This window comes from Danio rerio, chromosome 16 (genome assembly GCF_049306965.1).
Source record: "Danio rerio strain Tuebingen ecotype United States chromosome 16, GRCz12tu, whole genome shotgun sequence".
In the NCBI taxonomy this organism is placed as follows: domain Eukaryota; kingdom Metazoa; phylum Chordata; class Actinopteri; order Cypriniformes; family Danionidae; genus Danio; species Danio rerio.
In genome coordinates, this window is record NC_133191.1 from 24,774,283 (window position 1) to 25,062,640 (window position 288,358).

A 288,358-nucleotide genomic window follows, 5' to 3' on the forward strand; every position below is an offset into this window, starting at 1 on the left:
AAATTAATCACGTGTCAAATTAATCACGTGCGTTTATCACGTGCATTATTGGGAGTAACCAATAGCGTTAGAGATAACAAGTAAACCAAGTACCTCCCCAAGACTGACAAAAATCCAAAAAGTTTTGTGCGAGCAGAGAGAAGAGCCAGCGAACGAGTGGAGAAAACTGATCGCGAGCGATTGCGCTGTAGGCATGACCTCGTTCGTGAGAGCGTACATCGTGCGCACAGATGATGATATTCGCTAGTGCTGGGTGTATGAGCAAAATATCATATTCTGTTATTTTTAGGAGGAATGACGGTATACAATATATTTATATATTGTGAGCAAAATATAATTCTAACATAGGGGTTCCATCCATGTTGCGTCAGTGATGGGTTGTTCTTGAACGATTCATTCATTTTGAACAAATCTTTTGTATGACTCGTGGAGTGAATCATTCATTTGCGCATGCGCACATTTGTGGAGCTTGCGTGCTACCTTGGAGTAATTTGTTTCGCGCAGAAGGCGCACATGTGGCTCATATCGATATGAACGATATTGGATAATACCACATCACGTTGGGGAATCATATCGATATATCCCCAGAACCCGATATACTGCTCACCCTAATATGTGCGCACAAGGGTTTACGAAGAGCTCACGAGCACCCATTTCCTCACAGTGGATCAGTTAAGCATGCGCGTTAAGATCCCCTATGCGCGCTTGAGTTGTAGTTATCTCTCGTGTAGGCCTGTAATCTTCTTGCTGTTCATTTCTCCTCATGCGCAAGCATCTCCGATTATTTTTGGCATTCATTTGTTTTCCATAGCCGGGTTCTTTTTTGTGAAGAAGATATGGTTTTCTTCAACCATGTATTGACTATTGAGGGCTGAATAGCATTAAAGGTTCAGGACACCCTGGAGAACTTTTTTTTTATATTAACAGATTTGTGTGTGTTGAGCATCAGTTAAGACAATGTTAGCACCTGTCAGCTTTAATTGTGGGGAAAACTGGATAATTTTGAGCTTTTGTCATCTAATTTCAGCCTCCAGGTTTAAAATGATTTTTGGGGCGGGATCAAAATCGGCGACGTAGCGCAGAACTACAAGTGCAATGATGACGCGTCGTTTTCTCATTATTATTCATATCGGAGTTTTCTTATCCTATGAGAAGAGCCGGCTGCTTAAATATTCATGTAGCCATTCATGAAGGCTCATATGTGTTTGTTTCCATGATCCACAGGGTTTGTTGCATGTTTTTTCCCCGCGATCCTGTCAGGGCCGATCATACAGCAAAGCTGCGTGTGTGCTGCAAGCATTTTTTGTCGGGAGAGCAGTGCGAGAATTGAAGAATGGCGGACGTTGACTTTTATCAGGAGTTCGTTCACATTCAGACACATCGCCATGCTGCTGTGTTTGCCTAAATCCTCTATGTTACCAGCAGGGCTAATGGTTAAAATTGGCATGTCCGGAGACCTGCCGCACTGAGTCTGTATTCAAGATCTATAATTTAGACACGGGGATCGAGGGAGAATCCTCATTTAGTTATAGTGTTTACATAAACACACTTATCTTTATAATGATATAAATTGTGGTTATGTGTATATGAAATTACGAATAACAAATGTTGCAGGGCATGAAATTACTGTTTATTTCTTTGCATTTTAACTTTGTGAACTATAAACTCATGCGTCTCCTCACGGTTTGTGTCTCAGTTTGTGAGCTAACTGTCAACAACAGTTATTCGCTCCCCTTCTCCCCTGCTGGCCACGCCCACTCCTGCCCAATGCTCGCAGAGCTCCACGCCCATTAATCATGCATAACCGAAAGTGGGGGGTGTCATGGCCCTTTAAGCCTGGTTTATACTTCTGCGTCGAGTGATCAGCGTGATCAGCGTGATGCACAGCGCATGCAATGCTGTGTTTTTTCTGAATGCTTCCTTAATGTACAAGTGGTTCAAACTATTTCATTTTGAGGCAGGAACCGGCGGACGTGCAACAACTTCAGTTATGAGGTAATGACAAAACAAAACTTTCCATCCGGAGCTCCTTCACGGGACTCCACACTTGTAAACAATCGTCACCCACAGTCGTCAGCGCTACCAAGCCAACCAATCACAGAGCTTGCGTTATGCGTCGTTGTGACGTGTAGCTACAGTTTTTGAGAGGTGCGTGCAGCGACGGCGATGGCCACGGTGAGGGCTATGCATCCACGTGTGCACTTGATGCAGAAGTATAAATCAGCCTTTACGGTAAGGAATATATACCTCTTGACGTTGATGCCTTTGACCTTTGAGAGTCTGCAAGGGGCTACCTTCTTCACAAAATTAGATCCCCGCAAAGCTTATCATTTGTATAAGACAGGGGGATAAATGGAAAACTGCTTTTAAAACCCTCAGGGGACATTTTGAATATTGTGTTTTCCCCTTTGGGCTTTCCAATGCCCCAGCAGTGTTTCAAGCACTCGTCAATGACGTGTTGAGAGATATGATAGATTAGTTCATTTATGTCTACCTGGATGACATTCTGATATTATAACAAATTGTGGTTATGTGAATTTAAATGAATCTTATTTAATCATGGGTCTCCTCATGATTTGTGTCTTATTTTGTGAGCCAACTGACAACAGTTGTTTTCTCCCCTCTTTTTCCCTTGCTCTGCCGGCCATGCCCACTCTTCCATCTGCTCGTAGCGTGCCACACCCACCATGAAGCATTTGTTTTTATTTTGAGGTAGACTTGAACTGAAAGAGGGGGGTTTCATAGCCCTTTAATTGTTGAATTGTGTATTTAAGAAGTCACAGGTGCATCAGCAAAGCTTATTGGAATGTATTGCATAAAGTGAGAGGTTAAATGAGGCTAGCCATCTTCTCTGCCTCTTTTTTCTCTTTCATCCTACCGGAGCTCTGTAATTTTCCAGCTCTGTCTTTAACTCTGTCACTACTACACTTAAAATACTAGTTCTCCTCTCACCCAGTTGGTTTGACATACTTTCTCGCCCTGTTTTTTTCTTCTACATTTACTGCTTCATCAGTATCTTAATAAGAACATATATGAAACCATTAAAAAAAACTTGTTTGAGGTTTGGCAAAATCATTTGGCATTAATTTACATAACAACTGTTTTGAGGCATGAAAAGTGGGGAAATCCTTTTGCATTGCATTATGAATTATGTGTTCAATCAGTAATATGAAAACACTTCACAACCAAAACAACTAAATGAATGCATGTTTGTGCATGTAGTGCTTCAAAATGACAATTCCCATACTTGCCTGGCATGCAAACCACACTGCTTTAAATGTTTTTGTGGATCGATGTGAACAGAGACCAATTTTACAACATTGTTATCTGTTCACAGAACCATTTCAAAAATACAAAAGATGTCAGGTATGCATGACACAGGTCTTTTGGTATTATTGTCTTTTAATATGGACAAGCAGGGTAGGTTAAAACTGCTGTAGCAAAGTAAAAAAATCATAAAACATTTGCATATAAGATATGTTAATATCTGGTCTTAAGGAATAGTCTGCCTAACTAGATATTAATCGACAAGTTAAGAGATCTGTTTTGCAGCATAAGGGAATGTACAACGTACTAAAATTGTAGTTGGTGATGTAAATGCAAAGAAACTGTACCTGACTGTGCACATACTGTATATACTGTTCCACAATCTTTTGAATTAGTTATTTTATTCACTCATCCCTATAAACCATGGGGTCTCCAGCCATGCACTTGAAGAGATTGCAACCTGCAGACATCCTGCTTAAAAAAATGCCCATGCTTTTTGTAGCCTTTGAAACTCATGTTTAAAATGTTTCCATTGTTAGTTGTCATGTAAACGAACTGCCAAAACTCATATTATTCCGTTTTTAGTTCAAATCAGTGTCATGTAAACTTTAAATTGGTAATTATCTAAATTAGTTCTCAAAAACACCCAGCTCACATTGACGGTTGGTGTAGGCGTTCACAATGGATTTGGCCAAAGGCTAAGGTCTAAATTTTTGTCTGTTTGTGTGCGGTTAGAGCTGGTTTAACCAGCTGAGTAAGAGACTTTACAAGGACAATTCTCATGAAAAATACACTTATTCCACAGTACTATTAGTAAACAATAAGAAAGTATATTTTCAGTCTAATACTACTCTAAAATGTACTACAAGTACAGTACATCTTAGAAATATACTTAAAAGGGCATTTAAGTTCTTGACTTGTCACTAATTATGCTTTGGCTGATATTATGCAGCAGATGCAACCCAGCACTGGAAAAGCACACTCTCATTCACACGCACGCACGCACGCACGCACGCACGCACACACACACACACACACACACACACACACACACATATTATTGACTATTATGATATATATTATTATATACAGTATGTGGAATCCAATTGTAATTTGCATATGCCATATATCATGCCATATATCAGCTTTCTATATAGAGATGAAAAAAATTACAGTAAACCTACATTATGATGGAATGAATAAAACTAGTAAAAATGCAACTTAAAATAATACTTTTTATTTTAATAAGGAAAGAGATGCCAACCACCAGTTCTTTTTGTGCAAAAGAAATAATGACGTAACCAAGAGTTTGTATGGTTGAAATAAATGTAGGTGTGTTTGTTTGTTTGTTAAAAGTTGAGAATGTTTGGGGTGGAGGAATTTGTGGGTGCGGCTGTTTTACTTAATAAAACCCTCAACCTCTCTCAATCTGTTCACTCAACCTGTTCTCTTACTCTTTACTTACTTGGTCTTTTTTTTACAGCCAGAAACATGAGTGGCAAAATGTCAGGTAAGATATATATATATATATATTTATTAATCATTGGTCTGTTTTCCTGTTTGTTTAAAATGAGTTAACACATCATGCTGCTGCAGCACTACTAGTGCATTTTAGGAGTTTAAATTTCTTACACACTTGCAGCTTTCACTTTTCAAATCTGATTTTATGGCCAATTTGTCATTTGTGAAAATGACTTTGCCAATTTGAATGTCACTTCAATAAAATCTTGGAGTACTGGAGTATCTTGGAGTGTTTGATTTTAACAGTAGGCATTTAAAGAAACACTTCACGCAAAAGTGACAATGCACTCACTATTTATTTACTCCCCTGAAGTGGTTTCAAACTTCTATTACTTTCATTATTCTGGAACACAAAAGACAACATTATGAAGAGAGCTGAAATCCAGTAAGCATTGATCATTCCATAATACAAAAAAACAAATACTGTGGAATCATTGTTTACCAGTTGTTTATTTTTTTGTTTTTTACAATATATTTTTCTGTGCTCAATAGAAGAAAATCAAACAGGTTTAGAACATGAAATGTGAGTAAAAGATGACAGAATTTTCAATTTTAAGTGAACAATCCCTTTAACTAGTATAAAATAGGCTAAAAAATACACTAGTCCTCAACACCAGAAAGGTCCAAAAGGTTATTTTTAATGGACTGAGATGGATATACAGAAAAATGTAACCGCTTGCACTGAATGTGCTGGTTTAAGCCTTGTTATAGTCTGCAGCCCTGCCATCTCTTATAATATACTCACAAAGCCCAGTTGCCTGGTTTGGTTTATGTATCAGAGTAGAATGTAGAAAGACAGAAATATAGTAAATTTGTGGCACTTTAGGTGACATTTATGTTTCTAAAGCAGAAATAAAGTGCCATGCTGTGCCAAATCTCAATCAGAATGTAGTTAAATAGAAAGTAAACACTGCTTATATGTTTCATACTCAGTCAAAGAATAAAGTAACCAAAAATATATTTAATGTAGATGTTTATGCATTTACTTAAATACTGTAAATGACTGATGATAAAACTGAGTAGGTCTCTCTCTTTCTGTCCTAATTGTTTGTTGTGTTGGCCATCCCTCCTTTTCTGAAAACTTCCACTCTTCCGTCAGTTAAGGTCCACATCTTCTCTCCTTTATTTCGCCTCTTGCTGTAACTTTGTCCATGTTTTATGCAGTTTCTCGGTGTGATATTCCATATATGTGCACCTTTGACATTTCCACTATTTTTAATTTAGTATATTGTAAACAATAAGAATCGACGGTATCACTTTAGTTTTTGTAACAATTCATACCACTGGCTTATTACCTGCCTATTATTAAAATATTAACAGTTTATTAGCACTTACTTAAGTATGATATTATTTTACATCATGCCCAATACCTAAAACTGCTACCATACAAACTATTAATAATCAGCAAATTAGCACAGTGCTCAGCCTATATAAGGACACCGCTAACAGATCTATCTTTTAAAATTATATTTTTAATAGGAAGCTATACAATATTATATTTGTGCATATACATTAGATTAGTCAGTACTGAAGCCAAATCTGGAGCTCATCTAACAAAATAACTTATGATAACAGTCCAAAAACTAATACACCCAAATTTATGTTATAGAAAAATTGTAAATACAAATTTTAAAAAGAGGAAAAATCAAGAGAAAATTTGTAGGTTGTTGCAATATTTTGCTTAAAATTAATTGTATTTTCTTTCAATTTCTAGATATGTTTGGTGACTAAAATATTATTTTGATAAATATATCTGTTTAATAAATATGTTTCGTTTAAATGCACCAAAATACGTTGCCTATATTCACTGAGAAATGGATAAAAATAATAATTTTCAAATTGGGTTGTACTCAGTTATGCTGAGCACTGTAGTTTAATGAGCTAAAAGTCCTCAGGCACCTGTTATGCCCCAACACAAGATGTAAATTAAGTGTTCGCTGTCCCTACAATACACATGTGAAGTCTCAGCTAAAAACACATAAATAAAACAAGATAAGATAAAAACAAATACAGAGCAAGGAAATTTTCACAGTATGTCTGATAATATTTTTTCTTCTGGAGAAAGTCTTATTTGATTTATTTCAGCTAGAATAAAAGCAGTTATTAATTTAAAAAAATATATTTTTGGGACAAAATTATTAGCCACCTTAAGCTAATTTTTTTTTTCTGATAATCTACAGAACAAACCATCGTTATACAATAACTTGCCTAATTACCCTAACCTGCCTAGTTCACCTTATTAACTTAGTTAACCCTTTAAATGTCAGTTTAAGCTGTATAGAAGTGTCTTGAAAAATATATATGTATATTTTACAATTACATTGCTTTAATTGGAGATTACTCCCTGTTTATGTGTAGTTCACTGGTGATCTGGGACTTATAGCCAGGACAGACTACTGTGCGTATTTTAGAAATAGGACAATAGATATATTTTTTAATAGATATATATGTTTTTTAAAGAAAAGTTTAGTTGAATTAAAAAGTGCACCTACAAAGCTATATTTTTTTTGTTTTGACACATTAAAAATAGTGGCTAAGAAATACTTATTTGGTGTGGTCAGAGATAAGTTTGGTAAATTCTTAATTTAGAGCCTTGAAAAGTTGTGAAATATAAACTGATTGCATTGCGACAACCTATTTGCTCATGCACACTGAGCAAGCTAATACATACAATATTCTCAAGAAGTTAAATGAAAGAGGCGGCATGTGGACACATAACACATAACACATAACACAACAAATCAAAGTCATTTTAGCATGTCAAAGTAAAATTTATGCATATAAAATATATTTTCCCAACAAGAAAAGTGTGGCTAGTGAAAATGGTGAGTGGCTAGTAATGTTGGAAATCTACTAGCAACAGTGGCTGGTGATCAAAAAAGTTAATGTCAAGCCCTACATAATACATACATATTACATACATAAATAATGGGTAACAACAATAGCCAAATTAGTGTTCAAATTAATTTTAAAATAGGCCACTTTTGGTGCTTCACCCCTTTTTATTGATCATTTTTATTTTTTAAGAGTAAAGAGTAAAGTCCAAGATTTAGAATAGAAGTAAACTGTTTTTCTCTATAGATTGTATGTTTTCTTACACAGCTGGATATTAGCATTGGTCACAACTGATTAGCCGAAGTCACACTGAAGCCACAGCCAACAGAGGGTTCTGCTTGGTCTTACAACCTTTTTCGATGGGATATTTTAACTATTTATGATGACATAGCAGGACATAGGTCAAATATATATATATATATATTATTAAAGGCTGGCTATTCACACACTGTTGCCACACAACTGTCATTAAGATTTTTGCATATAGGTCCTCTTTAAAATGTGACCAAATTGTTTGATTATTATTCATTATAACATACTCAATTAGTTTCACACTCATTTTGCAGATACCCAGAAAGCAATGGCTATGCTCATTGCAACCTTCCACAAATACTCAGGAAAGGAGGGTGACAAGTTGACCCTTTCTAAGGGTGAGCTTAAGGAGCTGCTCACTGCAGAGATGAGCGATGTCTTTGGGGTGAGAGACTGCACAATTTTTTGTCATAGACTGACCAGCTGAAAAAAAATTTTTATGCCATTGACATTTTATTTAAAATTCTTAATTTAATGTTCTTTTATTAACTAAATCTGATAATAAATAAACTGTGAACTAAAACTAATATTTTAGCACATCATTGTACTAACTACACTTTTTTTGTGTTGTGTTTGATAAAGAAAACTACAGACAAGGCATCTTTGGACAACATATTCAAGGATCTGGATGCAAATGCTGATGGCTCGGTGGACTTTCAGGAGTACATCACATTGATCGCCTGTATCACAATGCTTTGCAATGAGTTTTTCCAAAAAGGAAAATAAGTGTGTTCTTATGGTTGTGTCTGTAATATTATTGTACTGAAAAAAGAATAAAGGTACACATAATAAATTGTGAATTAAAATTTAATGTGCACTGATTAATATATATATATATATATATATATATATATATATATATATATATATATATATATATATATATATATATATATATATATATATATATATATATATATATATATATATATATCACACCAAGCCTTAAGCAGCCTCACAGCTGTTAGCAAGAGAAATAAATATTCGTTATATGAGCCGTTATGAGAAGTCAGACATATGAAACATTCAGCTTTCCTAAAGCTCAGCCCATGTGCAGCAGAATACAATACAGATCACATACTGTAACACACTATAACATTGACACAATATCAAGATAGAAAAAAATGACATTAGAAATTTAAATTAGAAACCCCCACTCAATGCTCTATCTCTCTCACACACACACACACACACACCTGTATTTGATGTATTTTAACCAGCATTTCAAATGCAGCTTAAGTGTTAAGCTAAGACTCATGCCTAATGCCTTTTTAATATATTTTTTCCACATCTTTCAAGTGCCTTGGACTGATTTTTGCTATTTATTCTGCCTAATGTTAATAAGTGCATTATTCCAACTGTTAATTCTTTACACAATCAACTCTTGAAGAAGCTTGTCTTATGTTATTGTCATGATAAAAATGCTATAGAAACACTTTTGTGTTTATGTAAGAAATATTCTTAAATTTTTGTCTGAATATCGGACAAAAAATGTATTTTTAATCAACATGATAAAACAATAGTATCTGGACGCAGACTTGCATATGCACACGGAGACACAGTCCCAGACATGCTCGCAATCTTAGGTGTTCTGACAATCCAAGTAAATGTCTCCATCTTGTGGTTGCCTTTATTGTTAAACTGATACTTTAGTCATAAAGACTAAACTTTATCTCATTGAAATATGTAACAGTGAATGAATTTAATCAATTTAGAACATTCATATGTTTTATCCATTTGATATACATGTCACTCAATGTATTTGTGCACTTGTTTAAACTAAACAGAATCCCAACTCAGTTTTAAAAAACATTCTTAGTTTGCACAGTTGCCTAAAAACTAGTTAAACTTTGTAAGGAGGGTAACATTTTCCATGTTTCTCTCAGTCATTATAGAAGATTTTGCAATACATTTTTAAAACAGCTTTAAACACTTAATATATTTCATAAGCCTTACAAACACCTATAAACAAACAACTAATGACAGGTCAGCTGTTCATTGGGTGAAAATGAAAACAAGAATTCAAATTCTATAAGGCAGAGGAGAAGCCACCAGTCAGTGAAGATCACCTCCCAAAGACACAATAATTAGGTGTACATTTTGGTCCTCATTTACATTATACACCATTAAATCTACTGGTTCTCAACTGATTTGACCATTGGACCATTTGGATTTTTATATGGGTATTAAGATATGATCAAATTCCTATATCAATTTAAATAATTTTATTAATACTGATAAATAAACTATAAAAAGGTTAGTATATTAAATAGCAGCCCCCCAAACTAGTTTTTGCTAATAGAGTAAAATCAGTACATTATTTATGAGACAAAAAAAATCTAATAAAATATTACACAGTGACGGCAACATAGTACTAATTACTCAACATGTCGAAGAAATTGCTTCTGATTAAAAGAATCTAAAAACATATACAAATATGTTTATACAAATATAAACATATACAAATTAACATATACAACAAATACCTGCATGCAAACCATTCCCACATAGATTAATATTAGTTCCTTTTAGTAATTTCTAGACTTACTGAGAGTATAACTGCAATGTTGCATTCAAGCATATAATGTTTCCCAAACAATCTTAATATGGCCATTTGGTTCTCATTTGGGACATTCTGCCAGAAACTTACATTTTCACTTATTAAAATGTGACAGGGCCTGACCTTTAAGCTTGTCTTCCTCGAGAAATCATAAAAAACAAACATGAAATCATACAATTCAATGATAGAATGCATACTTGATCACTGTCAGCTTCTCCACAATCAAATGATGTCATTTCCGAGTCATAGTCTTAAAGGTGTATTGCACGCATTTTATGTTAAATTTAATACAAATATGACAGGACTGACAGAAACATGGGGACAATTGTAAAAGTATTTGTAGTATATATATATATATATATATATATATATATATATATATATATATATATATATATATTAGGGATGTAACGGTATTGTAAATACCGTCATACCGCAATATTAATTTTTTTCGATATTACCGAAGTCGCATGACTCGGTAAAACTATAGGTCTTCTGAGAAAATTTGCTCAGGCGAATGAAGCGAACGGGAGGTAGCTGAAACTTCATTTCCCATCAGCCCCGGCGTGGCCATAATCCTTTGCGGTCTGTTGTCGCTACAGATCCAGTAATGCGGAAATGGAGTGTGCTGCTAGTAGCGGAGATGAAAAAAAGATGGAAATGATCGAACCTAAAGCGGGTGTTGTCGCCGCGCGCGTGCTGAATAGCGGTGCTGTCGCGCGCGTTCTGATCAGCTGTGTTGTGGCGCGCGTATTGTAAAGCGCCGAGGGGGGGTTGAGCGCGCATACTCAAGAGAGGTGTTATCGCGCGCCTACTGAAGGGCTGGACTGGACGGAGGTTGTGTCGCGTCGCGGGGGCACTTTTGATCGTTTTGGAAGGGCATTTTCTATCCAAGACTAAAAAGGGCATGTGCACTGCACAGGTTGAGCCCTGTGTGTGCACGTGCCTGCAAGTTGGGGAATACGACTAATAACAGTCATGGGGACTGCAGAAACACAGCACACTGTTCAGATTGATGCAGACATTGACTTGTACCGCAAAGAGATCTCTATCTCACTCATGGTTTGTCCTCTCAAGTGGGGGAAAGACAATGCACAACGTTAACCACTGCTGTCAACATGGGCCAAGTCATATCTCTCTTGTCCCAGAATCCTCAGTCCCAAATGAGAGGGTTTTTTTCTGTTGCAGGGGACATTGTAAATACCCAGAGATACCAGCTTTTACCAGATTATAGTTATATGATAATTTTCCTTTAAACCCATCTCTATCTAAGTGAGTGATTAAATGTTAAATGTGATGAGTTTTCAACAATACTAAATTGAAACTTTATTTTTTTACATGGTTTAATAATTTTTTGTTATTAAAATTGAATTTCCTGTTTCAAAGCTAACAGATAGATGGCTAATTTGTATGTCATTGACACTTTTGGCACTTTTTTGGAGTATTTTCAAAAGTTTTTTTTTTTTTCCTGCAAATGATTCAATAAATACCGTACCGTGACATTCATACCGAGGTATTACCGTACCGTGAAATTCTGATACCGTTACATCCCTAATATATATATATATATATATATATATATATATATATATATATATATATATATATATATATATATATATATTTGTAGATTTTATAGTTCATTTTATGTTTCTAATAAATTGATGTGAATGATACAAAAACTGTTATTAAAACAAAACCATTTAAGCTGTAGGCTCAATTGGGCTGAGGACAAAAACAATAACAGGGTTTGTACATTTGTAATGTGTTTTTAATGAAGAAGAAAAAAAAAATCTGAGAACCAAATAAATGACATTTTCCTTTACAGAGCAACTCACAGAAATCAACCATCAGTACATTTTAGAAATTGTTAGAATGAAATACTTTTTATTTACTGTATTTATCTTTTTATTTCAGAGACAGATGTTGTACGTTTCAGATAGAATCCATCATTTGATTATTTTTATTTTTTAAAATAACCAAAATAAGAACAATCTGGGAATGTTTTCAAACAACATCCTCACATTGCCGTTTTTTGTAACTTTAATCTGAAAGAGTAGCAGTTCTCGAAAAGACAACAGTCTTTTTTTAAAATAAACTCTGATTCACAAAAACATATTGATCCATTAAAAAATTATTATTATTTTGTTGATTACATAGGCATTATTCAAAATCTTAAGAGTAGTTTCCATCACTTTTGGTAGAGTTAGCATGCCGATTTGTGTTCAGGTTGCCAATTCATTTTTCCCCTCTTCTTATTTGTTTATTACTTTTGGTTTGGTTTACATTTGTTGGATCTAAATAAGAAAATTCTGTGAAAGCTTTCTGTAGATTTTTTGTTAACTGGTTTGAGAAAGTTGCAGAGGTTTTCTTTTTGTTGTAACAATATAAAGGCAGACTAATATATATATATATATATATATATATATATATATATATATATATATATATATATATATATAAATATATATATATATATATATATATATATATATATATATATATATATATATATATATATATATATATATATATATATATATATAAAGATTCCACTTGAAGCTACGTTATATATATAAATATAATAATGATAATAAAAAAATCTTCACTATAATCAACTAGGATGGTGATAAAAGCCTAAACTTTTAAACAGAGCGTGTTTAGACAATGTAAGCATCTACCTTTGTATTTATTTACGTCATTTTGAAAAATATTCCACTTACTCCTCTACATCTGCATTAAAGTAAACTACAACAACGATTTACACGTTACAGTGATTTCTACCTAAAGTTATTGTCGTCTTATTTCGTTTTGGATTCGCTTTATGTTCTGTTTTAGATCGCCTTCCGCACTACATGTCCCATGGTGCACTGGTTTGTTGTTACGTGATAGAAGTAACTTTCAAGGCACGCAAATGCAGCAGCGTCTCGTGATGGGGGCGGCTTGGCGTCAGTCTTTCCCGTCTGGAGTCTGACGCACTCCGCCAGCCAATAAGCTCATGTAGCACTTCGGCACCCGTGCCCGTTGTGGAGGCAGGATTTCTTCAAATAAAAATGGCAGATGTTGTCGAAGGAGACGGCACTCGCTCCGCTGCCCCTTCCGCTATTCATTCAGCGGCACGCAACGGATCTGGCATGAGCGCGGGGACTTGCGCCGGGGGCCTCGTCGCGACGACGGTCACCTCCGGGCCGCGGCTGGTCCGCATCGTTAAGTCGGACTCGGGCTACGGATTCAACGTCCGCGGGCAAGTCAGTGAAGGAGGGCAACTGAGGAGCATCAACGGCGAACTTTACGCCCCGTTGCAGCACGTTAGCGCCGTGTTACCTGGCGGCGCAGCAGACCGAGCCGGGATCTCAAAGGGCGATCGTATTCTTGAAGTGTAAGTTTATATGTAACGTAAATAATCTGTGGAGACGCGCTGTCCACATCCACCACCATCCCGTGTTAAACAGACAGGGGCCAAATGTGTTCCCGAACACCTTAAGTGAAAGCCAACATTGTTTCTGAGACACTGCAACGCTTCGGGAAAGAGAAATATCGCTGTAATCCAGTACAACTGCTAACGTGGCTAATAAGTGGGTTGATGTAAATTGGAGTGAGCGGCTGAAAGTTAGCCAGCCATGTCACTGCAGCACTATATTTCATCTCCTTGGTCTTTAAACATGCAGTGTGTACAAAATACAGTGTTTTTATGAGGCATACAAATGTGTTTGACCCTCCATGTAAACGTCCAGGCTCTACACCTTTCAAATGTACCATCCTGTATGCTTTACATTTAGCCAAATATTGTCATAGTCCCCTGCTTCCAGACAGAATTGGCTTTGTTTGTTTTCAATGCAGTCCTCCAACGTTTACATCACGTACAAGACTTATTTCCTTTTAATTGAATGGGAAAAGATGCACTGAAAGTAAATGTTGTCTCTCACGTTTTTTATTATCATGTTTCTCGAAGGAAAGTAAATCATGTGGGTTTGAAACAACATGAGGGCGAGTAAATGATGACACACTTTTGGTTTGAGCCTGAACTCTCCCTTTGCGCACTGTGTCTCTGCCTGTCATATGCATCGTGTGTATGTCTCTGCGTGAATGGCTGCTTCATTTCCACCAGATAAAGGAGGTTTGTGTTTGGACGCGTTTGTCTTCATTGTAGATTCAGGTCACATACAGCACCGTGAACAGACAAGCTCTCTCATTCCTTCTCATCTCGCTGTAGCTGACTGTGTAGCGTTTGGAGCGATACTGGGTCAAAATCCGCAAGAAATAAACCACACTGGACAATTAGACAAGAGGAGGCTTTTATTCACACACTCATTTTCAGTGACTGGCACATGCTTATGACCGTGGTGAACTCAAACATTTGCAGCACGATTATGTAACTGCAGTCTTGTTGTCTGCGGACTACATTAGACCATGTCTATTAGGTGGAGCGTCTGAGTTGTTCTGTTTGGTTGTGATTTATTGTTTGTGGATGCTGTTGCGTCTCCATTCTGCACTGGAATGGTTCCGGATGCATGTTAATATTCACAAGGCACCTCATTGATGCTGGCATTGGTTGCCATGGTGACAAGTGGTTTCCGTGGCGTTAAAGGCGACAGAGCTCAGCATCAGCATCAGTCAGTGTAAACTCAGGACAGAGACGGGGGCAAAGCACTGCTCATTAACTCTTTCTGTCTTCTGTTTATGAATGTTTTAATATCATACCTAAACAAAAAAAGTCTCCATGCACATTTGAAACAAAACATTCTGAAAAGGTTTTGCAAAGCACCCACAGAAACAAGAATTTTTTACATTTAATATCAGCAGAGCCAGTGTGTATTTCTTTCATTTACAGTTTTTCACACTTTCTAGACTTAACTTAAATGGTTAAAATACACATAATTAATCAAAGGCATGGCCAATAAGTATTTTTATAAAAAAATTTTATTATTATGACTAATAATAATATACTTTGTCAACTTCTTTAGTTTAAACTTTGATTAAACTTTTTGTTATTTTAATCCTCTTTAGTAGTTATTTTTTGTTGTTCTTCTAAGTCACTCTGTAAGAAAAGTTTAGGTTTGAGTTCACTTTGCATTGTAGAGCAAAATGTTGAAGCACCGTCACATCATGTTATGTTTACCTCAGACTTTATTTATATGAAACAGAAGCATGTGATGAGTAATGCCTTCATGTTTTAAATGTTTTTAGCGAGGAGGTCAAATTTTGATCTTCTATTGGTCTCACTTATTGATCACATGATGTGAATTCGCAGGTCAGAGTTCACCAATGTTGAAATTAGGGCTGGCCGATTTGGCCTAAAATCTAAATCTCGATTAACTGGACATTTTAACTCGATTACGATTAATGGACGATTATTTTATTGATTTATTTTATGTTTTTGTCTTCACAGTTCACTGAAAAGTTTTGTACAGTAAATATGCTAACATATTACAAGTGAGAGAGCAACGCAGTGGCACAGTAGTGCTGTCGCCTCACAGCAAGAAGGTCGCTGGTTCGAGCCCCACAGTGGTTTTCCCCTACAGTCCAAAGACATGCGGTACAGGTGAATTAGGTAGGCTAAATTGTCCATAGGGTATCTGTTTGAATGAGTGTGTATTGTTGTTTCCCAGAGATGGGTTGCAGCTGGAAGGGCATCTGCTGCGTAAAAACGTGCTGGATAAGTTGGCGGTTCATTCCACTGTGGTGACCCCGCATTAATAAAGATGCTAAGCCGAAAAGAATATGAATGAATGAATGAATTACAAGTGAGAGATTTTTAAATGTGGGGTAGATTACTTGATTTTAAAATAATTTGAGGGAACACACTATTTACTATCTGTAATTATTTATTGAACATCAACATTGAACAACTGTAATTAAAACACACATTGCCTTAAAAAAACAGTCAAAAAAGAGCTAGGAAATAGGGTTAGGCGATGATGACCAATTTGGCATCGTACGATGTCTAATATGAAACATTGTGATGGACAATGGCATCTTCGTCATAGGCGGCGGTAAATAATTATGAACAATTATTTAATTCATACCGAATTAATTACTTATAGCCTACAATTTTAACTACCTGACCTGCATGGTCTTTGTTTTACCCATAAACAAATCATACAGTAAATGAATAAAGATAAGTTACACACATAATTACCACCTGTCTATCCCTTTTTCTGCAGGACACGTAAATAGGCAGTGTGATCTGGGTCGTTATAATGGCGTCCACAAACTTAGTTGGTAAAAGGTGCACAACCAACAGGAACCAACCAACAGTGTCTGAGGTGTTTGCTAAAATTACTAAGTACAAGTGTGAAAGTGAAAGATTTAAGCAGTCTACTGACCCGCTGACTGCCTGGACCCGCTGTCTCGAGCGCATGACAGTGTGTGTGCGTCTGTGTCTGCCTGTGTGTGTGGTCACGTAATGTGCGTTTTCAGCGGTAGTGTGAAAGGAGGGCTGCTCAGAAATGCTAAACGCCAGTGTGGATGTGGATTCTTTTCGTTCTAATGCCATTTAAAAACTAAGACCTATTAGTGTAAACAGGGCCTGAGTGTATTTTTCACGAGTGGATCTGCAACGGTGGCGGGGCAGAGGATCGCGATGCCGGCTCAGCATCGTGGTGTCTGTCAGCCAACGGCGATGGATGATGGCAACGTCTATCGGCCTAACACTACTTGGAAAAGTAATTGAAAAAAATGACCTGGAAAAATTTGATCAATTATAGATTCTGAATATTGAATTCGATTACTTTTCAAATAATCACCCAGTCCTAGTTGAAATGTGAAATTTCTTTGCATAGGCTTGCATTTCTGCTGTGATGCATTTACATTTGTATGAATGGAAGTCAATGGAACAAAAAAAGTGTGACTGGCTTTGTTTCTGGGTTTGGATGTCATCCCTGCAGCGCTGTATATACAGTACCTGAATGAATCTAAAGACTGATTTCTACTTCTGCATTGAGTGATCAGCGTGATCCACGGCGCCTGCCTTGTGGGTGCTGTGCATTTATACTTCTGTTTGCTGTGTTTGTTGCTCTGCAATAACACTTCCGAAACGCAAGCTGAAAGTAGGTTTTTATGTTTCTGTGTATAGTTTCTTTGTGGGTATTATGTTTTTCTGAATGTTCTACCAGTAGCTAAAACTCGCTCATTCAGAGGTGGGAACCAGCAGACGTGCAACAAATTTAATCATAAGGTAAACACAAAATAAAAGCTTACATCTGGGGCCTGTTTCAGAAAAGAGGTTAGTTGAAAACTTAGAGTATTTTAACCCTGAAATGAGAGAAACTCTGGGTTTTCCGTTTCAAAATAGCAGGGGTTGTCACACCCGAGAAGGCAGGGTAAGTCAAGCTTGCTCCTGAAATAGAGTTAACTATAACTCTGAGTCAGTTACCGTGGTAGCTTACTCTGTGAACCTAACCTGGTCAGGAGCAGGTTTTATTCTCTAAACTCTAAGTTTCTATTGGTCTCCGATTTTTTTTTTAAAGACAAAGCGGTATTTCTCGCCTTAGCCTTACATTTCCAACAACCAATTTGAATGCTCATTTTGGATATGCGCATAAAAAAATGATGAAAACGTCATGATGGACATAACTTTTAAAAATAGGCATAAAAAACATGCACATAACCGAGTAGGATAAACTTTTATTCGATAAGAAAAGATGCGTATAAACTGCAATGGAAACACTTTTACTGATCAAGTTCCATATGCACATTAAAAAGGTTTGTTATAAGTGATCATATGAAGATGAAAATGTGTGTGAATGGACAAACCAGCAGGCTGAGCGCACCGTAAAACATCTGAAATGTTGTTTTGGTCATTCTAAAATGCCTTAACCATGTCAGTATTAATGTTGTTATATTATTAATGACCTCCAGAAAGTCTGGAGCGTGTCAAGAGCATCTGTTCTCTGCGTCTCATGGCTTTAAATGCCATCACGTGTTCATTGTGTATCAGCATTGTACGTTTATTAAATAAAGAAAAGATTTATGCAGCTTCCTCTACCTCTGCAAATTCTGGTTTTACTGTTGATATTTGGTAGCGTATTTTATGTAATTTAATACAATTAAAAATTAAAATTAAAAATTAATGCAAATTCCCCACTTTTTCTTGTAAAAATTTTATAAACGTCACACACTACATTACTTATTTTGTTATACTTAAATATTGAAATACTTTAAATGTAAAATTACACATTAACTTGAGCAGCTATGTTTTCCCACACTAACTGTCAGTGTTTAACTGATGCACATTTTGGTGGCTTATATCAAAGATCTTGTGCTTTCAGCCATGACCCAAAGCTCATGACCATAGGTGAGAGTAGGAACGTAGATTGATTAGTAAATCGAGAGCTTTGCCTTTCGGCTCAGCTCCTTCTTTATCACAACGGACCGGTATCCATACATTACTCACATTCTATCCTTCCCTCACTTCTGAACAAAACCACAAGATCCACCTGGGGCAAGGACTTTCCTTCAACCTGGAGATAGCAAGCCACCTTTTTCCGGTGAAGCACCATAGTCTAGAACTTGGAGATGCTGATTCTCATCTCAGCCTCGTTCTAACACTCGGCAACAAACCTCCCTTGTGCATGTTGAAAGTTCATGTCCGATGAGGCCAACAGAACAACATCATCTGTGAATAACAAAGTACATTTTCGCCAAATGACTTAAATAGCTCTATTTAGAAAGAACTCATTCATTTAGGTTGATCTGGGTGCTTCTGTAAGGGAGTGAACCATGCACAAAATTTAATAAAGAAATTGCAAGCATGGGTAAATGGAGTGGTGCGGTGAAATGCTAAAAGTGAAAGTGCTAATAGTGAAATAAATGGTGCTTTATGGTTTTCTGGGAAGTTAAACAGTATTCAGGTACAGAAATTGAATAATCAAATCATTTAAATGCTCACACAGCCACAGGCCATGAAAAGACACGCAGACAATAAGCTTTTACTCTATTATGGTTGATCTCTGCAATACTCCACAAATCTAATGTGTTCTGAACTGTGGTTCCTGCTAAACCTTAATAGCACTCAACATTGGACATCCTGTGATGTGACTAAAGCAAATATGATTTGATATTGATGCTGGAATATTACTGTGTTTATGTTATAAATATGCATTGTTAAAGCTAAATGTTATGTCAAATGGGGCTACACAATATTGGATAAATCTGACATTGCAATATTTTGGTTTTCCACGATTATACATTGCAATATGAATATAATTGCACAAGATGACTCTGAAAATAATTTAGAATTTTACATTGTTTGGGATGATTTTGTAGGGAAGTTCACCTGCATAAAAAAAATTTAAATTTATCGAAAAGATTATATTGAAAGATAATGCATTGAAAACAATAAGGCAAGTTTATATGGCACATTTCATACACATGGTAATTAAAAGTGTTTTACATAACCAAGAATAAAAGAAACCAGGATAAAAATGATTAGAACAAAGATAAAAATGAAGTAATCAGGGCATTATGGTTTTTGGTGGAGTCTAACAATATTATGGTACAGGATTTCATTAAATTAAAGATAAAATAACATGGTGTAGTGTTCTTTGCGTAAATAATTAAATAAACCTTGAATAGTGCCAATTAAAAAATTTTTTGTGCCCAAATGATTCAAATTCACTTGCGATGTGACTTGCAGATTTGCACATTGCCATATTGATGCTGAAATGATATATTGTTCAGCTTTCAGATGTGGAAGTGCTTTTGGACTGAGGCAGTTTGGGAGCAGTTTATCCTGCTCTCCTCTATTCTATGAACTGTCAAAGAGAAGAAGAACGTAGGCTGGGTTAGAGACATAGTTGAAATGCCTCCATGGGCAACAAATAAAATGGTTCACTTGCTCTTTTATTCACTGTAAAGGGAAAGAGTGAGGATGCGGTTGGTTCAGCCTTTCTGAGAGTGGCTGATCGAGAAAATCTTTGAGTGTCTGTGAGAAACAAAAGATTGCATGTTAATGCACTGATGATTGTGGTTGAGTAATTCTTGAACACTTTGTTTGTACCATTGATCTTACATTGTATTTGCTGAAAACTTTTTTTGGACAGCTTGTTTGCTTTTGAGGTACTTCTTAGGTCATCAGGGTAGAAGACTTTTGATTAAGTCCTTCTCAGAGAACTTTGGCAGTAATGAAACCTGATTTTAAGCAGAAGTAAATAATAAAAAAGAAGATGAATATATGTGATATATATTCATTCATTCATTCATTTTCTGTTTCGGCTTAGTCTCTTTATTAATCTGGGGTCGCCACAGCAGAATAAACTGCCAACTTATCCAGCACGGAAAATGTGTAGAAAGGTGTTGTTAATTTTTTTCTTTTCTTTCTTTTTGTTTATTTATTTATTTATTTTACAATAAATGATAATTAAGAAACTGTTATTAAATATCTAGTACAACTGACTTTTTTTCTACTTCAGTACAAGATTAAAAAGATGTTTAGTTGAAACTATTCTAGGTGATTTAATAAAAATTAAAGCGAACAGTGATACAGGCTCTTTATGATACAGTACATTGTACATTGACTGTTGCCATGAATAGCCAATGCTGCTGATATGGCAATAAAACAACTTCATTCATGTTTAGCTGCTTTGACACAATCTACCTTGTGAAAAGCTCTATAGAAATAAAGATGAGTCGAATTAAATTTTTAAAGAGAACAAGGCTGGGATGAGAATCAGATTTCTGACTGGTCTCTTTAAAAATATTAAGTTGCAGTGGGTAGCATGATCGCATCAAAGCAAGGAGGTTGCTGGTTTGAGCCTCGGCTGGGTTAGTTGGCATTTCTTTGTGGAGTTTGTATGTTCTCCCTATGTTCGCATGGGTTTCCTCCGGGTGCTCTGGTTTTCCCCACTGGTCCAAAGACATACGGTATAGGTGAATTAGGTAAACTAAATTGCCCATATGTATGACTGTGAATGAGTGTGTATGGATGTATCCCAGTGATGGGTTGCAGCTGGATGGGCATCTGCTGCATAAAACATATACTGGATTAGTTTGCGGTTCTTTTCGCTGTGGTGACCCCAGATTAATAAAGGGACTAAGCTGAAAAGAAAATGAACAAATAAATGAATATATTTAAATTAATTAATTAAGATGTTCTCATGAGATGACTGAGAAGGTCTTAATCAAAGTCATCTGCCCTGATAACCCTGGAAAAAAAGGATTTAAAGGAATACTGGTCTGTCAAATAACGAACATTACTTGAGAAATATTTTAAAAAGAATAGAAATGGCTAATAATAATTTTGACCTACTATATATGTTTTAGACAGACAAAGAAAACAAATTTTAGTGTTCATATAATATTTCCTAAAAAAAGTTTTCTTCAGGAGAAAGTATGAATTATTTTAGTTTGTCTGAAATAAAATCAGTTATTTTTCTCAAAACAACCACTTTAATTTAAAATTAAAACGTGATATAATATTATATTATTATTATTATTTATTATTATTTATTAATTTTATTTATTTATTTTTTCATTCATGATCATGTGATGGCAAAGCTGAATTTTTAGCACCCTTTATTTTTCATTATTACAAATAATGTAACATTGTTTTGGCACTCAAGAATTAAACTTTTTCATCAATGTTGGACAATGGATGTGCTGCTTAATTTTTTCTGTAAATTTTAATTTTGTAAACAATGCAAGTGCATCAGCGTTTCTTTCTGAATGCGTTCTTTTTTTCATTTGTTTATATTAGTTATAATCTGTCGTTTTTTAGAAAACAAGAAAACAAGTTGGAAATTATAGCTAATTATGTAACTCTATATTCATTCATTTTTGTTTTTTTTATGAAAAGGACATTTGGTACAAATTTGTCTAGTAGTTTATAACTCTTACTCTTGCTTTCAAGGTTACATTTCTAAGTTTTCTTTAAAAAAAAAAAATTTAAAAAAAAAAAATTTCTGTGGAATCACAGCACAGGACTAAAAGAGTGGGTAGCAGTTCTTTCAACTCTCCTGAAACTCTTATGCTGGCAGAAGCCCAGCTTGCTGTATTTATTATTGAGCCCTGAAAAGATTAGACCAGGAAAAAGGAGACCTAGGAACCTCACCCTAGTAGTAGTTAAGATTTAGGAGACATCTGATCTGAACCTAACTCTCTAAAAGCTCCCAGAAAGCCAGGATTTCTAGCATTAACCATTTGACATCACATTCATCGAAGGTGTTGGCTGAGAGCATAAGCTTAATTCTGTAACCAGATCCTTCTTTTTGTCCACAGAAACGGGGTGAATGTGGAAGGGGCCACTCATAAGCAGGTGGTGGATCTAATTCGAGCAGGAGAGAAGGAGTTGGTCCTGGCCGTCCTGTCAGTTCCGCAGCCAGAAACAGACAGTCTTGATCCTGGAGACGACGGCTCCTCACAGTCCTGCTATGACTACAGTGACAAGCAGGCCGTGCCCATCTCTGTGCCCACTTACAAACACGTGGAGCAGAGTGGGGAGAAGTTTGTTGTGAGTGCTGTGCCTTTTTTATGCCACAATTAAGTCTGATGTTATCCCCGGATAATTTCAGAATTATTTTCCTTTATTGTGTGTGTCAGGTCTACAACGTGTACATGGCAGGCAGGCAGTTATGCTCAAAGCGCTATCGGGAGTTTGCCATCTTGCATCAGAATCTAAAGAGAGAATTTGCCAACTTTGCATTTCCCAAGCTGCCAGGGAAATGGCCTTTCTCCTTGTCTGAGCAACAGCTAGATGCTCGCAGGCGAGGCCTGGAGGAATACTTGGAGAAAGGTAGGAGAAGATGGCACAGGAAGGGGTTTTAAGATGAAAATCTGGAATATAATTGTTAACGAATGTTTCCAACATGTTCATTTCACTAGTATGCTCTGTTCGGGTAATCGGGGAGAGCGACATCATGCAGGAGTTTCTGTCGGAGTCTGATGAGGTAAGCCATTTTGTGTAGTAAAAGTAAACTGAACTGAAAACTACACTGAACTGTGATTACTGAAACAAAGTGGTTTTAATTGACCACAACTTCATTAATGTTAAGCTGCTTTAAAACAATCTACATAGTAAAAAGCTCTATAGAAATAAAGATGAGTTTAATTCAATTTTTAAAGAGAGATCAGTCAAAAATCCTCAGGCCATCTAAGGCAGAGGCGTCAAACTCCGGGAGGGCCACAGCTCTGCACAGTTTAGCTTTAACCCTAATTAAACACACCTGATCAAACTAAGAGTTCTTCAGGCTTGTTTTAAACCTCCAGGTAAGTATATTGAAGCAGGGTTGGAACTAAACTGTACAGGGCTGCGGCCCTCCAGCAAGTTTGACACCCCTGATCTAGGGTATTGCTGACTTTTTAATAATTTTTATTTGTTTATTTGTTACTTCGGTACAAGATTAAAAAAAGATGTTTAGTTGAAACTCTTCTTGGTAATTAATAAAATTCAAGTGAACAAAAATTATACCCAGGCTTTTTATGATACAGGACATTGACATCTTATGAATTAAAACATCAGTCAGTCTTTTCAGGAAAATTAACATTGTTTACAATGCTTTTACCTTTAAGGGCTGGGTCATACCAAGCTGACTCCAAACAACTAGCACTACTGATACCCAACTGTGCTGTTGACTAACTCACGTATAGACCAAAAGCTGTGCATGAACACACCTAATGGATAAAAGCTGACTGAAACGAGAGCGGCTCTAAAAAAGCGGTTCTTTCTGCTCCGCGGAGGGCAGTAGTCTGTTTTCTCATTCTGCAAAGGGAAATCGAAATTCCGACACACAGACAAAGCGTATACAAAGTAGCTTTTAGTATTATTGTCACAGTAATTGTCCCTCACCAAAGAGGGATTAGCTCGTCCAAATATGTCCCATAATTTAATTATCCACATCATTTGCAAATATTTAAAGGGCACCTGTTTTACCCCTTTTACAAGATGTAAGATAAGCAATTGGTGTCTACCGGAATGTGTCTGTAAAGTTTCAGCTTAAAGTACGCATCAGATAATTTATTATAGCCTAAGATTCTGCCCATTTTGGTGTCTGAATACTCTGTAGCTGTTTTTGTAGCCTGTGGTTTTAAATCCAAATGAGCTGCTTCTCCCCACCCCCATATGCGTGTCTGCTTGTGTGTTACGTCAGATAAACAGCACAGTGACAGACAGACTTGGATGAAGCTAAAATACAGCTCATTAGTCAAAAATACCAATTAAATTTATTTGATGTATTTGTGTTGGAGTTTATTCAAGCCTTTCTGAAATGAGTCACACACAAATGCTGTTTGCAGTGCACACACACACACACACACACACACATACACATATTAGCGTTTATTTACAACATGCAGCTGTGGTGATTATAGCGGTTAAGAATTACATATCGATTTTACTGTCTTTGTTACTAACATGCTCTGTTTTAAAAGCGTTTTAAACTTATAAAACTTATAAAAATCACAGAGAGTTGTAACATATTAATTCCAGTTCATTTGCAAAAGTCATGTTCTGTAGATGTGTATACATGTTATTATAGAAACATTCAATTTGACTATAGAATCAATTTGGTGGGCGTGGAAAACCATGTTGCGGTGGGCCTCAAAACTACTTGGATTTGTGTCCTATTTTAACATCAGGAATTTTTTAAAAAGAGACATGTTAGGTTTATATGACTCCAAAATGAAAGTGGACATACCATACCTACAGACAGTTCTGTAAAACAGCTTCCAACAGTTGATTATCATCATAGGTGCCCTTTAAGAAATGTAGCTACATTGGCCTCTTTGTGACCCTACTTGGCTTGAATTGTTTACTTGCTTATGCTCTGATTTGTTGCTGAACAACCAGTCAGAGTGCTCTCTTCGGCCTGATGCCAATTCTACACATCGAATCCGGCCAATGAGCTCCACTGTTGACCTGATAAGAGGCAAAGTGTGGAACACACCAAATAAATTAGCTGGACAGGCGAAGCCCAATGGCCAACCATCGGCTAAGTGTGTCCTGGACCTAATCTGCACCCTCTGCAAAAACTACCCTGATAACCATCTATAGCACTAACTTCATCGATATGCAGATGCTGTTTGTTTGGAGGCTGAAACCCATTTAAAAAACAAATATTGTGAGCACACAAGCAATTTTGTGTCCGCATTATGAAAGTGTACAAAAAGAGCTTGCTGCTAAATGGAATGTTTACAGACGGAGGTGTCTAAACGACCTTCCTGCGTCTGAATATTCCTACTTGCATTCATGAATTAAGTGAAAAACAGTACGTGAGCTGAGAATGATATCAGAATTCATAGTATTCGTGAAACAAGTGACCGAAAGTTCCCAGATGACCTGCAACTTTCAGTGATGTTCTCACGACCACACACTAGCCCATCAGGCCACAGGAGAGGACTTATGAAAGGCAGTGAAGCAGCTGATGCAGTAAGACAGTGACAACAGGGCATGTAATATGTGCTGATTTTATTCAGAGAGTTATTTTTTTATTTTTCGTTAAATGTTTGCGAAGTAATTTCAATCCTATACATTCAATATAGTAAGTATAGGGTTGTCTTGGTGACAACATTTCTGTTGTGATATATTTAGATGATTCAATAGCGTGATTTATACGGTATTACCACCAAATATCCCCTCATATAAAGGTACAGGTGAATTGGGTAGGCTAAATTGTCCGTAGTGTGTGAATGTGTGTGTGGATGTTTCCCAAAGATGGGTTGCGGCTTGAAGGGCATCCGCTGCATAAAAAACTTGCTGGATAATTTGGTGGTTTATTCCGCTGTGGCGACCCTGGATTAATAAAGGGACTAAGCTGACAAGAAAGTGAATTATTTGAATAGCCTACATAAATTTTAGATTTTCATTTTCAGTTTGTTTCAATTTATTATTATTATTATTATTATTATTATTATTATTATTATTATTATAAAGTAATAGGCCTAGTATATGCACATATGTGTTTATATAAATAAATAAACAGATAAATAATTGAATAACCTAGCCATTAAATGTGCATTAGATTGTGAGAATCAGCTCTTTGGTAAAGATATGGCTACTGAGAAAGCACAGTTGATTTAAAAAGAAATCGCACATTTCCGCAGTAAAGTGCGTCAAAGCACAACATGGTCTAACACAAGAAATACATTGCCAGCAGGGGGCAGTTATGTAACATGGTGAGCATACTGAAATGATACAGTAAATTGAGCACGTAAGCTACCTGTAAACTGTGTGAAAACGGCATTCTTTAGGCAGCTGTGTGTATTATCTTTTACTATATAGTTTAACTGTTTAGAATGCCAATTTCAGAGTGTCTTTTTAGGCGAAGTGCAAATAGTGCACCTTGTTGGAACAAGCTAGTCAAGTGCTTCTCTCCATCGCCATGTTTTAAGGCAGTCGATCATTAACTCGGTTCGAATCCAGCGTCTAATGAACATGTGTTTCTTTTTCCCCCACTAAATAAATATAAACTTTGAGGATACAAATCCAAAGATTCAAATGTGATTCACATAGAATTATTCAAAGCTTATGCTTAACCTACATATTTGTCATGCAAATAAAACGGTAAGTGTAAAGCAATCCTGTTTTATATTATCACGTGGCTAACAATAACAATATAAACACAGTATTTTATTATTTGAGTAAGGTAGCTATATCTGAAGCTGAGGCATTAACTTAAAAAAAAACACAACACATCAACACGGGTCTTAAAAACGAAACGCAAGTTTATTGGTACTCTAAAACACAACAAACTAATCTACATATAACATACAAACGCACATACACACAAGAAGTTTGATGTGAGTTATGACGGTGAACGAGTAAGGATTCAACTTGGGGCTGGGCGATTTGGCAAAAAAAAAATCTAGGTTTTTTTATAAAGTTTGACCGATTTCGATTTTTTAAAAATTGTGTTACTAGTCTTCTCAAAACATTACAACAACATGACTGAAGTAACATTCTCTTTAAAAGTAACTTGAAAAACCATCTGGTTAAGGAACATTGTATATTTAATGGCCATGTCATACAAAAAACGGTTAAGGTGTAAATAAATGTAAAAAAAAATTTATGAGTTAAATAGCGTTGCTGAAGATTTGAATAAGAAATATTTGTGTAAATATTGCAGTTGCAGGAATACAGAGGTAGTTTTTAATTGGATGAAATTTTTTTTAGTCTTATGCCTTTCCCAGAATATAAAAATAGAGTCTGTTTTTTTTATCTCTAAATAAATGAAAAATAACTGTCTAGCCTACTTTTTAAAATATTTTTTGTTTATTAAATGAGAAATTCAATTGATAGTATATTAATTTTTGTAATTTTAATATAATTTTAAATTGAAATGACTTTGGCTACACTGCTTGTAGTGTACATAAAATTGATAGGTGCCGATTGTTCTTTTGCCAGATTTCCTTCACTAGATAGACAGCATAACAGAGGCCAAAAGGCTTTTTTTATCACTATCACAGCTGTGTTTGACAGATTTTGCTAAGGCTTCAGATTTTAGCTACTCCTGACTGTTGGCTAGTAGCGGCCTCAGTTGTCCTTTTTGAGGTTGCTCTATGATTTGCTTGTTAGTTGGGCAGCTGCGCTTCAATAGCTGCATGCAGACCTCAGATCTGATGTATTGCTGTGTGTCACAGGGACCTTTTATTTTGTATATTGGCTCATCTATATTGGCTTTTCGCTCAGTTGAAAGTCGAAATTTTGCCAAACTTGTGATATAACTTTTGGTTTTGGGACAAGAGTCTGTCATTGCCTCAAACACCGAATACAAACAGTTGGCAGGGGGAAAAAATCACATTCAAAACACTTTTGCATGCATTAATAATTTAGCATTCAGTGCACAATTATTAAGTGTGAAAAAGAAATGCATTGCATTAGAAACAATTACTATTACAGGTCAAGTTGCTTTCATTCCTCGGTGGTTGACTTTTCAATTGTGCAGTATTCCAAAATCGCTACTGCCTTGAGTGTGTCCCTACTTTACATTACAGTGTATGGATTTGGGGTCGCTCATTTGGTGAGTAAAAAAAAAAAAGAAAAATGGGATGAAACTACACCCTTGGGCAGTAGAGACTTTAAGGAAAATGTGTTGATTAAATCACAAAAATGACTGAAATAGTTGCCTGCTGTAGTCCTCCAAAAATTTAATCACTGATATTTTTTACTGATACCATTATCACGTGTGAACTGATACACTGAACAGCAATAAAGGTGATCTGTCATATTTTTAGATTCTGTGGTGACTTCATGGCCCCCAGGGCTTCTGCCTCCTGGAGTTTTGGGCTATTTGGTGTTGTGATCAAAGGGATTCGTAGTGTTGACTCTTTTATTCAATGTCTGCATCTCTAAGTTACTACTGTATTTGTTACAGTTTATCAGTTCACAATATTTAATACTGGCTACATTATGATGTAGCATTCTTTGTAAATACTATAGTATATAAAATATAATAAAGATTGCTGTAGTGTGGTTCCGAAAACACTAGTATAGTATCTGAGAGTTGTCCCTCCTAAAACATAATTAACCCTTTGACTGTCCCTCTACCAAACCGTTGGCCATGTTTTTACTGTTTTAAATAATGACTGTTTTAAATAATGGTTTACACACACAACAGTATTGGTTTACAAAAAAATCAAACAAAAATAATCCTGTTGCCCTTCTACATTTGATTTAGGGTTTTATTTTAAAAAAAGACAAAACAAGAAAACTTGTTAAATGAGAATCTAAAATATCGTACTTATATATATATTGATTATGTTTTAAATAAATTGGTCTTACACTTCATATTTTCAGGTTTTTCATAGTATATGTATTAATTCTGGTACTTTTACCATAAACCAATATATCAACCATTTGGTACAGGCTGATATTTTAGAAATTATGGGATGTGTTGAAAAACAACTGCACTGAGTGTGTTAACTAGCGACATTAGGTGTTAAGAAATGCAATCCAAGCATTTTTTTTCTTGGTGGGGAAGTAAGGGATTAAAAACTACCCTTCGTGTTGTAAATAGCAATGTTTTATATTTTAAATAATTGTGAAGGTAGTAAAATAACACAAACAAGGTAAAATGTTTTGAAAGCTTGGAAACATTTTAAAACTCTTTTTTCATGTTTGTGTTATGAACACAAATTAAATAATTGTGCAACTCACAGAGTTGTGGCAGGTAGTCTACTTGTGCCAAGAAACTCTTGCCATTTAATGGTGGTTTACTGTAACCAAAAACCTCATATCATAAATCAGTGTTAGTCATTGAGCTGTTCGCCTGCAATAAACGGTAACAGTACAGCATCATGAAACATCTCGCATGTTCAATAGCAGAATGCCGTTGCTGTTCCATCAGCAGCTGCTTGCTCAAAGTCCTTAATGACTATATAGCCGTTCATCCTCATTAATCACATGACCACTCTGTCTGAACATGCAGGGTTTGTCCTCTGGGGCTGGGACACCAGGACTGATTTTAAGCATCTTAGGATGGTAAAAATGTTTTGTGTCCCCGTTTTATTCCATTCCGTTTATTCTGTAACTGACTAGTACGTGGATCTCTACAGTGGTGATGTTTTTTTTTTTTTTTGTATGCTAGCCCAGAAATAAGCATCACCCCACTTTCAATGATAAAAACCTAATAGAAATATTTAATTTATTTTTAACGTTTTTTTTTAAATATAAAACATCAGCCTGCATCATCAGTTTATAGTCTTCTACAATTTGTTTAACATGATGTACTACACTATTGAAATCAATTTGTGTCACAAATTTTAAAGCCTAAATGCATTGTATTGGATTTAGGGCTGCAAGATATTGGAAAAATCTACAATTGTGATATTTTGTTTTGCTGCGATTATAAATATAATCAGGTAATAATAATTGTAATTTAATTAATTTAATGATTCAATAGCTCAGATTATTTGAATTGCTCTATTTGGAAAGATTTCATTCATTCAGATCGACTGAGACGATCAAGTCTTTTTCTACGCAGTACATTGCATAATTTATAATAAATTACAAGCAAAAAGTAATATTGTAAATGAAATAAATAGTTCTTTATGTTTTTAAGGTTTTCAACAGAATTCAAGTGCCGAAAATAAACAATCAAACATCAAATAGCTTGGTCATCATTGTATAAATATTTAAAAAAAAAACAATCAACTTCAATAATATTCTTTATTCTTTAATAAATATTCAAAACCTGTGATGGTACTTTTACAGATACACACATAGCGATCTCGATGTTCTAATGATATATTGTTTAGCCCTAATTGGATTGCATAAAAGCAACTACCTAATAAATAAAAATGTAAAAAAAAATTATCAGATCAAAAGCAGGTCATTGCAAATGTGAAATATGGAAATTACAAGAACACTGAGCCCTGAAATATGTGCTGAAGTTATATTTATTTGATGAAAGGCAGCATTTGTGGTCATATTGTTATTTGTGCACACATTTGCATGTTTGGTCTCGTGGTTGTGAGTGTGATTCTGTACCTTGTCGGCACACAGTGTACAAGTGGCCTACAGTGCTGCTCTGTCTGTCTGTTTGGACTGTATTTTTAGGTCTCTGCCTCTCTCAATTTTCCTAGAACTATAATGGCGTTTCTGATGTGGAGCTAAGGATAGCCATGCCAGACAAAACTACAGTTACAGTCCGAGTACGGAAGAATTGCACAACAGACCAGGTCTACCAGGTACCAGGTTTACAACATGTGACACTTTACAGCAAATGCTTCAGTTTCCAAATCCACACATTTTATTCTTCCTCACTGTTTCTTTTTTCAGGCCGTAGTAACAAAGATTGGGATGGACAGCATTACTGCAAGTTATTTTGCTCTGTTTGAAGTCATTAATCACACTTTTGGTAAGAGTTTATCTTTGTTTTGTCCTGTTTGGCAGTTTTAACAGAAATATTTGGACTATTTTGTAGTAGTATCTTTGTAGTCATTATTACTCACCCTGTTTTGTTTCAATGCTGAGAAGGATATCAGTATTTATAATATTCGTAAAACAATACTACACAAATTTGCATGCAGTTCGAATGCTGGAGTTGAGTATTCCAACATAACCAGCAACCTTCTTGCTATGAGGTGACAGCACTACCTACTGCACCACTGCGTCGCTATATATATATATATATATATATATATATATATATATATATATATATATATATATATATATATATATATATATATATATATATTAGAATTAAATTTTTCCCAAAAATAAATAAATAAATAAAATACTGAAGCACTTGACTAAATTATATTTGAAAATATTAAAACAGAAAATGTTTTTAAAACGGTACTTTAAAAGCAAAATAAAACTACACAATTTTCTAATCAAATAAAAGGCAGATTTGGGAAGCATCAGAGATTAAAAAAAAAAAAAAAGAAAAGAAAATTTATGTGGACACTAAAGTCTTTCATGTGAGGGAAAAAATATCTTGGGTGTACAAACAGTTACTTGTAATTCATATCTAAAGGTAATTTATGTGTATTAATATAATTTAGTATTATGTGTGTGTGTTTGTATACTGTTGAAGTCAGAATTATTAGCCCCAGATTTTTTTTAATATTTTCCAAATGATGTTTAACAGAGCAAGGACAGTGTATCTGAAAATATCTTTTCTTCTGGAGAAAGTATTATTTGTTTTATTTAGGCTAGATTAAAAGCAGATATACATTTTTTTAAACACCGTTTTAAGGACAGAATTATTAGCCCCTTTAAGCTAAACATTTTTTCGGTAGTCTACACAACAAATCATCGTTATACAATAACTTGCCTAATGGTGGTGGTCTAAAAAAACAAAACAAAAAAATCAAACAAAACAAACCCATCAAATCCTGTAACTGACTGCAAAGAATTTGCAACCATGTTTGATTCGTTTATTTTTTTTGGTCCATTAACAAGTGGGAGGCACACATGCAAACCATTTAATTACTACAGCGTTCACCTGATTTGGATGTAAACACCCTCAAATTAAAGCTGACAGTCTGCAGTTAAAGCATATCTTGCTTGTTTAATTTTAAATCCATTGTGTTGGTGTTTAAAGGTGTGTGTTAAAAGGTTAGGAATAAGGTTAGATTGCCACGCAACAAAAGACTGTCTTCATTTACTCACCCTGCATGCCATTCCAAATTCCAAAAATTTCTTCATTTAAAACACTAATAAAGATGTTTCTAATAAATTCTGAGGGTTTTCTATCACTAGTCAGCCTAAAACTGCGATAAAGAGATCATATAGAATCAAGTGGTGTAATATCAGTCTTCTGAAGATACTTAGTCCCTCTTAAATTAGAAGCAGATTTAGTTGAAGCTTTTATTCATCTATAAAACCTATTTACTTTTGAATTGAAGTGACATAAGGGGTAGATCTATGCGTTACAATGTAATAATATATTAAACTTCCTTATATAATTCTTGAAATACTCTGACTCTTGATCTTTCAGCACGCAAACTGGCTCCAAATGAGTTTCCCCATAAGCTGTATGTGCAGAACTACACGTCTGCTGTCCCAGGCACCTGCCTAACTCTCCGCAAGTGGCTCTTCACCACAGAAGAAGAGATTCTGCTCAACGACAATGAGCTGGCCATCAACTACTGCTTTCATCAGGTCTGTCTTTGTGTGTTTGTGTGTTTGTGTGTGTGTGTGTGTGTGTGTGTGTGTGTGTGTGTGTGTGTGTGTGTGTGTGTGTGTGTGTGTGTGTGTGTGTGTGTGTGTGTGTGTGTGTGTGTGTGTGTGTGTGTGTTTAAGCTAATGTAGAGTTGTGGGTTTGCATTTTTAGTTTAGTTTTGATGTATGTTTTATGGCTGCACAATACATAGTTTCAGCATTGATATCACAAATCGTAGCAGGCACAATAATTTGTCATTGCAAAGTTTGTCCATAATGTATGGAAAGTTGATCATTTGCTTGTTATTAGACCTGTGATGATTATTAAGCATTTCAAGAGAGCTTTAAAGCACAAAAATTCTAATATTTGCAGCTTTGGATTACAAAGATTATTTATATTTAATTATTCGTATTATTATTATTATTATTATTATTATTATTATTATTATTATTATTATTATTATTATTTTTATGATATATTCGCTAAAGGCTATACAGTGATATTTTGCATTTTATTAATTATGTTTTGTGTCTGAATACCATACAACTTCTTTGAAAATCGCAATATTCATTTTTTGCAATATCGTGCAGCCTTAGTATGTTTACACATGTCTTCCCTGTAAGGCTCTGGATGATGTAAAAAAGGGATTCATCAAAGTGGGAGAGAAGTCATATCAGCTCCAAAAGCTCACTGAACAGAGGAAAATGACCATGGTGAGTCTTCAGACAATACAGATTTACAGTTAGTGGAAGTAGTTTATAGTCATTTCCGTCATATTACATTTCTATTGATTTAACACTTGCTGTATATTATGAGCAATTCCATGCGAATGCCACTCTTGCTATAAAGTTTTTACCAAAATTTGTTTGTATGTTGATTGTGTAGGCTTGTATTTTACAGTACTTTATAACAATTCAAAAATGGTTCGTTATCAAACTATTTGATTTGATTTACCAAAATCAGTGCCAGTTTGACATTACATTCATAACTGAGAGATGTCTCATCCATAAAGCTTTTTCCTCATGGATATAAAATAAAATGAACAACTTTCTTCTGTTGAACGCCAACTCTTTTTCTTTTGCTTAGTATTATTTCTTTTGGATTGTGCGAAGTATGTTGTATACTGTGAACTCGCATACTTTTTTGGTCACATCCGTAAACCATGTTTATTTCTTTCATTTAAGATATATAAAGCGTTTACAGATTTATATTTTTTCTGATTTCTCAACTCTGTGGTTAGACATTTTGGAAAATATGAGTTCATGTTTCAATATACTGTAAATATACATTATCTGTGAATTTGTGTGTCAAATTTTTTACTGCAATTGTCACATTCATAACACTGGAATTGCTCATATGCATGTTTACATTTGATTAGACAATATTTATGCAGCATGAACTCATGAAATTAAACATGTTTATTAGCATTTTATTTGAATAATAAATTTTTAATATTTGATTATTAAACCAAATTGATACCGATGATAAATGATTCAAATTTGTGCAGAAAATTAAAATATTAGAAAAAACTTTATAGATCGAGACAGGCGTAATTATGCTGACAATTCAGCTTTGCTTTCAGAACAATACATTGTTTTATAATGTATACGATATTATAATATCCATTAATATTACATAATTACATTTTTTTGCACTTTGAGCATGAGAAACTTTCAAAAACATTTTACCTAACTTTTAAACATTTGTGTAATCAAATGCATTGGTTACTTACCCTTATAACATGTCATGTTGTATTATATGAGCAGAATTGTAATCTTGAAGAGCCCCTATTGTGCATTATGTATTATTGTGCATCATATTTTGATTTTTGGGGTCTCCAACAAAAGCTGATATGTATGCAAGGTCAAAAAACACTTTCATTGTCTTATAATAGAGCTACACGATTCTGGCTAAAATGAGAAGTTTGTATGTGGTGTTTTGTGTCGACGTTGATATTGTAGCGAAATTAGCTCAGTTTATGAACATTAATGATCAATAATAACGAGTTATTTATAATTATTTATATTTTGAATTAACTTATTTTTAATTTGACTAAATAAATATAACAATGACCTCGCCAGCTCATCTGAGCGGACTCTGTAATTATTTATTAATTTAGAAAGGGAATTATAACTACTTCTTGTAAAGTAGATTAATCATTTACAAGTTTGGTCAAAATTAATATCAGCTTGTGGCAAAAATCGATCATTTAAGTGACTTTTTCTTTGAGGCAAACAAGAACAATCCAGTGTGATTATAATGGAATTTATTGACTAGTCTGCCATATGACAAAAAAACGTACAAACATAACAACAAAAACAGAAAAGAGAGCGAGAAAATTAAGAGTTTAGATAAAAGAATGTCAAATCTATCTCAGTTGCACACAACTATTCAGGACAACCAAGATTACAAAAACACCCTTTTGATAAAGAGGGCGCACAGCTTTAACGCTAAACTAAATACCTGGATTTAGTTGTTCTTTCTCAGGCTCTCTTTGTCCGAGTTTCTCTGATGCATGGAGGATGTAGTTCTTTAAGATGTCCTTCCTTGATGCGTGGAGCTTGCGATGCAGATCGGAGGATACGCGAGAGGCAAACTTTAAACTGAGTTTACTTTGCTGGAAAAATAAGAAAATGTGGACTCAGACGTGTCACCCGGATACAGAAATGCGGGGGCACCCCTAGAGACCTTTCAGAGATCTTTCTGTCCAGAGCTTTGGGCATAGATCGGTTTTAACTGTGGGTCAAGTCACACACATCTTCTACTGACTGACCTATGGGTTATGGCCAAGTTTGAGCGGGAGATTTTCTTTGTCTCTGGACCGCTCGTATGCATAATAAGGGACCTCCCTTAACACACAGATTGACCTTAACTATGAGCATTAAATAATGCAAACTGTACAAGTTATTATCATGCACTCAGCATCATGTGTTGTAAAATAGCAGGAGAAACGTAATGATACTAAACACGACACTCTAAACACATATTAGCTAGCATTTAACCATTTCTAGACTATATAAGACTTAAGAAGGACTTCATTAGTGCATGCATATACTAGTTTAACTACTTTTGCTATAGGGCAGAGCATATAGATTACAAACACGCATTACATATAATTTAGAGTTGGTTTTTGAATTCTAATAGTTCTTTTCAATAGTGTAATAAGCATCTCAGGGTGTCATGCACAGCGACCTTTGCTCCAGACTTTCTAGAGCCAATAGGCAAACTTTTAAGCCAGAATAAAATATGGGCTGAAGAAAAGGGACTCCCTTTGTTCAGCTGTGGCTCATATGTTACAATTTAAACAGATTGTCAGATCATGCTTATATGATTATTACCCTTTTCACAGACAACCGTGGTGCATTTCATCAACTGTAAAGGGTTATTCTGCTACTACTAATGTGTATTTCACCATTTGAGACCTAAAATATGTCACTTGTGATTGAAAGCACTGATCATTTGTGATTTATGACAAGCGCAGTGCGTGACGCCCTGACCACCGGTGTAGTGAACTAATCAAGGGTTAATGAGCAGCCGCAGACTGAACTGTGAAGGCGAAGTTAGTTTATCTCAGTTTGCAGAGTTATTTAATTTTACTTCGTTATAAACAACAGGCACGTGCAGAAGGAGGGTTTGGGTGCTCGAGTACCTGCCCTTTTTTCTCTCGGAGAGAAAGTTCCCCCTCCTTTGCACATGGTTCCCCTATCTGTAACACCCACGACGCTCTTCAGCTTCGCAATCAACCCATGCCTCAATCTTCAACCAGATTGGTTAACAAGCACCAGTTTTGCCTTCAAAATCTTTTTCAACATGAACAACCCACTTTCTGTGGTAAAGTATTTGCTCTGTGTGCCATTCTACTATGCTGCTGAGGAGGAGTTGATGTTTGCAGCACAGAATGATGACGCATGTCACTCATAGATTTTGTAAAAGTCACATGAAATCCGACATAACCGTTCACACTGCGATTGCATTGCAAAACATCAGATCTGTGTCTGATTTAATACTACATATGAAAGTGGCACATCTGAACTGAAAAAAATCAGATTCCATGCGGTTTGGGCTGTTCACACTGTCATTACCTGAGTCAGTCACATGTGGGCAAAAAAAATCTGATTTGGGCCACATTTGGCTGCAGTGTGAACGTAGCCTCTGAGCAGAATCTTTTATTTAAAAAAAATCCATATTTTCAACAGGGCGCACTTTCAGATTTAAACCTCAACTGAATGTTTTAATTTGTGCTATGTTGCACGCTGCATGAAAGGTCATTTTCAAAACCCCATAATAGGGGCTCTTTAATGCATCCCAAACTGAAAAGTGACAAAATCACAATGCAAGTTCTTTCTGTGCTTTCTTCCTCTGCAGTATTTAAGTATTCTGAGGACCTGTGAAGGCTACAATGAGATCACTTTCCCACACTGCTCCTGTGACTCTCGCAGAAAAGGTCATGTGATCACAGCGATAAGCATCCGCCACTTTAAACTCCATGCCTGCACAGAAGACGGCACTCTGGAGGTAAGCATGTGCTTGGAAGGAGTGAAAGTAAAAACTGTTGTATTTACAATACAATTGATCTTGGCACTCCTAAATGGCAGTAAAGGTTTTGAGCTAAGAGTTTTTTCTTAAAAGCTAGTCACAAAGCTGCCAAGACAAACTTTTACTTGCGTATAGGGCAAAGTCTTAAGCTGGGGTGGACCTTGTTGCTGTGGAAATGTCATAATGCTTATTAACTATGCACACAGTTGATTGGCTGAACTCTTTGTGTTTGGTGTGAACACGACATCAAAGCAGAAGAGTCTTAAATTTATAACTGATACGCCTATTATTTTTTTACGATTTTTTATTATTTATTTTTTTAAATTGGCAAGTTAGGAGCTACTTTTAGCCATAAGATATTTTGTTATTAATGGCCAAGTTTAGCCTAATATATTTCTTAATCTTTTGTTGTTTAGAATCAGGTGATTGCATTCGATTGGTCTGAGATGCAGAGATGGGACACGGATGAAGAAGGAATGGCTTTTTGTTTTGAGTATGCGAGAGGAGAGAAGAAGCCACGCTGGGTCAAAATCTTTACTCCATATGTAAGTGCCGTATGTCCAGTCAGTGTAATTTTGTATCCTACTTTTATTTTTGTCAGGTTGTTATTATTGCTACCATATTTTCTCTTGCCTTTTCTTACATTTAATAAGCCAGGTAAGGTAGGTTTTATCAGGTCAAAGTAGCGTTTCTGTGTAAGTGTAACTTACATTTTTTATAAAGTCCTCACACTTTACAGGAAATCTTTTTTTTTTTCAAGTTCTCGTGTCTTATAAATAAAAGTATATAACAGAAACTGTATTGACAGTATTGATTTGTTGTAAACATCACGTATGAATGAATTTATTTTCAATATAGTAGTGGTACACAAAAAATTAGACAGATACACTCGTCTCTCACATTCAGCATGAATTCACATGTGGCACTCAAAAAAACAACTGTGTACTAACATTGAATTATTTGAAACTATGCATGTACATACATCGTACTTGCACTGTGCTTGTATTTAGCAATATCTGCAGTTACACTTTATTTTAATATAAACTTTATTTTTAAATACTTAGTGCATTTAGTATTATTATAATTAGGACTTGAGTTACAATACAATACATTACTGTTAGTCAACTTATTTACCAGGATGACCAAACAATAACCAGTAAACTTATTACAGTATTTATTCCTTTTTAAAGTAGTTAATGAAAATACAGTCATCCTTTGTTAGTTTGTTAGATTTTAATGTTATTTTTTAAAGACTTTTGTAAAACAAAAAACTGATTTCTGCTGAATTATTTTCAGTGGGTAGGAGCTGAAATATTAACAAACAAATTGTATTTAAGGTTTAAAAATGTGAAATCAATCATTTTGAACAACTTGGAACATAAACATAAACGTTAGAAAATGAACATGAGTTTCTTTTCTCAGGCCATCTACCTCATGAACAGTTAAATATTCCCCTACAATGCAATAAACGTGTTATACTTTCCTCATATGCAGTTGTACACAGTACCTTATAACAATATATAATGCAACACTTTCTCATACGCATTTGTACACATCACCTTATAACTTGTATATTAATAACAAATCAGCACATACAATTGAACATCCAAAGTTTTTGTCTAATTGCATCTTTGTTTAACATTTGTCGTATTTTCTCATATTTATTTTGGGTTGTCACTTAATTTACACTGGAAACTTCTGTAGCCAAAACAAATTCCTTGTGTGTGTGAAGCACACTTGGCAGTAAAATCAATTCTGATTGTTTGACAAACAAAGCTGTGGTAGGACTCTTATCGTAAAATACATCAACTAAAGGAAATGAGGAAAAATACTTTACAAATTGTAGACAAATTATCCAAACATTTGATGCTGATAAAAAAAGAATAAATGATATATATTTGAGATATAAATTGGCATGATTCAGCCAAACACACAAGCGCTCTTTCTCAGCAGCATTTAAATGTAAAGTTAAAAACTAGCCTATATGGTCATCTGCTGTTAAAAAAACTAGCCTAGAGTGCTGTCTGCTGTTAAAAACTAAGCTCAGAAGCTATTTAAGAGAGAAAAACGATGAAATTTGGAATTTTTTTCTCATGATTGATGAGGAATTGATTTCTCAAAGATTTTCGCCACAGCTGTAGTTTTTAATGTCATTGAACAAAAAGTGCAAATTATTTGTCAACTGTGATGTAAAAACAAGAAAATGCTGATTTGTTTTTTATAATTTAATTTTTTTTTAATTATCAAGATATAATGTTTTACATCATTCATTATTGATAATTATTGAATATTAATTACAACCCATTTAGGAATATTACGATTTATTTTTTAACCACTTTATTGTAAATTTACCAACATTACCAAGGCAAATAGTTTTGTCAAAAACAAAAGATTTACAAAAGAAAAAAATGTTTTATAATAAAATAAACATGTTAAGATATAATAAGAGACATAAGAGACTTAACCTTGATAAATAAAATGTTACAAAGTGTGTGCAATGGTAAAGTGTAAATGCTGAACAATCAAAGCAAACTTTAAGGTAGGTCAACATCTGTAAGATGTAAATAAATAATTATCCAGTGAAAAACTCAAACTCTAAACAAAACAAATTATTATAATCAAATCTGAGCTTTTAAGTAAAGGAACCAGCCAACATTATTCAAATACATCAACATTACAAATTGTTAAGCTGAATGACAATACCCCTTATCCTAAAAAAAAATTAAGATGGGCTGTTAGTTGCTGGGATGCACAAGAAAAGAAACTAAAAAGCCATTATGGTGACATCCTTACATCCTTTTTTTTATTTACAATCTCTTCACTGCTGCTTGTCACGGCACTGTGTTGTTGTTATTACCTGAGGTGGTGATGACGCAACCCAACCAGAATCCGTTCACATGTCCCATCTAAAAGCATGTGAAAAGTGCATAGCGACTCCTTCACTATTTTCAAAGCACTTTGCTCTCGCGCTCCCTTAGCGTCTGTATAACTAGGCATCCATCAGCCATTTTTTCAGAAGATCACAAACGGACAAACCATTGCTGCAGTTTCAATACAAGCTTTTTATGGAAAAAATCAAAAGGCACTGCAGTGTTTGGGTGGTAATTTGAGCGCAGTACAATGTTGAGGTAATTAGTCCACCGTTATTCCTGAAATGTGTATATTCCATAAAAAGTGTGAAGCAGATCGTTTAGTTCTACTTGCACGAATTGCAGTGCGTCCGTGGCATTCAACTGGATGTGCCTGGAAAATGTGAGTATGCCACATGGGCACAAGCACATCATGTAATGTAATGTAATTTAAATGTAATGTGTATTTATAAATCGCATTTATTGTGTATGGCCATACACCCAAAGCTCTTCACAATCATGAGGGGGGTCTCTCCACACCACCACCAGTGTGCAGCATCCACCTGGATGATGCCTACTGACAGTATAGTGTCCCCTTCACTATACTGGGGCATTAGGGCTCACACAGACCGCAGGTTGAGCGCCTCCTGCTGGCCTCACTAACAGCACTTCCAACAGCAACCTAATTTTCCCATGTGGTCTCCCATCCAGGTACTGACCAGGCTCTGCCCTGGTTACCCTAAATGAGTATCCATTCTTGGGCTGCAGGGTGATATGGCTGTGATGTGATACTCCTTATTTGGCACGCAAGTCATGCGCCTCGATTAGAAATAACCCTAATCTTATTGGCATTCCTTCTAAGGCGAACGCTCAACACTTTTTTTTAAAACCATAGCGCTTCATACTGAACTTTTTTTTTCGTTATTGACGATGGTGTTCACTCAATATATACCAATACCGTTTTATCAGCCCAGCCCTAATCTAAAAACATAGAAGCAAATGTATTACAATGCATTTTTAACCAAATTTCACAGCCCTAATTTTGATTTCATTATTGTCCTGTAAACACACTCTGATTCGTGTGCACTGAGGATGTCTTTTCATTCCTAGTTCAACTACATGCACGAGTGCTTCGAGAGAGTTTTCTGCGAGCTTAAATGGAGAAAAGAGGTGAGCACTTCAGTTCTATTAAGGCTCTGCTTGCTCTTCTGCATTATTACATGATTGCTTTATTTTCCAGGTTGAAGAGGAGGCCACAGACAAGGACAACAAGAACTGCAGTAAAGATGGTATGTGCGGTAAGGTAAGGCTCTGCCTGCCTCCATCTCCAATCACAAACATTAATGCCAGACCATAATGTGTGCTCTTTAAAAAAAAGCCGTCTCTTTTTGACAGAATATCTTCCAGCTGTTGAGACACAGAAGGGATGGAGGCACATGAACGAAGAGATCATCTCCTCCTGATTTTCTCAAGTACATGCACACGAACACTAAACGCAACACGCAGAGACATTTCAGGAAAACATTTCAGTCCCATACACTTATACACACACATACTGAAATATGAAGCAGGAAATGACAACCACGAACATAAGAAACTACATGAGACTTTTATAGACTTGCGCCATTGTTTGATTTCATTGGACTGGACAGGAAAGGCGCCTGACGTGAACATCACCTGTCATGTGACCGGTCTTCAGATGCAGAAAACTGAGAAGCTGCCCAGACATGTGCGCCTGTGAGGGTCCATATGCTCTCTCAGAATGTATCCATTTACAAAAAAATGAAAAAAAAAAATGAACATGCGAAGAAGAAAAAAAAAAGCATTGCTACATTTTCCACGCGGACAATCAGAGTGAGAGAGGGAAAGAGAAGAAGAGCCAGTAGAAACGAGATCAATTCTTTCCATGCTTTTTTCTCCACACTAGTTTGTCTCTTACCTCACTATTGCCACTGTGTTGGTGGTAGGTTTGTACAGATTTTTCAGCCCTTTAGCTGAACTGAGGTTTTTAATTTAATTTTGGTTTTGTTTTTTGGGGATGATCTCATCCTTCTCTTATTCTCCAAAGCAGTATTTGATTATATTAGCAACCGCCAGGCCCAGATGCAGTTTCTGTGTAGAACTAAATGGACATTTGTCCCTGTGAAATGTGTGGGTCAATAACATGACACTCCTTTTTTTATTATTATTATTTATTTTAAATATGTTAAAAATGCAGTTCATATGGACTCACATTTAATACAGCTCTTTATGATGATGAAACATCAAGTTCGACAATATTATTCTGCCTTTATGTGCTATTAAAAATCATAACATCCTTTTATAGTATGAAGTCTTGATTACGATGCTTGTCATATTCAAGATCTTTGCTGTCGGAATTTGTGCAGCGTTGATTAACGACTATATAAACACCAACCACATTGGACAGTCAATGTGCTGATCATTGTGGAATTTTGATTATGTATGCGATCACTTCAATGTTTATTAAACCGCAAATATGCTTTAAGGGCGCTACGTTTTGACAGGATGTAGTCGTCTTGTCATTGTTGAATATAGTAAAGAAAACTGTTGGTTCAGCAGTCGTTCTCTGAACTGTAAACTTTATGGTGAATGTTGGGTTTCAGAATTCTCTCCCAGAATTCCCCAGTTGACAAATATCATTTCAGAGGCTACTCATGACCTATATACATATTAATATGTATGTATGTATGTATGTATATTATAGAGAAACTGGGGGAATAACCACAATTTTGTCATTTCAGAATTTTCTAGAACCACCTTAATAAAACGGTAATTGTGAAGGATAAATACAAATCTTTTGTTGTTGTTTTTTTATTTTACTGTAATCATAATTGAAAGATTTAAGTCATCCTGTGGTCCCACAGTGGCTTATGCACTGCTACAACTTTTACCAAAGCTATCTGGAGTTAATATGAAAAAATTCTTCCCTCATGGAGATTCTTGCATGTCATCGACCCAAAAGAGAGAACTTTAAAGTCGTAACAAAATGCTTTGTGTTCAGTTATTGTGTGTGGGTCTGGCTTTGTGTGTGTCTGTGTGTGTGTGTTAGAGAGTTTGATCAAATCATCTCTGATTGAGTTGTATTAACAGTGTTATAAATGTGAAGCACTGATTTGGAAAGCCACCAGTGTTAGTTTTTTTTTATTCATGTTTTTGACTTTAAGGATGTCATGCCTTCATTCAGCAGCAGGGGGCTCTGAACGCACATCAGTTTATTTTCTTTACCGTCTTTCTTATTGTAGCGCAGGCGCATACAAAGTTGTCACTCCCAGAGCTGTCTGGACATGTTTTGCACTTTTAAAATGGTGTGTGTGTGTGTGTGTGTCTGACAGCAAGTCGTTTTCTGTCCTGTATCTTTCTATAACATTTGTGTCATTCACTCATACTTCAGAGAAATATTCCAGGTTCAATACAAGTTGCCCAAACATTCAGAGTGGGACTCTCAAAAAATGAATTGTGTTGCTTGTTAGAAATACTTATTTAAGATTCACTGATACAACACAGTTCTTAAGTGTTTTTGGGACACATTAATTGGTTTATGTTTAATATACAAAAATAGGAAAAGTGATTACACTTAATGGACTTGTATGGGAATTGTGTGGAATGCAGCATTTCTACAGTCCTTAATGTTTATAACTGTCCCAAAAAGAAAAAAAAAAAAAAAAAAAGAACTGGTCGAGTCTGTAAACCTTAAAATACTGAAATGTATTCAGTCTTTACTGTTTTTGAGATACCAATGTACACTACACAAAAAAAAAAATCTTTTTGGTTGTTCAAACTACTATTTTAAATGAGCTGAAACAACAAAACTCTGTAGATTTCATTGGGACAACTTAATTTTTTTATGTTCAATCCACATATATTTGTTAAAATAGTTGACTTAATTGATTTGTGTTGGGTCAACATTAATGAATTGTATGGAATCTAGAATTTGTTACAGTGTAGTTCAAGTTTAAATGTATTGATTTTTTTTACTTTAGATTTTGTAAACATTTTGTCTTGATTTTTTTTATTATGTCTAGTTCTTATCAGCTGATTTAGTTTTTTGTTTTTTTGTTTAGTCATTTAAATCGGGGTAAACTAAATCAAAATAAGAATTGTCTTAATATGTCGTCTGCAACTATTTGAAATAAAATGAATCTAACTATTATTATTATTTGTATTGAAGTTTTAGTTTGTGTACAATTTTACTTTTTATTGTTCTGTGATAATTTAGTAAAGCACGTTGAAGTAAATGAAAATCAGAAACACGATGACAATTGATGGGATTTTTTCAAATAGTTCAATTTTAAGTTTTACAAGTGTATCGCAATGACAACATCTAAAAGCTTTCTGTAAGAAAAGCAGCTTTACGTTTAAATAATTAGTTTTAATTATTATCCATTATTCTCTCTCTCTCTCTCTCTCTCTCTCTCTCTCTCTCTCTCTCTCTCTCTCTATATATATATATATATATATATATATATATATATATATATATAGCATATAGCATAAGAATGCTTTAAGTAGTGTTGAACCTGGAATATTCCTCTAACATACAGTGCATGAGTGATTATGATCAGTGGATTTGTGTTGTGTTGGATTAGCACAGCTGTCTTATATAAGAGTTCTGCTGGTTATCAGGAGCTTTCACAGATTCCTGCAAAGCCTCTCATAAGCATATGCTTCAAATCTTTCTCTTTTTCTTCTCAAACGGCTTCTCTGAGACTTTAAGATGAGACTTTCAGCTTCCCTCTCTCATTCTCTTGCTCTGGTCCTCTTTCTCTATTGACTGAAACTTTAATTTATTTGAATATGGAATTCAACATAAATATCTGTGTACAGTATTTTCAGCAGCGGTGTGCATTTTTGGGGTATCTTTTCAAAAAATAAGGCACAAAGTGACTAAAGTGTAGTATAAACTGATGAAAGTACATGTACTTCAAATAAAACAAGACAAAAAAAAACTCTATCTGGAGGGGATTTTGCAATGGAAATCTCAAGCTGACTTGATAAAATGTAAAAGCAAAATGTTTGGTCATAGCATTATAATAAAAATGTATCATATTCTTTTAAATAAATTGATTTATTGACTCAAGGGTTGTGTTTGTGTGAACTTTTTGACGTTTGTGCTCTGCCGCTGAAATTCTGACCGTTTTACCAAACCTGGCATTTTACTAGTCTTTAACACAAGCTTTAAAGTTTGTGTAATATTATTAATTTAAAACATTTTCCTTTATTTGTATAAAGGTGAGCTACTAATAATACAAATGTATTAGTAGGTTTTGTATGGAGCCAGATCAGTCTCAAAGTTATACATTTACAAAATATAATTCATACATCGACAACACAATTCACATTTAAAAAATCCAATTCGTAAATTTAAACGCAATTCATAAATACACAAGTCCAATTGAAAAATTCAAAACAGGATTCGTAAATACACTAATCCAGTTAAAAAATTCAAAACGCGATTTATAAATACACAAATCTAATTCGTAAATTGAAAATGCGATTCCTGAATACACAAATCCAATTTATAAATTCAAAACATGATTCATAAATACACAAATCCAGTTAATAAATTCAAAACACGATTCATAAATGCACAAATCCAGTTAATAAATTCAAAACACAATTCATAAATAAACAAATCTAATTCATTTGCTGAAAATATTCTTTTTACTTTTTAATTCACAACTTGTTGAATTTATGAATTGTGTTTTGAATTGACAAATTGGATTTTGTAAATATGAATTGTGCTGTGCATGTATTAATATTATTTTGTAAACATATTTTTGAGACTGATCTGGCTCCATAGTTTTGTTATACTATTTACTAAAATTCTTATTGTTATTATATTAAGTGTTTATGCTCTTAAAATTAAGCTCTATAGAGAAAAATGTCACTGGTACACTACAGAACTGCCTAAATTTTAATTAATTATTGCCATTGAAGTATTATCATTAGCAGCAGAAGCAGTAACCTATTAGTATTATTAAACTTGTAACAAACAGTAAGTTTGTTACAAACTAATAAAACTAATACTGAAGGAAGATATTTTAATTACATTCAACTAGAAGGCGGTTTCTGCAACTTGATAATCGTGCTAATTCTTTACCATTGTTAGCATTTATAAGATTGTTTCCTAAACTATCCAACGTTATTTTGTTTTTTAACTTTGTGTGGAGTGTTAATATCCAGCTCTTGATTGAGCTTTTCTGCACCAGTGTCACGATACATCAGAGGTGCAGGGGAATAATTCAAGTACATGAAAAAGATGTGGGCACGAGGTGCCAACGCAGAAATAATTGATCAGTCGTCTGAATAGTGAATGGGATCAGTAACAGTAGTGTTGCTGTCTGTGGGTCGAGTCACTGACCTTCACCCCAGAGATTTTATCAGCCACTTAACAATTAAAGAACAAATGGGGCCTGAAACCCGAGGCGACGAGAGTCACTTCAGCGGACGATTGGCTCTGCCGGCTTAATTCAGGAAGTTCAGGCCACTGATACGAGTCTGTCGAGCAGTCATACAGTCTGTCATGTACACCTCACCTGACAAAATCAGACAAAACAAGGCAGCCGTGTGCTGTCTGGACACAAGTAAACCTGTAAAAAAGTTATTGCTGCCTTCAATTTTTTAGATGAATCAATGAACTTTTCTAATTATCTCAACTTGCGTCAATTAAATTGACTTAAAATATTGAGTAAAGCTAAGTTGCCGAAGCTTTTACAGTGTAGGCCTATAGCTGTTACTCATTCTAAAACATTAAATGCAGGTATTAGGTTTTGCATAAAGAAAGAAAACGTCTGAAAAGATCTATATTATGAATATGTGTAGCCTACAGTGTCATTTGTAAAAGATAGTTTTTTTTAAACACTAAAGTGTGGTCTAATAATTAGTCTAATATGTTTTTTTTATTTTAATAGAAAATAAATAGACCACACATATTAGAATCATGTTTATTTGAGTCTTTTTCGATTGCTGTCAATTACTTTTTCAAACGCTTTCAAGCTACTTTTTTTCTAAACTCTTAACACACCTACAAAACAAAATTGGCCAAATGAATAACTTTCTTATCGTGAATACATTCAGTTAAATATATACTAACTGTTTATTTCAAAACAGAACACAACTTTCTCTGCACACACTAACTTTACTAAAACACGGGAAATCTGACTCAAAATGAAAATATTCAGTCAAAGGTCAGAATAATAAGAGAAGATCTAAACAAAGATCAGATCAAAATCAGCTGTGTGTCTATTATTCAATTGTTTGCTTATCAGCTGAAATACATTTTTGATATTGATATTGTTTTTGTAAGGTTTGGAATATTGTTTTTGCTATTGTGGGATGTTGTATGTTAACATTCGTCAATACTACAAAAACAATCCATCATTTTGTTGGAAAATATTGCTTGTCTGTTAAGAAAATGTAAGCATTGTGGAAATGTGTTCACTCACTGCAGATTGGGTGAAAATTACATGAAATGTGTGAATTGTTTGGCCACAAAAGAGCAATACTGTGCTAATTGTGTTTAGAGTTTTGAAATTATGACAACTGGCTGAGCAAATGCTTGTTAGCAACTGAAAATTGTAGGTTTGAGTGTAAATTTCTATGCATTCAAGACATAATTGTTAACATGTAATGTGCATTCTTCATTGTACAGATTATCTTAATTTTTTATTTATTTATTGAAAATAATGCTATATATTACACTTTTACACTTAAAAAAATCTATTTAGGTCTAATAAATTATTTATTTATTGTAAAAATGTGTTTAAAATTATAATTTTATTCAGTCAAGATGTGTTTGTCCAAACATAGGTTTGTTTACTTTATAAAAACACACCTTTTCAGCTTTATTAGCATTATTATTTGGATAACACTTTACAGTAGTCATGAATAATGCTGTGTTAATATGTTAGCTAAACATTACTTTATTATGAACTAATGATGAGTTAATGCGTGCACTTATCATGAGCTAACTTTAACTACATGAGTCACAAGAATTCATGTGTAAATAACGGCTACCTTAATTACTTGTTAGTTTACGATTGTTTAATTAACATATTAATTACACTTTCATGTAAGCTTAATTTAGCCGTCATGAACTCATGATATTGACGTATAATTATATCATGACTTTACTTGAAGGGGCACATCATCATTAACCCATTCTTAACTACTCATAAACTCCCTATGCTTATCTGTCTAGTGTGTTTACCCTGAATAACAATAGAAAAGCATTCTGTCAACATCAACACGAACAGTTTAAATACAGGAGTTCATGAGTAATTAAGGATGAGTTAATGATAATGTACCCATTCAAGTAAAGTCATGACACAATTATACATTAACAGCTCATGAGATCATATTGGTTAAATTTAGCTTAAACTTAAATGTTAAATAATAAATTCATTAACAACATGTACAAACAACTAAAGTAGCCATTATTCACATATGAACTCATGCGACTCATGTTGTATTTAAAGTTATGATTAGTGAATGCCTTAATCACTAATTCACAATAAAGTAATGTTTAATTTACATATAGACGCATCTTTATTCATGTACTGTTGTTGTAAAGTGTTACCGTTGTTTATTTGTTTATCTATCTATCAATAAAAAATGTTCTTAATAATATTTAATGAATGTTACACATATGTATTTACAACAGTTTGGCACTACACTACTATAATTTTCTACAGAGCCCCTAGCACTCCCCTGCTCCCCCTAAAATGGCTTGAAAAAATATATAAACATACTTACATTCATCGTTTTTTTTACTAGGTATAGTTTACAACGATGGATATTAACTAAATACATATACCAAATACCTCACATCAAACAACGCTCTAAACAAAGAGAAGTCTGTTTCTTTTCAGCACTGACCTATCGTGCTTCCATGATCACATTGCGGTTTCTTGCGACGTCGCACACGTCATCAGAGAGCGTCAAAACAGCGTCGCAGCTCCGCGCCACACTTCATTGTCATTCAGCAGCGTTGTGTTTTCTATCTGCATGTGGCCTCTGGCAGGGACGCGGCTGGATTGTGCTCGTCGTCTGCGTATGTAAGTATATTTACGCCATACTAACGCCCCCCAGCTGCGAGTTATTAACAATATTTATGCAGAACTGGATGTGTGCGAAGTGAGAGAAAGACGCTTGGAAGCTGCTCGTTCCCGTTCTGTTTACCATTGACGTCGCGTTCTGCGCTCGCTCCCCCATCTCTAGTCTTGTGTCTGTTTATCATGCTGAATGTTTACAAGTGCACTACAGAGTAGAAAATGATTTGTTGCTGACTGTAATTGTTTATTTGTATTGTGGTATGTCGAAATAAATTGGGGCTAACGTTAGTCAACCTCCAGTGTCCTTGCTAACCACTTCTTTTTTGTTAATTGAAATGGCTCAAGATGATTATGCTAGTGGCTGGTTTATAAAGAACAAAAATAGTGCTGTGATATTATCATAGTCTTGGGGTTTACTTTATTTTAAATGCATGAATGTTTTTATTTAAAGCTTAAATTACTTAAATTCTACTTCAACAATAATAAAAAATACTACGTTGTGATCTAATGTAACTTAACCACTATTTTAGCAGCTTTTATGATGAATGCAGTCTAAAGTATCTTTAGTCAATGACTAAATACATGCATTTATAACAGTAAACCAACAAGTAACGTTACCATTCTGTCGTCTAATAATCATTTTTACCATTAGTTTAATACTGGATATTATATGTATTGGTCTAATTCATAGACTTAATGTTATAAATAGCATATACTTAACAATTATATATATATATATATATATATATATATATATATATATATATATATATATATATATATATATATATATCAGTCTTGTTTTGTTTGCACATACTTAACGTAAACTGATTAATAACTAGTTACAATCCCTAAATCTACAACTGATCCTAGCCTTAACCCTTATCTAAAAATATAGTCTAATTGTTTATACCTTACACCGAAAGTATACTTTAAATACACTAAAAGACATAAAGTTCACCCATGTACATTACATTATTGGTTCAATAATTCGCATTACGTGACAGCGTCTCCTTGTATGGCGCATATAATGTGCATTGAGGGAGAAATAATGAAGATGTCACTTCTATCAATAATAGATTAAATCGAGCATTAAAGAATAATGATACGACGAAAACAGCCATAATGTCTATACGATGATGTGTCTTTTAAAGCTCTGAGCTAAAAAGTTGCAACTTTGCGCGACTGTGTGGATAAACTGGGTTATGAAGCGCCCGAGGGAGACGTGTGTCCGTACGTGACCCGTATTCTTTCGGACTTTTTTTTTTTGGTGAAGTAGAGGCGCGCGCGTCCCCAGATCCTTTTCACCGTCGCGCGCTTTTGAAGATGTTGTTTTGCCTCTTCAGTCTTCGGTAGGAGGTTATAAACTGCAGTGCAGTTTCATGTCGGTCACGGTACTGTAACCTCATGTATTATGCATCTGGGAGGGTCGCAGGTGGAGGTTTGCTTTCAGTCTGCTGGCTGGTGAAATGTGAAACGAAACCAATAGTTCAGCGGCTATGATAAAATGAGTAGTGCGATGCAATATTAATATATCTTGCTGTTAACTGATATTCAGCAATATGGATACAGTAGTCCTGTGTGATTTTGTATGTTTATTATACTACATTTTTGCATTTATTTCACCGTGGGGTGACTTCTTTCAACTTATCTGCGTTTTAATCCTAATTAATATATTAGCATTAGTAGTAATTGCATGGTGTAATTACTGTTTGTAAAGCTGTAATATGTTGATTATTCACTCCAGACAGGGCGCCCCCTGCTGCCAGCGTGTGTAAACGCGTCTTGTAAGTGAGTGTCAGACAGAAATTGAAGAGTTTGGAGGAGAATGGAAAGCGAAACCTAAAGCGATTGTGACTAGTTCGCGACATTGCGCGTGTTCTCTCGTTTAAATTCACTGCTGACATCATTTTGCCCACTCGCTTTCAAAACAAAGTAATTGTAGACTCGTTTTAGAGTTTGTGCAGCTGAACTTTTTCCAAATGCAAACGGAGACAGCGTGTTGTTGGAGTGTGATCTTTCTACTTCATTTTCACTCTTCCTGCGGAACAGTGTTTAGTCTGTGCACGAGTCTGGGCCTCAGCTGCTTAATCTGTCAAATTCAGCTGTTTTATCCTCCGTTGTTTTTGCGGTACGTATAACTTAATATGATTTATCGTGTTGGGTTTATCTATTATTATTATTATTTTTACTTGTATAGTGTATGTTCTAAGTTATGCTCTAAGCCTGAAGCTGTGCTGTAATCCGAATTCAAACTTTAAATCAGTGATGCATGTGATGAATAAAGGGGCTAAGCTGGCTGTATGTTATCATACACATCCTATTTTTGTGATATTCTAAATTTGTTCCCACACTAAAACTATGCTAAATATATCAGATAATTTTAAAATGATTAGTTTCAGAACAATTTCAAAGCTACAGAAATGTATAATTAAATAATCCTACGTGTCGGATATGTGCACTTGAATTTCCTATAATAATAATAATAATAATTTGTATTATTATTATGTGAATTTAATCTGTAGCACATCAAACAAATGTAAATTTCATTGTTGCATTAGTGTAGCGAAATCTAGAAAATTTTTATTAGTTGTTGATATATTAGTTGTTGATATAACATTACATGCATCCGTTCCTGTTTTATGAACCATAATCATTTAGCACTATTTTAATAGTAAATAATTTGCAAACAAAATTCTTATTTTTTTAGCTAGTAGTTTTTAAAACAATTTTATTTGAATGACTAATTGGCTAAACTTTCAATTCCTAGAAAGGCTTTTTTACCCTAGTTTATCTTATTTGTTTGATGTGTTTGTTGCTCACTTTTTGGATAGTGTGATCAAGTGGTAACATAAGAGTTCCAGCGAGTGCCATGTAAGGTCCTTGCTACCTGTGTGACATGGAATTATCTTCTGATGCCATCTGTATGTTACTACAGTATCCCCCAGTTTCTCAGACAAGCCTTAAGTCTAATCCCAGACTAAAATTTAAGTCTTTGCTGTTTCAACTATAAGAACTTGCATTGGCTGAACTTAAAATAGATAGTGCTTTTTTGCCACATGATGGACACCAGCAATATTTTTTTAAAGCACATTTATTAAATTAATTTGCTTGGGACACTTAACCAAAACCTTATCCTGGCTTGGTTTAAGCCCTGTCTGTCAAATCAGCCATATATGTTGAAAGAAATGTTCACTATAATGTTAAAAGACAACAAAACTTCAAATACCACAAGTTACATTTCTACATGCAAATAGAGAAACTTGGAATGCGATGGAGCAGAATGAAGTTTTCCACTCACTATGATTAATTTGAACATTTGACATTACTTGTAAAGTGGCATCAGAGTTACATTAATACACTGTAAACTAAATTTGTGTATGACAATACCATTTAGTGGAAGACAGTAAAGCCAGTATGTGACTTCTTAAGATGTTTTTTCAGTGCAAGGTGCAGTGCAATTTTTAGCCACACAGAGGAAAAGCAGCTTTATAAATATTAGTTTATAAATGTAATTGTGCACTGAAACTAACAAAAACTAGATTGCTAAAAATGTGGTTAGAAATGTAGCAGCTTGTCTTCTGTATTACGAGGTAAGCTTACGACGTTTTTTAGCTATTGCTGCCTGAATCCATTAAACAAACAATTTTGTCGACTGAGTACTTCCAATTGGCTTGTAATTTTGTGAAGACTGTAGAACTTACAGTGATTTACATCAGTACTTACACTAAGCTGCTGATTTCTACATTTTGGAAACTAGTAGTAGGTTTAATAACTTTTAATCTACCTCCCTGTATATTGCCAAAAACAGCTTTTTGCACTTTAATTTCTATAGTTAGACCCACTTGCATTTGGAGAGAATGTCCTTGAAAGTGTTTCTTCTAATACCCATGACAACTTTCTCTCACCAGATGGATCTGCAAATTAATCGCTAAGCCAGAAATAAATTGGTTGTCACAATAAGCATGAATAATTAATCTATGAACCTTTTATAAAGTCCTAGAACTACAGCCTACTGTTTTTTTTAAGAAATGTGCAGACAGGATTTGTCTATACAGTAATAAAAGTACATCACAAAAATGTGCATTCCTTTATATATTTTTTTCTGTTATTTTCTCTCTGCAGAAAAACCTGTCTTTGATACTGTCGTGATATTGCAACCAGACAGCTGAGATTCATCCTAATACGTACACAACTTCACTAAGCCTAACGCTACACCCTCCTCAGCCCCCACCCCTGCGCTATGAGCAGAGGTAGAGGAGGGAATTACAAAGATAGCCAGCGATTTTCCCTCCCTTTCAGAAAGGGACAGCCTCAGTTTTATTCTTCTACAACCACTGGACAATCACGGGGCCCTCGTGTCCCAAGCCCCAGCTCTTTATCTGGCAGCTCTCCGCATCCTTCCTTTTACTCCTCCTACTCAAGTGGTCCTGGTGTACCTCCACGTGATCATCCTTTTCCCCCTCGTCACTCTGATCCATCCCTGTGGGCATCCCCCCAGCACGGCAGTGATCAGATCTCGGACTCAAATGGTGTAAGCTTCCGACAAAACCAGGTGCAGTTCCTCAGGGGGCAGAGTGCACAAGCTCCTCAGTTCAAAGCACCCCAGCCGCGAGGGTCCCAAAGCTCTAGCCGAGGGGAAGAGGTCTCAACTGAGCCTATCCAGTACCAGACGGGTTATCGTGACTTTAAATCAAACAGTTACAGTTTTGGAAGAAGAAACTGTTACGGCAGAGGACAGGATAACTGGCAAGGGGAGCAGAATTTTGGACCTAAAAAAAGGTCAGGGTGGAATCACCCACACCAGAAGGGACAATATTATTCAAATCAGCACTATAAACAATTCTGGAACGCTCGGGCAAATGATTTATCCTCTGGCATCTATAATCTGAGTTTTGGTGACCGTGTAAAAAGGGTAGACACCTCTGATACCTTGTCCTGCAGTAACTCTTCTTCTAAGGTTTCCAGTTCTTCCAGCTCATTCAGAGATTCCCTGTATTTGACCCCTGAGATCCACCAACAGGTCTGTGCTTTTTTGACATCACTCAGGCCAGCTGAGACTATTCAGGCAAAGGTCTTGGGCAAAAAGCTTGGTCTCCCCAAGAAGATTGTTAATAAGGTTTTGTATGACCTTTTGAAGTCAAACCAAGTAGTGAAACAAGGAGAGACCCCCCCTTTGTGGAGACTCTGTGAGGAGAGCCGCGAGTCCATCAGAGAGAAAGACCAAACACAGTCTTCAAAAGATTTGGAAAAAGAGCCAGGTCAGAGTCCATATATAAACCAGAAAGTTGGTGGAGATTTCACTACCACCAGTACTCCCTCTCCATCAAAGATTCCCATTGACGCTGACAGCGATACCAGTGACGAATCAGAGGACTCTGAAGGTGACGATAGCTGTGAAAAGTTGCTTGCAGATCAGGATAAAAAGACTCTTTCACCTACAGTGCAGTCTGTAACATTGTCAACAATGGCTGATTCTAAAGATAGCAAAGAGAAGATCCTACAGTACCTCTATGAAGCAGGTACGGGAAATGCACTTGTGATTGCCAAAAATCTTGGCCTGCGAAGTGCCAAGCAGGTCAATCCCACACTTTATGCCTTGGAGAAACAAGGTGATGTAAACCGCAACACTGAAGTTAATCCACCTACCTGGGAGCTAAGTGCACACAGACAGGAAAAGATGGACCGCCAACGAAAAGCTGCTGCAACTGCAAACCAGGATGTAAACAGTGCTGCAACTCTAAGTTTGGAAGATGACGAGATTGCAAATGTAGCTTTGGTCAACTTTGAGCCAATGGAAGGAGGTGGAAAACCATTGGTTGAGATGTTAGACAATGACAATGTTTTTGGTAACACAGAAATTGACATTCCTGGCTTAGAACCGGTATCCAAAGCAAGTGACCTTTCCTCCTCAACCCATCGGAACTTTCAGCCCAATCAGTTTCCCTACTATCAGGAGACTCCCAGTAACGGAGGAGAACAGTCACAGTGGGCATCTGATGATATTCCAGAGTTCCTGAACACAATTCGTTCTGAGGTTGCAGTTTCCTTGGCTGCACCCCCTCCCCCGACCCAAAGCATGGAGTCAAACAGATTGCAGAAACTAAAAGAGGCCCGTAGTAAGAACCCAGTTAGCGGGCTGATGGAGTTTGCACAGCATCTTGGATACACTTGTGAATTCCTACTTTTAGAACAGTCTGGACCCTCACATGACCCCAGGTTAGTTGATGGAAAAGGTTTTTTTATACATGCAGAGCAATAGTTTGTTTGTTTTAAAATTATGTTTTAGACAGGCTTTTTTAAAAGTGAGTGTTAACAAGGAAGATACGCACCTGTGAATAGTTTAGGACTTTGTCAAATGTCTCATGAAATTAAAATGATTTGTTTAGATGTTATGTTCAGTCTGTTTTAAGGATATATATTAGCTAGCATGATCCACTAAACTGACAATTCACATTTAGAAAATATAAAACTTATAAACATCAAAAACTTGCAGTTTGTCATCTCCACCTAAACCGATCAATGTTTTTTCAAGTCACCTCATACTTCGGTTTCTCTTCAAAACCAATCAAACGCTCTGTAGTGTGTGTGACATGTCATGCCCTGTCAAGGCCCTTATTTGCTTTTCATTTGATGAGCTTGATCTCAATTACACTGGCAGTGCTCTGATAAACAAAGCTATTGGCTGTTTTTGTAAAGGGGAGGATGTTTTACGTCCTACCCTCTTAATTTTTTCTGAAGAGATTACATCAAACATTAAACAAAAATTTACATTTTAAAGCACTTCATGGGACCTTTGTGTTAAACAGGTAGTGAAATTGGATTGTATGATTAAACATTAGTAGAAATACACTAACTGTGTTATTTAATTTTTGTCTTTTGTATTCAGGTTTCGGATGCAGGTCATGTTAGATGGTCGCAGGTTTCCAGCAGCTGAGGGTTCAAACAAAAAAGTGGCAAAAAAAGATGCTGCTGCCATTACCCTGAAAATTCTTTGGAAGGAGTTGGATGGAGGAGGTGGAGAGGAAGAGGAAGAACCAAACATTGAGGGAGCTGGGTCAACCACCGATATGGCAGATGATATGGTAGTATTTTTATTTTATTTTTCTATGTGAAGGTTGCATGCAACTATTACTAATCTCAGTTCTAATATTCCATTAAACATGCAATGAACCAGTATTTAACCAGTATTTCATCTAAGACGTTTCTCCTTTCTTTGTCTTATTTTTAAAGGGTGGCACTGACACTCCACCTCAGGCTCTCTCTCGATCACTACCTGGAGGAAAGAATCCTGTTTCTGTTCTGATGGAGCACAGTCAGCGCAGTGGGCACCCTATCCAGTTTATCAAAACAGGACAGGAAGGGCCCTCTCATGATCCACGGTAAAATGCGTTCCAAGGTTCACCCAAAAAGGAAAATTCTGTTATCATCTGCTAATTATTCAGTTGTTTCAAACCAGTCTGGGTTACTTTCTTGTGTTGAATACAAAAGAAGATATTTTGAGGAAAGCTGAAAACCTGTAATCATTCACTTCCATAGTATTTGTTTTTCCTACTATGGTTTCAATGATTACTGGTTTTAGCTTTCTTCAAAATATCATCTTTTGTGTTCAAAAGAAGAATGGGTTAGTAAATAGTAAATACATTTTTATTTTTGGGTGAACTATCCTTTTAAGTAGCATTCCTTTGATCTCGCTAGAGAAAAGCACATGCTTTTATTTCAGATCTTTGTGTCTTCCAGGCTGTTCTGTCTCCTTGCCGTACGCGTAATGCACCCTCTATGCTGTCTCCTATTTCTTCCTGCTCTGCTTTTTACTTCCCTTTATTCTTTGTTGCTGTTAGAAAACCTGTGAAGGTTTGCTTTTGTCATTTTGGTAGCACTGTTCTTGTTTATCCTTTTTTTTTAGTTCCACTTGTTCTTACTATTTTACTATCAGAGTTTTTTCTTAGAGTGTCCTTAATTCTTTTATCACTACAGAGTGACTTTGCTAGCTGTGAAAAACAATGCTTGCTTTGTCTAATCATGGCACAAATGGTTGTTTTATCTCCATTTTTATTTTTTCTTATTTTTTATCTTTTTATTCAACTTCTCCAAAGTTTGCTTATTATTATACAAGTATTACTTACTCTTTAGCATCAAGCTAAGTCTGTATACCTTCTGTTGGCAATTTAGTTTGCATTATTTACATGAAGTAATCAAGACAAGGTTTAAGATATGGCCCAATGTGATTATTAAACCTAATATCAAATTAAACAAATAGTCTGCATGCATGCTTTTGTTTTTAGTCATCTTAAGGCACTTAACATAATTCCAGGAGCTACAAAATTGTTGTGCAGCTCTGAATGTTTTCAAAACCTCAGTTAATTACCATTGTCACTTATTTATTACTAACATAAACACAGATCGATCAGTGAAACTCAATATCTTTTGAGAGGTTTTTACATTTGGGCTGAGCAGTAACTTACAATTGTTCAGAGAGTATGCATTATTGCAGATTTGAGATGCGAGAAAACAAAATTTGTAAATGGTGTAGCTAGGGCTGCACGATTAATTGAAAAAAGATCACGATCTCGATTCGACCCTTCACACGATCTTAATTCACCTTTTCTATGATTCAGCCCATTATATTTTTAAGGTCAGGAGAGAAGCTTAAAGGCGGCCACTAGAGCTGCACAATTAATCTTTAAAAGATTGCGATCTCGATTCGACCCCCTAGACCAGTGGTCACCAATCCTGGTCCTGGAGGGCCAGTGTCCCTGCAGGGTTTAGCTCTATCTTGCCTAAACACACCTGCCTGGATGTTTCAAGTATACCTAGTATGACCTTGATTAGCTTGTTCAGGTGTGTTTGATTAGGGTTGGAGCTAAAATCTGCTGGACACCGGCCCTCCAGGAACAAGTTTGGTGACCACTGCCCTAGACGATCTTAATCCAGCATTTCTACGATTCTGCCAATCATATTTTCAAGTTCTGGAGAGAAGAAAAGGCGGCTGCACGAGTCTTTTCATTGTTTCACACACGTTGCTCAGTGACATTGACACCTCCAAATGATGTTGAATGAGTCACATACTGTATTTATAAAGCATAATTCACCTAAAAATGTCATTTTTGTCTTAATATAACGATGTTTTCACGATCGGGAAATCACACTTGACGTGAGCTGCTGACCGTGAGCTGTTATCACAGAGAGGGCGCGCGCGCACTCTACTTAATAATAGACGCGCGCGTCTACTTTAGTGAACAGAACCTGCATATGTTGCGAGTAACAGGTAATACAGTTGTAAATAATATTCAGTTTGTGGAACAGAGTGATCATTTGTGAGCCGAGCGCGAAGTATGAACAAACACTTAGCAGTCAGAATTAAACCGAAAGTGTGCACTTCATTTAGAGTTATGATTGCAAAAAGCATTTGATATGTTTTTTTCTTTCATAGCGAACCCACAGTTGTGCATGAAAATAAATGTTTACAATGTCAGTATAACTACTCTAGCATATATATTGTTGAATATAATCTGATAATGGCAAATGTCTGATTTTACCAGTGAATAAAATTTTCTAATATGACAGATTGCAAGCATATATCTCAAACATATTAATTCAACATCAGAATTATTATAAGAATAGATTAATATAGAATATAATTATTTATAGAAACCAGTAGACCCACACACAATGTTATTATTGAGGTTGTGCCATGTTTGTTTTTACCTTACCTTTATTTTACATCTACAGAATCGTGAGAGAATCGTGATCTTTATTTTAAGCAAAAAAATCGCGATTCTCATTTTAGCCAGAATCTTGCAGCTCTAGCGGCCACACAGCGACATGTACACCTTCAAATAGCGTTAAAAGTGTCACATACTGTATTTATAAGGTATATTCACCCAGAAATGTAATTGATGTCTAAGTGTAATGATGTATTTGTGACCACAAAATTACACATGAGCTGACCGCAAGCTGTTTGTTTACTTCGGAGAACGTACGAGTGCTTGCCAATGATGCCTTCTTTAGTGAACAGAACCTGCATAGGCTGTGAATAACAGGTAATAAAGGTGTTAATAACGTTCAGTTTGTTGCACAGAGCGATCATTTGACCCGGGGTCTGTGCTTCAAACGTGGACTATTCGGTTAGGTGAATTTGGTTATTGACGATTTGACATGATGCAGGATCGTTTTGTTCTTCAAAACTGATCCGAGAGTTGTTGTCATGGCAACAGTTCTGGTAGCTCAAACCTGAGCATATGAACATGATATTATAATGGAAAGGATTACAGCGGGTCAGTTCAAGCAAAGATAATACAGATAGTATGTACCGAATTCTGATACTTTCTTACAGTTGTAGTTATATACACTTGAGAAAATAGTAAATATTTTTAAACTATATATATATATATATATATATATATATATATATATATATATATATATATATATTATAAAGTTATAGTTATTAATAAAAATAAAGTTTTATATATATATATATATATATATATATATATATATATATATATATATATATATATATATATATATATATACTAATAAAACTTAGCAATCTGCACCCACGAAATGAAAGTACAAAGACTGCCACCTAGTGGTGCAAAGAGAAAACTTTTTAGATTGATTTAGTACAATTTGTGTATGATATTACACGTACATTATGTGACTTTTTTTGAAAGCAATAATATATTTATGCAGTCATAAACATGTTTTGACAGTTAATATGAGAGTGATTTGATGCTTCATAAAAGTTGCAGACGCCTTTACCAATAACAAAATGCTTTTGTAAATATCCAGTTATTCTTTACACCGATTAAAAAAAACTTGCTACAATAATACTACTATAATAAGGAAAATCCGCTCTAACTGTAAAACTAAATAAATTGCTCTTGAAACATAAAAGGACCAAGCATGCAGCACTTGGAAGTTAATGTGAAGCCGGCGCGCTCATTATATATATGATCATAATGCATTTTACAGTTAGGATTACGACAAGCATTTGATATGTTTTTTTTTTTCTTTCATAGCGAACACAGTGTTGTGCATGAAAATAAATGTTTACTGTGTCAGTATAACTACTCTAATCTTAATAATGTTATGAATGAATATAACTCAAGAGGTAATCTGAAAATGAAAAATGTCTCATTTTACCAGTGAAAAAATTGCCTAATAATGTTGTCAATGACAAATGACAAGCATATATCTCAAACAACCAGGACATATTGAAAGTCTTTTCAAGTCCACCATAATGACTGTACAAAATTTTGCGTTTTAAGCAACAGTAGAGCTACACACAGGCCTAAAATTATTTCTGTTGTTTTGTTTGAGAATTTGAGAATTAACAATAATAAATAACAAATAATAATTAACAATAATAATAGCCTACTAATATTAACCTTTATTTTACATCTATAGAATTGTGAGAAATATGTGATCTTGATTTTGAAGAAAAAAAAGTCATGATTTACATTTAGGCCAGAATCGTGCAACCGTAGGTGTAACTTCATTACTTTTTGAAAAGATTAAATTAAATATTTGGTTGGATTTGGTTCAGGAAATCCTCAACAAACATACATATAGCAATCTGTCATGTGCCAGTAGATACACTGGGATTACTGGCCTTGAGATAAATGTAGCACTGCCTGTCAAATGAGCTTTAACAGACAAAAAATTTATATATTTTTGGCCAGTGTTGGGGTAAGCAATACAATAATGCAAGTTACGTAATAATAATACTTTTCTAAGTAAGGAGTAAAAAAACGCATTACTTAAAAAACATTAAGTAATAAAAACTGAGTTCCTTTATAAAAAATGTAATGCGAGTTGCTTTTTATTTAAATTTATTTGTTTAAAAAAAAAAATAAATTGCTGAATTAAAATGAACGTTGAATCTTGCACAAAACCAAGTGGCAAAGCCTTACATTTCTGCACTGAAAGTATTCTCAATATTCTTAATGCACGGTAGAAAAGTAAAAGGGGATTGTCTCAATGCTTATATTACTTCACTAATTAGACTAAAAGTACAAATGCTTTAAACTTTCGTTCATCTGTATATATGGCATGTAGAGCTCGGGGCTCTGGAAGTTCTTAGAAGATAACATTATCCTAAATTATTATTATTTGATGTTTTTTAAGGTAAATAAAGGTTATACAGTGTGTTGTTAATAAAAAAAAAAGAAAAAAAGGCAAGTAAAAGTAACGCAAAAATAACTTGATGCATACTTTCCATAAAAATAATTTAGTAACGCAACTAGTTACTTTTTGGTAAGTAACTCAATATTTGAATGCATTACTTTCAAAAGTAACGTTCTCCAATACTGTTCTTGGCTATAGTAATATAAAAGCATAAATAAAAATCTTTCAATTGTTTTTTTTATTAGACATAATGCTAATATTCTGTTTTAATGTTCCAGGTTTTCACTTGCCTTTTCATCTTTTCTTTACCTCCTGTGTCAGGTTTATGTTCCGTGTGAAGGTTGGGGAACGTCTCTTCCAGGAAGCCTCAGCACCTAGTAAGAAGGCAGCAAGACAGCTGGCAGCGGAGGAGGCTGTGAAAGAGCTTATGGGAGACGGACTACTACATCTTAACAAGGTGAAGAGAGCTTTAGAGACAGTAAAAGGAGGAAAAGAAAGCTTTTTGAAAGACAGAGAAAAAGAATTTAGTGTGTTTTTAAGCTTTAAATCGTACTTTGTCTTACCATACATGCACTTTCTTTTGTAGTTTACTTTTGTCCTGGTTCTTGGTTGTCTGGTTCCTGGTTTCTTTTAGAGTGTAAAATACATGGTTCACTGTAGCCACCATGTGGACAAACAAGTTCAAAACAATTTACAATGCATGTACATTGTTTATGTGGTAAAAAAAAATAGGGCTGCATACGAACAATTTTTATGTACGGTGTTGATGTTGAAATTTCCATCAACACAATCTGTGGCTGAAATGGGCTGGATTTTCTTGAATTAGTGTTAACCTTGTCTGTGTCAAAGTAAACATGCTGAATCGGTGCTTCTCTGATCATAGAATGTCTCAGAAATGAGATTCTCTGTTAGTTCGCATATGTCAGCATCTCTCAGTATAGTGTGAATTGGGTATTAAGCCCAGGAAACACCAAGCAAATTATTTGCAAATTATATATTGCAAATATTTAAGAAATGCAACAAAATGACAGCCAGCTTTGGGTTTTCTTTCGACTTTTGCCGTGATTTGCTTTAGTTTTGTCACTTCAGTTTTTGTTCTCGTGCTCTGATTTGTAGCTTAACAGCCAATCAGAGCACCGCTTTCACCAACGAACAACAGATTCTACATGCTGAATCAGGCAAACTAAACATGAGCCAGATAAGAGGTGACGTGGAACATGCCAAACAAACTAGCCTGACAGATGCCCTCAGATGGCCTAATGGCCGACTGTTGGCTTGGTGTGTCCTGGTCTTGAGGAAGAATTTACCGACCAAGTTGACAATAAAAAATTTTGAATAATATTTGATCATGTATATAAAAAAAAAACTAATTGTTGACATTTTATAATTCAATAGTTTCTTGACCTAATATGGCCTAACAAGACTGCCTGAAATAATGCAGTTTGACTAGTGGTGCACTGTAGCACATGACTTTAATTCTGCACAGTTAGATGCAATCCTACAAACAAAATGGTGTCACTTGAAAGCCCCAATATACTAACCGCAAAGTGCTTTTTCTGTTTTCGTCTAGGGTAAGAGTTACCCATCCTACGGAAAGTGGTACTTAATTAAAAACTCTTTGCTTTCAGTAACTAAATATTCATACTCAATGGTGTGGAAGAAAATGACAGCTAGGAAATCACCAGTTCATAGCGATGAGAACATGTTCATTTCAGCATTTATTATGTTAAGTAATTAAACAAAGGTTTATTTCTGACATTTGAATAGATTCAAATTTGTGCTGCTTGTCTTGAGGGTTGCAATGCGAGTTCTAGAGCGAGTAGAAAATGTTGGCAATGTGTAAGATTTTTTCATCATGCAAAAATAAATATGTTTATATTATATAATATTTATTTTACTTTATATTGCACAATTTATTAATGATTTTGTGGGGGAAAAATAAAGATGTTTTCTAATAATTTTTCTTTATATTAATTATAAAATTGCCTTTTTTACAGTTAGTGTTAAAATGAAACCAGTTTTTGTAATAATCAGTTTTTTTTTTTGCAATCATGCTCTGGAAATTTTGTATTAAGATGTATATTTATTAACATACTCATTATTATATTAGCAGATATACAGTGCTCAGCATAATTGAGTACACCCCATTTTAAAAATTAATATTTGTATCCATTTCTTAGTAAATATAGGCAATGCAATTTGGTGCTTTTAATAGAAACATATTTATTAAACATATATTTATTAAAATAATATTTTAGTCACCAACGATATTTAGAAATTGAAAGATAATACAATTAAATTCAAGCTAAATATTGCAAAAAAAAAACAATTTCAACAAAAGTTTTTTTTCTTTTCTTCTTCTTCTCTTGATTTTTCTTATTTGTATTTAGTATTTTTCTATAGCATAAATTTACTAGTTTTTAAACCATTATCATAAGTTATTTTGTTAGATGAGGTTGGAATTGGTTTAGGTACTGACTAATCTAATGTATATGCACAAATATAATATTGTAAAGCTTCCTATTAAAACTACGAATCTAAAAGATTGTAAAAGGGTGTACTTACATATGCTGAGCACTGTATATCAGTGTATTCTAATTAGAGCTCCACAGTATTTATGTGTGTTAATATTTTATTTTTCTGTGATGCATATTGTAATATTTGTGAATAATCTTAACAGATTAAATGCATCACTTAATTAATAATTTTAGGACAATTTTGAATAATATTAGGATGGTTTTGTAGTGGAGCGCATCTGCATAATGTAAACAAACAAATCACAAGCAATAATACAAAAGTTATAAAGTTTTTTTCTGGGAGTCTAACAGTATTCAGCTACACAAATTGAATGATTAAATGTAAAATAAAAAACACTGTATAATCTTCATTGCATATATACAGCACATAAATACATTTAATGTTTCTGAAAATATCTAAAAATGTTAATTTCCTGTGCCTGAATGCTTTTAAAATGTGTACATAGCCAAAGGCCTTAAAACAGATTCAAATGATGCAATTTTTTGGAAACTTTATTGTTAAACTTTGCAGTTCCCCCACAATCTTGTGTGTGTTGAACTCCTACTCCATTTTAATTATGATTTGACAATGCAGATCCTGCAATGTGACTATTGCAGATGGGTACAATGCGATATCAATGCTGAAACGATATATTGTGCAGCCATAATTCTTATTTGATTATCTGAATAATAGTTGATTTAATCTCAAAGCATCTTATTTTCATCTCACAGTCTACTTTTCTGTTTTGTCCTCCAGCCTCCAAGTAGTTTCTGTCCTATGGGTGACAGTGAGTCGCAGCCAATGTTTCCGGCGTGCCCCTCTCTGCCCCCCTTGACTGCAGCTGAGCTTCAGGCAGCCCATGAGGCAGGTGTGGGTGACCTCATCAACCACCTGAACAACAACGCAGTGTCCGGTCTGCTTGAGTACGCCCGTGCTCGAGGCTTCGCTGCTGAGATCCGCCTGGTGGGCCAGTCTGGACCCTCACACGAGCCCAAGTACATGCGCACTCTTTTATTTGCTTTTTACAGCAGCAGCAGGACGATCATCTCAGTGTGTCTCTTTCTCGCTGCCATGCCATAACCAAGAGAACAAATGAATTAACCCTATTTCTCTTTCAGGTTTACGTACCAGGCTAAATTAGGTGGGCGGTGGTTTCCTGCAGTGTGTGCCAGTAATAAGAAGCAGGGCAAGCAGGAGGCAGCGGACGCTGCTCTTAGAGTGCTCATCGGAGAAGCCGAGAAAGCAGCACGTACTGGAGAGCTCATGCCAGAGGTAGCTTTAATTAAAGCTTATAAAAACATTTCAGTAACTTTTAAATCTGCATTGACTTCTCATTAAAAGAGTGCAATTAAATTATGCATTACATAATGTTAAGATGTACGAAAACTTTTTGCTTTATGTGTCTTTTTTAAAAATCCTTATGGTTTATTTGCTGTTGCCACATTTTTGCACCCTGTTTGATTGTTTTTTTTTCTATGTATTTTATAAAAATTCATGAGTATATATATATATATATATATATATATATATATATAAATAATTTATGATCTATACATTTTGAATATTGTTCTCAACAAATTGTCAAAAATTTTATTTTTAGCATTAGTAAAAGTTTTGCTTTAAATAAATAAATAAATTTAGTTTAGACTTTATAACACTATATATATATATATATATATATATATATATATATATATATATATATATATATATATATATATATATATATACGGTTTATTTTTGTTTTAATTTATATGTGTAAAAATGTATTTATTCAGTTTTAGTTAAGGCTTGATAGTAAATCAACACTAATTGACAATAATATATAATTGACACTTGCAGCCTTTAGTAAATCATTCAAAAAAAGTGCCTCTCAAAGCAAAAAGCGTGTTCGGTGTGATCGGCCCCTTAGGCAGCACAATGCGTTACTGTAATGTTGTTGTTGTAGTAGTAGTAGTAGTAGAAGTAATTATAGTAAAAGTAAAAATCAGTATATTATGTGATGTTACATAATAAATAATTGAACTGTTGAATTAATAAATTGGAATTATTAAAAAAAATGGTGCCATTACACCTCAAGTGTGCATGGTTTTCTAATAATTAACTTTTAAGATGGATAATAAATAAACAGTCAATTATTTAGTTTATGCTATAGTAATAATAATCAAATATTCTTGTAAATTTTTTTTAGTTGCCAGTATCAGGGAGTACAATTCATGATCAGATCGCCATGCTAAGCCATCAGCGCTTCAATGCCCTCACTGCACGCATCCAGCACAGCCTTCTGGGTAGAAAAATTCTTGCAACTATTGTGATGCGCAATGGAACGGACAGTCTTGGAAAAGTTGTCAGCCTCGGGACAGGTACAAATACACACACAGACTCGGTTACAGCAAACATGATGCGTGCACTGTAATTAAAGAAGTGCTGTAATTGTTCTTGTCTGATGTCTCTAGGAAACCGCTGTGTTAAAGGAGAGGAGCTCAGTCTTCGTGGGGACACTGTAAATGACTGCCATGCAGAAATCATCTCCAGAAGAGGCTTTATCCGGTATCAGCTTGCAGAAGATTTTTCTTTCTCTCTCACTGTCAATCCCATAATTCTTTTTCTTCTCCTTCTGCTACTTTTCCCATCTTGTTCTTCAAGATAGCGTCTTATTTCACAGCAGCTCATAAATATATTGAATTTATATTTGGTTTTCTGCAGAATATTAGAATGTCTGCTTGTATGCCTAATATATTCTTTAAATCTCTGGCTGTCAAAGATTAAGGTATATTTGTTTTATAAAACACAAAATATAAAGTGTATAAATTTTAGCTTATATTACTATATAATATATTCATATGTTATTAATGATATTTTATTAAGGGATGCACGATATATCGGCGGCCATATCGTTATCGGCCGATAAACGTTATTTTTAAGATTATCATTATCGATCCGATGTCTACTTTAGGCCGATATCTTTAAGCCAATAAATTACGTAATTGTACAGACCTGCCTGCCACGCTCACGTGGGTGGAACTTATTCAGACTTGCCCAGTGCATTATAATGGAGCTCTCCTCACACTGTTTATTCCTTCAAAGTCTGTCTTTTCTTCAAGTGGCACTGCTGTGCGTTAATAACTCAGTAAGTAACCATGTTCCTCATCATTGTAGATATGTTTGATTAAGTGTCATTGTGTATTTTGCTTTAAATCGCCTCAGGAAAAAATATTACATGTGTAAATCATTCCTGCTCTGTCTCTTTGTTGTGTTAGAGATAGCAGGTAGATTGACTTATTACTCCAGGGCCGAATAATGTTAGTTTCGGGGTGAACTGCCTTTTCTTTTAGTTGCAACCGGTGAATGAACGAGGACACATGTAACTTGTACTTGGTCCAAAATATTTGTTACTTTCTGTGTGGTGCAACAAATCAGTCACTGAAAATTGTCTCATTGCCCATATCCGCTCCTCCTTTCTCTCTCCCTCTCCGCTTCACACCCAAACTGCAACGCAGTGCTTTAAAGGACCCGCACATTTTACAACACGTGTAAACATAACGATCGTTTGTAATCTGATTATTTGTTATTATCAATGTGTTGCTTGCCATGTGTTGTTGATGTAAGATTGTATTTAGTTTGATTGGAATATTCATATTGATTATAATGAGCGTGCGAGCTGTCACCACACACACACACACACACACACACACACACACACACACACACACACACACACACACACACACACACACACTGTAGCACGGGTGAAAGGTGAATCCAGATCTCGATTAGCGGCTTATTCTGTCTTTATATTCTGCTGTGTTTGTCATAAAGTCAGCTCAATGCAGGTTTTGTATCAAAATCTGGCTGATGGTAACTCTGCCTCTACAGTTGAGTGAAACTCACAGCGGTTTATCATAAACTTTTCATCGATCTATTTTCCCACAATTGACAGCAAGAACGAGTGCAGAAGCGTTGTCTGATTGACAAGCAGCACCTACACGTGTTCAAAAGAATCTTAAAATGCCAAATAGGATAAATCTATGCCGCATTTTCTAAACGTACTAAAACGTACTATCTGTATTTAGCTGTTCGCTTGTACGGTGGCTATAAACTGTCCAAACACCTCTAAAAAGGCTTTTTCGGACATGACATATTTGTACATGTGTACATTACTGTAACACGTTTTATTCAAGACCATTTGAGCTGGTTTCAGTCCTTAGCTCTTTTTTAATTTTCATCTTATTTAAATATATTTAACTTGGTTGTTAATTAAATCCCATTTTGTTATTTAACCTATGATTTTTATGCAACAGTCAAGTTGCATGTTAATTTGCGATGAAGAAAAGGAAATAATGTATTTTTTGTATGCTGATGTATGTGAAATCGTGAATCTAGGTCTATTATTACCTTGCAGTTTTGAAATTATAGCTTTTTGCTTTGAGTATAGACTATTCAGTTCATAAGAGCAGTTCAATCTTTAATGAAGTTTGCTGTATAAAAATATACCATTTTGAAATATTTATAATTATCATCCTATACATATCGGCTATCGGCCTCCAAGTCTGAAGAATTATCGGTATCGGCCAAAAAATCCATATCGGTGCATCCCTATATTTTATTTTATAATTAGGCTTTTTCATTGTTATTGTGTATTATATTATGTTATATAAGGAAAAATTGATGGGCCAGTAAATTGAGAAATAGTGTTTTAAATTTTTTAATAATTCATCAGACCAGAGTAATTTATTCAGCTTACACTGTTCTCCATATACCAAGATTTTTGACATATGTAGACTGAAGTAACTCGTTCAAAAATAATTAATCATAATATGAAACTGTTAGGCTCAATCTAACGTTTTCCAGTGAGAGGCAACTTTGTAAATGCTGGGTGTCCGCAGGTTCTTAAAGTGTTAAAAGTTGATAAATAAATTATAATTTGTGACAAACGTGGGAAGATGATGTGGCGCTTTCCACATATAGCAAAACAGACAGCAAAATAGGAAAATGTAAGTCTGCGTACTCCTGGTTGAAGAAAGACGAGTTTAAACAGTGGCTGAAGCTTGTCGGTGAAAACAACTGCATAATTTACTCTTAAGATTTGTTTCTTCTGAGATTATCTGAGTTCTGTTGCATGGTTGTGCTCCATTGATTTTTATTTTTTACTGTTTTTATTTTACAACTGTTTATTAAGTAAAAGGTTTGATACTGATTAGAACTTGATGTGGCAATGAGGTCTTAAATATTTTTAGGTTTTTAAAAAGTCTTAAAAAGGTATTGAATTTATCTTTAGGATTCCTTAAATGGCTTTGTAATGGTTTTCTATTAGCATTAGCATTTTGCGTGCTGTTTATGTGCCCATGCACCTCACTTTCCAGCTGCCTGATGTCCAGTAAGTAAACTGTGTAAGTAAAAAGTAAACTCTGAGCGGAAAAACTGCTCAACGCTATACACTCCAGCATCTGGGCAGTTGATACAATGGTTACCTAGCAACATAAAAAGTGTGCAGCACATTGTACTTTTTTCTTAAGTAAAAAAAGGCTGTGTGGTGTGCCCCACATTTTCAAAACTAAGCACATTCGGTGTGATAGGCCCCTAATGTGGTCAGTTAATATCTAGACTTTAAAATGGGAAATAAATATCAGCATTTCTTACAATTAGAAAAATGTGAGTAGTGTCACCAGTGCCAGTTTATTTATCAATAAATAATATATATATATATATATATATATATATATATATATATATATATATATATATATAATGTGAAATTATTAATAAGAACCTTGGTATTGCTAAATAATACATTTTAAAAAGTGATAATCAGACATTATTACAAATGTGTCAACTATTACTATTACTACTACTAAAAATAATAATGAGGATGATGATGATAAAAATAATAGTAATAATATTAGTAATAAAAATGAAAGTCTCATTTGTAAATGTGTATGGCTTAGGTTTTTGTACAGTGAGCTGATGAAGCACTGGGAAAGCCCTGGCGATGAGACTATTTTTGAGCTGGCAGGTGATGGTAAGCTGAAGATCAAATCTGACATCACCTTTCATCTCTATATTAGGTGAGACATGCACTTTCTCTCATCCAAGCTCGTTTTACAACAGATTCATCTGCAAACATGGATAACACTGCTTTCTTAATTTCACAGCACTGCTCCATGTGGCGACGGTGCTCTCTTTGATAAATCGTGCAGCGAAGCGGCTGAACTCAATGGCTCTGGACACATGCCTCTCTTTGAGAACATCAAACAAGGCAAACTCAGGACCAAAGTGGAGAACGGTAAGACACCAATTAGTTTTTTTTTTTTTTTTTACATTATGAGAGGGCCATTTAAATGTAAAAATGTGCTGTATTTAAAAATACAACCCCACTTCAGAAGAAATTTGGTCATTTTGTAAAATGCAATTAAGTCTATGTGATCTGTTAATGTTCATTTACTTTTGATTAATCAACAAAAGATCATGAACATGCAACAATTTCAATCATAAAAAGTAAGCTAAACAAAAGTATCCATCAGGAGCTCCTCCACGGGACTCAGCACTTGTTTAACACTCAGCTTTTGACCCTACCTATACTCATTGCCACTACCAAACCGATCAATGCACATCTGTGATATGTGACATGTTACATGTACAGTGTAGTTAATTTTTTAAAGGTGTGCATCATCGTGAAAGGTATTTGACCCTGCAAAGGCTACACAGGACCTGGTATACACAAGGCAGAAGTATAAATTGGTCTTGATCTGATAACCATAAATTCAGCATGAAAGACATCACATTAATAGCAGTGCATGTCTATGTACTCTCCCAGTATATTTCCCCATGTCAATGATATCCTTGTACATTTACCAATTAAAAGTCACCAGTGACATTTTGCTCTGCTTGTTCCTGAACCATGAAAGATATTTCCTTTTGTGTCTGAGAGATGGTCACAGAGACTGAGAATCTTCTTTTTTTTCTCTTTCAAAACAAGCTGTAGTATGGACTTTTCTGAGCCTAGCACACATTTCCACTTTTCACAATTTGAGATGTGCTCTGGCCTGGGGAACCAGCAACTTTACTGCACAAAACTGACTTATAACTTTCTATTTCCGTAACAAAACTATCCATTTTCGGGCTCTGCCAGCTTTATGGCTCAGCAGAGTAATCTGCCTATCCCTAGAAGTCATTGCTAAGAACAGTACAACAGTATTCAGTAACAGTAACCAGTAACAGTACAGTATTCAATCCTTTTGCACAAAAATGGCTAAAGACTTCTTGATGCAGTTTTATTTAATTAATTTAGCTTTTATTTTATTTAACTCCACAGTCAACAGCATAACTTTTTTTTGGAGCACCTTTAGATCTTTCCTGTCATGCCCTACATAAACTGAACTATCTGTTTTTTATTTTATTTTTTAAACAAGTTCTTTTTTTCATAATTTTAAATAGATTAGTTGGTGAAAGACCGATATTCTATAACCTTTTTACTTTTATTTAGCCTCTAACTTAACTTTTTTTGGTGTTTTGCCATCAAAAATTTAAATTAAAAGTAATGTTTATTTACTAAAATGTAAATTTGTCTTTAAAGCTATCTGTAATCTTCCCTTTATAGATGGGCTAATAAAATAAAAGAGGGTTTGTAATGACAGATTTTTGATATCACTGTATTTTGCAAATTGTCTCATTTTGGGGGTGCAAATGTAGAGAATGTCACGTTGTTTTGATTTATTTCATATCTACATCTTGATGCAATCTGTGCCTTGAAGGGGAAAAAAGCAAAACAATTTTAATAGAGTCAAGTGTCACATGCTGTAATAGGTACTGTTTGAACCTCCTAATCTTAAATTGCACATGCTGTGGCGGAAATCCAGGACCTCAGGTATACTAACTCTAGTGTGTTAACTGTCGGATTAAATAAGAGGCACTCAGCAGTGTTCAGTGTGCCATCTGCCCATGATTATCTTGCCAAAGAGCGTCTCTGTAGCCACATGAAGGTGGCTTTTTGCCAGGCAGAACAGCCATTGTCTAGTGGGAAAGGAGAAAGCAATTACGTGGCAAAAGCAGTTGGCAGGTTAGCTGATGCATTTCTGTGGATTTAACTTGACAAGTGGGCACATCATGTAGGCAGTTGTGCTGGAGCAGCTGATTTGCTGACCCCGACACTGCTGGCAGGGAACTAAAAAGCTGATACATTGTGACACATATTTGTGACACTTCAGCGATTAAACCGATTATGCTTACAGATTATGCTTTGTGAAGTTAGCTAGATTATGAAATCAGGTGTAGACAGTATTAGAGTTTTCTTTTTTGGTCCGTAACTGTAGACCACAGTTCCATTATTAAAGCAGAACTTCAACTTTTACTTTATAGATTCCAGTGACTGCAGACAGGATGTTGAATCAGTTAATACTCTGAAGACAAATTGTCCTAATATATGTGTATATATATTAACGCTAATCAGTTATAGAGACTCCACTATAGCAGCGTGTTCTGCTGGATCCTGGAACATATTGGCATTGCAGTGAAGGAGTTAGTGGTCATAGTTGCAAATCAAGTTTATACAGAATCAGTAATGATAAATCTCAGCCTTGGACATAAAGCCCTTAATCAGTCCATGTGTATTAAAGAAATAGCAAATGAAATGAGTACAGTGTCAAATTATTTGAAAAAAAATCCTGTGGGTGGCATGAGAATGTATGAACATAGAGAGTAGAATAGGCCATAATACATTTGACTCATGGACATTTGCTGAACACAAAATCTTTAATCAAATGTAACATTTTTTATTATTATTATTATTTATTTTTGACTGCATGAACATGCTATATGACGGGTTTATGTATTTATTTTAATCAGGAAAAACTTTTAAAGATGTGTTCATGGACCCAGAAAACTTTTATAAACAGCATTCAATTTACATTTTATTGACTAAGATTATTTTTAAACAATTTTTGCCATTAATCTTACTCTGTCAGGTGAGGGTACGATCCCAGTGGAGTCCAGTGACATTGTGCCCACCTGGGATGGCATTCAGCATGGCGAGCGCCTGAGGACCATGAGCTGCAGTGATAAGATCCTGCGCTGGAACGTTCTCGGCCTGCAGGGGGCGCTGCTCACACACTTCATCCACCCTATTTATTTGCACTCCATCACTCTTGGTAAGCATTTCTCCAAACCTTTCAAATAATGATGTTTTAATGTTTCAAACCAGCTTTTTTAAGGTTTGCTAGATTATATCAACAGTAAAGGCTTTACATATGCAGACCTTAACTGACAATAAGACTTAATTGAAAACCTAATATAATTTGATGATTCTGATAATTACTATTTTATTTAGAATATATATTTTAGACCAATATTAAAATGCATGCATCAACAAATTAATTATGTTGATTTTTTTTTTTTAAATAATAAAAATAAATTGAATTAAATAGAAACTAAATTATATAATAAGATTGATTTCACTCATGTATATGAACATTTATTGACTGGTTGTTGTTGTCATTATTTTTATTGTTCAGAATGCCTTCGGATTAGGTTTACGGGTTATATTTTGATCTGTATTTGTTTAGGATATCTTTACAGCCACGGTCACCTGACTCGAGCTGTGTGCTGCCGATTGTCCAGAGATGGCGATACTTTTAAAAGCAGTTTACCAGCGAACTTTACTCTCAACCACCCTGAGGTAGACTTGCACAGCACACGACATCCAGCCCTATGAAGCTTTAGATTTTATTCTTCACTTATTTTCTGTCTTGCTTTCTGCAGGTGGGCAGGGTGAGTGTGTACGACTCGACACGCCACACAAGTAAGACCAAAGAGTCCAGCGTCAACTGGAGCCAACCAGACCAGTATAGCGTGGAGGTTCTGGATGGCACCAAGGGCAAACTAGACAGGTGAGAGGGGAAAATTGAAATCCAGCTTATCTCACTAATTGAATATTTCTCAGAGGCACTTCAGGACCTTTCCTTCTCAATCTATCGTTCTCTTTTTGTGCCAGTCCCAAGATGGAGGTATCTCGGGTTTCCAAGTCCAATCTGTTCCGTCTCTTCCACGCTTTGTGCCAGCGAGCAGGCCGAGCCGATCTGCTGGCACTGCAGTCTTATGCCCACGCTAAGATGGCCGCCACATCATTCCAGGAAGCCAAGAGGCTGTTCTTTCTGGCACTGAGCCAACATGGATATGGTGCCTGGATTGGGAAGCCCTTGGAGGAGAAAAGTTTCGAAGGTGAAGCCAAAAGCTTTGAGCCGATGGGAGGAAGCGGAGACGTTCAGGCTTCAGGTTGCGTTGTTGACCCCAATAGTTTCTTGAGCTCCGAAAACAACAACTTTCTCTCTGCGGCACAGGGATTTTAGGGCTAGAGGGGGAGATGAAGTCAGCAAATGAGGGGAAGAGGCAGGATTTGAGAAGGTTAGTTGTAGAGATGGAGGAATGGGGTGAATCTGTGGCTTCGGGATTCAAACTTTTAACATTGTGATAAATCAGAAAGAAGTAAAGCAGAGCTTTAAACCCATGGCGAATTGGACTTGATGAAAAATGAAGAAGTAGAGTCATGCCTTTTTTGTTTTAGAAAGCTGTAAGCATTTGTTTTAGGAGAGTTCGTCTTTTATTTTCTCCATGTTTGACAGCACCAATGCTGTGTTAGTGACTGGGTGGCCACATAGGCAAGGGATTCGGTTCATCGCTTAAGGTATATTTCACTTAATAAAGAGAGTTTTAACGCTGGTCAGGTCGCTGATTTACATTTATTTAAATTGAGGTTTCCCTGTGTTTCATTCGAGTTGGTTGTAAAGGATTGTGTATTGAGATTTAAAGGGTTTGTTCATTGCAAAATGAAACGTTGTCATTTTGTCACCCTTACCTTTCCTCAGTAATTTTTTTGTTCATTAGTTTATTTAGAGCTGTTTCTCTGTGTGTTTTTTAACAAAAAGGCATTGATTGCTGATTTTGTTTTATTCAAAAAGAAATATACAGATTGAAAATGATGGCAGAATTTTCATTTTTGCGTGAACTAACTATTTAATTTCATCAGCATTGTTTTGTCTTTAACCTACTTTGTTTTTTTCATTCCTTTTAAAGTCTTGGTAATACTTTACAGTAAGTATTCATTTTCTAACATGAGTGAAGATTAGTTGACAGGAACTAACAAGAACAGTATACAGTGTATATCTATCATAATCCTAATATCTACATGAACAAAACTCAAATCTGCTAAAGTTGTATTTTTTTTAAACATAAACCAATATGTGTAAGCAATACAACTGTGTTTTTACCAACTTGATCCAACGTTAATAAATGTTTTAAAACACATTGCTCAAATGTTAGTTCTTTTTAACTAATGGCTTAACTGATGTTAAAAAATGAAACCTTACTGTAAACTGTAAGCAAATTTGATTTGCTGATTAAACTTTCTGTATTTACATAAATGTTTTTTTTTTGTTTGTTTTTGTTGCATTGTGGAGAGATCCACACACCAAAACTTGAGTAGACTGCTTGAAATGTATACATAATGTACATACAAATACATATGCACACAGATGTATATATAAGGTCTGTTGAACGAGTTTATATATATGCGTGTGTGTTTATGTATGTGTATATATTGTATGTATATATTTTGTAATGAATCCTAATGAAGTGAAATCCATATTATTTTCTATCTTCATTTTTAGGATGTCTTTTTATATATAAATATAAATATATAGACAAGGTGTGTATGTTCTGTTTTGGCTGTAGTTTATGTGCACTGTTTGTTTGTTAGATATTGCATGCAGCCAAACACAATCTTCATTCTGACACATGACATCTGTAGCGGGCAGGTGAACAGCACAAAACATATGCACATTGTTTTTCTGCGTGTGTTTGTGTGTGTGTGTGTGTGTGTGTGTATGTGTGTGTGTGCACAACTCTGTGAATCTGGGTCTTAGAATATTATTTTAGCCTTTATATTGTAAGCTGAAATCTGCACTGCTTCTGTTTTAATGTGTTCAGACACCATCAACTGATGCACTGCTTCAAGACTAAAGCAATACTAACATTCTGCTTCCTTCCAGCAAGTGTGACTCTGTATGCCTCAAACACTTGTCATCAAACCATTGAAGTCTACTCCAGCATTTCTTTAAGATAAGTTCTGTTCTTGGTATTAAAGGAGAATTTTCTTTCCGTGTGCTGCAGAAAATGATGTCTTGCGGGTTTAATGGCATATGCTGTCTTGGCTCAGGCTGTAGCTGTAGGTGAGCGGGGATATTTAAGACTGGGTGGAAAACTATTTGAGTCTCACCACAGTAAAAAGCACCAGACGACAAGGCAAAACTTGTATTCCAAATGAGACTTTTCTGCTGTCTACTGATATAAGAATCACCTGTAAAGAGTGTCTGGTTGATTTGCGTATGTATATTTAAATAAGTAATTTCATACACAGCTATGGTTTGTCTTAGATGTTAATGTTTGTTTTATTCTATACAGGTTTGGTAATATTACTTATAAATATTAAATTATATGTTTCAAATATTAAACTTTTTTTTTTTAAGAAAATGTCAATTGGTCATTTCATCAAAATGTAATTTAATTATTCCAATATCTAAAGTATCCTTAATTTGTCCAAAGTTAAAGCTTTGTTATTGTGTCTGTCATCTAAAAATAAACATCATGCCTGACAATGTGGCACCTTATTTCATTATTTTAATGCAGCATTTTATATGATAAAATTTGTATTTTAAATTTGACTGTTTGTATTTTATATTTGTGAGAAATGCCATCAGACCTTTATAAAATAAAACCGATAGTATCTTTGCACACAAACCCATACCTTTATAAATCCAGTAAAAGTTTAACTGAATTTTAATGGTCTCAATTATTTATTTTTTTTTCAATATATTTGGTGCAATTCACATTCTACACATTCAAATGTCAATATCACAGTCAGTTTGAGCATTAGTCTATTGCATTTGAGTACATAGCTACTGTAAAAATTAATAATTGATGGTTTCTCATTGTTACCATTTAATTTGAAATGCAGGCGTAATACACATTTATGACTGTCTTATCAGGTGTGTATGTAATTTATGCGTTCAGTTCAGTTTCTAACCTTTAGCTTATCAATTATGAAACATTAAATGTTGCTTAAAACAGCAACAGTATGCAAGCTAACAAAAAAAATGGCACTTGTTAATAAATGTACTGTATATATTAATATTTGGATGGGAAAAGCTGAATTCCTGGCCTACAATCTAATAAATTTGTTTTTTAAACTGTTTGCATCTTCGTTACTTGATCGTTTATATTGATATCGTTTATATCTGGGTGTCAATGTTTACACAAAAGCTAGCCAAATATATTCTAATGTAAGTGTAGTTGGGAGGTTAAAATTTGCGTACACAAGATTCATGCATGATTTCAAAACTCTAACCACTTCATTCCATTACCGCTGGATGGCGACTTTTCACCGTCTCGTGTAGTTCACAGACGACAGATTTGAGAGTGATCAAACGCCTGGACGAGATGCTATAAAAGAGAACATTACGGTATGAAATTATTCATTTTCCCCTTAGTAATTTCACTGGCAAGCCCGCTGATTCGGTATTTTTATAGGTTGGGTAATGAGTAGAGTAAAATAAGCCTACCACCAGCTGCAGAGGTGAAGTTTATTGCTAAATTCTCACTTCATTAAAAAGCATGTGGAGTTGCGATATTAACCTACGTTAAATAAGCAGACTGACAACTGTCACCTTCACGTCAAGAGTTCGAACACCGTATTTTTGTCTTGTGGCGCTTGCTGTGTCGGCATTCAACCAAAAGGTCATTATCTGGTCTAACCAGGGTTGAAGGTTTTGGCAGCTAGCCCAGAGGCCAGAAAAATAGCTCTGATATCAAACCCCAAAATACAGTGCTCAGCATATGTAACTACACCCCTTACAAATCCATCTTTTCAATACATATTTTATTACATATTTTTTTACAAGCTATACAATATATTTGTGCATATACGTTAGATTAGTCACACTGAAGCCAAATCTGGAGCTTATTTAAAAAAAAAAAAACGTATAATTGTCTAAAAACTACACCAACATTTATGTTATAGAAAATTATTCAATACAATAAAAAGGCAAAATCAAGAGAAGCAAAAAATAAATAAAATTTTAATTTAGTTGAAATGTTGTAGGTGTTTATTTATTTTTGCAATATTTTGCTTGAATTTAATTGTATTATGTTCCAGTTTCTAAATATGTTTGGTGACTAAACTATTATTTTAATAAATATATCTGTTTTATCTGTTTTGTTGAAATGCACCAAAATGCATTGCCCATACTAAGAAATGATTCAAAATATTCATTTTCAAAATGAGGTTTACTCAATTATGCTGAGGACTGTATATGATGTATCAAGGGCATTCATTATAACCAGCTTTATAGCTTTATATTTGGAAGTATAAAGATTGTGTATGGATGTATCTGTTTTGTTTCCTCATCCTAGCATTTTTCTTTTTTTATCATTGGTTGATGAGAAATTTGTTAGAGTTAAATATGTGTACGTAACCATATAAATATAATTAATACAATATGTCAAAACTTTTAACATGTATCGCAAGTGTTCAAAGTAGTGCGAGACTCCATAGACTTGGCAATCCTCTGTCTAACCACCTGTTCTTCCACCCAAGTTCAAAGTATGGGCTGTCTAAAGTATTGTCTATAATTTTGTAATAATAGTATTGTTCCATAAATAATCCATACATGATCCAAACATGTACTTTTTTTGTGCTTTAGTTTTTATCATAAAAATAAAATACTTGGCATTTAATTTACTATCACAAGCATCTGTGGCCAAATTTATTTTAATTTTAAAATGTACAATTTATTAATTGTTCCACCAGATTATTTTCTCTTTGTCTCTTAATAAAATTGCCTTTTAATATTTATTGATTCAATAGCTGTAAGGCAAACAAGGCTCCTGGTTGTCCATGTCAGTCAGTTCACACATATTTCAATGGAAATATTAAACAAGCACATGGCTTGTATATATAAAATATTAGTCTGAACTATATGCCAAGTAAATGCGATGATTGATGCCCTAGAAGAATGAGTAAGAGGAGGGAATGGGGGATGTACTGTAGTAGGGGTAGCAGAAAAGGCCTCGGGAGAAGAAAAAAAATGGAGGGAAACACTGAACTATAAAGCTAACTGTCACTAGTTAATGAATATACTAAGTAAAGAACACTAAACAGTAGTAGCATGTGTTGCTCCCAGTGCTCGTGGAATCTTAGTGATGCATGGTAACAGCTGACACTGTTTTGAGCCCTGAAACGAAACATTTAAGACTGTGGACACATTATAACTCATGCTTTCACCCTCCCATGAAAAGCGCACACGGTCTCTCCAGCAGCTGACTCAGTAGAATCAAAGTTGTTCTGCAGGCCTAGACTAGAATGACAAATGCACTAATGTAATGTGAAATGTGTGTGTCTGTTAGATGTGTGTGTGTGAGAGAGAGAGAGAGAGAGAGAGAGTGAGATCAAGCTCTAGAGGGCTTTCCCTTCTAACTTCCACCTACACAACAACTGTCGCGGCACAAGTGTTATTACTGTATTTAGAATTCTGTGCATATCTGTGCCTTGCATAATGAGGTTATAATGTGCTGCTATGCATGGTGAATGCCAGATCTATGGAGCTTCTTTCATAAATTATCCAATTTTTTATAGGAATGCTTGTAGCCGTACCTTTAAAGGCTATTACTTGTATGCTTTAAAGAAAGATTGAACAGTAACACTTTTTATAAGCCTTACATAGGCACACAAAAATAAAAATGCATCCAGTTTTTGGTAAACTTGTATTAAAATTGGTTATATTCTTTGTCTTTCAAACATTTTTACACTGTAAAACCCAACTGTCAACTGTAAATGAAATGAGTGTAGTTAACTCAAAATTGACAGTTAATTCTACTCATTTGAAAAGAGTTTTGATCCCAGTGATGAAGGTAATGAGTCAATCAAATACCCCATTACTTCAGCTTAAATAGAGCAAGTTCACAGTACTCATATAAATTAGTTGTTACAACTCAAATGGTTTGTAACAATCAGTTTTCTTCAAGCGGTTTCAGTTACCTTATTGAGTTTGACAGTTCTCGGTTTGAGTTCTCTACATTTATTTGGTTTTACTGTGTTAAAATTGCTTCTTTTACTTGAATGTATTAAGTTCACAGTACCCATTAAGATTAGTTTTTGAACTTAAATGGTTTGTTGCAATCGGTTTCCTCAAATGGTGTGAGTTACCTTAACTTATTGGGTTATATAGTGTACTGATTCACAGAAGACGCCCATTAAATCGTATTATTCATTTATTAATCAATTGTCCTTCAGCTTAGTCCCGGATTGATCAGGGGTAGCCACAATGAAATGAATCGCCAACTACTCTGCCATGTTTTTATGCAGTGGATGGCCGCAACCCAGTGCTGGGAAATATTAGCGTAATATAGAAAATAATGCTCAAACTTGGTTTATAATGCATGTTTAAATTGGTTGTTGTGTTGTCCTTTTCGCAACAAGATTCTAGTAACACGCAGTTTGACTGTCTGCACCAAAAGCGACACAACATGACAAGAAACCTTTAAATAGCAGCCACTGCTTGCACAATGAAATGGTAAAGGATTTTTAATTGAACTGATTCATATTAAACCTCTTTAACATTATTAAAAGGCCACTGAGTGACTGTTGCTGTTGGATTGCACTGAATCGCAATTCTGACCTGAATTTTCAAACCTTCAGCTATTTTTTTTATTTTCAAGATCTGACATGAATGATCTGCTGCTGCTTTCAGTAGTATGGCAATCACAGAAAATGGTATTAAAACTCACATTGGGAACATTTAATAAAGCTAATCATCTGTACCTAAGATGATCTTTTTCAGTAGCATGTTCTTTTGTCCCGCCACATCATTGTATAAACAGAATATTTCTAAAATAGAAATTTCGCACCTATGTCACAGATGGTTAGGACTGAAACCCCTATTAGCATGAAAACGATACTTTGTGTGCTGTGTCGCATGACATCTGATACGTCGCATGGAAACTTGTGAAACTTACAATGTTATATTCTGAAGCAGTTTGAACTCATAGAAAGGAAACAGTCAAGATATTATAAACTTAAGCTGGTCCCAAACTGGATGCGCTGCTCAGCAACGTGCGTATGACAGTTGGAAGTAACATACACCGGACGTGCACATTTGCTTGTTATTTAAAATTAAACTATTCAGATGGCGCTTTGTGGTGCAGCAAAAATGTGCGGCAGAAAAGTGTCCTGAGTTGTAGCTGGGCACCGCACACAACCGCCGACTTGCGCGTCCTGTGTGTGTTCCCTGATAGAAACCTATTATGTTTAGAATTCTAAAATGCGACCTCCCTTAGCTTACCAGTGAAAAGGTAAAAACAGTTAGGCTTAGGTCTCATGAAGTGCTTTGAAATGTGCATTTTTAGTCGATGTCTTTCATGATTTCAACCGAAATGTGAAAAGAGAGCGAGACAAATTAGCTCCTCCCCTTTTTAAAAACAGTAAAGTTTTGTTTGATCACTGCTCTGCCCGCAAGAGTGGTTGAGATCAAGTGCATCAAATGCAAAGCAAATGAGAAGCCTCTTAAAGGGGGTGATGCATGTCAGATACTAGAGAGCATTTGATAGGTTCTGATTTGATGAGAAACTAGTATAAGGTGACGTGTGTAAAATCCTTGACAAACTACAAGCTTTACATGTTTATATCAGTTTTATATCTTCTAAATGTGAATTTTCTCACTGTTTTGGAGCCCACTAGCGCATATATTTCTTAAAAACAAGCAATACTGATAAAAATTTCATGCGGGATCTTGAAATTAATTGATAACCTTGCATGATCACCAGACTTCCATATTACAGCAACTTTTATTTTGTAATTAAATGACATCGTTAAGCAAATTCTGTTCCATGTAACCAGTTACTCATTTTAAATTCCACAAGTTGCAGACTTGTCTCAGAATTGTGATGTGTAATTTAAATGTAATATTGATAGGGGTGGGGGGTTTATTTTTGCACCGCTACTCTCATCTAGCACTCTAATTTTGCAAGGAGTGGGGCTAATCACATTTTGCCTAAACCATCAAACTGACGTCATCAAAGGACTGCCATTTTAAAGCAGAAGCAAATGGTGAGATTTTCATTAAAAGTCTACCAAAAACTTGCACGGATATTTAATTTACATCAATGTGCTCTAGCAAAATAAATATTGTAAGTTTTGATTTCATCCACACTTTAAGCAGGCAATTCACTTGCATTTAATAAGCTTTAAACTTATTTGTCCAAGTTATTTTGAACCCCATTAACTTTTATTGTAATTGTGAATGCAGATGAGAGTAGGTAAGTCATACAGGATTGGCCTAACATGAGGGTGAGTAAAGATTACTACTCTTATTTTTAGGATTAATAATCCTTTTAACACTTATATTAAACACTTAATTGTTGATAAAGTTTTCGTTCACCCCCAAATTAAAATTTTCTTTTCACTTACTCGCACTTAAGCAAAGTAAACCTTTATGAATTTATTACTTCTGTTAAACACAAAAAAAGATATTGTGATGAATGTTTCCTATTGACTTCCATTTTTAGTTTTCTCCTACTATTTCTGTCAATGGCTATCAGATTCTATTTTTCAAAATATCACCTTTTTTAATCAACAAAAGAGACTACGGGCCCTATCATACACCCGCCGCATGATGTGTTTTGCTCGATTTGTTGCTATTTTCAGACCAACGCATCCCTAGCTTTCCCATTTTTGGCACATTGCTATTTTGAGGCAACTGAAATAGACTGCACAATTGACCAGCTGAAAGAAGGTCTAAAGTCCAGCACAGAACACGTTCTTCGTGCGCTTTAAACGCTTGCACGTTGCTTAATATGCTAAGATCGTTGAAAAAAAGAGTCCTAACTCATAAATGTTTGGTTCCCCTTGATGAAAATCATGAAAATAAGAACAATTTAAATAACATTTTTCTTAAGTTAACTATTCCTTTACTGCATATTTAGTTATTGGAATCTCAAAGTTCTGCTGATTTGATGCTGTCATTGTTATTAAGAAGAAGGTAAGAAAAGGGAGTGAGTCTGCAATGAGATTTGATGAAAGAAGTGCAAATGAAGAAATATGATCCATAGGCATAATGCAACCGCACATGAATGAAGACAATGTTTAATAGAGGTTGAAAGCAAAAGTAAGTGGCTGAAAAAGGGAAAAAAAAGCACAAATGGAGAGAGCGGGAATGAAAAGGTGAGTGGAAGGAGAGAGTAGAGGGTAAAGGATGATGGACTGGTATTTAGCTGGTAATCTGTTTATAGTAGGCTACCCCTGACCACTTCACCTTTAGTTTGGGGAATTTTCCAGGGGCTGCTGGTGGTATGTGTGTAATGAGAAAGCTTTAAAGGTTTCTAGCTCCACACACTGCAGAGAGAGAACAGAGTAAATGTTGTCAAATGCAAAAGAACAACTATCAATGTCATGGTGAACTCTCATTATTTTCTGGTTATCCGTAAAGGGATAGTTTAATCGCAAGAATGAAATTCATTCTACAAAATAATAAGATTGTTTAAAAGATCTATTTTTGTGTTCAACTGATAAACTGCTAAAGGATTGGATCCACTTGAGGGTGAGTAAATTTTCATTTTGGAGTAATCTACCTCTTTAAAGGGATTATTTACCCACAAAAGGTACTTGTTACTTGTTTCAAATATTTAGGGACCGAGCACCGAAACGGTGCGTAGGCCCTATTGGAATTGCTCTGTTTATTATTATTCTTCTTCTTCTTCTTCTTCTTCTTCTTCTTCCGCGGAATGAATCGCGGTTTTGAGGGGCTAAACATGCCCGAAAACTCACGAAACTTTGCACATGCCTCAGAAGTGGCGAAAATTTACGTTTGTTATGGGCTTCGGAAGTGGGCGTGGCAAAATGACTCGACGGCGCCACCTAGAAAAATTAAACGGACGAGCCCCCGATCCACGAATCACGCACATGCGCGAAAATTGGCACACACCTCAAACATGCCAAAACATACGAAAAAGTCTCTTGGAGCCATATCTCAAACCCAACAGGAAGTCGGATATTTTTAACTTCCTGCGGCGAAAAAGTGGCGTTTTTGCCATTTCCAGGCGTTGTATTTTAACGAACTCCTCCTAGGGATTTTATCCGATCGACACCAAAATTGGGTTTTGTCATCTAAAGGCCTTGGCAATGTTAAATTGCGAAGCTTTAGAGTTTTCGTCGATGGGCGTGTCCGTGGCGGCCTCGCAAACTTTGACGATTCACCACAAAACAGGAAGTCGTTATAACTCAGGCATGCATTATCAGATCTGCCTCAAAATTCACACGCTTGATAAGCGTCCTGACCTGAACACGTTTACATGCCAATATCCAGATACAGTTACAGCGCCACCTGCTGGCCACAGGAAATGACATGATTTACGGAGTTATAAACTCCTCCCACAAATTTTTTCGTATCAACACCAAAATTGAGTGGTGTTATCTGAAAGCTCTAGCGATGATATATTGTGAAGATCTAGAGTTTTCGCAGAGGGGCGTGTCCGTGGCGGTATGACAAACCTCAACGCTTCGCCATTGAACAGGAAGTCCTCATAACTCAACCACACAATGTCCGATCTGCCTGAAACTTCACATGGTTGATAAACGTCATCTCTTGAACACATCCACATAACAATATTGAAGTGGGCGTGGCAAAATGACTCGACAGCGCCACCTAGAAAAATGAAACGGACGAGCCCCCGATCTACGAATCACGCACATGCACAAAAATTGGCACACACCTTAAACATGGCAAAACATACGAAAAAGTCTCTTGGAGCCATATCTCAAACCCAACAGGAAGTCGGATATTTTTAACTTCCTGTGGCGAAAAAGTGGCGCTTTTGCCATTTTCAGGCGTTGTATTTTAACGAACTCCTCCTAGGGATTTTATCTGATAAACACCAAAATTGGGTTTTGTCATCTTAAAGCCTTGGTGATGTTAAATTGCGAAGCTTTAGAGTTTTCATCGATGGGCGTGTCCGTGGCGGCCTCGCAAACTTTGATGATTCGCCACAAAACAGGAAGTCTTTATAACTCTAGCATGCAATATTCGATCTGCCTCAAAATTCACACATTTAATAACAGTCCTGACCTGATCAGGTTTACGTGCCGACATCCAGTTACAGTTATAGCGCCACCTGCTGGCCACAGGAAATGTCATGTTTGACACTGTAACAAACTCCTTCCAAAAACTTTCCCGTATCAGCACCAAAATAGAGTGGTGTCATCTGAAAGCTCTAGCGATGATGTATTGTAAAGATCTAGAGTTTTTGCAGAGGGGCGTGTCCGTGGTGGCATGACAAACCTCAACGCTTCGCCATGGAACAGGAATTTCTTATAACTCAACCACAAAATGTCTGATCTGCCTGAAACTTCACATGATTGATAAAAGTCCTCTCCTGAACACATCCACATAACAATATTGAGTCAGTCATAGCGCCACCTGCTGGCAGAAGATAGTTTGGCTTGTAACTCGGCCACACAATGTCCGATCTGCCTGAAACTTCACATGGTTGATGAAAGTCCTCTCTTGAGCACATCTACATAGTAATATTAAGTCAGAGTCATAGCGCCACCTGCTGGCAGAAGGAATTTTGGCTTGTAACTCGGCCACACAATGTCAGATCTGCCTAAAATGTCACATGGTTGATGAAAGTCCTCTCCTGAGCACATCTACATAATAATATTGAGTCTTTCATAGCGCCACCTGCTGGCAGAATGTAGTTTGTCTTAAAACACAATCTCCACACAATCTCTGATCTGCCTGAAACTTCACATGGTTGATAAAAGTCCGCTCCTGAACACATCCACATAACAATATTGAGTCAGTCATAACGCCACCTGCTGGCAGAAGGTAGTTTGGCTTATAACTCAGCCACACAATGTCCCATGTGCCTGAAACTTCACATGCTTGATAAGATTCCTCTCCGGAAGACATCTACATGCCAATCTTAAGTCACAGTTATAGCGCCACCTGCTGGCAGAAGGTAGTTTGGCTTATAACTCAGCCACACAATGTCTCATCTGCCTGAAACTTCACATGCTTGATAAGATTCCTCTCCAGAAGACATCTACATGCCAATCTTGAGTAACAGTCATAGCGCCACATGCTGACAGGAGGAAGTTTGGCATAAATCTATGATTTTCTCGCCTTCTTTATATATATCGGCTTAAAATATTATTGTTTGCTGTTCTCTGTCATCCTGAGGCCACAGGGCGGCGGTGAGCCCGGGTGCGAGGTCCCTATCATCGCTGCTTGCAGCTTTAATTATGAGTTTTTTTTTCTTCTGTTAAACATGGCTCAAAAAAAAAAAAAAAAAAAAAAAAATATATATATATATATATATATATATATATATATATATATATATATATATATATATATATATATATATATATATATAAACTAAATACTTCCATAGCAGGGAAAACAAATACCATGGAAGTCCATGTTTACAGGTTTTCAGCTTTCTTCAAAGCATCATTTTTTTGTGCTCGACAGAAAAAAACAAACCCATAAAGGTTTGAAAGTACCTGAGAGAGTAAATGGGGAGTACATTTTCATTTTGAAGTGAACTATCCATTTTTAAGGTTTTCAGGGGTGTTGAGCCTTGAAATTAAGTGTAATTAACTTTTTTATTTTTATACTAACCCCTTTGTCTGCTGTATAGTACTGAGTTAAACCAAATGCTCATCAAGAGACTGCTTACTGCATTGAAATCTGCTCATAAAAATCAAGTGGTTTCAGCTAGCCTTATTAAAAGACCACAGGAACAGGCAGAAAACAAGTGCTGCAGAATTAAAATGTAATTTTCAATGCTTTTATTACTTTTTGGTCAGTGGCTCAACATCCTGATGCATTTTTTTCTGCCTAACGAGATTTGCTGGCCATGTTAACTCATTTATTCCAGTGGCAGTACATCCAATTTGAATGTGCATTCATTCAGAATGTCTGTAATATTTAATTAGAGTGAAGAATAACAGTCAAGTTCCACGCAGAGCCTCTAGCACTAATTTGGGGCACAAAATGCAGTCACAGCTGTCACGCATCTGTTTCTCTAAATCATATTTGATTTCATAAATACGGGTTTATGTACAAGTTTAAGTTGCGACAAATGCTTTTGTTGAAGATCTTCAGCTAAATATACGGGATAGGGTGTGAGGAACTAATGCAGGATTATTAATCGATTAAGCGATACATATACATTTACTTAGAATTATGTGTTAAAGGGCACCCATTTTACCTCTTTTTGTCTTTAGAATCTGTCTGTGAAGTTTCAGCTCAAAACACCCATCAGATTTTATATTTACCTTTCTGGGTACTGGGATTTTCAACTGGGAACACACTGTAGCTCTTTTTGTTGCCTGTGCCTTTAATACAAATGAGCTGGTTCTCCCTGCCCACTGTTCCCACGTGCCTGTCAGAGCATCTCCTGCTGCGTCAGATAAACAGCACAGTGACAGACATGAAGCAGATCTCACATAAGGTTAGTGAGAAATACTACAGTAAGAACGTTCCCAATGATTATTTGATGTACTTGTTGCAAAGTTAATTCAAGCCTTTCTGCAACGAGTCATGTTTAACTTCATACTGTTTTTGCATGGCAAATGTGACAGGATACACCTTCGCCTTAGAATTATAAGGTTCTGTCTGCGTTCTAAATGATTTTGAGATAAACTGAGCTTTAAAGGGCCATGAAACCCCCTCGTTTCAGCAGGGTGTTTTCACACCTCTACTTTGGAAAAAGTCAGAAAAGTGGGCGTGTCCAGCTTTATTTAGGGGGGAGTGTCGGAGGAAGAAAAGAGGCTTGGTGTGGGAGTGTCTATTTGGGCGTGCTGAATTTCAGAGTCAAAACACACACCCAACAGCGGACAATGTGACTGTGTTTACATGGACATCTGTAGTCGAATTATTTGCCAAATTATTAAATGGTGGACTTTAACTGCAGTTTGGCTCTTTCATTCAGGGAATTCATTCATGTCCCTCGTGACAAACGAGATATTTGATTCGAGGAACTGCTCTAAGCATGTATTTTCATGCAATGTTTGATACCGCACGGCGAATGAGAGAAAAAAAACTCAGCATTTCCCGGAAACTTAGATGCACACGACAGGTAGCGTCAGAATGCCGCGTGTGTTATTCCGGTCATAAAATCCTACACGAGGTTATAGTTTGGATGTAGTGCTAGCTTGTTTACACTCGGTGCAATAGTTTTTTTCAATACGAATAAAATACGGACTGAATAAACAAAGAGCACTGGTCGCTCACTTACCAAATCTGTAGAGACAGGACAATCCACAGTAACTAGAGCCGCATCTTTATTAAGAGAAGACTACAAGTGAATCCGGATCCCAGCGTTTGCAGATGAGAACAGCTCTCAGGTAAACAAATGTTCCTCCTTAGACAAGTAAGTTATTGTTGTCGAGCGTCGCGTACACTGTTAATCCACGCGTGACGCCAGTTGAGCTCTCACAGAGAGAAAATGAAAACAAAACTTAACGGCAGCAAACTATAAAAGCAACACTTCACGCTTGTTTTGCCAACACAACGTGGCGTCTAAACACTATGACAGTAATGAATATTAATGAAGTTGCACAATAGAGTGCGCTGATTGGTTTGAACCAAGCCTTACTCATGCTTTAATGCAGCAGGCTGTAAGACGTAATAAGACTCACTCTGGCACAGACGTCCAGTCTGCACGCTGGAATACAACGCTATTATGTCATGGCCGTGACGCAGCTTCAAAAATTTGTTTCAAACCGGAAGTACGAATTTGCTTAAAATAACGCAAAAACAACCAATTTACACTTTTTAGTGAAATATAGGTGTCCTAATAGTGTTTATAGCAGTGTGGGACACATATACGTCTGTCAAAAGCTCAAAAAAATGTATTTTGGTGTTTCATGACCCTTTAAATTTTATGCATTCCATTTAATAAACAATATGTGTGTGACAGTTCTCTTTCATACATTAACATGACAGAGACCCTAATTGTACTCTACATGTAAATTATCAACATTTTCTTAAATTTGCAAATTGGGGTAAAGGAAGGGTAAATGCAGATAGAACCTTCTAATTCTAATTTAGTCATTTTCCGCTTGGAATTATAAGGTTTTATCATGCTGCATTCACACCAGATGAGGAACGGACATCAAACGCGAATGATTTACATGTTAAGTCAATGCAAACGCGCGGCGTGAAAGACGCAGTGTGAATTGAGCGTTTGACGTGCTTAAAGTGCATTTCACGCGAATCGCTCTAGTTCGAAAATCTGAACTTCAGCGGACATTCTTGCCGCGTTAACCAATCAGGAGCTTGCTCTTTTGGGGGCGTAATTGTGAAGTATCGCCTGTTGCTGGTGTCCCAGGGGAAATCCTCTAGCCGGCACCAACAATAAGTTCATCAAGCTGGGCTCAGTCAGAAGCACTGCTGAAAGCCTCCATCATCCAAGTTAAGTTTCTGGACGAGTTTATGTTATGTTATGCTCACAGAGCTGGATGCACCTTTGAAAGGATGTAGTGGACTAAGACACGGCCCTAAACGTATCGATGCTGTTTTTCAGCCTTCATAAATCACATAAACACTGTTATTTTCTTCATAAAATCCATGTTAGCCATTTAGCTACGAAGCTAGAGTCACCGGGCAGACAGAAGCCCTGCCTATCACGCAAATTTGTGTCTGTTCTTAAGTGAAATTGACGAGCGAATGAAGTGGACTTGAACCGCGAATTAAGTGGGGCTTGATGCTCGAATGAAGCGAGTAAACTCAAATGTTCACACGGTTATTTACGCGCGAATAGCATGATTTATCCGCGCATTCTGCGTCAGGTGTGAATGCAGAATCAGGCAGATAATTAATTGAAGTATTACTTTTCAACAAATGCAATCAATCTGCTTATTAATTTAATTAAAAAAGTAAAAATTGGTGTTGTAACAATATGTTTAACTTTAAAAGTTAACTTTTCTTTTTATAACATTTAATCAATGTTTAAGGATTAATACGTTTCGTGTTCAAATTGAGCATACACGGCTAAACAGACAATAAGCAAATGAGTTTAATAAATTCTGAAAAATGTTTCACTGACTATATATTTAAAAATAAAAAATATTTTACATTTAATGTATTACATTTTTTAACATTTGTTTCTTTTTCAACAATTTAAAATTTCATATCAATGTCAAAAAAACGCTTCTAAATAAAAAATAAAAAAAACATTTACACAGTTTTTCATTTTAAGGTTTCTTCTCAATTTTATGTGGTTTATAGGAAGAACCTTATAGAGCTAAGTTAGAGTTTGACTGTAGATAAAATGTTTTTTTTTTTTTTTTTTTTGCTTTTAAAATAAATAGATAGAACCTTAACCAGGACAATACAGTACTGCACATAAAAAAATGCAAAAACACATTTACAAAACTGTCAAAGATGTAATTACAATGTTATTACATAGCATCTATATCCAAAATAAGTCTCTAATTACATATTTACTGTCTATATTTATGTATAAATACACAAATAATGTACAAAGAAACATTTAAGTTAACATATTATCTTGGATGTAGTTAAAATGCAATAGCAATGTAAAGACATAGTAACTAAGTTTGTAATTACATGTGTACTTTGTATATTTACGTTTACAACTATAAAGAACCAAATACTGTACATGCAATATACTAAGAAACATTTACATTTAAAAATATTATCTTGGATGTAACTACAATGTATTTACATTGTAATGTCAGTACTTGCAAACAGGACAAAAGTTTGTAGTACATAGTACTTCTCAGATTTAATTACAATGTCATGTAACAGTGTCCTTGCATCCAAAATAACAGTTTGTAATTACATATGTGCTGTGTATATGTACATATTAATACTCAAATACTGTACTTGAAATATACAAAGAAACATGCTTATAAATATTATCTTGGATGTATTTACAATGTAATGATCTAGCAATTACAATGTAAGGACAGTAAAAAGCTAAAAGTTTGAAATAACATTTGTACTGCATATATTTACAAATAAATACACAAATGCAATAGCAATGTAATTACAATGTAGTGTCATTGTAATTACATTCAAGGTAAAAAAAGTTTGCTATTACATATTACAATGTAATTACAATGTTTTCATCAATGTAGTAACTACAATGTTATAACAATGTTGATAAAATATTACTACAATGTTACAACAATATAATTACAATGTTACTACATAGCAATTACATACAAAATAAAAGTTTGTAACTACATATGCACAGTGTATATTTACATATAATACACAAATACTGTACATGAAATGTACAAAGAAACAATTACGTTTATATATTTATGCAAGAAACATCTCATGGATGCATTTGGGACACATGCTTAGTGATGTTTCCTGGATTATTTGGGTGTTTCGGGTCTTTCAACATTCAACATAACTCTCACCCAGGTCACCCAGCCAGGGTTAATTAAGTCCCGACTTGCATCCCAGTAGCAGTCTACGGATCCGCCCTCTTAATTCACAGCCACCTTGTGGCATGCTCTGCAGCTTCGCTTGCGGATCGAATGGCCCTTCTCTTTGCCACCCCTTTAATGCCCAAAAAACTGAGGACTTTGCCAAGTGAATGCCCTGCAAAGCCTCTACATCCTATTTCTATGGGCTCATAGAATGTTCTCCAGCCTCTCTCCCTGCAGCACTTCTCCACTAATTCCTGGAACTTAGCACGCTTCATCTCATTTGCTTTTTCAATACACTCTTCCCAAGGCACTGTAAGCTCCAGAATATTTAGCTGTCTTGAAGCTTCTGAGATAACTATAATGTCTGGGCGGAGACATCCTTTTGCGATGTGATGAGGGAACCTCAGCTGTTTTCCCAGGTCAACCTCCAGCTGCCAGTCCGAGGCTTTGTGAAGGAGGCCTGTCATTATTTGTGGGAGGGCCCAGGGTTTTTCTCTAGCTGTAATGTAGTGGACTGCCTTCTTTGTAGCATGGTGATTCTTGCTGGAAATCCGCTTGCAAGAAGTTTGCCCAGGTGATCCTACGTTGCAGTGTATTCTCCTATGACTTTGAGTATTCTCCCACCACTCCATGCTCCCTGCTGCCAAAGTCCTACCACCCTGCTGTTTCTCTCTTCCTCAACACCTGCTCGAACCCCTTCCTGGAGTAGGAGTTGTCTTTCCTTCCCGTGGACCTGGCTAACTAAGGTCTGTGGAAAATAGCCCAAGCCCACTCTGCATGTCGCCACAGTGCCCACCAGAGCCTTTTGTCTCAGGCGTGACTCTGCCACCTCCACTGCTTTTCCAGCATTCAATTACCTGCCTGTCCTAACCTCAATGCAAGCTGATGACACCTTGCAGTCTCTAGAGTCCATGTCCTCTAGGGCTTCTCTGGTGCGTACGACCATGAATTCTTCTGTGAGGCCACTGAATGGCAGCTGCAAGGTGTTACTCGTCCCATACAGTGCAGTACTGGTAAGTCTGCATGGAAAGCCCAACCATTTTCTAAGAAAGCCACTGATCTTCCTTTTTAAGGACTCAACTGTTGACATTGGGACTGCATAGATCAGCAGAGGCCACAAAACTTGAAGAAGAATTGAATGCTGATTGATCCCGGCTTTGAATCTACCAAGCAGGCAGGATTTGTCAACCTTCGTAAGCCAAGCTCCAAGTTCTTTTTTGTACTTATGGATGGCTGCAGTGTCTTTTAGGCTGGAGTCAAAGAGCTTCCCCAAACTCTTGACAGGTTGCTGTGAAGATCGTTGTTTAGTTTCTGAACTGCTTACAAGACCACTCACATTCCACAAAAATCACTTACCTGGTTCTCCTGCTGAATTATCCACATTGTTTTGAATAAATTGACTAAAAGAGATAACTATCCTTGTCTTCACTGTGTGACTGTGACAGGATTCCAGCCCTGAAGACAAACACATACAGCTATGGAAGCTAACACTGTGCTAAGCGGAAGTTCGTTTGACCCATTCGCTTGAATGGTACATTCCATGTGACAGACGCTACCTTACGCTCCCATGAGCGCCACCACAACCCAAGTGGTCATCACCAGTACGCCCCTGGCTTGCCCCATGAGCTACTCAGCCGATCCTAATGCCTGCAATTGTTTTCTACTGCAATGCTCTCTCTACATGGAGGCTAATGCTAACCAGTTTCCCAATGAGATTTCCAAAGTTGCTTTCATAATCTCCCTTCTTACAAGATGAGTGCTTTGGAAGGCAAGCAGTCCAGTGATGGCCACCTACCAGTCCTTTATAAGTAATTTTAAAGAAGTGTTCACTGTACCACTCACCCCCCCCCCCCCCTTTTGTACACAATAACCTGATAAACCTAAAACAAGGTAACTCCACCATTCATGAATTAACATTGGAATTCCAAGCACTCGCCGCTAGCAGTGGCTGGAATCAAGTGGCCCTCCTTGCCGCTTACTGATTTAATGCCACAATAACGCCAACCTTGAAATCTTTATTAAGAAAGCCATCAGTGTGTCACAGCACCTCTCCGCCTGTCCATCCTCTTCATTTGTTTACCCTATTTCACCTGCTAGAGCTCCATCACCACAACCGGACCCGGAAGAACCCATGATCATAGATGCTTACTGTCTAAAATCCGCCGAACAACTACGACGGACCTGTAAACAGCTTTGCCTATACTGTGGGGAATCTAACCCCCTCATCTCGGCCTGCCCAGTCCACCCACCTCGCCTGGAGTTAGAGTGACTTTACTCACCATCAACTGTGTCTCATATACCACATTTACAAGCTCAATTAATCAAGTATCCTTGTCTCATCTCATACATGTACTGGTGTATTCTGGAACGGCTGGTAACTTAATCTCTTCAAATTTCATCGCCCAACATCATATCCCTACAATACGTAATGAAACTCAGTACTAAATAATTACCATTCAGGACTTACCATTGGGCGACAGCAAAATCTCCCAGCATACCTGAGAAGTTATCATTCAGTCCCCTAATCATTAATCCTACTCATTCTCCCCTGAGCCATTGTTGATGTCATTTTTGGCAGGCTGTGGTTCGCAGAACATCAGCCCAACACAAATTGGAGCACCAGTGAGATTCTAGAATGGAATGCAGCATGTACCAGTAATGGTCACATTACTTCCCTGCTGTTCACACTCCGCATCAGACCTCCCTTTTTGTTTACTCCACCACCATGGAAACCTCACCTTACTCTTCAAACGCCTCTATCCCATTCATCTACACCCCCTACCTCAACGTTTTCAGCAAGGAATGAGCCACATCAGTTACCAAGCTTGACCTCCAAAGTGCATATAATATCATCCGTATCCAGGAAGGGGACGAGTGGAAAATGGGTTTCATCACTCCCTCCGTTCACTATGAGTACCAAGTGATGCCCCTTGGCCTAGCAAACAGTCGCTCAATATTACAAAGTTTTATGAATGATATCTTCAGAGATTTCCTCCATCGTTTTGCCATAGTTTACATTGATGACATCCTAATTTACTCCAGTATTCTAGCAGAACACCAATATTGTATCCAGAAAATCCTCTAAAGAGAAAACCGTCTTTTTTTAAAACCAGGAAAGTGTGAATTCCACCAACCCTCAATCTTCTTCCTTGGGTGCGTGATCTCTGCTGAGGGGGTCAGCATGGAAAGAGGTAAAAGTGGACACCGTCTCCCAGTGGGACGGACCCAAGACACTCTATAAGTTACAGTGGTTTTTGGGATTCGCCAACTTTTACCGGTTCATCAAAACTATAATATAACCTCCCTTCTGAAAGGCGGACGGCTTTTGCTCACCTGGACCCCTGAAGCACGCCAACCCTTTAAACAGCTAAAGGAAGTGTTTACTACTGCAACTGTCCTCCTTCATCTGGATCCCACACAGCCCTTCATCGTGAAGGTTGACGCGGCTGATGCCGGAGTTGGTGCCATCCTTTCCCAGGGGTCTGGTGAACCCCGAACACACCATCCATGTGCATACTATTTCCGGAAGTTATTACCAGTGGAACAGAATTATTGCATCGGAGATGCAAGCTTTTATCTATCAAACTTGCTCTGCAAGAATGGCGTCACTGGCTTGAAGTAGCACAGTTTCCTTTTACTGTTATAACCGACCACAAAAACCTTTAATATCTCTGCGATGCCAAATGCCTAAATGCTCGCCAAGCTCGCTGTTCATTGCCTGGTTCAACTTCACTATAACTAACCAACCTGGTCATAAGAACGTTAAGGTCGATGGCCTCTCCCTGATGTACTCACCAGAATCCCCACCACTGATACGGTCAGACCGAGCATAAAATCCAAGAGATTTCCCACTACCTCTGGACGTACTGCAATCAACACCAGAATACCTGGAGCCACTATCTACCGTAGGCTGAGTATGCACAAAGTTCCCTTCAACAATCTTCCACTGGTCTAACACCCTTTCAATGTGTTTTAGGTTACCAACCTTTCCTGTTACCATGGTCCGGTGAAACCTCACAAAGGCCTGCAGTAGATCACTGGTTCCGAGAGAGCGAGACGGTGTGGGCTCATGTCCATCTTCAGCAGTACACTATATATATCCTATACTATATATGCATACTAACGCCTCCAATTGTCACTGTCTAACCAATCCCACCCATCAGCAGGGAGACAAGGTATGGCTTTCTACACCCCTGCTACATATGACCATTCACCGTGCACTTTCAGATCGACCCAGTCACAATTTGTCTCAACCTACCTCCTCACTACCATATTGCACTCACCTTTCATGTCACCTTACTCAAATCTTATTTTGACCCTGTCTCTTCTGCCTGTACCATCGTTCCTGACTGTAAGCTGCCTGCCCTGACCAAAGCCCGTCTCACCGTGTCTGATCGTAAGCTGCCTGCCCTGACCAAAGCCTGTATTGCCATTCTTGAGTTTATGTTATTTGTCCCTGGCTATCCTACTCTCTGTGGTGCCTTGCTGTGTCTTAATAAAAGCTCGCAAATCAATCCACATTTCTCAGAGTCACCATTACAGTACCTTTCTGGCTTATATGTGAAAATAGATGTTTCTGACATATATGAGACATGTATGTTTTTGGGCATATATAGGACATATATGTTCTGACATATATGGGACATAAATGTTTTTGGCATTTATGTTGTCATATATGTTTCTGACATACATGGGACATGTGTGTTTCTGCCATATATGTGGAGATATATCTTTCTGACATATATAGAACATATATGTTTCTGACATATATCTGGACAAATATTCTGAAATAAAAGTGGCATATAGGACTCTGACATTTTTGGGACATATATGTTTTCGGCAAAGATGTGGACATATATGTTTCTGACATTTATGTTTCTAACACATTTCCAAACATAATAGTTTTAATAGGTATATGTTTCTGGCATGTATTGACATATGTTTCTGACATATATGTGGACATTTATGATTCTGACATATATGGGACCAGAGATCGCGTTAACCGAATATTTTCCGTCATTAATGGAATTTTTCCAGCAGTGATGGAAAAATCTGAAGATGATCCGTCATTTTGACGGATTATGCTGAGGGTGATCTATTGTAATTTGTAGCTAACTGTAATTCCCACTCCTGTCCAGCTGATGGCGATTGCCCTTGTTTTGTCTCCTCTTTGTCACCGCTGCATACAGTTGCAAAAATCTCACAGCAGCTGAGTGTGAGAAGTTTCTTTAAACGGCCAAATAGTTGTGATATTAATAATAAAGGTGAAAAAAAGCGGAAGTGATGCAGTGGACGATGAAGAACAAACAGACAAAAATCCTCAGTCGCTGACAGCTGTTACGGGCAAACCAAGCGGCAACAAGGAGGTCAGGTGGTTTGGAGTGCGTTTTGAGCACCATGCACTACCGAACGCAGAGTGGTGAAGCCGCGCCCCTGGTGCCGAAGGAGCGCATGCTGCAGTATTTTTTCCTGGTGAAATGAGTGCTTGCAAGAACGGGAAATCCCACATTCAGAAAATTCAGAAAACTTCTGATCACTTCCTTAGGAGAAATGTTTCCTAACTACAAAACGCTGGCTGAAGTGGTGCTACCCATATAGCAGGTAGTAATCGGCCCGAGCACGGCTGCCCTTCGGCGCCTCCAGCTCCGACTCGGCATTGACTAGTGTTATCCGGGCCGAGTATGGCCCACAGCTCGCTCCCGCGCATGCGTTTGTGATGCGGCTGTAAAGCACTGGCCCGATTCATGTTAACCATATCCGGCCCGAGTCTGTCTGTAGAGTCCAGGCCGTTTCTTGCAAGGACTCACCAGTGTGGCAGCAGAGCGTGGCTTCAGACTTCAGAACAAATTTAAAATGAGAAGTCAACTTTCCGAGGCAAAGACACAGAATTTATTGACAATTGCGTCTGCATCAGTTTCTCTTAATGCGTTTGATTACGCAAAGGCAAGCACCCAGCTCAGGTCAACGTAGGAGGAAGATATGAGTTAAAGTAGATATAAGTTTTTGTTAATTTGTCAAATAAATAAGTGAATAATTTAGCCTATATGCTCGTTGTGCAAGTTTATTATTAAAATATCAATGAAAAAAAGATTAGAAAATATGCAAATTAATTGACGGTCAATAATAGGTTATGACAGAATTGTTACAACCCTCTCCGTCAAAATGACGGACAATGACAAAGTCTAACGCGACCTCTGTATGGGACTTATGTTCTTGCATGTATGTGGAAATATGTTTTTGACATAAATGGGACATGTATGTTTCTGGCACATATGTTGACATGTTTTTGACAAATATGGACATATGTTTTTCTGGCATACATGTAAAAATGTGTTTCTGGTATATATGTGGACATATGTTTCTGACATATGTGTTCTACATAAATGGACACGTATGTCTCTGACACATGGGAAGTATATGTTTCTGGCATATATGAGGTCATATACGTTTCTGGCATATATGTGGACATTAATGTTTCTGGAATATATGTGGACATATATTTATGACATATGGGAGATATATTTGCTTTACATATATGGACATATATGTTTCTTCCATATATACGGGCATATATGTTTTTGGCACATATGAGGACATATGTTTCTGGCATCGTGTGGACATAGGTTTTTGACATATATGGACATGTTTTTGACATATGGACATATGTTTCTGTCATATATGTGGACATATATGTTTTTGACATATAAGGAAATGTATGTTTTTAAAATATATGGACATATCTGTTTCTGCCATATATGGGGCATAAATGTGTTTTACATATGTTTTTGATGTATATGGACATATGTTTCTGGCATATATGTGGACATGTTTTGACATATATGGACATATATGTTTTTGACATAAGGGCATGTATGTTTTTGACAAAGACATGTATGTTTTAGACATATAAGGACATATGTTTCTGGCATGAATTTGGACATGTTTTTGGCATATATGTGGACATGTTTTTGACATATATGGACATATGGTTTTTACATATATGGAGATATATGTTTTTGACATATATGGACATATGTTTTTGACATATATGGGCATATATGTTTTTGACATGTTTTGACATAAGGACATGTATGTTTTTGTTAACATGGACATATATGTTTTTAACATATGAGGACATATGTTTCTGGCATATATGTGGACATTTATGTTTCTGACATATATGGGACATGTTTTGGACATAAATAGACATATATGTTTTTGAAATTTTTTGAAAATGCTTTTTTCCAGGATAACTGCAATTGTGTGGTGGACGTCAGTCACGGTATTTTTTTTTATTTCCTTTGATTCCCGGGATTATTCATTTACAAATTAAGCACTGCTTTAAACTATAATTTATTTTTTTTAAATAAAAGTCACTTTTTCAAACTTTTCAAGGTTAAAAGGTGTTAGAAGATGGTTCAAGGTTCCATAATGCAATTCAAAAGCATATAAACAGAAAAATAAAACCACAATATACAAAAAACTGTGGCGCTTCTCATAACAACACAAAAATAATAAAATAAAAGTTAAAATAAAACCAAAAAAGTTTCAACAAAACAAACAATGCAGCAGTCATACATCAAAAAGAATTTGTTCTTTCACTCTCCTTAGTTAAAAACAAGGATCCCACATAATTGGTTGCACAATAAATCTGAAATCAAAACGTAGCACTCATACATCAAAGGCCAGTTTAGAGCATATTTAGAACTTTCTTATGGAAGAAAAAAAAACAGTTTTGAAAACAAGGACAAATGGTCAAAGTCAAATTGAGTCAATATTTAGACAGAAGAGTCTGGCTTTCTTTCTCTTAGGGGCAACACAAACGATACCAGCCGAGATGCCAACGATCATTAATCATTCAGTGAATGCAATACAAATTGAGAGCATCTTTATAACGGCAGACATTGATCGAATTCCCCACCTTCCCTGAACCTCATCCCTAAATTCTACTCTTTTGTAACAGTACATTCAAACTTGTCTTCCAAAACGCTTAGGACATGTTTCATTATTTAACCTATAGCCAAGTTGGAGCAGTAGGGGAACATTGAGCAAACTTTGCTAGAACATTATGGCCGGACTGTATGCTGATGAAGCACTGACTCTGAGTGTGTGGGCAGTGAGGAAGTCCATTAGTAACCATGAAGAATCCTTCTCTCTGAGTGCGTTTGTTTGACAGTGAGAACGTCATCATCATCATCGTGCTACATTTGTCTGTGTGGATTATTGAGACACCGTGCCTGCTGTTTTGAAGCCTGCTGTTTGTTTAATTTCTTTGGCCTTGTGTATTTTTAGACCAACTGTGTGTGTATGTGTGCATGTTTTCTCTACATCTTGTTGCTAAAGGCAGTTACTTGCTTGAAAAAGAAATGTGGAGTATGGCGTCTGAAAAATCAAGGAACAAAAGGATAGAAGTGAAATGTGACAACATGCAGTTGCACAATGAAGACATAGTAACAAGGGCTTCATGCTTTTGAAGCCCCGATCAGTACAGATGCTGTACAGCACATACAGTACTGATCAAAGCAATGTGGGCAAATAGATGAATAAAGACATTCTGAAGAAGAGCAACATAGTCATAATAACAGTAGCAGGGCACATTATAATGCAATGTTACATTTCCCACCTGTACAACTGTCTGCTAGTTAGCGAAGCATTAAAGAACTGTCTGAACTGCTAAATAATAGACCGGGAATAAAATAATAGCAGACTTGTCTCATTTTAAGTATTAAACATATTACAAATTTTCCTCAGCCAGAATTATTCTTTTGCTGTGGAAAAAGTGAATGTTTAATGATAATTCATTTATTTTTCTTCCGCTTAGTCCCTTTATTAATCAGGGGTCGCCACAGCGGAATGAACTGCCAACTCATCCAGCATATGTCTTACGCAGCTGATGCTTTTTCAGGTGCAACCCTGGGAACTCAAGCACTGGAAAACACCCATACACTCTCACATGCACACACACATACACTACTCAATTTAGTTTATTCAATTCACCTATAGCGCATGTTTTTAAACTGTGGGGGAAACCGGAGCACCCGGAGGAAATCCACGCCAAGATGAGGAGAACATGCACACCTAAATACCAACTGACCCCAGCTGGGACTCTAACCAGCATCCTTCTTGCTGTGTGGTGAAAGTGCTGACCACTGAGTCACTGTGTAGCCCTTTAATAATAACAATTTTGCACAATTTTTCTGTGTAGTGTTGGTATGGCAGCTAGTAAGTATGGTCAGTTTGCTATGCTAGCTTATGTGCTTTACCTAAATACTGTTCGTTTATGACCTTTAAAGGGGTAATTCACCCAAAATTGAAGATTGTTATTATATACTCATCGTCATCCAATCTCACTCTAATCTGTTGATGCCTTTGTACGTTCAGACTAATAAATAAACTGTTTTAAATCAAATCCGAGAGCTCACTCGTTCTCCACAAACAGTGATGGTCCCAAGACGTTAAAAATCCAGAAAAGGAACCAAAAAAATTATGCGAACATCCCATGTGACTTCAATGGTAAAACTATAATCATACAAGAATACTTGTGCCAAAAACAAAACAAAACTGTAAAATGTGTGTGCACATTTATAATAGGTCAGGGCACGCATTTACTAAGGGCAATACGGCATACTGTATGGTTATTAGAGTCAGCAGTAGGGTTGGGCCGATAGACGATGTCATCGTCCATCGCCAATGGCCGATAGACAACATGATGCTGAGCCAGCATCACCGATCCTCCGCCCTACCCCCGTAGCAAACCCGCTCACGAAAAATACACACTTAGGCCCCGTTTACACTAACACATCTTAGTGTTAAAATGGCATTTTAGAACAAAAATGATCCACATCCACACCATATTTTATCAAGCATTTCTGAACAGGCCTCCGTCTGCGAAAAACGCACATCACGTAACTACACACACACACACAACCACACCCTGCCATACGCTTCTCTGAGCCCCAGAGAGCAGTGCACATCGAACAGTTTATCAAGGATGTACCACTGGATTGCGTCTCACTATAGTTGTTAAACGTGATATTAAGACATCCCAAGTCTCCCAGAAGTTTCCGTCCAGCTTTTCACATGATGACGATGTCATCGTCCATCGCGATGTTTCACATTAGACATTGTACCATGAAAAATTGGTTGACATCGCCCAACCCTAGTCAGCAATGCCCAAGCATATTAAAAGCAAGCCTGAAATACTTAAGCTAAAAAGCTTAATGGCTAATGCTAATGCTCACTTTATGGCAGGGGTGTCAAACTCGATTCATGGAGGGTCACTGCTCTAGCACAGTTTATTTCCAATCCTGCTTCAACACATTTACCTGTAGGTTTCAAACGAGCCTGTAGGACTCAATTGGTTTGATTAGGTGTAGTAATTATGGAGCTAAACTTTGCAGAGCTGCAGCCCTCTAGGAACTGAGTTTGACACATGTGGTCTATGGCAATACGCAGTGAAGGAGACCAAAAGCAGCTTTTTAATTGGCTTCAGATGTGCTTGATGTGACCAAGGTAGCATTACGGCTTTTCAATAGTTAGCAATGTAGACTTTTTTCAACTTTCCTGTGGTAAGAAAACCTCTGCATCTCTCTGAACACTGTAACAGGTAAAAGGAGTCTTCAAAGCTATATCATGTATTAATAAAGTTGCTGTCGTTCACAGTAGAGCACGCTTATTGGTTCGAACCAAGTCTTTCTTATCATTTAATGAACAGATGTGCAGAAAACTTAACAATGGCTTCACTTTTTATTAGCTGGTACAGACAGCCAATCTCCACGCTGGAATTTACACAATGGTCTCATTGCTGTCGTTGCTTCAAAATTACTAAACCAGAAAACCAGAAGAACATATTTGCTTTAAACAAGCAATTTTCACTTTTTAGTGAAATATATGTGCCCTAGTAGTGTTTTTTTTTTTTTTTAACAACAAGGGACATATATACTGTATGACTGTCAACATCTCAAAAAATGTATTTTGGCGTTTCGTGACCCTTTGACCAATATGTTGCCCAAATACGCACTTAAATCTGACGCAGAAGATATTTGGCAAACAAAGCCATTTTAATCGTTTTTAGTGTCACATGGAATATTTAGAATGTTTTTGCTTATTTATCTGAATTTAGAATATCTTTGGACTACTATTGTCTATGGATGATGAGGGAGCTCTCAGATTTCATCTAAAATATCTTAGTGTTCTTGAATACAATACTAGGGTATTGGAACAACTTGAGGGTGAGTAATTCATAATAGAATTAAAATTTTTATGTCAACTAGGGGTGCTTTTACACTTGGTTCAATGGCCTGGATCGAACCCAAGTTCAATTGTCCCCCTTTGCCACCTTCTCAGCTGGCTTGTGTTCACACTGTCTTTTTTGCTTCTGAACCCCACCACGCTTGCGTCATCAAGCTGCTGTTGTGTGTACAGCTGTTGCTACAGTAGGTGATGGTCATGAAAGCAACCCTGAAATGAAAATACATATGCATATTGTGGTCGTTCTGCTTTTACTGAATCTTTTGGTTTTGGTATCGCAGGTTGCTTTCACATCTGTGCTTTGGTTCATTTGGTCTGGAACAAGGGCAGCAAATAATACATTTTACATTTACATTTACATTTAGTCATTTAGCAGACGCTTTTATCCAAAGCGACTTACAAATGAGGACAAGGAAGCAATTTACACAATCAAGAGCAACAATGAATAAGTGCTATAAGCAAGTCTCAGGTCTGTAAAGTCTAAGAAGGGAAGTATTAGTAGTATTAGTATTTTTTTTTTTTTTTTTTTTGTACAGTTAGTGTGATATTCAGAGAGGCAATTACAGATAAATTAATACATTGTAGCATTTTTATGGCATTGTGTATTTTTCACACCACACTGATTACTTTAGTCTGAACCAGCTGATTAGAATCAAAATGCAGTCATGTGACAAAATCCACATCACTTATTGGCCAGATGTTTTTGAACGTATTTCCTAAACTGCATTTTGGTTGGTCAGAATTAACGTGTAGGAGAATGCCAATGGAACTCACGCCAGTAAACAAACCGGCAGACACAAAATGTCATTTTGTACTATGGAGGGACGATAGCGTCGGCTGATTGTATCCCTGGTCATAGTATACTATATAGTTTGTATAGATCACTTTAGACAAACCATGCATTTCGAAAATAAAGTGTGGCTGCAGCTGGAACACATTGTTTTAATGCATTGCAAACGGCAAAGATGCATCGCAAGTCACTTCAGGAGGAGGCGTGAATTAATTTAGCTAAACTACGACATGGCCATCTTTCTAGAAATATTACCAACAATTCATCAAGTAATGTTCTTTTCTTTCTCTCAGTTTAAAATTGTAGGTAAAGCGCTGTGAACAAATATTTTTGCTTCAAACCCTAAAAGGTGGGACAGCACATCGGACTACAGCAGCTGGATTAGTCCTTAAAGGTGCAGTACTTTTTGCAGTTAGGTCTGTTTTAGTTCGCATCATGTTTTCACTACAAAAGAACCGTTCCAGGGTTTGTTTAAAAGTGTACTGAGACCACCTCTTCAAGGAGGTCTCGGTACTCAATTTTTGGTCCGCTTTTGATGCGCACTGGAGTGCGATTGCTACATTACATTTAGACCTGCCCAACAAATCGCAACAAGTGGAAGAACGAACTCAAGTGCGATTCAACCGAACTGAATAAATCATGTGTGAAGACACCAATTGAGAGAGCAACTTTTGCGTCTATCTGTCGCAAAAACATTAAACTGGGACAGTCCCGCTTGTTGTCAAGGTAGCATTAGGTGATACACAGACATGCACACATGTATGAACCTTATTAAAACTAAAGTTTGTTGTACAGTTGGTGGTTTACTTCAGTTATTTGCTACGATTACATTCATATCAGAAGTGAACAGGACCAGAGTTCGCACCAAGCATACCCCAGCCTACGTCTTTCAGCCGGACTCAGGTAAGGTTTGTGGGAGCACACTGAGAAAACATTGTTGACACTAGCTACACGTTCCGAACTCTGATCTGAACTCGAAATGTGTAAAGTACCAATCTAGACCCTGTAAGGTACAAATGTGTACACTCAAAAATCACACGTGACTGCTATTTGTAGGCCTTCCTTGTTTCAGAAACTGTGTATGCATGTGCGTGCACCTACTTTAAATGTGATCTAAAGCAAAGTGTTTGACGTAACGCCAGACTGTTACTGTGGCACCCCTCTCTCTTTCTGTTTACTTGTCTCTGTTTGTCCATCTGTCTCTCTTTCTCGTTCTCCCTCTGCCCCCCCATCACTCACACCCTCTCCTGCCTGTCATTTCGTCTCCTTATCTTCCTCCGTTCTCTTATTATTCCCCGCTTCTCTCCTTGCTTCCGCTCTCTCACCCCTTTTATCTCCCTCTCAAATTTCTCTGCCTCCATCAGTCCCGCCGAACCTTTTGTTCATTACCATCAAACAGTGTAGAAGCATGCGACTCGAGCTCAAGATTATGGGCCGTGACTCAATTTGATAGATCGCTTCATGAGTTTAGCATGTCCACTGAATCATAGGGGTCACCAACGCCTCCCACTGTCACAGTGTGTTTTAAACGGACCGGCCGGATGATGCATCGCTCAAGTGTAGTACTGCTGAGTTCACATTAGCAGTAAATAAAGTGGGATTGTTTTCGCCCCGCTGCCCACTGAGCGATGCCATTCTGCCATTGATTAACATCCATGGGTGTTTGTTTATGTTTGTGTGTTTGGAACTTGATGGAGATGATGCAAATTTTACGCCCTGTTTACATGTGCTCATCCCTTTCTGTGCATTATTGAATCAAACACGCTTGGGCCTACATGTCAGTTAGCAAGAAAAGCTAACTAAAATGAAGCCAAAAAAGGGGCTCCTTCTTGTGTGTGTATGTGGATTGTTTAGCATTTAGACAGAATGGTTTCATCCAACAGGGAAAAAAAAACAAAGGAAGACAACTGTCTGTGTACTCGGGTGTTGGCATGGGAACCACTCTGCTTGTGCTCATTCTGTTGTTCAGTCGTATAAATATATATATATATTTTATGGCCAGTGTTTTTTCCAGCATTCATCATTCTCTCTCTCGAACTTTCTCTCTGTAATACACCACTTCTCATAGGTGTCCTTTAGGAGCGAGCTGACCTTTTCTCTTCACAAAAGGAACAAAAGCACTTGTTTAGTGTCACTATCTCTTCATCTCTGCGTATCCATAACCTTCCCCTGCCGGAGAGACTGAAAGCAGTGCGATGAGTCTGTCTTTTTTTTTTCTTTTTTTTTCACTGTGCTCTTAGCTGTCACGTCCATGGACTTCTCCTGTTTGAACTGGACAGCTGTGTGCCATTAAGTCACTGTCCTTGCATGCCCACCTTTCACCTTTCCTGAACCCACTTTTACGGCTTTTTCTCAAATGATATATAATAATAGCAGATTGGTGAAACTGATCCAGCATTTGTGGTTGTGTTCTGGAGGGGTTCTTAAGCCGCCTTTCTACTGCACACGACAAGCAACAAACGGGACGTCATTCATATCCAAAGCTGTGTGGCGCTCCGATCATCTCTGTATGTGGAAAATTTGGATCCGATATGAGCTGCGGATACAATGAAATATTTAAACTCCTGCGACTAGACTGTATGCGACCGGCCAACCAGATGTGATGTATTCTAGTGTTGTCCAAGCAGGTCCGTGCGTGCAAGATGAAAAATACTTTTTTTCTTCTTTTTTCTTATCAGAAAAAAGTCTATATTAAAAAAAATAACTATTCATAAATGAGTATTATTTTTTAATGTCTCCACATTCCCTCTAATTTTTCTGCGGTCTATGAGTATTTTAATATTCATTCGTTCAACCATGGTGAATGCACAGAATAAAGGCTCTTGCGTTTGCACTCCCTTTATTTTAGACACAGCGAGAATCAGCTTTTTCCTGTGCATGACAAAACCGAAAATTCTGTGCAATAGCCACAAGGGGGCGTACTCTAAAGTCGCGTCTAAATGTTGGGTGCAGTGGAAAGGCGGCTTTACGATTATTTGTTTGCAGCGTTGAGCAAAGTAGCCAATCACAGACAAATCCTACACACATAGCCAAACAAAAGTGTTTAGATTCATTTATTTTAAATTCAGTCACCACTCAAAATGCTTGTTTCTGCAAGAGTGGATGATGTATATGTGAGATTTATTTTGCAATGTACTGATCTTTGATTAATATGCTGTCACCTGCGGATCTATTATAGTGTTTAAAAAGCAAATCCAAATGAAAGCAAGAGCATCCTCCGTCGAAGCTGCAAGCAAGCAGTATTTGTGAGCATCAAAAGTTTCTTGGTAACACTTTGCAATAACAGTACATGAATAATAATGTACTGTAAATGAAATGTTACTTCATTGTAAATAATGAATAGTTAAAGCATGCACTTATCATGAACTAACTTTAACTACAATATGACTCACATGTGTTTAAATAATGCTACCTTAATTAACTGTTTGTACATGTTTATTAATTAACACATTAATTAATTCTTTATTGATTCATTTTCTTTTCAGCTTAGTCCCTTTATTAATCTGGGGTCGCCACAGCAGAATGGACCGCCAACTTATGCCGAGTTCAGACTGCATGATTTTCAAACTACTCATGTCACAGATGTTTTCACACTGCATGACTATCTGGGCTAGCGTTTCGTCGCTGCTTTGTTCACACTGCAAGATGGTTCGGCGACATGGACATTCACATTGCATGACTTTACTATAGGGAGAATCGCCGACAACTTCGTCCAAACTACGTCTCACAGCCAAAAACATGTAGTATATCTTTTGTTATTAACTACATAATGAGAAAGAAGCCTTTAATGGGGTAGAACATGTACATGTTTGCTCACCTGGGTTTATATGCCTATATATCTAATACGCTTTTTTTTTTTATTAATGGACAATGCACAGATAATGATGTTTCATAATGTTTTACACTACATCATTTGAATATAAGCTTAGTTTGCAATGTTTACATTGCTCAACTTACATTAAATCTAAATCCCAAATATCAGAAATGACAACAGATTGTTAAGATTTAATTAATGTCTGTTTTAATGTTATTGATTAATGCACTTACTTAACAGATTTCCTTCATTAATTTTCCTTCTGCTTTATTTCTGGTTTATCACAGCGGAATGAACCGCCACCTTCTTGACAGATTTATGTACTTTAGGTGGTCTGTGTATGTGTTTTATGTTTAGTAAAATAATCCCTAATTGCATCTTTAGTGATTTTTTTTAATTAATTACAATGTCTTGTCCCAATATGTGGAATTAGAGGTGTTTGCAAAAAAAAAAGAACAAGTTGATTTATAGCTGGTTTTGACGCAAAAAAAAACTTGTTAAAAAACAAAGAATTGTCTAAAGTGATATTTTTGAAAAAAAGTTTTTTTATTTTATTTTATTTACTAGCTAATAACCTTATCATTATCTATAAAATGAAATTCCTGAACCTAATCAGAGAAGCCTGATAGAAAATGCTCATTTACAAGAAAAGAGGTCTGAAGGATTTAGAGGGTTTTGCATTTGAATTCTTCATTTGTTGACAGACAGTTTGGGCCACTTATCAGAATTAAGAGAATTGCTGGCCTGACAATTTTTAATTGGATGAACATTTTATATTCTCATGCCTTACCATGAAAAAAAAAAAAAAAAAAAAAAAACATTTATACCATTTACTTTAATCATTACTATTGGAATGTATAGAGACTTTCAACCAGCACAACCAAAAATGTTTCTAAAGACAATCACCTACTTCACCTTTATCTACTCTAGAACTCCCATGGCTAATCGTAACAGTTATGCATGTCCGTGCGTGTTTACATTGAAAAACAATAGAAAAGTATGCATCAAAATAGTTTAAACACAGACGTTCATGAGTAGTGAATAATGAGTTAATGATAATGTGCCTCTCCAAGTAAAGTAATGACATTTAGATACATTAACAAATCATGAGTTCATGTTGGTTACATTTAGCTTGAACTAAAGTTTTAAGTAATACATTCATTAATAAACATCTAATAATTTATTTATTTATAAACAAACTACTACCCACTATCTATAGATAGTACCATCTACTACCTACTAAGTAATTAATCTATTATTTACACATGAACTTGTGACTAGTTAAAGTTAGTATTAGCGCATACCTTGACTCATCATAAGTACCATTGTGAGTAACATAAAGAAGTAACATTTAGGTTACATTGTACATCGTTACTCATGTACTGTTTTTTTTTAAAGTGTTATCAATATTTGTAGTTTTGTAAAGAAAAAAAAGAAGAAAAAAAAACAATGGCCAATCAGCCAAATCCACTCACAAATCATGTCAATGTTTTCATTGAGTTCTGCACTCTCACAAATCCTCTAATTATAACAGACCGTGTAGACACAATGCAAATGAGATTAATTGTGGAGTGTAGAGGGCTTTATTGATTACAACAGAACTTTGTGAGATTGTGATGAACTGGTGTGTGAGTGACATTTTGATTATTATAAAGAGAAAGCAAAGAAAGATGGCAGCACCCTTAGTTGAATCTGTAACGCAATTGGGAAATGATCCAACATTAATCAGCATCATCTGTTCGGCATCAATGTTTTCCATTTGCAATGAATTGGCAGTGAGCAAAGCAGCCAATCACAGTAATATCTTTAACACAACGGCCGATCAGTAGTGTTCCAATTAGTATTTAGCAACAGCTCAAAGTGCCTGATTTTTTATTCATTATTCAAAAGTTCTTCACTCTTGCAAACCCACATGGAAATATACGATAGCTTTTAGCAAATATTAGTATTGATCAATTGTAAACTGATAAACTGCAGTAGTGGAAAGAGTACAAAAAAAAATCATACTTAACTAAAAGTACTATTACTGTAGTACTCTAACATCTGAAAGACGTCATAGTGGTAATGTTCATACAACGTCAAGCTGTAACATCATTAGACGTTGATATTTGGTTGATTGAATGTTAAAAATTGAGGTCAGCCTGACAATGGGTTCTGATGTCAAGCCGATTTTCATTCATTTATTCATTTTCTTTTCGGCTTAGTTCCTTTAATAATCTGGAGTGGCCACAGCGGAATGAACCGCTAACTTATTCAGCATATGTTTTATGCAGCGGATACCCTTTCAGCAGCAACCAATCACTGGGAAACACAACAGTACTTAAATAGTTTTACTTTAGTAATTTTTAAGTCTCATTTCCAATCAAAATGCAATGTCCCCATGACATTAGGGTACAACTTTAATCTGACATCATGTTGACGTCCTGTGCCTGCTGGATGTTTAAGGTAATTTCGGTCATCATACAGTAAAAATATATCATCTTCTCATCAGTGACATGCATTTAAACAGTCTCTAGGTCAATGCGTGTAAAAATTTTGGACATCTTCTTCGACACTTTCAATGCTTCCAAACAGTTTGATGTTGGATGCCAAGGTTAAACCATACTCTTTTTTTTTTTTTTTTTTTCGAAGAACATCCTGGGATTTTTAACAACCACAGAGAGTCAGGACCTCTGATTAACATCTCATCTGCAAGACCGTGCTCACCGAGCAGTATAGAGTCCCTTTCATCATACTAGAGTGTTAGGACCCACACAGACTGCAGGTTGAGCGCCTCCTTCTGGTCTCACTGATGCCACTTCCGGCAGCAACCTTTCCCATGCGGTCTCCTTTCCAGGTACTAACCGTGCGCAGTCCTGCTTAACTTCTGTGGGCGACCACGTGATTCTTTACCTCAGAATGTATGGAATTTCCACAACAGATTAGTTGAGTACTTTACAATATTGTTCAAAAACACTAAAGTGTTGTTTTCATGTGAGAATACCTTTTTATAATTAACAAAGTGTAGACAGACTGTCAATAAGAGACTAATTATCACAGACCTGTGAAAGACTGTTGTGCACTGAAGTGAGTGACAGCTTTTAAGTCTTTATATAAAGGTAACCTAAATGAAAGCAGGAGCTCCCTCAGTTGAAGTTGTAATAATAGCAGATTGTTGAAAAACAGTCGGCAAATGATCCAGTATTTGTGTTTGCTCTCTGGAGAGAATCAACATATGTTTTTGATATGAGCAAAGCAGCCAATCACACGCACATCTTGAACATAATGGCCAATCAGAAATGTTCGTTAAGTCTGCAAGATGCATTTTAAAGATCAGTTGATCTGAAAACATCTGTGTGCACAAAGATCTGAAAAAACGCCCTTAAAAGATCTCTTTCACAAACATTCAAAGTCATAACCATATTCTAGATGTCTATATGACGTTCAATAGACATAATGTAGACCAGGGGTGGCCAATCCTGTTCCTGGAGAGCCACCTTCCTGCAGATTTCAGTTGCTACCCATATCAAACACACCTGAACCAATTAATTAGGACCTGAACACCACGTGATAATTACAGGCAGGTGTGTTTGATATGGGTTGCAACTAAAATCTGCAGGAAGGTGGCTCTCCAGGAACAGGGTTGGCCACCCTTGTTGTAGATAAACAAAACACTAATAATTAAATCTTCCAGATGTAAACACACCAACAATCACAGCAATTATTCATTCATTCATTTTCTTTTCAGCTTAGTCTCTTTATTAATCAGGGGTCGCCACAGCGGAATGAACCGCCAACTTATCCAGCATATGTTTTACTCAGTGGATGCCCTTTTAGCTGCAACTCAATACTGAGAAACACCTATACACTCTCATTCACACATATACACTACAGACAATTGTAGCTTACCAATTTTAGCTTAGGTATATCTTTGGTCTTGTGGGGGAACCCGCAGCACACCCATGCAAACACGTGGAGAACATCCAAGCTTCACACAGAAATGCCAACTGACCCAGCCGAGGCTCGAACTAGTGACCTTCTTGCTGTGAGGCGATCGTGCAACACATTGCGCCACTGTGACGCCTACTCACAGCAATTAGTATTTTTTATTTTGTGTTCAATTCTTATTTATTTGTATGATCTCATTTGTATAGAATGGTTTGCTCATTCCACAATGAGGGGTATATTTTTGGGTGGGGTTTGGGGACATGTCTAAAAATGTATTTTTCTGACAATATGTACAATAGTTAAGTTTCCTCATAGAATCGGGCTGAAATACAGGCATAAAATAGACCTCTCAGAGATGTACTTGTGCTATTGTATTTTAATCAACATTTAACACCTATTCACCCAGCCTTATATCTCTCTACCTTTCGCTTTGTGTTTTAATATCACCTAGATTGGCCGGTGGGGAATTAAGGCTGTGTCCTGACCCCAGATTGCATGATACCAGGCACATGTACAGAAATAGCATAACCTCGCATCATCATTGCTACCACGAGGGACGACGATGAGTGTTGCTGCTGCTGATGAAGTCACCAGGACGACATATGGGGGATGTGGTGTAATAGTCAGTAAATCCCGGGAAATCGCTTCTCCAGGTGACATGAGTGTTTCATTTATTCGTACCTGTCAAGAAAAATAATCTCTGTCCACGCTGATGGAATGTCACCCTGCTATATCCGGTTTAGGGAGCCTAAAATGTTGGATTTCACGTGGTAATTACCGGAGCCAGAAGATGATGATATGATGGGGATGACGCTGTTTGCAGCGAGATAGCAAAGTGATGGGCCATTTTTACCTGAAAACGCATTTAAAATGGTTCATTTCTCTTGTTTACCACAGAACTATCGTGCATTAGTGAGGGTCAGCATCCTTTGCAGTGGACATATGCGCTGAAAAAGCTCCTGTGGTTTGTGATCATCATAAAGAGCGGATGTTAACATTGGTAATGTGGTCATTTAAAGGTTTGCCTAAAAGGCTATCTTAAAGAGATAGGTTGGATATTTTCTTTCTGAACTTTTTCAGCGATCAAAATACTTTTTAAAAAAAAATATATTCCATGAGCTCCATGAAATCCAACAGGATCCAAATGACGATAAGATTAGTCAACACTCCAATTATTGGTTGATTTATGTCTTTAACAAATAATAAAAACATGCCAGTTTGAGGAAAGTCTCTTTTCCCAGCTCTGGCATTCATGTTTTGTTTTGGTGACAGGTGTTGTTCCTGAAGATAAGGGCCAGTTAGGTCTTCTTTTGTGGGAAGTGGGCCTTGCGGCTTTGCCCTCGGCCACCTGTTGGGAGGCTGTTTGACCTGTTGTGGCAGCTGTGTGTGTTTATACACCTATTCTGATTAGACATTGACAAGCTTTGTCATGATTCGGTGACCTGAAGCAACAGTGTAGACTGTGCTGACTTCCCCACTAAATCTGAGCTGTTAAGTTTAATTGCTGTCTTAAATTTCTTATGTCAAATAAAAATAGTGTCAAAGTGACAACCAGCAGTGAAAGGTTGCATGGCACTTTTTGACAACTTGTCACCCCACCCCTCACTCTTTCAGCAGAGTAGAAACCATAGAGTGGGAATTGCAAGTTAAACAAACAGTAAAAGTGAAAGTCCTATTGCTATGCCAAAGTGGTTAAGATATATATATATATATATATATAAAATGCCAAATACCTCAGTTTTACATGTATCAAAATAAACTACAAAATACAGCAGCCCCAACAAGTATCAAAATAAAATACTGTATTTTGTACTTTGAAAATACTACAAAATACTTTTACAAGGAAGCAAAACATTTCACATGTTAACTGACTTCGTGAAATAAGCAATGAATGATAATAACTGCTTTTCTCTGCGCAAGTTTAAGTTAGCTTCTCTGTCACTAATTCACCTCTACTACTGTATTTGAGGAGATATTCATTAACTTTGGTTTCTCTTCCATTTTTGGTATAAATTTTGTACAAGATGTTCTCTTTAATCATCATAAAAACCATGTAATGTTGATAATGAGAGGTAACATAGTACTAATTCTCTTCATTGTGTTTCCATTTATTGTGTGGCCAGTAAAACTGACACAATCTCTTATCAGTCTTATATTTTATGAAAGTTATTTATATTTTACATTTATTTTTTTTAAATAAATGTACTTTTTCAATTAAAAATGTCAATACTTAATCTAAAAATATGGTTTCTGAAGACTACTAAAATATATAGTTTTAGTAATTTTCATGAATCATGTTTTTTTTTGTTTTTTTTTTCATTTGTACTCTTCAATGCACAACATAAAACATGATATCTGTTTTTGCAAAAAAATAAAAATAAAAAATAAAAAATTCTACATTCTGCTGCTGCTGTGTAACAGCAGTCTGGTGTTTTTGACCAGTCTGTATAGATTGAAGTATTATTGAATATTTTTGTGTCATATACTGTAATGTGGCAATTTGATATTTTAAGACAGACATCTTTAATCTTCATGAACAGCACACCTGCAGGTCAACTATAGCCAATGAAGTATTGTATAGGAATCATCAGTGTAGGACTTATTTTAATTTTGTTTATCTAATTTTCTTGGCATCTACATCAACAATCCATTTAAAACATGAGCAGTTTACTCTTTCTCGCAAGAGTTTTCAGTTCATTTTTAACTGGAAGAGTCTCAGTTTACTTCATGAACACCAGTGCACCATCTTTAGGTGTTATTAATTTCTAAACTTCCTCTGAATTTCCACCTGCAGCACTGAGACTGATGATGATTATGTGCTGTAGGATCCATTTTCCTGTTTTTGGACTGACATTTTATTCCATCTTATTGCTTAAGCAAAGATACTAATGTATTGTGCACTCTACTGTCATTAAATATTAATGGCCTTAGCATTGTGCAGTATACTATTTTCAATGATTGTTGACTTGCTCCTAAATATATCCATACCATGTGTCAGTTATTTTCTTTATGTGTCCATAATTTCTATAAATACTTCAATCATTGACCACTTTCTTATATTTTCTGATTTCAAGTTTAGGCAAATAATTGAGAAAGTACTTATCAGGGGCCTAATATTTATGAATTCATCATTTCATCATGTACTTCTTACAAAGTATTTTAAAAATACAAGACACAAGTATTTTGAAATACTATTAAGTATTTAAAATACGTGTTTATATATATATATATATATATATATATATATATATATATATATATATATATATATATATATATATATATATATATATATATATATATATTTTTTTTTTTTTTTTAATTTATTTTTATTTTTTTTTCAACAATAAATCAAATAACAATGTAGTAATATCTGGGCCAAGTCTAAGCCAAGTTAATAACCCATAACTGGGCCTGAACTGGGCCAGATATGTTGGTGTGTCATGACTGCAATATGTTTTATAAACACATGAAGCATTTCGCTTTATGGCTGTGTTTCTTCTCGAAGCAACCTCATTGATAGAATTTTTTTTTTGCTCAAAAATAATTTAAATGTATTTTAAAAGTGGGTCAAGATAGGCCAAACTTATGTGGCCCATATATACATTTAAACATCTGGGCCAAATACTACATTTGAGATCTGGCCCAAGTCTTGAGTGCTGCCTGAAAGACGGTGCCACCTCAGCTAAACCTGGGCCATGTTTGGCCCACATGCTGCATGCCAGTGCCGGGCGAATGCCTGCTGTGCCAGCTTTATGCCAAATCTGGGCCAGAATTCTTTGCTACCTGGAATGGCGGCTGATGCAGTGAATCTCCAAAATTATAAATTTTGTAAAATATGCACTATCCTTATGAAAAACTGCATACTTGAAATTTAACCAACTATATACTTGACAAAAAAAGCCTCAAAAGGACTATTTTGTCCATCAGCACCAATATTTGTAAAACTGTAGTGTCCTCAGCTTGTCGTTGTATGTGGGCGGAGTAATACACAAGGGTGAAGGGTGAAGAGGCTACACGGCTATCAGGCAATCAGATTCAAGAACCAGACAGAACTCTTGTATATATAGAGGAATTACCAACCTACGTCAAACATGATGTCACACGGGTTAAACCCCGCATACCGGTTGTAAAAACAACCCCAAAAAAAAAAAAAAAACGGTTGAAATAGCAAAAATTGAAAGACCAAAAATAGAAAATGTAAATTTTACCATATACCACACTGGTTTTAATGCCAACTGCAGACGTCTTTGGCTTACAACCATCAGAAGAGCTGAATAGAGTGAGGACCTAATTACAAATGCTCGGCTCTGCAGTTCTCATTTTATATCAGGTAAGTTCATGCTATGCTGAATCATACACAATACTCGTTTTTGATTGCAGCAATGATTTCTGCAAAAACAGTTTAATATGGTTTACTAAACTGCGAACACTGAAGGCTAAGAATGACATGTAAAAATGTAGGTTTGCATACCCTTCCGTACAGGTGCAGTTCGCTATCAGAATGCAGTTATTTTGCTTGTTTGATTACCCAGCCTTGTACAGTGGAAATCACGCTCAGTGGGGGGAATATCGCGTGGGGTCCCCACCGTCCGTTATGCCACTGCTTGCACATGACCACACAGAACACAATTGTAGGCACCCCAAGACTTGTAAGCCTTTAAGTTCTCTCTTGTAAAATCACTTGGAGTTTTAATGATATAGTTGTATATTTTTGGGCTGGATGCTTGGTTATTGCATTTTATGACAAATATCCATTTGGGAGGGCCCTATTGCAAATGAACCTGTCAGACAAATGGCACTCACTTTAACGTTAATTTTACAGAATAACTGTGCTTATCACTGGTTGACAAGCTGTTATAATATGCTGAAAGCATTATATAAATAATATAAATATTATGTAATCAGTTTAACTTATCTCTAATCCAACAACAAACTCTTTACTGCATCGAATGTCCCTCGCTGTAAATGCTAGCACTCCCAGTAATAATGTGTGTATATATATATATATATTTATATATACATTTTTTTTTCAACAATAAATCAAATGACATTGTAGTATTATTGTTGTTGTATTTGTTATTCTTTAGTCGTTTAGTTGGTTTTTATGGACCTTGGGCTCGGAAAGCAGAAAAAGGAGTGGAGGAGGCAGGTGTTTTTTTCTAAATGAAATGTTCTTCGCTAGTTTTTTTTTTCATCCCCAAAGCTTATTTGTTTGGTTCAGCGAAGTGTGTCCAATGAGAGAAGCAGAGAGGAGGGACCGGGGCGGAGAGACGGAGCCCAAAAGAGAAGTTGAGCGAGAGAGAGAGGGAATGAGAGACGTGCTGTCAGAGTGAGAGCTGGAGGACATGCATCCATTTCTACACAATATCAGACTATCGCTACTTTCCCTCTTACACATTTACAGACGCCACTTTAAATCGCTTTTCTTCACTGGAGGGTGATCATGCTAATTAATGCAACGGGTGGATTTATCTTCTAAAACATTTAGCAGCGCGCTAAATCATTTCCCCCAAATTTGTTTTCCGCTTATTTCGATCAGTGTTCAGGTGTTAAAACGCAACAGATTTCGTCCGTAGGAGTCTCGTTTTAATATTTAACGCTTTACACTTCTGACATTAACCTCCAATCTGGAATCACGGCTTGTCAACGAGCGGAGAAGAAATTATGGCATGATTGTGGCAACATGAAAAAGAAAAAGTGTGGAAGAATATTGTTGCACTGCTTTTGAGATCACCATATGAAGGTGGAGATAGACTGACAGGAGAGAGGTAAGTGACAGAGAAATACGTCTGATGGAATCAAAATCAAACTCGTTTATATGATTCCTGTAACTATTTCTATATCATTCTAAATGTACCAATTGATTAATATTATGCTTTCTACAGTGTATTTTAGAAGCATTGCGAAAACTGAAATTGTATAGAGCAGTGATTGTAATCTAATGAGTCTTGCATTCATCACAGGTCAGTGCAGAGGCCACTGTTTGACCATTGCATTTATTTATTTATTTTTTTGGAAAAATACAGAGACTCTCGCTTGCATTTATGTGACAGATATTGCTGAAAGGAGAGAGAGGAGAGGAGGGGGTGTCAGAGAGAGAGAGGATGAGAGAAAGCAATTGAGAGAGAGAGAGAGAGAGAGAAAGCTCGGAGCGTTTAGTAGATGGGTTCATGGGTTCATCAGTTTTTTCTGTTTTTCCACTCTTCCACGTAAACTCCTTGAGCACATTGCTACAGCTCACTGTAATTCAACTCTTTCAGTCCACGCCTCGTTTATTAATATAAGGGGAGTCCCCCATTTAATCCAGCCTCCTTTTGCACCTGCTAATTTTGTACAGTTATAAATAACATAACGATCCATTCTTCTCCCTTTCTCTCCCTCCAACTGAACTCCAGAGTTGAGGAGCAGAGCGCAAACAAACCTGCTGGAGCCTGGTTGCCATGGATCCCCCTCCCTCTCTAAATCTGGCCCTTCTCAGCGGGAGTGAAGACGAAGAGCAGCGTCTGCCCCTCCCTCTCGGTGGTATTTCCCATGCCTCCCTCTCTGGCAACTACCCTGGGACCAACCACTCGAATCACACGGGAGGGAACAGCAGCCTGGAGCGTCTCAATGGCACTCCATCGCCCACCACGCCAAACCTTCCCCCAGCGTCACTGCCCAAGTTGCCCCTGTCCACAACACCCCAGCTTTCCACACCAATCCCCAACGCTCTTCACCCGACCAGTACGCCACTCTCCTCCTGCTTGGGAAGCCAACACAGCTTAAGCGGGGAGACTTCACCCGTCTACAATGCTCTGTTTTACTCTTCTCATTCACCTTCCACTGAGCGGGAACGGGAGCGAGAGAGGGGATGTAAGCACAGGCAGGCCAGTCCCCTGGTGCACAGGCGGGACAGTAATCCTTTTACAGAGATCGCCATGAGCTCGTGCAAGTACAGCGGTGGTGTGATGAAGCCACTTAGCCGCCTTAGCGCCTCCCGCCGGAATCTCATCGAGTCCGACAGCGGAAGTGACACCAAAGAGGGTGGTGCGAGCACAAGCCAGGTGACCGCGGCCTCCTCTCAGCACAGCCAGCCCCAACCCCAGAACCCCCCAGAGATCGTTATCTCCTCGAAAGAGGATCCGCCTTATGGACATGCTTACGAACTTGAGGCCTCAGCCAATCAAATGTCCATCTACCACCAGAACCACGCCCTCTCTGAGAGCAGGAGTGTGCTCGGTGGGGCGGCAGGGGGCGGGACTAATGGAAGGAGGGGCGGTGCTGCGGGAGGGCCTGGAAGGACCGCTTCTAAAGCTCCTAAACGTAAGAATCAGAACATTGGCTACAAACTAGGCCACAGGAGGGCACTGTTCGAAAAGAGGAAGAGACTTAGTGACTATGCCCTCATATTCGGCATGTTTGGCATTGTTGTCATGGTGATTGAGACCGAGCTGTCCTGGGGTGTCTACAGTAAGGTGAGGACTTTGTGTACAGGGGACTGAATGGTTGGGCACGAGGACACATCCGGCTGGTCCTGCTCTGTGTGTATGAAATTGAATGAGAGTATGTGCATGTTTCGGATATCAGAATCAGAAAGAGCTTTATTGCCAGCTATGTTCGCACATACAAGGAATTTTTTTTCATGACAGATTTTTTTTACAGTGCAACAGAATTACAGAGACAAAAACAGATAATAACTATATTTTAAAAATAGAAGTAAATATTTGTAAATAAGTGAATGCAAATATACAAATTGACACTGATGCAGCTATTCACACTGAACTACAGTATATAGAGTAATTAAAGCGGTCAGCATGATATAATCAATTTTAATGACATTTAAGGAGTTGGAGAAGATGTTTGACCAAGCAAAATTCACTTTAAGTGACAGTTTACCCAAAAATCATACTGCCCCTTGCCCTTGTGTTATTATAGACTTGTAAAACTTGTTTATCTTTAGAAAACATAACCATAACATTATCAGTGCTTTTACAATTACGTATAAATATATATATATATATAGACCACCTGTCAAAGGTTTGGGGTCAGTTGGATTTTTCAATGTTTTGAAATAAGCTTATCTTGCTCACCCAGGCTGCATTTATTTTTGCAAAAATACTGTAAGAGTTATATTTTATAATTAAGTATTGATAAACAGAATCGTTTTCAAAAAAAAAAACGACGCTAAACTTTTGACAAAAAAATATTATCAGACAAACTGTAAACATTTCATTCCTTTGGTAAACATCATTTAACAATAAGAAAAAATTGAAAGGGTTTAATATTTCTGATTTCAAGTATATATATATATATATATATATATATATATATATATATATATATATATATATATATATATATATAAATACACACACACATACATACAGTCAGTGATTGGTTGCATTTTTTTGCATGGAAAAAAAATGCATCTTTGACCTTTATCGTAATATAATCCACTTGAAGAAGTCACAAATTTCAAGAATGTGCGGGCGGCTAGATGATAACAAAATATTCCATTTAGAGCAAATGATCTGCGAAAAGTGTGACTCATTTGAAGTGACCAATTATAGAAGTGCAGTGTGAACGCGTGATTTGTGCCACAATCGCCAATAATAATCATGCAACTTAATCATCAGTCATATAAATAAATGTATTTTTTGGAAGTCATATTCAAAAGCTCTCAGTTTGAATGGGCACAAAGTGTCTGATCACAGGGTACTTGTAATTTAGAAGGTGCAAAGCTATATAATGTTACACAAGCTAAACTGACAACCTCTCAACTCTCAAAACAAACAAAATTGGTATGGCATTTGTTACCTTTTTGGGAACAGAGGCAGCAATGATGCACCCTTGTATCTGCTAAGAGTGTGAATGATTTGAATAGTTTGTGGTGAACATACACATGTGCAGTAGACATTCAAGGTTAGTAATGCTGCTGTCAGAGTAGTAGTGACAGGATCAGATGTCTGCGGGCTCAGAAAGAATTCTCGACAGCTGACTGAGAGTTTTGGAGAGCAGATCAGTAGTGTGATTTAAGAAATGTTTGGAAACTTCTGGGACCAAACAAGCTCCTTGAAGAACATTTTGAATGATCCCTCTGGCTATTTTACTTGTAAGACCATTATAATGGAAGTCATTACATCCAGAATAAATGAAAACACTGTATCAGGAGTATGACTGCTTATGTGTCATAATGAAAATCCTGTAAACACCCTGTAATTTTTTACATGATATGACAGTGGACTGTTTACATATATAAATATTACACTGTCAAATTTAAACAGAAAATCTTACTGTTAAACGCTGAGCACTTTTATACAGAGTAATCAATATAATTGGTTTAACCAAAACCTAAGCAGAAAATTTCAGCTTTTAAAGCCTCCAAATTATCTAGACTTCCACTATCTATGTTTTACTGTAAAGAAACAAGAGTGGAATCAAATTTGTTTGTGGAAATTGAAAGCATTGTGTAATAAAATTGAGTTATTTAAGTGGTGTGGGTTGAGGTGTATGTTGTTTAGCTTGTTGAAACAGCTTCATTCATGCTGCTGGGCTATACAGACTTTTGCATGACAAAGCTCAGTTTTACTCTGCATAAGTTATGAAGTCATTGAGGTGGGAACGCACATGCTCTAAGTCGGCTCCTGATGTAAAAATCAAGTGTTGCTTGATTGACGATCATAGTAGATGTAACTGCCATTACAGCCTACATAGTCAGTCAAGAACTAGTTTTTATTTCAGGCTAGTAACATTTCATATAAAGCCAAAGTCTCAAAATCAGTGCAAGGCTGAAGTTAGGTAAGTGACGGATTCTTGTGTTGTTGCATTTAAGGATTGAATGTAACTGACACATCATGTCAAGGTGAAATATTTTCTACTGTAATAGCCACAGTCTCAGATTGAAAGCTGAATGTGTGCGAATAAGAAAAGGACAGAGAGAGCCGAGCTTATGTTCAACTTGTGTTGCTCAGGTCGCAGTATTTATGCTAGTGGAGGGTAACATGCTAATTTCAAGTAATAAAACTGTCATGGAACTTTACAGTTACTGACTTTACAGTCACTGAGATGTAGTCAGGTCTCGAACGAGACTTTAATAATAAAATGTTGCTAAGCGATCATCTAGATAGTTTAATATGCTTACCAGAAGTGTACATGCATGTCCATGTACAGGAACATGCATAATTTATTCTCATCTAATTTTAGAAGAATTAGACATTAGCATGTTGCTAATCTAGTACTCTAACACAGTAGTATTCAACCTTTTATCACTGCAGACTGGTCAACACTTGACAATTTTACCGCAGACCACTGGGCAGGGTGGTTTGTAGGTTGCTAGGTGACTATCAACTGTTCAGAGGATGACAAGCTGACATTGCTGTCACTCTGATACAAGTTTTTTTTTTATGGAGGAAATTACAAAGCACTGCAGTGTTTGGGTGTTCTGTGTTTGTCTGAGATAACTAGTCAACTAAAATGTGTATATTCCATACAAAGTATAATGCTGATTGATCAGTTCGCGGTATGCTCACGGCATTCATTCAACTGGGAGCATCTGGAAGGTGTGAGTGCATCACGCCACTTGAGCGCGCAAGTCGCGCACCTCCATTGGAAATAATAAATTTGCGCGAACTCTAGAAAAGCGATGTGCAAACGACCCCTTAAAGGCCGACATCATTTGTGATCTCCAGCGGTTGATCTTCTTGCCTGAGATTTGCCTGATTTGATGACAAATGTGTTGCAAATCAATCCTTGGCAGTTCATGAGTTCTTCACTGGGCCCTTTCCTTTTAGCAAAGAAACTTTACAAAGAAGTATCTTACTCATTTTGCTTCTTGTGGGTTAAATTTGGGCACTCAAGTGACCAAGAAATAGAGGAGAGAATATGGTCATTTTTCATAATAAAATATTTTTCATAACAAAAGATTGTTTTGACTAAATCACACTCCAGATGCGCCGCTCAGCACCGCAGGTCACATGATAGAAAGTATCGCACACCAGACACACACATTCGCAAGTTGTTTAAAATTAAATTACTCAGATGCATACTCACGTGCGTAACATGTCCCGGTAGTCACATGTATCATCAACAAGAGAGGACTTGCGCAAAGCTACCAGGAATAAAAGGTCTGTCCAGTTTGCTAGGATCGTCAATCATCAGCAAATGTGATCAAGAAGAGTTAGTTTCACAAATTTAAAATGTTTTAAAACAGTGCATGTGTGTAATGAATTACAGCGATTTACTTCAGATTCACTTCTTCAGCAGAGCCGCATGTCAGAACAATTATAAAAGAAGATGCTTCAATCCCGGTTTGTGGATGTTAAATCAGGTTTATTTTGTACACTAACACAACGGATATCCATACAGCAGTGGAGTTTAACCTGTCTCCTGTCACATTTGCGTGCAAAAAGAGTGCAAAGCTAAACGCGTTCTGTCTGTATGTATGTGCATATCATATCCGTGCTGGGTATGTGTGTGTCTGTCTGTGTGTGTGCGCGTGAAATTCGTAACGACATTGTGTGTCATTGGTAAAGTTCTTACTGTAGTATTTCTCACAAATGCTACGTTAGATCTGCTTCCTTTATGTTTGTTTGTTGTCTGACGCAGCCAAGGGAGGAGATTAAGGCACTCAGAAAGGCACATAGAAATGGTGGGCGGGGAGGACTAGCCTTAAAGGTGCAGAACAGCAAAACCGCCACCCAGTGCAAAAGTGTAAAAAACTGAATCTTATAAAAGTTATAATAAAAAATATGATGGATGTTTTAAGCTGAAACTTGACAGGCACATTCTGGACACACAAAAGATTCATAAAGTCTGAAAAAAGGATTAACCTAGGTGCCCGTTAAATTAACTCTAATAGAGTTTGATGTTAGCACATTGGTAGGCTAATAGCTGGATATTTTAATACACTTCACTACACAGCACATATCAACATTGAGTATTGACATGATTTGGGGATTTACACTTTAAATTAAATGAACAGCACATATAAATACTTAATGGTATACACAATCGCACAACTCTCCATTGAGTCCAGTTAAGAACAATGTTAGCATGTTGCTAGGATAACTTTTGTATACTATAAAATGCTACAAAAAAACAAAAATATTGTTTAAATCTACATGTGTGGTTAAACTGTTTTTAAAGCCACTGGTCTATTTTTAGAACAGTTTTCATCTGTGAATGAATGTTTATTATTGGATTTAAATTTTAATTACATTTCTGTTTTTGCTGAGCTTGCCACAATGCATTTTTAACAGTTACCTTGAAAGCTACATGCAACGCTGCTTTCAGATGTTCCCAGTTTAAGGTGTTTTAGAATACCTAAACTGCATTTTCATAAAAGCCTTGATGTCGCTGAAAATACTCGGTAGGATTTGGACCGGCGCCGTCGTCTGAAGTGTGTGTCTGTGAGCGAGTGGGATTGCTCTCCTGCATCTGGCACTGTTCTGAATGGATCTGTCTCAGCATGTATTCTGGAAATCACTTGTACATGTGGTCGCGGTCCTTGTTCTGCAGGTGCTTGTGATATGGCAGACGTATTGGAAATTTGTTCTGTCTCGGTATCTCTCTTTTGCTGCCTGTCTTCCCCGTGGCTTTCTCGTTCTGTCGTTCCCTCTTTTGCTTTATTTCTCTGTTCTCCATTTCACCCACTCATTTTTTCTCCTCTTTTCCCTTTTCATTCACTCTCTCTTGTATTCTTTTCCTCTATCTGACGATTCCTTTCCTCTTCTCTCCTGGTAATTATTCTTGGTCTGGGTATCTTTTTTCTTTCCCGTACTCACTATCCTTACTGCTCTTTCTCTCCCCAGATCTCTCTCTCTCTATCTCTCTGTTATTGTAGTGGGCGGTGAACGGGGGAGTGTTATTGGAGAGGGAGAGAAAAGCGAGTGAGTGTTAGGAGAGATGAAATGAAAGGCTGTAATAAAATCTCTTTATTTGAGATGGAAAACGGGTGAGTGAGTCAAGTTTGCACATGAATAATGGCCATGCTGATTGTATACCATTATAGCCATTATAAAACAGCACAATAGAAGCCTGTTAGTGCTGCATCGCCCCTCAGAGCAATTAAAGGGCTTTTCTCTCAGTGCATTACTGCTAAAAGTCCAGAGACATGCGAGATACTGATGCTCTTCCACATCCGACAGACTGCTTCGATTTGACTTGACTCATCTAATGGGGATTTACCTCTGCTCGACCCCCGGTGTAGTAAATGGAAACTTCCTTATGAAACAAGTTTATTTCATTGGATGATTTGGGATTCGGAGTAATGCCGGAGGAAAGTGGCTGTTAAGATGCTGCCGAATGCTCACATCTCAGTGACTGGCTGTATTGATTATTAATAATCATCTTTGTACACCATCAAGCGCTTGTTGATGGCTTTACTGCACTACTTGAGCAGTGTGTGTGTTAGTTTGTGTGCGACGGCTGCTTTTGACAGGATGAAAACAGCAGGACATCCCAATTGAGGCTTCTTTAAAACATTTTCCTAACCTGTTAAAGCTCACTTTGCTTCTGAAATGACAGTTATGGATGCAGACTTTAGTATATGTTTGAGCATATGTAACTAGATTTGTAGTGTCTATGTCAGGGAAGGAATATGGATATATTAGAACTTGACAGTGTTTCAATTTAAATCAACACATATAGCCCAGCATCTACTGTATAGCTCTCTGGAGCTCTCTTATGGCCATTCACTGAAGCTAAGCAAGGCTGCACCTGGTCAGTACCTTGATGGGAGACCTCATGGGAAAACTGGGTTGCTGCTGGAGGAGGTGTTAATAAGGCCAGCAGAGGGCGCTCTACATGTGGCCTGTGTGAGTTCTACCACCTCAGTACATTGATGGGGGCTTTATACTGTTCAGTGAGCACTGTCTTTCAGATGACATGTTAAATTGTGGTCTTGACCCTCTGTAGTCGGTAAAAAAATCCCACGATGTCTTTTGAAAGGAGTAGGAATGAAATTTGCTCAGTGGACTATGTCTATTATGGCCTTTTAACCATCCCCATATCATAACTGACTTCATTACTCTGTCTCCTCTCCACCAATAAGCTGGTGTGTTGTGGACCATCTGGCGCAAACTGGCTGTCTTCACGTCTTGCAGGTAGATGTTGCAGATTGGTGGTGGTAGAGGAGATTCCCCCAACATCTGTAAAGTGGTTTGAGTACCCAGAAATGTGCTATAATAATACATTTATATACAGTTGAAGTCATAATTATTAGCCCCCCTGAATTATTAGCACCCTTGTTTATTTCCCCCAAATTTTGTTTAACAGAGAGAAGATTTTTTCAGTACATTTCTAAACATAAAAGTTTTAATAACTAATCTCTAATAACTGATTTATTTTATCTTTGCCATGATGACAGTAAATAATATTTTACTAGATATTTTTCAAGACACTTCTATACATCTTAAAGTGACATTTAAATGATTAACTAGGTTAAATGATTAACTAGACAAGCCATTGTATAACGATGGTTTGTTCTTTAGACAATCAGGAAAAAATATAGCTTAAAGGGGCTAATAATTTTGTCCTTGAAATGGCTTTAAAAATTAAAAACTGCTTTTATTCCAGGCAAAATTAAACAAGAAGAAAAAATATCAGGCACACTGTGAAATTGTCCTTGCTCTGTAGAAAAAGAAAATTCAAAGGAGGCTAATAATTCTGACTTCAACTGTATGTGTGTGTATGTATATATTTATATGTATGTATACATCTATATATGTATGTGTATGTAAGGAATAGCCAACATATGTTTGCTAAAAAGTAAAGTATTTCTTTTTATGAGTTTAGATCATTTTAGATAAATGGCAACATACTGAAAAGAGCTTTTGTTTACAAGGATTCAGAAGAACAACTATTAACACTGTATGATGGATGCAGCATAGTTGGCAACAGTTGGTACATACTGTACAGTTCTGCAGTCCAGCAGTGTTGCTTTAGTTGTCATATACTTGCACATAATCAGAACACTATTTTCACAAAATCACAATTTTGTAGCTTATAAAGAATTAGTTTAGGCATTTTTTCCCCAAAACTCTATACATTATCTCTATTGAACAAACCTCTTGCACCCTAGAACAAACTCTCATGCTACTGAATAGACAAACATTCAAACCAATTCAATGTAGTTGTAATTACAAGGAGGGTTGGCAGTTTTTTTTTTTTTTTTTGGTTTATTGGGTTTATTAACTCTAATAGCATCACTTTCATGGCTTTAATCACTGTGCAGTCACAAACACAATGTCTAGGATGATGAGGGGTTAGCAATTTATTGCTTCATGCTTAGCAACCAACAGCCAATTTCATGCCTCATATTCAGATTGGACAGTTATGTGCATTGTATATATAGCCGCTGTAGCTCTTGAGTGGAGAGGGGTCTGGATGCAGACCTTGTGCATATGCAATCTGAGCTGCATGCAATGCTTTTTAATGCACTCACCTAATTAATATGTCCTCACTAAAGCCCGCAGCTTGATGACAAAAATTATCATCAAGTACATAGCGGATCTACTAAGATAACACCCATGCTACTGTGACGGTTAAGTTTAGGATAGGGGGAGGTGTAGGCGATTGTCAACTACATAGTGGAGCTTGTACCGCTCACTAAGTTAGCGCCCATGCTACTGTAACAGTTGTGTTTTGGGTAGGAGGAGGTGTAGGCTATTGTCAACTACATAGTGGAGCTTGTACCGCTCACTAAGTTAGCGCCCATGCTACTGTAACAGTTGTGTTTTGGGTAGGGGGAGGTGTAGGCTATTGTCAACTATGTAGTGGACCGTGTATCATCCACTAAGGTAAAGCCCATGCTACTGTGACTGTTGGGTTTAGGGTAGGCGGAGGTGTAAGCGATCGTCAACTACTTAGTGTACCTTGTACTGCCCACTAAGGTAGCGCCCATGCAACTTTGATGGTTGTGTTTAGGGTAGGTGGAGGTGTAGGCTATTGTCAACTATGTTGTGGACCTTGTATCACCCATTAAGGTAAAGCCCATGCTACTGTGATGGTTAGGTTTAGGGTAGGGGGACGTGTAGGCAATCGTCAACTACATAGGGGACCTAGTCAACTACGTCATCAAGCTGCGGGATGCATCTCCACCCATAATCCTGCCCATCGCAGTGACGTCACTAGCTCCATTGAGTGCAGTGTGTCTCAAATTGCATTGTTGAGAGATGTAATCTCAAGCCTACAAGCTATACTACAAGCAACTACAAGCAACTTACAGCGGCAAAGCGACAATTGACCATCGGTTTCAATGAAGAGTTAGCACCTTCTGGTGACCTCTGTCTACGTGAGTGACAGCAATCATTGGTGAATAGGTGTGCATGTCCAACCATGTGACAAAGTTGAAAGCACCAGTAGAGCTTACATGATCCTCTCTCAGTTCATCGATTATATTCTCCGTGCTGTAGACCTTTGCAGCAGGTCGCCATCCAGAGCGAAAGGCAGCTACAAAGCTATTGCTAGTGTAAATGAGGCATCAGCTTGCATTAAAAAGGCAGCATCCAGATTCTATTGCTTAAACGGGGAAATGTCAAAATAGTTGGGAAAGGCTGATTCATTTTTGCATTTATTGTGCAAAAAAAGTCAATTTAAGGAAAAATACTTGATAGCATTCAATTACTGAAATGTGTTAATCACTGAGCCACGGTGTCTATAGCAAAATGCATTTATAATTAAATTATTATAAGAAATAACCTACAAGAACCACGACAAGTCTATGAACATACATGATTTATTATTTTTGCTGATTACTAAGGTAATCCTAGCTTAAGTTTGCCTCTTCTGGTATTAATGTCAGCTTTTACTTTTGCTCTTTTAGGAAACTCTGCTTCAACAAGCGAACATCAAATGTACACTCACAATCACTGTGGATTGTGGGTAAAAATGAAAGAATGTAGGGAAAGAAGTCAATGTCTCAGTAGCTTGACACAGCAAATATGCAAATAATGGGGCAGCCCATGGAAACCCAAGATTAAATATTAACCCTGGGTTGATTACGAGTAGTGTAATACAGCAAGATTGCCCTAGACATAGGGTTCACTATTTTTAATGTAAAAAAAAAAATCCTATTATGCCTGTCTATTTGATGTATTAATTTAGTGTGATTCAATTATTGTAAATATAACTCCTGAAAATCTGATCTGATCTCCTGAGCAGCCCCCAAATTGCCTATAATGGACTGAGCTACCATTGTACACTCCTTATCTGTAATAAAATGAGATAAAACACAGCTGATGTGTACTATTTGCTTGTTCAACAAATTGGCTGCCACAATTATGTAATGCAGTAAGCTGAATGTCTTAATTTGACCCTGGGGATGTAGGGTAGACTTCAGTGCCTATTCTCAAACCAAAGTACATCATTTTACAATAAAACAAAATAAAAAAAGGGGTGCTTCAACTTCAACAGCATTTTAATAATGGCAATATCAGCTCAAATAATAAGCCAAACATGTATGCCTTAATTAAAAATAAAAATGTGTTTTACCTAACTGTTATTAAGCAGGCGACACAGTGGATATGACACATAAAAATATGAGCTATGGGTGAATTGGGTAAGCTAAATTGGCCATAGTATATGTGTAGATGTGAATGCAAGAGTGTATGGGTGTTTCCCAGTGCTGAGTTGTGGCTAGTAGGGCATCCGCTGCATAAAATGCTGGATAAGTTGTTGGTTCATTTCGCTCTGGCGGCCCTTGATTAGTAAAGAGACTAAGCTGAAAAGTCAATGATTGAATGAATGTTATTAAGCATCATAAGTAATATCTTCTCCTATGTCTTTTCTATATATTAATGAAATGGCTTAAACTGCATAAACACATGGAGCTTTTGGATGTAATGGTTGGTTTGGAGTGGTTTGTTAATGTTTTTTTTTTTTTTGGAATGGTTGGTTTGTAGTGGTTTTGTGGTCGGAAGCTTTGCTGCCATTATAAAGTGCATTCCACTTCATCAAGTGAACAAGGAAAGCTTACATGGAGATACTCTCAGTCCTTTGATTTTGACATAGGGAGCAAGTCTGCTTCATATGTCCACTCCAGCACCTATATGTCTCATAATGCAATGCAACTGTGACAGCAATGTACAGAAGTTCCCAAGTGCTCAAGGGTTTAGGTCATTTCATTTAAACCCATTCAGATGTTCTGCTAGTAGTGGATACTTAAGTGATCTAATCAGTCATGTATATCTGACCTAAGGGAGCAAGACGGAGGGAAGCTAGTGAGTAAAGGGCATAAAAATTGGACAGGAATGCAGCCATTAAGCAGTGGTTCCCAAAGTGGTGGTCGGGACCCCCCTGGGGAGTCATGGGACAATTAGGGGGGGTCACTTGGCGATTTCCAAAAATCAAGTGAGCTGTAGAGTTGCTGTAGAGTACCATTGGATGCTGCTTTGCCAAAGCTTTGGGTCTTTCAAGATAAAATTATGTAGTTGCAGTGCCCAACAAAAATTGTATCTCAGGTTTGGTGGGTGGATATCTTTTTTTATAGACATTGGGTAAGGACCAATCAGAAACTGTTTTACACGGCTTTACACTGGTTTGTTTTAGAAGGCCAGCATTCAATCTGAGCCCTCTGTCCTCTATGAAGCCTCTCCTCTTGAGGTTTCTTAATTAATTGAAGTTACTTTATTCTGTAAATGATACTGTCGTGCAAAGGCAAAATAAAAAATGTATAATTGATATTTTGGGACAATGAAGACCTCCTTTATCATGTGGATAAGTGTATTGAGTCAATTTTATTATTTTTTCAAGAAGTTAATCTCTTTTCCTAGTAGTAACTTCCAAAAGCTTAAGTAAAACCAGGGCAGAACACCGTTAACACCAGTTACCGCTCTTTGACTTGGTTTTAGTATCTTCTACTTATTGTAAGGAACCTGGAGTTACGATATTCTGCCTTTGTTAAACCGTCATGCTATCATAAATAGGCAAAAAAATAGCTAAATATAAATATTGTATAAAAATATCTTAAATAATCTCAGTAATTTTTTTCGTTATAATTCATATTTTTCACTCAGTGCAGAGGGCTACCGTGCATCCGGAAAGTATTCATTCATAGCACTTCACTTTTTCAATTTTTTTTTTTTTTTTTATGCAACAGTCTTATTCCAAAATGGATTAAGTTAGTTTATTTCCTTAAAATTCCACACACAATACCCCATAATGACAATGTGAAACAAAAAAATAAATAAATAAAATAAAATAGAAACCTGAAAAATCACATGTACATGAATATTCACAGCCTTTGCTCATTACTTTTTTATTGCACTTTTTGGCAGCAATTAAAGCCTCGAGTCTTTTTGAATAAGATGCCACAAGCTTGGCACACCTGTCTTTGGGAATTTTTGTCCATTCATGCTGCCACCACCATGCTTCACTGTAGGGATGGTATTAGTCTGGTGATGAGCGATATCAGTTTTTCTCCAAAGTAATGCCTGGCATTTACTCCAAAGAGTTCTATTTTAGTCTCACCAGACCAGAAAAGTTTGTGCCTCGAGACAATCCTGTCTCGGAGGTCTACAGACAATTCCTTTGCCTTCATGCTTGGTTTGTGTTTTGACATGCACTGTCAACCTTGGGACCTTATATAGACAGGTGAATGCCTTTCCAAATCATGCCCCATCAATTGAATTGACCACAGGTGAACTCTAATTAACCTGCTGAAACATCTCAAGAATGATCAGTGGAAGCAGAATATACCTGAGCTCAATTTAGAGCTTCACGGCAAAGGCTGTGAATACTTATGTACATGTGATTCTTTAGCTTTTTTATTATTAATAAATTTGCAACAATTTCAAAACAGCTTTTTTCATATTGTCATTATGGGGTATTGCATATAGAATTTTGAGGAAATAAATTAATTTAATCCATTTTGGAATAAGGCTGTAACATTAAAATATGTGGAAAAAGTGAAGCGCTATGAATACATACAGATGCACTGTATTGACTAGCTGCATCAAGCTAGTTGACCGAAATGCTGTGACAGTGTTAGCATTGTAGCATGATCACACATAAATGGCAGTTAAAACCATTTCCTACCTTTTCTTGTAAGCCAAGAAAATCCACTTCAATTAATGTTGACGGATGTTTTATCCACAAGAATATTGATCATTATTCCAACCTGCAGGCGTTCACATTAGTCCAGTCGTTCTTTTGGCTAGGCGGGGTTATTTTTGTGAATTGATTTTTTTAAATGAATTGTGAGAGTCGAATCATTGACCTATTCATTATTACAACTGGTGCTTTATTACGAAATTAATGTCTTAAAACAGTTGCATACCACCACCTACTGGTGGTTTTAGTTAATACATGGATAACTTAATTTTTACTGTAGTTACATATTTTTCTTTTTAATATTTTTATTTGAAACATGATTAATTAAAAAGAATGCATAAAGTTTCTTTAAATTGCAATAATTGCGCCTCAATGGGAAAAGTGATTACAGTTAAAGTGGAAAAGAGAATGCAGAAGGATGTCAGTGGAGTACTCTAAAAAAAGTTTAGGAAACGCTGATGTACAGTCTAGATAACCAGGTCATACCTATGATATTGAAATTATCACAAAATTAATGCAAAAGTAATGTAACATATTACAATACAGAGACAATAACATTGTAATACTGTAATCAGTTATTTTCAAATTACTGAAACTAATTATATATTATGTATTACATTTTAGGAGTAATTTGCAAATGCAACTCACTGTAAGTAACTGCCAATCACCCAAAATAAATAGCATGATTAATAGACACTACAGGTGTTGCTGTTTTTTTTTGTAAATGTTGAGCAGCAACAAGGATCATGTGGAAGTTACTGCTTTTTGCCCTGGCATGAGTTTCCACTTTTTGCAACAACAATTTTTTTTTTCTCAATTCATCACTAGCGAGTTAGGGTCTTTTGCCTTTGTAGGGCAGTATAGATCTGTATAATTTCTACACGTTTGTATGTGAGAGAATATGTGTGCATTGCTCCTCCTCAGATGTGATTCCTCAGGAGATGAGCCTCCATTCACACTTCATACACTTCCTTCCTTCCTTAAATAAGCAGGTTAAATGAGAGAGAGAGAGAGAGAGAGAGAGAGAGACAGACAGAGAGAGAGAGAGAGTGAGAGAGAAGAACAGCATGAAAGAGTGCAGTGTAAAACCTGAGCCATTGCATGTTACTAGCATTTTGTTGTGTTCCATCAAATATTTGCTCTTTCAAATCAGCCTTTTATTTTCTGTCCATGCTTGTTGACATTAGACAAGCTAAATGCGAAATAAGATTATTTTTGTCCTGAAGCACAGCTGACATATAAAAACATCGGACAATTCTGATGAAAAGCTTCTATTTAGCATATTTCTAATTAAATGTTCACAGTTTTCATAAACAAATTATATCGTTATCACAAAAATAATCATGGAAGTAGAGTGCATGGAGTCCTGATTAAAAAAAAAGAAATGATCATGTCATCCATTATATTTAGCTATTAATGGAGCAGAATATCAAATATATCAGTTTCTTTTTGTAGATCATGGTGTTTAAACTTGTTTATTATTTGTTATGGAACTTCCCTAAATTTTGAGGCATTTGGAGATTTCTGTTTGGTCCATTTTTTGGGGTCTTATTGCATGAATAAACATTACAAGTAGGTTGTTTTTGGTTTGGATGAATCTGTCCAATGGCACATATAGCTGCTGGAAGCAGTATGGATTAAATCCGTTCTCCTGCAACTCTTCTCATGTCCGCTCGACCCTTAACAGCCCTAAATACCTGGAAAAGGCTGCTGTCAAATCAATACTTAATTTTCACACCTTCTTCACTCCGTCACGCATCCCTGGGGAACATCTTCGCTTAGACTTGTTTAGTGGATGCGAGGGAGCGTGCCGATGCCTCAGTTGATCAACTTGTTGCCTGTGCACAAGGTCATGGGGCTCTGGTGTGTTTGTAGAATTCTTTAGGCTCATGAAAAATACATGCAAGTGGCAGGTTTTGTGGGAATTGGCAAGGGCGTTATTGTAAAAGTGTTTTGATGTAGCATTATTCAAGAAACCATGTGGAAGTGAGAGTTCACTATTTGACAATATTGCAACCTTAATATTGTAACTTGTTATAACAACAGATGACATTACAGAGTATGCCGAGGAAGACAAAAAAATTGATTGAGTTACCCTTTAGAATAATGGTCCATTAGTTAACATTTGGTATTGTATTTACTAACATTAAGTTTGAGTAATCTTATTCAACATTAACTAATTGTGCTTGTTAACATTAATTAATGCACTGTGAGTTAACATGAACTAACATTATTTAACTTAAATAACATTAACTGACATTAATGAAGATTAAGTAATACAGTAATAAATGTATTAATTGTTTGTTCATGTTATTAAATACATGAACTAATGGACCAATATTTTAGTCTTACCTTGAATTTTAATAGAATTTTAATGTAAATTAATAGCAATATTATTATTAAACCATGGCTCCAGATGGAAAAAAAAGGCTAGTGTACACCAGGAACGTTTTTACTGACACTCATCATCAGCTTTTTCTAGATTTCTTTCATCATTCATATCCAAGTGATTTTCACTGGTGATGAAGTCACTCCCTGACTTTAGATGCCACTTAGTGAAAAACAGAAATACGGTACTATGGCAAGCCGTTTTGACTTTTATTCATTCCCAGGATACTCTTGATATCAACAATTTAATTCTTGATATGAGAAATTAAATTTTTGATATCAGCAATTACATTTTTGATTTCAACAATTACCATTTTGATATCAAGAACTGAATTGTTGATATCAAGAATACATATCGTGAGAATGAATAAAAGTCAAAACGACTTGCCATACCGGAACACGAGATGGCGCTTCACAATTTTTATAAATCTCACCCTCACTTTTTCTCACGTCTTTTCATTGTGTTGTTATCTTGTTAGTTTCTCTTTTATTAACTCTTCTATAACCTCCTTCACTGCAGCACACAAACAGCTAATTAAAGGTTTGCAGCAAAATTTACAAGCTAAAATACGCAAGTAAAATGAAACTCACGATTTAATCTTATTTGATATGCAAAATTGTGTTGAATTATTATGTAAAAAAATTTAATTAAAATATAAATTTATTAATAAGGGCAATTTAAAGGCTTAACTAGGGTAATTAGGCAAGTCATTGTGTTACAATGGTTTGTTCTTTAGATAATTCAAATAAAATATTGCTTAAGGGGTTTAAAAAGTTTGACCTTTAAATGGCTTTTACAAAAAAAATGCTTTTACTCTAGCCAAAATAAAACAAATAAGACTTTCTACAGAAGAAAAAATATTATAGCAAATACTGTGAAAAATGTATTCTGTTAAACATCATTTGGGAAATATTTGAAAAAATCACAGGAGGATGTATATATATATTATACTGTATATTATATTCGGGGTCACCACAGCAGAATGACCCGCCAACTTATCCAGCACATGTTTTTCATGCAGATGATGCCCTTCCAGCTGCAATCCATCTCTGGGAAACATCCATGCACACTCATACTCTATGGACAATTTAGCTTACTCAATTCAACTGTACTGCATGTCTTTGGACTGTGTGGGAAACCGGAGCACCCAGAGGAAACCCACGCGAATGCAGGGCACGCAAACTCCACACAGAAACGGCAACTGACCTCGAACCAGTGTCCTTCTTGCTGTGAGGCGACAGCACTACCTACTGCGCCACTGCGTCATATATATATATATATATATATATATATATATGACCCTGACATATATATGACCCTGACTTGATTAATGATGCCACCAAATTTGAAAACTGTTTTAAAATCTTTGTAAAACCAATGTTTTCTGCAAGGTTTAGATTATGGTGTAGAATCTTGCTCATTATTAAAACAATAGTAGTCAACAGAAAGTCCCCACCATGATGTTAGAAAAAGGCAAAGCTATATTTGTGTGTAATCCATCTCTAAGACACATATATAAGGGCTGATCTAGTGGGCTGCGGGACCATAATCCCATTCCTGCCACACTAACGCTTTTACAACCCTCTCATGGGGGCAATAATCATCAGTACATAGAGAAAAAAGGGAAACGAGAGACGAGATGGACAGCCTGAGGAGGGGTCAGTGAAGGAGAAATGGGGGCAGTAGTGCACTGAATTAAAAGGACCTTCAAATGGCCGTTAATGCTAAGCATAATGTATGTGTGTGTGTGTGTTTATAACTGTGTGCATGAAGGTGAGGCTGTATGTGTCTTTCCATTTTTTCCTTTGCCTCTGAGTATGTAATTGGGTTTTCAGGGGTGTAATGGTGTATGTCAGGGTGTAATCAAGTGTGTGTGTATGTGTGTGTGTAGCAGTTGGCATGTAATTGGGCTTATCTCTGTGTGTGTGTGTGTGTGTGTGTGTGTGTGTGTGTGTGTGTGTTTGTGTGTGTGTGTGTGTGTGTGTGTGTGTGTGTGTGTGTGTGTGTGTGTGTGTGTGTGTGTGTGTGTGTGTGTGTGTGTGTGTGTGTGTGTGTGTGTGTGTATGTGTGTCTTTTTCATTAAGTGAAATACATTTCTGTTTTGGTTTTTAAGGTGTGCTTTTGCAGCATTTATTTTGTTTGTTTTGAGTTTTATTAGAAGTGTTTGGTGGGTAATCCATATTAAGAAAATGTCAAGCCATTTTAGCATTTGTTTATTTGTTATTTCATTTATTTACAAGTTTTACGATATGTAATTTCATTTCAGCTTGTTGAAAATTATTCAAATAAATGAAGAATGAAAATTCTGATGAAGAGAATTTAATGTTTTTACAAGCAGCGGTGGTAACTAAACAGGACCTATATGTAAAAATGCAAAAAGTTTATACCTGAGGGTGAGAATTAACACAAAAATTTTATTTTTGTATGGATAAAAGCAACCATTTTTGAAAGATTGACCCAAAGATTGGGTTTGTCCATATATCGTCAAATTTAAGTTAAAATAGTCCATAAAAGAATAAACCCAGAGTAAATTCGACTTAAAAACATCACTGTATGATTTAATGTAATTTGTTCAACCTTTTCACTGCTAAGAATCCATTTCAAAGTGTTGTTCACAGTGGCAGCTGGTGATAAAAATTGGTGTAACAAACGGAAAACCACCCTGAATAATTGTTAAATAGCCATTTGACAGGTGATCCATTCGTATATCATCACTGCATAATAAAATGGAAATTGCAATTAACAGAAACTAAAGGATGTAATAATATGTTTAACATAGGTGTTATTATCAATAATACATCTTCAGGATTTAAAAATAGCAAAGAGGCAAAACAATGAAAGGCATTAATTATGTGTCTGTGGGTTCTGCTATTGCCATGTCTTATTCATAATAAAGGAGACTGAAATTAGATGAGACCCTCAAAAATAGGATTGATATGATACAAACAAAAGAGGGAGTGTACAATTTGATGCTAGTCAATCAGAGAATAGCCTCAGTTTACCTGCTTGCAAAAGACTTCCCCTTACCCAATTCTCTTTAAGGGAAGCGATAGATAACCCTTTGAACAGAGATTTTTCAGGACCACACTTGAAACCAAGGGGTATGAAAATTTTACAAAATATACCAGCCACAACAGCAGGAAAGCTGCACCCGGAAGTAAGAAGATTCACAAATTTTTATTTTTTTGTCATTTTTGCGGATTTTTACAACAAACAAGCACATGTTTTAATATATTCATAATGGCGTTGGGGTTTTACCATCACGCTAAAATAAAAGCTGCTAAATTTTGCTATCTATAATACCTAATAATAACTCCTATTTAGTAGTCCCACAACACTCTGTCAATCAATGACTATCGAATATCCTGTGAGTAAAGTCTAGTGGATGAGAATGAGCTTTTTACAGTGTCTGATATAATGTTTATGTTGACTTTTGTGTGTTTTTTACATATATGAATATGGCCAATGTGTCAATGTGCAGTACAGTTACAATCTTATTGCCACATTAGATCGATATGATAACTTCATATATGCCTTCAGGGATTTCTTGACAATATATACCAAAAATTAAGACAACAGGTCTGATCGTCTGATCTCATATGAAGCAAGAGATTGCGGTGACATATGATGATGTGTGCAGGTGCTGTAGTGGTGTTTGAAGGACCAAGGGGAAGGGGAAGGGGAAGGGGTAGGGGTAGGGGTACAAAAATGGAATTGGGATTGGACCTAAATCATTTCATTACTTCTCATCTACCCAAAAGCATCTGTATTTGCCATGATGTTTTAGTGAAATGTAACTCAGCAGATACATCCATTTTAATCTATCTTGAAACTGCACCACAAAAGCTTAGAATAAACAGAGTGTTATTGCTCACTGGTGTAGACACAAATATGATTAACATTATACTTATATATACACCATGATTGTTCTTGTTTAAATGAGCCTTTAGGTTGACTTTGTTTAAAAAATTCTGTTAATTAGCAACATCCCAGTGTTTGTGATTCATTTTATTTGTACTTTCAAATTGCAATACAGGACCTTAATCTCTGCTCTGACAACTTTTGTTAAAAAGGTCAAAGTTACTTTAATTATTTTGTATAATGTTTCAGATTGTACATTGTCTGGTCAATGTCTTAGTCATGTAAAATGTTACAAATAACAGAAACAAACAAACTGAGCTACTAGAGTATTTCAAATAAATTTAATATTCAATAAAAAGTTACTTAGTTAAATTACATATATAACCCTTGTTTCCTAAAAAAGGAGATCGGCAGATTTGGCAAATTCCATTTCAGAGACCAATCACTTGTAGCTTGTACGAAAAAGGAACAATAAATGTTGCAGAAGGGAATCTGGATATAAGGCTAATCCCATTTATTTGGGTATTATGAATCTTGTAGGCAGTAACCCATTAGGTTCCAAGTTGGAGCTCTGCATTCAGAGTTGTGGTCATGGAGACATAACGTCTCCATTCCCCCCTTCAGGGAGTGAGGGTTGCATGTCTAACCATGACATTCCCTTACAATCAGTCACTCCAAATTACATCAGAAATCAGCAGTTTGGAAGCCACTTGAGAAAACATCTCAACCACTGATCCAGTTACAAGTTTGGGGTGATGTTGTCAAATGAATAGCATGATCGTACAAGAACCACCAAAGGTGTAACTATCTATTTGTCTTCCAAGATTTGGGAATATTGAATACTTCAGGGGGAAAGTTGTAATGAGTTTAACTACCTAAGTTTATGGCTATGGACTTACAGTAATATTAGACATAAACATAGATTAGGAAAGCATTATAGTCCAAAAGAGGAAGGATGCTGGGCGTCCTGGAGATTGCATCCCTAACAAGTGAACTAGACCTGCCAGGACAAGAGATTCAAGAAGGCCTGTTGGGACAGTGTAGAAGAATTTAGTTTCCTGGCATCCCTTGAAACAGATGTTCCTATATCAAGGCAAGTTTCAGGATGACACCCCTGTATCAGGACAAACAGGCTCCTGTACATTATGACATCATCCATTGATATAAAGTGGAAAATGAGACAAAAACTTAGGATAACACAACACTGATCAGGCAAGTTTGGGGGTCCTCTTAGGGTGCTTTCACACCTACACTTTTGTTTCGGAACGTGTCTCGTTTGCCCAGTTAGCGCGGTTCGATTGGCATATGTGAACAGGGACTGAGATCGCTTGAATGAGGTGGTCTCGGCTCGATTGAAACGAACCCTGGAGCGGTTCGATTACAGTGAGAAAGTGATCTGATCCGAGCACGGTTATATCACAGTGTTTTATGGATATGTAATAGGCTTACGGCTATATGAAGAGAGAATTATGAGTATGGCGGGAAGTTTCGCGAGTCTCCAGATGCCCGCAAACGAGTGATGATCTCCCGGTAATCTCACGTCTCCCTCCCGGTCCTCAAATAGGCATCGTCGCGCACCCTTTTCTCCCCTCCCCACCACGTCTCTCCTCAGACACGTCGCGCGCGCGCACCCTGTCAATCACCATCAAACCACCACCTCTCCTGACAGCTTAGCGGGACGCTGCAAAATAAACCCTGACACTCTGACCAATGTAGGGAGAGTTTACTCGCACGTGACTTGTTTTAGCTCTTTTGGTCCGATTAGAAACTTTGCAGTGTAAAAGCGAACCGCTCAAAGAGCAAAGAGCAACAATGTAACAATTGTAATCTCTGTTTCGGAACAACTGAATCGATTCACAGGTGTGAAAGCACCCTTAGTAAGGGGGCTCTAGCCTGAGTGACAATGTCACTCCAGGTCTGGAAACAAGGTTGAGACGGGCCAGTGTGCTGCTGCCAACAAAATTGTACCTCACCCTCATTGATCTTGAACAGGATTTAGCCTCTGTGTGAGCATCGCAACACCCTTTGAATGGAGCATGTTAAACTGAACTGGTTCAGGGTTGGTCATTATCCACTAGTTTTGGGTATGGCTTACGAGGTGTTAACCCACAATTTATCCCAGTTGAAAGATCAGCTTGATTACCCTCCTTCACTAGAAAGACAGCAATCTCTTTTTGCTCAAGCTAGGCTGGTAAAAAGTGGTTTTGTCCACGTCCAACCCCACATCATACATACATCCATCCATGAGCAGGAAGCATTGCCACTCCAGGCATGTGTTACAGTGCACATAACTCATCTTTAGGTAGGGAACCATCACATTCAGAAGAACCAGACTGAATTATGTCTTGATAAAGAGATGAAGCAACCACACTTGCTCCTTTAGAACTGCTCTTTTGGATACAACTCATGGTCCACTGTGTGAAGTGCCCAGGGACAGCATATTAACCCAGAGAACTGGCGCTGAAAACATCGTTGCAAGCACAGACTAGAAGTGGTTTCAGCACACATACAAGGTGTTGTGATCAGGCTCCAAATGCAGAAATCTGAGAGGGGACTCCCTACATGCTGCTTAAATACCCATATATATGGCAGAGGCCATGTATCCAGATTCACCTTGCCAATGTCTATTGGTCTTTTTTCATATAAACTAGGAGTAATTGGTCTTCTAAGAAGAGTCTCTGTACCTGAATGTTCTGTAGTGAATAAATGGAAATGCTAAAAAATCTGGGTCGTCTAGGCTAGGATATAGACCAATAAATCTCTTGCAAAACAGATCATATTCAGTGTGTGTTGTTGTTTTATTGGTTGACTTACAGTATATGCGTGTTCGTAGAGGTTGATTGAGGTTTATTTGCTGTGTTTTGGGTGAATGTAGGTCTCAGGTGATAAAGTGTGGCGTTTGGGATTGGATTGGCCAGAGGCTTCACTTCATTAGACTGCTTGACTTAGACAAAGTGCTCTGAAAGAAGGACACAAATGCTGCACATACAATCACATTAATCATCTGAAAATCTGTTGTGTCCAGGACGAGGCCCTTTAAGGTCTGGCCCACCCTGTGGCCATCTTAATTGTGGCTATTTTGGTAACACTTTACAAAAGGTGCAATTTGCAATGCATTTAATTCACACTAACAATAAGTGTTAACAAGTAACTAACAATGAACAGTACATTTGCTATAATATCATTGAAGTTCACCAAAACGATGACATGAATCTTTGACAGAATCTGTATTGTGTACATTTTTAAAGAAAAGAGAGATGATTTTATCTAATACTGTGTTCTTTAATGATAAAAATCCAAATCTACTGGCAACTGTCATTTTGATGGTCAAAAAACAAATACTGGTAACACAAAAGTAATGCCTTATGATGGCAGTTTGAGCAAAACAACCAGAAACTTAACATTATTTGCAATATTATTGTTTAATTTTCTCTGTTCCACTAAAGAAAAAAAAGTCAGATACATCTTGGAAGCCCTGAGTGTGAGTAAATTAGGCAAACTACTTTTTTTATATGTATAAATGGCAACACGATGGCGCAGTAGGTAGTGCTGTCGCCTCACAGAAAAAAGGTCACTGGTTTGAGCCTCGGCTGGGTCAGTTGGCGTTTCTATGCAGAATTTGCATGTTCTCCTCGCGTTCGCGTGGGGTTCCTCCAGGGGCTCCGGTTTTCCCCACAGTCCAAAGATATGTGGTACAGGTGAATTGGGAAGACTAAATTGTCTGTACTGTATGAGTGTGAATGAGTGTGTATAGATGTTTCCCTGAGATGGGTTGCGGCTGGAAGGGCATCTGCTGCGTGAAACATTTGCTGGATAAGTTGATGATTCAGTTCGCTGTGGCATCTCTGGAATAATAAAGAGACTAAGAGAAATTGTTTGTTAACACAAATTTCTAAACAGCCAATCACATATGGGAGCAATTAAATGCATTTAGACATGTAGACATGGTCAAGACAATCTGTTGCAGTTCAAACTGAGCCTCAGAATGGGGAAGAAAGGTGATTTAAGTAACTTTGAATATGGCATGGTTGTTGGTGCCAGACGGGCTGGTCTGAGTATTTCAGAAACTGCTAATCTACTGAGATTTTCATGCACAACCTACTTTAGGGTTTACAGAGAATGGTCCGAAAAAGACAAAATATCCAGTCAGCGGCAGTTCTGTATGGAAAATGCCTTGTTGATGCCAGTGGTCAGAGGAGAATGGCAGGACTGGTTCCAGCTGATAGAAAGGCAACAGCAACTCAAATAACCACCGAGCTATGCAGAAGAGCATCTCTGAATGCACAACACGTCGAACCCATAGACTGTAAAATATATGGACGCAGTGTCCGTGACGTCACCCATAGGTTTCTGAAGAGCGCAAAAGAAGCCAAAAATAGGCGCGGCCAACCGTCGCCATTTTGGTCACGCGTCATCACACCCATGGCGGGATACCAAACAAGGGCAAAGAGGCGGAGAGTGAGCGGAGCTACAGACACCTGCTAGCATTTAGCTTGGACCTGGTTCAGACAAACTTTACTTTGGGAGAAATGCTTAATACTTTATCACCTGTGACTCGTTTGTATTCTGACCACTTGTGCTTGGTTGTACACTATATCAATAAAGTGTTTAGACTTTTAAAAACACTGCTGTGATACATTGAGCCACTAAACATTGTTCTTATGACGTTTTTCAACAGGAGGAAAACGCGAATTACATCCAAACACTTTAGATATAGTCTGTGTTAGTAAATGTAAGACTATTGATGAAATCCAGCATAACACTGTATGACAACGCTTCAGATGACTGTTCTAGAGCCTACAGCTAATCAATCTGACAGATTCTGGAGTGCATTACAGCTCTAAATATAAATATAAATGATAAATGATCTTAAATAAAACAAATACATGTACAGAGATGGTATATAAGTATATAACTTTACTCACATGGGAAACGGAGGCCACGTGAATGGTTTGTGAGCACAATTAAGTGCCCTCAGCATGCCATGCCATCTAATAATTGTAGGAAACAAGTCCAAAAGGCAGTTGACTGTGTAAAGCCACATAAAACAACACAAAAATACGATAAATATGCCGAGTCTAGTCGCTAATCTGCAGGATTCAGCTGAGGTGACGTGACGGCGACCAGCGAGAACTAGCTGTCACTCAAGTGGCCACTCCCTTAATTATGCAAACTTAATATAACTTAATATAAAGGAAACGGATGAGTTATAAAAAAATTCAACCCCCTCACAGTTGTCATGAAGGGTAATATTAGCTGTATTAACCAAAATCTTTTTTTGTACCAGGCTGTAAACACCTTTTTTTCTGCTGTAAAGTTGGCCATTCTAACAGTGGGCTCAATTGAAATTTGCTCTGTTTTGGAGCCAGGAGGGGCAAGGACTAGCGGAATTTCAGATGAATTGCAGTTTTAGTTACTTCCGTATTGGCTTCCTGAGGGAGAGCGGAAGGTTGCCGCTTGGTCGAACCTTGAGAAGGATGGGCTACAGCAGTAGATGACCACACCAGGTCCCACTCCTGTCAGCTAAGAACAGAAAACTGAGGCTACATTTCCCACAAGATCATGAATATTGGACAATAGAAAATTGGGAAACCGTTGCCTGGTCTGATAAGTCTCGACTTCTACTGCGACATTCGGATGGTGGGGTCAAAATTTGGCATCAACAACATGAAAGCTTGGATCCATGCTTGTATCAACAGTTCAGGCTGGTGGTAGTGTAATGTGTGGGGGATTTTTTCTTGGCACACTTTGGGCCCATTAGAACCAATTGAGCATCATGTCAATGCTACAGCTTACCTGAGTATTGTTGCTGACCTTGTCCATGCCTTTATAACCACATCTTTTTATGGCTACTACCGGCAGGATAATGCGCCATGCCATAAATCACAAATCATCTCAGACTGGTTTCTTGAACATGACAATGAGTTCACTGTACTCAAATGGACTCCACAGTCATCAGACTCAATCCAATGGAGCACCTTTGGGATGTGGTGTAATGGGAGATTAGCAGCATGGATGTGCAGCTGACAAATCTGCAGCAACTGCGTGATGCTATCATGTCAATATGGGCCAAAATCTCTGAGGAATATTTCTAGTTGAATCTATGCCATGAAGAATTAAGGCAGTTCTAAAGGCAAAATAGGGTCCAAGCCGGTACTAGTAAGGTGTTCCTAATAAAATAGCCAGTGAGTGTATGTCTATATCAGGAAAACAGGTGCATTTTTATCTATCAACAAAATATAAAGCATGAAAGTCTAAAAATTGTGATGTGCATGAGAAAACTTTTTTTTTCTTTTATGACAGACCTCTTAATGCCTCTCAACACCAACACTGATGGTGACAAATATAACAGTTTATTAAGATACATGTAGCACCATCAGTGATAACAGTAAATATAACAATTGTTAAGGCTTGTTAACATCAACAATAACAATATACCAATAACTATGAATGTGTCCTGACCACTGAAAGATAACATTCCTATTCCAAGCAAGTGTGCTGCTGTCATGAAGTAAAATACAATGTATATTATGATCTTCTACAGCTTTATTTCAAAATCCAGTATTTAACATCTACTATGCATTCTGTGGGAATTTTCCTTTGTGTATGTATGCATCTAAACACACCATCCTACCTTTGGTGGGTAAGCTGTGATTCTTGTTTGTGTCAGGATTTGAAAAAGCTTTGTTAGTGTGTGTGTGTGTGTTTGTGCAAGTTGTACAGTACATTATGTGGCTTGCATTTGAGATGTTCAAGTGAGTCACTTCACCCTAACATCAGCGGCAAATGAAGAAATTGAAACTAAAGGAAGTAATTACATTAGAATCACAGATGACTGTGTGCATTTGTGGCGGTACATTCAACCGCGAATGTGTGCGTGTTGTGTTCGTGTGACACAGAAGGCTCAAAGATGACTGTGTATTCAGACGTCAGAGCCGCTTTTGCTCTGTGTTCATGAAAGGAACAGGGAGAAGTAAAAGCGAGGATGCTGAATAGATGGAGCAGTACTGAAAAGAAGATGAGCATGAGGCAGATTTTTTTAAGCGTGCGAGCGAATGCTGATGGGGTTAATGGAGCTCAGAAAGCCTATTAGCTCTGCATGGTGTCCATCATGAGGGGGATCAATATCTGCTAATCTGGTCACGGGTCATACTCGCTGTTCAACGTTCATGTGTAACTTCAGCTCTGGTAGTCATGTTCCAGATGCAGAGGACTCACTTAAGAGGATGGCAGCACATCATCAAAAAGAAAAAGGAAAATAAATAAGAAAATCAGTCATGCAGGAGACGAATTGAGTAGGATTGAAATTTTGACCTTCATGACTTCATATGCATCAATTGTAGTTAGCATCCTCAATAAAAGCATACAGTAAAGATTTTGCTGAACTCTATGAATGTGTGACATGACTTGTTTGAATTTTCAAGGCTCAAGGTGTTTTTTTGAACACTTTTTAATGTGCTTGTGGTTTTTAGAGATTTCATTTAAATGTGTCGAAGCAGTGCTATAGAAGATAATGTGTTTCTTGTGACATTTAAAAACCAGTGTCACACTGTTTTACAGTACCATACTGTTAAATATAAGGTAATATAATATAATTTGAACTTTAAAAATATATTATTTATTTTAAATTATAAATTCATCATAGCATATTATCAATTTTCAGAATTGCCATAAATGTTAGTGATCTTTTGTACACTACCTTACAAAAGTCTTCAAATATCCAAGTTGTAGGAACAACAAATAATAATGACTTCTAGTTGATCATTTGGCATCAGAAGTGGCTTTTATGAAAGGCAAAGGCCTCTAGATTACACTTATTTTACCAAAATATTATATGATCATGCCATGATTTAAAAAAAATAATTAATTAGAACAGTAAAGTCTGACTTTGCTTAGACAACAGTCTTGTCACTTAACAGAAATGATGTAGAGTTTAGAACATAAATCATGGTGCAGTGGAAAAAAGAATTAATATTGAGTATGACTCTCATGAGCTTGAAGGACTGCATCCATACATCTCTGCGATGACTCAAATAACTTATTAATAAAGTCATCTGGAATGGCAAAGAAAGCATTCTTGCAGAACTCCCAGAGTTCATCAAGGTTCTTTGGATTCGTCTTCAATGCCTCCTTCTTACCTCAGGCATACTCAATAATGTTTATTCTGGTGACTGGACTGGCCAATCCTGAAGCACCTTGACCTTCTTTGCTTTCAGGAACTTTGATGTAGAGGCTGAAATGAAATGGGCACCACAAATGTCTCAAAACCTCAGGCTGTTGATGTTGCCATCCAACCCAGTACTAGAAAACAACCACACACTCTCAGAGTGACACAATCATACACTACAGCCAATTCAGTTCTTCCAATGCACCTATAGTGCATGTCTTTGGGCTGTGGGGGAAACCAGAGCACCTGGAGGACTCTCGCACCCCCCCCATACTGAATGTAACCTCAAACCATGCTTTTTCCTTCACCAAACTTCACTGACTTGACTGACTTTCGCATGCACCCATACTGAATGTAACATCAAACCATGATTTTTTTCGTCACCAAACTTGACTGACTGACTTGACTGACTCTCACACGCCCCATACTGAATGGAACCCTTGAACCATGATTTTTCCTTTATCAAACTTGACTGATTTATATCAGAATCTTGGGTCCATGCAGGGTCCAATAGGTCTTCTACAATATTAGTGATGATTGTGATGCAGTTCAACAGATGATTCACTGGAAAAATCTACCTTCTGCCACTTTTCCAAATGATAAACTAGAAGTCAAGTTATTATTTGTTGCTCTTACATCTGGGATCGATGACAAAATGTTTTCAGGCAGTGTATTATATTATATTATATTATATTATATTATATTATATTATATTATATTATATTATATTATATTATATTATATTATATTATATTATATTATATTATTATTCATTCAGTCATTCATTTTCCTTTGGCTTATTCCCTTATTAATCAGGGGTCACCAGGGCGGAATGAACTGCCAACTTTTCCAGCATATATTTTACACAGCGGATGCCCTTCCATCTGAAACCCAGTACTGGGAAACACCCACATACTTTTGCATTCAAACACACTAAAGTTGCGGTCACGCTAGAGTTTGTGTGTGCAAAATTCTGTCGTACATCGCTGCAAAAAGGGGCTGAATTAAACAAGATGATTAGACATTGAAAAAGCGAGCGTTTTGCTTCATGTTTTATATTTCTGTCCCGGGAGATCATGTTTTGATCCTCGATTGGTCTCACGCAGTCAAGTGATGCAATTTCACAGGTCAGAGTTCACCAAGCTTGAACTTTGCACCGCAGCAACCTGCGAAACTTGACACATGACCCTGCGTTTCCGGTCTGACTTCCATTCATACTCATGAATATGGGGAGAAAGGCCCAGTGTGACCGCAGCTTTATACACAACGGCCAATTAAGTTCATCCAATTCACCTATACAGCATGTCTTTGGAGTGTGGGGGAAATCGGGGCACCTGGAGGAAACCCAGTGGAGAACATGCAAACACACAGAAATGGCCATCCAGGACTCGAACCAGTGACCTTCTTGCTGTCAGGCAACAGTGCTAACCACTGTCATTGTGCCACCCATACCTGCCAACAGTTTTCTCGGGAGTCTACCGTATTTCAGACCCATCTCCTGCCCCCCTCCCATTTTGTTATTCTTCCCCTCCCCTCGGTCCTCGGCTTTTTGGTACAGTTTATAACACCCCAGATTTGCCGAATTTGGTATAGTATCCAATCGCAGCGGCTGCCCAAAACCTGTTGCATAGTACAGTTACTTAGCTGTGTTGTTCAGACACCTCACTCACAACAGCTATCACCCCCACACCCCTCCCTAGTCCCCCTAATTTTCAGAGATAAATGTTGGCCACCCTATATACTATAATATATTATACATTTATAAAAAATGTAATTGTAGTCCATTTGACTACTTTTGAAATGGCACATAATAAAAATGCATTTATGCAGTGCATGTATATCTGCATTATTGTCTGTGCATATTTGTGTGTCTGTTTGTGTGCGTTTAAGTGAGTTTCTGGCAAAACAGACAGTCATTACCTTAAACCTGAACCATAGCCAACATCTCTAGAAATCCAGACTATAGGCTTGCTGAAGAAACATCTTCCAGAATAAATCACGTTGAGCGTATAGAGTCAATCAATCTTTCTGCCTATTAGAGAAAATCATCTTAAAGAATTGTTTGGAAGCCTGACAGATACTGAAACACAACATGTTGTAGTATCGATAAGCTGTTAGCCCTAGCGAGTGTATATGTTCCAGTTTGGAACCCAGTGTGTGTGTGTGAATGACAGTGTGAGGAGCTGTGGGTCCCTCAGAAACCGCTGTCTGTATGTCTGGTAGAATAATGTTTCCAGTATGGAGCCTTAAATTAGACCCACGGGTGGCCAATCTAATAATGTGTGTGCTTCAACTGGACGATATCGAGGCTCAGGATGGAAACAATTTAAAACTTTTGCTTTTCTGTCAAGGGAGAGTTTAGACTATGTGTGTGTGACTGTGTGTGTGTCAGTTGTGCTGATGTGTGTAGCAGATACTGGCGTGTGAGTCCGAAAGGTTAATTGCATTTGCAATAATGAAGTGTTTTTTTAATTTGCAGAAATTCTCATTTTTATAATTCATATATAAATCATGCTAACTTTTTATGAAGTGATAATTTATATTCATAATTTATGTTTATATTTGAATAATATTCTATTGAACACGATGGAATTTGTGTTTTCTTTATATTATTGTCACATAAGAATCAAATGAACTTGTCACTTTGAATGAAAACCGTTTTCGTGGTCACATGACATACAATAGAGTTAATTAGTCTGCAAAGAAATGGATTTCTGTTCCTCCTGACTTCTTTGGGATGCCCTACGTGTTTATAGTATAGTCATATTAGAAATAATTATGGTGGCTGAAATGTGCTGCAAGTTAAGAAAAACATGCATATAGAAAAACAGTAACAAACTGAGAAAACAACTGCAAATAGTGCAGACTACAATAGAAATACGTTGCAGGACCCCCCAAAATGTTGAAATCGGCTGTTTCTGGTTGCGAGTTTTGTAAAAATTTATAGTAAAAATAAATAAACAACAAAACTAAAAAAGTCTTTCTATTAATGTCAGAAAAACAACAGAGTAACGATAAAATGGCATTCAACTTTCATTTTTTTTATTTAATATAATTGTGCTATTCCTCAGATTATTAGGACTAAAATATATAAAACAACAAGAAGGAATTGTATGACATTATCAGGACGTTTAAATTATAATTCAAGAGTTCACACTTAGCTATTGCTTAATAATAATAGCAGGTTTGGCATGCTGTCTCAGGAGAGCACAGCTCGGAGATAATTGAGCCCAGGGCTCCCGCATGGTCAATGAACATGTAAGGGGGTCCAAAATCAGGTAGTTCTCAAGAGCTCCCCCTGGTAAATGAGGAAAAGGGGGAGATGGTGTGGATAGGGGATTCTACAAAAAATGAAAATAATGCTGTAAGGGCAAGACGGACTATTTATTATAAGTTTGGAATAATCCGATTTACTAATGACTGCAGATGAGAGACCAGACGGGATCAATCATATCATGTGCTCCTCTTGAAATTAGTTTGTGAAACTTCACAAAAGAAAACTCACCTTTCAGATCTCCAACAACAATACCACTCACTTCAAACACGAAGTAGCTAAGTGTGTCAATTTTTGCACTACACAGACAGTGTTTTTTGTTTTCTGAACTTTCAGCACTTTTATTAGGAAGTGAATTTCTATTAGGCTGCGTTCACACTGCACTTTTCTCCCCATAGACTTCCATTCATACGCACGTGGATGCATCAGACGCAAGGTCTTGCTGCAAGTTTTGCAATTCGCTGCTTTGGAAATTTCAAGCTTGGTGAACTCTGACCTGCGAAATCGCATCACTTGATTGCGTGAGACCAATCGAAGATCAAAACATGATCTCTCTGGACAGAAATTCAAAACATGAACCAATCGCTCACTTTTTTTAATGTCTAATCATTTTGTTTAATCCCGCCCATTTTCACATCGCTGTACGACAGAATTTCTTACGCACAAACTAGTGTGACCATAGCTCTAGGGAGCTGTTATGAATATGCAGGGCATATTGCATTTGTAACAGCTCCACCTATTGATGGTGTAGTGAAATCTCCTGATTTCCTAAACTTTCACAAATTATTGAGATCAATTATTTCTGTTTTAAATCAATGAAGTGATGACATTTGTAAATTTTGCATCTGCTGTGTGAAACATATGCTGGATAAGTTGGCGGTTTATTCCACTGTGGCTAACCCTGATGAATAAAGGGGCTAAGCTGAAGGGAAATTAATGAATAACCAGTTTGATGTAAATAATGTTTATAGGTGAGTGTAAAAAAAAATGCTAAAAATGGATAGAACTAAAACTGAAGCTCTAATAGAGGAATTGTAACGGTTTTATGTTAAACTTATTTTTGGAAAATAATTAGTTAATAGTAATAAGTTAATTGCACAACCCACTAAAATTGTTGATCATACAATATAACAGTGGTCTTAACCTCAATTCCTGGAGAGCTGCAGCTCTGCATAGTTTAGCTCCAACCACCTCCAACTCGCACCTGCTTCATAGTCTCTAGTAACGTTGAACACCTCGATTATTTGTATCAGCTGTGTTTGATTAATGTTGGAGCAAATCTGTGCAGAGCTGCGGCTCTCCAGGAATCCAGTTTGAGACCTATGCTATATGATAATTCGTTGCTTGTCTTTAGAAAATGTTTAATCAGATTATTTTTAAAAATCATTCCGCCCTGGTAGTGTGCATGTCTGGGTGTGAGGATGAGATCCCTGCACTCACATACACACACTCACACTCAGACTTACACACCTTTGATTGAGCGTGACATTGTGTATGTGTGTGTTCTGTGATCTGAAGTGATGTGCTTGTAATCCATAGATTATGAAAAGACACTAAAAATGTCTTGGCAGACTTTATGGCACAGATGCACATGCTGTGATTGTGCTGTTCATTTTTTATTTAAAGAGATAGTTGACCTAAAAATGAAATTTCTGTCATCTTTTATTCCCCCTTATGTCGTTCCATACTAGTGGGATTATTGAAAGGTGAATTTTTTAGCTTTTTTTTCAATGTAATGGTAGTGAATGATGAATGGAACTGTCATGCTTCAAATCGGCTACAAAAAGGCTCATGGATAAAAGCATAAAAGTGGACTGTCACATTCAAATCTGGGGTTTGCTGCAGTGTTCAGTGTCACACGGGTTTATGAAAGTTATTGTGATATGCTGAATTAGTGCTCAAGAAACAATTCTGATTATTATCAAAGCTGATACATTTTTTTTAGGATTCTTTCATGAAAAGAAATTAGAAACCTAAAACAACACTATTAATATCTTTATCACTTTGCTGAATAAAAACAAAATTTATTGTAAGTATAATTTAGTGATGTATTTCAAATTTATTGTGATAAATATACTCAAATTCCACTTGTTATTCTTAAGTAAAATTGCATAAGAAACAACCTGGGCTGCATTTCCCAAACAACAACATAACTCGCGGCTAAACTATCATATTGCGATGTATCATTTGGGAAAAGAACGATGTAGTGACGAGTGTTTCCCAAAACTGTAGTATCTCTGTCGCAGATCCATCGTTTCAACCACATTAGTTATAATGTAAAACGTCCATAAACGAGTTAGAGAAACCACTTCTTTAGAGAAAAAAAAATATATTTTTTGTGCAAATTATATTGATTTACACTCACATCACAAGCACTTTAAAAAATCCAGTATTAGTTCTTGTAAAAACATGCACTCCTTTTCCATATTAACTGAAATATATGTAAATGGCACATATAAGGCCTATGCTTCCTTTACAAATATTACTGACTGTGTCATATTCTATTCTATTCTAAACATGAACTAGCTAACACATATTTTAATCTCATATCTAAGTCATATAAATTGTTAAAGGTTGTAATTTACAGTAGTCTATTTATTAAGAAATGTAAAAAAAATCTACTCAATAAAAAAATAATAAAAAAAACAACAACAACAATAATAATAATAAAAAAAAATAATAATAATAATATCAATAATAATAACAACAACAATAATGATAATAATAGTAATAATAATAATAATAATAATTATTATTATTATTGTTATTATTATTAATAATATTTTTATTATAATTATTTGTATTATTACTACTACTATTGCTACTTTTTTTACTAAAATTTGACACAATTTGAATTCTAATCAACAGGCCCATGCCATACAGTGATACATTTCTTAATAAATAACCAACTATATATTAAAACCATTAACGTATGCTATATATATTTTTTTGTTTTCACAAGCTTTGGAGACGTAATGTACATTCCGCTTTTAAATAATAGTTCATCTAAGTTAAAGCTTCGTCATGAGCCATGGCTGCGTATCAAAATGGCATTATTGTTTTCAAAGTGCAATGCGAAGCAATTTCAATTGTCAATAAGAAGATCACTAAAACTGGACTGTAAAAAAATACTTTGAAAGCAAATTTCACATAAAAGACATGACTTTAATGTTTGTTTTTATAATTCCAAGTTTAAATTTTGGAACATTTAAAATTAATAGGGCATGGGGGGATAACTGGGAATTGAACACAACAAGGAACTATACTTCTAACTGCAGCTATAGGGGAGTAGTTGCAAGCGTACAAGTTTGCCACACAGTTTGCGAATGTTCATTGGAACAACGATTTGGGGAAATGCCAAATCAAATAACTATGTTTGTTATGATGGAACTTGCAAACTTAGTTGGCTAACGATGGTTTTTGGAAACGCACCCCTGATCTCATTTAAAGGATTTATAAATATCTTTTACATAAAATGTTATTTATTTATTTATTTATTTATTTATTTATTTATTTATTTATTTATTTATTTATTTATTTATTTATTTATTTATTTATGCGTTTATGCGTTTATGCGTTCATTTATTTATTAATAAACAATTTAATTAATTAATTAATTTTTTACTGTTATAAATTCTGCTTACCATAACTTTTATGTTTGTCAGTTCAGTGCAATCACATGACCTTTTTGCAATATGTGGTTTGACTTATTTTTTTAGTTCTTTCCTGAACAATATAATGTAATAGAACATATCAGAATGTAATGGAATAAAATAAATTAGTTTTAGACTTGAGATTCTTTCCCATTACCTTTGAAATGGTGGCTACTTATCTGTGAGCAGTGTTATCTCATGATTAAAATTATTCATTTCTTCCCCACTGATCACACGTATCACTTCAAAATATTTAAAATGAAACCACTTTTCTGACACCGCTGTACTGCTTTTGCATCCTTTTGATGCTTGAAACTCCACATTCGTTGACTATTACAATTTATTTTGAAACTCATTGGAGCAAGTGTGGAATTCCATGATGCTAAATTTAGCTAAACTAACTGCTAATTTTCTGATTCTGAAAAATGAACAGTGTTTTGTTATCACCCGTAAGTTAATGTTTTTCAGGAATGAAAATGCTGTATGTGCTAACAACATTATTTGCATGTGTTTTACAGAGCTCCATGTATTCTCTGGCATTGAAGTGTCTTATTAGCCTTTCCACCATCATCCTTCTTGGACTAATCATCGCTTACCATGCTCGAGAGGTGCAGGTAAACACACAACTAATGTTCTCACATCTATCATTCATTGTTAAAGGGGTCATATTATGCTTTTAACACTGTGAACTTTCTTGTGTGGTTAATGTTGCTGTTGGAGCATGAAATCAGTCTGCAAACGTATAAAGCACTTTGGGAAACATTTATCATAATAAATTAACTTCAGTTATTGAAGGGATATTTAATCAAAAAGAGAAAATGTACTCATTATTTACACACCCAAATATAGTTTAAGCCTTTTTGAGGTTTATGAGGGTTTTTTTCTGTTGAACACAAAAGTTTTAAAAATGTTTTAGACCGGTAACCATTGACATCCATTGTAGGAAAAACAAATACTAGTAAGTCAATGAGGACCGGTTTTAAGCATTCTGCCAAATTTTTTTTTTTTTTTTTTGTGTTTATCAGAAAAAAAGAAAGTCAAACAGGTTTGAATCAAGTGAGGATGAGTAAATGATGACATAATTCTCAAAATTAGGTGAACTATCTTTTTAAGACTTATAAGAATATATGATGTAAATTATGTATCAAATTTATGTATAAAAACTATGAAATAGTTACAAAAAAATTACATAAAAAAACTCACATTCAATTTGGATTATGAGGGCTGCCATTGATTTAGACGACCATTGCTTAACTTACATTGACTTCATATGGTTGCACTTGGTGAGTTACTGGAGCTGTCTGTCGCTGTTTTTACCACAACACTATTCGTAAAATACGTACAATACTGATTTTAGCTGTATTTTTTAGAATGATTTGGTTGCAATAGGCATCATTCTCATTATACACACAGCTGACCTTTTTTGCATGAAATTGTGTCAGATTCTTGCTATTATGACAACACCTTTAGACACAGAACAAGATCTACTGAAAAACATGTTATTAAGAAACAAACAGTAGTCGGTCTGTGGCATTTAACACTAACTTGAATAGCTGTGGTAAATACAATCCCAGCAGACACACAATCTCATAAGACATTAATATTGGAATAGATTTAGGCAAAGAATACACATTTAATTTAATTTAATTTAGTTGCAAGTCTGGGAAGCAATTTTGGAGAATTTGATGTTTCCCCATTCAAACAGAATGCCAGAGGATACTGCCTGAAAGGGGTTTCAAAGACGGTCAACGAGTTAAATTACTTGCCTTAAAGGGACTTTGATTTAGGTCACCAGCGTCTAAAGACAACGTTATTTTGACGTCCAAAAACCACTTGAAGTGACGTTGATATTTTGTTGAATTTAGGTTGTGTTGGAAAGTGACCAAAATCTTAGCATCTTAACCAACGTCATATTGACGTCACATACTGACATTCATTCGTCAAGTATGGCTAAAAAATCCAATGTCTGATGGATGTTAAATTGGTAACATCCACACAACGTCAAGGTGTAACATCATTAGACGTTGATATTTGGTTGTTTTGCATTAGGAAATAACCAAAATGAAACATCTGTCAAACATCAGACATTGACGTCGGCCTGACATCGGTTTTTAATGTCAACCCGATTGTAATTTCTAAACAAAAAGCAATGTCCCACAACGTTGAGGTCAATCTGGCGTCATGTTTACATCTTGCGCCTGCTGGGACATTACCATCTGAAACATCACTATATCATGAAAACTTCACCGTGCTTTTTTGTGAGTGATATTTTAAATTCATAAACAGGCCTGTGGGATTATTTCAATAAATGGACAAAAAGGAACGCTTTTGTTTATAGCTAGCACTGATGCCTCTGTCTAATGTATGTGTGAAGGTATTAATGAGAAAAGACAGAAGTAAAAATCACATTCAATGTTTATCTGGTTTAATTTAATTTAATTTTTTTACACCCCATCTCCATTTTTTTTTTTTTTTTTTGATTTCGAGTGGCATGAAAAACAAATGAGTAATGTTGTTTTAGGCTGTTGCCCTCAGCAAGGGGAGCTGAACTCACCCACTCATTAGCATTATGCTAATAGGAAGGTTAGCAGTGGAAAGTCTCTTACAACAGCCTTAATAGGCAAACACACGCTTACAGAGACACTTACAACTCCTTTTAACTCCCAGCCTTTTTCTTGTACGCGGTCACACACACACACACACAAACATCTTTGAGACATTTAGCAGATATTTTTGGTTCCGTTTGTGTCTGAGTCATATTGTGACTGCTTGACAGTTACTTGTGAAAGGAACTTGTCTGCCCTTTTATCATCGCATACATGAATAATCCTCTGCATTTTCCAATATTAGCATAAACGCACACGTACACATTTGTATATTGTGGTAAAGATTGTATAAATATGTATATTATAATAAAAACTTTTCATTGACATTTGATTTTTCTACTTTCTACTATACACAGAGGCAGATTTAGTGTTTGGGGGCCCTAGGCAATTTCAGCCATGGGGCCCAGCAGTCCTAAACACCACTTTTATTCTATTTTTATTTATTTAGCTGTTTTTTTTTTAATATATATATCACTTAAACTTCTTTTCTAAATTTTATTTTAATGCAATCGCTACATTTTAAATGATTAGTTTTCATAAAATTAATTTACAACTAAAAATAATACATGCATTTTTATATATAAATTTGACTGCTGGACTGCTCCATGATTAGGGGTGGTGGACAAATCTGTGCATATGTAATAATAATATATTATAATATTATTATTACATAACATTACATTATTGTAATAATATTACAATTTATTTTATATTCATTAATATTTAACTACATCAAAATTTTATTTGACTCTTACCATACAAAATATGATAGAAAGCAACATTATATAAAGTTTATAGATATCATTTATTATTCATTCATTCATTTTCTTGTCGGATTAGTCTCTTTATCAATCCGGGGTCACCACAGCGGAATGAACCGCCAATTTATCCAGCAAGTTTTTTTACGCAGTGGATGCCCTTCCAGCCGCAACCCATATCTGGGAACATCCACACACACATTCACACACTACGGACAATTTAGCCTACCCAATTCACCTGGACCACATGTCTTTGGACTGTGGGGGAAACCGGAGCACCCGGATGAAACCCACGCAAAGGCAGGGAGAACATGCAAACTCCACACAGAAACGGAAAACACAGAAAAGATTTTTCAGAATAATCTGTTACATGTGACTTAAATTGCTCATCCTATATGAGTCCACCCCTCATAAATCTCTCTTTTAAATTAATATTTTTTAATACAGTATTATATCTGTGCATATACATTAGATTAGTCAGTACTGAAGCCAAATATGGAACAAAATAACTTATGATAACGTAAAAAACTAGTACACCCAAATTTATGTTATAGAAAAATATTTAATACAAATTTTAAAAAGAGGAAAAATCAAGAGAGAAAAAAAAAAAAATTTTTTGTTAAATTGTTTTTAGGCTGAAATTTATTTGTGCAATATTTAAAATATTTAATTGTATCATCTTTTCAGGTTCGATGAATGTTTGGTGACTAAAATGTTATTTTAATAAATATATCTGTTTATTAAATCTTTTTTGTTTAAATGCACCAAAATCCATTGCCTATATTCACTGAGAAATTGAGAAAAATAAAAATAAAATTTTTCAAAATGGGGTGTTCTCAGTTATGCTGAGCACTGTATAAATGTGCAATAACAGGTGTTATATTTTATACACTTGCTGTACAAGTGCAGTTCCAGCTTTCTAACAATACCTCAGGTCAGCACGAAGTCAAAATCTTCTCAATTTGATTTTGTGATAGATTTGGCATAGTCAGCTGTTTGGGGAAGCTTCAAGGGGTTTGCTTGCTCTTCCAGACCACTGTTTCCTCCCAGCCAAAATGTGATGTTTGTCTAAACTATTATATCTCTCCAGTGTGTTTCACTCTGTGTAACAGCAACAATATGCAACCGCATGATAAAATGAATGGTTAATTAATAATTAAAATATTTGCTTGTAGCAGTGGTGAATCACGGCACATGGGCATTTGAGGGCAGCCGTGTTTTTTTTTTTTTTTTTTTGAGACTGCATGAGGACTCTGTGTGTAGAAAATACTCTCCGAGTCCGACCCGCGGGTAACATTAAGGGAAGTTCTATGGGACTGTGCATGTTCTCTGTTCTGGGGTATGTTTCCCAAAGCCATCATTAGCCAACTAAGGTCACAACAAGTGCTGTCATTACCAGCGTAGGTCAGTAAATTTACTGAATCTATCTCTCCAACTTGCTCCTGTCATGACCTGTAAATAGAAGCAAAGATTCCTCCAAGAATATGAGGTGTATTGGCTTAAATAGATTTTAAGCATGACTAAATAAACAAGCTGATGTGCAGTAAAATTCATATCTTTCCTTACATACATGTAAACATTACATTCTGTGTTTTTTTTTTGTTTTTTTCCAGTTTTTAGAGGTTTAGAAAGCACTGTTTTGAGGAACCCAAGAGTGAAATCAGGCGACCCGCATAATAAAGATATATAAGAAAGAATAAAGTAGCACTAAGCAGTTATTCTACGTCATCTTAATCATTTACAGCAATAATTTAAGTAATTATTTGGATATCAGATTTTTAAATAGCTTAAATTATTACTCCACCACCTGTGTCTGTGTGACAACACTAACTGCAATTCAGATGACGTTAATTTCCTTTTTATGGCAAAGAATGTTTTTTTTAAATTGCATTTAAATTGAAATAACTAAATAATGCTCATTTTAGAAGAAAATTTTAGATTGTGCTTAGCGATTTTAAATTTGAAGTCTTCAATTGATTTGGTTGCTCCATCATTGAATATGACCATGATGTAGCAGGAAACATTTTCCCAGTAGTGTCCAAAGCCTTTCCCTCTTCATCTGCACCACAGAAAAAAGATAAGCTGTCTGCAAGTGCAAAAAAACTGTCCTTATCTGCTAGAAGCCAAAAATGAGTGATGAATGATAATAGTGGCATACAGCTAGGTCAAGTTAATCAAATTACAAAATGGAGGCTGCCTTTTAAGGTTTGAGGTCAGTACCATTTTTTTTTCTCTGAAAGAAATTAATATTTTTATTCGGTGAGGATGCATTAAATTGATAGCAAAATATTTGACATTATTGCATCATATTTATAAATATGCTGTTCTTTTATCTACACTTAAATATTTAGATTTTTTAAATGTTGTAATTCTTTGAAGAAGCACACTGGTTTGATTTTACTTTTGAACAGAAACATTTTTGAAACTAAAAATAAAACTTTTACCTTTTGAGTTTGAAACTTAATGTGTCAGTAATAAAAGCCTAAACAAAACACATAGTTATGAAACTGTGTTTTACTCAAAAATGATGAACAATATCGGTATGGATTTGTTTGGAACTATTTTGTTTTGCAATCCATTCTGTTATTATTTCCTCACCCTCCTCCTGCTTGAGTTTTTTTTTTCTTCTGTTGAACACAAAAGAAGCAAAAAATAAATAAATAAATAAATTAATTAATTGTTGATATTTTGTAGCTTATAATTTTGTTTTTTCCATACTTTGCTTGAATTTAATTGTATCTTTTAATTTCTAAATATGTTTGGTGACTAAAATATTATTTTAATAAAGATGCATTGCCTATACTTACTGAGAAATATACTCTCATTTGAAATATTAATTTTCAAAATTGGGTGTACTCGATTATGCTGAGCACTGTATGTTGGAAACCAGTTGCCATTTCTCTAATTTGTTTTCCTACAGTATATGAATATTGGTGGTCATACCGGTTTCTAACATTCTCCAAAATATCTCATCCACCTCCCTAAAAGCAGCTTTTGGTCATTTTGAAATGACAAATGCCATTTTAAGTATTCATTCCAGAGCTGACTATATGAGTTTTAATCATATTGTGAATGATTCAAAATGATTCAAGACTTTCTTTTTTCATCGATGTCACAAATCTCTCCAGTTTCTCCAAGTGCCATTTTTCACAATTTGGTAATAGTCAAATCCTGCCTTTCTTATTCTATTGAATCTACTGTTTCATATCTGACTACTTCATATTATAGGAGTAAAATAGATGGCGAATGCTGAATACTGTTTGCTCATGTCTTTTTTTTTACTGACTATCATGCTTGTGTGTTTGTTTGTTTACAGGGTGAAACGTGTTCACACATTTATCCAACAGAACATTATTACAAGCTCACACATACAGAACATTCTTCCTCGTTTTCACTTCGATTCTGTGTATTTCTCCCACTTTGTAATTTTCCCCATCACTCTTTCTCTCCTCTAACACTCTCTCCTCTCTCTCCTCTATTATAGCCGTTGCTTCCTTTCCTTGTTTATTTGTGGTTTGAATGTGAAAAAGTGAAATGGTGAGTTATTTCACAAGAAAAAGAAAATTATGGGATAAAGGTTACAATAATGTGTGTAAATCATTACAGAATGTTTATATATATATATATATATATATATATATATATATATATATATATATATATATATATATATATATATATATGTATGTATACAGTCAAGCCCAAAATTATTCATACACCAGGGGTTTCGAGCTTGACTGTATATATAGTAAATTAATCACACACACACACACACACACACAATTTTTGTCTGTTTGTGTGCAGTTAGAGCTGGTTTAACTAGCTGAGTAAGAGAGTTTACAAGGACAATCTTTATGAAAAATACATTTATTTACATACATTTATTACCGTATTATTAGTAAACAATAAGAACGTATACTTTCAGTATAATACTGCTTCAAAATGTTCTTTAATCTTAGAAATATACTTAAAAGTGCAATTAAGTTCTTGATTTGTCACTAATTATCCATCGGCTGATTTATGTTTTATGCAGCAGATGCAACCCAGCACTGGAAAAACACATCCTCTCATTCTCACTCACACACGCGCACACACACACACACACACACACACACACACACACACACACACACACACACACACACGCACGCACAGACACACACAGGGGTTTGGAACATGAAACTGAAACGCCTGGTTTTAGACCACAGTAAGTCATTAGTATGGTGTAGGGCCTCCTTTTGCGGCCAGTATAGGAGCAGTTCATCTTGGGAATGACAGATACAAGTCCTGCACAGTGGTCAAAGGGATTTTGAAACATTCTTCTTGCAGAAAAATGGGCAGTTTACAAAGTCATGCTGGTGGAGGAAAATGCTCCGCTAAAACACCCCAAAGTGGCTCAATAATATATAGATCTGGTGACTGTGCAGGCCATGGGAGATGTCACCAGTATTGCTTTAGTAGTTTGCTTTTTTTCACCAGTATTTGTGCATTATCATCCTGATACACAGCATCGCCTTTTGGATACAATGTTTAAACCATTGCTTGCATATGGTCCACCAGAATGGGTTCAGTAGTCCTTGGCAGTGACGTGACCATCAAGCACAAGTATTGAGGCTAGGGAATGCCATGATATTGCAGCCCAAAACATCACTAATTGTCCCCCATGCGTCACTTTGGGCATGCAACAGTCTGGGTGGTATGAATTTTTGGGGCTTCTCCACACCGCAACTCTCCCGGATGTGGGAAAGACAGTGAAGGTGAACTCATCAGAGAACAATACATCTTTCACATTGTCCACAGCGCAAGATTTTCGCTGATGGGAGATGGGTCTGAAATTTGGGAGACTCTGGGAAAAAGTGGGAGTGTTGTCAGGTATGGTGTGTGTGATCAGTTTAGTTTAACTTGAACGTGGAAAGAGTTGTATTATTTTTATAGTATTATTTTATTTAAATCACTGTTGGTATTCTTTTCGTTCTCTCTCACCTCAAGTCAGTTCATTGTGTGCTTTCTCTCAAACAGTTTTTATTACTATTAATATTTTTGCCTCTCCTTCTGTTTCTTTTCCCTCTTTAGTTTTTGAGTGTATCTCTCTGGTTGTCTCTGGTCGTATTTTTACCTTCATTCAACCTTCCCTTGCCCCCTCTGTCTGTGAGTTTGTGAATTAGTTGTCTGCTTCAGGCTCTTCTAAGCTGCTGCTGTCGAACACACTTACAAAAATATCATGCCAGCACTCGTTTTCCTCTCTGTTTCAGGCTGATATATGTGTGTGGTTGTGTAAAGGTGCAGACGGTGTTTCATTCATTTGGCTGAATTGAGAAGTTTCTCATGTACGCTCAGCGTTATGCAAGTGTTTCTGTGGTGATGAGACTCTCTTCCTGTGTGTGAGTCAGATTTCAGCAGCTCTTTCCTGGACAGAGACTGTCTGTGTCTCTGCGTTTGTGTGTGTGGTTTAAAAGAGATAAAAACATGATGTGAGTAGGTGTTGATTAGGTATGTTTTTAAGGAGAGAGACTGAGAGAGGAATGAAACTGCAGTGACTGTTGTTTCTTCATCCCCACATTCCCGAATTTACAAATCGAGCAATTTAAGGTTGTTTAATGATGAATTATCTTATATCTTACTTAATTTAAATACTGACATAATGGTCAAAAACAAGATCACATTTTGGTTCCATTTTAAATTACACTTGCAAACCCATTTTATACACACAAAATAAATCAAACAAATGCATGTAACGTGTCTAATATTTAACATTTGTGCAATTGATATGTCAAGATATTGGTGAATCGATGTTCTTCTGTCATTGACTGTGACGTATTTACTAAAATGAATCATTCTTATTCTGAGAATAAAGCATACTCATAAAGCATATTCTGTTTTAATTCATTAAGACACATCATCTGACAAATTGGGAAAGCCTAATGTTCTGAGGTATAGTTGCAAAATATCTAGATTTAAAAATGACAATTAATGAATATTTTGGGATATTTCATATTTAATCTTTTCATACAGCATTCCATCAAATGATTTACTCTTCAAGTATGTCTGACAAGATTTTTTGATTCATACTTATCATCGTTTTTTACACTGAATGACATTTTTTTGTTATTATGCTAATGAATGATTTTATTATTAGTAATAAATATTATTATATTATTATTTTTTTAGCCTGAAAAAAATCTAATGTAAACTAAAATAAAATATAAAGCTGCATTACACTTTTATTGTTGTGATCTTAGAAAAACCCTTTTCATCTGCGACCCATGACATTCTTTCATCTGCAGAACACGGAAGATATTTTGAAGAATGTTTTACATGATAAAAGTCAATAACAAATAAACTAGATTCCAACTATCATTGTACAGCAAAAAAAGGTGTTTTATTCCACATTAAAGTTTTGAAATTAGGATGAATAAACAATGACCAATTTTTATTTTATTTTATTTTATTGTAAGGTGGGAGAATTTTTTTTGGTTCATCTCAACAGATATTTTTAACAGGTATATTCAGTTCAGTCAAAATAAGGTTCCTAATCAGGTTGAAAGTTCCTTTAAGGTAGCGTCTGAATGTGTACGTTTCAATGTGAGTGTGACTCTTCAGCCTACAGGTTTGATCCTTAGCTAAAGTTTGTGAATGGTTTGGCTCCTCTAGAGCCACATTAAAAGTGATTCATGGCTTTACAGCTTCAGCAAAGCCCGTTAAAGAATTTGGTGAATCACCAGTATTACTTCAAGCCAACTTTATAATTATCTTTAGTTCAAGGTTGGACTGATTCTGGAAGTGCTTTGCTTGAGTGGTTTTTATGATGAGCTTTCTGAAGTTGTTTGGCCCCTTGAGAGTTAACATGCACATTTCAGTTCATGCATTAGGTATTGTAAGTGACACAACAGGAGACTCGGGTATTCTTGTGGAATTTAGCAGGTACAGAGTGGAATATAACATTGGTCAGCCAATATGAATTAACCATGGACACTGTCTAAAGTTTTCACCAAAACATCTGAGCCTGGCATTTGCATTTAATTAACAATGAGAAAAAAATATGTGAAATGAACAAAATGGCAGTTTCACATACCTGCAAATCTTAGGTTGTGACCAAACTTACATAAATTTACATTTACTTATTTATGATATTCAAAGTGACTTAAACGTGAGGCTAAAGGAAGCACTTCAAGAAGTATATAAATGATATGACATGTTTTAGTTTTTTTATTCTTTCACCCTACGATCATACAAAAAGGAGAGAGAGTGTCCTGCAGGTGGTCTAAAAAGTCACTTCTATGGAAAACGTTTGAAGCATATTTTTTGAGAGATTGCGTGTACATGTAAATGACACAGGCATGTCGAATAGCTCATAGTAACATATCTTAGCTAACTCTTCACAAATCATTTTCGAGCATATTCTTATTAGAGATTGTGTGTGCATTTAAATGACACAGGCATATCGAATAGTTCATAGTAAAGCATGTTAGTTAACTCTTCACAAATATTTTTGAGCATATTTTTTAAGAGATTGTGTGTGCATTTAAATGACACGGGCATATCGATGACCACATATGTCAGCTAACTCTTCACAATTAGTTTTTGAGCATATTTTCATTTAAGGTGATTCCCATCAACTCCCTGGTAAAGCACATGTTGTGTTTTTTTGAGATCTCACAAATGATTGAAGGTTCCAGCAACTGTCAGTGTCTTACAGTGGTTACTGCTATTGTTTGAGGGTAGCACATATATATTGAACTGTGCTTAAATCTGACTGGAACTATAACTGTGCATTAATTGATTTTATTACACACATTCCTGTCAATCAGAATCAAACATTTCAACAGATCATGGAATGAGCCATGTTTAAACACCTTTAGAGTCCACTGAACATTTACCAAAAAGTAAGATGTACAGTTCATATGTGTTAGTGTGTCTACGTGCTCAAATTCAATTACACATAATGGTAAGTTATCACAAAACAAAACTGTCATTAAACTGGCATTTAGAGGCATTAAATTCTCATTTTCAGCTCTATTTAAAACACAATGTCTTTTTAAACATTGTTTTTTAAAATCCCATCGTTCTAAATATTACAGTCAATAAACTGAGTTAATTTAAATAAAATGAAAGATGTCCTTATTTGATATTTATGACATTAAATGCAATAATATTACACATACAGGTGAATTATCATAGTGTCATTAGCTGCAATACAAAATGACTATCTACACCAAGAATGAAAATTCTAAAGAAAACTAGCTATAATGATACCTATATTAGCAAATGATGATAGAATTTTCACTGTCCCTTTAAGAGTGTTTGATTTTGAACCAATCAATCGTTCCAACAAGATGTCTTCTCTCTAATTGAAAACACACTCTGGATTTGTTGGTCTTAGAAAGTGAGAAAGCAGCTCAACGAACCAACAAACCAAGCAGTATCATAATTCATAACGGCTTACTTAAAAAGCAATGTCTGAATCTCTGAGTGAGCTCATTAATTCTCATAGGTGAAAATCAGTGAGCAGAATCTTAAAATATTGTCTAATTGCTCTTCTCCAAAACAGGTGCGCTAAAGGGAAGCTGCCCTGACATATCCTTGGTTCCATTGCTAAACGTGTTTAATATATTTGAACTTTTATATTATATAAAAGTGAACTTGTCAGTCTTGATTGCTTGCTATATATACTACCGGTCAATGTTTAGGGTCAATAGGATTTTTTAATTTTTTAAAATAAGCTACTCCTGCTTACCAAAGCTGCATGTATTTAATCAAAAATACAGTACAAATTGTAAAATGTTTTTGCACTTTCAAATAAGTGTTCAAAATAGATTATAATTGAATTTAACAATTTGTTCCATTGATTGAAAGACGGATTTTCAGCTTTATTACTTTATTAGAGTCACATGATCCTTCAGAAATCACTCTAATATTTATTATTATTATTGTTATTATTAATATTCATTCATTTTCTTGTCGGCTTAGTCCCTTTATTAATCCAGGGTCACCACAGAGGAATGAACTGCCAACTTATCCAGCAAGTTTTTACGCAGCGTATGGCCTTCCAGCCGCAACCCATCTCTGGGAAACATCCACACACACATTCACACACACTCATACACTACGGACAATTTAGCTTACCCAATTCACCTGTACCGCATGTCTTTGGACTGTGGGAGAAACTGGAGCACCCGGAGGAAACCCACTCGAACGCTGGAAGAACATGCAAACTCCACACAGAAACACCAACTGAGCCGAGGCTCAAACCAGCAACCCAGCAACCTTGCTGTGAGGCGGCAGCACTACCTACTGCGCCACTGCTTCGCCATTATTAATATTATTTTTATTATTATTAGTAATAGTATAAAAGCAACAATGACTGGGGTAATGATTTTATTTTAAACTACATACAATATGAAAGCAGTTATTTACAATTTTTATAAATATTTAACAATTTTACATTTAATAAGTGCCGCCTTGTTGAACAGAATAATTTCTGAAAAATAACACTGACCCCTTACACTTTTGACTGGTAGCGTATTATAACACATATTTCATTATTTTGTGCCATGTTGAATTATCTTAAACCAAGGCATTTCAAGAAGATGCATTATATTCTTTGCTAACTTGAAATGCGATAAAAATTACAGTACATCAAGCCTAAGATATCGGTAAGATGGTTCAGTCACAACACTGTAAAAAACAACAGTTTTAATAAAAAAAATGTAAAATTAGTGACAAATTTAGACAGAATTTAATTAAACTATGATAATATGTAATCATGTAATCTATAAAAAGTAACTAATATTATCATTAATTATTGCAAAATAATGTATTGTAATTACAAGCAATTTTTGGAATCTTATGAAACAATTTTAAATAGGTGTAATCAGTTACCACCCTAATTGTTTACAGTTCACATAAAATTATTATTCTCATTGGTCACACTTTAGATTAATGTTCCATTAGTTGACATTAATGTATTTACTAACATGAACTAAGAATAAACTATGCTTGCACTACATTAATTATTCATGCTTCAACATTTGCGTAGTGATTTTGAACAATGAACAATACATTTTTTTATTCATTGTTGTTAACATTAGTTAATAATGCACTAGGAGTTCACATGAACTAACAATGATAAACATCTCGGTTATGTCTCGAAAACGTAAGCCTCGTTCCCCGAATAGGGAATGGAGACTTGTGTCTATATAAAGACACTTTAATTATTATTGTATGGGAATAATTTAGAACAATTTAGGTTTGGGGGAGGTAAATGTACTTTTACCGAGTTAATTGTAGTCTAGGGATTTTTAGAATTACGACAGTATGTTGGGAACGCTGCAGAGAACGCCACTATTCACATCATTGCACAAACTGGTAGCAATACTGCTTTCTTGATGAAATTGGCTTAGCAGAGGTACTCTTTAGTCTCCAGTTGGGTTGGGTATCGTTTGGGTTTTTTTCCGATACCGGTGCTAAATCGATACTTTTAAAACGGTACCGGTGCCAAAACGGTGCCTGAACCAATACCTTTTAGCCACAAAATTAATTGACAAAAAAAAAAAAAAAAAAAAAAAAAATATATATATATATATATATATATATATATATATATATATATATATATATATATATATATATATATATATATATATATATATATCACTATCATTATAATTGAACCATAAATATATATTTATAAGTTTAAAGTAAACATCAATTCATATTTTATATATTTGAATTGCATTAATATATTTATTTTGATCATTTGTTTGTTAGCATAAATGCAAGATTTGCATTATGCTATAAACATTACATTAGCTTACTACTAACCTGTGGAAAGGCTGTCATCATAATCAGGGAGCACCTTTTTTCTGGGTTTGGAGCTCGTGACTACTTTTACATGGACATCAGTGATCTAATGATTTGCCTTAATCTGAATAAGACAATAATATGATTCAGGTGTTTGCATGAGCTGCTTTTTGAATGTTACATTCATGATTCCTAGTTACATTTTATAGCACATAGATCCATCAACGTCATTGCGTCACCAGCCTATAATGTTTCTTCTGCTGTTTGTGTCTGTGGTCCTTTAAGATATTAAAATCACTGTTTACGTGGTAGACTCTTGATCAGAGTATTGTCTTAATCATATTAAACTCAGAGTACTGGTGTCCATATAAACATACTCAGATAATGTGCCAGATGATGTCACAAGCTGTCAGAGATGGTCCATTCCCCACCTTTAAGTTGATTCCATGAGCCCTCACATTTTATAAGTTTGACGTGTTTCTCTCTTACACGCAACTTTTGTACAACATCTGCTGCATGTTGGTGTGTCAGAATCCTTGCTTGTAAAATATAGCCATACTGTAGAATGCTTAGTTTAAGCAAATTAGATGAACTCGATCATGCGTGTTGATGAAGTGAGTCTCTCGCCGCATGCGATGTACTGTGCGCTTTGCCTTCTATAAGCTACAATAACAAACGCCTGACATCGCTGACATCCGTATCCCTCAAAGCTGTTTAGAATTAAACATTTAGAGATGGTGTGACACAACGCTTTCTCACGTGTGTCTTTAATGCACCCCTTTATGCTTCTTAAGCGCGTCACAAAGCGGATGCGCTGCTCAGAGCCGCGGCACGGAGCGCACATGACAGAAGATAGTATCACACATCAGACGTGCACATTCGCATGTTACTTAAAATGAAAGTATTCAGATGGCGCTCTGTGGCATGGCAGAAATATGAAAATTCATGAGTCATGGCTGGACGCTGCGGACAGCTGCTGTCTTGCGTATTCTAAAATGCATGGCGCTGCGCGTCGCCGAGCGGCGCTTCCGGTGCGTGACCTGCATTACGTTCTTGTTGCAGCACCGAATTTAGGCACCGAAATTCATATTCTGAGTTGATCTGGTGCATACCGGTTCCAAGAGTTTCGGTACCCAACCCTAAAAAGCGAAACTCTAATACTGGCTTCAGAAGCACCAGCTGATATACTTTGTTAATGATTAATCACTGACACCTGCCAATTCATCTGGCATTCATTGGCCTGTTCTCTTACTCTTCAGAGTGATTGGTTATCTAGCAATCTCCCAAAGTGTCTTTATCTAGACACACGTCGGAGTTCCCATGAAGGGGTACTTTATATTCATTGAATAATGTTAACAATAATTAATAAATACAGTAAAAAATTTATTATTCATTGTTCATGTTAGTAAATAAATACATTAACTAGAATAAATTAATTAATGGAGCCATATTGTAAAGTATTGTCTTAATACTATATTATTTATTATTAGATTTATATATTATTCTTAAACTGTTTTAATCACACAGCAGTGCAGTGCAGTGTACAGAAGACTTCATTCATCTTTGCCTGAAAGAAAAATTCTTCCGTGAAATTTGTCAACTCTCCAGTTACAATACGTTAGTTTTCAAAAGGAATGTAAATAGCATCAGTTAGAAAGAAAATGCATAGGTTAGCAAAGTGTAAACTGAATGCTAATATGGAGAACATCACCTGAGGGATCCGGAAAAGCACTGCAGTGTGAGTGACAATCCTGTACTCCGAGCTGAGGGGTTAGCATAACGTTAACCATGAGCTACAGCTCCCCTGCTCTGACATGAGCAGCTAACGCACAGGTGGAGCTTTTAACTGACAGCATGGGAGGTGCTGAGAACGCAACGACAAGCAAACGTTTCAAGAACATTGCGAAAGCTCCATGACAGCAAATCCCGTCTCTCAGGTTTATTGTGTGAGAGCTAGAGCTTGGTGGAAGCTAAAGGGGTTTCCTGCTGTTTCTGCTACTGGCTACACACACATACACACACACACACAGGAGATTGTGGGTATGTTAGAGAGAGAGTCAGTTTGTGGATACGTGAATGTATTTATTTTAAAAAAGAGGGAATTCCAAGGCCTTTCCACTAGTTTTTTTTTTTTTTTAAATCACCGGCAGATTTCCCAGCTTATTTAGCCTTTGTGCGTCTGTGTCCTGCGGTGATGGGGTATTTTGGGCCTGCCTCGCTGGTAATCTGACTTGATTGGAGTTACCTGCTGTTCTCTTGATTTTTTTTTCTAGGCTGCCTTAAAGGAACACTCCACTTTTTTGGGAAATAGTTTCACTTTACTAGTCCAGAAGAGTTAAATAGCTGAGTTTTATGTTATTTTAATTTAATAAGTTGATATCCTAGTCTGGTGGGAGCATTTTTAGCTTAGCATAAATTGAATCTCTCAAAAAAATATATATATATATATATTTGTTTTATATTAATATAAATACATATTAAATATGTTTTAATAATTTTCCTATTTTAAAGCGTGACACTTCTATAGTTACATCTTCTACTACGACTGATGGAAAATGAAAAGTTGCTATTTTCTAAGCAGATATGACTGAGAACTATAGCTACTCTCATTCCAGCATAATAATCAAGAAACATTGCTACCATACTATAGATGCAGCAGTCCCATTGATATTAGTTCACTAGCAGGTAACAAGGCAACAATGCTGGGCAATATAATTTTAGGCTCTATCATCTTCATTTAAATTTTTGAGCAAGATGTTAATAGTCTAATCTGATTCAATGATTTATGCTAAGCTAAGCTAAAAGTGCTTCCACCAGACCTGGAGCTCAACTGAATGGCCTAAAAATGGTAAAACTCAAGTGTTCAACTTCAGTGGAGTTATAAATTGAGACCATTTCAAAAAATAAAAAAAAATTAAATAAAATAGAGTGGTACATTTAAGCTGGCTGATATTTTTGTATTTTATTTATTTATTTTGTGATTGTTTTTTTTTTTATCTGTGACAATGATCATAATGAATTCCCCTTTGGGCATAATTGACAGTTATGTTTATGTACTGATAGCTGTTTAAATACCTTTACAATTATTCTAGCCTTTGATGAAGTTCTGATATGAATAGACATTTTGGATCACTGTCAGTAAGGCATTTGTTGAAATTAGATCATTCATTCATTCATTTATTCATTTTCTTTTTGGCTTAATCCCTTTATTAATCTGGGGTCACCACAGCGGAATGAACCGCCAACTTATCCAGCACATGTTTTACGCAGCAGATGCCCTTCCAGTTGGGCGAAGCAGTAGGTAGTGCTGTTGCCTCACAGCAAGAAGGTCGCTGGGTCACTGGTTCGAGCCTCGGCTCAGTTGGCGTTTCTGTGTGGAGTTTGCATGTTCTCCCTGCGTTCGTGTGGGTTTCCTCCGGGTGCTCCGGTTTCCCCCACAGTCCAAAGACATGTGGTACAGGCGAATTGGGTAGGCTAAATTGTCCGTAGTGTATGAGTGTGTGTGAATGTGTGTGTGGATGTTTCCCAGAGATGGGTTGTGTCTGGAAGGGCATCCTCTGCGTAAAAACTTGCTGGATTGGTGGTTCATTCCACTGTGGCGACCCTGGATTAATAAAGAGACTAAGCCGACAAGAAAATGAATGAATGAATGCCCTTTCAGTTGCAACCAATCTCTGGGAAACATCTATACACTCTTATTCACATTCTCATACACTAAGGACAAATTAGCCTACCCACTTTACCTGTACCGCATGTCTTTGGACTGTGGGGGAAACCGGAGCACCCGGAGTTAACCCACACAAACCCAGGAAGAACATGCAAACTCCACACATAAATGCCAACTGACCCAGCTGAGGCTCGAACTAGCAACCTTTTTGCTGTAACCAACAGAACTACCTATTGCACCACTGCATCGCCTGACATTACATTATCTGTGTGGACATTTATTCCACATTTATTCCACACATTTCAAGTGTAGGACTCTATGATACTGGGGAAAATGATAACGCTATATATATATTTTTTTTCTCTTTTTTTTCTGCAATATGATATGGAAACAGTTCATTATTTTATTACAATTGGTTAATTGATAAATATAATAAAACAAAGACACAGATAAAATAAGCAACCCCTAATGGTTTTGTGTCTGAATTGTCTTGCTGTATCCAGGTAGAGAGATTTAATAATACAATTTCAAATAACACCTAATAATCTTCGCTGCATAACTTAAACATAATTAGTCTTTATTAAAATTACAAAAGCAACAGTGTTTATGAGAATACACGCTCATTCTGGGCATTTTGACAGTTTTTGTGTGTGTATGTGTCCATTTAGGCACAAAAAAAAAAAAAAAAAAAAAAGCAAGAGAATTGAACTCAGTGTTCCCATGCTGACTGCATGGATCTGTATGATTTTTGCTTCCTTTGTTTTCATTTGCCTTTGCTTGCTTTTATTTACTTTTAGTTTAGCTTGGTTGCTTCTACTTTGTTTGCTTGTTTGGTTGGTTGTTGTTTGGTTTTGTATTGGTTCATTTGCATTTATTAGTATCATGATTCTTTTGATTCAGTGTTTTGTCTGTTATCATTTCAATTTTCTTTGCTTTTATTTAAATGTTTTTTTTTTTTTTTTGTGGCTTTTGTTAATTTACATGGGGCCATTAATTAGCTTTTTCTTGGTTTTGTTTGCTTGTGTTTTGTTTCCATTTTGTTTATTTTTGTTTGAGTGTTTTATTTGATTTTCTTTTTTTCTCTCTTTTTTAGCTTTTGGTTTGGTGTTTTGTTTTATTTTGTTTAGTTTTGTTTAATTTGTTTGCTTTTCTATGGGTGCTTTGCTAGCTTTTTTTTCATCTGGGTATTTTATTTGCTTTTGTATATAGTTTTTTTATTTTCATTGGTGTTTAACAAGACAATACTGTACATAATAGTATACAATACAACATAATAAAAATTACAGACTGTCTTAGTTTTCTTATTTTGCTTTTGTATAGTTTTTTGCTTTTACTATTGTCTGGTTGTTTCTTTTCATAGCTTGTTTGTTGCTTTGCTTTTATTTTGGTGTTTTGTTTGATTTTTTTTACATTAATTGAATTTATGTTCTTTTGTTTGGGTGTTTATTTTGTTTGGTTTTGTCTGGGTGTATTATTTGTTTGTTTTGATCATACTATAAAATGTTCTTTATTTCAGGCAAAATAGGTTGATGGCCTAATCTCCTAAATCTCCTGGCCAAAAAAATAAATTTTTGGCTATAAAATTCATTTTAAATAGCTTAAAATAGGCAAATGTTAGCTCTACTGAACATTTAAAACATAACCCATTCACAGCATTTATCATTGTGTCTGCTACAATTTTTTTGAATTAACATTACTAAGAAAATAAAAGGCGGCATTTGGCGGCAAAAGGTTGCTGGTTCAAGTCCTGGCTGGGTAAGTTGGCATGTTCTTCATGTGTTCGAGTGGGTTTTCTTCAGGTGCTCTGGTTTTTCCTACAGTTCAAAGACATGCGCTATAGGTATGGGTGTTTATATGTGTATGGGTGTTTTCCAGTGCTGGGTTGCGGCTGGAAGAGCATCCACTGCGAACATATTCTGGAATAGTTGGCATTCATTCTGCTATATGGTAACCTCTAAAATCCACTGTAAATAAAATAGTCAAACTTTATATCAACAAACCATTAACTATGAATTTTACTTCCATAAACTCTTAACTCTTAACTGCGTATTAATAGTTTTCAGTTAGTAGTTGGGCTTAACAAGGCAGGCAATAAGTCAAAAGATAATTGTGAGAATTTGTCTCCCTATTAAGTTTTACCAATAAAATGTATCACGTGCTTCAAGTCCAAGTGTATTTATTTAATCAACACGAATCCAATTGTTTTACATGCTTTATGTTAATTGCACTATATACATCTACCTTATATCGTTTTTCAGATTATGAAAACATGACTAATACTAGATCATTAATTTATTCATTCATTCATTCATTCATTCATTCATTCATTTATCCATTCATTTATTTTCTTTTCGGCTTAGTCCCTTTCTTAATAGATTAAATGGTGAATAAATAGTTTTCATTTTTCCCCTGGCAAAATCTAGTTAACAGTCCGGCTTTACCAGGGTTTGTGTGGTACATGTTGAGTGGGAATATCAGGAAGGACTCAAACTGCACAGTCATAGCTGTCAGATTTGACAGAAATCTGCAGAACTGTACATCACATGGTCTGACAAAAAGACAGTTGACTTTAACTTAAGATCTCACTGGGGTCATATCACGCAATCTGACAAGCAGCAACGATAAAACCATCCCCAAAACCCTGGACTTCAGTTTGGAGCTCTGAATTAGTATGTATGTAAGCGTTTGTTTGTGTATGTGTGGCTTCTAATGCTATTATCATAACAAAGGTGTTCATCTCTGACAGGGCAAAACATCCAAACAGACACTATTATTCTCGCTCTGCTTCACTCTTTCAGACTCTCTCCTCTTTTAACCTCCGTCTTCCTCCTGGACTGTCCCACTTTTTTTTCTTTGTATCGTTCTTCATTTTATGTCTGCATGCTCTCCTATTCATCCTTCCTTCCTATCCTAATTTTTCCTAATTGGCTCTGGCCCTCATTTGTTGGGAGGTTCTGGGTTTCTCTCTCTCGCTCTCTGATGGGTTTAGGGAGGCAGCTCAGTTCAGTCACTCATGTTGACAGATTACCTTCACTAATGGAATTTAATTATTCAGCATATCCTGGTGGCGATTTGGCCAGAAAAAGAACGACAGGATGGGTTGAGGAGCGAGGTAGCAGAGAGATGAATGGAGAGTAACGTGCAGAGGAGGAAAGGGAGCGATGATGATGAAGAAAAGTGAGATTTCAATGCTTTTAATGTTTCATTTTTTCTTACTTTTTTCTTTTTTTGTTCTCAAAGGAACATTCCCACAATTACTCAAACCGAAATAAGAACAGTTTTAACACAGATAAAAGTGATTTTTGTGGGGAGTGGGAATTATGAGAGAAGGAATTATGAGAGAAGCCACAAGTTATGACCGATAGATATCTAATACAATGTTATTTTCAGACAATATTTTGTTGTTGTGAACTGAAATTTGGTTAATTTGAGCTGATATTTATGTACCACTTTATCTTGTCCTGTTTTACATGAATATTCACTACTATTTTATCATAGGTATTACATAAACTGAGTAATGATTATGGTGGCTTGAGAAAGCCAACATACTGTTATACTACATTACCTTATTCTTCTGCTTGCGTCTTCTTCTTCTTCAACTATTTTAAGGACGCATCTCCTCCTAGACCATTTATACTACAATAACCAAACTAACTCAAAACCTCCAATCTATACTGAATTCAGTTGCTATATCTTTTCCAACTGATCCGTCTAACAGTTTTCTGAAAACTGACCCGGAAAACTCTGAAAAATGTCATTGACTTGCACAAAAACTCTGAAAAATGTCATTGACTTGAACAATTTCATGAACATTGAGCCAAACTTTGTGACCTCATAACTTTGCACCAGACTCTCATACAGACTTAGGAGTGGGCTCATTTAACTCAGACTACCAATCTGCCAGTCCCTGATGACCTTTCAACTAACTAGCAACACCCTAGCAACCGCTTATGGCACCCTAGCAACTGCCCAATAGACTTTTATTGTAAAAAAAAAAACTTCCATTGACTTTACATTGTTCATACTAACAATATACTAATCCATACTAGAAACATACTAATCCCTACTAGAAACACACTAACAACATACTTACATACTTAGCAACGCCTTAGCAACCACCAAGCAACCAATCAGAACACCTTAGCAACTGCCTAGCAATGCGTTAGCAACCACTCAGAACACCCTTGCAACCACCTAGCAATTTAGAACACCCTTGCAACACCTTAGCATGCCTTAGCAATTACCCAGAAACACCTTACCAACCACCTAGCAACCACTAAGAACATCCTAGCAACTGTCTAGTAACTACTTAGCTACGCCTTTGCATTTACCCAGCAACGCCTTAGCAACCACCTAGCAACCACTAAGAACACCCTAGCAACTAAATAGCAACACCTTGGAAACAATCTAGAACACCCTATCAACCACCTAGCAACACCTTATCAACCACCTAGAACACCCTAACAACACCTTAGTAACCACTCAGAACAACCTAGCAACAGTCTAGCAACGCCTTATCAACCACATAAACCACCATAGCAACACCATAGCAACTACTCAGGACACCTTAGCAACAGCATAGCAATGATTTAGCAACCACTCAAAATACCCTAGCAACAACATAGCAACACCTTAACAACTACATGGAACACCCTAGTAATCACCTAGTAATGCCTTAGCAACCGCCTAGCAACCACCTTGCAACATCTTGGCAGCCATTCAGAACACCCTAGATCTATCTATCTATCTATCTATCTATCTATCTATCTATCTATCTATCTATCTATCTATCTATCTATCTATCTATCTATCTATCTATCTATCTATCTATCTATCTATCTATCTATCCATCCATCCATCCATCCATCCATCCATCCATCCATCCATCCATCCATCCATCCATCCATCCATCCATCCATCCATCCATCCATCCATCCATCCATCCATCCATCCATCCATCCATCCATCCATCCATCTATGCCAACTGTTTCAAACTTTTAATAAACACAATGCAATTTTTATTAAATAGGTCACACTTTAGTGTAGGGTTTAAATCTTGGTATTAATTTATTAACTATGATTTGTAATAAACTCAATAAACTCTTAATTTGCTGCTTATTAATAGTATGGCACTAGTGAAGTCTAGCTGTTGTGCCTGGTAAAGGATGTAGATAATAAACATGCAGAATAAACTTTATAATCACGAAGAAACAAATATTTATAGTAGATTTTCCATGCATTTAAACATTTAAATATGTATTTATTATTCACGATATTTAGTAATCAGCCATTTTTCTTTGACTTGTAATTGATTGCAGACAATACAACAAATACTATTTAATGTGTTCTTCATTATTTATTTATTTATTTATTTATTTATTTATTTAAATTAACATGTATTACAATTTTGGATCTTGCAACACATAAACAGTAAAGCATTTAGCATTTGTAATGTTGCCATTCCTTTTCAAAACATTTAAAAGATGTTTAAGGACTGTAGACACCAAGTGATGAAGTGTTTTAGGTATAATTTTGTCCCATTCTTCCTGTAAACAAGTCTTAAGATGGGCAACAGTACAGGCACTTCATTGTTGCATTTTGCGCTTCAAAATCCACCACACATTATCTATCAGAGACAGGTTAGGACTGTAGGCAGGCCTGTCAATTACCTGTGTCCTCTTCCTCCTCAGCCAGGACACGATAATGTGTGCAGAATGTGGTTTTGCATTGTCTTGTTGAAAGATGCATGGGCGTCCCTGGAAAAGAAGGCAGCGTGCTTCAAAATCTCTATGTACTTTTCAGCATTAACGGTGCCATCACAGAAGTGCAAGCTTTGCCAAGGGCACTGACACAAAAGACATAATTTATCTCAAATGCACTATGATGTGGTAGCTGCTCAAACTACTTAAAAAAAACAGAAACTCTGCACGAATTCACTGTGTGTGTTTGCTGGACAGTCTTTCACTGACACTGAAGTTACAGTGAAGTTAAAATGTAAACTTCATTTCTCATCTCTCTCTCTCTCTCTCACACACACACACACACACACACGCACGCACGCACGCACACACGCACGCACACACACACACACACACACACAAACTGTGGTCCTTTAAACTGCTGGCATAACATTTCCTCTCCTTTCAGCTGTTATAGCGATACTTGTGGATCCAGCCACGAGCGTGTGTCTGCAGAGCATGTTTTCTTCACCACGTCTATCATGAATCAGCTGTGATCGCCGCTGCTGTTTATCTGTGTCACTCATCGGTGAACAGCGACAGAGCATTAGAGGACAAAAAGGACAAAACTGTATTACAAATAATATATAAATATTAATATAGTTATATATTTTTCTTGTGCTGTGAAGTATAATATAAAATTGTGTATAGAAAGCACCGTCAATGCACTGTGAAGGACCGAGATATTGTATTGAACCAAATCGATGGCATGATAATAGTAACCGAACCATGAGACTAGTGTGGCTTCACACCTTAAGTTTCCACTGTGTGATGGTCCATCCCAGATGTCTTAGAGCCCAGAGAAGTCAACAGCACTTCTTGACACTGTTAACATAGGGCTTCCTTTTGGCACAGGACAGTTTTCAGTGGCATTTCTGGATGTAACTGCCTATTGTTACTTGACAAAGATTATGCAAAGTTGTTCTGAGCCCAAGTGATAATATTGCTTATAGATAAATGAGGATTCTTGATGCAGTGCCACATGAGGGATCGGAGATCACAGTTGTTCTGCTTAGGCTTGTGACTTTGTCCTTTACACTCTGAAATTCCCCCAGATTTCTTGAATCTTTTATTTATTTTATGCAATGTTGAAGGTGAAATATTCAAATGTCTTCTTATCTTTTTTGAGGTACATTGTTTTTAAACATTCATTCATTCATTTATTCATTCATTCATTCATTCATTTATTCATTCATTCATTCATTCATTCGTTCAATTTCTTTTCGGCTTAGTCCCTTCATTAATCTGGGGTCGCCACAGCGGAATGAAGTGCCAACTATTAACGAACCAGCATTTTTTTTTTTACGCAGCGGATGCCCTTCTAGCTGCAACCCATCTCTGGGAAACATCCATACACACTCATTCACTACGGACAATTTAGCCTATCCAATTCACCTGTACAGCATGCTTTTGGGCTGTGCGGGAAACGGAGCACCCAGAGGAAACCCATGAGGATGCAGGGAGAACATGCAAACTCCACACAGAAAAACCAACTTACCAAGTCGAGGCTCAAACCAGCAACCTTTTTGCTGTGAGGCGACAGCACTACCTACTGCGCCACTGCGTTGCCTGTTTTTAAACATTTTAATAATTTTCTCACGTATCTGTAGGCAAACCTCGGTCCATCTTTGCTCCTAAAGTACTAGACCTTTCTTATATGCTACTTTTTTTGTATCAAATCATAATTACAATCACCTGTTGACATCACTGCTAGAAAATAGGAATCAAATTTTTACTATTTTAGTCTCTTTTTCTTTTAATCAAACTATTATTTGTATAGGTCATGTAAGAATCATATATTAACTGAACTTCTACTGTTGTGTGTGAGATGCTGTGCATACTAATTAGCATTTTTGCAAAAGCAAATGCTGGTCCAAAATTTAATTCAGCTCTGCAGAAACTTCCTGTCTAAAGAAAGGTGTTAAAACTGAACACAGAGCACAAAAAGTTTTATGTTTTTATCGTTGTGCAGAGAATTCCACCTGTTAATATCAGCTGCCTATATAAGTTGAAGTCAGGAAAAGAAAGTTGTTGCGCACCTCCTTATTGTAACTTCTGCATTGCTTTGAGGATAACAGAATTCTGTGAATCGAATTATTCATTTGTATCCAGTAAATTGTTACGATTTTTGACATTGAAGAAAAACCTCTCCTAAGCTTTTTTCTTGAACACGCATGGAGTTGATTGAATATTCCAACATCACCTGTTTTAAATCACATCATTATTTAACCAGTTTACCTGAGAACCCTAAACTGCTCCTGCTACTTTTTTTGGAATGTGTTACAGGTCTAATGACAGGAAAGGATGAATATTTACAAATGAAACGAAGTTGACCAGACAAAACATCAACTATTTTGTGTTCTATGCTGTCTGCAATGAAATACAAGTCACAGTAAATTTGGAAATCACTACTTTTTTATTTATGTTTTCCATACTGTCCCAAGTTTTTCTGATTGGGGATTGTGCTTAATCATATCATTTAATTTCCTTCACACTGTCTATGCCCTGATTTTCAATAATTCATTCAGATACAAAAAATAAATGACATCGAATCAGCCACAGCCCATTGTAGATGTCAGTGGCATCAGTCATTAAGACCCATATCGGTCAAGCATTATTCATAAGTCATATCAGTCAACCATTATTCATACATGCCATCCATACAAGCCTCACACATGCACACACACACACACTTGCATATTCTCTTTCATTCTGCTTCCCACACGAGCGTATTTTCCCCGCACATTCATTCCCTTTCTCGGTTCTTTCCCTGCCTTCCACCTCCATCTCACTCTCTCTCTTTTGCACTCACACACACATGCACAAACACACACATTCACGCACACAAACACACAGTCATTCTCTTCCTCTCTCACCAGGGGACCCTAATTAAGCTTGGCTGGTCTTTGATGTTGTCGCCTAGGCAACAGTCACCATGACGAGGCTGGCTTTTCCAGAAAAAAAAAAAACATGCGCATTTTACAGCCATACAACATGCACTGTGCCCTTCACACACACACATGTACGAGCAATTACACAAGCATCAGATGCCAGCAAGACCTGTTGCACTGTGACACAACCTTTCCATGAACATAGGCAAGCATAATATATGTCCTGGAACTCATTCATGAGTATTCAGGATTCCCGTGTAATTATTTCCAGTGTGTGTGTGTGCATGTCTCAGTGGGGAAAACCCTGCTTGCCTTCTGCTTATCAATTAAACAAACCTCGGCAATCTAACACTTACAATTAACATTAAACACATCTAGCGCCGCCAGCCAGTACAATTAGCTTCCCGTTTTCGTCGTTAGGCTCCGCTGATATACCGCCTGACACCAAGTTGCACTGGGAGAGAGAAGGAGAGAAGCAGAGGCTCATATAACTGTCAGTAGACATTATGCCAGAGGAATTCTGTTTGCTTATTGCTCGATCTGTTTGGCGTCGCCGGCAGGATAAAATGACTATCTGAGCGTGTTCTCATTGTGCGGCTCATCAATCTGTTTTCTTTGCTTTTCGCCTCCTGCAAACACACTATGGTGGTTCAGTTCGTATGATGGCAGCTCCCTTTATTAGTCGTTCTAATGAGCCAATCTGAATTATTAATTTGTAATTGAAGTTTTTTTTTTTTTTTTTTGATTAAACAGATGATGAATGGTTGAGTGGTTATGTGGTTCGACTTTTTTTGTTGTTGTTGGATGCTGAGAGGCATGACATGACAAGCTATTTGTTTGTCCATGGCCGAAAGCGGAAATATTTGTGCGGTGTAACAATTTTAGCTGATAAGAGTGTGTTTTGTGTTTAATGAATGCATTTTTGGGTTCCCTCCGGAGTATCTAATGGGTTTTGCTGAATAGCTTTTTGATTTATGAAGCATTTTTGAATTGAGATGGTTGTTTGTGAAGGCTCTTCTGTTTTGGTCAAAAAATGTAAATTACACAAAGACATGCTTCTGATGAAAAACCCATCAAAAAATCCTGAGGGAACACATGACCCTGCTGGTTCTCTGTCGGGTTTGTGGATTACAAGATGATTTTTATGTTCTAAAAAGCAATAAACAGGAAAATAAATGTTGGGACAAAGTAATTTTCATGTTTATTTTATTTTACTGGGGTGTGTGAATGAGTGTTTCCCAGTGTTGGGTTGCAGCTGGAAGGGCATCCACTGTGTAAAACTTACGCGGGATAAGTTGGCGGTTCATTCGCTGCAGTGGTGACCCCAGATTAATAAAGGGACTAAGCTGAAAAGAAAATTAACTAATTAATATTATTTTACTTTATTTATTTTCATTCATTCATTCACTTTCTTTTCCCTTAGTCCCATTATTAATCAGGGGTTGCCATAGCAGAATGGACCTTATACAGCATATGTTTTACGCAGTGGATGCCATTTCAGCTGCAACCCAGCACTGGGAAACACCAATATACTCTTGCATTCACATACTCAAACACAACGCTCAATTTAGCTTAGTATACAGGATGTGTTTGGACTGTGGGGAAACCCATGCAAACACAGGGAGAACATGCAAACTCCACAGAGAAATGCCAACTGACCCAGCTGAGACTCGAACCAGCGACCTTCTTGCTGTGGGGCGATCTTGTTACCCACTGCACATGTCGCTCCTTTATTTTATTTTATTTTATTTTATTTTATTTTATTTTATTTTATTTTATTTTATTTTATTTTATTTTATTTTATAACACATTTCAATATGTTGTCTTTTTTCTGTCACATTTGTGGAAAATGTATAATTGTACATTGAAAATGATAATTTTTGCTAAATTGTTGCAAACAATTTATATGGGTTGAATTTCAACAAACAAACAAATAAAATTGACTAATAATCAGCTTAATTTGTTTGTTTAAATTTAACCCAAATAACTTGTTTGCAACTACTTACCTTAAAACAATTGAGCAAATGCAATGATTTTTTTTTTAAGTGTAGAAATGTTAAAATCAAATCTAGCCATTTTCCTAATTGCCTTACAGCACTCTATCTGATCTGAACATGGTGTTTGACTAAAATAACAAGTAATAAAGCTTTTCATGAAGCCTGGATTTTTATTTCTTCGTCTTATGTCATTGTTGTAACTACTGACTGCTGTGTTCCCTTAAGTCCTCCTTTTAAAAAGACTGAATACAAATGTGACATCTATTATGTAAATTGAAATTTTGCAGGGAAACTCTGCTCAATTTGCATTATTTAACATTCCAATTCTGTCTTTTCCCCTTCAGCTTTTCGTCATCGACAATGGTGCAGACGACTGGCGAATTGCCATGACCATGGAGAGGGTGCTGCTTATCGCTCTGGAGCTGATCGTTTCGGCGGTTCACCCGGTGCCCGGGGACTTCAAGTTTATGTGGCGGGCGAGACTGGCCTTCTCCTATGCTCCCTCGCAGGCGGAGGCAGATCTAGACATGGTGCTGTCTGTACCCATGTTTCTTAGACTCTACCTCATCGCCCGCGTCATGCTGCTACATAGCAAGCTCTTCACGGACGCCTCCTCCCGCAGCATAGGGGCACTCAACAAGGTCAGAGGTTAAAACTGATAGTTCAGGATGCTAATTCATATTTTTTCACTATGAATTCAGACACACATTTTATATAGAAAGTATTCATAGCACTTCACTTTTTCTTTATTTTTTATGTTACAGCCTCCAAACTGGATTAAATTCATTAATTTCCTCAAAATTCTACACACAATAGCCTGTAATTACAATGTTAAAAAGCTTGTTCGAAATTCTTACAAATTTATTCCAAATAAAAAACCTGAAAAATCACATGTACATAAGTATTCACAGCCTTTGCTCAAGCCTCTTGATGCACCTTTGGCAGCAAGTACAGCCTCAAGTCTTTTTGAATATGATGCCACAAGCTTGGCACACCTGTCTTTGAGAATTTTTGCCCATTCCTCTTTGCAGTACCTCCCAAACTCTATCAAGTTGAATGGGAAGTGACGGCGTACAGCCATTTTCTGATCCTTTCAGAGATGTCCAATAGGATTTGGGTCTGGGCTCTGGCTGGGCCACTCAGTGACATTCACCAAGTTGTTGTGAAGCCCCTCCATTGATATTTTGATAGTGTACTTTGGGTCATTGTCTTGCTTAAAGATGAACCGTCACCCCAGTCTGAGGTCAAGAGCACTCTGAAACAGGTTTTTATTCAGGATGTCTGTGTAAATTGTTGCATTCATCTTTCCCTCTATTCTGACTAGTCTTCCAGTTCCTGCTGCTGAAAAACTTCCCCACAGCATGATGCTGCCACCACCATGCTTCACTGTAGGGATGGTATTAGCCTGGTGATGAGCGCTGCCTGGTTTTCTCCAAACATTGTACCTGGCATTCACTCCAAAGAGTTCAATTTTAGTCCCATCAGACCAGAGAATTTAGTTTCTTATGGTCTAAGAGTCCTTCAGATGCCTTTTGGAAAATTCCAGGGGAGTGGCTTCCGTCTGTCCACTTTACCATACAGGCCTGATTGGTGGATTGCTGCACATACTGTATGGTTGTCACTCCTCTCCACAGAGAAACGCTGGAACCTTGATAGATTGACCATCGGATTATTAATCACCTCCCTGACTAAGGCCCTTCTACCAGGTTGATCACTCAGCTTAGATGGCTGGCCAGCTCTAGAAAGAGTCCTGGTGGTTCCAAACATCTTCCACTTACGGATGATGGAGGCCACTGTGCTCATTGGAACTTTCAGAGCAGCAGAAATATTTCTGTAACCTTCCCCAGCCTTGTGCCTCAAGACAATCCTGTCTCGGAGGTCTACAGACAATTCCTTTGTCTTCATGCTTGGTTTGTGCTTTGACATGCACTGTCAACCCTGGAACCTTGTATAGACAGGTGTATACTTTTTCAAATCATGTTCAATCAACCGAATTGACCACAGGTGAACTCCAATTAAGTTGCAGAAACATCTCAAGAATGATCAGTGGAAACATAATGTACCTGAGCTCAATTTAAAGCTTCACGGCAATACTTATGCACATAGGATTTTTCAGCTTTTTTATTTTGAATAAATTTGCAACCATTTCAAAAAAATCTTCTTTCACATTGTCATTATGGGCTATTGTGTATAGCATTTTGAGGAAATTAATGAATTTAATCCATTTTGGAATAAGGCTGTAACATAAAATGTGGAAAAAGTGAAGCGCTATGAATACTTTCCAGATGTACTACTCAACTCATATTGTTTTTTTATGAACAAAGGCATGGCTGCCCATATTTGCTTGCTAGTTGAATTTTCTGATGATCATTTTCATTCAGGTATTCTGAAATGTGTATCAATTTCATTTGAAAATGGCATGATAAAATGTACTAGTTTATTCTTATTCTACTCTATAATATTTATAATAAACTAGAAGCAGTTGTTGAAGAATTTTACAGTTAAAAACATTTCTTCATCTACTGTGTTTCATTTATTTATACAGTTTTAATACACCATCATTTTGAAGTATCAACATATAAACATTGCATCTTTGTAATTCACGAACAAAATTACCAACAAAAGCAGGTGGTAATAAGAAAGAGGTAAGCTTAAGTAGAATTCATCTCAAATGGGAACATACTAATGGAGAAGGTGCACAGTTTTATTCTGAGAAAATCAATTTACTGTTACTCACTGCATATTGACATCATTCGTTCATTGATTTTTAGCCATAACAACAGCTTGTTTTGCTGCTTGATGTTGCAAATCGGTGTTATTATATTCATTCATTCATTCATTCATTAATTCATTCATTCATTCATTCATTTTCTTTTTGGCTCAGTCTCTTTATTAATCTGGGGTCGCCACAGCTGAATGAACCACCAACTTATCCAGCATATGTTTTACGCAGCGGATGCACTTCCAGCTGCAACCCATCACTGGAGAACACCCATACACTCTAATTCAAACACATACGCTACTGGACAATTTTAGCTTACCCAATTCACCTGTATCACATGTTTTTGGACTTGTGGTGGAAACCGGAGCACCTGGAGGAAACGCATGCAAACACGGGGAGAACATGCAAACTCCACACAGAAATGCCAACTGACACAGCTGAGGCTCGAACCGGCGACCTTCTTGCTGTGAGGCGACAGCACTACCTACTGTGCCACCGCATCGTAGTATTATTATATTATTTTTTATTAAGTGTTGTCATAAACACACTTTTTTGTAGACCAAGTTTGACCATTTCTTACAGTATTCCTATAACTATTTCCTCCATAGGCAAAAGAATCAAAAGTCCTAAATCGATTGCAGTAAGGGCTAACTTCCACATTGCAGAATAAGCTCAACAGTAAGGAAACCTAGTGTTAACCAATAATAGATTTTTACCTTAGCTTGTTTTGCCATTTTTGACAGTGTAAATTATTTCTTTATATCACCAAATTCCTAAAGGTGTCAATCACACACTTGAAGCTTCTGCCTTTGAGATAAATGGAATGCTAGTGGTTTGCTAACGTCAAGTGTTTGTGTTCAAATTGTAGAAGCCTCATCAGCTTGCTAGCTTCTCCCTTTCCATCTGCATTCAATGGCCCACTTGCGTCCAGATTGAATAAACACATCCTCTCAGGGAAAAAAGAAAAAAGCAAAACACTATTGTCCCTCCGATCCTGACTGTATGTCTATGCTGAAAAGAGCTCAATCTGTTCATCTTAGAGAAAGGCTGTACAAAGTGAAGCTGAAAGCAGTAAAGTTCAGTTTTACGATGACAATCATGAGTGCCAAGGCCTGTGGTTTTCAGCACTGGAGGAAGAGGTTTTGTGTGTGGTTATGCTGTTTGTTCAGTCTCTAGAGAGCGATGAACCTGTCAGCTTTACTGATGGTTAAAGGTTTTACACTGACCTAACAAATAGCCAAGCCTTTAAGTGTAACAGCTGCTTTTAAACTGTTGCAAGTTTGAAAAATGTAAACAAAATCCCCAAACAAGCCTTGTATGATTTGGTTATTAATTACAATCAATACTATTTATTATCAAATATGCATTGTCAATAAATGAGCTTGCAACATATTAATCTAAAACCACTTTGATATTGAAAATCAAAGACGTTATTTTGCACAATAAGTTATTTTAAATAAGTTATTTAACATAAATCAGCGAACTGAAACAATGGGAAAAGTTACACACTGTCCACTCATCTCCTGCCACCTGTAAACCGAGAGATGGGAAAGAAAACCATTTAATGATTTATTCATTATCAAAATATTTTAAAATGAATCATACACTCACTGGCCACTTTATTAGGTACACCTAATGTCCAACTGCTTTTTAATGCTAATCAAATTTCTATTCAGCCAATCACATGGCAGCAACTCAGTGCATTTAGGCATGTAGACATGTTTAAGACGATTTGCTGCAGTTTGAACCAAGCATCGGAATGTGGAAGAAAGGGGAATTAAGTGACTTTGAATGTGGCATGGTTGTTGGTGCCAAACGGGCTGGTCTGAGTATTTCAGAAACTGCTCATCTACTGGGATTTTCATGCACAACCATCTTTAGGGTTTACAGAAAATGGTTCGAAAAATAGAAATATCTAATGAGCGTCAGTTCTGTGGGAATAAATGCCTTGTTGATGCCAGAGGTCAGAGGAGAATGGCCAGACCGGTTGCAGCTGATAGAAAGGCAACAGTAACTCAAATAACCACTTGTTACAGCCGAGGTATGCAGAAAAGCATCTCTGAACGCAAAACATGTTGAACCTTGAAGCAGATGGGCTACAGCAGCAGTCAAAAAAATCTGCAATAACTGGGATGCTATCATGTTTATATGGGCCAAAATCTCTAAATATTTCCAGTAACTTGTTAAATCTATGCCACAAAAGATTAAGACAGTTCTAAAGGCAAAAAGGGGTCCAATACGGTACTAGTAAGCTGTACCTAGAAAAGTGGCCGGTGAGTGAATATATTTCTGTATAAAAAGCTCACCCCATATGTCAATGTATACTTACTATTTTTGAAATGAGGAGCTATGCTGCTGCACTTTGAATGGTGATTAGTTGTCAATATGTGTGAATATTGTTCCGATCTTGTGCTTAAAACAAGCACAAAAAAATCCAATAATAATGTCAAAAATTTGTTTTTGTTTTGTCGCTTATTTGAACATTATTGTTTAAACATTTTAACAGTTTTTCTCTAATCTTTTTGGTCACTACTTGTAGATACTTATTTCAGAACCCCTATTATTAAAAAAGTAGGTGACAAGCTTTGAGTAAGGAGTTCTGAGGACTAAAGCACAGAGGGCATTGGGCATTTATATAAGATTGAAAGTAAAAAGCAGAACAAAATCTACTCCAAAAGGTGGCAAAACACTCAGTCATGGCAGAGCAGGGATCAACAGTACTGTAATTGCAGAATACTTGTGTGACAGTTTATCACAGTTTTATCATGTGCAGTTATCATAGTGTCAAACAATTGCTTATTCATGGATTTGGAAGAATAAAGTACCTCACCTGCACACATGCAGCTTTTTTTCCACTTGATTGCCTAGACTCTCAGCTTTATCTACTCAGACAGATACAGTAGAGAAAACGTCAGAAATAGAAGGTGTTAGATTAAAAAAAAAAAAAAAAAAAAAAACAGTTGTCCTAAAGCATGTATGTCCTGTGTAGAAGTCTTGTTAATACTTTATTTTAAAAAAGGTAACACTTTTTTGATGGTCCATTTGAGTATTAATAGACTGTCTGTTTAATAATATCTGTTGATACTGCTCCTTCAACAGACATTTAACTGACTATGAGAAACTTTGCAAGTGCATGTCAACTTACACTTACCCTAACCCCAACCTCAATCCCGACCTAACAGTCTACTTACAATCTAATGAGAATTAGTTGGCATAAAGATGAAATGTAACTTAAATTCAACAAATGAACCATCAAAATAAAGTGTGACCTAAAAGTAAAACTATACAAGAACACTATAGCTGCATCTGAAATGGAATAATTGAATAAATTGTACATAGCATGAATGTCAATTTACTTCATGACCATTAGAAAAGTATGTTTTATATACTGTGAGTTTTAATAGTATTAATAGATTGAAATGTGCTACATTGACTATTTGTTGTTATCACATGATTTACACTTGTCTGTTTTGTCACTTCCCTCCTATTCATAATTTTCTGCTCTGGCCTTATGGGATACTAAATTGTTCATTGGATGCACTTCAGAATCTTGGCAGACGTAGTAGATAATCAAGGTACTTCTCTAATGCTACTCAACTCACATACTGTTTTTCACATTCTATATAGTAGGGAAGTAAGCAAATTCGGACACACCATATTTCTCTTGCTCAAAAACATTGAGTGATTTTAGTAAATCTTCATTACATTGTAAATATACAGATACATTTGACCTCAATGAGTTGAAAACAGCAATCAATTATGACTATAGACCACAAAAGCAGTCAAAAGGGACAACATTTTAAAAAATGGAGGATTTATACATAATTTCAAGAGTTCACACTTAGCTGATGATTGATTATAAAGCTTGTTTGGCATGCTGTCCCGGGAGAGAGCCCTGAGCTCATAAGATCCTCGAGCTCAGGGCTTCCATTCATTTGCAGGACGAGAGGGGTGTTTGAGCTTAGGTAGATCTCGAAACTCCCCTGCTGCAGTAGCTAATGCACAGATAGTGATTGCTCTTCAGAGATAACTACTTACTTGGAGCCTGTCTATGGTGCTGATTTGGATTAGTTAATAAACTTAAGTTACATGTTTTTGGATGGTGGTGGGAAACCGCGGAGCCCGGGGGAAGCCCACGTGAGCACAGGGAGAACGTGTAAACTTCGAACGGAAATGTCAGCTGTCTTGGTAAGAACTAGAAACAAGTACTTTCTTGCTGTGAGGGAACAGTGCTAACCACTGGGCCACCATGCCACCCATCTAGGAAAGGGGGAGGAGTAGGGGTGGAAGGGGGTATTCTTCAAAACGAAGGCTGTTACAGATGATGGCTGTTATATGCAACCCATGGTATTTCGTGGGACTGGCTGCAAGCAACCATAAACACGTGATCCTCTCGAAACTAGTTTAAAAATAAACTTTAAAGCGGAATAAATAAACTGTTCAATGATGTATGGTTTGTTAGAATAAGTCTAGATTTGGCCAAGATACAACTATTAGAAAATCTCAAATCTGAGGGTGTAAAAAATCTAAATATTGAAAAATCAGGATGACACGGTGGCTCAATGGTGAACACTGACATCTCACAACAAGAAATTAGCTGGTTCGTGTCTCAGTTGGGTCAGTTGGCATTTCTGTGTGGAGTTTGCATGTTCTCCCTATGTTTACATGCCATTCCCAGTAGTGTATTGTGTGTGTGTGTGTGTGTGTGTGTGTGTGTGTGTGTGTGTGTGTGTAAATGAGTGTGCATGGATGTTTTCCAGTACTGGGTTGCAGCTGGAAGGACATCCACTGTGTAAAACATATGCTGGAATAGTTGGCTGTTCGTTCTGGTCTGGCAACCCCTGATCAATAAAGGGATTATGCCGAAGATAAAATGAATGAATAAATAAGAAATTGCCTTTAAAGTTGTCCAAATTAACTTTTTGATAATGCATACTACTAATTAAAATGTACTATTGATAATAACAATAGAAAATTCACAAAATATTTTCATGGAACATGATCTGTGCTTAATATCCTAATAATTTTTGGCATGAAATAAAAATCTATCTATTATTGGCTATTGACAAAATGATACCTGTGCTATATAATACTAGTTTTGTGGTTCAGGTTCACATTTAACTTTAATATTTTGCACATGGAAGTGATGGTTGCAAATGACCTTCTACTGGAAAGACTCTAAGAGTTGTTTCTTTGGGAAACATTTATTTACTTGCACCTCATGAATGAACCCATTCATGAAACTAAATCAGACCAGTGCGGAGTACATTTTAGCAGAGTGCTTTTCATAATCATTTAGTTAGCTCAGCTGTAAGGCTTTGTGTACAACACAATGTGACATAAAATGTGACATTTTGTCAAACTACACTGCTACTTACTGGAAATAGGGGCTTATTACTGGAAAAGCTACCTTATTATGTACAGTGCTGAACGACTGCCATGTTACTAATGATGTTAGTAGTGCTGCTTCTTTTAGATGGTTGCTGCAAAAACGCATATATTGGGTGTATGTTGGCATTTAAAGACGTAAAAGCGTCAAGCCTCAGCTGAAGGTCAGTGTTGGACAGGAGCGTAATTGAATTATTTTTGCATTGTTAGGATGCAGCATCACAGCACGGTGTCATTTGATGACTGATGAATTTTCTGCTGTAATGGATTTTATGATTGATGGCTGTTCGTTTTTCAAGCAGGTTTATCTCTGCTCCCCCTTTAGATAGCTGATTGATGTCTCTGAATATTGTATATCTATTCAGCTTTGTGCTTAAAGGTTGACGAATGACTGGCGTGGATGTGAAGTGCTTGATGGTTCAAAGTTTGAGTTTTGTCCTCTGCTGCGGTTGTCATAATCCAAAACAGGTGAAAAGAGTCCTGATGTGGTTTCATTTGAATGGCTGATTGGAGAGGGTAATCACTTTGTCCTTTGAGAGAAGCTCTTGTTTCAAAGAGATGTAAATGCAAATTCTCTTTGCTCTCATGTGCTGTTTTATCATTAATGACGGTGTGGTCAATCTTAGCTAAGAGATCTCCGCCTTTGCTCTGAAGAGCTGCTCTTTGTGCGACTTTTTCGTAACAAATCAGTAATAACGATGTGGATGATAATGAAAATGATTGTTTTTAATCTATTTAATATGCACAAAAAGTAGCAACGCTTCTTGTTTTTGAAACACCCAAGGAAAGTGTTTTAATGGATTTAGACTGAGCTGAACAAAGCTGAATTTTAAACTTAGATTTTAGTCAGGACCAACACAGTGTTTCATATAAATTATGAAATCGTTTAGGTTACAATTTGTACAAGAATATTGCACAACCTTTGATGTTTTAAATAGTTTTTTTTTTTGTTTTTTTTTTGACAGTTGTTTGATGTGAATAAACCACTATAAGAGACCAACTGTACCAGCAGACATTTTTTTTAGTATTTGTTTATTATTTTATAAAATATGAAAAAGGTGACGTGGTGGAGCAGTGAGTAGCATGTTCGCCTCACAGCAGCAAGGTTGCTGGTTTGAGCCTCAGCTGGGTCAGTTGGCGTTTCTGTGTGGAGTTTGGATGTTCTCCCTATGTTCGTGTGGGTTTCCTCTGGTGCTCCGGTTTCCCCCACAAGTTCAAAGTCATGTGGTTAATTGTGCAATTGTGGTGAATTGGGTAAGCTAAATGTTCCGTAGTGAATGAGTGTTTGTGTGAATGAGTGTGTATGGGAATTGACCAGTGTGTATGAGTGTGTGTGGGTTGCGACTTGAAGGGTTTCCGATGCATAAAAAAGATAAGCTGGATAAGTTGTCGGTTCATTCCGCTATGGAGACCCCAAATTAATAAAGGGACTAAGCCGAAAAGAAAATAAATGAATGAATGAATGAATGAATGAATGAATGAATGAATATATATGAAAAAAACTAAATTAGCTAAATTAAAGTTTGATAAATTTGACATATGACTTGTATAGATCACTTTGTATGAAACAGCTCAAAATAATCAATTATATAACAAGTAGCCTAATAAAAAAATTGATTAAAAAGACGTTAATATTTTAGTTTCCAGCAGTGCATCAGAAAAGAAATAGTTTAACAAGCCACAATATACAGCCAAATGGAAATTGAATGAATGGATTGGAATAAATAATAAATAAACTATTTGTAAATAAATTATTTAAATAAATAAATATTAGAATTATAAATACAATATACATAGACACAGTAAACAAACAAACGATTACATGATATTTTAATATGCAGACTTCATGCAGAGAGCGTCATAGAAAACAAACAGCCGCGCAATTATGAATAAAATGCAATGTAAACATTGTATATTCACCCTGTTTTTGACAGAAAAAAGGAATAGAATCTTACTTTATCCGACTTTTATAAAGAACACAAGTCATCCTCGCTGTCATCCTCAAGCCAGTCTTTGCTTGAGCTCGTGAATTTCTTGTTCGCAATTACAAATACAAGCGCATCCACGTGAGAGGGATGCAGGCTTGCTCTGTGCTTTGTTATGTTGTTGCCGGCCAAAGAAAATTTCTTTCACTTCATGTGCTAGTGGCAGAGACAGCAGGAAATAATTTGGCTAGCTTAAGGAAAGGAAAGGGATGAGGAAACCGATGATCATTACATGACCATTCGAGAAGTTTCCCCATGGTGTTAATGTCAGGCATCTAAAATAAAATTGACTTTAATCCTCAATTGTAGTTGGCTGCTTTAAACTTGGATTGTGGTGTTTTCTGGTAACGTTTGTCATGTTGATTTCATTGATGGTAAATGCACGCTTGAGTAGTCGATTGTTTTTGACAGCGCCGACTAGTAAGGGAAGTAGTCGATTGCTCAACTAGTTGACTAGTCTATGAAAGCCCTATGAGATAGACACATTTTCTGACTTGGCTTTGTTTGAAACTACTAAAAAATAGACAGTTTTGTATCTAAAATGTAAGTTATCAGCATAACTTGTTTGTTGAATTGTTACTGTAAGCAATATCCATATGACATTTGCGATCAATCTCATAAACTGATATTTGCAAAAAACACACTTTTGCTTGCTATATTATTTGATATCATATAGATCTTTTTTTCTTTTATAACATGATTTAAAAGGAACTTTTTAACCTTTTGGCAAACAGTCACACCAGTGTGATCATTCTTGGCTGGTCCCTAGAATGTACAATCAAACCGATATGATTAGAATGTTCAATGCTCGAATCTGTTTTTCCCACAATGCCTTGCACCTATTTTAAATATATTCATTTAAATGCAAATAAGTCAAGTCAAGTCATTCGCTACATGTGTGGACATACAGAAGAATGAAATGTTGTGTCTCGCAGGACAGCAGTGTTATATTAATCATAAATACAAGCACAATGCTAGACATAAGAGCTATTTTAAAAAACTATGCATGACTAACATATACCATAAGATACCTAACTACACACATAAGATCCTTATGGTATATGTTAGTCATGCATAGTTTTTTTAAAATAGCTCTTATGTCTTGTATAGTCTGTCTTAAGTGTATAGTTAAGATACTTACACCCATAAGATACTTAACTATACACTTAAGACAGACTATACAAGTATGTTTACATGGGACTGAACAATGTTGTGCAGGATATTGTGAGGAGATGTATTCAGAGAGGTATTAAAGGTGAATTTTGTACAAAAGACTTATTTAAGGTTAAAGCAAGCAGTGCCACATGATTGTGGCACTGACACATTCATAGTTAACAATACCGAGTACTGATTCCTTATCATAGTGATGGGCTGATACCAAGTACTGATTCAGATGCTTAAAGTTCTATGTAACTAGCCATTGCATAAAGCACATTGTCCCTTAAGTTAGATACTTAAGTGGAAATCTCACCTTAACTAAGATAATAAACTAAGGATGCTGCATATCATCCTATACATTATTATTACTGCATATAATCTTAAACATGTCTCTTATAACCATTTAGTGTGGACAGAAGCACCTTTACAGAAAATAATAGATAATATGTGGGAGACTCGCATAGCTTCCGGGAGAGGTCATGCAGTTGGACACAAGATGGGGCTGATCGCTCTGCTCGCGTCACAGCAGCTCCAAACACTGAATGTACAATGGTTGCAACAAAGAGACCCTCACTAGTGCAAATTGCGCCAATGGACTGTAAAAACAGAGGTTGCACCACATCTGTATATATTTTAGCTGCTGTGACGTGTACGTATCGATCGCTCATGCAGCCACAAATCATTTACCAAATCAACGCACTTGTTGTAGCGCTGCTATCAGTATAACCCAGGTGCATCTTCCTCTCCTTGTAAACTCATAAACAAACACTTACGATAGGTTCATAAGATCAGAAAGATTGACGAGTACCGATCGAGCCATTAAATGTGATTAACGGCTAATACCGATCTCCGACCGATCGATAAATACTAGAAAAACAATATTTATGGTTTGTAAAATCCAGATGGAGATGGAAATGACGATGGCAGTAATAAGTATGTGCTTTATTCACATCAGACACACAAAAGTTTGTTATTAGAATGTTTGCTCTGTTCTTTTCCCAACAGCCACTTTCATGTACTGTTGGGGAATTAACATGTTGTAAATCCAGCAGCTCTAATCTTTTCAGTTCAGCGCAGGCTAACATGGGGCGTCCATCACAGGCCAAATATTATGATCATTATTAACCTGTCAAAACAACAAAAACATATTCTTATGTCAACATATGTTTAAATTATAAGGGATGTGATGAAGGTTTGCAGTAGGAATTTTGAAGTGATGCATGCTAAATATTGTTCAAAAACATTAATAATAAAAAAAATGTGGAAGTATTTAAAATTGTGTGAACAAATTTATGATGTCCCGGCTCCCGACATTCCTGGTGGGCCAAAAAAAATAAGATAAATAATAATAATAATAATAATAATAACAATAATTAAATATATATATATATATATATATATATATATATATATATATATATATATATATATATATATATATATATATATATATATATATATATATATATATATATATATATATATATAAAGAGATTTATAGACATAGTTTCAAGTTTTGTGAGAAAACTGTGCATTATAGCCAGAAAAACATGTTGCTTTCCATGGACTATATGGGTGATTCTAGTTGCAGATACATTTAATAACCAAAGCCATCGTTTTTTTTTCAGATTTAAATTTTCAATTATTTATAAAATGTGTTCATCATTTTCATAGATCACAAGATGTCACATGTCATAACAATACCATGTTCTGTGTAACAAGTTTCTTAAATTACCAAACATCATGATTTCTTAATGTCCAAACTAGTAACTATTTTTTCCATCATGTATCAAGATATTTTATTTTGCTTTTTTCATTGGTGAATTCACTGAAATGTTACCCCAATTTCAAAAAGAAAATGGAATATATTTTATTAATCGCCCACTGGACAATTTCAAAATATTTTAATCCTGATTTCATTAGTGTCATCTGATTTATAGCAAGTGGAATAATTGGCTAAAAAGTTGTGAAACTGTACATTTTTGCTGTCAATTCAGTTAGTAACTACCCATAAGGATTTTTCTTGCTATGATTTATTGTTATTTCTACACATTACTAAATTCATCCATGACATCCATTTATTTATTTGAACTGTTTGTATTTGTTTTTAGCAAAGGAGGCTCTTTTTCCATGTAGCATTTAAGTGCATTTTCTTGTCAATGAAGTATTACTGGACCATTTTAAAGCTTTTAAAGATAAGACTCATTAGAGCTTCTCTTATCCATCAGTAAAAGCACTAAAAAAAATCTTTTATGATGATGAAATCCGGTCTGAAAGGAATCACACGGCTGCTTGTTTTCCTCTTTTCAGGTGCACTTTAACACACGCTTTGTGATGAAGACCCTGATGACCATATGCCCGGGCACGGTGCTGCTAGTCTTCAGTATCTCCCTGTGGATCATCGCTGCCTGGACCGTACGAGTGTGTGAGAGGTAAGAAAGAGAAAACGAATGAACAAATGAATCATTGTGTTTGGAGCTGCGCCGTGCTGTCTAGACGCTGTCAAGTTTCTTATGCTTAATGAGGACTCACCTGAATCCCCACCAATAAGTGACAGAAGCTGGATGAAAACACGCCGCCTGAGGTGTGCAAACGCTCGCTCTACACGTCCGGGAGGCGCAGAGACCAGAGAGAAAGAGAGAGCTGGAAAGAGAGAGCACTTTCATTCACACCCTTGTCTATCTAACATCGTTCCTCCTTTTCTAGGCACACATTCAGGCATCACTACGTGTATTAACAGATTTCCCATGTTGCATCCTAAAAGGGGTCGATGGGATAAACTAGTGGGTGTTTCCCACTCTTCCAGGCACGTTGTCATGGTTACAAATTCTGGATGCGTGTTAGACGCTGTATAATATTGAGGGTTCCCCATGGCAAGGATTTAAGGTTTGATTATTGTTTTGATAGCGGCAGGCTGGAGCAGTGAGTTTTGACTGACGGTTTGTGCATTTGAATTGCCACATCTGATCAGGGCAGCGCCGTGGTGAGATGAGCCTACAGGGATCTGCTCTATTTTTATGCACTGCACTCAAAGTCATCATGTTAAAGGCCCTTTCTAGAGGTGGAGTCTCCCTGCAGGCTGTGTGCTGCTCTTACTCAGTCCAGCACGCACGCAGTGGGCTTCAGACCGCCTGTGAACTGGATCAACTTGCTTGTAAAATGCATTCTTGGAAAGTTGAGATGGCTGTGTTTGCATCTACATAAGTTTTTTGCACATTTTAGAATGTTGCAAATTAAATGCCTCATGATAATAAACAAATAATACTTTATAATTTTGATAATAATTAATGATAATAAATAAATAAATATATATTTATATGCACCCACCAGGCACTTTATAAGGTACACCTTACTAGTACTGGGTCCTTCATGGCATAGATTTAGTATAGACCACAACTCAAAGGTGCTCTATTGGATTGAGATCTGGTGACTGTGGGGGCCATTTGAGTTCATTGAACTCATTGTCATGTTCAAGAAACCAGTCTGATTCAGTCTGAGATGATTCACGCTTTAGGGCATTGTGCGTTATTATGACGCTGGAAGAAGCCATCAAAGGATGGGCACACTGTGGTCATAGAGGGATGGACATGGTCAGCAACAATACTCAGGTAGGCTGTGGTGTTGACACAATGCTCAATTGGTACTAATGAGCCCAAAGTGTGCCAAGAAAATATCCCCCACACCATTACACCACCACCACCAGCCTGAACCAAGGGAGGATAGATCCATGCTTTTATGTTGTTGATGCCAAATTCTGACCCTACCATTCGAATGTCGCAGCAGAAATCGAGACTCATCAGACCAGGCGATGACCCATTTTGGTAAGCCTGTGTGAATTGTAGCCTCAGTTTCCTGTTCTTAGCTGACATGAGTGGCACCCAGTGTGGTCTTCTGCTGCTGTAGCCCATCTGCCTCACGGTTTGACATGTTGTGCATTAAGAGATGCTATTCTGCCTAACTCGACTGTAACGAGGTTATTTGTGTTACTGTTGCCTTTCTATGAGCTTAATCTAGTCTGTTCCTCTGACCTCTGGCATCAACAAGCCATTTGTGCCAACATAATTGCTGCTCACTGGATATCTAATCTTTTTCTAACCATTCTCTGTAAAGACTAGAGATGGTTGTGCGTGAAAATCGCAGTAGATCAGTAGCTTCTAAAATACTCAAACCAGCACGTCTGGCACCAACAACCATGCCATGTTACTTAAGACACTTAAATTCCCTTTCTTCCCCATTCTGAGGCTCAGTTTGAAATGCAGTAGATTGTCTTGACCATGTCTACATGCCTAAATGCATTGAGTTGCTGCCATGTGATTGGGTGATTAGAAATGTGCGTTAACGAACAGCTAGACAGGTGCTCGTAATAAAGAATATATAACACTCTAACATCTAAAAACATTTTAAATTCACTAAGATGTTTTGGTAACACATTACTTTTAAGGGTTGTTCATGACACCATTCTATGAAGGATATGTGAAGGAGAGTATGTGCATGATTATGAAAACTTTCTTGTTTGCTTTTTCGGACATTTCGGTGCAATTTCTGTTGTCCTTTGTTGTTGTTTTTCTTGCCTTGCTTTGCTTTAATTTTTGCCCTCTGGTTGTTTCAGGGCTTTTAATCATTTGCTATCAGCCCTGACCATGGTCTGTGTTTTGGGTTATTCTTGTGAATTATCCTGACACTGTTGTTTGCCCCTGTTTTGACACCGCCTGTTCGACTGTCTTTTTATAATAAACTGCATATGGATTCTGACCTCTGCCTTTGTGCTTTTACATGTAACAGTATCAAATATAAGCACGAATCAAAACCTTCATGTCCAGCAGCACACATGTAAAGTGGATCAACCAGTAGAAATACATAATAATTTGTTAGCTGATCATTTGTTTTATTATTTGGGCAATAATGATAACATTAAAAATGAGTATTTATCCATTTAAACAGCTGGACATAAATATGCAGTAAAGAAAGCACTCGTAAGTTCAAACTATATTGAGATTTAAGGGACCATTTGTTGCATAGTTTTCACCACTTAAAGCACATTTGAGGTGAAATTGTAAAATCGTAACTAAATATTTTCATGTAATCTATTATAGTGTAAATACTCTGCTATTGCTATTTTAGGAAGATGACCACAGCTTTTAAGTTTGTTTGCTTAATATGATTAAATTTTGTCTCGTTATATATTTTGGTCTTGGTTTTATTTTTTGTTAATTTAAATAAAAATACATATTTTTGATTATTTTTTTTTATTTCTATATGTTCTTGTGTTTTGCTTTGTCTTACCTTCTTTTGTTTTGTGTATATTTCATGTACCATTTTACACTGAGATGTTCTCAAGGGGAAAAAGAAAGTAGTTCTTGCCTGAATCAGAGGCATAACAAACATTTACAAACCCAGAGTTTCTCAACAAGCCTGTAGGCAAACAGTTACACCTTCTAGAATTTTCTTCCGAGTACCTTGCAGATCAGATTAAGGGATGGCGACGTATGGGAGGAATTTTTATGTGAAAACTTGGATGTAATATTTGTGCCTATTTCACATCCGGTTATTGCTTCTCCATACCTTCCACATCCAGAGGTGTTCAAAGGTAACTTCAAAAATCAAATCATCTCTCTCTCTCTCTCTCTCTGTCAGGTACCATGACGCTCAGGATGTGACCAGTAATTTTTTGGGTGCAATGTGGCTCATCTCTATCACCTTCCTCTCTATTGGATATGGAGACATGGTGCCTCACACCTACTGTGGCAAGGGAGTGTGTCTGCTCACAGGAATTATGGTATACACACACACATACACACACACACACACACACACACACACACACACACACACACACACACACACACATACAGTACACAGCACAGTTGTTTCACACCCACAGTGGCAAGGGACAGGCTAAAGATATGTTTTCCTACTCGTTATCTTATTTTGAGAAACCCAAATATGCACACTAACCACAGTCTCTCCAGCCCTGTCTGTTAGCACACACCAACAAACATCCCAATCCTCTTGTGTATTCTGGGATGGCACATTTGCTTAGCTTTGTGGCTGCCATTGTTCTGCCTGATTACTTTACGACGGCGTTAGCTTAATGTAAGCCCCAGGTATTTCTTACCATAATCTCTCTCTCAGATCCTTGACGTCTCTGTGCGTGAGGGACGCTTGACAGGTGGAGCAGTGGATTAGGAGTGTGTGTATTTTGATATCGAGTTTAGAGATGGTAAATATTAGCAGAGGTCACTTTCTCTTACTTCTCTCCTCTCTGTTCGGAGTGTTCTTCATGTTCACATACTGTCAGCTTGTGTCTCTAAATATCCCAACAGAGTGCAAAAGCGTGGATAACATGATGCGACGCTTCTTTTTATGTTTATTTTAAAATGAAGATCTTTGTCTCTCTCTCTCTCTCTCTCTCTCTCCCTCTCTCTCTCTCTCTCTCTCTCTCTCTCTTTCACACTTTCTCTCTTGTACACACACACAGACACAAACAAGAATATCATATAGCAGATGGGTAAAACCATAACAAGTTCCATTAGTATAATATTTGTTCATAATAAAGAAAAAGAAAACATTCTACAACTTCTACTATATAACACACATATAAACTTTTTTTTTATTCCTGTTGATCTCATATAGTGGAGTTTGCATGTTCTCCCTGTGTTTGCATGCGTTTCCTCCGGGTGCTCCGGTTTCCCCCACAGTCCAAAGACATGCGCTATAGGTGAGCTAAATTTTCTGTAGTGTACGAGTGAGTGAGTGAGTGAGTGAGTGAGTGTGTGTGTGTGTGTGTGCGTGTGCGTGTGCGTGTGCGTGTGCGTGTGCGTGTGCGTGTGCGTGTGCGTGTGCGTGTGTGTGTGTGTGTGTGTGTGTGTGAATGGAAGTGCATGGCTGTCTCTCTGGAAGGGCATCCACTACGTAGAACATGTGCTAAATAAGTTGGCGGTTCATTCCACTGTGGCGACCCCATAGTTTAATGAAGGGACTAAGCCGAAAGGAAAATGAATGAATGAATGAATCTCATATAGTTTTGAAAAAGAAAACATCTGTAACATTTAAAGAAATTATGTCAAATTTAAAGACATGTCATGTGGTCTAACCATCTAACCATAAATAGTTTTTTTTTTTTTTTACATTTTTAGTTACATTATAAATATGAGTAAATATTATCGTTTTCGAGAGTTGCACACACTAAACATGTTTAGTCTGAACTTATCATGTCAGTGATGAAATCTAAGTAGTGTTAGTGAAGTAGTATATTATTTAACGATTTAATGAACTCTCCATAGATTGTTAGCCCAATTTCCACTAAATTTGCCTCTGAACATGCTGCCAAAAATTTATAGAAGTTTCCAGTTGCTCTCTTGTTGCCTTGCTTGTTTATGCTGTGGCCGCTGGGCTGCTTGGCCCCAATAATTGCTGCTTGCAGCTATATTTATTATTATTAATATTATTAATATTATTATTATTATTATTATTATTAATCATTCATTTATTTTCTTGTCAGGTTAGTCCCTTCATTAATCCGGGGCCGTCACAGCGCAATGAACCGCCAACTTATTCCGCACGTTTTTATGCAGCAGATGCCCTTTCAGCCGCAACCCATCTCTGGGAAACATCCACACACTCTTTCATTCACACAATCATACATTACGGACAATTTAGCCTACCCAATTCACCTGTACCACATTTTTTTGAACTGTGGGGGAAACCGGAGCACCTGGAGGAAACCCACGTGAACGCAGGGAGAACATGCAAACTCCACACGATCCAGCGACCTTCTTGCTGTAAGGCGACAGCACTACCTACTGCGCAACTGCGTCGCCCTATTATTATCATTATTATTATTATTATTATTATTATTATTATTATTATTGTTGTTGTTGTTGTTGTTGTTGTTGTTATTATTAATGGTAAAAGTAATAAAATCAATAATAACTGGAGTAATATCTTTATTTGAAACTACATAGAATAAGAAAGCAATTATTTAAATTTTAATAAATATTTAACACTTAATTTTTTTAACATTTATTTATTTATTTATTTATTTATTTATTTTACATTTAATAAAGGCTGCATTGATGAATGGAATCATTTTCTTAAGAAAAAAAAAAAGGTAAAAAATACTGATCCCAAACTTTTGACCGGTAGTGTACTTGTGTGTTTGCGTATCTACATGTGTCTCTACAGTGCAATATTTTTAATGAGCCTTTTTTTCCTTTATTGTTAAATCAGTATGGTTGCATCATCTTGACATATTTTCCTCTGTGTTTTCTGAAATAAATTTTAATTAAAAACTTGCTTATCACACAGCTGATGTAATCAAGTCATTGTATGTAAGTGCATTAGAATTTATTTATTTCAAATTTGTAATTAACTTCACACAATATAAATAGACAGCAATATGCCACTGACCCAGATAACACAGATAAATTCTCAGTCTTAATTGTTTGAAAGGGCAGCTAATGTTTCAAACCGCTTGTGTTCCTTGCATTCTTGAATGTGAGCCGCTGAAAAGATAAAGCACTGCAGAACAGAAATGACAGAAGGAGGGAGAGTCTTAGATGTGATTTCTTTTACTGTTGAGAGTGATTGTAATGACTTTCTATAGGCCGAATTATGGGACTTGTTGCTATGACAACATCCAAGGCCAACTCTGTTAGACTGTACCACTGGTCTGTGAGTGCGGGAGTGTTTGGGCAGGGCTTCAGTTTGCCAATGGCTTAGTGATGCGTGAGGATTTGGAGATGTAAGAAGCACCTGTCTATCCTGTTTCTGCCAATGTAGATGTGGAATGGACATTATTTTTCATTACACACTTATTATTCATCATCTTATTCAAACGTCATCTGAACCCTATGCCATATTTTTCCAAATGTGTTCATCAATGTTTTCACCAACCAAGTATATTTAATTTTATTTAAAAAAACTCATTTTGATTTTGTGTAATCCAAATAATTGTCAATAAAAGAGACAATGAAGAGTCAAAGAGCTCAAGTAAAGCAAACGTTCTCCACAATGGTGACATCTAACAAAAATATTTTCAAGTAAAAGTAAAGACTAAGAAAATTTGTAGACATCTGAAAAAAAATTAAGTCAAACAGAGGCGTATTTTCCAAACAATGACATAACTCCTGACAGAACTGTTTAGTATGATGTATTGTTTGTGAAAAGAATGATGTGGTGACGAGTGTTTCGAAAAACCGTAGCTGCTTTGTCACAGATCCATTATTTGAACCATGTTAGTTAAAATATAAAACATCCATAAGTATGCTCTAAACAGGGGGGAGTAACAACTTCTTTAGAGCAAAACTCTATACGTTTTGTGCAGATTATATTGTTTTACATGCACACGCATTAAATATACATATAAGCGTACCAGTTTGCCACGCAGATTATGAATGTTTGTTGGAACGATGGATTTAGGAAACGCCAATTCAACTAACTATGTTTGCAACTTGCGACCTTAGTTGGCTAACGATGGTTTTCGGAAACGCATCACAGGTTGATAATGCTGATTGTGTAGTTGTTTAATTATCCTCAGTTGAGATTTGTTGTGTCAAGTTTATTGATTTCAGGGCTTTGATTAAGGTCAGTTGTAGCTTTGTGTTTCTCTTCAGTGCTTCTGCTTGTTAACAGCAGGTGTTCATCATTCATTTTCAATCAACACTTAATTAATCACATAGTTCATGCAAAAATAGCAATTCTTTTATTAATGACTAATACTCATTTTGTTCCAAACACCTAAGACCTTCAATCATCATTAAAAAAATTACTAAAAAATTCCTCAAAACAGATCATATGCCTTCAGAGGTCCAACTGGGATGTTACCAAGATTTGAGATTCATTTGTGCACACACAGAACAAAAATAACTATTTTATGCAACAGTTTTTTTTTTTTCTCCTCAGTGTCAGTATAGAGTGCATGTTCATGTATTGATTTTAATCACACCTCTGATGTATTTTCCTATGATGTGTTTCAAACAGAGGTCAAACAAAGTCATGCGTTAGCATTTGGGGAGTATACTCACAGTGCTTGTGAATGTGCACAATATACTGACTCTGAGAAGAAACTGTTGAAGTCATTATTTTTGTTTTATGTGCACACAAAAGTATTCATGTTGCTTGGTAATATTCAGATTAAACCACTGACATGGTCTGTATTGAGTTTTTTTTCCTTGGTACCTTTCTGAACTTCTGCATCTGAACTGTTGCTGCCTACAGAGGATGAAGGAACTTTCAGATTACACCTAATTTAATTTGTGTTGCCAAAATGAACGAAGGTCTCAGGGGTTTGGAAAGACATGAGGTTAAGTAATTCATATAACAATTTATATTTTTGGGTGAACTAACCCTTTAAACTTCGGTGAATTAACCCTTTCTTATTAACTTTAAAACTGTTTCAGTGTTATTTTTAAACCATCTGAGTGTGAATTACAGTATATAAACACTGAGCAGTGTTAATTTAGCATCAGGATTTTTAGGAAAATAGGAAATTGATGTACAGTATAAACACATCCCACAGTGAAAAACTTCAATAAAATTGTAAAGTTTAGCGTGAGTGCTGCAAAAGTAGAGATTTATACATTTTTGAGGAAACGGCGTATACAAATGTATATTGTTATTCGAATCATTGAGGGCAAAATGATTAAGTAAGACAAAAGAAACAAATAAAAGTGTAATTTGGATGGAAAAAAATCATGTTATGGAAATCAAAATCTCAAAATTGCCAGGCACGTGTTTCTGTCTGCAGTGTTTCGCCTTAAGAAGTGAAAGTTTTGTTATTTTGTCTGGGAATACTTTTGTGCAAATTGCCACAAGGAAACACACAAACACATTTGTCAGTGTCCTAGAGGGGTTTTCCATAGACGGTCATCATGTTTTATTAATTGGTGAATATGGCCAGCAGAAGTGCTTCTTGAAAATGGGCTTGGGTATTTTTGGACTATATGTGTGTCCTACAAGTGGGCTTGAAAACACTCCATTAGTGACACACACACATTGGAGGCACATGTCATTGGAGGCACATGCACTTTCATTAGCCACTTTTAATTCAAATTCATTTCTTATTAGTAGTAGTGTGACCTCATTAGCAGCTCCCCTCCTCTTCTTGACACTTCACACTCCATCTCTTTTTTTTTCTCCAGATCTCTCTTCTATAAACTGTGTTTCCATGTCTTTCTCCTTGACCTGAGATTGCTTTCCTCTTATCCTGCCTGCCTCACTCCACTTTTTCATCTCTAAATGGGTTTATTTCCTCATTTTCCCCCAGCCTGCCATTGAATCTTTTCCTCTGTGTATGACAACCACTGTAGAGCAGTTATTGGTGATATCTTCTGTTGACACATTTCTGATGTGTAAATGGGAAAATGTGTGTGTGTGTGTGTGTGTGTGTGTGTGTGTGTGTGTGTGCGTGCGTGCGTGCGTGCGTGCGTGCGTGTGTGTGTGTGTGTGTGTGTGTGTGTGTGTGTGTGAGTGTGTGTGTGTGTGTGTGTGTGTACTAACATCTATTCCTCCTGTTTTGAGGACCAATTTTTTTTACATTTTTTAAACACCGTTTTAAAGGGCCATCACACCCCCCCCCCCCCCCCCCCCCCCCCTTTCAGTTAAAGTCTACTTCAGAATTTTTTCAAAAGATGAATGATTAATGGGCGTGGAGCTCCACGAGCATAGGGCAGGAGTGGGCGTGGCCAGCAGGGTAGAAGGGGAGCGAACAACTGTTGTTGACTCACAAAATGAGACACAAACTGTGAGGAGACGCACGAGTTTATAGTTCACAAAGTTAAAATGCAAAGAAATAAACAGTAATTTAATGCCCTGCTACATTTGTTATTCGTAATTTCATATACACATAACCACAATTTATATAATTAAAAAGATAAGTGTGTTCATGTAAACACTATAAATAAGGATTCTCCCCCAATCCCCGTGTCTAAATTATAGACTCAGTGCAGCAGGTCTCCTGACTTGTCTATTTTAACCATTAGTCCTGCTGGTAATATAGAGGTTTAGGCAAACACAGCAGCCTGATAAAAGTCAACGTCCGCCATTCTCTAATTCGCGTGCTGCTCTCCCGACAAAAATGCTTGCAGCACACACACGGCTTTGCTGTATGATCGGCCCTGACAAGATCGCGGGGAAAAAACATGCAACAAACCCCGTGGATCATGGAAACAAACACATACGAGCCTTCATGAAGGGCTACTGCGTGCCGTTGGTCTGTCTCACAGCTTGCTTGAAACTGGCAGGTCTGCCTTCGGAAAGCACGTGCTCTCATGAATAATTAAGCAGCCGACTCTTCTCATAGGATAAGAAAACTCCGCTATGAATAATAATGAGAAACCGACGCGTCATCATTGCACTTGCAGTACTGCGCTACGTCGCCGATTTTGATCCTGCCCCAAAGATCATTTTAAACCCGGAAGCTGAAATTAGCTGACAAAAGCTCAAAATTATCCAGTTTTCCCCACAATTAAAGCTGACAGGTGCTAACATTGTCTTAACTGATGCTCAACACACACACATCTGTTAATATAAAAAAAAGTTCTCTAGGGTGTCCTGAATCTTTAAGGACAAAATTATTAGCCCTTTAAAGCTATATATTTTTTTTCGATAGTCTACAAAACAAACCATCGTTACTCTAACCTGCCTGATCTGTTCAGCAAAATATTTTACTGTTTGTCACTGCATCCCAAATTACTAAAGTAATATAACTAAGAGAATTTCGACTGTGCTGAGCGAGAGCACTTCTTTCTGAACAGCGCATAATGGATGACATAAGCGTGCTCAAACGCAAGTGTAAAGTGAGTGTGGGCTGTCAGGGGAGACGGGAAGGGGACAAGCGTGCTTTGGCCTGGTTCAAGGCAACTGTACATAGTGTGAGTATGACTTAAATGTCACTTTAAGTTTTATAGAAGTGTCTTGAAAAATATGTAGTAAAATATTATTTACTGTCATCATGGCAAAGATAAAATAAAATCAGTTATTAGAGATTAGTTATTAAAACTATTATGTTTAGAAATGTATTGAAAATAATCTTCTCTGTTAAACAGAAATTGGGGAAAAAAAAAACAGGGTGGCTAATAATTCAGGGGGACTAATAATTCTGACTTTAACTATAAATATATATAACTGTCTTATAAGTTTCTTTTCTAAATGTTTGAATCAAACAAAATCAACCTTTTTTTGTCCAGGTTGCTTAAGCTAATGCGCATGTGCACTCAAAAGGAACGAGATCACGTCACCAACCTAATTTAGGACCGTTCTACACATTATCATCCTCTGATAAATGCTTTGTCAGATCACGCTGCTCATCTGAAGTAAATCACAACTTGGTCTTAATGGTGAATCTTCTTCAGAAATGACAGCAACTCTTTGTGTACAAGTTTGTGGGCGTTTAAGTAGTTGCTGTGACGTGAAGTACGTTTGACAGGATGGACTGTACCTCACATTCGTTTCATACAAATTACAAAACCAAAAAGCTTTTTTTTTTCAAGTGTAGTGGGTTCATTTAAAATGACAGATTTTAAGCTTTATGTGGATATATTTCTTACTGTATGTCTGTGACGCATTTATTCACTGAGATTCCAGTGTGTTTGTTGACCATAAAAAAAACTTTGTTAAAGCCCACGTATGGTCTGAGCTTTTCCAGACGTTATAGGAAACATTATAGGAAATACTGTAAAAATTTCCTTGCTCTGTTAAACATAATTTGGGAAATAATTGAAAAAGGAAAAAAAATCACATGAAGGCTAATAATTTTGATTTCAACTGTATAAATGTATACAGTGGTTGTAAATTGTGATAATATTGTAAATATAAATATTTTAAATATTAAATAATAAATGTAACATTTATTATTAATTGTCTAAGCCTTTCTGTAACCTGAAAATAGACTTGACTGCAAGCAGGTTTGGTAGCAGTTTTCACACTGAACAAAAACTATACCACTAGAGTTAGTTTTAAAGTATTTTTTTTTTATTCTTTTGGTCATGCCTTATCCCCCTTAGGGCAGCAAGTAAGCAGAACTGCCACCAGTTTCTCTTAAAAGATACAGGTGGATGACGCCACCGCATGTAACACTGCAAAGAACTAATAGTGCTAAAATTGTCCACATTTTCTGGAAGCAAAATATAATTTATTTTCTTTTTTACTTTGTATTTTGTGTGGAAAAATCCATGAATGATCTCTTTTTACTCATGTGAATACTTTGCATACGCATTTTTTGTATCTTAATGTACTTTCATTGAGAATGAACAGAGGGTTACTTCATCCCAAAATGAAAATGAATTTACTCACAGTCAATTCTTTCCAAACCTATACTACTTTAGAACACAAACATAATCTTCAGAACACAAATTAAGATAATTCACTCAGATGTATAACATTTTTTGTCCCTCGATTGTCTGATTTTCTTAAAACTCTGGTACTTGAAAATGTATGAAGGCTTTAAAAAATAAATACATGTACATTACATATATAAATATATATTCTTGGCAGATGTAATTTCTACTTTTATACACATATAAACACAAAAACTCCAAATAAAAATATAATATCAAACTCAACAATACCTATTTGATGAACTAGAACAAACAGCACTGGTGCCTATGGAATCTCAAATGTGACTTGCAAGAAAAAAATTAATTCATTCTCATGCATCAACCATGTTTAAGCACTTGTGATCATTGTTTTCCTAAAACCTTTCCGGTCACATTAAAAGAGATGCAATTGTTTTTTTTTCTCTGACTGTCTGATTGTGTTTCTTCATATAACTACAAAAGCATTGATTTGCAAAGTTCTAAACTTTTGCCTAGTTATAATGACACTTTGCAGTGCAATATTTGACCAAATGGGTAAAAATATTTTTTCATCAGTTGATACACATTACATCTGCACACTTTAAATCAGTCACACAGAGACAGAGAAAGAGAGAAAGAGGATTCAATTATAACGTTATATTATTAGATTAAGAGTTATATAATATTAAGAGTTTATTAATATTGATATTTTTGAGCATGTTGCCAAAGTCAGCACGGTGATTCAGTAGTTAGCACTGTTGCCTCACAGCAAGAAGGTCACTGGTTTGAGTCCCAGCTGGGCCAGTTGGCATTTCTGTGTGGAGTTTGCATGTTCTTCTCGTGCTCGTGTGAGTTTCCTCCAGGTGCTCCAGTTTCCCCCAACAGCCTAAAGAATAAATCACTCCAGTTGCAGTTTTCTGCCACAATTATTCATGCAAGGAACCATTTCTTTTTGAAACTTTTAAACACTCACATACATCATATCAGCTGTGAGCGCGACGCTGAAGCCCTCGTAAGGGAGTGAGAATCGCCTGTGTCTTATTTGCTATATAGCCAGAAGTCAACCTGTTTTTCTTTAGCTCACGCGAACACAGGTATTTTTGTTTTTGTCTTTTCTCACGCTGACCCCCTAAACTCTGCTTTTTAAGAAAATTACGATTAAAAAAATGACTTTAACCAGCCAAAGGGGCTATTGGGTGTGTCTTGTCTGATCCGCCACAATTGAAATCTACCTGCATTTGGCGGGTTGGCCAGTGTTAATGTCAAGCCCTGTGTGTAAGCCATCACAAGCACTGCCTCAACATGTTGGTTGCCCAAACATGTCACAGAGTGAGTGTGACCATCTCCTGGGAGCAGGAAATACAGTGCATCCGGAAAGTATTCATATCGCTTCACTGTTTTTCACATTTTTTATGTTACAGCCTTATTCCAAAATGGATTAAATTTATCTATTTTCTCAAAATTCTACATACAATACCCCATAACGACAATGTGATTTTTTTTTTTTATTGTTGCAAACTTATTAAAATGTAAAAAAAAAAAAAAAAAACATGTACATAAGTCACAGCCTTTGCTTAATACTTTTTTTGATGCACTTTGGCAGCAATTACAGCCTCAAATCGTTTTGTAATATGATGCCACAAGGTTGGCACACCTGTTTTTGAGATTTTTTGCCCATTCCTCTTTACCTCTCAAGCTCTATCAGGTTGGATGGGAAGCGATGGTGTACAGCCATTTTCAGATCTCTCCAGAGATGTTCAATAGAATTTAGGTCTGGACTCTGGCTGTGCCTCTCAAAGACATTCATCGAGTTGTTGTGAAGGCACTCCATGGATATTTTGAACCATCACCCCAGTCTGAGGTCAAGAGCATTCTGAAGCAGGTTTTCATCTTTCCCTCTATCCTGACTAGTCTTCCAGTTCCTGCTGCTGAACATCCCCACAGCATGATGCTGCCACCACCATGCTTCACTGTAGGGATGGTATTAGCCTGGTGATGAGCGGTGCATGGTGTTCTTCTAATGTAACGCCTGGCATTCACTCCAAAGAGTTCAATTTTAGTCTCATCAGACCAGAGAATTTAGTTTCTTATGGTCTGAGAGTCCTTCGGATGCCTTTTGGCAAATTCCATGAGAGAAGTGGTTGCACAGATGATTGTCCTTTTGTAAGGTTCTCCTTTCTCCACAGAAGAATGCTGGAGCTCAGATAAAGATACCATTGGGTTATTGATCACATCTCTGACTAAGGCCCTTCTCCCACGATTTCTCAGCTTAAATGGCCGGGCAGCTCTAGGAAGAGTGCTGGTGGTTCCAAACATCTTCCACTTTTGTAAGATGGAGGCTACTTTCAGGATGCACTGTACATGGTGTGAATCCTATTTTGAGACAGAAGCAAACAGCTGATTTGCTCTTTTAGTTGGAGACAATTTTTTATTTTTTTGTTGACCAGTTAAATGCCCAGGAGTTGAACAGGACTTAAACAACCGGCTTCGGCATGCACATATGAATGGCTGCTCTGAAGCGAGAATGAGTGACTGTCTATGAGCTGCTTAAATACCCATTGGTGTTGCCTCATTTGCAGATTCCATTCGCCAATTTTTTTTCTTTGCCTTTTTATACAAAACAATCCAAAAAAGTTATTGATTTCCTAAGAATCTGACAATCCATAACAAAATGTGTAGTCACCAACTAAAATAAAAGCACATATTTGTAAAAAGGCAAAAGTTATTTGGGGGCATGAATCGACACAAACTGAAAAGTTGTGCTTCGCTCTCTCCTATGTGTTGTAGTTTTGAAAAAAAAAGAAAAGATGTTTAAAAAGACACAATGTTGAGTAAATGATGACAATATTTTCATAACTGAATGATTTTATGGCCTGTCCATGGCTCTCCTTCCTTTATATATTATCAGCCATTTCTCCACAAATAAAACAAGTCTGCAGTGTTTTCAAGCTTTTGTTTGTTCTCTTACCTTGACCCCGTCTCTTGTCTTTGGCAGGGAGCAGGTTGCACTGCATTGGTTGTTGCTGTGGTTGCCAGAAAGCTGGAGCTGACGAAGGCAGAGAAACATGTGCATAACTTCATGATGGACACACAGCTCACCAAACGGGTAAACACGCACACACTTTACTAAATGGACAAAGCTTCATATTCAGAGAAGCATACTGTATACATGCTGCAATTTTCCTTTCAGGTCCTTTTCAATTTTTTATGCACTAGAAAGACTCAGAAATAGCTCCCCATATCAAATATGTAGGCATCATCACAGCCTACATCAGGCTGCTGATCAATAATTGCAATGCAGATTTAAAAAAGAAATCATTTTAGCTGTGGAGTGCTTCTTCAGATGAGCAGCTATAAGTAAATGCCTTCCTCGTGGAGGAGGAGGATGGGAAACAAGCCTGTTTTTTTTTTTTTAAAGGGTTATTACCTCATGCACAGTCTATTGCCTGAGCTTAACAGGCTGTCGGGGGACGAAAGAGAGATCAATAAATGCTGCGGTCGTCATCCTTTTACATTGAATTTGCAGCTACTATGGTTACAAAGCTTTAATAAAAGAGGAAAATCATGCTTGCAACTTTGACCTCATAAACCTGTTGCTGTGGAGACAGAAGTGGCCAAGAGTTTACCTTTATCTGGATGACAGGGGTGCAGGGTGTTCCTCTATCTTCCCGTCAGGTGGATCTGACAGTGGATGTGGATGGACAGACTTGTTTACCATGCAATGTCTTTAAATAGAAATGCTAATGTGCTCTTTCTAAGGTAGTCCAGCATTCTAATCTTGCTAGTGAGTTTTACACGTTTTTGTGAGTGGTAAACATATTCAGATGGCTTCTGTTTATAATTAGGCCAGTCTTCAAGAATAAATATGAGTTTGTTAGGGTTGTAAATGTTTCCTTTTATTGTTTAAAGGTTATTGTGTGATGAAGGCAGATAAAGATTAATAGATCTTTTTTATATAAATATACCTGTTTTGACTAGCAATGAGTCACATCTGAGTATAAGTAGCAGCGGGTCAAAATGGCAGTGTTGAGAGAAAAACATTAGTCACATGTATAAATCAAATCACAGAACTTCATTCAGAAATAGTGTAAGATAGGCTTCTAGCAGCCCTGGATAACACAAAAAAATGGGTCCTCTGGGTGCTCCGGTTTCCCCCACAGCCAAAGACATGCGGTATAGGTCAATTGGGTTAACAAAATTTACCGTCGTGTATGAGTGTGTGTGTGAAAATCAAAGTGTATGGCTATTTCCCTTTACTGGTTGCAGCTGGAAGGGTATCTGCTCCATAAAACAAGCTGGAGCAGTTGGCGGTTCATTCTGCTGTAGCGATCCCTGATAAATAAGGAACTAAGCAGAAGGATTATGAATGAATAATGAACCAGAAATTAAGGATGACGTCCTATAATGCTACCATAAAAAGAACAGAATGCTGGTGTTCCTGTTTTTCTTAGTTCTTGTCATAGACGTGTTTAAGAAACCCTAATTTAATATAACACACTTTAACACACTTAATGTGGATTACGTTACTACAGCTGTCATTTTGTAATGCATAATTAATAAATTAGGATAGGATAAGGTAGGGTAGGGTAGGATTGTTTATTCTTCCCTAAGGACATTTGTTTTACTATAAAGTCGCCTTTCCACGGCACACAATAGCACACAACTGTCGGAAAACACCCCGTTGTGGCAGTCGCACATAATTTTCAGTGTTGTGCAACATTGGAGAGAAGCTGATTCTCGTGCTGTCTGAAATAAAGTGCAAAAAGAGCCTTTGTTCTCCTTGCATTCACCATGGTTGAATGAATGAATGAATACTAGAAACTCATAGACCGCTAAAAAGCTTGGAGAGAATGTGGAGACAACATAAAAATAATATTTTTTATTACTCGTGTATAAATTGAATTTTTTTAAAGACTTTTTCTGACTGAAAAAAAACAACAACTCTTATTTCTCATTTCACACACATGGACCTGCTTGGACAACACTGAAATACATCACACCTGGTGGGCCGGTTGCACACAGTCTAGTTGCATAAGTTCAAATATTTTTAACCTATCCGCTACTCACATCGAATCCGAATTTTCCGCATATGGAAATGATTGGAGCTACACCAGACTTCTCTCTATTGGAAATGAATGACTTACTGTCTGTTGCTTGTTGATTGTCATATGCAGTGGAAAGGCAGCTCAAGGCTCAATCCCAATTCTACCCCTTAGACCCCCCACCACCTCCCCTTTACGCGTTCACATTAAGGTGTAGTGGTGTCCCAATTCTCTTTAGCTTGAAGGCTTATAGCTAACGGGAAGGGCTAGATGGCCCTTGAAACAGCGATTTTTTTTTTCAGGACCACACACGAAACAAAGGGGTAGGAAAATTTCCCAGAATACACTATCAACAACAGCAGCATGGCTACACACAGAAGTAAAAAGATGCACAAATTAGTATTTTTTGTCATTATTCTCAATTTTTTGCTATACAAGCATACGTTATGTTTTAATACGTTCATATAGGCATTTGTGTTTTACCGTCATGGTTAAAAAAACGCTAAAATAAAAAAGCTAAAATCTATAATCCATTATAATAACTCATGTATAGCAGTTCCACAACATACTTTCACCTGTGACACTCAATGACATTGGAATACCCTGTCAGAAAAGTCTGGTGACCAGGAATAAGCTTTTTGTCAGGAATTATGTTAATATTGTTTTCTTGTGTTTACGAAAATGAATATGGCCATGGTGTAAATGCACAGTGAACCTGCAATATTTTTGCCACATTATAGAGTTATGAAAACATAATATATGCCTTCAGTGATTTCCTGAAAATAAATACCAAAAAACAAAAGGAACTGGAGTAACTACAGCAGTCGCGATCATTGATCGTATGAAGCAAGAGATTGCGATGACATGATGACGTGTACAGGTGTTGTAGTGGCGTGCCATTTTTTAGGGGTAAATTTTGAAGCCCTTCCCCTTTACACTCTGTTTCAAGGGCCAATGAGAAAGGGAAGGAGTACAAAAAGTAGGGGTACAAAAATATAATTGGGATTGGGCCTAAGTTTCTTTGCAAATAGGTCATCATATTCTTCTATTCAGTTATAAAATCAAAGGTCTTATGAATGAGTCATAAGATTCAGTGTAAACTATCAATAAAACAGCACTACAGTGTTATTGAATGTACTATGATAGCAGTATATCTTATACACTTGTGTTTTTTTTCTTATAGTAATGTTTGATTTCATAGTTGTAGACTGACATCAGCAAATCTTGGCAGCTGATATTATGATAAGGCTTAAGTTTACCTCATAGTCAACAATGATGGTCTCTCTACATCCACCTGAAGCTGCTGCGACCTCTGACAGACTCACTGTCAGCCTCTGAGCGATTGTATGGCACCTAGTAATGATTAAATAAGTGAACAGTATGAAGAGGAATGTTTGATTAAAGCAGAGGTTCTCAACCAGGGATCAGGGGCTCTTTTTAGAGCATCTGCGCACTTGCAAGAGGTCCTCAAGGTTAATACCTTTTATAATAAGCTAAATAAATATTAAAATAAGCTTAAACCTATGAATGTAACTTCAGAACATGGATTTTTTTATGAATGTACTTAATAATAATATTAATAATTATTGTTGTTCCTATTAAAATTAAAAACTGAACAATTCACGGGGCCTTTGATTATTTTATTTTATTTTTTTTTTTTTTTTTTGAAGGGGCTTGCCAAAAGGTTGGCTAGAAATGTATGGGTAAATGAGTGGATAGAGAAACAAATAAAACAAGCAGCGATGAAAGGGATCTGCCCACTGCCCGGCGACCCTAGGATGACATATAATAATTTAAGCTAATATATATAAAAAAATTTAGAAAAATCACAGATTTATGCCTTCTGTCAGCAGGTGGCGCTATGACTGTTACTTAATTTTGGCATGTAGAAGTCTTTAGGAGAGGAATCTCATCAAACCTGTGAATTTTCGGCAGATAAGATATTGTTTGGTTGAGTTATAAGTACTTACTCCTCCATGGCGATATACTAAACTTTGTTAGATCTTCACAATTTAACATCACAGCAGCCTTTGGATTATACTGGCAAAACTTGGATTCGATGTGATCAAATTTGTAGGAGGAGTATTTTACAATGTGAAACATGTCACTTTCTGTTGCCAGCAGGTGGCGCTTTAACTCTAACTAGATATTGACATGTAAACATGTTTAGGTAAGGACTGTTATCAAACGTGTAGATTTTGAGGCAGATCAGACAATGCATACCTGAGTTATAACAACTTTCTGTTTTGTGGCGAAGCATCAAAGTTTGTGAGGCTGCCACAGACACACATTTTTCGACGAAACTCTAGATCTTCAGAAGTTCTTTAGATGACATTACCCAATTTCAGTGTTGATTGGATAAAATCTGTAGAAGAATTCTTGTTGGGTTTGAGATTTCACTCCAAGAGACTTTTTTTGTTGGTATTACCATATTTTCGTACGTGTGCGTGAATCGTAACTTGGGGGCCAGTCTGTCAAAAGTGCATAGATGGCGCTGTCGAGTCATTTTGCCACACCCACTTCTGAAAAACTTAAATTTTTACTAGTGTGGTGCAAAGTTTTGTGAGTTTTTGATCATATTTTGACTCTCAAAATCATGATTCATTCTAGATAAAAAGAAGAAGAAACTGAGCAATTCCACTGGGGCCTTTCGGTGCTCGGTCCCTAAAGATTTGTTGGTAATTACTTAGTTTCCTAAAAGAATGACTTGATCCAGGCAATTTAATTTTTTTCTCTTTTAGACTGTACACTCAATTTAATATTTCTTGAGTTACTTGTGGTACCAAGATGATTTACTGATTAAATTTATAAATATAAATGCAGTGCCAATCTCCCAAATGATTAGAAACAGTCCTTTCCATGTCTATAGTAGCCGGTGGACTCTCATATAGTGTTGAACATTAAGGATATACAAAGTAGCTATTCTGAACAGTATTCTTAGTTTTAGTATTGTTGTTTATAATCACTATAATACTGCTTCAGTGTCATTCCAGAAGACTCGAGCATCCCTACCTAAATTATATCTGCTATCATTATTCTCGCTCTCTCACTTTTTAACTTGCCCTGTCTTTGGCTCTTCTCATAAATGAGACCTGCATTGAGGTTGGTGCCAGAGCTCCTACTCTTTTATTATTAAATACACTGACCACTGTTAATTAATCAGAGCTGCACGGTGCTAAATCTAGACACAGCTTTAAAAAAAAGAAAAGAAAAAAAGCCTGGGAAGCGCAGCCCTTTGGGTGGAGGAGGAATACTGTCAAATCAGGAGCTTATTAAAAACGGGAAGGTTCTGTCGTCCCTCTGTTGCCCGCCGAGGATGTAATTGTTCTTTCCTCTAAAGCGCCACCCTTTGAAGTCTCCTCATTCATTTTTCTTCAGCAGATTTTCTTATCCAATTCTGTCACTTATTTGCTCTCCCTCTCCCTTTTCAGTTGCCATATGAGAGATTTACAGAACATTTGTGGCTTTCAGGCATCATAAATGAATCTGTCAGTGCACAAGAGCTAAAAATACTGTAACATTGTAACATCATGGCCCTTCACATATGGTATTTTAGTGCAACAAGGTATTAACTGACCACCCACAATTCTGTGTAACCAGGTGCTAAATGTGCAATATTACTGCTGCTTTATTGAAATAGGTCAGTGTAGTGTATAAAGAGCTTAAGAATGCAGCGTGCAAATAAATGTTGGGTGAATTTCTCACTCTCAGTACAGGAACTTTGATTAATACTGCCTTCATGTGAATTATCATAAATATCATAAAAGTATCCTAGTCTTAAATTGATTTAAAGTTGTTGTTTTTTTAATCAAGTTTGTTTTATGACTGTAATTCTCTATAATTATTTAATTACTGAGTTTAAATAGTGCGGAGGGGATTGTTTCTGTAGTGAAATTCTATAAAAGTTTTATATTCACTTCAATTTGTTCCCTTTTTGTTGTTCACATGCAGTCAAAACATTTGGGTGAGTGAAATTTGTGTAAAAAAGCTTCTGCCATAGATATGGGTATTTAGGTGGCTTGTTGGCACACTGTAAAAAAAAAAAGTTGAGTAAACTTAAAATAATTAGGCAACCTATCACACATAGCTTTTTGAGTTAACTCAACAAACAGGGTTTGAAGACCAGTGAACTCAAAATATTTTGTTGAATTCTTTAGTTCTCTGAACAAAAAGTATCATGTTCACCCAACAAGATATTTTTGTTTGCTGAACAAAAAATATCATGTTCAACCAACAGGATATTTTTGTTTGCTGAACAAAAAATATCATGTTCATTCAACAAGACATTTTTGTTTGCTGAACAAAAAATATCATGTTAACCCAACAAGACATTTTTGTTTGCTGAACAAAAAATATCATGTTCAACCAACAGGATATTTTTGTTTGCTGAACAAAAAATATCATGTTCAACCAACAGGATATTTTTGTTTGCTGAACAAAAAATATCATGTTCAACCAACAGGATATTTTTGTTTGCTGAACAAAAAATGTCATGTTCACCCAACAAGATATTTTTGTTTGCTGAACAAATATTATCATGTTTACTCAACAAGATCTTTTGTTTGCTGAACAAAAATTTTCACGTTTATTCAACAAGATCTTTTGTTTACTGAACAAAAATGATTATGTTTACCCAACAAGATTTTTTTAGTTTACTGAACAAAATAAAACAAACTGATTCATTATGCATTTACTATTAATTTTTAGGATTCAAATTAAATACACAAGAATAGTCAATTCACTTTTTTTATTTTTAACTGTGTTCAAATCACAATCCAAAACATTTGCATACAAAATCAGCATTTGACATTAGCCGTGTTCAGCATTGGGCTAGTTTGTACACAACTAGTACTGAATGTTTCCAGATTTGAAAAGATTGTACACTGCCTCAACATAAAATAACTGGCAACCTTACTAAAACCAAGCTATTAGTGTGTCTAAACACTCAAACCAGGTGAATATACAATCATCTAATCAGAGTAAACCCTAAAAGCCACTCCATTCATACAGTCTTTAAAGTGTACTGCACTTTTGTCAACAAAGTACATAAAGTCCAAAAACAGACCTCAAAACATTGAAACAGTGGCACATTAGGAAGTGGTCACGGGTCAGTTGCCGTTACTGTGTGGAGTTTAAATGTTCTCCCTGCGTTCACGTGGGTTTCCTTTGGGTTCTCCGGTTTCCCCCACAGTCCAAAGACGTGTGGCACAGGTGAATTGGGTAGGCTAAAATTGTCCGTAGTGTATGTGTGAATGAGTGTGTATGGATGTTTTCCAGAGATGGGTTGCAGCCGGAAGGGCATACGCTGCGTAAAACAAGTTCATTGCGCTGTGGCGACCCCAGATTAATAAAGGGACTAAGCCGAAAAGAAAATGAATGAATGAATGAACTGAACTCTCGCAGATCATGTGCCACCAACCTCCATAAAACATGCTGAATCACTTAAAAAGTATATTTGAGTTCTTTTGGGTGTTCCATATTCAGTCTATACAAGAGGCTGAACAAGTAAGCGAAGGCTGCAGGCAGATGTGTGATATCCTGAAGTACTATGGCCTCCTCCAAGATTTTAGCGAGGTTCATCACATATTGCAGGGATGCAGAAGTGCCATTATCATCTTCCACCACAGTGAAGATTCCAATCCTTTAATCTCTGGTGCTGTGGTCTTCAGGGTCCGTGTCCTTATAGGAGATTAAGTAATGGGAAAATTAATTGATGTGTAATATTAATTACTACTTATTAATGTTATTACTATTATGCAAAGAAAATAAAAACATGTAATACTTTCGTACATACAAACAGTAACACTTTGAATAGTCTATAATATATAATAATTGAACAATATATTGACAACTTTTTAATATTTAGCAATTTTTTAAACTTTTATTTTACATAAAATTGCAAAGATTTAATTTATTTGATACAGTTTCAATTGTGAAAGTTGTTTATTGTCCTGTTTAGAATATAACTGAGCCTTTAATTGTCATTCATAAGGGATTTATAAAGCATAAATAGTCCTCACTTTAGATTAGGTCACAACTGGATGAAGTTAAGCTCATAAAGCATATACTAACATACAAAGTAACTATTATTACATACCTTAATATTAGGATATTTAAATGTTAATTTGAATAGTTTATTAATCGTGTACTTAAGCATTCTGAATGATCTTAAAAACACCAACTATTCTTAAATAACTGGTTTGTAAATAATGCAATACTTAAATTAGTAATACAAATGAATCATTAAAGTTAAAAAAATACAATCATTGAGCACTTCATGTAGAGTTATGCTTAACAGAAAATAAATTAACTATTCGCTAATACTAAATAAATTATTTATAGCGTGCAGCTATTAAAAGTGTTACCAAGCAGACTAATAAATGTAAAATAGGGTATGAAAATGGGTAACTTACCAGACATATCTTGAGAAAGCAAGCAGAATTTTTACGAAGAAAAATTGGCAATCCCTCAAGAGCTGCTCTTTCTCGATCGGTGACAATATCAGTGACCTAAAGGAAAGTCATTTACAAAGGGTGTTTTACAATCTTATTGTTTTGTAAGTAAAAATGTACTTAGTACATTTAAATGAGCATAGTATTTTATTCATGCTGTTGAAAAAACACATGGCTTTATTTTTAAAAAAGAATTTTGTGGTTTCCATACAATGGAATTTGATAATGGTTGTGTTGGCAAATTTAGAAAAATGTTTAGTTTCATGTGACAATTACTTTGAGTTAAAAACTACAGCTATTAATTTCTATTTTCCTCTTTGAATGTATTCATTTGAAATGGTCACTCAAAACAAGTGAAACATCTGTTATTTATCTTACTTCCATCTCACAATCAAAACACAACTTGACACAATTAAAATTAATGCAAAAGGGCTGGACAATTAAATTGTTGCAATTACGTTTTATTAGACTGTATTACCTGAGCATGAAATTCTTGACAGGACAAAATATGTTGCACATGTTAAAAACATCAGACGGGTGTATAAGAAAAAAAAAATCTTAATGAGTACCTGCTCATCCATCTTGTTTAAAGTTGTATCCATCTCTGGACCCATTGAATCCCTTCTTTTCTGTAGAGTTTCAGGAGAGGTGCTGTATATTTATCAAGTCACTCGATTAACTGTCTCAGGAGATCTACATTACAGATCTGAGAAAACTCTGTGCAGATCTACAATATACAAAAAAAACATACATATTAATTTTTACACATAATATATATATATATATATATATATATATATATATATATATATATATATATATATATATATATGTAAATGTAAATATTTAAATGTTCAAATGCTGAATACAGATGTATTTTGAATTACCTATAATAATAATGTTGTTTGTTATTTTTAGCATTATCATTATTACCTTGAATGAAACCAAAGCAATTGCAATATAGTGACTTACCTCTTCCTTAAAGTCCAGGTTATCTCTCTCTAATTTCTTCCTGGCTAAATCTCAACAACTTCTTTTGGGCAAAGAGAAAAGGTTTCTTGCATCTGCTGGTGAATGACCGTCAAATTTCACTGATGATAACAAGTCTCACCTCCTCAAGGAAATCTTGCATTGAATTATGTCATTGTCAATATTTCAGTCCTTTTGAGCAAAAAGAAAGAAAAATATATATTTAGCCCTTTATATTTTTTATGTAAATAAAAGCTAGCTGACTGTTAAAGCAAGTTGGTCTGAATATGATAGACATTTAGTCGAGCTAACAAATCAAGCAATTAATTACATGAAAATCACACGATTTTCACACAAATTACACAGTTAAACACGTCACCGTTTGTTCCACTGGCTCTGGTTCGAAGGGAAAAAAGGTTATGATGTGCGCAATGCTGACAGCAATCTAGATAAACAGGACATAATGTTATATTTGACTTGGATACCTGATCTGGTATGTTATATGATACTCATTGTATTAATCGTGAGTTATTAAAGCAAATGACTCGATTGAAATCGCTATTTGTTTCAAATACATTCACTCTAAACTTTTATTGATGTAAATAGCCAAAACCAAGTGCACGAAACAAATAACTCACGGCTAAATTATAACAAATAGTTCCGTATTAGGATACACGCGCACATCAAAGCCAACATATCAAATAATATAACGTTAGATGACAACAAAAAAAGACATACATACCTATGATTTAGCAGAAACGTCGTTGGCCTGCTCTTAACTAGGGATGGCTGACGTGAAACTGATGTTTTGACACAGTGTCGAGATCCCGAAGCGCAAGTGTTTCGAATCACTGCACCGAAGCATGATCCGAAGCACCCAAGTCACGTGACTAAAGTGTTTCGAAACACCTAGTCACGTGACTAAAGCGATTCAAAGCATCGATCAGCTTAGAAACGTTTCGAGACCTGGTGAATCCTAATTTGACTGCCAAGGTCTCCAAATTATCTCTGTCTCAAATGGCTTAGAGCACTGTGGGTTTGCTTATTGATTCTATGCTTAGCATGATGTTTTGGGTTCGAATCCCGACTTCGAAATCATGGTTTTATGTATTTTAATCATGTTTCTGTTTTGTGTAGCCTAAATAGGATACAGCTACAGTTACGCCATCAATTTAGCATCATTTTTGTAACACTGTAAAACAATAATAAATATTTTTACAGTATGGTTGGGTTTAGGGTTTGGGTAGACATTAATAAAATACAATAAATGGGAATGAATAATATAAATAATTCTTGATAACTTCAGGCAACCGTTTTTGATCTAGCAACAACCCTGTTTTAAGACAAAAACAAGACATATTTATTCACAAATTGTTTATTCGGATATCAGACCAATGTTGAAACAAAACGATACAAGAGCAAAGCATTACCAACTGGTATTAAAGCATTTTAAAACAACTGCTACTGACTGGCTTCGAAACCTACTACTCCTGCATGGATGTCTGACACCTTAACCACTGTACTATGTTACTTGAAATATTCCACAGTCACAAAGTGGGGTTTAATCCCTCAATTTGTTCAATCGTTCTTTGCTGAAGCTGTTTCAGTGCAATATATATAAAAAATGACCACTAAATGTCACTGTAGAGTGAGGTTTCGAAACGTTTCGAAGCTTCGACACATTTGCTTCGACTGTTTCAGTGTTTCACGAAGCCTCGCTTTGCCCACCACTACTCTTAACCGCTCTATCACGGTCTCTCACATCATTAATACACTGGTAAAATAGATCGGGCAGTCAGATGGGTAGCACATCGCACAAAAACATGTATACAATTATATACAATCGATTATGAAAACGATTGACACATAGCTCCGCAGAAAGAAAGATGGTTCGTTTTGTCGCACGCACGTGACAGGTACCCCCTGCAGTGAGCTATGGAAGTAAATTGCGCATGCGCCAGAAGCTTATAAGGCGCATGCGCCAACAAGAAGGGCACGCATCAACGCAAAACTAAGAATTTTGTATTAGTTCAACGAAATATTTTAAGTTTTTCACATTGAAGCACCATATTTGTTGAACAAACTAACTATTATTTGTCAGCATTTCAAATGAAAATATTTAAATTCAGTTAACTTATTAATCTTTGTTCAGAGGACTTTTTGAAAGTTGGCGTTTTTACAGTGCAGTCACTCATTCACAATATTCATTTGGAGCAAGCCAGATCACTACAAAGGGTTTGTGCGCTGGAACCACTTCTATTCTGTCCATGAAATGGTGAATTCTCAGGGTTAATGTGCTGTTCCTGAGCACCTCACAGTATGGTGCAGGAGTTCAATCTAAAAAAGCCAACCCAGGCTCATTCTGATTACGTACCCCTATATACATTTCAGGAGAGAGCAAAATATGTCCCAGCAGCTTAGTTTTTTTTTTCTTTTTTCACCTGTGTACACTTTTTCAGATCCTAAATTTCTCCCGTGAGTGTCATTTGCACCTGGTGTACTCGCGTTAACCCACCAGAGGCTGCTGTCGACTGACTTACTGACTGACCAACCGACCGATCCCTCACCCTCTGCCTTCCCTAAACCCAACCAATAGTGTTTTAAAATGCACATTCTCACCCTGTTATTTACTTGTTTATTTTATTTTTTAGCGTTTGTCTTACCCGCTTTCTGGAATCGTTTTTCACCCGACTCGAACCCCGTTGTCATGGTTAACTCTGCTCTGCATCTCAAGTCTGTCGACATATGTGTCGAGCTACTGTACAAGCTGGTAGCAGTGGAAAAGCTGTCCATACGGAGGTAAGTGGTCAGCAAGAAAAGAAACAACGTCATACTGCCCCGTAGTGTTCGTTTTATAAACACTACAAAATGCAGCCATACTGTACATAGCTCTTGCTACATAAATCGAGATCTCTAGAAACTTGTATAGGACATACCTGCCAACATTTGTCTCTGAAAAACCGGGAGACGGGGGGGTGTTGGGACAGTTGTGGTGAACTGACGGGGCTCTTCTGTTCTATTTTGAAGGGCACTTTTTATCCAAGAGAAAAAGGGCATGTGAAGCTTGAGCCCTATCTGTGCAGATGCCTGATCTGTACTATGCACCGGGTTTTGGGCAGCCGCTGCGATCGGATATTGTACCAAAGACCGTAGTAAAAAAAAAAAAAAACGAGTACCGTCGGGGTGAAATTACAGGAGATTTCCGGGAGAAATAACAAAACGGGAGATGGGTCTGAAATACGGGAGACTACCAGGAAAAACGGGAGTGTTGTCAGGTATGATATAGGACTACGTTTTCAGAATGAGTCTGTGTTGAAAAGATCACAGCTGGTTTACTACTTTATCAAGATGTTATACCACCCATGTAATTTTGAATGCAATAATTTCCTACCTCCAGATGATAGCACTGCATCACACATCTGGGCTTCTAGTATGTAGAGGTGGTGTTCGGGAGCAGTACTGTCTATGGTTGTGCTGAGATCATGGCTCACGCTGATACAGGTGTGAGCCACTTCTGTTATATCTATACACTCTCTCTCAGTGGGAGTCCCTGTGGATAGTCCGCGAGTAGATCTGGTGATTACTGTAAGAGCTGTTCAGCTGGGTAATCCTCACAGTTCTCTCACTCACTCACTCACTCACTCACTCACAGCACGTCCCATCTTAGTTTCAGACAAGATTGCTATCCCATCAAGCAGCATGGCCATCCTCTTGTTTGATATGAAGGATCCGGTGTCTATCACTGCAACGGAGGGCATGCTGTTGCTTTCTGACATTGAATCACACACACTTTCATCCTCCAAGGTGTCTGCATTGTCTTTGCTTTCCTGGATGGCCTTCACGATCAGGCTGGAGATGGCCATGCGTCCTGTTTATAAGCTTGAGACTGGATGGTGGTTACGTAAAGTTGGACACAATACAAACTGCTCCCTCCTCCTATTCCATTTTTCCAGATGTGCATCAGAAATTTACTAAGGCTGGAAGGCACTTATTTCCAGGCTTTGAGCTTTTCTGCTTTTACTACACTCTTTGGTAGGGCGGCGTGAGGTTATATGGGTCATATGGAGTGGTAATTGTGGGTAACCCTGCAGCGCACTGCTGCCCACAATTACCTACTAAGTCACAATTGATGTCTTTAAACATGAGAATTTGTGTTGGCACCTTTGTCCTACACTGTGGTTGATGCACAACCTGCTAACAGCTGCTGAGTTTGCCATATGAAAGTAGCTAGTGCATTCTAGGAAAGGCGATGTCGACTCCTGTGGTTCAGATAAAGGTGAATGAACCTGGTAAAGATGATGTTGACAAAGTTTGTTTTCTCTGTCCTCATAGTAAAGAATACAATAAATGCAACCTGAAGTACAGGTTAACAGTTTTTACTTCATTTTAGCCAAAACCAGTGGTGAATTACCACACTTTCTTCAGAGGGTGCTGTTCAAAATGCTTACACAGAGTATTCCTGATGCATTTGTCCTCAAGTTGATGAGCAACTTTTGACCTGAATAATATTTACTCCAATGTCTCCAATTTGCCATGGCACAAACCAATTTTTGCTTTTCAGGCTATCAGAGATGTCCACTTCCCACTTGTGAATTTGTAATTACTAGGTTTTTGCATGCAAGTCCTCCTATGTAAGTAGTGCGAAAAATTTGTAAATATTATGCTTTTTTACTGGTGTAGTGCAATATTTGTAACTCGCATCATGTTCATTGTTTTGGTTAGAATACTTTGCAGTTGGTTAGGGCATCAAGCATGGTCTAGTCTAAAAAACTATTAAAATGCATTTGATGTTTCAAGCAATTTGAAAGTTCTTTGTGACTAGGAGTTAACAATCATGCATGGATGTGGGTGATAGTGGAAAGGCAATATTTTGCCTTTATATACTTCTAGAAATGTTGCACTACCGTTTTTCCATTCCATCCACGTTGTTATTATGAGTTTGCCATGTTCAATTGTTTTTGTTTTAACGAAACATGATTCACTCTAGTTAACATGATGGGAACAATACATTTAATTATGCAAAGATTCTACAGAAAATAGTGCAATAATATTGGTAACTCACTTTGTGCTCATTTTAATTAGAAAACATTGCAATTAACTGAGCTTTCTCATATGGTATAGATATGGCATACAAAGCTCTGATTATCTGTTCACCATTCTATTGTCTGAGATGGTGAAAGAGCTTCTTTCTTCTTTTGTCCTTTAAAACTTTATCACAAAGGCATAAAAGTATTTTGTAGCAGCTCTGCAGTTGACCCTTTCTTATTGCACATCACTGGTCTGAGGCCAGAATTCTGAATTGATCAGATGACAGAATTATAGGCTGCAAAGTCTGTTGTCAGGTCATTCTGGAAAAACTCCCAAGAGAACCTTTCATTTGGCAGAAGCTTATAGGCTTGTGTGCGTGTATTGGCAAAGCAGAGCTTATACTTGTGATTACTCTCTCCTAAGGTGCTTTTCCTGTTGTTAATATTGTTGTTATGGTGACTTGTCCCCTCAGATAAAGAACGCAGCAGCGAATGTTCTCAGAGAGACTTGGCTGATTTACAAGCACACCAAGCTGATGAAGAAAATCGACCACTCCCGTGTGCGCAAACATCAGAGGAAGTTCCTTCAAGCCATTCACCAGTGAGAGAAACAAACACACATCTGTACACAGCAAATTCACTCAAATCCTCATCTACACACTTTAGAAAATCACTTGGAAAAATGAACAGCCAAAGTGCTAAGTGAGCTTTAGCGATGTAAGCTAAAACCGCACAAAGAGCATTTGAAGTGCTTCACATTTGGGCTGAGTGGCTAGTTGTGCGCTAAGTGTGATTGGGGTAGTTAGGATGTCTGACCTGGCCACAGAGACAATACCTAAGAGGAACCATGACAAATGCATCAACAGGCAGCAGCTTTTATTGACAACATTTAACTGTTTCTCAAGCTTTTTATATGCTCAAGTACTGTATGCCGATGCTCAGGTTTCTTTCTTGTGTTTGTTAGGTCACTTCTTGAACTGTGAAACTTAAACTTGAGGTTTATGATATAATTCAGTTTGCAACATCCAAATACAATTTACTTTTTTTTTTTGTTGGGACTTATATAAGTCGAAAATACTGAAGTATACATCTTACTGCACATTCATGTAGCAAACATTGTAATGGGCTGTTCACATTTTATGAGAAAAATGTCCACACAACAATTATAATTTCTTTATATCTGATAATTAATAATAATAATAATAATAATAAAACATTTGCAGCACATCAGAAGTTTGAAATGTTTTAAAGCAACAAACAATATAACCACTGTTGTTGTGTAGTTGTCATTAAAGTTACCTATATGGCACATTCTACCAGAAACGTACATCATCTGTCCCTGAAATAAAACCAGAAATACAGTGAAAAAAATGGGACCCATATCAAACACACCTGCCTGTAATTATCAGGTGGTGTTCAGGTCCCAATTAATTGGTTCAGGTGTGTTTAGAAGGTGGCTCTCCAGGAACAGGGTTGGCCACCCCTGGTCTAGACAGCAGCTGCGTCCCAAATCGCATACTTATGCACTATTTTCCGCCTTTTTGTAGTATAAATTGTGTAATTAGTACATTCACACTGAAAACTCTAAAAATAATAAGTGCACTTTAATTACCCGGATGATTCTCTCATTCAGCCGGTAAAAAAAAAGTGTGGAATGATGGACACTTCACGCACTCAACGGCCGCAGGTTTGCTCATGTAGCTGAAGGGGCGGAGCTATCGGGCGCACAGGTTGGATAACTTTATTTATTTTGGATGGTGAAAGCAAAATTCTCCTACGAGAGTGATTATAGCGCCTCCCGATGATGAATGCGGTTATACTCACGGTATTATTTGATAATTATTTTTATAGTCATTTATTCCACTGATTTGGCAACCGTCAAACGCCATTAGGGAAACGGTTTAAATTTCCGCTTAGTAAAAAAACATTAGTGCTCCATTTGGGACGACACTACAGTCATATACTATGCTGTTAAGTGTGTATGTGCATAAGGACATAGTGTATGAGTGCATAGTGTATAGTGTGCAATTTAAGACGCAGCTATCATCTAAGGACAAGATTATTTTGAAGTCCAATAACGACGTCAAATTACTTTGATCCTTGGTTGATTTTAGGTTGTGTTGGAAAGTGACAACAATCCAACGTCTGATAGATGTAATGGTGATAACGTCCACACAACATCAAGGTATAACATTATTACACGTTTATATTTGGTTGATTTTAAATTGGAAGAAGGACATTGACATCAGCCTGACGTTGGGTTCTGATGTCAACCCGATTTTCATTTCCAAACAAAATCCAACGTCTCCATGACATTGAGGTACGGTGTGGTACAAAGTCAACATGACATTTTGTTGATGCCCTGTGTATGCAGGGTTAAGTCAAGACCTGTCACATTTTTTTCTAAGTGAAAATTTACATTTCTGGTAGAATTTTTACAAGTTTTAACAAAATGTTCCTAAAAATTTCAGTCTTTTTTATTTCACAGTTTGGAAAACGGCTCAATTTTTTTTTTAATAATAATTGTCATGTAATTTTGTGAAAACAAAAATATTAAATACTATATACATTTGTTTCCTACATTTACTAAGTTTTTCCCATATTGTAATAATTTGTTTAAAACAAAATTATCAAATTAGTTCAACATGGCTATAATTTACTAAAACAGGGCAACTAATTAAGTCATGTGAACAAATTTGAAGCCACAATTTAACTAATACAAGTAGACTAATTAGTATTTTATGGTTTACTGAGCTGAGAGAACAAAATCTTATTTTTTTTTTTATGTTGTCCCAAACTAGTTTGAAAATATAATTTTGGAGTCATTTATACTTTTGAAATCAAGAAGAAACCTCTGCCAAATGGTGGCTTAGGCAGTGGACAAATCAAATATGCACACACTATTGCTAATATGGTTAGAGCCCTCTTGCATTTTAACAAAACATTTACACATTTTAAACAAATGTTATGTCACCTAATTAAAATTGTGCAGTTTAGTTAGAGAACATCTTATTTTTTTTCCAACTGTCATTATGCATGTAGTTCCCCTGTTAGCTCAGTAAGTCTGATGCGAATGCTACACACTCCTGCTGTGTGGGTGCCCATAACACACATACTCATCATTTGAAGAACTCTAATCCTTCTGTCACTGTTTTGTCAAGGCCTGTCCTCCAATTTAAAGGGTTCCTTTCAAAACCAAAGCCTTTCTTTTAAAGAAATCCCACACTTATGAAATCCTTTTAAGTCTGATGCTTTTAGGATTTACGCCGTAATTGCATATTCATCTTGGGGGATTCTCATCAACCGCAAACAAATAAAGAAAACAAGCTGATTAAGTTAATTAGCTAGTTGAGGTTTACAATTGAGGGCTAGAGAGCTTAGAAGGAGGTCTAATGGGTTGCGTGTGTGTGTGTGTGTGTGTGTGTGTGTGTTTGTCCCTGTTTTTGTAGATTGCGAAGCGTAAAAATGGAGCAGAGAAAACTCAGTGATCAAGCCAATACATTGGTGGACTTATCAAAGGTAAGACTATTGTACATGTACACAAATCACAGACATGGTCGCACATCAGAGCCCACACATATGCACGTTACATCGGTTAGGAAATAGTTGACACCCACACACACTTTCAATGACATTGTGTTCCCTTTCCTGCAATTTTATCATGCCCACATACACATACACACTCTTTATAATGCCCAAGGCTGCAAGTATGTCGATGGCAGCACATAATGCCTGGTGACACACACACACACATACCTTTGCTTTCCCAAATATATCTCAGCATTCAACTGTTTCCATGCTGACCCGTTTGTTTCTGTGGCTTTGTGTCTCCTAGCAACCTGAACAAGTGTTAAAGCAGGGATGACAGTGGGAGCGAGGAGAGGGTGGGAGGGGAGAGAGACAGGAAGCTGAAGAATGATTGAAAATGTGTGCAATTCAAGAGATTTTCTTCTGATGGCTGAGTGTGCGTGCGTGCGTGTGTGTGTGTGTGTGTCTGGTCATTTTTCTGAATGTACAGTATCTAGGGTTTTTATTTCTTTTTATGCGCATGTGAAAGGGAGTGCGTGATCTTGGACTGTAGACCGTTTTTTCCTTTGATATTTTAAGAGCCCCTATTATGGGTTTTTGAAAATGACCTTCCACGCAGTGTGTAACACAGCTCTAAGTGAAGAGAAATATCCAGCTAAGGCTTAAATCTGAGTGTGCCGTGTTTAAAACTATTGATTCATCTAAAAAAAGTGTCGACTCAGAGTGGTTTAATTGAATCGTCGGGGTAACAAATTTTTAGCAGTGTTAGCGTGACTTTGAAACGGAACTCAAGCCACGCCAATTTGTTGCGTGCGCAAATCTGTGAAAATTGAAACTCCGCCCACAAACACTCAGCATAAATACCTCAGCATTATAGCCCCAGCATTGTGCTGTGTTCCCATAATTTTTCTGATGAGTGCTTTAGCAATCTACACCCTTACAACAGGGGATTCGTCGGCCGTTTGTTAAAGGAAGGATCAGAAAAGACTATTGATATATGAAATTTGTCAGAGTTTGACAGGAACTTAACAGTAAACAGTTTATGGCTCAGTTCTTCCTCCATTTCACAAGTGTAAGTAACTTAAATGTAATTAAAATAAAAAAAAAGCATCTAAAATCATGTTACAAATGCGTGCCAATTTCTTTACTGATTTAAATGTGTTTGTGAGCTCCCAATCCTTTGTCGTTTGTCGTTATTATGGCCACTGTGTGGATTCATACTAAATGTGTCCAACTGTTTTTATTTGGTTAAGAATAGAGCAATATGCTGGTGTTAAACTGCAATGCTTTAAAGCACTCCTGAATTGGGCTCACACATATACTCTGACTTCTTCAAAATTGTTGATAAGCTGTGGTGGGCATTTCTTTCTGTCTCGCGCTGAACGCAGTCGACTAATTGCAATAGACTGGGTCATCGGACCAATCAGTGCAGATTAGCATAGTGCTAAGGAAGGATTTGGGAACAAATAAATCGCTAAACGAGTGTCGTTGGGATAATTAGGTAAAAATCAAAGCATATTGTGAGCGTATTATAATACAGTAAATACATTTGGGTTGCTCAGTATTTTATTTCTCTCCTCCCAGTTTGTAACTTAGTTACAAATCGTTTTAATAATTTTAATTTGAATGTTCTGTCCCTTTATTTAACAAAACTTTCCTGCAAAAAAAATAATAAAATCACCAATTTTTAGTGTTTGCGTTCTGCTTTTTAGTAATGTGTAAAAAATAGACTTGTGCCTACAGCCAGAAAAAAACTAATAGCCAACAGTGCAAGAAAAATAAACTTTAAGATGCTCTCATGAAACGTCATCAAGTTTTAACAAGATAGCTCAACAAAAATTGAGAATTCTGTTACTATTTATTCACCCTCAACTTGTTTCAAACTTTCTGACTTCAATAGTGGTGTTGTTTTTCTGTCTTTTCATTTCTTCTCTGACTATGAATAAAACAAATACCCACTTCAGTGGTCAAAGTAAATAGTGAATAACTAACTCAAAGTGCATATGCAAGCTGCTGATACATTGTAGAGTATGTGCAATTAGAAATATCATGCTGTTGCTCATACAATATAGAGGTTTAACAATAATTCCAAAGTTTATATTTTATATATTATTTTTAGTTATGATAATCCCAAAATCATTCTCCAAAAAATCCACAGATTTTTTTACAAAATTCTTCGCAGAAATAGCTAAAATATCTGTAGATTCTGTTTGGCCCTAATAATTCAAAAATACCTCTACAGTTTTGTCTGAATGTGTCCAAGGCCAGGTTATGAAGTAGTTTGAGTGATTGGATTTATATCTCTCTCAGATGCATTTCGAAGGGAGTTTACACTTGCATTTATCATGATCGAGTAGTCATCTCATCAGAAAAAAATACATCAAGTGACCAGGAATAAACAACCTAATAAAAAAACTAATGTCATTGGGTTTCAGTACCTAATCCTAGTTTCACTTAAATCACTATATATACACACATACACACACACACACACACACACACACACACACACACACACGCACACACACACACAAACAAATAACAGCACTCGTACAGCCTCTACACCCACCTCACCCTAAAATAGTGCCTATTTTAAATATTTAATGTTTTATGTCTTAATGTCCCACCAGTGACTATTTACAGGCATATATCAATGCTACGATTGTGACGTTGCGTTTATACAACAGTTTGTTGGCACAATTGTGTGTATAAAAAAGAAAATTAAACACGGACAGTCTAAAAATCCATTTATATGAGGCACTATACTTTCTTCTGCCATTCCTTCACATCTGCAGCTGACATCTGAACAGCAGACACCTTCACTAATTCACCAACGTCACTTTAGAGCTAGTATTTCAATAATTCTCCTGCATAATGTCTAAAGTGATGACAAAACAGATGATTTTGCTCACATTTTAAGATTATAAGACTGAACGACTTGAAATGCTATCCGTCTACTGAGATTAATTTATCTGTTGCAAAAGGGAGATCACAAAAATTAACCAAGAAAAAGCCAACGCAACGCAAACACTACTAGATTACTGTTGTGATTGTGATAAGGAAAAACGCTAAACACATGCAGGCATTTCTCTTTTCTTTTTACTAAAGTAGTCTACAGTATTGAAAACAGGGAACTCATTAGAAACAAACAGATGGCCAACGAAAAGTAACTCAGGGTTATACAAACAGTGGCCAACATTAAATACATGCATTCCTGATATGTGAGTCCCATCTCATACTCAATACATTACAATTACTGTGATATAAATACAGCACTACAACATACAAAAGAGAGAGAGATCAACTTTAAATGACATTTACATGTTTTATATTGATTTGATCAGCTGTAGTTTGAAATTACGCATTTGACTTTTTCTCCTCTAAAGGCCTATTATGCGGTCTCTGACGCCATCTTGTGAATAGACAACGTCAACTGTCTTTGCTCTGCTCATTACAGGCTGATGAATGTCGACGCACTGTATCTCTGAAATTATACATATTTATAAAAGGTACTGTATTAGTTTCAATCTAAACAACTACATTCTCCCCTAAATAAGCCTCAAAAGTACTATATGTTGTCCAACAGCCGCATTATTTGTCAAACTGTAGTGAGTTTATTCATCTGCTGTCACTGTATGTGGGCAGAGTAATACACACGAGTAATGAGGCTGTACTAGTTCTGATACTGCAGAATATCACACAGATATTAGCCAATTTGATTAAAAAACCAGACAGAACTGTTGTGTATTTTTGTATAAATTCTTATATATTCCAGGCTGTCTGTAAACAATGCCTACTTTCACCTGCCCTCAAAGATTTCAGTTGGTTTGCATTGTCACCATCATGTCTTGAAAAATGTATTGTTGTTTTATTATTCTCAGGCTGCAAAAAAGAAAGTGAAAATAAATCTGACGCAATGTGCAGATCTAAATGTAATGCTGCAAATTGTCAGCCTTCATTTACTCTTTAAGTTGCAACAGTTGTACGAGATTTAGTTAAACTGCGCCATGGTATTTTTGACCCCTTTATCTTGAAATTGTAGGGTATTTATTATTAATATTATATTTAATTTTTAAAAGTTAAATTCTGCTTAAATCATATTTGATCTAGAGGTTTGGATTGAGCTCTTCAAGCAGGATCAAGCAGCTCTTCCATTGTTTCAACTTTAAAATTCAGCATAAATTTATATTAATATTTCATTGTTACTGTCCTACAATTGCTGAAGACTGAAAAAACTCCAGAGCTAAAGGTCATGATAATTGGCATTTTGTTTCCAACACATGCCGTCAGCAGTTTGCCAATCACAAAAGACTGGGCCACCTGACCAACTAGAGAAGAGCAGGGGAGAGGGTTATAAAGAATGCATCTTCAAAAAAAATAGTTTGAGACCTTGGATGCATGAAAGCATAACTAAATAGCTAATGCAATAGTAATCTGTATCTTCTTTTGTATTCTGAAGAACTTTTTCCTAATTTGAATAATTGTTAAAAACAACACCTAAACAGATTAAGAAAATGTTTTACTGACTATGCATTGTTCTGTTTTTCTTATTATTTCAAATCTCTATTTCTAGACTGATGTTAGTTCTCCTTACCCAAAAGACAATTTGGGCCATCTGACTGTCAGAATCTTTCCAAAAAAAAAAAAAAAAAAAAGCGAGAAGGATCAAATGAAACAACTGGAATGAAAAGCTATAAAATTAGCCTAATGGGGATTGTGTAATTCAGATGACTGACTTGAATCTCACTGAGAAACTAAAAATGAAGAGAGAGAGATTGCTGGAGTTGATTTTCCTCATAAGAAAAAAATTGGAGAAGATGTAGACTCAAGCAGAAGACTCAATTTAATCTCTATTTAATTTTTATTGCCGTCTAGCCAGACCAACAGAGATGTTAAAGTCGAGATGAGATCAAAATTGACCCTATTTACTTAATGCACATTCCTGGTCCTAGTGCGATTCATTCAGAAAATTGTTTGTCATCATAATCTTTTATCAGAATGTAATAACTTGCTCTTCCACTGCTTTCCATTCCTGTTCATGTCTCAATTGAATAATGCTAAGCAATAGCCAAATCACAGCTTTGGAATGGAATGCAATGCCCACTATTCACAATCCAATCAATTTTTGATGGATGAAAGCCTGTTCATGACAAGAACTATGACTGTAAAGGTAACCATAACGATCACAATATCTATATTAATGCCCACACCAGTGCACAATGAAGTCACAGAGTACACATGCATTCAACAAACTTTGAATCATCTGTGCTAAACAATTGTGAACAGAAGTGTACAGTATGTTATGTCATACCTGAAATAAATTATCTTTAAAATCATCTGGATTCTGACATTCTGTTTGTTCACCATTTATAGGATTAATGAGCTAGAAAAAAAAATATTCTGAAAGGGATTTAAAAACAATATTATTATTTTTATTTTGGGCTGTATATTTTATTGTGGATTCTTGATCCCCTTAAAAAGTATAAAAATCAATATAATAAAGATCGAGTCCAAACTGTTTGATTGTAACATTCTGTTTATGTCATTGTAGTTGTGGCATGAACTTTAAGATTATTACAAATTTTGGTTTGAGTTCATTCTTAATGGTATCATGAAACAAAAGCTGTTCTATTCTTTTCTTCCCTATTGTGAAATACAGTACGAGTGAGATGGATTTTCGAACAAGAAACATTTAGAGTGACACTTTTTTTTAGATTTTATCTATTGAGAATTGACTGTTGTTGGTTGCTGCCGCTGCTGTAAACTACAGACTACAAGACTGTTAAAAAAGTACTACTTCATGGTGACGTCCAACATTTTTCCTTTGCTGCTGAAATCCTGTCCCCTGAATTATATCACATCAAGAAGTAAATTGGATTGTGTACACCATGTTGACTTTAAAGAGATCTCATTTGAGATTTTGATTTCCTATGGGCATTTATTGCTCCATTTATCATCTGTAGTGTTTCTGTTTCATCTTTCTTCAGTCCTGTACAGTATCTGTGCTCTCTTTCCTGCATCCCTCCCTTCAACTTACTACATGGCCATGGCCAGGGTTTAAAACAGCAATATATTAACACATTTTATATTGTAATTGTTTACATTAAAAAGAATTGATGTATTAATGGTGAATGGCAACTTTTGTTCTATATAATCGGATCGATAAACGATATTATATCGAATCGCGATAAAATTTATGTCAATAACAATGACAAGCGCTCAACATTTTTACTCTATATTGATCTAAGTGGCAATCAAACAGCAGAAATGTGCAACAATGAAAATGATTTGCCAAATTTTCAGTCACCAAAAATTTATGAGGGTTCATTTAATGGACCCTCTAATTTTTGTGGCTTCAGTGATTGTTGGGGTTCTCTTTTAAATCTGGAAGTATTAACAACTTATATAGAAATATTTATCGTTATCGTTCAGTATGGAAAATAATTATCAAGATTTCATTTTTGCCATATCGCACAGCCCTACAGCATCGCCTTCATGCTGGCCTTTAGATTTGTTGTACAAGGGTTAATATTGTACTATTTTGATAGCATTTGATAATTTTATAATATCCTGATGATCTTTTAATTTGCCCACCCCCTGCCCCCTTCACAAATTCACCTCATGGATTAATACTTTTTTTTTACTTGAAGATTAATCTTAAATTTGTAACGATAGCAGAGAGATCATCTCTCACTTCAATTCAAATCGCATGTATGAAAGCTTTTAGGCTTTCCTGTAAAATATAATGACGGAAGAAGTTGGGGTATGTTAAGTTATAGGATGTGGTGGGTTTCTTAGGTTATTAAAGGTGTTTTCTTTAACCACCTGTTTAGCCTGCAGTAATGCATTCAGTGTAAGCTGCACGATTAATTATTCAAAGATCAGGATCTCAACACCCACGCAACAAAAATTATAAATGAAGGAGGTTTGCATAAGTTTATTAATCCTTTGAATTGCTGCATTCAAATCTGTGTTTGAAAAATACAAAAAATCAAGAAAGAGTCTTTAGTCATATAAAACAGACAAATAACACAGAAGTACTGGGATAACATTTTATAGTTTATATAAAACCACTGATATTATGGTAAAGATTACAATCACAATTGTGATTTGTCTCCTCCCTTTTTTGGCTAATCTGAAAAATGGTCTGATCCGTGACTAAAAAAAAAACATAATGTGATCCGAACAGTGAGAGTTGTGATTTGTTTCACCACTACCAGCCTTCATTTCCCCTCTTTATTAATGTCCAAATTACTTTATAAAGTCATGCATATGTTTGTCTGAATGTATATTTTAAGTTGTTTCCAAGTGACAAAATGCAAGATCACCCCAGGCTGTGTCCTGTGCATATAATTTATTATGGATTGAAATTACAGATACCATTATCATTGTTAAATCTATTTAAACAAACATCTGTATATGAAAATATGCTGGTTACCATAAAACCTAAAAACTACCCATTAATAACATACACAGCTCTGCACGACAGGAAGATTACCTCCTTCTAAACATGAGTGAAATTAAGTTGCCGTTTGCTAACGGTAATCAAACAAACAAACACAAATTATGTATAAAAAGTAAAAAAATAAAATAGCACACACAACCAAACTAAACCATTTTGCTGTTGCCTAAAAGCTGGGGTTCTGTGTAAAGACACCTGTTAGCCTTTATATTTACATCCAAACTCACAGCAGACTACATGCCAGGATTGCTCCAATTGTAGAAAATAAAAAGCACCATTGTTAGCCTGTTTATTATCGATTTACAAAAAGGAGTGCAGGGAGAGTGGAGTCCGTATATTGCTTAAAGGCAGGCACATATAAATAATTAGCTAGTTACATAAAAACGGTCACAAGAATCAAATGGGCCAATTATGGGCAAAAATGTTCAATATTTTCAGATCTTTAAGGTGATATAATAATTTTGATCACCAGTATAGCTGGTTACCAGGGGCAGATTTACCCAATAAGTGAGGTAAACGGTTGCTTAGGGTCCCAGGAAATCTGGGGGCCCCAAATAAATACCTGGAGATAATAATACCCATCTAATATAACGTTGTTTTTTTTTAAGGAAACAAATATTTTAAAATGTAGAGATTGCAATAACATAAAACACAGAAAAGAAGAGAGAAAAAACAGCAATATAAGTAAACAGAAAATAAATAAAAGTACAAAGGCTGAAATTTAAGATTGCTTGGACCCTTGGTTGGAATTGCTTAGGGCCCTTAAATCAATAAATCCACCCCTGCTGGCTACAGCATGCTTACCACCAAAGTTTTTCATTTATCTATCCTTCTCTCTCTACACAGATGCAGAGCGTCATGTATGAACTGATGTCAGAGCTGAACGACCGAAGTGAGGATCTGGAGAGGCAGATGTTGAGTCTGGAGCAGCGGGTGGAGCGTTTGACGGCCGGCTTTAATGCTCTGCCCGCTCACTTGTCGGCCACGCTCAGCTCCCAGCATGCGGCGCTCGTTCAACTGCTGCGTGAGCGTGATGCCAAGGTTCTGAGCCCCACTGTGCCCTCCGCGCTCTCACCCACTGCTGCCAGCCTGCCTCTAGCCAACCCCCCCTCCGGCTCAGGCTCCATCCCCTCAACTCAGCCCGCAGAGGACAGTCCCAACACCAGCAGCTCCAGTTGTTGAGAGTGCCGGTGCAGGATGTTCCCTCCTGGGCTGCAAGACGGACAATTAGCGAAAGCAGAGAAATAACATAAACATTCACACGCATACGATGCACTGTAACTATGAGCATTGCGCAGCTTGAGTATCTCACAGAGATGGAGGAGATGCTAACATTTGCACAAAACCTCTATGATGACAAAACTGCCATATTTCCTATAGTCCACAAGACGGACGTCCTCTACTGTTACCATGAATGTATTGATTTTAGAAGACTAACTAACTCAGACATGTTAACATGCATGGACTCTTACTTACACTTTCTCTGACTCCGTCTTTGCTACCAAAGTGCTCTCTGTCTATAGTTGACTGGAATGGTGTGTGTTGTAAACCTAGGAGAGGAGGGTGGGAGTGGTTATAGAGAGTATAAATAATCAGCAGCTGAGAATGTTATGATCTGGAGATCTGGACAGCACCTTTTTTACAGTCTGCAAGAGACTAACAGCCATTTGAAAGAAGCATTATTTGGAGGAGCGACGCTGAAGCCAGTCGATAAATTATAAAAACCACCCCATCAAGGTGGAACAGCTGCTCACACTGAAATAACTGTAGAATGAGTGATTATAGTCATTTTCTTAGTGGAATTGCTTCTGTTATAATGGCGTTGAAATAAGAGACTATTTTACTTCTGACCCCATTTTGAAGGAGAGACCATTTTGAAAACTGACTAATAGTGACATCCTGTGGCCGGAATACTGAGTTACATCCTCTTGGAATATTGTACAGTATGCTATTACTGAAAACTTAGCTTTGTATCGCTCAGTTTTTTACCATTAATAATTACTAACGCAGTTATAGCTCATATTTATTATAAGATTATAAGATAGCATTCTTCTCATTCGTCATTGGAAATTATGATTGCTGTATAAATAATGATTTTATTGATATTAATTATAGATAAGGGAGGTGCCGTTTGAGGTTGAAATTATTTTGTAATTTTATTTTACCAGAGAGAATTAATAAAGTATATATCTATAAATGACTGTCTGTGTGTGTGTATCATTGTGTGAATGACAAGACCATTTTTGTTTGCCTCTTAAATTTGCAGCCCTAAATTCGTTTTCATTCATTCATTCATTCATTTTCTTGTCGGCTTAGTCCCTTTATTAATCGCTACAATGGAATGAACCGCCAACTTATCCAGCAGCTTTTTACGCAGCGGATGCCCTTCTAGCTGCAACCCATCTCTGGGAACCATCCACACACACATTTACACACACTCATACACTACGGACAATTTAGCCTACCCAATTCACCACCACATGTCATTGGACTGTGGGGGAAACCGGAGCACCTGGAGGAAACCCACGCAAAGGCAGGGAGAACATGCAAACTCCACACAGAAACGCCAACTGAGCCGAGGTTCAAACCAGCGACCCACTGACCTTCTTGCTGTGAGGCGACAGCACTACCTACTGCGCCACTGCCTCGCCTAAATTCGTTTTAGTTTAATTTATTAATGTTGTTATTAAATGAGTTCCTGACTCTCAGTGGTCATTAAAATTCTGATGGCACTTCGCTTAAAGAGTAGAGATGTAACACCGGTGTCCTGGCCAAATTCCCTTACCCATCCACCGAATTGGCTCTCTCAGTCTCTCCGTTCCATCTATAGCTGGTGTGTGGTGAGTGCACTGGGGAAATTGTCCTGTGGCTGCCATCGTATCATCCAAGTGGATGCTGCACACTGGTGGTGGAGTGGAGACCACTTCTTATGATTGTGAAGCTCCTTGGGTGTATGGCCATACACGATAAATGCGCTTTATAAATACACGTTACTATTTACTTAGCTACTAGTTTAATGTTTATTTTCATGTTGCATTATATTGTCTTCCCTTGTGAAAATTAACCATGATTTTATTAGCGGTAAAGTTTAGTAACCATGATTGTTTGCCAGACTGATTAGGCCTACTGGGCCCAAGCTTTTTTTCACTACAACGACAAAGGCTGATGTAATTCATCACCATCCAATTTCAGCTTTAATAATTAATATCAGATTTATTAAGTATTTATTCTAAATATCTCAGAAATGAGTAATTATGCTTTAATGGTTGAAATGAGCTAAAATATTAATAGTATGCCTGTTACCAAAGTGTTAATCATACTAGAAAGCATGCATTAAAACATATATTAAAGGAGTCCCAGTTTATTTACACACTGGGCAGAGTTAGTGATTTTGGGGCCCTAAACAATTCCAGCCAAGCGGCCCAAAAGTTCATCATTCGATCTTATTTTCTATATTTTATCTTAATGCAAAATAATAATAACATGTAAAGTACTTTGTGAAACTTTAGAAATGATTTGTTTTCTTAAGATGAATTCACAACTAAACATAAAAAAATCGCTTTTTTTGGACTGGTTCATAAATAAAGGTGGGGAACACATTTAGCAGATGTAATAATTACATTAAAATGAGAAATTAAGACCCTCACTTCACAAAATATGATAGAAAACAATGTTATATACAGTTGAATTCAGAATTTTTAGAACTTGTTAGATTTATCAGCCCCCCTTTGAATTTTATGGTCACACTTTACAATAAGGTTCATTAGTTAATGTTAATTAATGGATTTACTAACATGAACAAACAATGAACAATACATTTACTACTGTATTTGTTTCATGTTAGTTAACGTTAGTTAATGAAAATACAGTAGTTCATTGTTAGTTCATGTTTACTCATGGTGCATTAACTAATGTTAACAAGCATGGACTCGGATGTTAATAATGCATTAGTAAATGTTCAATTATGATTAATAAATGCTGTACATGTGTTGTTCATGTTAGTAAACGCATTAACTAATGAACCTTATTGTAAAGTGTTACCAATTTTATTTATTTATTTTTTATAATTCCCAAATAATGTTTAACAGAGCAAGGAAATTTTTATGGTCTGATAATATTTTTTTTCTTTTGGAGAAAGTCTTGTTTGTTTTATTTCAGCATGAATAAAATCAGCTTTTATTTTTTAAAAACCATTTTTAAGGTCAAAATTATTAGCCATTTTAAGCTATATTTCGATAGTCTACAGAACAAACCATCATTATACGATAACTTTCCTAATTACGCTAACCTAACCTAATCAACCTAGTTAAGCCTTCGTCACTTTAAGCTGTATAGAAGTGTCTTGAAAAATAACTTGTAAAATATTATTTACTGTCATCATGGCAAAAATAAAATAAATCAGTGGTTGCAAATGAGTTTTTAAAACTATTATGTTTAGAAATGTGTTGAAAAAATCTCTGTTAAACAGAAATTGCGGGGGAAAAATAAAAGGGTGCATATAATTCAGGGGATTTAATAATTCTGACTTCATCTAATTTATAATATCATATATACTTCTATGTATTTATTTGGGGGCCTTCAGATTTCCTGGGTCCCTAAGTGGCCGCTTATCTTGCTTATTTTTTAAATCTGTCACTGACAGTTACTTATAGCTATGATAGATTTATATACAGCAGCATATTTACCTGGTAAGTGGGAGGGCATCCTGTCACATTTGGCGCAAGTAGCAAAAACAGCACATCTTTTTAAAAACACAAACAAACTTATAATAATGTCATTTTTGTGATTTGTTCATCTTGCTGTGGTATTTCAGCCTGATCTCACGAGAAAACGTAAGTATTTTACGTTTTGCCAGTTTAGTGGCTAATTCGTACGAATTCGTACGAGTTCAGTCGTACGAAATGGTACGATTTTAAAAAGGAGGCGTGGCACCTGACCCCACCCCTAACCCCAACCGTCATTGGGGGATAAGCAAATCGTACTAAATTGTACGAATTAGATCGTACGAATTCATATTGTGTTGGGTATTTATGACTGTTGGTCTCTGTTCCATTGTGTCTGAGTTGCTTTCTGTCTTTTTGTTGTGTTTATCGTGACATCCAGCTCTGGTTATCCTGAAATAAAATGTCAGCAGAGGGTGGGCAGGGAGAACCAGCTCATTTTCATTTAAAGGCACTGGCACTGGCACACTTCCCTCTGATCTAAAAAATGTACATTTTCAGTGGGGTATAATAAATGATGTGATGGGTATTTTGTCCTGAAACTTTAGACACATTCTGAACACAAAGGGCTTATTTTACATCAAAACTGGAGCCTTTTAATTATGGATTTATTTTGGATTAATACAAAACAAATTCTCACTAACTGACTAATGTTTCTGTATTTATTTTTTGTTAATTTGTGAATACTTTGAGTTAGCAACCTCCGCACTTTGCCACAGACAACTTCCTTTTTAAATTCAAGAAATTTACCAATTTGAATGTAGAATTTTTTATATATTTTACTGACATTTTTACATATCTTTACTTTACATCGTAAACATATACTTTGAGTTTGAAAAAATCTGTCCCCATAATACTGTGTATAATAAGGATAATGACAATCAAATAGGCTACTTGAAAAATCAACAGCAATGGATTGGAACAACCAGTGCTTGTAACTCCAAATTTAGCCTAGCACTCACAATTGAGATAAACTAGTTGAATTTTTTCTTGTGTCTATGCTTTAAAAAATGCTCTGAAAATAATTGTTGTGCCAGCAGCAGTATACATTTGTGTATTGTAGTTAATTCTAGTAGCTGCAGTTTCAACGTGCCCATGATGGAGAGAGCAGTTTAGGTGATTTTGTTAATGAGCTCATTGATTACACTCAGTGTTGTAGCTGCTGTTACCTCTCAGCACCGGTGAGCCTGTGAACAACACACTGACAGCAGAGAGGATGCTACAAATGGTGAGTGAAAGAGTCAGCTTTATATTATGTCTCATTGAGAGTTATGATCTCAAAGAATTATCTCTTGACTCAATAACAAAATTAAAACAATCTTGATATGACTTCATCTCCAAGGTGCGTATGAGTCTATATTCAAATCCCGGCCTAAATATATGCTTAAAAATTATAATAAGCTAAATTGTCCGCACTGTAAGTCCTGGTGCTCCCTGTAGGGGGGTTAACCGTTGGGCTAACGACCCACCTTATAAAAAAGATGTTACAAAACACCAACATGATGTGGCTAAATAGTAACTTCAATATATTAACAGCACTGGGAGTTAGTACCTCTTTAAGTAAGTGTAAATTTTTAAACTGCAATTATTATTACATATTTTACAAATACATATTTTAATGTATTTGCTGATACACCTTTTTTTATATACATTATACCTTTTGTTATGATCATGGCTGTTTTTATATATATACTGAAAACTATTTGAAAATTTAACAGTTTGCTTTGCAAAACAGTAACTATTTTTTCATGTTTGTAAAGCAGTGTAAGAAAATTGCTAAATTGGTGAAAGTAGTCAGCCGTTTGATATTATAATGATGGTGCCATTGCCATAAGCTGAATATAGATTGAGGGAGAAAAGGGAAAGCAGGACAGACTGACTGAGGGTCCTTGATAATGGTTGACTGGCTTTTTCATTAATAAATGAGTAAATGGAGTCTGATTAAGGTAATTCGGAGTGCAATTTATATTTGAGAGTATAATGTCTATGCAGAAATTGAATTATTTTCATTTAATTTTAAATGTCTCACTTTTCTTGAGATGCAAGAAGCATTACACCAATTTACCTGCCATTACTATTATATTTATATTTTCCACTGTACATTTATTTCTTAAATGAATTAGATACTGTATGATCAATAGAATATTCTTAATACTAATGGACAATTTGATTTCCTCTCCATTCAATTAAAAATGCAACATTATATTATGACATTTTTGTTTGTCTTCAAGATTGATTGATGAATATAATGTAAAAGAAATTGAACGATAATTTTTATGCTTGTAATAGTGATTATATATGATGAAGGTCTTTTTTTGCATATTTCAGTTGCTTTTAGTCAAGTGGAAGTTCAAGTTGGACTTTATTGTCATTCCGCTACATGTGTAGACCTAAAGTGATACTAAACATCATAGCAGTTTTTAAACTGTGTATAATTAAAATACTGTAGCTGTCATTTAAATAAACTATAAATATTTAATCCTCGTGCATTATTTACTACCTTTTGTTATGCTCATGGCTGTTTTTGCCCCATTGATTATATTGACATTCTTTTGACTGCAAAGCCCTGACACCATATAATCATGCATTCTTGATTGTTGGTGGGTTTCCCTGTTGAAATGAGGTAAAATGTATATTTTTACTGTTGATGATCAGTTGGCTCTGTTAATCCTTTTATATGGAATTCTGTGGACTATGAGAGCAAATTATAGCGTGTACATAAATACACTTGCATAGAAATGCTTACTAAGTTATGAGAGCTGATGTGATTATTTTGATTTTGTCAGACATATCAAGATAAGTGTGCAAAGGTCTCTCTCACTCTTACACATTCACACTCATATATGTTGTAGTGTACACCAGATAACACCATATAAAAAACACTACGTTTTGCTCATTTTTAAAACATACCACCATATACATGTCTAAAGACAGCCCAGGAACTGCGTTTTTTGCAATTTTCGATTTTTCAAATCATCCAGAGGCCGATGTGTACACTTTTTGAGATCTCAAATTTATCTCACGAGTGCCATTTGCACCTGCTGTTCTCAAGTAAATCCGCCAGAGGCCGCTGTCAACTGACTGACTGACTGATCGATTGACTGACCGATCTACTGACCCACCCTCCTCCTTCCCTAAACCAATAGTGTTTTCAAAAGCACAGATTGACCCAAACACCCACTTCCCTAAACCCAACTGAAAATCTTAAAAGGCAACCCAAAAAAAGAAAAGCCCTCACCTGATTTTTACCACTTTTTCAGATTTTACCCCATTCTCATCCAGTTATTTACTTGTTCATTTTACTTTTTGGACTCTGTTTTTGTCTTACCTGACCTGACTTAACTGTTCTTCGCCAGACTCAAACCCCATCATTGCTCCTCTGCATCTCAAGTCCGCCAACGTACATGGTGAGCTAACTGGACAAACTGGTTATAACGGGAAAGCCATCCATATGAAGGTAAGCAGTCAGCTACTAAGTGCAAAAAGGAACGGCATCATACCACCCCGTAACGGTTCATTTCAATGACGAAATGCAGTCATACGTACTATACTTTTGGCTATATAATTCTCGATCTCCAGAAATGTAATAGTATATAGGGCTACATTTTCAGAATGAGACTGTGTTGCAACTTGCTGCACTGCAACTGATGGTCTACAGCAAAAATTAAAAATAGTAACTCTTACCATCAGGAAAAACCACCAATACATGATTATAAGTTTTCATGGCTTTGCAATAAAACAAAAGGTCATTATAATGGAAGTCAGTGGAGCAAAAACAGCCACCAACATAATGAAAGGGTAGTAAATTTACCCAGAGTCTGTTGTTGAGTTTTTTGAAAAACTTTTTTTAAAGCATTTTCCCAAAGTATGTATCAGAATAAAATTTATAACCAAAAGTCATTCAATTTGCTGTTACACAGAAAATGTTGTGGCCAAGTTCATCTTCAAAATCACCCCAGAGTAGATGAAAGCATCCCCAAAAACACACAAGGGTTTTAACTATACACATTGAGACAGACTACAAAAGTACTATATGGCAAGTAGAAGCAATATTGTGCAATAGAGGTATTCCAGGTTGAAAACATTGTTGTTAATTGATATAACTGTGCTTTAATTTTATCCATCTAAAGTAATTCCCTAATTCATAAACCTTTGTAGTTTTTACCAAGAAGGAACCTAAATTGTTGCATCAGTGAACAAGTTGTAACAATACATTTTCTATTTATTAATGAAAAATACATTCCTGAAATTTGTATTTCTTTTGTTTTTTAAGCATGAAAGTAAATGTAAAAAGGATAACAGTCAACATAGTGGTGTACATGCAGTCATGTGTAACTATATTGCTGTTTGTCTGACTTTAGGGTGTCCTCTGAGCCCGAGACTGTCAGATTGTTTCTTCTGTCCTCTCTCAGCCCTGCAGCTCTGCTTCCTCTCTCATCTCCTGCAGACAGCAATGTTTGGTGTCGAGTCTGTCCTTCCTCCAGGCTGTTCTTCTGCATGCTTTGGTCCACACACAAGACCCTGGTGAGCAAGAGAAAACAATGGTAATAAATAGATATGTTCTTTCAACTGAAGGACATACAGAGATGTTATGGCATTGCATTTCGATTTGAATGAACTGCATGAATCATGAAACCATTTTTCATGTAAATTAAGAGTCATTTTAATTAACAAATAAATGCTGAATGCAGTCAGCCAGTTAAGTCTTTGCCTGACTGACTGACTGAGTGCTTGGATTAAAATGCAGTGCACGCTGTTCAAATCTCATTACAGCTGTCTTCGATCTATTAAGGAGATAGTTCACCCAAAAAGAGAAACTGGATTCTCATTTACTCCTAACAAACCTGTACAACTGACTTTTTTGGTGGAAAAAAGGTCACACTTTATTATGACAGTCTGATTGTTGAATTTAAGTTACATTGCATCTACCTGTACATGCCAACTAATTCTCATTAGATTACAAGTAGACTGTTAGGTTGGGCTTAGGGTTAGTGTAAGTTGACATGTATTTCGTATAGTCAGTAAAATGTCTGTTGAAGATGCTGTTTCAACAGATATTAATCAGACAGTCTACTAATACTCAAATGGACCATCAAAATAAAGTGTTAGAGAAAAAAAATGTATTGAAGAATGTTTTTAATCAAACAGTTTATGTTCATATTGACCTCTGTTACCTAAACAGAAATACTAGCATTCTGATATGATATCAAAATACAGCAGAAAGAAACTCAAGTTTTGAACAAGTGAAGGGTGTGTAAATAATAACAGAATTGCTTTTTTGAAGTGAACTATCCCTTTAAGTACACAATATAAAAAATATATTTTATTTTATTTTTCAATATGATTTTGAAGTTAAAACAACAAAGTTGAAGCTTAACCTGGTAAGTTTTTGCTGTCTCAACTAGTCTGTAATGGAATGTTTTTCAACTCAACTTAAAAACGTATGCTGAACCAGCATCCTTTAAGTTGCACCCCATGCTTCCAATCCAGCAGGTGGTGGAATATGCACCATTAAAGCCTGGTTTATACTAAACACGTCCGCTAATTCGCTTGAGAATGTGATCGTCAGCGAATGTGACATCATCTTTACCTGTGGCTGCGGCCTAAAGATAACGAGAATTATTTAAATGATTTATTAAATTTCCCATTTATTATATTTTATTAACGTCTATAGTCACTGGAAAACATCCATGCACACTCATTCACACTCATTCACACTCATACACTACAAACAATTTAGCCTACTCAATTTACCTGTACTGCATGTCTTTGGAGTATTGGGGAAACTGGAGCACACTAGAACACGGGGAGAACATGCAAACTCCAAACAGACACGCCAACTGACCGAGCTGAGGCTCGAACTAGCAACCTTCTTGCTGTGACATGACAGCACTACCCACTGCTCCACTGCATCGCCAATATGAGTCATTTTGAAGAGATTTGTCAGAAACAGGCCCGACTGTACAGACATCTTTATGATCCATCCATGTGTGATCATAACCAGATGGACAATAATTATTGGCTAGATTTTGCAACATCAGTAGGAAAGGAGAACATTTTTTTGTTAAAAAAGTTTGGAAAAACTTGAGGGATACATTTGTTACATCCAAAAAGAGAGGCCCTGGCAAAAGTAAAAACTAAAATGAAGCAACAATTAATTTTTTGATCAATGGAAAAGAATATTTGACTGTATCGGTTTACAATTTACCAATGCCTTGTTTTTCTAGGTTTTATTGGTGATAATGGTTTATTCCATTATAAAAAGTATATTTGTAGAGCAACCCTTGTTCTGTTGTCATTAATGTTTTAATAAACTTTAAAAGGTAAAACTGTCCGAGATATTAACAAAAGCAAAAAGTTTGATTTAAAAAATCTTGAATGTTTATAAAAATCTTTAAAATCATTCATTCATTCATTTATTCATTCATTCATAAGTCCAGCTGCAACCCATCTCTGGGAAACATCCACACACACATCCACACACACTCAGGGCCGGAGCAAGCTGAACTGCCGCTCTAGGCAAAGGATGGTCGCGCCGCCCTCAACCCTAAAGGGAAAGCACGGGGTATTATACCTCACTAGACGTGGATATAACTGAGGGCGCGGGTGGTGATAGGAACGCTGCCCTCTCTATTCGGCCGCCCTACGCAGAAATAGGACGCGGGTGGTGAGGGTAGTGTCGGGGACGCCGCCCTCTCTATTCTGCCGCCCTAGGCGGCTGCCTAGGTTGCCTCTATGGATGCGCCGGCCCTGCACACACTCATACACTACGGACAATTTAGTCTACCCAATTCACCTGTACCTCATGTCTTTGGACTGTGGGGGAAACCGGAGCACCCGGAGGAAACCCACGCAAACGCAGGGAGAACATGCAAACTCCTCTTTAAAATCATCAAAGTAATATATAAAAATTATTAGTTTAAAAAAATGAACAATATTAATGATATGACGTAGTTCTGGAAACTTCCTACTTCTTTGTTTATCCAGGCGATATCCTGCCAATTAAACACCATAAGAGGTCAGACACATGGGATATTTTTCACCAGATTTTTTAATTGTTCAATCATCACATTTGGTAAGTAATGCTTCTTCAAATTTGTGACTTGTAAAATGACATTTATGAACGGATCCTCAATGTATTGCTCCCTGAATAAATGTTTCTAGAGCAGATCTGACTTTTGCCAAACCATGTGGAGTTTGGCCACATTTATAAAGCTTAGTAAAGTTTGTTTTAGGTTTGAATTCACAATATCTCTATATGTGTATAAAAATAGTACTTTTTTAGTTCCCTGACAAATCTAGGTATTTTTATTTATATTTTAATGGATCTCTCATTTACAGTATATACAGTAGAAGATATTTTGGAAAACAGTAATTCATTTAAGTATCCCTTTGTCATTTTAAAGGTTGAGAGCAGACTGACTTATTAAAGGTGTGACTTTACCAGTATTTCCATATATACAGTAGTCAAATATTTAAGAACAAATATTTGCCAAATATTGAATTTCTCATTCTAAAGGTTGCAGCACATTCCCAGAGGCCACAGACTAACTTACAACAGGTGAGGTTTTACATTTGGAGTCGTAGACACAACATTTAAAACTGTGACTTCACCTATCAAATTTAGATCATCACAACCATTAGACAGCTTTATAGGATAACCCACAGATGCAGTAATCAGTCTAAGTTTTTGACTCTAAAGGCACTGCTGTTCATTTAGCAGATTTCACTGGGATGAAAATGTGTTTCGGTAAGAATGAGAAGGTTATGACTGCGCTCTTTTCTTGGCCTGATCCACAGGAAATACTTTTAGCTGTCTGGCTGGCTTGAAATTTAATTGGCGGCTGGCAAAGCAACCTGATTGAATAAAGGCAGTGAGGTGAACAATGGTCTTTAAGTGAAGACAGATAGCAAAAATGCATCAGCATACATCTTGTTTTCTGTGATTATTATAGGTTTGTGCGTCACTGTAAAGCTGGATATGCTCCTCCACCTCATGTATTGGCTCTAGAAGATGCTGATGAGAGAGGTGAGAGTATTCTTCTGCATGAGATCTGCAGTGGCTCAGCTCTATTTGTGTCTTTTTTACACTCTAAACATAAGGTATGAAGGCATATACAACAACAGCAGAACTGTTTTTTAATAGAATCGTAATAGAGTCGTTTTCTAATAAATCATTAATGTAATGTGATATTAAGGCTTTTAACTATTTAATGTATTCTTATTCAAAGGGACAGTTTATACAAAATGCTGCCATTAGTCACATTTGACTTGTTCCAAAGCAGATTGAGTTTTTTTTTTCTTTTTTTTTTCTGTTGAACACAAAAGAAGATTTACAGTATATTAAAGAATGTTGGAAACCTGACTGACAACCACTGACTACCATTGTATTTATTTTCCCTATACTGTATCAGTGGTTGCAAGTTTCATACATACTTTGATATATTTTCTTTTGTGCTCAACTGAGTAAAATAACTTGGAACCACTCAAGTACTGTATGATGACATAAAAATTATCACATAATTTACATTTTTGAATTTAAAATTTTCTTTTTATTAGTATCCGCTTGTTGAGTGTGACGTCACGCAAAGTGGCTTCCGGGTCCAAGGGCTTCATCAAACTGTATAGGGAGACTCAACAAATGGTAAATGGTAAATAATAAACATGCAAAGTGAGGAAATACTTTTAAAATTCACGATTGCAATATATATAACGTGCCTAATAAAAGAAATTCCTAAAATTTTTGTGTCTGTAATGCAGCAAATCCAGAGAATGTTGTGTAGACCATCATTTGATATAAAATTCACTTTGATGTGTGATAAGACTAAAAAGGAGTCTTAAACAAATATTTACTCAATTCATATTAGTAGCGGTTTGGACCCAGAAACAGTACTCCATACATCACGACTTAACAAGCACTCCTAAAACTTTTAAGCACTCTTTAGCACTCTTTAACTCTTAAAAAGACAACATTATTAATTTTGAATGCAACAGGTAAAAGAGAATTTAGGTGTAGGGATAATTTACAGTTTGAACCCAAAAATGACCCGTCTGTCAGATGAAGACGAGGCGCATAGAACTGATTAATTTTATCTTTGCCATGATAACAGTAAATAATGCTTTACTAGATATTTTCAAGAGAGTTCTATACAGCTTAAAGCGTAATTTAAAGGCTTAACTGGATCAATTAGGTTAACTAGGCAGGTTAGAGTAATTAGACAAGTTATTATATAACGATGGTTTGTTCTATTAAAAACAAATAAATATATATAAAGGGGCTAATAATTTTGAAAATGTTTTTTATTTGTTTTGTACTTTATTGAATATATTCTAGCCCAAATAAAGCAAATAAGACTTTCTCTAAAAAAAAAAATATTATCAGACATACTGTGAAAATGTCCTTGCTCTGTTGAACATCGTCTGGGAAATATTTAAAAAGAAAAGAAATTCAAAGGGAGGCTAATAATTCTGATTGCAACTGTATACTGTAGATGTTTAAACTAGATTGGTTAAAACACATAAGATTTAGAAAATGTCAATGTGTGTGCGTGTGTACAATATCTCAATGTTTCAAACATACAAATGTCAGACAGCCACTAGGCAGTTTAGAGCCGATCCCAGACCTGTTAAAGGATCCACAATCGAATAACACACAACACACACACACACACACACACACACAAACACACACTCAAAGTACAATCTGTTTCTTATCCAAGGCAGAGTGTACTCTCGGCTGTCTTATCAAAACTGGTTCAAAACCAGTACAATCTACATAAAAACAGGAAGTCATATACAAAGGAATTAACTTGAAAAAGATTTAACTCTTCAAATAGCAAATATCACTTTAGACATAATGAACACATTAGCAAATGTCAGTAGAAACAGTTGTTTCCAATCCTTGGAGTCCACTCAAGAGGTCTGACCTCTGACCTGGCTGGGTAGATCCTGAGGAAACAAATCCTTTGTCATAAAGAAAAGCAATCACACACATATTATTCCAGTTTTACTCTGAAGTAAAATGACACTATTCTACTTAAAGCAGAGATCGCAATTTTTTTGTTAGATCCATTCCATGAGATCAGCTTGCCAAGCCTAATACTTTGATTCAATAGAGGCATAATACCACAAAATTATTTGTTAAAGGGATTTTTATAAAAAAAAAAAAAAAACAGCTTGTTAAAACTAAAGTGTGAAGACCTAAAGTTAATAGGAAATAATACATTATCTTTATTTTATTAGCCAATGCGTAACATATTCCTAAAGTGTAATTAATTGATATGCTACATTTATAAGATTTGTATGTTGATTATGTATCATGGAAAATCTGCAACAGGTTGCCCAGCTTTCGCAGTATTACAGGTAACGTTAGGAGAAAGCCATGAGACAGATCCTCCCTCATCAGAGAACTGATAAAAAGTAAACAATAGAGACGTGTGACTGGAAACACACTCCAGGTGTGACTGGAAATGTCTTATTTGTCCACCTGTGACGCTGTGCGTGGTGTGGTCCTTCGCTTCCACGCCGTGCATATTATTATTAATAAGTATTAAGTGCATAATACAGTACAAAATGAATAATTATTAAATAAGTAATAAGAAAGGCCACTATAAGAAGAAGTATCTGAGCAACTCTACTGTAACTTTAACATTATATTAAAGCCCAGGATTCAATACCCTGTCACTGACAGAGAAATGTTCAAAATGAATTCATTATGTTTATTAGATAATGTCAAGCACTGTGGAAAGATCACATAAAGGTTAAGCTCTGATTACCAGTAAGACAATGTAATGGCTTTAAAACTTAATGTTCACACGTTGGCACCCTAAACACATGGCTTCACACATTTAGGACGATTATAAACACACTTCACTGCATATGTCAGAAGAGATATGTCATTTTTTTCTTTTAACACATGTATCTAATTGCTCACTCTCCTGTCTGTTTTTAGAGGCCTCTCTGTCTGAGAAGGGATATAGTCTGGTCATAGATAGATACAAAGGCAGAACATATACATATATAACATTATCTGTATTGGATCATGCAACACTAAAGGTTGTATACAGCAGTATCCAACAAATCTGTTACTTTTATTATGTTGTAGGGCATATGAGTATATTGTTATGATTCCAAACTCAATCATGACTCAGATCTGCCCCTTGAAATTATGTCGCAACTCCCTCGCACTTCTGTATATGTGGCGAAACCCAGCTTTATGAGTTGTATGCGTAACACATTCAAATATGTTAAACCTATATGAAAACCCTAAAAAAGTTTACAGATTTTATTCATAATTTCTCACTAAGGTTAAGCAGTTATGATTTTATGTCACAATTCTAAACAAAACAGCCTAATCTGTGAGATATTGTCAGGGTTTATTTTTTTATGCTATATTTTATATTTATTGCTATATTTATATTTTATATTTATTTTTGTTTTGTTTAAGTTTTATATTTCTTGCTCCTGTTTATATATCTGTGCACCATAAGCCAGGTGCATAGAAGTTTTAGGATGAATTAGGCAAAAATCTGAGAAAAAATCTCATCCAGGACCTCGGTCAGTTCCAATGTTCTGCCCAAATTATCTGGTGAAGTTTGTACAGGTCTAATATTAAACCTCCTAATTTGCTGGCATACAAACCTGGATGATTATTACTATGATAACATCAGTAATTTTAGAAAAGGCCAATGTTCAAAGATGAAACAAACTGCTGTACAGGCTCATCGGAAAGAAGAACTCCATGTGGAAATTAAGCAACAGTGTTAGTGACTGTACAAAGAGAAGGCCTTCACCAGGGGTCACAAGTCGCATTCCTGAAGGTCCCGTGCCCTGCAGGGTTTAGTTCCAACTTACCTCAGCACACCTGCCTTGGTGTTTCAAGTACAGTATATCTAGTAAGACCTTGATTAGCTTGTTCAGGTGTGTTTGATTAGGGTTGGAGCTAAAATCTGCAGGACACCGGACCTCCAGGAACAAGTTTGGTGATCCCTTGCCTACACAGAATCACATTAGTTTGATGTACAATACTGAATGAGATTAGAATTTTGTTATCTCGCCAGCTAGCAGATTTGATCACACTTTATTTTGATGGTCCATTTGTTGAATTTAAGTGACATTTCATCTGCATGCCAACTGATTCTCATTAGATATAAGATATATATAAGTTCTCTGTTAGGTTGGGATAAGTGTAAGTTGACATGCACTTGCTACGTTTCTTATGGTCAGTTAAATGTCTGTTAAAAAAGGAATATCAACATATATTAAGCAGACAGTCTACTAATACTCAAATAGACCATCAAAATAAAGTGTTACCACTGATTTAATCATTAGCCAACCTTAAATGACAATCTCCTCTATAAGATGTGTGGTTTTGTAGTTTTTGCTTTATTTTAATTGATGTAGTTTGTTACTATGGTTACCAATTGCATCCACCTGTTCCTTGTTAAATTAACTTATTTACGCCATTGTCACTAAGCTAACTAGACAATAAGCTAGTGTGACCACAGCTTAAGGCCCCCAAGCGTCAACATCCCGATCTCCTTTGTGAAGCCAATACGGAAGTAACTAAAAGTGCAATTCATCGACTCACATTTGGGGGCTGGCTTCAGTATCTCTGGATGTTCATTAACTGCAATGCTAAATTGGCCAATTTTACAAATAATAAAAACTTTTCAGCATGGTACGCACTGGTTTTGGTGCATAAAGCTAATATCAACCATCAAGACAACTGTGAGGGGGTGATTTTTTTTTTATAATTCATCTGTTTTGTTTTTATTAAGTCTGCATAATTAAGGGCATGGACACTTGAGTGACAGCTAGGTCTTGCTGGTCACCGTCACTTCATAATTTATTATGTTCTTTAGAACTGGATTTCACTCCAGAATCTGACAGACTCATTAGCTGTAGGCTATAGAACAGTCGTTTAAAACGTTGTCATAAAGTTTTATGCCTAGATTTTATAAATAGCCTTGCATTTACTAACACAGACTATAGTTGAAGTATTTGGGAGTTATTTGTGATTTCAGAAAAATGTCATAAGAACATTGTTTAGTGTCTCAAAGTGTTATAACAGTGTTTATTTAAAAGACTCAACACTTTATTGCTATAGTATACAACCAAGCACATGTGGTCAGAACACAAACAAGTCACAGGTAATGAAGTATTAAGCATTTCACCCAAAGAAAAGCCAGTCTAAGCAAAATGCTAGCAGGCTTCTGTAGCTCCACTGACACTCTGCCTCTTTTGCTCTTTTTGGTCACCCCCGGTCGTTTCATTTGCGTTCTTCAGAAACCTATTGTTGACGTCACGGATACTGCATCCATGTCTGATACAATCTATAGTTAAGTCCTGTGTATTTATACCGTTTTATTTTGTCTATTGTTGCTTAATGTATGTGTCAAAGTGTTTTATCTTTGTATCATGTTCTCCTGAGATTTTTTTGGTCTCAGTTGTAAAGATATAAACTTGAAATAGATATGAAATAATAATTTTGAGTTCTTGCTAAACTATTTTTTGAGTTATATTTCAAAAACTTTTTTTTCCGTACAGTTAGACTGTTTTCCTCATAATTCTCAGTTATAACCCAGGTTCATTCTGATTACATACCACTATATACATTTCTGAGAAGGGCAAAATACGTCCAAGGAGCTACATTTTTTTTGCAGTTTTTGTTTTTCGCAAGTTCACCAGAGACCACTGTGTACTATTTTTCAGATCTTAAATTTCTCTTGCAAGTGGTTTTCGCGCATGCAGAGTCCATTTTCGACTGACTGATTTACTGTCTGACCAACCGACCGAAGACCCCACTCTCCCCCTTCCCCAAACCCAACCAATAGTGTTTTTAAAAGAACCAACTGACCAGCCCACGAATTACTAAACCCAACCCACAGTTTTAAAAAGTAATCCAGAAAAAGAAAAGCCCTCATTTGATTTTCACCACATTTTCAGGTTTTACTACATTCTCACTCACATTTACTTCTCCATTTTAATTTTTGGCTTCTGTTTTTGTCTTGCATATTACCACAAAGCATTCATTTTAAAGACGAAATACAGCCATACATACTTCTGTCTACATAATTTGCGATCTCATGAATCGTATATAGGGTTACGTTTTCAGAATGAGCCTATGTTGCTCAGTTTAAATATTATATTTGTGATGATTTATGATATGATTTAAAACAAGTGGGATACAAAAAGAAATAAGCACAATTGTAAATGAAATATAGGTGTTTTTTTTTTTTTAATTCTGCTGTAGAAGCATGCTTCCATGTAAACCACACTACTATGAGGGTTTATGTTTATTAGCATTCCTCTGTTTCTCAGCATGGGGTATTGAGGAGGAAGAGGACAGATGGGTGTTGGAGACAAGAAGGAAATATTATTTGACTGTTCGTATCCATGACGACCAGGGCCATACAGTTCACCTGTCACAGGTTGTGCTTTATAGTCATTGATTTACGCACTGTTTGCTCCACTGCGTCTCTTGACAGGAGCATAACTTCTGAACTTTAACCCTGGGCAGAATGTGCTGATTGTTGTGGAGAAGACGGAGGGGTTAGTGACACTGGAGTCTACAGCTGATCACTCCTGTCATCTTCTGCAGATCCTCATGAAAGGAAAAACTTTTGCAAAGGCAACACTTTATAGGAATCTCTCTGAGGTAACATATTCAGTGTTCACACACATATACTTGCACACTTCGTTCATATTGGTATGAACTGTAGCATTTTTACTTGAAACTACATGCCCATAAGGTGAAATATAATTGCAGTAAAGTAATACAATTCCAATTAACTGTTATAAACTGTTACCATCTGTAAAAATCAAACTGAGAATAGAGTACATTGATGAAGAACATGTCACTTTAAGAAATTGCTGATCTGCTGAGATTTTTACACACAGGCATCTCTACTCTCTACGGTTTACAGGGAAGGGTCCAATAATATGGTTCATGAAAAAGAGATCCATTGAGTGGCAGTTCCCCTTCGGTTGGGGAACTTCAGTGCCATGAATGAATGGGAGGATTCGGATCAGAAGCCGCTTGTCTGGAGAGTATTGAACGGGCCAATGAATGAAATTAATTGGCAGCGTAAGCTTGCGCAGGTGTGCGGCATCTGCAATTATCTCAGCATATAAGCACACCTGAAGCCAGCAGACGCCATCCTTTTCGCTTCAGATCCTTTCTGAGTGAGTCGATGAGGGTTCCTCTTGCTGATCAGCACTTCAGAGCGAACGAGTGTGTCTCCCGGTCCAGAGTGGGTCTTCGCGGTGGCAGACGGTCGAGCTGGGTTTCTCCCTTGCCTGCGGTTCTTTGGGTCCGGTCCTCCAGAGCGATGCGTATTGTTGCAAACTTTCCTAAAAGAGCAACACAGTCGTGCAGCACGTCCTTTTCAGGATGGCGCTCCGACTGTGCGTTTCTGGATGCGGGGGTTTCCTGGCTCCGGATGATGGACACGATCACTGCATTGCATGTTTGGGGGTCCAGCATGTTAATGCTGTGTTCGCGGGCGGTTTATGTCGTCATTGCGATGCCATGACCGTTGCACAGCTAAGATCGCGGCTAACTTTCGCAAGAGAGCGAGCCACCCCAGTTGCCTCCTGTTCTAAAAAAGCAGCGGGCGCTCGGGCAGATCTGAGGGTTTCAGCGGGAGATAATCCGCCGCCCACGGGCTCGCGGACCTCTCGCTCCTCACGGCGCTCCATCCAAGCTTTGGGTAGTGGGAGTGATCCGTCTAACCAGATGGTAGCTCTCACACTCGCTGACACCGGAGATCAGATGTCCTCCGCGGCATCGGAGGGTGGGCTTTCACTGTCCGACGAAGATCCGGACCCGCTCGCCCCCTCCGGGCAGGTGAGCGCTGTCAAATCGGATCCTGAAGCGGACATGTTAGCCGTGCTTTCCCGGGCTGCTATGGCCGTGGGGTTGGAGATGGTTTATCCCCCAGCTCCGCGGCCGGACCGACTAGATGGGTGCTACGTAGAGGACCAGAAGGCGAAGCCTTCGAAGCCTCTCGTCCCCTTCTTCCCGGAAGTGCACAGTAGGCTCACGCAGTCTTGGAGGGCACCTTTCTCTGCCCGTGCTGCGTGTGCCTCCGCCCTCACCGCCCTTGACGGCGGAGCTGCCAGGGGGTATGAGGCGATCCCGTCAGTGGAGCGCGCTATCGCGGTCAATCTTTGTCCGCGCGGCGCCTCTACGTGGCGGGGTTTGCCCCGCCTCCCGTCCAAAGCCTGTAGGTTGTCTGCCTCCCACGGAGCCAGAGCTTATAAGGCTGCGGGCCAGGCTGCTTCTGCTTTGCACGCGATGGCCACCTACCAGCGCTACCAAGCGCAGGCGCTGGCCGAGCTGCACGAGGGCGGGTCCAACCCAAGCTTATTACATGAGCTGCGCACCGCGACCGACAATGCTCTTCGGACTACTAAGTCCGCCGCGTGTGCGCTGGGGAGGACGATGTCCACACTTGTGGTTCAGGAACGCCACCTCTGGCTAAACCTGGCCGATATGCGCGATGTTGACAAAGTTCGCTTTCTTGACTCGCCCATATCCCAGGCTGGCCTGTTCGGCGACACCGTCGGTGAATTCACCCAGGAATTCAAGGCGGTGAAAGAGCAGTCGGATACGATGGGCAATGTCATCTATCGGCGTGGCCGTAAGCCCGCTCCGCCCGCCGAGCCATCCACCTCCGCTGTTCCTCGCCGAGGGCGCCCGCCAACGAGTGCTGCCCCGCCCCCGCCTGCGCCTCCGGCCAAGCGGGCGCGGCGTAGACCTCGAAAGCAGGCAGCCCCTCCTGCCCAGGGCGCCGTTAAGTCCGGTAAACGGACCGCGAAGCGTCCCTGAGACAGGCCATCCGGAGAAGAGGAAACTTGATCTTTCCCCGCTGGAGGGCGGGGCCCCGATAACAACGGTACTTTTCAGTGCCACCAAAACATCAGTAAAAGAGCACTTTTTCCCTTCCCCGGATGTGACTGCACGAGTTCTGCCAGTCCGGGACGCGCTGCCTTCCGGCTCACAGACTCTACGTGCTTCGCCAGTGGCTCACGAGCGCTGGGGGGACGGTCTCCCTTCCCTCAGCCCTCCAGCCCCCTCTCCGGAGTCAGGGTGCGGAGCCAGAGCGAATTGCTCTCCTCCAGCTCTTCCGCGGGACCCTCGTGCTTCCCGGATCAGCACACCCACTCCGCGCTGCCCCACCGCTGGTACGTCAGCGATTGTAGCGATGACTCCATTAGCGAGGGCTCTGCCTGCCTGGTTAGCGCGGGCCAGCCCCTCGCGGTGGCTCATACGCACAATCAGACTCGGTTACGCGATTCAGTTCGCGAAACGGCCCCCCAAGTTTACGGGCGTGTATTTCTCCAGGGTCAACCCCCTGTCCGCCCCTGTCTTGCGAGAGGAGATTGCTGCCCTCCTGGCGAAGGGTGCAATCGAGCCGGTTCCTCCAGCCGAGATGGAGAGTGGGTTTTACAGCCCATACTTCATCGTACCCAAAAAGAGCGGTGGGTCACGGCCAATCCTAGATCTGCGCGTTTTGAACCGCTGTCTGCACAGGCTGCCGTTCAGAATGCTCATGCAGAGGCGCATTCTCCAATGCGTTCGTCCTCAGGATTGGTTTGCAGCCATAGACCTGAAGGACGCGTATTTCCATGTCTCCATTCTTCCACGCCACCGCCAATTTCTGCGGTTTGCGTTCGAGGGTCGAGCGTGGCAGTACAAGGTCCTCCCCTTCGGGCTCTCTCTGTCTCCGCGGGTCTTCACCAAACTCGCGGAGGGTGCCCTAGCGCCCCTTCGGCTCGCGGGCATTCGCATACTCAATTATCTCGACGACTGGCTGATTTTAGCCCACTCGCGGGAGCAATTGATTATGCACAATTATGCAGGGACAAGGTGCTTCGGCATCTCCGCCTACTGGGGCTTCAGGTCAACCGAGAAAAGAGCAAACTCGCCCCCGTGCAGAGGATTTCTTTTCTCGGGATGGAGCTGGACTCGATCACCATGGTAGCGCACCTCTCCGAGGAACGCGCTCATCTGTTGCTGAACTGTCTGAGGGAGCTCGACAGCAAACTAGTGGTCCCACTGAAGTTCTTTCAGAGGCTCCTGGGGCATATGGCATCCGCAGCCGCCGTCACGCCGCTCGGGTTGCTCCATATGAGACCACTTCAGCACTGGCTTCACGATCGGGTCCCCAGACGCGCATGGCACGCGGGCACACACCGGGTCTCGGTTACTGCGCTGTGTCGCCGCGCCCTCAGCCCTTGGAACGACCCCTCGTTCCTACAGGCCGGTGTGCCTCTAGGACAGGCGTCCAGCCATGTTGTTGTTTCAACAGACGCTTCCAACACGGGTTGGGGGGCCGTGTGTCGCGGGCATGCGGCTGCGGGCCTCTGGAAGGGTGCCCAGCTGCATTGGCATATCAATCTCCTAGAGCTGTTGGCAGTGTTCCTCGCTCTCCACCGCTTTTTACCGGTGCTGGAGCGGCAACACGTGCTGGTCAGGACGGACAGTATGGCGGCGGCGGCGTATATCAACCGCATGGGGGGTATGCGCTCTCGCCGCATGTCTCAGCTCGCCCGCCGTCTGCTCCTCTGGAGTCACCCGCGGCTGGAATCGCTGCGCGCCATTCACGTCCCAGGCACGCTCAATCGTGCAGCCGATGCGCTCTCACGACAGCTGTTACGCCCTGGAGAATGGAGACTCCACCCCGAGTCTGTTCAGCTGATATGGGCGCGATTCGGGGAGGCCCAGATCGATCTGTTTGCTTCCCCCGAGAACGCTCACTGCCAGTTGTTTTTTTCCCTGACCGAGGGCTCTCTCGGCACGGATGCACTGGCCCACAGCTGGCCTCGGGGCATGCGCAAGTATGCGTTTCCCCCAGTGAGCCTGCTCGCGCAGTTTCTGTGCAAGGTCAGGGAGGACGAGGAACAGGTTCTGCTAGTTGCGCCCCTTTGGCCCAACCGGACCTGGATATCAGAGCTCTCACTCCTCGCGACGGCCCTCCCCTGGCGGATCCCTTTGAGAGAGGACCTACTCTCTCAGGGACAGGGCACCATCTGGCACCCTCGCCCCGATCTTTGGAACCTCCACGTGTGGTCCCTAGACGCGAGGAAGACTTAGGTAACCTACCGACTGCGGTCGTTAATACCATCACTCAGGCTAGAGCCCCCTCCACGAGGCGCGCCTACGCCCTGAAGTGGAGTCTATTCACTGAATGGTGCGTCTCTCGCAGAGAAGACCCCCGAAATTGCCAGATTAGTGTTGTGCTCTCTTTCCTTCAAGAGAAGTTGGACAGCAGGCTGTCGCCCTCCACTCTCAAGGTTTACGTGGCCGCCATCTCCGCTTATCATAGCGCAGTAACTGGCGGCACCGTGGGAAAGCATAACCTGGTCATCCAGTTCCTTAGGGGTGCTAGGCGAATTAATCCATCTCGCCCCCCTCTCATGCCCTCTTGGGATCTCGCCCTCGTTCTCACGAGTCTGCGATCCGATCCCTTTGAGCCACTCGAATCAGTATTTCTGTCCCTGAAGACAGCTCTGCTGGTTGCGTTGGCCTCCATCAAGAGGGTCGGGGACCTGGAGGCATTTTCGGTCAGTGACTCGTGCCTGGAATTCGGGCCGGATTACTCTCACGTCATCCTGAGACCCCGCCCCGGTTATGTGCCCAAGGTTCCTACCACCCCCTTTAGAGATCAGGTAGTGAACCTGCAAGCGCTGCCCCCGGAGGAGGCAGACCCAGCCCTTTCTTTACTTTGTCCAGTTCGCGCTCTGCGCATTTATGTGGACCGTACTCAGAATTTTAGATCATCTGAGCAGCTCTTTGTCTGTTATGGCGGTCGGCAGCAGGGAAGTGCCGTATCGAAACAAAGATTATCCCACTGGATTGTGGATGCCATTTCACTCGCTTATTCGAGTCGACATCTGTAGAGCTGCGGGCTGGGCGACACCCAACACATTTGCAAGGTTTTACAATCTGCGAGTGGAGCCGGTTTCCTCAAGGGTATTAGGTAACCCTTTGGTGATTGAGGAGACAACTCGGTAGGGTGTTGAAACACGCTTGCTGCGCCATTCTCCTTAACACGGAGGTACGTGCGCCTTTTTATCTGTCAGTAAAGTTCCCCGTCAGGTGAGCCCTGCAGATTCCTCCATGGCCCCCAGCACTGACTCAGCGGAGGAGTCACTTGCTGGCCCACTACGTTGTAGGTCTGCCCGCTGGTCAGCCCGCGTTTTGGGTATAGGTGCCTGCTATGCGTGATTCCCACTAGGCGATCCTATATGCTTATTCCGCCACGGTTAAGTCCCCCCCCTGGGCGGACCCGTGTCTTCCCTCTCCGCTAACCACTCTTTTGCTATGCGTACTCCCCCTTTTTAGGGCTAGTCCATATGTAAATTCTGCCATCTATCCCCCCCTTGGGTAACGGATGGCCTCCGCAGCGTCCTCCCTATCGGGATTGCACGCTTCCCAACGTACTGTCGTATTTCCTAGAATTATCTAGATGCTCATGACTTCCCAAAAAATATATCTAAATCCATAAAACTTCTGTTGAAGTAGGATAAATTAGGGCCAGGGACACGTTGGAGGACCGCGCCCCCCATGATGTGGGTGCGTCACGCTTGCTTGACTATCTCCTCATCGGGGGTGTTGGTAAGGTGCAGTCATTATGGCGCTTTCCATACTTCTCCCATTCATGGCACTGAAGTTCCCCAACCGAAGGGGAACGTTCGAGGTTACAGAAGTAACCCTTCGTTCCCCGAGGAGGGGAACGGAAGTGCCATACTCCGTCGCCATAATGACTGTCCCTTAGCTGTTTGAAAGTCTCTTCAGCTTAAAAGGATGGCGTCTGCTGGATTCAGGTGTGCTTATATGCTGAGATAATTGCAGATGCCGCACACCTGCGCAAGCTTACGCTGCCAATTAATTTCATTCATTGGCCCGTTCAATACTCTCCAGACAAGCGGCTTCTGATCCGAATCCTCCCATTCATTCATGGCACTTCCGTTCCCCTCCTCGGGGAACGAAGGGTTACTTCTGTAACCTCGAACGTTCTTTGACTCTGTGTGGTGATAATCTACTGATGTCTTAGGTCAGAGGAGAATTTCTAGACTTATTTAGCTGAATGGCAACAGTGAATAAAATAACCAGTTGTTACAACCTAGTTCTGTAACGAAGCATCTCACAGCATTTCACACTTTAAAGCAGAAGAAGATGGGTGCTATTCCTGCCAGCTAAGATTAGGAATACGTTCTTAAACAATAGAAGATTGGAAGAAAGTTGAGTTTTGAATTCAGTTTCAAAAATAAAATGGTAGAATTTGGCATAAACAACATAAAAGCTTGAATCCATTCCTGTTTCCAGTTTTTCCAGTTTTGTTATTTGCAAAATAAATGTGCAAGAAGAACCATTTGAAAAATTTGCTATCTGTAATGACGGGAGGGAGTGACAGAGACAACTGGAGGTAAGATCCACAATGCAGGTTTATTCAGCGTCAGGCAAGCAATGATCAAACAGGTGAAAACGGATATATTCAGGCAGTCCAGAATCGTTGTCATGTAAACAGGCAATAGGTCGTAAGGCAGGCGGCTTAACAGGATAACAAGGAAGAACAAGGCTAGGGTCTAAACATGGAGATAAACAAAGACAGGGAGAAAACACGTTGTAAAGTCACTGAAACAGCTAACAAGACTCGGCAAACAGGATGGGTGAATGAGTGGTTTATGTAGGGTGAGTAATTAGTCTCTGACAAGGCTCAGCTGGTGAGAATGCAATCAGTCTTGATGAGTGAGCATGTGTGAGTGTGACCGGGAAGCATGTATGAATATGTAGTCCAGGGGAATGCGGAAGTGTAGTCCTTAGTGTTCGTGTGAGAACCAGCGATCTCTGGAGAGCGATCGCTGGTTATGTGACACCATCTATAACCAGATTTAACCATCTATAACCATATTTCCATCCAGAAAGTGGTTATGTGACACCATCTATAACCAGATTTAACCATCTATAACCATATTTCCATCCAGAAACTGGTGTGTATGACATGAAAATTGATAAAAGGTAAGTTTTGCATAAATTTTGGTGTTTTGCAATAGAAATTTCCCCTAAGTCTTTTGTATACATGTTTTTGTTAATATTGCAAATTACTCTATGCCCGGGGTGTCAAACTCGCAACCCTGCACAGTTTAGTTCCAACCCTGCTTCAGTACACTTACCTGGAACTTTAAAACAAGCCTGAAGAATTCAATTTGTTTGATCAGGTGTGTTTAATTACCAAAATAAGCCTGGCTTTTTTTCTAAGCTTGGTTTATGGAACAACATGCTACATGATGAGATTTGCAGTGATAAGCTAATTGTCTGTTTGCACCAGACAAACACCACAAAAACTTAAATACAGCCATTCAGAAGCACAAAATATGCACTCAAAGACAGTGTGTTTAATGACGGTGAAATGTTCGATACCGCACGTCATATAAGAGAAAAAAGCCTCTGCATTTCTCGATAACTCAGATGCACTAGGTTAGAAAGCCGTGTGTGTAGACTATCCTGTCACAAAATGCGGCGAAAATTCAACTCGACGGTCAGCAAAAGTTTGCTTACAGTGTTCAATTGTTTACACACAGAGAGCAGCATTTACAGCGGATCTTTCAATATTGTAGTGATATTAACGTACTGTAAACTATAACTTAGAAATCATTTTGACTAAGGTCTGTCTTTAAACAGTGAAAGAGTACTGCTGACCATACGAACTATAACTTTGCCATCTGAATTGACAAAGAAAGGGTACTGATTGTACACACTTTCCGAATCTGTAGACAAGACAATACTGGAGCTGCGTCTTTTTTTAAAGGAGACAAGCAGCAAATCCGGATCTCACTATTGATGAGAAATGCTCTCGAGTAAAAAAATGTTTCAAACAAACGCATTTCTGCCGCGTGTCGCGAGCACTGATCCACACGTGGATCCAGCAGCGCTTCTCATAGAGAGAAAATGATACAAAACCTTCACAATATAAAAGCAACACTGGCGACCCGTATCTTCAAACAATTCTTATTCTTTTCCTACAACTTTTGGCAACACGACGTGTGTTGTCTATCTGCCGTCTGAACACTGTTTCCGGTTACAGTCTAAGAAAACTAGCATGCAAATTAATGAAGTTGCAGCACATACAAAATGGAGTGCGCTGATTGGTTTGAACCAAGTCTTACTCATGAATGAATGCAACACACTCAGAGACGTAATACAGGACACCCAGGTACAGACGTCCAGTCTACACGCTGAAATACATGCTTAGATCTCATGGCCATGACGCAGCTTCAAAAGTTCGTTTTAAACAGGAAGTACGAATTTGCTCGAAAAAACGCAAAAACAACCAGTTTTCACTTTTTAGTGAGATATAAGTGTCCTTATAGTGTTTTTAGCTGTGTGGGACACATATATGACTGTCAACAGCTCAAAAAATGTGTTTTGGTGGCTTTTCCAGTGCTCTACTGAACACATGTAATTTCATGACACCAAATGTGGTTGAATACCCATTATTTTGACAGTTTTTTAAGTCGTTTTTTGTGGCATCAAAAGTGTTAATATAGAACTCTCAAATTAAATGGTACAATATTTTATCAATATTTGACATGTCCATCCCTTTATGATTACAGTAAATCTATCTTGTGGTGGCAACTTTCAGAAGAATATTACACACGTACGTTACAAAGCTCATTTCACCATGTACATACATTGTTTATAAAATATTTATTATTGTGGTGACAAGGATGAATATATAGACAATTTCTTGTTATGTGGCTGATTTCATGCTGAAGAAACTGTTAACTTTCTTTTTATTTTTAATGTTCATCTCCAGCTCACTCCTGTGGGATGTTCTGCAAAGCTTTTTTGAGCAATCGACAGCAACTAAGAAAGATAAAGTTTTGCAGATAGTCAATTTGTCATCGCTGAGCTTCTAAATGTGCACATGAATAGTTATGCTTGCTTTTACCAGAACCCCATGGAATGGTTTCGCTGAAACAATTGTGTTTATTCTGCTCTTTGTCCTTTGTTGACCCATGGGTTTAATTACACACTACCAATGTCATCAGTAACATAACATGTCAAATATCCTAGGTTGGGAATTGTGTTCAGTTCATTGCTCAGTTTGAGAGGTTCAGCAGGTTGTTTCACAAAAGCACAGTTCAGTCTTATTGGAGTAAATGGCACAAGCTGTTTGCAGATCTATTGGGGAGCCCCATCTGATGGGCTTGATAAGACAGCAAACAGGAAATGAGGACACACAGTGTGAAGTGTAAAGAGAGGCATGGGGTGTGTAGGGAAACCCATTGTTTAAAAAGAAAAAGACAGCGTGTCTCTTCTGCGGGTAGCACTGTGGTGGCAGAAGATGAAACGCTTCATAGAGGGGGGCAGTTTTATCTGATCGTCATGCAGGCGTTATGGTTCTGTAAGAAGCGCTCCGGGGGAAAAATTGCTCATTAGTTTTGGTCTGCAACTTCCTGTCGATCCATGCTCACTTAGAAGGATCATCCACTAGATTAATGGGACAAAAAAGAAAGGAAACCCTTCCAAACTACCTCCAAGGGAAATCAGCCTTTAGGTAGGCATAAATTTTGCTGTCAGACTCTCATGGTGAGCGCAGTGGTACTGCTTTGTGATTTGGCTGACTATTGAGCTGATTATTATTAACTACATGGGGATTTCCCAGTCTGAAATTTTCATAGAGTTTGTTCTGTGGTTTTCTGTTATATTTTTTAAATTATTTTATTTAACTTTCATGTGTCTTCACACATTTTGTTGCAATGGACTCCCATACGTACAATGGAGTGAACAAGTGTTTGTACTCTTATTTCTTTTTCTTTTTTTTTCTTTGCATGTTTATCATACTTTTCAGACCATTAAAACTAATTTAAATATTAGTCAAAATAACACATCATGCAGTTTGTAAACTAAGGGTGCAGTGATCCCTCAACAACATCCAAAAAACTGCAGGCATCACTTGCTTGAGTTAAGGTGTGTTCGTGACCACCATAAGAAAGGAATGGACAAAAATGTTTGTATGGCAAAGTTCCAAGACAAAACCACTGCTGACCAAATAGAACATAAAGGCTTGTCTCAGTTTTGCCAGAAAACATATTGAAGTGTGTCTGATTATGTGTGGCATAAAGGTAACACAGCAGAAAAAGAACACAATATTAACAGTAAAATGTGATGGGTGTATTTTGATGGTCTGGGACTGTTTTGCTGCTTCAGGACCTGAAAAACTCGCTGTAAAAAATGAAACTATTCTTCTGCTGTGTATCAAAATATATTGAAGGAAAATGTCCAGTCATCTGTTAATGACCTAAGACTGAAGCGAACTTTGGTTCTGCAGCAGGACAATGAGCCAAAGAATACAAGAAAGTCCACTTCTGAATGCTCAAAGAAAAACAACATAAAGACTTTGGACTGGCCTAGTCAAAGTCCTGATCTGAATGCTGTTGAGATATGGTGGCATGACATTTAAAATGGCAGTTCATCCTCAAAAACCTTCCAGTGTAGCTGAATTACAGCAATTCTGCAAATATGAGTGGGACAAAATTACTCCATAATGCTGTAACAGACCTTTATCAGACATGAAGAAATACTGTAATCATATTCACAAACACAACACTGGACATAAGAGCTAGTATAAAAAAAAAAAAAACTATGCATAACATACACCATAAGATAATTGGATATACACATAAAACAGGCAATACAGTACTTTTACATTAAAGTACTTATAAATATAAATGAATGTGTGTATTATATAGGTCATTGGTTGTATGCAGATGATGGTTAAGAGGACATTTGCAGTTGATTTCCCAGTGAAGTTGTCATATTAGATTCTCCCTTGATTTTTAAAGGCTTTTAGGATCTGCCAAAATCTTGCTCTCAGACAAATGATAGCACAGATTCATGCACCGTTACAAATTCCGAGGCAAACTTTGTCTCTGATACACAGAGTTCCCAATGTGTCTGTACTGGAGGAAAGGAATCGTGTGTCCATCACAAACTGCTCTCAGCTCTCTGTACACGTCCACATTGAACCCGCAGGCGTCTTCACACACGTGTCAGGTGCTACATATTCACAGCCCATCCATTCACACTCCACCAATTCCTTCAATATTCTTTGGCTCTGATAGCGTTTTCATTCATCCACTTGCTCTAATTGTTTACCTCGGGGAAAATCGAACATGAGGAATATGCGATCTCCTCCAGTCACGCACAGTGACCCCCTCTCTGTCTCTCTCCTCCCTGCTCCTTTATTTAGGACTTCCTCTCTGCTGCACACACAAATTAAAACAGGATTAATTAGTTCATTTCTCCCGCTTTAATTTAAAGCACTGGGAAAATCAATACGTGCTCTCTCTGTGTAATCCGGTTAGTACATTAGCCCGTAAACATCAAGTTGATGGAGTGTTTGTGTGTTTGTGTTTGACAGAGGATTTATGTACCGATAACTCGCACAGCTGTCCGGCACATGAAGGCAGCAGATGGATTACAGAAATATGAATGCCTGCAAATGATTCGAGATTAAAACTTCAACTCGTAATCACAATAGAAATTGTGTTTGTTACACTCGAATGACAATAACTACTCACATCCCAAATTACCAGCTCAGATCTCTCTCTCTCTCTCTCTCTCTCTCTCTCTCTCTCTCTCTCTCTTTCTCTTTCTCTCTCTCTCTCTCCCTCTCTTCCACTTATTTTTCTTATTCTTTTTGGCACTGGCATAGTTGTGACAACTAAGTGAGTAGCAATAAATAAATGTCTGTTTTGTGAGTTGGGCTTATCTGAGTATTTCAGAAACTGGTGATTTATTGGGATTTTCACGCACAACCATCTCTAGGGTTTACAGAGAATAGTCAAAAAAAGAGTTGGACTGAATGTTCAGAATGTTCAAAAAGGCAGTTCTGTGGGCGCAAATGCAAATGTCGTGCAGATGCCAGAGGTCAGAGTAGAAAGGTCAGATTGGTTCAAACTGATAGAAAGGCAACAGTAACTCAAATAGCCACTCATTACCACGAGGTATGCAGAGAAGCATCTCTGAATCCACAACACGTCCAACCTTGATGCAGATGGACTACAGCAGCAAAAGACCACACAGGATGCCACTTCTGTCAGCTAAAAACAGGAAACTGAGGCTATAATTTGCACAGGCTCACCAAAATTGTAAAATAAAAGATTGGAAAGTGTTGCCTGGTCTGATGAGTCTCAATTTCTGCTGCAACCTTTGGATGGTAGGATCAGAATTTGGTGTCAACAACATGAAAGCTTGGATCCATCCTACCTTGTATCGACGGTTCATGCTGGTGGTGGTGGTGCAATTGTGTGGGGGATATTTTCTTAACACACTTTGGGGTCATTATTATTAATTGAGCATCGTGTCAACGCCACAGCCTACCTGAGGATTGTTGCTGACCATGTCCATCCCACAGTGTGCCCATCTTCTGATGGTTACTTCCAGCAAGATAACATGCCATGTCATGAAGCGTGAGTCATCTCAGACTGGTTTCTTGAACATGACAATGGGTTTAATTCAATTCAATTCAGCTTTATTTGTATAGCGCTTTTACAATGTAGATTGTGTCAAAGCAGCTTCACATAAATGGTCATAGTAACTGGAACAGTGTAGTTCAGTTTTTAGTGTTTAAGTTCAGTTCAGTTTAGCTCAGTTCAGTGTGATTTAAAATCATTACTGAGAGTTCAAACACTGAAGAGCAAATTCATCGATGCGTAAGTTTACTGCATCGGAGTTTACTGTACTCAAATGGCCTCCACAGTCACCAGAACTCAATCCAATAGAGCACCTTTGAAATGTAGTGGAACAGGAGATTTGCATCATGAATGTGCAGCCAACAAATCTGCAGCAACTGTGGGATGCTATCAGTAACTATACTGGAGTACAAACAATTCTAGTAAAAATGCAAGCTTTATTGTAGGATAAATTATGTTGTACTCTCTAAAATGAAACATGCTGTATAAAAAAAAGCTAAGAAAGCATCTATTCAAAGTCTATACAAATTAACTTTACATTTCCTGAATGAAATCAGACATATGCTAGAGTAACATGTCCACAAATGCACATGACAAGCATTAGTCAGTAATGTTTTCCCTAAGCATGGTGTCTAACGGATTTATACCAACAAAAACATCACATGAACATTCCCTTTCTGTGTCTGCATCCAGCATTTCTGTATTTACATCAGCATCTCTGTCTCAAGGTGCTGGATTCTATGAAGGAGTTTGTCTAGAGGCTCTTTCACAGGGTCACACTTAAACTTGTTTTTTGAAAAATGCAAGACAATTAACCGAGTTTACACTTAAAACATGCCAGTGCATTAATGTAGTTCTGAGTCTAGTTGAGAGTCAAGTTCAGAGCCCTCTCTAGACCATTTTCACATTTCTGAGATGTGAATGTTTTAAGTCATCATAGTTGAGTAAAACTTGAGAGCAGTGAATGGAAGAGTGCCACAAATACATTATTGCATTCTCATTTGCTCAAATAGAAAAAAGAAAAACATTATTGACAGATTGACAGACAAAATTGACAGATGCTGATATTGGCAGTCAGAAGACAGAACAATGTACTGACCCTCCCATAGACCCTGCATTAGAAATACCATTATATTAGAGCGCCACCAAAGTGTTTATTTTTTTCGGAGCTTTATTTTTTGTTATTTCTAAATTGCCAGAAGCATAGTGAGATGTTTACCATGAATTTCATGCAATGCTAAGCTCACTGTGTTAAACTCCTATAGTTGGAAAAAAGCTCACAGCTGAGTGTTTTTATAACAGCACTGCAAAAACACTTCGACGGACATACGCCCTTACGCCCGTTTTTATTTTGTTATTTGGTTCAAAAGTGATGATAGTATAGTTTATATTGATTTAAAACATTGAAGGATTTACGTGTGAATGGCCGTTGAGATTGCTCCATTGACTTATCTTGTTTTTAATTATGAATTCACTACATTTTTATTTTAAGTATTTTAACAATGTTTTTGTTCTCATTCAAACTAATTTAAACTAACAAGAAAATCACAGAAAAATTCCCTAGCTGTGTGTAAATATCTGTGTTTGAATTTTGTTGAGGAGTCCGTTTGGAGGCTCTTTCACAGGGTCAGACTATTGTAAAAATCGCGGTGGAAACAGAGGTATGCAACATCACTGAAAAACCACCCTGGTGGCCTACAGCTCTCTGAAACTATGCCATTTGTGTGTGTGTGTGTGTGTGTGTGTGTGTGTGTGTGTGTGTCCGTGAGTGTGTGTGATTTGTGGCAAGTGTCCTGTCTGTATAAAGGGTGATTTATCATCCCTATGCTGGCTATTTATTAGGATAATGAACTGTACAGCAGAAGATAAATGTGAAACTGAGCGCTCCTGATCACTGATGTATGACTGTGAATCATGTCAGGGACACAGAGAGCACCGGTCTAGGGCAAACGCTGCCAAGCACCACTCATGGGACTTTAACAGTACACTTTGATGGATCCGTTGTTAGCTTTCGTCAGTCAGGCACTAATGAAAGACAACAACATTACTGTGAGCTTTGCACTCTACATATACTCCCAGTGACATTGTTCTTTTGCTTGTCTCCGAGGTTCTACTCTCGGTGGGTTCATATAGTGTGGTTATCTTTGACGGAGGGCCTCTGCACTGGTCTTTGGCCCCGTTACACTTCTATAGGGATGTCAAGATGCTGCCTGAAGGGGGTGTTTACGTGGAGACCCTGAGTCTGACTGAGGCAAAGACAACTCAGCATGCGTATCAGGTCACGTGTATTGCCGTGGGAGGACAGGTTGGGTAATGACCTTCACTGAAATGCATCACTTATGTGTACTGCATGTGTGCTGGTTTCATGTATTAAAGTGACACTCCACAAATTAAGGGCTTATAAAAGTCTTAAATTCATAAAATGCCATGTGCTTTTATATTGTTTTTGGTACAAATATTCAAAGTCAGTGGATTTTAGATCTTTTTTATACTAGACTTTTGGGTATCACTTTATATTAACTATGCACACTATGAATTATATATTAAGCATTGGCAAATAGTGAATTCATTATTTGTTAAGCATTAACTCTACATTTATAAACAATAATAAGCAGTTTATGACTGCACATACAAATGATCTATTCTTGACTTATAAGCACATTTAAAATGTGTTTGATAATTGTACTTGCATACTTTAACTTTTATTTTTCATTACTAAATAAGTATTGCATCATTTAAAAAACAATTATTTAAGAGAAGTTGCTGGTTTTTAAAGATCATTCAGAATCATTCATTTTCTTGTCGGCTTAGTCCCTTTATTAATCTAGGGTCACCACAGCGGAATAAACCACCAACTTATCCAGCAAGTTTTTACGCAGCGGATGCCCTTCCAGCCGCAACCCATATCTGGGAAACATCCACGAACACATTCACACACACACACACACTCATACACTACGGACAATTTAGCCTACCCAATTCACCTGTACCGCATGTCTTTGGACTGTGGGGGAAACCGGAGCACCCGGAGGAAACCCATGCAAAGGCAGGGAGAACATGCAAACTCCACACAAAAACGCCTACTGAGCCGAGGTTCGAACCAGCAACCCAGTGACCTTCTTGCTGTGAGGCGACAGCACTACCTACTGCGTCACTGCCTCGCCATCATTCAGAATGTGCAAGTAAATGATTAATAAACCATTCAAACTGACATTTATATATTATAATTCAGGCATATACTAGTTACAAACTGCTTACCAACATATGTTATTGCTTAACAGATAATGAACTCACTATTTGCTAGCGCTTAATAAATGATTCATAGTGTGTAGTTATTATGAAGTGTTACCAACTTTTGTTGCTTCTTAGGTAAATGAAATTATAGGGCCCTATCTTACACCCGGCGCAGTGTGGCGCAAGGCGCAGCGCAATAGTCTTTTGGTAGTTTCAGCTTGGCGCAAGAGTCGTTTTGAGGCGTTGCGCTACGCTGTTTAAATAGCAAATGCATTAGCGCTCATTTGTGCGCCCATAGGCGTTCTGGTCTTAAAAGGAAGGCGTTCTGAGGCAGACCGCTGGCGCGTTGCTATTTTGAGAAACTATAATAGATTTTTCATTAGACCAAAACTAACCCTGTCTAAACTCTGGCGAAGAGTTGCGCCTCGCTTACGCACTGCTTAATGGGCACAAGAGAGCAATAGGCAAATATCTTTACATATAAAAAATGTAAATATTAAGGATATATATATAGGATATAATAATAATAGATATAGGATATAAATATAAAAGAATTTAAATATTACAAAACATACTATTTTCTAGCCTACATAAATATGAAAAATCACTGCTTTTATGTCTTCTTCATCTTGGGAGGCTTTTTCAGTTCATTCAATTAGCTTTTGTATAATATTATTATTAGCAGTATTATTTATTATATCCATATTTATATTTGTCTTATTAAAAACAAGCTTAGATTTGCCCACCTGTCAGGTTTTAGACCATATGAGGCACAGCATGTGTTTTAGGCTATAACTCAGGTTTTTTAGCACTTTTGTTATTATTATTCATTTCATTTTCATTATTTCATTTCGTTTTGCGCTCTGCGCATGGACCGTCAAAATAGAGCCCACAGTATACATGTTTTAAAGTTTATTTGTTTTTGCTTCTTTTTATAAAGTAAGGAGTTGGTATTTTGGTTATTGACAAAAGTGAGTAAATGCAAATACAAGTATATTTTAGGATTTGAAGAGATAGACCATGCAAAAATGAGAGGAGAGGGGTGCAAACCAGTTGCAAGCTAAGCTGCATGCCATGCTTTTAATGTACACATCTAACCACACCCCTAACCCAGCCCCTCACAGTGACCTCACTACTTTGAGTGCATTATGTCTGACATTGCATCTCTGAGACATGCAATGTCGGTTTTCATATGCAAGTCTGCATCCGTGTGCTATTGTACCCTCAAGTGGTTTAAAACCTCAGGGTCAGGGTGATGCAGTAGGTAGCACAATTGCCTCACAGCAAGAAGGTCGCTGGTTTGAGTCCCGGCAGGGTCAGTTGGCATGTCTGTGTGAAATTTTCATGCTGTCCCCATGTTCGAGTGGGTTTCCTCCAGGTGCTTGGGTTTCCCCCACAGTCCAAAGGCATGCGCTATAGGTGAATTGAATAAACTAAATTGGCCATAGTGTGTGTGTGTGAATGAGAGCGTGTAGGTGTTTCCCAGTGTTGGGATGCGGCTGGAGTGGCATAGCTGGGTAAAACATATGCTGGAAGGCTTAGCAGTTCATTCTGCTGTGGCGACCTCTGATTAATAAAGGAACTAAGCCGAAAAGAAAAAGAATAAAATAAATTAATAAATAAATAAATAAATAAGGGATACGTTTTGAAGAATTTTAAAAAACCTGTAACCATTGACTTCCATAGTAGACAAAACAAATGCAGTGGAAGTTAATGAATAAAGGTTTCCAGCATTCTTCAAAATATTTTGCTTTGTGTTTAAAAGAGGAAATGTTTGGAACAAATGAAAGGTGGGTAAATAATGACAGAATTTTCATTAGTGGGTGAACTATTCCTGATTCAAGTAACATAAAAAGTAGTATAATAATATTAAAATTTTTAGTTATTCAAACACATTAAAAAACAAAGTATTTATTTAATGTATTTCAAACAACAATGAATAATTACTTTAAGCCTTTTAATATGCTATCAAATATTCATCATGCTATCAAATCTACATTTCTCTTGTTAGATAAATGTAGACAATTGGGTTTAGATATGTACACTGTTATTATGAAAATAAATTGTTTTACACCAAATTACATTTTCATGGGTGAATCATGGGGGCAAAAGTATGTGACTTTTAATTTTTTGGCTGTGAAAATTAAAAACATTAAAGAGCCCCTATTATGGGTTTTTGAAAATGATCTTCCATGCAGTGTGTAACACAGCTCAAAGTGAATAAAAATATCCAGCTGAGGTTTAAATCTAAAAGTGCACCTCATTTAAAACTATTGATTATTTAGCTAAATATTTGACTCAGAGTCGAATAAACGAATCCAGTTGGGTTCAGTGCTTTTGTTTGATCGCATCGACATTGATACAGTACATCACCAAATGTGTAGTTCCAGTTCTGGTAAAATGTGCACGCGATTTCCCTTCAGACACTAGCGGAGACGCGAGGCATCACGGGACTGATCATGACACGAAGATGACGATCACTGACAGATGGAGATTCAGCAGTGGGGAATAAAGAGTTAAAGTTTATTTTCATAACAATACCACAGTAGAGCCAACCTAGAGTTGTGTTTGTTCTTGTCATTTCACTGATTTTTGATACAATAACCGACGCTTCAATGCAGGATTCATCGTTTGCTATTGAAGGAGCAGCAGAGATTATTATGTATGGAACTTTGTAAATAGCTTTTACAGTTCAAATGGACGCGTTTCTTCTTCCTTCGGATCATAACATGTATGTGTTAGTAAAATGATTGCCTTGTTTTGTGTAGTTTGCAAAATATATGTTTAATTGTCTGTTATAAGTTGTACTCGCCCTGCGTGGCTTAGTGCGTGTACTGTATCTCTCAGGTTAAATCTGTATGGGGCTGTTCAAATATTGCATCTAAAATTACGGTAAAAACCTTTACCGATTTAAATGCGATTCTAAACTGGCTATCCTCTGCTGTTCGCTTTTGCTATGGCCACCATCAGCTGTTCCTCACATGTGGCGGGGTCAATTTTCAGAATAGTTTAACTTTTGACACTGTGGATTAACACTGAATGTGTGTCATTGTTATTACTTGGGAATAGGTTTAGGAGTAGAGTATATGCTGGTGTTTAACTGCATTGCTTCATTGCATTTCTGCAGAGGGCTCTGTAGCTACTGTAGCCGTGGTGACCGAATGCAGTCGACCAATCGCAATAGACTATGTCATCGGTCCAATCAGCTCGGATTAGCTTCACGCTAAGGAGGGATTTGGGAACAAATAATTCGCTGAACGATTCATATGGGAGTCGCTGGGATAATTAGGTAAAAATAAATGCATATTATAAGAAAATGAAATTGTTTTTTGACCTTGCACGCATATCAGCATGTTGTCGGAAATCCCCAAAACCAAAAAATGACCTTTTTAAATGCAAAATAGGGGCTCTTTAAACTGGATATACAATCTATTGCACAGAAGAATTTTTAAAAGCTGTATTATTGTATTGTCACTTGTTTTGACAGTTGAAACCCCCTTAGTCTTTGACCTGCACATATATTTTTGGATGTAAGTCTGAAAGCAATGTTGTGGACATTCTGTGCTTCTGTAATGAAAAATCAAACCAGATGTATTTTACACATCAAAGCACAGAGTAGATTGCATTTATTCAAGTATCTCTGCTGCATAAGCACTTCATGTTTTGAGTGGGTGAAGTGCTGTAGCCTTGCAGTCATGTGTGTTTTTGTGTAATGTGTGTGTTTATGTGTGCAGTGGTTAGTCTTCCAGTTATGGTAATTCTCCCAGTCTGTTAAAGGAGATTCCCGCAGTGGAGGAGAGCAGAGTTCAGCTGGAGTTTTGGGTTCCTGCAAGTCTCTCCATCTCTCTTCTCTGGTCCTCAACATCATCTTTCCCTCACTATTCTTGCACTCAGCTTCAGTAGCCCTGTGGACTGGTGAGTAATGCCCACTCCATCCTCTCTCTTTCTCTTTTTGCCCCCTCCTGCTGTTACATCCTCTCACAAACTCTTTTATGATTCACTCATTTTCCTCTTTTCCCTTCACCTCTCTTTTTTCCCTCTCGTTCTTTCATTTGCTCACCCTCCAGGTGTTTCTCTTTCTTTCTGTTTCACCCCTACACCCACACCAGACCTCCATCTTTCACTCTTTCTCTCTTTCCGCTGCTCTCATTTGCCATGCAATTATGTGTGATATGCAGGGTGAAGTGTTATGGCAGTTTCCATAGTAACTGCATGCATTGGACCTCAGTGTGTGTGTGTGTGTTAGGGTTCTGTGAGGGCTTTTCCTCTCCTGACACAGATGCTCTAGAAAGCAAGTCTTTGATCAATGTCAACCATTTGAATCAATGCATCATCTCTGAAAATGAAACATTACATCATATTACTAATTCAACCCTAAGAGCAGCCCTGAGCGGTGAGGAAAACTGATTTTTGGTCATAAATGCTTCTTGTTTGGTCACAGCACACTAAGAGAGACAGGAGTAGCATTAGATTTACCAATTTAATGAAGCAAATCATTAGCCACAAGCGAAACACACTCAGAAAATGAAATAATTACAAGCAGGCTGAATGCCAATGATTGCTTGCTCATTTACCTATCTTTCCACAAAAAATGAGGTGTGTAAATGTGTGCAGACATCAAATGTGTTTGGCCAAGCTAATCATGCTAGAAAAACCATGTTAATTAATGGTAGCAATATTCTAAGCATGTTAAAGGGTCAGAAAAAACTAAATGCATTTTTTTGAGATGTTGACAGTCCTATGTTGCTAAAAACCCCATTAGGACACATATATTTCATTCATTCATTCATTGTCTTTTCGGCTTAGTCCCTTTATTAATCTTGGGTCACCACAGCGGAATTAACCACCAACTTATCCAGCATAAGTTTTACGCAGCTGATGCAATTCCGGCCGCAACCCTTCACTGGGAAAGCCATACAGTATATATGCTGGTGTTTAACTGCATTGGTTCATTGCATTTCTGCAGAGGGCTCTGTAGCTACTGTAGCCGTGGTGACCGAATGCAGTCGAATGCAGTCGACCAATCGCAATAGACTATCATCGGTCCAATCAGCCGAGCTGATGCAATTCCGGCCGCAACCCTTCACTGGGAAAGCCATACACACTCATTCACATACATACATACACTATGGACAATTTAGCCTACCCAATTCACCTGTACCGCATGTCTTTGGAATGTGGGGAAAACCGGAGCACCCGGAGAAAACCCATGCAAATGCAGTGAGAACATGCATACTCCACACAGAAACGCCAACTGACCCAGATGAGGGTCATATATTTCACAAAAAAAAAGAAAAGAAAATTGGTTGTTTTTGTGTTATTTCGAGCAAATTTGTTCTTCCAGTTTAAAAATCAAATTTTGAAGCAACGTCACGGCGATTAGATCCTTGTATAAACTCCAGTGTGGAGACTGGATGTCTGTACTGGCAGGTACAGCGTGATATCTTTAAGTTTTCATCATTAATTCATAAGAAAGACTTGATTCGAACCAATCAGCATGCTCTATTATGAATGAAGTGCAATTTCATTAGTATTCATGATATAGCTTCGGAGACTGTTTTTACCTGTTGAACTGTTTAGGCGCAGAGTGATGTCATGTTGAGTTGCCAAGAGTTATTAAAACAAGTGGAAAAAATTTTCAGAGACATGGGTTGTCTGTCTTGCATTTATAAATGTGCCACAACATTTTTTTGTGTCCATTTCCCCGCTATGAGAGCACAGCTGGACTCACATGTGTGTGGATTACAGTGGTCTGCTATCATGCAACAAAAATATGCTTGTAAGGAACATTTTTACCCTAGAGCTTTTCGCATCTAGAAATGGTGAAATCCCGAATTGCCACTCATCTTTACTCATCAAAAAAAAAGATGTGGTTCCAGTTCGTGTTGATTGTCCTTTTTTTACAACTTTGGTAAGCGTGTGATCAGTGTTCTTTGTTTTTACTTATTCAGATGGCAAAGTTAGTTAGTATGGTCAGCAGTACTCTTTCAATTTTTATAGACATACCTGATAGATCTGCTATAAATGCTGCTTTCCGAATGTAAACATGTAAACACCTTAATCAAACTATTACTGTCATGTAGGATTTTTGCTGCATTTTGTGCCATGATAGTCTATACACACACAGGTGTCTGACGCTATGCACTTATTGAGTCTCTGCATCTAAGTTTTAGAAAAATGCTGAGTTTTTTTTATTCTTCCATACGGTGTGCAGTATCAAAAATAACATTAAAACCACACTCTTCCAGCAGTTCCTCGCATCCAATATCTTGTTTGTCTCGGGGGGCATGCATGAAAGGTTCCTGAATGAAAGTGAAAGTGGCAAACTGCAGTTAAAGTCGACAAATTAAGAATGAACACCCGAAATTACATGAAACTCTAGAAAAAAAGCAACTCATGTAAACATCTTAATAATATTATTGTCTTAATCAGATTAAGGAAAATAATTTGATTACTGATGTCCATGTGAACCTAGTCTACTCCCCTTTTCATGCAAACTCTTTCCTCTTTCGACACTCAACACTCGCACCTAAACAAAGCGGGACCACTTTCCTGACTTTTTTCAAACTAGAGGTGCAAAAACACCCTGCTGAGAAGAGGGAGGGTTGGGGAGTTAACATGTTAGTTGTGTTATAACATGCTAAAATATGCTAGCGTAATGTTATAAATATCAGCAACATACTATACTCTTGTTAAAAGATAACAAAACGGCAGACATGCCATTATATTAAAACATGGTAGCAAAAGGGTTAGAAATATTTGCTCATCTCCTGTCAGATGTTATACAGACATGTACAATATGCCTTTGAGATGTTTATGATTTGCAATTTTCATTTTAAAGATATTTTTCAGATATTTATACACAGTAATTTATTTTAGACTAAACACTATGAGCTTTCTTTTATTGATCTAGGCGCAGAGTCTAAAGACTATGGCACAAAAGCATTAAGGTTGTGTCTGAATTCAATTTTTGCTATTTTAAAGATAGAAAATACATTTCCTTGCACATGGTCTAACAGGGTTGTGCTTATTCTCCTAATAATTTTTGGGTAAATTTTGAGCATAACATCTTCCATTCCCTTAGAGTCAGTTGTGTCACGCCATGTCACATTTGTTATATACATGGCAGACTTTGTAAGTGCAAAAACTAAACTAGTGAGAAACAGTTAAACAGAACATCTTTAGCGCGAGGATAAAGAATGGCCTGTTTACTTTCTTTTTCTTTTTACTTTTATCCTTTACTCCTTTACTTTTGTGGATAAGGAAACGGTGGAAACTCCACTGAAGACATCCATTAGTTTACATATTTAATTTTGTTTGTTAAGCACACAAATTTGTTTCAAAACTATTTCTAAATTCAGGTCTAATTTCCAGCAAAAGAATAAATGAACAATATTAATGGTGTCAAAAAATTATATCCAAACATGTCCTTTTCTAATGCCCCATACAGTGATGCAAATGTCTTTAAAACCTGACAGGTGGACAAATTTAAACTTGTTTTTATTAAAACAAATAGAAATATGCATATAATAAATAATACTACTAATAATAACATTATACAAATGCAAATTGTCATTAATAAAAAGTCCCACGTGATGAGGCATGCAGGCAGTGGTTTTTTATTTGTGTAGAAAATAATAATTTTTATAAAATTTTAAACCTTTAATTTTTTTTGAATAAGTGTAAAGATATTTGTTTATTGCTGTACATCCTGTGTGTGTTAAGTAATGTGCAAGTGTTGGAACCCACATAGGTTCCAATAACTAACGCGCTCTGCGCTGAACTTTAGATCTCCTTTTAGATGGTCAATGGCGTGGTCTATTTCAGATGCTCAAAATAGCAACACACCAACGATGCTCTTTAACACACCTCTATTTTAGTCCAGCATTCCCAAGAGTCCCCAAATGGCACAAATGGATTTGCTATTTTAAAAATGTGGTGCAAAACGTAAAAATTAAGGTTGCGCTGGTCTGAAAATATGTCTTGCGCCTTATTGCGGCGGGTGTATGATAGGGCCCTACATGTGGCTATAACATTATGTGCTCTAAATACTAAAATATGTCTCATGAAGTACAGTATGCATGCTATCTAGGTTATGTCATGGATGGCAATGGATAACTATTAATGGACTTTCTTGCCCTATTACCATTTATGTGTGGCACATATCTTCATTTTGCACCTTTTGTGGCAAAAAGGTTATTCACACTTTATCGGTTCATAGTTTTATTTTTTTATAATTCTAGATCCCCAAATCAGAAGTCTATTGCTATGGAGGAAGGATTATTGTCTTTCATGGTGAGATAGGTTAAGCAAGATTTTATCATTATTTATTTAACTAGGTCACGCTTTATCTCTTTAATGTTTGGACTGCCATTATTCTCCTAGAATTACTCTAATGTAATTAAATATCACATTACCATATTCTTTCATGTCATTGCTCTTTTTCTCTTTCAGTTATCTATGTTCAGCCCTCGAGATGCTACCCTGCAGCTGGCTGTGTTTGACCAAATGAGGGTGCAGTTTGATCATTTCACTTCCTGTTCAATGAGGTGGACATCCTCTGACCCTGGTCTCTAGTCCACAGAGAATGCAGCTGAAACCCCATCTAAAGCTGCCTATACAAACCACAAGGTGTTCACTCTTATTCTTTACTCAGGATAAGACATATGCTAATAATCAGTAGTGAATAAACATAATATTGGTATCATGGGAACTTCCAAATTGATCAGACTTTTAGGGTACCCTTTTAAGAATAATCAGAATGCAATGGGGATTGTTGTTCATCACAGCATCAAATGCTTGAAGATCAAGGATGCATGTGCACTGAATTTTTTCCCTGAACATTCTGTAACTATTTATAGACATCTTTTTTGTGTTAACTCTGTACAATAATTCTATTTGTTACCATCAGTGCATATTAATAAGTCAGTGTAATTAAAACTACAAAAGCATTAATAATCCTAGGTGGTTAATTTATTAGTTAATAGTTAATGCATATAATGCCTTAAGAGTAGCAATTGTGTTATTAAATGGTGTTAACTAATAAATTATATACACAATAATAATATATATATATATATATATATATATATATATATATATATATATATATATATATATATATATATATATATATATATATATATATATATATACACACACACACACACACACACACACACACATACACAGTTAAAGTGACAATTATTAGCCCCCTTGTCATGTTAGCCCCCCTGTGAATATTAGTTAACACCATGAAGAGAAGATTTTTTAACACATTTTTAGAAATAATAGTTTTAGTAACTCATTTCTAATAACTGATTTATTTTTTCTTTGCCATGACGACAGTAAATAATATTTGACTAGATATTTTTCAAGATACTTCTACACAGCTTAAAGTGACATTTAAAGGCTTAACTAGGTAATGAGGTTAAATAGGCAGGTTAGGGTAATTAGGCAAGTTATTGTATTAGGATGGTTTGTTCTGTAGACTAAAAATTAGCTTAAAGGGGCTAATAACTTTGTCCCTAAAATAGTGTTTAAAAAAATAAAACTGCTTTAATTCTAACCTAATGAAACAAAATAAGACTTTCTCCAGAAGACAAAAAATTATCAGACATACTGTGAAAATTTCCTTGCTCTGTTAAGCATCATTTGGGAAATATTTTGAAAAGAAGAAAAAATCAAAGGGGGGCTAATAATTCTGACTTCAACTAAATATATTTAAGTGGCGCAGTATATTGAACTATACTATTGTATAGAGACACATATATTGAAGTGGCGCAGTAGGTAGTGCTGTCGCCTCACAAGAAGGTTGCTGGTTCGAGCCTCAGATGGGTCAACTGGTGTTTCTGTGTGGGGTTTGCATGTTCTCCCTGCGTTCGTGTGGGTTTCCTCTGGGTGTTTCGGTTTCCAAAGACATGCGGTACAGGTGAATTGGGTAGGCTAAATTGTCTGTAGGGAATGAGTGTATGTGGATGTTTCCCAGGGATGAGTTGGATAAGTGGGATGAGCTGGAAGGGCATCCGCTGCAAAAACATGTGCTGGATGAGTTGATGGTTCATTTCGCTGTGGCAACCCCAGATTAATAAAGGTACTAAGCTGAAACCAAAATGAATGAGTTTATGTGTATATATATATATATATATATATATATATATATATATATATATATATATATATATATACAATTGAAGTCAGAATTATTAGCCCCATTTTATTTTATTTATTTTTTAATTTTTACCAGATGATGTTTAACAGAGCAAGGAAATTTTCACAGAATACTTGTTTTGTTTCGGCTAGAATAAAAACTGTTTTTATTTTTTAAATCTATTTTAAGGTCAAAATTATTAGCCCTTTTAAGCTATTTTTTATAGTCTACAGAACAAACCATCGTTATTCAATAACCTGCCTAATTACCCTAACCTGCCTAAGTTAAGCTTTTAAATGTCCCTTTAAGCTGTATAGAAGTGTCTTGAAAAATATCTAGTAAAATATTATTTACTGTCGTCATGGCAAAAATAAAATAAATCAGTTATTAGAAATGAGTTAACTAAAACTATTGTGTTTAGAAATGTGTTGAAAAAAATCTCTCTATTAAACAGAAATTGGGGGACAAAATAAACAGGGGGACTAATAATTCTGACTTCACCTATATGCATTGGGTGTGAAAAGTATTCAGACCCCCTTACAATTTTTTCACTTTTTTATGTTACAGCCATTTTCTAAAATAATCTTTAATAATCTATACTGACAGAAAAAACACAGAATTGTTGACATTATTGAAGATTTATTAAAAAAGAAAAACTGAAAAGTCACATGGTCCAACAGTAACTATTCAGACCCTTTACTGTGTCACTTTGTGTTTAACTCTGTCCATTTCTTCTGATCATCCTTGAGATGGTTCTATATCTGCATTTGAATCCAGCTGTGTTTGACAATACTGATTGTACTTGGTTAGGAAAGCCACACACCTGTTTATAAGACCTCACAGCTCACAATGCATGTCAGAGCAAATGAGAATCATGAGGTCAAAGGAACTACCTGAAGAGCTCAGAGACAGAATTGTGGCAAGGCACAGATCTGGCCACGGTTACAATAAAAAAGGTTCCATAATCCTTAAGTGGAAGATAGTTGGGATGACCAGAATTCTTTCTAGAACTGCCTGTCTGGCCAAACTGAACTATCAGGGGAGAAGAGCCTTGGTGAGAGAGGTAAAGAAAAACCCAGAGATCACTGTGGCTGAGCTCCAGAGATGCAGTCGGGAGATAAGAGAAATTTGTAGAATCACTGCAGCTCTTCACCAGTCTGGGTGTTATGGCAGAGTGTCCCGACACATGAAAGCCCACATAAAGTTTGCTTTAAAAACACCTGAAGAAGTCCAAGATGGTGAGAAATAAGATTTTCTGGTCTTATGAGACCAAGATAGAACTTTTTGGCTGCTCATCATCTGTCCACAGTCCCAATAGTGAAGCATTTTTGTAGCAGCATCATGCTGTGCGAAAGGGTTTAAGCTGCAGGGACAGGACTACATGTTGCAAACAAGGGAAAAATGACTACGGCCAAGTGCAGGGATATCCTGGACGAAAACCTTCTCCAGAGTGCTCAGGACCTCAGACTGGCCCCAAGGTTTACCTACTAACAAGACAATGACCTTAAACACACAGATAAAATAATAAAGAAGTGGCTTCACAAGACTGACATGAAAGTGACCTGTTGATGAGAATCAAGCATATCAAAAATCTCAATATATTAGTGGTATGGATAGATATTTGAGCTTCAAAAATTTCAAAATGAGAATATACAGAACATTTGAAGCAATTCACGAGTTCACACTTGCATTCGTTTAAGTATAAAGCATATTTGGCGTGCTGTCCGGGGGGAGGGCTCTGAGCTCGAGGAGAAACCCCAACTCGAGTTATTCCCCTTATCAGGAAACAAAGAGGAGTTGGGATTCGAGCAAAGTATCTAGCCCGGCCCCAGAACGCTCCCCCCGGGAATGTAATGCAAGAGGTGAGGTGACGGGGTGGTGGAGGGATGCTGAAGTCGTGAGATGCTGCAGGTAAGTCAGCTTTGGTATATATAAGAGTTGCTCAAGAACTGATTTGATGATGGGATAATTGTCTATGACGTATTTGATACTGAAACTTCTGCGCATGCTCCTCCCGAAATTTGTTTATAAAACATCACTAGAAATATACACATTCACTTAAAATCCTTCCATTCCACTTCAGCCTGGTTTATCCAACCCAAGCTCATTCTGGAAACGTAGCCCCACGGACGCTTCTGGAGACCGCGATTTACGTGGCCGGAGGTACGTAAAGGCCGCGTTTGTTTTTTTTTCGAGCGAACGCTGCGGGGCGGTGTAGCGCCGCTCCGCCCCTCCTCTTTGCGCTCGCCGGCCGACGGCTCGCCTCCGAGTGGAGGGCTTTCCCGATGCAATCAGTTTGTCCGCTTAGCTCACAGCGTTGCGTTGGCGGAGCGGAGGCCCTGGAGGAGGAGCCGGAGCCGGCCGTGGTGGACAACGACCGGGATCGAGTCCGGGGAACAGCAGGTTCCGGAAATCAGGTAAGAAGAAAAACGGAATCCGAAAAATAAGGGCGAAAACGCGGCGGGATCCGAAAACGCGGTCGAAATCGAAGACGAGGGCTTTTGCTGTTTTTTTTTCCCGATCCGGCAGCTTTTTATGCGAGAACGGCGCGGGCGCGAACGCCGCGCGCTCCCGAGAGGCACCTGAAACGCGAAAAAGCGCGCACAGCGGCCTCTCGTGGATCCGCGAAAACAAAAATTGCTCGAATACATACCTCCCGGGACGTAAATCGCAATCCGCAGAAACTTCCGCGGGGCTACGTTTCCACAATGAGCCCGGGTTGGGTTTATCTCTTTCGACACATGACCTATGTCTGCCCTCTGATTCTGCTATTGCATACATTTATATCTTTGACATCACAGATTTCCAGATTGGCTTTATTAATATTGTATGATGTAAGCAAACACTCCTTATTTCTTACTTTTTTATATTACTATATTCTCTATATTGCATTTTCAGATTGTAGTCAGACACACTGCTGTAGTGCGAATGTGTGTTCTGGACTCAATGAATCATCTGTTTCCTTATCATTTCCTGTTGCTCATGAACCTCATGCTTATCCTTTCTTCATCCATCAGTTCTGTGGAGTCCAGATGGATTTGTGGTCTTGTTTCATGAGTTCACATTTTCATAACATCGCTGCTTGAGATAAAGGTTTTTTGTCCATTATGGAAGCTATTCTGCCCTTTGACTTTTGATTTAATAATGATAATGGCACTGCACAGTATATCAATTCAGCATTTACATCGCAATGTATGAATCTGCAATAGTCACATCACATGGTATGCAGTGTCAAATTAAGATTATTATAGTTGAGCACTATCATAGCTCAGAACACACATGATTTGTGGAGTTGCAGCAAAGTTTACCCATCATAGAGTGAAAGTTTATCATTGTTATTAAGCATTTGACTGTAAGCATGTCTGTAGCTTTAAAAAAGATTTGGTATTAGCAATCCATCCAAAACAACTATTATTTGTACACACTCTTTACTAAGATTTTCAGTTCTTCTTTTAATGGAAGTCAATAACATCCAAAGTACCATTCAGAGAGTGCATTTTGACTTCCTAAAAAGTATTTTGATGCAAATATTAAGCCATTTTTATCAACACTATCAATACAAATTACAAAATACCTTTTTGTATTTTAAATACGTATTTGAAATACATTTATCATAAGGCCCACTGCCTATCCCTGTGTGTACATATATGTATTATACATATATGGACATATATGTTTCTGCCAAATATATGTGTACATATATGTGTTATATATAAATGGACATATATGTTTCTGCTATATATGCACATATATGTGTTATATGTTTATGGCCTAAATGAGGACAAATATGTGTTATACATTCATTCATTCATTTTCTTGTCGGCTTAGTCCCTTTATTAATCCAGGGTCGCCACAGCAGAATGAACCGCCAACTTATGCAGCAAGTTTTTACGCAGCGGATGCCCTTCCAGCCGCAACCCATCCCTGGGAAACATCCACACACACATTCACACACACACTCATACACTACAGACAATTTAGCCTACCCAATTCACCTGTACAGCATGTCTTTGAACTGTGGGGGAAACCTGAGCACCCGGAGGAAACATGCAAAGGCAGGGAGAGCAAGCAAACTCCACACAGAAACGCTAACTGAGCTGAGGCTGTAACCAGCGACCTTTCTGCTGTGAGGCGACAGTACTACCTACTGCGCCACTCCCTCACCCTGTGTTATACATATACAGTTGAATTCAGAATTATAAGCTCTCCTGAATGATTAGCCCCTTGTATGTTTTCCCCCAAAAGATTTTTTTAACACATTTCTAAACATAATAGTTTGAATAATCTAATAACTTTGTCTTTGCCATAATAACAGTACATAGTATTTTACAAAATACTTTTTTTAAGATGCTAGTATTTAGCTTAAAGTACCATTTAAAGGCCTAACTAGGTTCATTAGTTTATTTAACAAGATGGGGTTATTGCTTAAGGGGGCAAATAATATAACTTTTTTTATTATCATAATTTTTTATATATAAAAACTGCTTTTATCCTACTCGAAATAAAACAAATAATATTTTCTCCAAAAGAAAAACTAGTACAGGAAATGCTGTGAAATATGGATTACAACTAAATAATATAATGAAATATAATACAACTCCAAAGAAAATGCAAATAAAAAAGACGATGGTGATTTATTAAAATTAATAAATCTAAAATTACAATTTTTTTGTGAATTCATTTTCAAAAAACAATAGTTGAAATGAGCAAAAAATGTCATTTTTAAATTAAAAATAGCATCTCTAGATGTATTTTCACTAACTAGAATTTTTTAAACATGAAAACAATTGGGAATTGCCACATACATTTTGATGAATATAAAGTAGTTTTAAATTTTTAAATGTAATTAGTGATTATGTGTAATGTGATTATTATACTTTAAAAAAGCTAGTTGGCCAGTTTTTGACTCTTCATAAGCACAAAAATACCATAATATGTTTGCAGATATTTAAGCAACATGCCAAGTGAACATTCTTGTCTATCTAAAAAATGATGCTGAAGTCAGATATTCTGCTTTAAAATATGCATTTGGCTGTCTTTGTTTTGGTTCTTTTACCTCGCCCAATGCCACTTTAGCCAATTATATTTAAGCACCAGAAGTCGCCTTGTTGGAAAACCCTGTATTTTATTCATTCAAAAGGCTCTTAAAGAATACGTCTGTGACCAAAATGTGACCTCCGGTGGACAGTAGCAGACTCCAAAACAAGATGCAGATTCAGAGTTCCATATGAGGTGGTTATTAATTAGCAAATTATAGAGTGTAAACATTAGGTGAGCAGGTTACATTGTAACCCCATGTCCTAACAACACACTATGTGATGTGATTTGGTTGTTTGTACCAGATAAGACACAACAGAAATTTAAATACAGCCATTCAAAAGCACAGAATATGCACTCACTTAAATGGTTAGGTTCATAATCTAATTGATTGATTTTTGCATTATTTCACAGTTCTAAAGTTCAATTTCAAACAGTTTATTTCATTTTCAAGATCTGAGGTGAACTATCTGCCACTGCTTTCAGTAGTATGGCAATAAATATCTTGTAAAATGGCCTTCAAACTCATATTGTTAGCATTTGACTCTGAATAAAGCACATGAGGTGTACCTGAGGTGATCATGTCATCATGTTTTCTGTTGTTCAGCTGTAAAAATTAGAAGCCATTTCTAAATTTAAATTCCAGGTATTGGTTTGGACAAAAACTTCTTTTAATAAGGTAAAATTTCCTTCTATCACATACCTTGCTTTAATTTAGAACACAATTTAAATAAGCCTTAAATTAGCGTTTCGCTCCTGTTTGTCCTCAATCTGGCAACCTGCACTTGCATGTGTTTTGATCCAGGAATGCAATATCTAGCTCAACAACTGGGTGTCAAACTTACACACTGAACCTTTAAAACTTGAGTAAACCTGTTGTAACTTGTAGCTGTTAGGTCGACTTATTTTTTATTATGAGTTCATTTACTTAAAGGGCACATAGTTTACCCCTTTTTTATAATTTAATATTAGTATTATGGTTCTTCTGAGTGTGCCAGTTCAAGTTCAGTTCAAAACACAGTTCAGATGTTTTTATTATAATGTGTTCAAAAGTGTCATGTTGGGTGTGTGTACACAGTTTGCTGTTTTAGGGGTGTGTTGCTTCACATGAAAATTAGTGTTGGCTTCCCCCCAACATAACAAGGGGGCGGAGCCAAGAGCTCACCCGCTCTGTGTTTACAACAGACAGGCAGACTGTGAGAAGGAGCAGGAGTGAAAGGATCAGCATTCAGCCGTACATACGACTCGGACACAGACCAAGCAGAGAGTACAAAATCATTTGCGTCTTTCTATAGTTGTACAGACAACTGTGTGCTAGTTTAAAGTGCAGAGCAGGGGTCACCAACCCTGTTCCTGGAGAGCTACCTTCCTGCAGAATTCAGTCCCAACCCTGATCAAACACACCTGAAACAATTAACAGTACCTAAAGCAGCACTTGATAATTACAAACAGGTGTGTTTGGTCAGGGTTGCAACTAAAATCTGCAGAAAGGTAGCTCTCCAGGAACAGGGTTGGTGACCCCTGGTGCAGAGCTTGTACACCAAGACTAATAACCACACACACTAAATTAACTATGACTGAGGCACCGAATGCACCGCGACCTAGCACACCAGACACTCTCTGTGGCGCGGCAGAAACATGAAGCCGCTGGCTTCAAGCACCATTGTGTGTATATCCTGACAGAAACCCACGCCCAGAACTCCAAAATGCATGGCGCTGCGTCAGTGTCACGCCACGCAGAGCGGCGCTTCTGGTGTGCGACCTGCAGGCAAGTTTGTTTCATTATTTCCAATGGAGAGACGCGCACATGAAGCAACGCGCTTGCACTTATCCAGCTGCACCTAGTTAAGATCACAGGGAGCTTCTGTGACCTCGAGAAATGCAAACGGCTAAGGTTTAAGGTATACGCAATGAAAAGTACAAATGTTTGCAAATCTACCTAAAGATACAACCAATAATTCCGATTAGAGTGATAATGAGGAGAATATTGATCTTGTGTTGAGCCCAATAAGCCTTACATCTAAAAATAGGCCAAGTGTGTTCCTTTAGCGATTTCGCTTAAACTCTCGCTGAAAATGGAGGATGTGAATCAACAAATTAAGGATGTGATGACGTGCCTGTCAACCAATATTGGTGGGCGGGGGGACCGCACTCCTACATCAAGTTGCGGTCACTCTGAAATCCGCTCCAATTGGTCCACCGTTTTTATGTTGTTACATTGAAAAAAGGACTGTGTGTGTTTATATCAGCCCAATATGACGGTCTATACACTATGCGTACACACATGTCTGTCCAAACAGCTTGAAAAGTACATTTTTTACCATAGGTGCCCTTTACTTAATAATTTTAAGATAACAGGTTTTCTCAATTTTCATAAGTAAAGTCAACTACTCGCTTTTTACAGTGCACAAGCAATATAA

At 36.9% G+C, this 288,358-nt stretch overlaps 5 protein-coding genes, 2 long non-coding RNA genes and 1 pseudogene across 13 annotated transcripts; 5 read left to right on the top strand and 3 right to left on the bottom strand.

Annotated features, from left to right (window-relative positions):
* The first annotated feature begins 4,694 nt into the window (after positions 1-4,694).
* Positions 4,695-8,742, top strand: icn2 (ictacalcin 2). Its single transcript, NM_001082957.2, has 3 exons — positions 4,695-4,777; positions 8,190-8,320; positions 8,518-8,742. Exons 1-3 carry the CDS (start codon positions 4,759-4,761, stop codon positions 8,659-8,661), a joined length of 294 nt encoding a protein of 97 aa, NP_001076426.1. The 5' UTR covers positions 4,695-4,758; the 3' UTR covers positions 8,662-8,742.
* Positions 8,743-13,446: 4,704 nt separating this feature from the next.
* snx27b (sorting nexin 27b) lies at positions 13,447-43,238 on the top strand. Of its 2 annotated transcripts, none has more exons than XM_005158092.5 (13): positions 13,447-13,874; positions 22,712-22,943; positions 23,033-23,225; positions 23,315-23,379; positions 31,010-31,114; positions 31,206-31,284; positions 32,875-33,038; positions 33,663-33,752; positions 37,405-37,554; positions 37,992-38,120; positions 41,535-41,594; positions 41,665-41,727; positions 41,820-43,238. In XM_005158092.5, the coding sequence occupies exons 1-13, from the start codon at positions 13,549-13,551 to the stop codon at positions 41,862-41,864; spliced, it is 1,701 nt and encodes a 566-aa protein (XP_005158149.1). In that variant the 5' UTR covers positions 13,447-13,548; the 3' UTR covers positions 41,865-43,238.
* Positions 43,239-49,415: 6,177 nt separating this feature from the next.
* On the top strand, positions 49,416-77,382 carry adar (adenosine deaminase RNA specific). 2 transcript variants are annotated; one of them, NM_131596.2, is given in 15 exon segments: positions 49,416-49,501; positions 53,624-55,717; positions 56,388-56,583; positions 56,732-56,880; positions 61,955-62,090; positions 64,907-65,145; positions 65,269-65,422; positions 66,342-66,513; positions 66,607-66,700; positions 70,096-70,215; positions 70,303-70,433; positions 73,111-73,293; positions 73,708-73,820; positions 73,904-74,031; positions 74,136-77,382. In NM_131596.2, coding segments are annotated over 14 exon segments (4,146 nt in total). In that variant the 5' UTR covers positions 49,416-49,501; positions 53,624-53,741; the 3' UTR covers positions 74,491-77,382.
* A 14,344-nt stretch (positions 77,383-91,726) lies between these two features.
* LOC101885210 (uncharacterized) lies at positions 91,727-93,047 on the bottom strand (annotated as a pseudogene).
* A 23,703-nt stretch (positions 93,048-116,750) lies between these two features.
* kcnn3 (potassium intermediate/small conductance calcium-activated channel, subfamily N, member 3) lies at positions 116,751-237,504 on the top strand. 4 transcript variants are annotated; one of them, XM_001921759.8, is made up of 10 exons: positions 116,751-117,216; positions 117,844-118,902; positions 153,339-153,434; positions 181,622-181,918; positions 194,841-194,962; positions 198,165-198,306; positions 209,820-209,930; positions 224,788-224,915; positions 227,764-227,833; positions 236,151-237,504. In XM_001921759.8, exons 2-10 carry the CDS (start codon positions 117,889-117,891, stop codon positions 236,484-236,486), a joined length of 2,316 nt encoding a protein of 771 aa, XP_001921794.2. In that variant the 5' UTR covers positions 116,751-117,216; positions 117,844-117,888; the 3' UTR covers positions 236,487-237,504. The 4 variants fall into 4 exon arrangements, 3 of the variants coding, with proteins under 3 accessions (XP_001921794.2, XP_009290570.1, XP_073781618.1); XM_009292295.5 differs by lacking the exon at positions 117,844-118,902; XR_012391739.1 differs by lacking the exons at positions 224,788-224,915; positions 227,764-227,833; positions 236,151-237,504 and adding an exon at positions 214,608-214,629 and having other exon boundaries at positions 209,820-210,073.
* Positions 194,852-209,869, bottom strand: LOC103908928 (uncharacterized). Its single transcript, XR_658489.5, has 3 exons — positions 209,793-209,869; positions 195,063-195,173; positions 194,852-194,938 (listed from the first exon to the last, which is right to left on the bottom strand). It is a non-coding gene; the product is annotated as an uncharacterized lncRNA (long non-coding RNA).
* LOC137487902 (uncharacterized) lies at positions 216,599-220,171 on the bottom strand. 2 transcript variants are annotated; one of them, XR_012391740.1, is made up of 6 exons: positions 220,030-220,171; positions 219,667-219,732; positions 219,291-219,479; positions 218,888-219,045; positions 218,280-218,375; positions 216,599-217,545 (listed from the first exon to the last, which is right to left on the bottom strand). It is a non-coding gene; the product is annotated as an uncharacterized lncRNA (long non-coding RNA). The 2 variants fall into 2 exon arrangements; XR_011006701.2 differs by lacking the exon at positions 219,667-219,732.
* Positions 237,505-247,125: 9,621 nt separating the features above from the next.
* On the top strand, positions 247,126-279,457 carry LOC141378093 (nuclear pore membrane glycoprotein 210-like). The gene is made up of 6 exons (XM_073925518.1): positions 247,126-248,054; positions 254,348-254,457; positions 254,547-254,684; positions 269,625-269,827; positions 278,995-279,046; positions 279,206-279,457. The coding sequence occupies exons 3-6, from the start codon at positions 254,634-254,636 to the stop codon at positions 279,326-279,328; spliced, it is 429 nt and encodes a 142-aa protein (XP_073781619.1). The 5' UTR covers positions 247,126-248,054; positions 254,348-254,457; positions 254,547-254,633; the 3' UTR covers positions 279,329-279,457.
* The last annotated feature ends 8,901 nt before the right edge of the window (positions 279,458-288,358 follow it).

Coding starts and splice junctions, on each gene's coding strand:
- icn2 (NM_001082957.2), top strand. Junction 8,321..8,517: donor AGATGAGCGATGTCTTTGGG/GTGAGAGACTGC, acceptor TGTTTGATAAAG/AAAACTACAGACAAGGCATC.
- snx27b (XM_005158092.5), top strand. CDS start 13,549: ATGGCAGATGTTGTCGAAGGAGACGGCACTCGCTCCGCTGCCCCTTCC. Junction 22,944..23,032: donor AGAGTGGGGAGAAGTTTGTT/GTGAGTGCTGTG, acceptor TGTGTGTGTCAG/GTCTACAACGTGTACATGGC. Junction 31,115..31,205: donor CAACAGACCAGGTCTACCAG/GTACCAGGTTTA, acceptor TTCTTTTTTCAG/GCCGTAGTAACAAAGATTGG.
- adar (XM_073925283.1), top strand. CDS start 53,742: ATGAGCAGAGGTAGAGGAGGGAATTACAAAGATAGCCAGCGATTTTCC. Junction 65,146..65,268: donor GGACCCTCACACGAGCCCAA/GTACATGCGCAC, acceptor TTTCTCTTTCAG/GTTTACGTACCAGGCTAAAT. Junction 66,514..66,606: donor AGTTGTCAGCCTCGGGACAG/GTACAAATACAC, acceptor TGATGTCTCTAG/GAAACCGCTGTGTTAAAGGA.
- kcnn3 (XM_001921759.8), top strand. CDS start 117,889: ATGGATCCCCCTCCCTCTCTAAATCTGGCCCTTCTCAGCGGGAGTGAA. Junction 181,919..194,840: donor GCATAGGGGCACTCAACAAG/GTCAGAGGTTAA, acceptor TCCTCTTTTCAG/GTGCACTTTAACACACGCTT. Junction 209,931..224,787: donor ACACACAGCTCACCAAACGG/GTAAACACGCAC, acceptor TTGTCCCCTCAG/ATAAAGAACGCAGCAGCGAA.
- LOC141378093 (XM_073925518.1), top strand. CDS start 254,634: ATGAAAGGAAAAACTTTTGCAAAGGCAACACTTTATAGGAATCTCTCT. Junction 254,685..269,624: donor TTTATAGGAATCTCTCTGAG/GTAACATATTCA, acceptor CTTGTCTCCGAG/GTTCTACTCTCGGTGGGTTC. Junction 279,047..279,205: donor AAGGATTATTGTCTTTCATG/GTGAGATAGGTT, acceptor TTTCTCTTTCAG/TTATCTATGTTCAGCCCTCG.